Source organism: Periplaneta americana, chromosome 7 (genome assembly GCF_040183065.1).
Source record: "Periplaneta americana isolate PAMFEO1 chromosome 7, P.americana_PAMFEO1_priV1, whole genome shotgun sequence".
Taxonomy (NCBI): Eukaryota; Metazoa; Arthropoda; class Insecta; order Blattodea; family Blattidae; genus Periplaneta; species Periplaneta americana.
This window is the reverse complement of record NC_091123.1, coordinates 84204754-84481638: the sequence shown is the minus strand read 5'-3', so window position 1 is coordinate 84481638 and position 276885 is coordinate 84204754. Positions and strand designations below refer to the sequence as shown.

The 276885-nt window shown below is 35.3% G+C and overlaps 1 protein-coding gene across 1 annotated transcript; it reads left to right on the top strand.

Moving 5' to 3' along the window:
* Positions 1-43175: 43175 nt before the first annotated feature.
* LOC138703239 (protein fantom-like) lies at positions 43176-215283 on the top strand. Its single transcript, XM_069830959.1, has 22 exons — positions 43176-43283; positions 63455-63551; positions 73628-73754; positions 75032-75358; positions 85364-85568; positions 93852-94080; positions 102363-102487; positions 102710-102811; positions 103902-104045; positions 124788-124982; positions 132435-133034; positions 143185-143409; positions 154812-155054; positions 155658-155840; positions 158387-158638; positions 163631-163679; positions 166395-166501; positions 199817-199886; positions 204971-205209; positions 207015-207238; positions 207948-208090; positions 214026-215283. Exons 1-20 carry the CDS (start codon positions 43176-43178, stop codon positions 207216-207218), a joined length of 3831 nt encoding a protein of 1276 aa, XP_069687060.1. The 3' UTR covers positions 207219-207238; positions 207948-208090; positions 214026-215283.
* The last annotated feature ends 61602 nt before the right edge of the window (positions 215284-276885 follow it).

The window sequence follows — 276885 nt, the reverse complement described above, 5'->3', positions numbered from 1 at the left end:
GGAGGCCAAGACGTAGATGAGAGAATAATATTAAAATGGATTTGAGGGAGGTGGGATATGGTGATAGGGACTGGATTAATCTTGTTCAGGATAGGGACCGATGGCGGGCTTATGTGAAGGCGGCAATGAACCTCCAGGTTCCTTAAAAGCCAAGTACAGGGATATCATTTTATTTTTACTTCAATTTTTATTGTATCTGAGTTTTTGAATGTACTTCACTCCCACCCCTTCTACTAATGAAGTTCAACCGTCCTCCACACAGATCCAAGACCGCATATAGTCATAGTAGCCTTACGGTCATAGTAAACAGTACATTCCAAAAATATGTTCGTGTTTTCCAGTGACGAAAGAGCTTTCAATATTGAATCAATTTCACACAGGTACTGTCGTCCATTTACCTACGTCGTATTCCGGTTTCCCCCACCAGCTTTTATTCGCCAGCTAGTGGCTGGGCTGTCTTAGCTCTTTTCTGAGAACATTAATTTCTGTTAGGAATTTTACTTCTACGTAATATTATACAACTATTTAAAATAACTGAAATAAAAGGGCCTAGTTAAGTAATTAACTGTTACGTGATTTCCTCCCTTTCTACGACCCTACGACATAACCACATGGACGGACAGTAGATAGCATGTCTGAGTAATTTTATCTGTTCGGATCGGACAGAAGTGAAGATTGAATTTACAGTATGTAAGGCAATCTTTTATAGAGTAGGTACAGAATTATTTCAACATGAGTTACTAGTACGAAGGACGAAACTGGTAATTGGAATTAGATACAATAATCTATAGCAGTGGCGGCTCTACAATAAGAACTGCAGAGCTGCAGAACCGCTATTTAAATGGACCTGAAAAAATTAAAAATGTAAAACGTGCTTTTATGTAATCTAGTTCACTGTTTCATTTATTTTTCCAATTCATTCGCCTTCGATTCGAGATTTTACTGTCTCTAGGAGCCTTGAACTGCTCGAGAATTTTAGCTGTAGTGTACTTTTTGGATCTGTGATCGGTAGTTCCTGGAGCTCAACGAAGGGTAGTCGGCAGCAGAAAACTGATTTTCTTCACCGTCCCATAAGACTGCATTAGAGCTGCAACCAAAGCAGATCTCTCCGAATATACAAAAGAACCGTCAACACCCTCATCTCTTTATGACCTGCGTTAGAACACATAGGCTTCTGGACTACTGTATATCATTACAGTTCCAGTGTGTTATAGTACTGTGGGTGGTGTGATGTGATTAGTCAGTGTGTCTAAGGAAATATTTTATATTAAAAATGAATGAAATGAAAACCTAATCGACCAACCCTTTTCGAAATTAAAAGAGAAATTGCATATTGACTTAAAAAATTAGGACGTCCTACACAAAATTTAAATATTGAAATTTCTGAAAAAAAAAAAAAAAAAGTCGAGGAAATCATGTAGCCTATTAGTCATTTTAATATCGAAATGTGTAATGGAAACAATTGGTTTTTTGCTGTGTTCATGAAAACGCTTTCTCCCCCACCCGTGTATTCTTTTTAGAGGAGAAAATACATGGACAAACACCGGAGTGAAGGATTTAGTTAATTTGACTTAAAAAAAACTAGAAAAGCATGTGGGACACATCTCCACTACGTGGCTAGTTGTACCAGGTGGGAGAGGTGTAGCGCACGGATGGTTGGAGTACAATTTCGGGTGCACAGTCAACTTCGAGAAGGAGCTGTAATTACACGCGTTATCCGATTTAGATGCAATAAACAGCATGCGTTTGCTAAATACACTATTTTTCATTCAGAACTGCCAACCTTTGTAACCGCGGGCCGCTACTGGTCTATAGTGCGATAATATGCACATTAGAACTGAAGCCTGTATCGAAATAAACGGCCACCATTTAAAAAAATGTGTTTAAATATCTATTTTATGATTATTTTTCAATTTAACTTCATTCTCTATATTGTACGCTAACGTGCTGTAGACAGTATAATATACACTGCATAATGAATACGTCCACACGGACAGCTCAGTTCGTGAGTAAATACACTCATTGTTAATACTGTACTGAATTTTGATTAAATAAAAACCTAATGAAAATAACCAAACTCAAAAGCGTGATATTTCCTATGCGTAAATGGATGAACTACTTTTCTTCCCTCCTATACCTAGTAAAGTGATTTGTTTGTATATTACGCCAGTATCATCGAACTCCAGTTGTGGAAGGGGGGTAGCAAATGGCGTTGATCTAAAGGTATAGCCAGGTTAATATTAAAAATGTTAGTAAAAATAAAATGATGTCCCTGTATAAGCTGTGTAGTTTTCTAGCGTCCGTAGAATTGGTGATAGAGAAATGTTATTTTGATTAGATCACTCCCAAAATTCTCCTTTGGGTTTATGTGACTTTCGTAAAGAAAAGGAAGAAAAGCTAATTCGCCAATCAGTCCAGAGCTGAGTCCCACTCGTTCACGTCCAGACCACGCAGCTAGCTAAAATGTGGCAGGATTTGTGTAATTGCATGAAGCATTTATGTTCTCGGTTGGGTGTTCTTGCGATATTTAGATTTTTAAGAAGTTCGTTCTTATTTATATCTAAGGATTGTGAATGTAACTGAGAGAGAAATAATTTTAATGCAATTTATAATATGTTGTATTAGTGAAGCCGTCTCATTTCAGGCAATGGAGGCCCATAGCGTAGCGTGTGGTTACCTGGATTGAAGCACTTCCGGAGTATAATGGTTAGACCTGCAAGATGCATTTCGATGTGCGTGAAATGTGTGCTTTATTGCGTGTGGATTGTACTGTGGAAAGAGATGATCTGTGCTGAGCTGTATGTGTAGAACACTATGAATGAATGTGCTAGTAGAAATAAACCTTTCTGTAAATGTACAAGGAATTTATTCTTAGAAACTTATTTTTTTATTTTGAAAAATATACAGTACAAAAGCATGTTACTTAAGGAAAATTAATTGAATTTTCTGGCAAACGAAATTAAGAAACTACAGGGACTTTCAGTTTTTTACCAACAGAATATAACAAGACCAATAATAAAATTATTATTCGGTCATAGTAAATAGATACTCATTATGGTTTGCACATTGCTTAAGCCGAAATGTACTAAAAAGGATAAAAAAATAACACATTTGTTTAATTAAAACAATTCGTGAATTTTTTTATTCATGTTGATTTTGGCAGGTGTCATACTGACTTCTAATTTCATGGATAATTCAAACATAAGTAGGCCTACTCTATTACAAAACATTTTTTTGTCTCTTCGAACGGTATAACAACAAGGCTTACGTATCTTCAGAACTTATTTTCTGGAACAATGGGCTTTCTTTGTGTCTTCATTTATTTTCGCAACATCCGGATTAAGATATTTTAATGCTGCAAGTCGCAAAACACATTTAATTTTATATCCTATATTTGCTCTCATTGCTTCATTGTAGAGAAGAACTTTTCACAAGCATATGCACAGACCCAGAAAGAAAATTTGGGCTATGTAATTTTACTAAGTTCCAGATACAACGCATTGCGCATAAGCAGTAAACAGGGGCGCCTAAATGTACGCCACTTGTGGACAGTCTTGCGAAGCTTGTTGCTTACATAAATGCGGACTGCTACCAAGACTTGGCCCATTTTTTAATTCCATATCTGTACTACCAAACGTGACAGTACATAGGCTGCAAATTTACATAGTGTTGTTTTAAATTATGTTTTCTGTACATCTCGTGCTTCTTGCATATTATACATTGAGCTTTTCTCCACTTTACATCCCAAAAAAGGAATGTTACCTCTCAGTCGGTGTTAAAACTATTTAAAGATATTCGTCCACACCTGTGGAGTAACGGTTAGCTTGTCTGGCCGCGAAACCAGGTGGCCCGGGTTCGAATCCCGGTCGGGGCAAGTTACCTGGTTGAGGTTTTTTCCGGGGTTTTCCCTCAACCCAATACGAGCAAATGCTGGGTAACTTTCGGTGCTGGACCCCGGACTCATTTCACCGGCATTATCACCTTCATATCATTCAGACGCTAAATAACCTAGATGTTGATACAGCGTCGTAAAATAACCCACGAAAAAAAAAAAAGATATTCGCTTCTCTCCTTTCACGTACAGTACACCCTTACTTAGCAGTCTTTCCCTCGTCAGGCACGCTTGGTATCAGTGGAGCGCGTAGAAGCGAGTGACGGACTACTACTGACTCCTATGTGCAACTTGCTCATACGCGCGCCTATTGCCGTTCCTGGTTGATTTTAATCCGATTGTGCGCAATTGTGACTCAACGTTCTCAGCATATTCAGTGGGACAGGAGGGGGAAAGAGGAGAAGTGCGTGCTTACTGGCATAAGTTATAGACAGCTATGTTGAAAAACATTGGTCACGTATCTGCATTCCATGGGCGATCGGACTGACATTTCTACTCCACTAGTGCCGATTATTATTATTATTATTATTATTATTACTATTTAGATTACCTATATAATTTGTTCTATCACCACTACTATTCACTATTTAGGGGAGCCGAGGGCAAAGTGGAAGGGGAGGGCAAAGTGGAAAATCGTTGTTAAGCTCTTACAACAACAGAGAGCAGTACTATTCAGTATAATATTCAAAGCTTATGGTAGTATGTATGTTTCTACTTAGCCGCACAGTGCTAGTATCGCTGTACATGGTGGAATTGCGATTACAATGAAACGAGCTGCAAGAAATTATTTGTTTATGGTAAGTAATCTGTAGGCATCGCCATGTATATAACATCTGATTTTATTATTAATGTTTAAAGCACAGTTACAAGTGTTGGCAAAAAGTTGTGATGGCTAATTTTTTTCTAAAAATTCATTTGGCAAGATACAACCACATCTAACCTGCAACTCACGTGGAGGGCAAAGTGGAAACTGAAAGAGTGAACTTTCCACTTTGCCCATGTAGTTTGGAATTCACTCACAGAGTCTTGATTTCCTCCTAATATTGCAATTTGCAAGATAGTTAATGCATTTGGCTTATAGTTTACGTTTTTTTTTCTGTTGTACGGAGGAGGGACCCGAAGGCTTGCACTGCTCCCTGAGGCTTATTGTGCCTACCACTCCTATTCTGTGAATGATTGGGTTGCCGAACGGCCGTATTGTACAAGTACAGCACACTGCACCATGAACTGAACTCGGGATAGGGTATCAATAATGATGATATCATTGATATGTAAATTAATGCAGGCGAAATGAGTCTGAGGTCCAATGCCGAAAGTTACCCAGCAATCCTTCTTCAATTGGTACTCCGAGTCTGGCTGGATCAATGCAGATAATTTTTTGCACTAGTTGAAACTTTTGCAGAAATTGTCAGACCTAACAAAGAAAAACCAGTGTTGTTGGTTCTTGACGATCATACTTCTCATCAGTCATTGCAAGCTTTTGATTAGGATCATAATCTTGTCGATTTCTTCACAAACAACACACAAGCTGCAGCCTGTCGATGTTGCAGTTCACAAGTCATTCAAGACGCATTTTGAAGTTGCAGTAGACAAATTTCAGAAGAACTCTCCAGGAAGACACATCGGTGAATATGATGTGGCAGGCCTGATCCGTGAGAAATCGTTCGTGCTTCCGAATATCACTAGCGGATTCTCAAGGACTGAAATTTTTCCATATGGACACAACATATTCATAGATGATGATTTTTCTCCATCTTTTGTCCATTATTGCCAGTAAAGCCTAGTAGTTCCATTGATAAGCTATTCTTTGCGAAGATAGGTCTCCCAATGAAGCAGGATAATACACAGATAGATGCCTTTCAACCCAGTGAAGTGTGGAACATCGAATGTGCAGCCTCATGTGACACCAGAAGATATTGCTCCACTCCCCAAAGTAAGCCTAGGCGTACTGCTTCAGACTGGTGAAACAAACCGAAAACGATGTTGTCAGAAAACTGAAATACTGACATTTCCATTTAAGAAGGCAATCCGCGAGAAGCAGGTGGGAAACCTGGCGGCAAAGGAGTGAAAACGAAGGCCGGCAAGACGATGCCGCCAGTACACTAAGCCACTCGCCTAGGTACCAAGATGGTTTCTGTTTGGGCTGTGGAGAGCAATATTCTGACCCTCCATCGGAAGACTAGATCATGTGTTGTAAATGCAAAGACTGGACTCATTAACTTTGTGCTGATATTAATCTCCAGACTATGTAGGCTAGCCTATGTGACAACTGCAGTGCTTGAAAATGTTTTAAATATGGTGAGGGTAAAGTGGAAAATTAAAGGGTCCTCTTATTTTTCTAATTACTTTGTTGTCTTCATTCATTATAAGATTATTTTTGTGCTTAAATGTTCACAGATGTATAACGTTTAGTTTGTGTATAAAAACTTTGTGATACAACTAAACACATAGACAGGATTTGATGATATCAAAATCCATTCCACTTTGCCCTAGCCTCCCCTACTTAAATGACATCCCCTCGACTCTACAGCGCTGTAAGCATCACCTTTACGCAGACGATTTACAAATCTATATTCATACAACCCCTGACTCATTCAATGACGCAATACATAATCTTAACGAGGACCTTGAATCTATATCTGCATGGGCCAGAAAGTTTGGTTTGACTCTCAATGCAAGAAAATCACAAGCAATCCTAGTGGGACATCAACGTCTATTATGCAACATTACTCCTGCTCTTCCAGTCAAGTTAAACGACACAATAATCCCTTTTGCTTCCTGTATTAAAAACCTTGGATTTACTTTGATACGCATTTAAGCTGGAATAACCAAGTAACCCTTATTACAAAAAAAGTGATTTCCATGCTACAATTCTTAAACAGCATTCGAAAATTCCTCCAGCTATCACTCAAGAAAATACTAGTGGAAGCACTAGTAATGTCCCACTTCGATTATTGTGATTTTCTACTGACTGACCTCAATGTCAACCAGTCGCAAAAATTACAACGTGTTCATAATTCTTGTGTTCGCTTCGTCTGCGATGTCCGTCGCGCTGACTACATTACCTCATCCTTCCAAACTCTAAACTGGCCATGGCTTAACGAACGTAGAAATTTTCATTCTCTTGTTCTCCTTTTCCAAGTCCTTCACACCTCTACACCTATCTACCTTGCCTCCCGTTTCAGTTACTGTCATCGTATCATAATCTCTTCACATGCAAGCAAAATAGCCGCATACTAGCCATATACCAACACATAAGACATCATCGTATTCATCATAATACACAATCTCGCTCTCGCGCTTGTGGAATACCCTACCAAGTGACATCAGAGACTGTCAGAATATAGTAGCGTTCAAAAGCAAACTTATTAAGCATTTTCTTATTCCGTAGAGTAGATTTAATTTTTACTTAATGTTTCTCTCTTCATATCTTTTACAATAAACTGTCTAGCTTTTATTAATCAGTTAATCTTTTAGTACTTTGATTTTTATTGTATTTGTAGACTAAATTTAATATTAATTGTAATTATAATTGTAATTGTATTTTAATATTGTAGTTGTAATCCCCTGGTAGAGGGGAAGAGAAGGCCTGATGGCCTTATCTCTACCAGGTTAAATAAATAAATAAATAATTATTGTGTTCACAATATTAGACAGTGTAGGCCTACTAATATTTTGTTTTCTTATAGAAGATCTTGCAAAGCAGAAACATAATATAAGAAGTTTGTCTATTTTGAGAAAATAATTTCTAAAACAGTTTTATGTCATATTCCTGCAAGTGTACAGATACGAGGTATTACTTCTTGGCCATCGATATGCAATATTATGAGTATTATAATATCGTGTATATAGGCCTATATACAAATTATCGCATGCCTGAATCTCATACAGGTAACATTATGATGAATCAAAATATATAAACCACTCGCCAATACACAAAATGTACGTAAGATGGCTGTCTAACGGAGGAATAAATATTATTATATGAGGGAAATCAGTTCTCTAAGTTAGTGAATCCTTTAACGGACAAATAACACTAAAGATTTTTCTTACAACCAGTCTTTCGAACTTGGTCCGTTTGGGGCTAACGAAGGAATAAATGCATTCTTGGAACTCACTAGTCATTTTCCTTAATCACTAATATATTAGGCAGTCAATATTTTTTATCTTCCGTAAAATAAAATGACAGAGAAAACAGTGGAATTCATAAAAAGGATTTTTTTTTTTTTAAAGAAAAATGACTTGTTTTTACTTCTCGTTGCGATTTTAGTCTAAGTTTTGTGGTGTTGTTCACCACTTCTGTTCTTTTGCCTTTCCCTGACATCTTTCCCACAGTTTTGTACTTCAAATATACTCTTACATTATTTGGCGGTAGTTCTATTATATGTTATCAGAGGGCGTTGTGTTTCCTTTATTTCTCCTTTTTTAATAGGGTGCGTTGATTTCCTTTTCTCTACCAATCATTTTTGTTTTCTTTTTTTTCTCTCTCTCTCTGAGAGCTGCCGTCTTATTGGCTGATTTGTAAATAACGGCTCTTGACTTCCGGGTTGTTTATTCCCGGTGAGAGAGACTGGGTTGGAGTTGGAGTCGCTGGAATACTACGATGGCGAGAGGACCTTAGCTGCGGAGGGACCGCGGTTCTACGCGTATGGGGGCGCCATGTTACCTGCACAGCCTGATTGGACTCATTTCGGCGGCTGGTGGCTAATGACATCGGGCGATGGACGCACGCGGTGTGTCTGTGTTGTACGCCACCAAACTGCGTAAGGATATTCAGCCTTCCATATGGTTGATTGTGGATATTCGCCTGACTTCAGCAAACCAAGGAGTTATTTCCTGATGCTGGTAATTGTTTGGAGCCGCCGGCTTATTCCAGCATGATCTTCGATCAACTAGAACTGGCGATTAACTTCCACACTACGGCTTATGCCGTAATATTCGCTAGTCAATCATCCTGCCTGTAGGTGATGGACTGAGGTAACTGGACTGTGTGACCCCAACGCATGAATTCCTACTCGAGTGGACGACGCCAAGTTCACATTTTAATGCAGTGTTGCGTCGGGTTCTCTCTCCATATTCGGGACTACTGTGTTGGTTTGGTTATATCGGTTTGGCTTTAATTGGTTAGATCGCCAGTTTTGGACTGGGTAATTTATCTTTTATGGTTAGGTTTTTGAGAGTTGTGTTTGGGCTTTTTGTTATAGGAATTGTTTAGGTGTGGGTTTTACAGGATTTTATTAGGGCACTCTCTTCAAAAGGTTGTAAGAGTTATATGAAGTACCATTTTCAGATTTGTTTATGATGCTTGTAATTTGTTATCTAGCGCTCTTGCGCATAATCTATTAAGGTGGAACACTTATAACCTGGCTTCAGAGTGTGTGTTTATATTGTATTGTATAATGTTATTAAAGGTGTAAGTGAAGTCAGAATTCCAGGCAGTCACTAATTACCCACTATGGATTCCTTGGCCTCTTTATTTATTAGCAAGTTATGACGACCACAAATCAAAACCCCGCCGCACAGTTTTAATCTCCCGGTCAAATAACTGAACAGTACTAAAAAATCCCTGTTTCTTAAAGGATTATCGGTAGTTAGTTGTAATGCTCTTTTATGCGTGGATGAATTTACATAACAAGAGAAGCTATTCTTTGAGTCTCATATACCATTAATGTATTTTAACATTTATAGACAATTGTCCACCGCTGTGGATTAACTGTTAGCACGTCTGACCGTGAAACGAGGAGGTCCGGGTTAAAATCCCAGTTGGAACAAGTTACCTGCTTGAGGTTTTTTTTCGGGGATTCCCTCGATCCATTAATAGCAAATACCTGATAACCAGGCTTCGAGACTTTGGACCCGATACAATAAGTTTACTGTGCATGCACTATAGGTTGTTGACTCCCTTCAAGTAGATAGAGATGTGTTGAGGTATCAACGTTGCTATTTAGAGTAGAGTACGGTAGTATGGGGAAACACGCATATGTATTCTGACGGTAAATATACATTACACAATGATAATGTCATAAGAATGTGAAACGCATTTATTCTCCAGTCTTTTATAAGCATTTGTGTTTAATTATACACAGTGTTAATGGTGGAAATAAGCATGTAGCAATTTTAATTTCTTCATTTATCCTATTGGTCGTCTTTAGGAAGTGCAGTTACAGTACCGAATTGCAATGTACCTACTATAAGATACATTCTCAGTGTCTCAAACTTAAATCTTTTTCGGTTATCTGCCAAAGTTTGTACTGTAGAAAGCTGCGCTCTACGTCGCATGACGTGATAGGAGCAAAACGAAAAAACCTAACATCATTGCAGTCTCTAAGAGACAGTCCTTTATTCTCGGATGACTCTATATCCACTAATTTGCTGTTTATGTTACACAATGTTCCATATCCGTTATTTTTGCATAAAAATGATTTCCACTTCTGATTTACACGTTCAGTAACCGGTGTACTTGATGTCTCATTAATTCTCTGCATCATTTTCTAAATTAATTTGAGGGCTTCCGGCATCTCTTGCTCTGACTTCTCTAACCGTGTAATAGTTTCAGACACAGTTTGTATGAAACCAAATTATTCGTCAGAACCTTCAAATCCAGAGCGTTTTTCTTTGCGTATTTGTTGGCATTCATTCTACAGTAACCCCACCCGCTGTACACTTTACCACTATACTCAGTACGCCGTTATGCCGATTTCCCACTGAACTGCTCTATTGGGTCCGAAGTCTCGAAGCCTGCTGATAACTTTCGGCGCTGGATCCTGTAGCCATTTCGCTCGCATTATCACTTTCATTTCACTCAGATGCTACTGGGTAGATAATCATAGCAGTTGCTGAAGTGTCGTAAAATAACAGACTAAGAAAATTTAAATGGCTATATTCAAAAATAGAAAAATAATGTTTAAAATGTTTACAATGGGTAGGCTAATCGCTATACGAAAACCTATTTTGCAAGAATTTGTCAAAAATAAACCACAAACACCTATATGAAGCGTGCTTTTTAACAAACTATCGGCCTGGGTGGCGCAATCGGTAGAGTGCTGGCCTTCTGTGCCCGATGTTGCGGGTTAGATCCCGGTCCAGGTCGATGGCATTTAAGTGTGCTTAAATGCGATAATATCATGTCAGTAGATTTACTGGCATGTAAAAGAACTCCTGCGGGACAAAATTCCGGCACACCGGCGGTGTTGATGTAACCTCGGCAATTGCGAGCGTCGTTAAATAAAACATAATTTAAATTTTAATATTAAATCAAATTTCTTTCTTTTAGAATTATATAAATTATTTTTGTTTGCAATCCAAAAACCAAGTTTATCTTCTTATTTGGGTGCATAGTAAATTATGGTTAAATGTCTATTATATAACCGCCAGTACTAATTAGTATTGATGAGTTAACATCACCATTGTACACCACCTTCACAGTATAGAAATCACTCATAACATGTAACATTATACAGGTTGATTCATGAGGGTTTACCGTCCTTTACGGAGCTTATTTCCGAAGACATTCTGAGCAAAGCATGGGTCCTATACTCAATATTTACAGAGTTACGTTTCGTTATTGGAACGCATTGCTGTGAACGCGTGATCTTGGTCAGCAACCAGAGCGAGCGCCACGGAAATCAAAGATAGCCGTATGCAGTTACGTAGAGCGACGAGTGCCATTCACAAGCGTGCGGTCAAATGTACTCAAGCGGACGGCGATATTTTTTTTAATGTGATGTAAACTCTTCAAGACTGTAAATTAGGATGCAAAATAGAACTGCAAATAATGAAGTCGGTAGAAGTGATGTGATTTGTAATAATTGTTGTGATAAGTGCGTAAGAATAATGTAAATTTTCTAGTTAAAAATAGAAAAAGATATCTGTACGAAGCAACTAAGGAGTTCACAGCACATTTTTAGCTTCAAACTACTTGCCAATTAAACAAATGATACTTCTGAATTGTTCATTCTCTATTAAGTATTATTCTTTTACCTTCAAACTAAAGAGAAAAGTATTTCACAAACAACTTTAAATAAATGTAACTCTGAAAATATTGAGAATAGGAACTATGTTTATATGACATTTTTTACTCAAAATGTCTTCAGAAATAAGCTCCGTAAAGGACAGTAATTTCTCCTGTATAAGGCAACTTTGTTCATGAACTTATCACACTTGAGAAACAGAAAATAAAAATTGTTTGTTGCATTGCGATATTTGTTAAATTTATATCTTGACATGATTTCAGAATCTCTCTGTCGTGGCAACTAACTTCTTCAACACAACGTTGGTTGGAAGGAACAGAACATTGTAAATATGAGTGTGATCACCAGTATCTATTCTTGTTTTGACAGTTGCACTTCAGCTTTGATAGACAATAATCAAGTTCGTTTTACCAATGTAGATTAATCTAGCACTTTTAGACCACTGACGTCATTCAGAAATCTTTCGAAAATAATATTTTAATATCTCATATGGAACGTTTCCGACCCCAATACTGCGCATAAACGAATTCTGAAGTAATCTCTATCTCCTTTACTACCAATCAATGCCTGAACTTGGTTGCTTTATAGGGAAGTTATCGACATGCAGCACTGGTTGTCTGCACTGCTTCAAACAGGATTTCTGGCTGAGTTTCACTTGCAAATAACACGTCACAACATAATGTACGGTGTAACTATTTGGACATGTAACCATTTTTTAATTTAAAAAAGTTTTATACCATCAAAAGTAGGCCTAGATAATTTTGACACGTATATGACCATTTTCTTTTGGAGTTCTTTTCGATTTTCAAAGTTTCATTTTCATAAATTTTGCTTAATGTAAAGAACTATAAATTCATATCCAAATTCAAATTTGGAATGTCGACATAATCTAGAGCAGAGGATTTCAATCTATGGTATGGGTACCCCCAGGGATACGCGGAATTGTCTCAAGGGATACGCATCATACTGACAATTATGTAAAAATGCTGACATATTTATTTTAGCTGTTGATAAAATTATTGCAGTTAAATATTTTCTTTTACAATATTAACTTTTACTATTTTTTTGTCGCAACAACATTACTGTCATAGGTATTATTGAATCAGTAACTATTATATAATAATAATAATAATAATAATAATAACAACAACAACAATTTATTGCAATGCAGTTTGGGGGTACGATAGTAAAAAAAATGTATTCTGGCGGTACGCTAACAAAAAAGATTGAATACCACTCAACTAGTAAATATAATTACATGAAACTTTGTTTCAGCAGTTCAGACAACGATCCAGAACATAGGCTTACATATCGTGATGATTGATATTCTTGTATCTTTGGAACGTAAATATGCCTAGAAACTTAACTTGAAATATGTTTAATAAATAAAACCATGCAGCTGCAGATATAATATATGGTATCTGCGTGTCACGTACGCATAGGCCTAATAAAGAAGATATGTTGATTAAGGATGACAATCAGCTCAGGTTTTCTCAGGACAGCCCCTTTTAAAGCTATACCCTGCTAGATGTGAAGCGTAAGGGTCCGTTCACGCTGTAAGGAAATTTCTTGAAACGAACATTTTATTCGAACTGACTTCGTCCGAACAGCAGTGTGCATACGGTTGATTTCTTCCCGTGCATAATTTAAACTTCATAACGCACGAGAAAAAATCGAACCGCGTGTACACTGCTGTTAGCACAAAATTAATTGAATAAATGCTCGGACCCTTACGGTTAGCAAGTCTGACCGTGAAAGAGCGTGACCGGATTCAAATCTTAGTTCGACAAATTACCTAGTTGAGGTTTTTTCCGAGATTTTTCCTCAATTAATTGAAGCAGAATTGCTGGGTAACTTTCGGCATTGGACCTCAGACTCATTTCGTCATCATAATTACTAGAGCACCTTATTATATACCAGTAGAGCCAAAAAGTAAACGAACATGTTTAGATACCTTTGTTGCAGTTGACATGTAACCATTTACACAACACCACCTTCAAAGTACGCCCCATGGGCAGTGATACTTCTGCCAACGCCCATAACACTTCTCGAAACTTTCCTGCAGCCCATCTTTGGTCACTTCCCGCAGAGCGTGCGTCGCATGAATGTTCACTTCTTCGGCTGACTCAAACCGTCATCCCTTGAGTATGAATTTGACCTTTAGAAATAGGTAGAAATTTGCTGGAGTAAGATCTGGAGAACATGGTGGCTGTGGATGGACAGGTATTTTGTGTTGTGGGAGGAACTAGCTTACCAAGAGCGACTGAGGTTCTGGGGTATTGTCATGATTGTCCTTGCCACAAATTGGGTCTTTTTCGTCGAAATGCAACATACGTCTCCTTAATAACAGTTCGACCCTCAGGAATAAACTCGAAATGTAAGAGACCCTGGATATCGAAAAACACTTCAAGTATCACTTTCCTCTTTGATCGGTCGGCACACGGAGTCTATACGCCTGGGTAGTAGGCCAAGGACAAGGCAGAGAAGTTGCCTACAAAGCATGGCGTTGCCACCCGGAGTTCGGGTACTTTCTGACTCTACTATTATATAAGAGTATAATATACAGGGTGTTTCCGACTAGTGTTACAATCTTTCAGGGATGATGGGGAAGGGCACATGTATCAATCTGAGATAAAGAACTCTGGTCTGGAAATCGCCGAGTCGAAAGTTACAAGCAAAAATAGTTGTGTGGAAATGAAATAATTGCATTCCTCTGTACATCTTTATATCTGTACATCTTACACATACTGTATTCATCTGACGTTGTTTACGTTGTCTACTTATTCATTCTACTCATTTCAGTCATAATTCCATATGATCCCTTCGGACATGTTAATATGTTAGGATTTGTTATATTGCATTTAGTTACATTTCTTACATACTGTGACTCGTTAAAGTATTCATAGTCAGAGCTTTGTGGAGAGATTTGAAGACTGTTAGACAATTATACACTAATGTCCATAAAACGGCAAATTATGGATTAGCAGGAGTTACATGCAACCCAAAAGAACTACTACCACTACGGAAGAGTTAAATGAATTCTCCCCCCCCCAAAAAAAAAATAAAAGCTCTGTGCCACCTTGTGCTAACAAACATAATATTTATTCGTGTTCGTTGCTACGATATAGCGGATTATGTTCTAGAACTAAATCCTTATCATATTTTATGTTGTTTGTAATCTTAACATCATGTAAAACAATTACGAAGTGTCCTTGATCAAGATATCTATTTTACGCAAGGGGAAAGAATGTTGAGATCAGCTACAAACTTATGGCACTCCGCTGCACAAAACAAGTAACAGGTAGGAGGGAACTTTTGGGAGTGGGGGTATAGAAATATGAGATTATACTGAGGCGGGAGGATTGCAGCAAATGTTGTCATTAATGTAACTACCTGCACCCCCTTAGCAATACTTCTGTTTTAAGACATACGTAGTTCTTTATCACAGAAAATGATGGCTTCGCCACATCACCTAGTACCTTAAAGCATAATGAATTGTAATCCCATTGCAATTTTTAAGCTAAATTAATTATACAGATATTTTAGTTTGTATGATTAAAGAAATGTTTCTCCTGGACGTCTGGGGTGATGCAATATGGTGGAATGTCCACGTGTTCACATATCCTTCGAAGAGGTGGAAAAATTCAAATATCTTGGAGCAACAGTAACAAATATAAATGACACTCGAGGGGAATTAAATGGCTATTAAATATGACAAATCGCAATAAAATAAAATAACAGACTTAAAAAATTTAAATGTTCATGGATCCGTCGTCGTTCCTGCAATAATTCCTATGTGTAAAAATATAAAATTTTTCTGTAGAAAGAAAAAAACACATTTATTCATTCCCTGGCACCCACCATACATGGAAGTATTTTAATACTTTAATTAATACTAAATCAGTTTAAGGTATTTTGCAACTCTATTACAAGATCCATCCTTCACCCTACGCCTGAGCACCGCGGGGACAGGGCAGCCTCCTCGTGACTGCAGTGCTACAAGGAACAGTGTTTCGTCTGTTGGCAAGTGCTACTGAATTCACTGCAATGTAGCAATTTTTTTTGGAACAAAATTGATTTCTTACTAAATAAAAAGAAAGGACGCAAAATGGCGAAAGGATATTCTATTCCTTTTATCTTAAGGATTTAGTGTGTGAAGTTATTGTTATTGAACACCTTCCATCCTGTATGAATTTTCGTACTACCTTTCACAGTTGAGATGCAGTTCTTTGCTTGTTGCATTCTCTTGAAATGAAACAACCCAGAACTCACCACGTGGAGATGGCTACATGACGAGTTCCTCCCTGCCCATCCCAATCTCCCTACCATGTGAGCAAGTGCATTCCATTATTCATTCTTTGTCATTTTCAATCAATGCTCATCTACGACATGAATCAATATTTAGGTTTGTATTTCAATTTGTAAAAGTCACATTATTAAGATACTACAGCACAATATAATCCATCACTGTATATCAGTGCAACAAAAAATATGAAGAAATAATATTGATATTATTTTTGTCTGTCATTTTCTTTCTTTTGTAGGACCGTTCATATAAATGTATATACGATAGCTAAAGTGTAAGATAACTTTCGACACGATAGATATTTTTCACATGAAGTTAATAACTTACTTTTATTTCTTGTTTCTCTATTTTGTGGTTTTCTCTCTTTCTTCCATTTCCTCTTTATCTCTTTTATATTTATTGAAGTTACTCTCGTTCTACTCTTGAAATACTCTACATAAATAACATTTGAATTGGAAGTTGTGAAGAAAATATGGAAAAAAGCATATCAGTATCCACTGTCAGTATTTCTATTCATTTCTTCCATATTAACAACTACGGGGTTGGTCAGATAAAACCGGCCCGTATCTTCTCATTTGATTTTAAACTAACTTTTCTCAAAGAAATGCAATAAAATGAATAAATGAATGTGTCATGTACTAACCTTCGTAACACTGCACGTCCATCAACATCGAGACACTGATGGGAATTCTAAAGAAAATAAATGTGGATTGGAAAGAGAAAAGGCTGTTCAGTAGTCTTTATATGAAACAACGAGTGAAATTCGGTTAGCAGAAGAAATATCTGAAAAAAATCGAATAGGGATAGGAGAACGACAAGGATGTCCTTTATCACCCAATCTGTTCAACATCTACTCGCAGGATTTAGTGAAGAACTGCTTTCAGAACACGGGAGGGGTGATAATAGGAGGTAGAAGAACAAAATGCATAAAATTTGCTGATGATATGGCTTTGTCAGCAGAAGAAGAGACGATACTAAGAGATATGTTACTGGAGCTAAATTTTATGAGACCTGTGAGCAGTATGGATGAAGATTTATGCAAACAAACCGAAGACCACTGTTGTCGGAAAAATAAAGAAGGTAAACGTGCGAATACTAAATGAGGCAGTAGAGCAGTTGGACAGCTTCAAATACTTGGAATGTACTATATGCGGCAACATGAGCTGCTGCTAGGAAATCAAAAGCAGATAGCTATGGCAAAGGAAGCTTGTAATAGAAAAAGAAGCATCTTCTGCGGATTTCTGGAAAAAGAACTATGGAAGAGTCTAGTGAAGTGTAACATTGTATGTAGCAGAAACATGGACATTACGACAAAGTGAAGAAAAGCGAATAAAGGCACTTGAAATGTAGATACGGAGAAGAATGGAGAGTGTGAAATGGACAGACAGATTAAGAAATGAAGCTGAGTTGGAAAGCATGGGTGAAGAAAGATTGATATTGAAACTGATCAGAAAGAGAAAAATGAATTGGTTGGGTCATTGGCTGAGAAGAAACTGAAGGATGCACTTCAAGGAATGGTAAACAGGAGAAGAGTTCGGGGCAGAAAAAGATATCTGATGATAGACGACATTAAGACATATGGCTCATATGCGTACATTAAAAGGAAGGCATAAAATAGGAAAAATTGAGTAATGTTGAGTTTACAGTGAAAGACCTGCCAATTGGCAGAACAATATATATAAAATCCTTGAAAACTCAAGTGGAATATCGTACAAAAAGGCGACTTCTGCCTTTTAGGCCTTTGATTTCCCAAACAAGGACCTTGTTGTACAGCTGTCAAAAGAAAAAGTGGCCGCTCTCCTGAAACAAAGTTCCCTTCGGGTATCTTCGCTACAATTCGGAGACAGGCGATGTTACATGTTGTTGGACCACGTTGCCTGATATCTACAGTTATAATTGAAGTATTCTATGTGTTATTTAATAGCGTAATGGTAGCGTCAGGCCTCTTATTCATTAGGTCCTGCGTTCGAATACAACCTCGTGCTTTTTATGTTCTTTTTTGTTCTGTTTTTTGAGAGAGACAAACTATACATAATGGATCCTTTCTCTTTTACGATTATTTTAGTAATTAATATCAGGTTCATTAATATATTATGCCATGACTTTATCATTATGATATTGTGGCTGCAAATGGAAAGAAAAAAGATTTTATTCTCAATAAAAATATCTTTCGTGGCATAAACAAAACAAATTTACTGGCGTCGGCCTTAAAACATTCAAACAGTTAAGCGTTCAAAAAACAAAACAAAAAGTCACAATTCAATATTTACTCTATCTTCCTCTTATCTCGATCATCTTGCAGTCGAGTGGGCATGGAATTGACTAGTCTTTGTCTTTGCAAATAGCGACTGTTCTTAGACACGATATTCCAGGCATTCTGAACATACATACATAAGTGTTCTGTCCATGGGCAGGTCTTTCATTGCAAACCCAGCAATCTACAATCTTTCCTATTTTCTGCCTTCCTCTTAGTCTCCGCATATGATCCACATTTCCTAATGTCGTCTATTATTCTTTTCAACCAGAGACCCAACCAATTACTTTTTATCTTTCTAATCAGTTTCAGCATCATTCTTTCTTCACTCACTTTTTCAAACACAATTTTATTTCTTATTCTGTCTGTCCACTTCACACGCACCGTTCTTCTCCACATCCACATTTCAAATGCTTCAATTCGTTTCTCTTCATTTCGTCGTAATGTCCATGTTCCTTCCCCATAAAATGCCACACTCCACACAAAGCACTTCACTAGTCTCTTCCTTAGTTCTTTTTCCAGAGATCCGCAGAAGATCCTTCTTCATCTATGAAAAGCTTCCTTTGTTCATGTTTGCAGTTCTTCTTGGGAAGGATAAATGCGGTAACTTCCTGTTGCTTCCCGCACACCACTATCTCTTTCGCATCTTATTAAATTCCAGGGGGCCCAAGCGTGGAGATGAGGAGAGTGGATTTGACTAATTGGGCCCTCCGGACTTCACCGAAAGTCACGGAAAGGGTTAAATATTAATTCTATCAGGATGTTTGACCCGATCAGAGACCGGGAAATCTCAATTAGCCTTTGCCCCCCCCCATCCTGGACTAGCTTCTACGAATCATCAGAAAATCTTAGAGTGTGATTGGGCCAATTTTTCCGAAAATGTTTCCACACTTTTGCCCTCGTAGCTCAGCGGACGAACGTCGGAATTTAGATGTCAACGTCTCAGGTTCAATTCCTCGTTACTCCTTTTCATTTTATTGTGATTCAAGATAGTATAATATAATAATACAAAGAGAAAAACTAACACCAGTATTATGCAACTGGATTTTTCCAAACCTAATATTAAATGTATGTTATTTATATCGCTAATGAACGATTACAATGTAAATAACTTGAATATTATTTATACAGTATCACTAAAGAAAGATAACAGAATATAAATGATAAATATGGGTTTGTTTAATTAATATACGATATTATATAGTACGTATTTAATTATCTAAATAAAATAACCTATTTTACAAAGAAAGATGGTTATTTGTGTTATAATAATTACTTACATAAAATACAGATTATTTATATTGCGAAAGAACAATAACAATATAAATAACTTGAATATTATTTTATAATGCTAATGAAGGAAAACAGAATATAAATGATAACTTGAATATTATTTATATCGCTAAAGAACGATAACAATATAAAAAACCTGAATATTATTAATATCGGAATTTCACAGATTTATTATTACAGATGTATTTAAGAAATTGTAGAAGAATAGTAATTAGTAACAGTGTCCTATTTATTCTTCTTGGAGCCAAATTTGTAACTTTTAAAAGTGTGGTTACTATGTTGAAGTGTATGTGTTGCAACAGATGCTTGAGTTGTTATGTAATGTGAGTCAGTTATGGGATGCTTGATGTCGTCGCAATGTCGTAATTATAGTTTGATTGTGTTTGTGTGACTATTGTGTATTAATTTATGATGTATGGTACGGAAAGCTGCATATTTGTGTTATAGAAGTGTTACGTATGTGTGTTGTTAATGTTTTTGTATGTTTCAAATTGATAACTGATATTTGTTTTGCAATCGCAATGCCTAATTTACGGATTGTTTATGTTTTGTTTACATCGCGTAAGCTAATTTAATTTTCTTTTCCATTTCTCTTTATGCCTATATTTTTTGTGTATAAAACTATAGCCCTAACATACATATGTAAAATAGGGCTAACTCCCATTGGAAATGCAATAATAATAATAATAATTATTATTATTATTCATATCGTTATAAAGCGATAACAGAATACAAATGACTTGAATTTTATTCATATCTCTAAAGAACGATAACAAAATATAAACAACGTGATATCCATAAAGATCGATAACTGGATATAAATGATAATTTGAATATCATTTACATCGCTAAAGAACGATTAAAAAATAAAATGAAAGCTTGAAGAAGGCCCGAACCCACAACCTTTGAATCATTAAACAAGCACTCTACCGCTGGCCTACGAGGCGCAGTCATGGAACACTTTCATAGTTCCGGAACTGCTTGTACAAGTACATGCATCGTGTAACATCGCCGCCACCCGAAGTGGACTTTGAAAATATTCGCTGTTCACGAGTGCGGCCACTTTTTTTTTTGACAGCTGTACATGTACAATGGTTTATGTGTATAGGTATTGCAGGGGTCATGAGGACTTCACCGATATTATGTCTCGAGGTCCTATTGATTTGTCTCCTCTTGATCTCGCAATCTAAAACGCAGTCATACAAGCTGCCTCATAATTCCATGGCCTTCGCCGTTCGATAGGAAGGAATGGAGTACTTAGCTGTATACTTATATTGAAAATGACAACTATATCAATCCCGTTATTATTACGAGACAGGAAGTATGAATTCTGTTCACCATATAAATCCTCCATGTCGTAATCTTGTGTGGTTCACTAATGGCTCAGGAACCAACAGCAGTACTGGACCAGGGATAATTTATGATCTAAGACCCAGGACTAGAGTATCTATCCCCGTTGGTCAATATATTACGGTTTTGTAAACTGAAGTGTTTGCGATATTAGTTTGTTCTCGGGAAAATGTAAATATGTAGATCATGCCAAGGCCTGAATATCTTTATTTACTCTGATAGCCAGGCTACACAGGGTGTGCTAAGTATGCACAGAGTCGACTCCAGGCTGGTTGAAGAATGCAGAACTAACCTGGAAAACCTAATCCAAATATCCTAGAACACAGAGGAATGTCTGACAATAACAAGTCTGCCTATTGGCCAAGAAAGGAACTTCCATCCAATGCCATGGCTCTGAACCATGTGTTGGGATCTCTAATTATATAATCAAATAGGTCCTAAAGGAGAGACTGATGAAAGGTTTACTAGGAGCATGCAATCTACACCAGCCACATAACAGGCGAAACTCCTTATTGGACTCCAAACCTGAATCAACTGAACAACTCCTGGCATTGGAAAGGAGAATTTTTAAGATGATTAACTGGAATTTTGACCAGACACTGACATCTACATATATTGTCACCCACATATATTGGGACTAAATGACAACTCAACTTGTAGGAAATGTAGGATGGAGACCGAGTTATCACTTGACAGATCTTATGCCTCTCAACATATTTCGGAAAGTGGAAAGAATTCCAAGTCCCGATTCCTTCTAGTTGGGCCTACACATGTTACGTACCTTAATTCTTTCGCATTTGTTTGCTTGAAGCGTATCAATAATAAACTCGTTACGTTTCAGTTATACTGTATTTACAATTTCAGTAAATACATTTCCATTTAAAACCCAGTAAGCATCAGCTCCTTACCTGATAATTTGTTGAACAGAATAAAAGAACATGTATACGAATTTCGACCCTTAAGAGTAATAAAAAAAACATGCCCTTTCCATTCCCTTCCCAACCCGAAATGCGAAGCTGGTAAGTATTAACTATTGTTACCGGCAAGTGGGCTGGAAAAAGGAGGATAAAATTGTAATCGAAATAGAATATAAATTATGTACATTGCAGTTGTGAATAAAATGGTCTGGTATAGTAGTGAATGTTGTTACCGATACAGAAATAGATGTGCTATTACCGACTTCAGATTTGCAATCGCTAGCAGATGGCTCTACGGTCGTCCTGGTATCCTACGTTGGCATCGTTTAAGCGCTGAGCTGCACATCTGTTTGTGATCTGTGGGAGAAAGAACGTTCTACTTGACTTTGTAGCACAGACAGTCACAATGTAGCCTTTACTCGTTCACGTGCCCATTGTAATTATTATTTTTCAATTTTGACCTTAAACAAATAAAGTGAAAATTTAAGACAAAATGTTCAATAAAATAAATATTCTTGATTATACTCTATGTCAATTCACAATATCAAATATTCCTACACATTATATACCTACATACATACATACATACATACATACATACATACATACATACATGTTCTGCCCAAGGGCAGGTCTTTCACAGCAAATCCAGCTTTCTTCAATATCTCCTATTTTCTGCCTTCCTCTTAGTCTCCGCATATAATCCATATATCTTAATATCGTCTATCATCTGATATCTTCTTCTGCCCCGAACTCTTCTCCGGTTGACCATTCCTTCCAGTGCTCCTTCAGTGGGCAGTTCCTTCTCAGCCAGTGACCCAACGAATTCCTTTTCTTCTTCCTGATCATTTTCAGCATCATTGTTTCTTTACCCACTCTCTTCAACACAGCTTAATTTCTTATTCTGTTTGTCCATTTCACACGCTAAATTCTTATCCATATCCACATTTCAAATGCTTCTAGTCACTTCTCTCCACTTCGTCGTAATGTCCACGTTTCTGCCCCATACAATGCCAGACTCCGTAAAAGCACTTCACTAGTCTCTTCCTTAATTCTTTTTCCATAGGTCCACAGATGCTGCTTTTTAAATTAAAAGCTTCCTTGGCCATTGCTATCCTCTTTTTGGCTCCCTGGCAGCAGCTCATGTTACTGCTTAAAGTACATCCTAAGTATCTGAAGCTGTTCACTTGCTCTACTGCCTCATTTAGTATTTGCAAGTTCATCTTCTTTATTTTTCTTCCGACAACTATAGTCTTCGACTTGTTTGCGTTTATTTTCATCGCATACTGCTCACAGCTGTCATTTAGCTACAGTAGCATATCCCTTAGTATCGTTTCCTCTTCTGCTAACAACGCCGTATCATCAGCAAATCCTATGCACTTTATTCTTCTACCGCCTAATTTCACCCCTTCCATGTTTTCAAAACAGTTCTTCACCAGATTCTCCAAGCAGATGTTGAACAGGATAGGTGATAAAAGGCATTCTTGTCGTACTACTCTTCCTATTTCATTTCCTTCATACATTTCTTCTCCTATCCTGACTTTGACTCGTTTCATATAAAAGTTACTGAAGTCCAATCCACACCTATTATAATATTTATTGCTAATGGGTTAGTGCAGGTCTGAGTGATTCGTGTTAGATTGAGCGACCTACAGGTAGGCTACCTGTCTCCTCCTACTCCCTCAATTGCGTGCATCATAGAAAATATTGTCCCTCCCATTGAGGGTTAGACGCACAGTAGCGCTCAGTGAGAGTCTAAACGCCCGGACCTTGTTGTTGTTGTTTATTGACATTTCTGGCTTTGAGCCAGAGGCCGATTTAGGGTCTTACACGCGCAGGATGCCTTCTCCAGTCATTGTACATAAATAAAAATATAAATATATGTACACATATGAAACTATTCCTGGCATAAGTACCAGTAGGTGTGTGAGTGCAGTGACTGATTCCTTTTATTTTGTGTAGGCCTGATTTGTTAATTTGCTATATTTGTAGGGGAAAGTTAGTATTAATATAATATAAATATGGTACATATCAGGAATGGTGAACGGGAGAAGAGTTCGGGGTAAAAGATATCACCTGATAGACAACGTTATGTAGCCTATTATTATGGGGAGATTAAGAGGAAAGAAATAATTTGGGAAGAATGAAAAATGCTGGATTTGCAGTTAAAGACCTGCTCTTGGGCAGAACACTGTGCATACATACATACATACATACATACATACATACATACATACATACATACATACATACATACATACATACATACTGTACATACATATGTACGTACATATATATTTTTTGTTGAGATTTTATAGTTTCCCCTTGCGGTGGCAGAAGCGTCTGAATGGTTATGGAGATTTTCATGGGGTAGAGTTATTTTATTGACCTGCCTCTCTGTTGCTGTTGTGTGTCCTTTCAGACAGTACTCAAATTTCCAACACGTGTTTGCGGTTGTGTTGGTGTGTTTTAGTTTGGTGGTTGGGGCTGGTGGCAATTTAGAGGAGTTTCTCCAGTGTTGTTCTGTTGTTTGCGTTCGGTGGATTTGCGAAGATGTGTTGTGTTTATACGCGATTTACTGCCAAATGTGTGTATTTCCTGTTTATGTTGTTTATATGTGTGAAGAGTGGCTTCGTTTTTGTCATAGTGTAAACTGTGTTGTATCTGGTGCGTCTGTGCAGGTGGAAGATTTGGCGGGGAATTCTTCTTTCGCGGGCTTCGAATTTTGATTGGGTCGTTGGAGGGGCTTGTGTGAGGAAAATGGAGGGATGTATGCATAGGGATCGAAGCAATGCTTTGTATAGGTGGAGTGTTTCGGTTATACAGCCAGGTCGATTGATGCCACTTAGGTAGCTTATTGCTTTGGTGGCTGCGTTGTATTTCCTCCAGGTTTCTTTAGCTACTTCGGTCCAGGAGAGTTTGGAGGTGAAGGGTATTCCTAGATATGTGAGATTTCGCTGGAGTGGAAGTTGAGTGTTGGCTATTGTGATTGGGTTGTTCTGGAAGACCCGAGTTCGGAGTTTTGGGCGGAAGACGCATATCTATATTTTGTCTGTGTTGACTGTGATCCGCCACTTATTGGTCCAATTTAGATACTGCCCTAGTGTTGCGTTTAGTAACTTTATAGCGGAGGGGAGTCGGGGTGAGTAGCCCAATATACGACGTCGTCTGCATATTGTGCCAGTCCTACTAACGGATTATTAGGGAGGGGAATATCTGCCACATAGATGTTATACAGAGTGGGAGATATGACACTGCCTTGGGGGACTCCAGCTTCTATTCGGAAGGTCCGAGAAAGTTCGTTCCTTCCGAGTCTCACCTGTCCTGTTCGGTTGGATATGAAGTTGGAGAGCCAACGTGTGATTTCGTGCGGCAGATTTAAGGATGTGAGTTTGTATTTTAGGGCGTCTATCCAAACAATGTCAAAGGCTCTCTTGACGTCTAAGGCAACAAGGATGCTGTAGTGTCTACGTGTATAAGCCTCTTCAATGGGAGTGAGCACTCGTATCAGCTGGTCGTGTAGCTGCGCTCCCGGTCGGAATCCGGCTTGAGTGGTCGGGATTAGATTGCGGTTGCGCATATAGACGTGCAGTCGTGACACGAGAACTTTCTCCATTAATTTGGCTAATGTTGTTGTCAAACTGATCGGTCGGTAGTTTTCGAGCCCCTACCACGCTGTAGCGGAGAACTGAGAAATATGTTCCCAAATTGAAGCATCAGAAAGCCGCCATTTGTTTGTTAGAAAACGCGCGGGATTTCGAAACCGCTATTTGAATACGTGTTGTATTGCGTATCCGAAAGCTAAATGTTTTTGTTTAAAGGAACAATACTTCCTTTGCGATATATCTTTAATAACGTGTCTCCTGTCAGCAGAGTTGCTAGGTTTTCTGCGAGGGAAATCGGGATATCAGAAGCTAACTTAAGACATTATATTTATCATCACTTTATCAAAGAGATTTATAGTTGTTTTCTGCAAAGTAGTATTCGCGTGCTTTTAATGTAATATTCGCCTCCCTGAGAAACACTAAAATACGAAAGACACACAGTAGGCTACAGTGAATACTACAGGCTAATCGTTTTTTTTTCTTTTATTAACCATGAATATGTTTTAACCATTCGCTACTAAATTAACTTTGCAACTTTTCTTTTTCGGAACCGGTACTGCAACAGTACATCGACGATGAGTCCATGTTTAAACATAGTTCACTGCACTACAAAACGCAGCAATTGTATGTGTCTGTTCTTAGTGTAAAATACAATATCAAAACGCTCTTATTTTTTATTTTATTTTTTTTTTTTTGGCACTCAACGAACCTAAAATACACAATGTTGATTACTTGCGAGAACAGCAACTAGGTACCGAACCGGATTAATCAACAATGTGGTAGAACTAGGGGAACTATTATCTTGCGAGTAGAGTTACCTTACGGCAATCAGCTGGGTTACCTAACAGACTTACTAAATTTCCGCGTGTTACCTCTATGTTTACAATGTAACCATCTGAGTCAATATATAAATAAAAATGTCGGATATTAGGAAATGCAGACTAACTTGTTTAAATTGCGTTCTAGGCTATTATCCCTCAAATCGGGATTTTTATCAATCTCGATCCGCTTTATCGGGATTCAACCAGGCTGTCAGACTTGCATCATTTTCATAGGAACTCCGAATAACCAAGGTTAATGTCTACTTTTTAATTTATTCTGTATGTTAAACTGTTGTATAAAATCAAAAAGCATTATTATTATTTATTATTTATTATTATTATTATTATTATTATTATTATTATTATTATTAGTAGTAGTAGTAGTAGTAGTAGTAGCAGTAGCAGTAGCAGTAGCAGTAGCAGTAGTATAAAAAACTGTTTCATTAATCCGTAACTAAGACAGGAGTTACTTTCAATCAGGGATATTAAAAAATTAACTTTTTGTAGTTTATACAGTTTCTGTTGAGTTGTCCAAAGGAACGATGGTGTGAAAATTCCTTCCTCTAACAGGCTATGTGGCCTAATACTTGTTCTGGGAGATGAATTTGAAACATGTTATGCCATTACTTAATGAGTGGTTAGTACATGCAGTATTAATGAACATGTTTCAGCTTTTAGGCTCTAAAATTTGTTTATATATATTTTTTAAACAGGATCTATTTCTACCGTCCCGCGCCGTGGCGTGGTGGTCTAAGGCATACTGCTTAGGACTCGCATTACGGAATGCGCGCTGGTTCGAGTCCTCATGGGGAAGAAATTTTGTCATGAAATTTCGGCCAGTGTATGGGACCGGTGCCCATCCAGAATCGTGATGCACTTGGGGAGCTACGATAGGTAGCAAAATCCGGTTGCGAAAGCCAGCTGTAAAGGCTGCGGGGATCATCGTGCTAACCACACGATACCTCTATTCTGGTTGGATGATCGTCCACCTCTGCTTCGGCATGTGGGCGTGAGGCCAGCAGCCGGCTGGTCGGTCTGGGGCCTTCACGGACTGTAGCGCCACGGATTATTATTATTATTATTATTATTATTATTATTATTATTATTATTATTATTATTATTATTATTGTTATTGTTAATTCTGTATCTTCGAATTCGGCGAATAATTTTATTATTCATGTATGCACTGAAGCAACAGCTGTTTGAAGAAAGGGAAGGATATGGAGTGGATGAAGGACAATAACAATGTATACGGTAATAACGTAGTTTGAGAGGTAACAACTATCTTCGAAATGAGTTGAAACACTGAATGATTCATTGTAGGGTAGAAATTCTCTTTGCGGATTGCACCTATCCATTTCCGGTTAAGGGAATCTTTACTCAGAGGAAATCTGAAGCACAAACAGCCGTATAAGTACTATTAGTTTGTCTTCTGTAACATAATACGGGCCAAAAATATTGTAGAAATTAAAGATTAACTAATCAGTGAAATGTAACATTCCTTCCTTCTTTATCTTTACATCTGTGTGCATTGCTGCAATTAAAAATAGCACACGAACTAAACCTGTATTTATTCATCTCAACCAAGCAAATGGCCGCCCGTCGGCTGTTCAATTTGGGAGCATAACACTAGCGCCAGTGAGCGGTCTAGCGGTTATTTAGTAAGTCTATGGTAGTTTTGTGGGTCAGATGCGTCCTTGCCTGGTTCAGGAAACATAAGAATGTGGGAGGGTTTCCAGCGCTTTGGTGTGTGCCCTAGTCTGAGTGATCCTGTGTAAAGTTCTGAAAGATAATTTAGTGCTTTGGGAGGAAGTTGGCATAGTATGTTGTAGGTGATTTGGTCTGGTCCGGAGGCAGAGTTTTTTATGTTTCTTGATTCCCATGATATGTCTAGCGGAGTGATGTTGTCAATGAATGGGTCGTCGGTCGATCGCGGAAGTGGCGCTGGAAGCGGCTCGTAGAGCCTCAGGATTCTGTGTGATGTGATGTTTAATGTATGCTAGATCTGGGAGTGTGTTGATGTAAGTCAAATATGATATACAACATGGACCATATCTCAACAGATATTTGTTTCCGGACACATGTTTATAGGAACTTTGTTTCTAGTTTCGACCTATAAAAGTATGCGACACTTTTTAAGCACTCTGTATATATATTTATATATCATATACTATAATAAACGAAGATTTAGGTACTACATTATATAATATAATATATTATCGTTTATGTCAATACTTTTCCATTTCTTCTACAATTTTTTCTTCAATAAACACATTGGAATATCTAGCACCGTACAGAAGACTTGCTCCACCAGCCGCAATAATATCTAACTTGATCATGCCAGAAGGAGGTAGCGCCAGACTTTCCTGTGTACACGGCGCAAGGATCGTATTGCAAGCCAGAAACCATTTGTGCGCTTTTTCCTCTTAGCTTCTGCAATCTAGCAGCTCGCTGTACAGTTTACACGGTGCAATAGGGACCTTGCGCTGGAAATTCATTGCAATGAACAGAAAACTAGCTCCGTGGACTACCTTAAGTATGCCAGGTACAAACACATTAAAAAAGTGTACAATATTAATATATCGTAATAATAACCTCAGAGAGAAGGCATTAGAGAAATAGGCAGTTCCTAATGATAACTCAGCTAATATAAATACACATCATCATTGTCAACGCTGCATTCTTCCTCGTCCCTCGTTTCCAACATCCTTAGGTACAGAAGTACTAGGATCATTCTCTCATGACGTATAGGTTGCAGTAGTTCCCGTAAGCAGGCGAAAAACTTCAAAAGGAACTTTATATGAATAACAACACTTTTGCATACGGCGTAATCCAAACTTGACGTCCAAAATAGCCGACAATGTTTTTATTTTCATCCTCTACCTCAGTTTGTTTTTAACAATATTGACTTGACTGAAAACTAACTCTCTCTCTCTCTCTCTCTCTCTCTCTCTCTCTCTCTCTCTCTCTCTCTCTCTCTCTCTCTCTCTCTCTCTCTACGTCAGTATTCGAATTTGGCAAAGTTAACGCAGAAGTATGATTTACAGAATTTACAAAAAGCTTTCTCACGCCTGTAGGAACAGATTGTATCCAGTCTTTTAATTCCATCAATTTCTCCCATTCTTTTCTATACTTTTGAATAGGCCTATATTTAGGTTTCGGCATGATTAATAATATATTTAGGCTATTACTCACATGATATTTAATTAAAACATTCATTAATTTCAATCACATCACAGCACGATACCTGAGCCAAACTACCACATATCAACTATGTATTATTTTAAGATTGAATGTAATGTAATGCAATCTGTAGACAAAAAATTACAACATAAATGCAGCTTTGAATGATATGATCATGCATGCTATTGTGCAATTTTATGTAACGGTAGTGGCCATTGAAAAGTCCGAAGTCGAGAAGCAGATCCACGTATGCACGTATAAGAAATAAAAATTAGAATATATCTAAAACACATTCAAAATGGCCAGAAACGGCTAAATGGAGCACAGAAAGTAACTAAAATGCTACAGGTGGCATTTTGAAATATTTGTTGATAGATCAGTACTTCGAACATAAAATACTTTAATGCTCGAAGGATCAGTATTCGAAATGGCTAGATTTAGCCACAAAGTAGCTACATTGGCAACACTGCCAGTACTGCCAGAAAGTAACCATCATATATAAAAAGGCTCATTCGAAGTGCGATAAATTATGCGCTCATTAGAAAAAAATCCCCCTCTCCCGAAAATAAATGCTGAATAAAATACTGCAAACAGATAATTTACCCCATACTTTTGGAAATATTGAGTTATGCTATAATGAAATACGAAATATTGTATTCTGATCCTTTCCACTTCTTGTTGCTGCAATACCATGGATGACAGATAAGTTACACTTATAATGACATCATCTGTAGTAATTTAATGGAGCCCAGACAACCTGGTACACAGCATGTATTGGCCCTGGTTTTCTGCTGGAATCATAGAAAACAATGTTGCGATGTTTCTTATATCTCTAATAAATAACACATAATATTATGTATTTAATTTGCATTTGTTTTCTTGCAGCGTATCAGTTATTGCACCTTACAATAAGCTCATTGATAGTATTATTGTGCCACATCTGACACCAGAATCTTTGTCGTGCCACTTGCCACGACAAGGGCGGATGGCTTATCTTTGAGAACAATGCGAGTTGTATCCTACTATCAAGACAACACAAACGAATTAGAAACTGCGTTCTACTTCCTAACTCTATGATAATTTATAAACTGTATTTGATTAAGGATAGGAGGGATTCCTATTTATAATGAGATCTCAGGCTTTCGAAATAATCACAAGTTTAGACATTCACTATTACTAAGTTTATTAACAAGATATCAAATTAGAACAGATAAATATAGAATACTGAAATACAACGATTTATGAAGTATCAAAATTGCTGTTAATTTTAAAGTATCAAAATGAACTATAGCGGTTTCAGAATAAGAAGTCATATGGCCTAAGCCAATACAGTGCTCGCTGCTGTACAGCGTTGGCACATGTTGCGTGAGACGTGAAAGACAGAGTCAGCAGATACGTGTGACAAGGACGGAAAATATCCGCTAGCGCAGCGAGCGTCTTGCTTCCATCATTGTGTCGTATGTTTAAATACTCTTACTGAAGTCATTTTTATCCCAATTTTCATTATTTAGTCGCTTTAAAAATCGGTATATGTTGGAGTAACTAGCTTGCGAAATAAAGCGACAGATATGTAAAAATGTAGTGCACTTTGTTGCTCATAATGAGAGAGAAACAGTGACTTAATTTAAAAAAAATTGAAGGTTGTATTGCACTACCTGCCATGTGGATATTCTCGCCTGAAAAACTGTAAGCGAGAAAGTGCATTCAAATGTCCAAACGTCTTTGCACAGCAATCATGAATTTATTACTCTTCATTTCTCCGGAGGAAACAGAAGATTACAGTAAGCGTATTTTTGTAAGGGCGGGCTATGTATCGTACATCGTAAGCATTCCTTTAAATACGTAATTTAGTACTCATATTGAAAATTAAGATCCTTTTCCTCGTCTCTGGTAAAATTAAGCATACCTATCTAGTTTAATTTAACCCTTTCCAGCCCAAATTAAATTGAAAATTAAAAAAAAAAAAATTGACATGAAGGAGAAACGCTGCCCGATAGTGTTTTGTTTCGGGATTTCAAACAACTAAGAATATGGCTATGATAACATATGGAGTCATTTGGCATTTTACATGCATTCTCAGAGCAGGTAAAGTGTATGATGCCATATGGAATCATTGGGCTGGAAAGGGTTAATTTAATCTCTAGTTTATACATACCTAGAGGTCCAGGGTTCTATATTTTATCACTGTGGTCTATGGCATTATAAGTCTAGGAGTGAAATTATAATACAGTATATAAACAAGTGAATATAAAACCGCAACCCAATAATATCTTATTGGATATGTTGACGGTAAACATTCTATAGCCTATTAAGTAAACGTGTAGACTGTATAGACTATAGGCCTAGTAGATGTACCGTAACTCAAAGTTTTTAAAATGCAAATTGAATTTTGGAATTATAAAATATTCTCGATCCTAGGATGACAATGTAGGCCTATATTTTATAAGTGAAATGTGCAGTGGCGCAACAACGTAATTTGTTTGTGGGGAGAGGTAAGAATTTTGTTATGTGCAATTTCCATGACAATTCTCACCATCATTGTAATGGGGAGGATTAATAATGCTATATTTTTATAAAGTTTATAGTAAACAATAAAAAAAAATAAATTTAGAACATGATGTTAAAACTCATATGTTTACCTCCTTCGCACTTCTGATAAATACGAGGCGCATCCAGAAAGTAAGTTTCCCGATTTTTTCCCCTTGAAAGTAAACGTAATTAGCCGTGTCAATTGCGCATGCGTAACAGATCTCTGACGTATCAATCATATGCCAGCCGGACAGGTCCCGCCTGGTGCCAGTAGCGTGGCAGCAGAGGTCCGAAATGGAAGCTCTTATTCATTCTTCCGCCGCCTGCGAGGTTCGGTCGGTGATAAAGTTATTTAATGCACAAAGCATTGCGCCAATTGAAATTCATCGGCAGCTCTGTCAGGTCTATGGGCCGAACATCATGAGTAAGCAAATGGTGCGTCGCTGGTGTAGGCAGTTTTCCGAAGGTCGTCAAAGTGTCCATGATGAAGAGCGCAGTGGGCGACCGTCCCTCATCAATGATGATCGTGTTGAGCTGGTGCGGCAGTGCATCATGGAGAACCGTCGCTTCACGATTACGCAGCTGAGCAGCCATTTTCCGCAGATATCGCGATCCTTGTTGCATGATATTGTCACTAAGCACCTGCTGTTCAGAAAAGTGTGTGCCAGGTGGGTGCCGAAAAACCTGACACTCGAATAGAAAATGAAACGTTTAGGAGCAGCACTGACATTTCTGCAACGGTATTACGATGACGGCGACGAGTTCCTCGACAGGATCGTCACGGGCGATGAGACTTGGATTTCGCACTTCACCCCGGAAACCAAGCAGCAGTCAATGCATTGGTGGCATAGTGGATCTCCCGTCAGGACGAAATTCAAACAGACGCTGTCGGTACGGATGTGATGTGCACGGTGTTCTGGGACAGGAAGGGCATTCTGCTCATTGACTTCCTTCCAAGAGGTGAAACAGTGAACGCTGACCGTTACTGTGAAACAATGCGAAAATTGCGACGTGCCATTCAAAACAAGAGGCGTGGAATGCTTACTGCAGGTGTTGTACTCCTCCATGACAATGCTCGTCCACATATGGCTCGGCTCACAGCAGCTGTTTTGACGGAATTTGACTGGGAGTTGTTTGATCATCCACCCTACAGTCCTGATCTTGCTCCAAGCGATTTTCACGTTTTCTTGCACCTCAAGAAATTCCTGTCCTCCGGTGAGCGTTTTGGCAACGACGAAGAGCTGAAGAAGTCTGTCACACGCTGGTTCCATTCACAGGCGGCAGAGTTCTACGACAGAGGGATACAAAAGTTGATCCCACGATACGACAAGTGTCTCAATTCTGATGGTGGCTATGTTGAAAAATAGCTGAAACATTGCTGTACCTGTTGCCAATAAATGTTTTCCTGAAAGTGTGTGTTCTTTTTTTTTAAATAGGGAAACTTACTTTCTGGATACGCCTCGTAATAGCTTTAGTAATTGTGACTGTAATCGTGTAGTCAATTACAAAATGCCCACCTCTGATAAGAACAAAGTGAAGAGTACATAGCCTATATATAGTAAATAATATTACTGTATGTTCTTACCGTTCTCTTCCATTTGTCGTTTTTTTTAGTGTGATCTTCAAATAAATTAGAGACAGACCTCTTCATAACAACAGCTTAATATTACTAATACTTCGATCAATAAATAAGAAATATAAAAACTCAACTGCTCGTCTGATATTAAAAATCGGTTAGCCTTTTCTTATTATTATTATTATTATTATTATTATTATTATTATTATTATTATTATTATTATTAATGGTATTTTTTTAAATACCATGAATGTTACAATACTTATTGTGTAAAATGTTTGATAAATAACCAGATTTATTTCAATGGTCAATATCTCGAAAACAGGTGTCTGTCGCTTAGTCTCTTATTGCGTAACTCCGTCCAATTCATTGTTGTGATGTTTCGAACGGACAAAAAGAACATTAACTTCGTGTCATTGTCTCAATGCAATAGTTCGAATTTTGTTGTCTTTGTTACTATAGTAAAATGACTTTGAAGTTCTTCTATGTCATTAAAATAAATAAAAAATTATACATTTCAAAAAGTAAAATCCATACTATAAAGCTCCCTAATATTTTAGGAGTGTAAAAATTATATTATTTACACCTCTAAATTTTTGGGGGTAAATCTTACCCTCTCACCGCCCACGTAATCGTATCACTGGTAACGTAATTCATTATTGTTTCATCTTAAAATGGTGCATTGTTCTTAAGGGGGCATGTTAATACTCTTTCTTATAATTAATAATTTAAAAAAGAGGAGGGTGTTGATCTTTACAATATCAACCAATTACCTCATACTTTTTGCGGTATTTCTTTTCACACTGCGTGTAATATTACGATGAAAAGTGAATATCTTACCATAGCCTACCTTCGCCTGTGAGTGTAGAATTTTTCTTTTGCGTGTAATAGACCAAACACTAGATCCACTTGAATCCTTTCAAGAGACATTGCTTACTTACTTACTTACTGGCTTTTAAGGAACCCGGAGGTTCATTGCCGCCCTCACATAAGCCCGCCATTGGTCCCTATCCTGAGCAAGATAAATCCAGTCTCTACCATCATATCCCACCTTCCTCAAATCCATTTTAATATTATCTTCCCACCTACGTCTCGGCCTCCCCAAAGGTCGTTTTCCCTCCGGCCTCCCAACTAACAATCTATATGCATTTCTGGATTCGCCCATACGTGCTACATGTCCTGCCCATCTCAAACGTCTGGATTTTATCTTCCTAATCATGTCAGGTGAAGAATACAATGCGTGCAGCTCTGCGTTGTGTAACTTTCTCCATTCTCCTGTAACTTCATCCCTCTTAGCCCCAAATATTTTCCTAAGAACCTTATTCTCAGACACTCTTAATCTCTGTTCCTCTCTCAAAGTGAGAGTTCCAAGTTTCACAACCATACAGAACAACCGGTAATATAACTGTTTTATAAATTCTAACTTTCAGATTTTTTGTCAGAAGACTAGATGACAAAAGCTTCTCAACCGAATAATACCAGACATTTCCCATATTTATTATGCGTTTAATTTCCTCCCGAGTGTCATTTATATTTGTTATTGTTGCTCCAAGATAATATTTGAATTTTTTTCACCTATTCGAAGGATAAATCTCCAATGTTTTATGTTTCCATTTCGTACAATATTCTGGTCACGAGACATAATCATATACTTAGTCTTTTCGGGATTTACTTCCAACCCTGTCTCTTTACTTGCTTCAACTAGAATTTCCGCGTTTTCCCTAATCGTTTGTGGATTTTCCCCTAGCATATTCACGTCATCCGCATAGACAAGAAGCTGATGTAATCTATTCAACTCCAAAGCCTGTCTATTATCCTGAACTTTCCTAATGGCATATTCTAGAGCGAAGTTAAAAAGTAAAGGTGATAGTGCATCTCCCTGCTTTAGCCCGCAGTGAATTGGAAAAGCATTAGATAGAAACTGGCCTATACGGACTCTGCTGTAAGTTTCACTAAGACACATTTTAATTAATCGAACTAGTTTCTTGGGAATACCAAATTCAATGAGAATATTATATAAAACTTCTCTCTTAACCGAGTCATACGCCTTTTTGACATTGCTACTGTACGTAATTATTATTGTTGTTCAATAAAGGCTCTTCAGTACACACAGAAAAAAGTCCTCATCTGAATTTGAAAAGAAACCAAATCTGTCTCTGTTTACAGCGAGAGTCTTCACAGTATATGGTGTTATGACTTGGATATAATCATTGTTTAGTCTTAAAGCGATAACATGCGATCCAATTTAAGCGATAATATGTGAACTATTTTAAGCGATAACATGCGAACCAGGTGATGTACGAATTCCGTTCTCCTACCGTCAGATTCATATTTCGTAGCTCTATAAAATGACACAGCCTAAAATACAATCCTCGGTATAAATATTGTGCGCGCAACAAAGAAAGTAATATGCGACGCATCAGCGAGACTTCGCGACGATTTAGCCGGGCAACACCGCCTCACTAGCATTGGCTAGTCTACATAGACCGGCCTGAACTAGCTCCGCCTTATATGCCTTCTTATTCTGAAAGCGCTCTAGTTAAATGTAAAGTACGTACAAGAATTGATTTTACTTACAGTTGATTGTAGAGCGAATCCTGGTGCAATTCAAAGATGATGCCATTTTCTGCCTTATTTCTGGACGTCGGGAAGTTACGACCTCTTCTGCATGACCGCTGTCTTGACCAGTGACAAATGACCGCGATTTGGACGTTTCATGTCCATTTATAAGTTCTCGAATAGCGCCCTTTGTAATGTAACAGAGACGCGAATCTTCTCAAAAGACGGTATTGCATCATTATTGCCTTTGTCGTAATCTTTGTTGTCATTGCAATAGCCCTTATCTTACTCCTTGTCTTTGACATGATCTTGGTCCTTATCGTAGTCCTTGTCGTGGTCCTTATCGTAGTCAGTGTCGCGGTCCTTAAAGTGGTTCATATTATGGTTCTTATCATCCTGAACCTTGTGTTGCGTATCGTGGACCACGTCGTGATCCTTATCGTAGTCCTCGTCCTTATTCTTATCGCGATTCTTATAGTGATCTGTATTCTCCTTCACATAGTCCTTATCACTGTCTTGGTCTTTATGAACTTTATCGTAGTATTTGTCATGGTCTTTATCGTGATACTTATTGTAGTGTTTGTCGCGACCCATGTCGTTATTCTTATCGTGGTCCTTGTCTTTGTTTTGTTGTTGTAATGGGTCTTAACGTTCTTCTTGTCTTTGACGAAGTCCTTATGGTGATTATTCTGTGGTCCATGTCATGGTCCTTATCGTGATCATTGCCCTAAATCTTTTAACGATCCTTGTTGTCTTTTCCACGTCCTTATCGTGGCCACTGTTCTCTTTGTTATGATCCTTATCATGATCTTGGTCCTTATCGTGGTTCATGTTGTGACTCTTATCATGAACCTTGTCTTTATCGTGGTCTAATTCGTAATTAGCTATTATCGTGGCCCTTGTCTTTATTCATATCGCGTTTCTTATATTGGTTCTTGTTTTCCTTGTCATGGTCCTTATCGTGATGCTTATTATTATGTCGTGGTCCTTGTTGTCTTTGACATGTCTCTTATCGTGATCTATGTTGTCTTTATTGTGGTCATTGTTGGCATTGTGATAGTCCTTAGCGTCCTCCTTGCTGCTTTTGTCATGTTCCTGAATAAGTATTTGTTGTCTTTGTAAATTGCGAAGTCCTCATTGTGGTCCATGTCGTGGTATTTAATGTAATCCTTGTCGTGGTGTTTGTCGTGGTCCTTGTCGTAGTATATTATAATGGTCCTTATCGCGGTTCTTACTGTCTTTCTAATAGTCCTTTTCGTAGTCCTGGTCATTTTAATCCTTATGGTGGTCTATGTCGTGGCATAATCTTTGTCGTGTTTCTTGTATGTAACCATGTCCTTGTCGAGGTCCTTGTTGTCTTTGTCGTGGTCCTTACAATGTTCCTTGCTGTCTTTGTCATATGTCTACATTTGTCATTTCAAAATTAATATTGTTTCTGCACTTTGTCAAATGACTTTCGTGTTACACAATATATTTCAATCTTTCATTAAAGGTAAACGATCAAAGATGTAAAAAGAGACATACACCAGAAATACACAGACAACTGATAACATTTTGCACTGGTGTGCTCTTTGGAGTAGGATGAAAATAGGCCTATGCATGCACGACAAGATATCTTCCTGGCTACGTCGATATCGAGTGAACCGCACTGTAGAACTTTAACTTCCGACGACCAAGAGTCGTCTCATTCTTTTTAAGGGGAACTGTACATGATTTTATATATTGTTTTGCAGGGTAGCTGAAAGAGAACCTTCAAAGTACGCCTAGCTTGTAGTTTTCACTTTAAAAATGACATTAATTCTCGTCATTTTAACAACTAACTATCTCAAATTAATTATAATTTTTTACATATTGCATATAGACTGAATTGAATTAAATTTGCTCATAAATTAAGTTATTACATTTTCTTATAGATTTATCTCAATTTAAATAAACATGCACTAGTCGTTAAAACTTAACTGAAGAATATTGTTGGAGAATTTTTTAAGTATATTCTAATACAGTAGAACCCCAATTATCCGTCAACCTATTAACCGATTGACAGATTATCCGACTATTTCTCTCTCTATTTTTTTACACGACAAAATATGAAGTCCTATACAGTTACTTGTTGGAGGGGAGGTTTTTTCCCAACTTGTAAAATAGTCACTACCTGCTTTCAAGGAAATGACCCCAAGAACTTCTGCACAATTGCAAAACCCGTGTACAATTCAATCCTTGTTCTACTGTTGGAGTGGACGTTCTGTATAACATATGTAATTATCTTCCATGGGTGTCGAAAGAAAACTTGTGCTAAGTATAAAAAAGAGCACGTAGTTGATAGATTTGGGAAAGCAAATACTTAATCTCATATCGAAGTAGAATAGGAGATGGGCGTTGTAACTGTAAGCGATTTAATAAAAAGAAGGTAAATTGTATAAAGTAGGAGTGTGTAAATCTACAACACGAGACCTCTACTCCTATCTTTTGTAGATAGCCATCACAAGGAGTTCCCTTAGCCCATAAAACCCGTCATTGATAAAACACGTCAACACAGATTTTCCTTTTTTTGGTTTTGACACTTGTTTCATATTTACTTTGTTCACCTGACTCCAGAAATGTCAACTGTTTTGTCCTATCACATACCAATTTTTAATAATTTCAGTATTTGTGATTATTAAGACATTAAAAAATACACTATCTCCAATTAAATAGGAACACAACAATTTATTTGAGAGTACACAATCACTCTAATTTTGTTAATTTTGCATCACTGTGTTGTTGGATATCACAATATTTTATGATCAAATGGCAGGACTTTCTACTGTTGTAATGGCGGACATTAGAGAAAAGTTACATCAGCCAGTTCTGAGAAGTCTATTCTAATGCATTGTGTTTCTGTGGACTGTTTGGTGTGGTTTAGTTTGTTTGTTGTGCTATATCCATGAACAGAAGCCAGTGTTTGAACGATCTAGATATATTTTGTTAGATTTGTGGACGTTTCAGGATTGCAAAACAGAGACACAATATAATTTCACATGTTAAAAGCGTTTATTTTGCTTATTTTTTAATTAAGCTGGGCGATCAGGATAAACCATGGGCCCCTCATAAAGCGTGCAGTGTTTTATTGCGGAATTAAGTAACAGGTTAAAGGGAAAGAAGAAAGCCCTTAGTTTTGGAATTCCGATGGTGTGACATGAGGCAAAAAACCATATTGACGACTACTATTTTTGTATTTGCAAAGTTAAAGGCTTCAATACAAAAAAAAAAAAAAAGGAATGATTTATCCTGATTTGGAATCTGCTTAGACCTGTACCACATGGTCCTGATATTCCTGTACCAAACTCTCCTAATGACCTTCATATACAGCATTCTGAAAAAAGTTCTATACCTGTCGAGTCATCTGAAGATTCTGATTGGGCATACACACAAGGCATGCTCCAACCTTTCACACAAAATGAGCTGAATGATTTGATGAGAGATTTAAATCTTCCAAAGACACTTCAGAACTTATAGCTTCAAAGCTGAAAGAGAAGAATCTTCTAGCTTCAGGAACCTACGTAATCTTTTACAGAATTCGAGAGAAAGATCTATAACAGTATTTTAACCAAGAAGACAATTTAGTACATTGCACTGACATTCCAAACCCCATAAAATTTTAAGAGCTGAGTACAAAACAAATTAATGAAGGCTCTTCATCGATTCAAGCATGAGAAGTTTAAAAGGTGTGTTACTACATAATGGTAACCTTCTAGTATCAGTTCCAGTCACTCATTCTATCCATCTCAAGAAAACGTATGAAAATCTTGAACGGCTACTCGAAAAAGTCAAGTACTACAAGGAACATCAATGGATGCTCTGCGGTGATTTGAAGATTTTGTGCATGTTGTTAGGACAACAACAGGGTTACGCCAAGTACCCATGTTACATATGTGAATGGGACAGTCAACATAGACAGAATCACTGGACAAAACGAGAATGGCCTATAAGACACTCACTGCTCCAAGAACATAATAAAGAAGAGCTTAGTAAATCCTGAAAAAATTCTGTTACAGTTTGAATATACAAAATCAGTTATTAGATTTCAAAAAGCTCTCAACTTTTTTTTATTTGTAGACCTGTGTAATCAGACTTGAATTACTGAACTTCTGATCCACTAACTAGCATATTAAACACAACACCACGGAGAAAATTAGAAAACTATAAATCTAAATATTATGCACTTTATTTAAGAATATTTTTTATGGTACGGATTATCCGATTTTTTCGAGTAACCATTCAGTCCATCCCCTTCATTACCACAGATAATAGAGGTTCTACTGTATTCATAATTTAAATATGTATGTAACTATTGTATAGATTAAGGCTGGTTGAGTGGAAGAGAAGGTCTTATGGCCTTAACTCTGCCAGCGAAAATAAAGCATTCTATTGAAGGAAATTGTCCCCCACCCATTTTTTTTAATTTAAGTAAATATACGGACTTTCCTCCTGCAGAATCTAACAAGACGAAACAGAAGATAAGATTAGTAAGTCCATGCCTTGCTCTATATTTGTAATAGACGAGAACATTACCTAACCAAAGTCCCTGTACATTGACTACAACATTCTTAAATTTCCATGTTTCTCCCACCCCCGATTACAGTGTAGTCTTTTGTGAGAATGTAGCAGAGGGAGAAAATCATGCCAAATGGATATCGAATGTACAATTTGCAACTAAAAGCATTGGAGACTGAAAATTATTTTCAGCAAATACAGTAATAATTATTTTTTAATACTCTAACATTTAAAATCAATTTACAGGCTCCCCAGAAGTTCTTATAAGGCAAACGCCAGTCTCTGTTGCAGAATGAATCAAGAGATGCCGACCCTAAATAAATTACTTATCTAGTTACTGATATTGTCTTGGGAATGACAGCTTCATAATTTATTTGAAAATCCTCGGTCAATGAATTCGTAAATTTATATTATTCTCAAAGGTCACCTCACAACCTTCTAAGCACTTATACATGGAAACATCTTTGTCGTATTGAATAATTTCTTTCTCTCTGATGCCGTGTACTTCTCTTTTATGTATATTGACATTTGTGTTGGTTTGAAAAAAATGTATTACATAGGTACAGTACTAAAAAAGCAACACCCATGTTGCGAGCTATGTCGTCCACTTGGCATGCGTAAACAACGGTCATACGATGGGCTAATGGCGCGCTAGTGGTGTGGAGCCATAGTTTCCTATGTGTGGCGCGCGCAATTATGGTATCGTCTGCTTGTGACCATTTCCGCGAATGCGTACTTAGTGGAATACGTTCCTGTCTCTAGTAGCTGCTGTGGTGTGGCGCGCTTCGTCCAGCGCTGCGTCGGTCGTCTGCTTGTGACTTCACTTCCGCACAAGCTTTTCCGCGCATGCGTACTTTGTGGAACGCGTTCCTGTCGTTAGTCGCTGCTGTGCCCAAAGACGTTTTATAGTTTAACCTAGACTCACTACGAGCGCTGTTCCTCGACCAAAAAATGTGTTTATATAGTTTAAATGAATCTTTCTCCTGTGATATACGTGAAATCACAGTGTAGGCCTACTACTGTGCTACATATGAGGCCTATACAAATAGTAGTATTTTAATCATATTTCTTTGTTATAAGTGAAACCATCGTGTGCTCTTGTGCTGCATACAACTGTACAAATAGTGTTCTTTTATCATTTATTTTCATCGTACTCCTATATAAATTCCGTAAGTGGAATCATGGTGCATAGTTGTGCCGCAAACAACTGTACGAATCGACGTAAGAAGGATTCGGAAAATTCTTTTCACAAGTAAGTTAGTTACATATATTGTATTAGGATATTGTAAAATGACTGAGAACATTAGTACATATTTATTGTGTTAATGGAAGAGAATGTTTTATAGGAGTAAGCGCAAACTTTCTTTTTAGGTTTCCATTGCAAAAGCCTGAGCTTCTCAGTAAATGGTTATCTGCTGTTAAACGCGATAAATTTATACCATCAATTCACCACCAGCATTGCTTTGCACAAGAAGATAGTTAGACAGCATCTCTCTAAATCAATTTTATTTATGAATCAATAAGCGAGAGCAAAATAAATGTGGTTAAGTATTTTCATACTATCTAGATATGGCCTAGTTACAATATTTTCACATTCTTGCACATATTCGATTTAATAATAATAGTTGATGCATTCCTTGTTTATTGAAATACTTATTATTAGGCCTAAGCAAAATGCACACAGTGTGCAAGATTAAGTTAATGTCCTAACTCGATTAATTAAATATTTCAGGAATTCCATCGGTACAGATTTGATGAATTGTGTAAATATGAATAGGCCTAATCACGAAGACAAGAATTTTTAATTGACAGTTTTAGCATAACATCTTAATATTTGTTGTTCACAAAGATGACGATTACTGACTGACAGTTCCAGTTTCTTCAATTATTTGCTGTTGTAGACTACTACAGGAATGCAGGTGATTACGTTCCACTGTTTATATTTGTTTTTATCCTTGTTACCCTTTTAGCTTATATTTGGTTGTTTTTTATGGTATAGGCCTAGTAATAAATCTTAGTGTTTTTTGCGGTTGCGTTCTATTAGCATTACTTTTCGTCCTCACACAATGTGCAAGATTAAGTTAATGTTCTCACTCGGTTATTGAAATATATTTCAGCAAGCCCATCCTACGGATATGAATAATGTAAATATAAATTCCCCCAAGTCACAAAGACGACGCAGATTATTGACTGACAGTTGCAGGATTAATATCTTTGATTTTGATGTTATACCACAAGAATGCAGGTAATTACGTTTTACTATTTATATTTGTCTTTATCCTTGTTACTCTTAGGCTCATGTTTGATTGTTTTTATGTTGTATAGTAATAAATCTTAGTTTGTTTTACGATTGCGTTCTATCAGCATTGCTTTCCGTCCGCCTCAAGATGGTGGCGAGCGATCGCTTCAATTTGGATCCAGTCGTATCTTCTGCGCAGCTGGTAGTGTGGGGTCTTGGCTTTGGCTGTGCCAGGCCTGTTGCTATGGTAACAACAGTTGAGTTGCCAAACTTACCATTCTCATGTGGCGAGTGCTTAATAGCTCTCTTGACGACATTTATTGTGCACACAGTGTTAGCATTGGTTCGTTTCGTGTTTGATTCTCTGTCGATTTTTGTATTGTTTTCTTACCTTTGCGTCAATTGTCAATGAATGTTTTAACGTCAGCCATCTTAACATTAATTGCTAGCTTCCATCAGCTGGCAGGATGGTAGTCCATGTTGTCAACATGGCACTGTAGGTCCAAGCTCGGCCGCTTAACTGTTATGTCCCATCCACGGTCCCATCTTTCAAAAAAAAAAAAACAAGTATATAATTATAACGTCTTTGTGTGTAACCGGCCTAAGCATGGATTCTTCACGCGTCATCAGCAGCCAATTAGCCATTTGATTGGCTAACGAAATGTGAGAAAACCTAAACCTTGGGTCTGTCTAGCAACTGTTTCTGTTAAGAGTTGGCCACCCTGGAGAGTGGAGTTACAAATTTTGTGATCAGACCTCCTCTAGTTTTAATAACTTAAATGAACGTCTGTTCTGTTTTGTGCCTTTAGAAGATATCAATGGTATTCCTTTCAAGGCTCTGAGGTAATTCATCACCAATGAGGATTTTAAAAATATTCAGTAGCAATACTAAAAATCAGTAGCTGACGTGATACGACAGGTTAGGATCTTTTGTTACGATTTATTGGAAAATTCATTATATTATACAACTAATTCTATGTTGATTATCTCTTTAGTAAGAGAATGGAAACAAAAATCACATGACAGCATTTGTATCAATAGTCATTTACATTTATATAATTTGCAGTACATCTGATAGAGATTCTGGCTGATATGTACAGTTTCCCTGGAAAAGGATGATACGATTGAATATTCATGTCTCAGATGTAAGACACTGCGCATGATCGGAGATCAGAGCACTGATACACAAGATAACGAATATTAAATTACTTAAATTCAGGCTATTTGGTTTGTTACTACCATCGTTCCTAAATTCATTTCAAATACTGCAAAAAAATATGATAATATTACGTAAATAATATATAAATATATACGTAAATCGTGTAGTTAAATCGACAATGGACCTTCATTACTAGATCGACACTCCGCACAGAAAGGAAAGCTATCGTGTCGTTTCAATAGCTCAGACGCTAAGACTTCTGCCTGTTGTGTAGAAGAGAGAGAGTTCGATTCTTAGTCTACATCAACGATTTGTTTTGTCTAAATAATGTTCAAATAGCTAAGTAACGTTGAAATAGAGTTTTACAAAGTCCTGAGATTAAGTGTTAATGATCACAGACAATACAAAATTACAAGTTATAATATTATAAACGTTAATCTAGTGAATGCATTTATATACACATATATACAATGTAAATGCATATATATTAAAAACTAGCAATTAAAATTAAATAAAAAAATATTCCTAAGCCACACAGACAAACCTTTACAAAGGTTTAGAGTCCTTAGGCTATGTCATTTGCTGAGTAATTATTACAATATTTTATTAGTAGCTTTCCCATATGTGTAAGAAATGCACTTGCACAAAACACTTTCTGTTAAAAGTGTGGCTTTGGATTATTTCATTCTCACCTCTTCAGTTGATTTTAACTATTTTATCTACGTGTTTCCAATAGTGTTTAATTTAATGTGCATTCAATTTTATTCATGTTATGATTGAATGAAAAAGCAATGTTGCAGTTATTGACTAATTACATATATCAATACTAATTATTAAATGCAACTGTTAAGTAACCAATTGTATCTTTTGCAAAATCTTTAATGTTTAAGTTGTCAATGATATTTCTGTACCATATACTATAAGACGTTAAAAGAATTTGCAATAGATTTGGAATCCTCTACTTTATAATCACTTGTTTTAATGAAGAAATTTTTTCTTTCTTAGAATATCCACAAGTTTAACTTTAATAACATTCCGAATAGCTTTAATTGCATTATCTGAATTTTGTACTTTTCTATTCAAATGTATTCTATTTCCCTCTTTCATCATTTTTGATAAATTACACTGTACTTCTTGTAGTATTTAAGAACATGAGGATCATTACATTGCAGCTCATTACATAGAGATTCTTCTTTTTAATACATGAGATTTTTAAGTCCCTGCGTTATCTACATTTTTTTACTTTTGAATTTTTTCACAACATTGAATGGAGAACATCCACTGAAGTGATTCTGAAATTAAGTGAAAGATACAATACATTTACTCTTAATATCAGTAGTACCAGTATCATACATGTTTTTCCAAGATTCATTTTGTAGACATAAATGTAAATAATCACTAGATACAGCATTTACGACCCTTACTTAGTTTTTAAATTAATATTTTGAAATTGTTCAGTGACATTGGAAACACTTAGGATTTGTTTGTCATGTTCAGACAAGCCATTAATTATAGATTCTGTCGAATAGAAATTCAGTCTAATTCCGTGTACAAAAAATTTATCAATGACTGTGCTACTTCAGCTTGTAAGCTGGTGGAAAAATTACGCTACGACTAAGGTTGTCAGTTTCAAGGAGTGAATTTAATTTACTTTTACGGAAAAGTTCCGAGAGATAGTCTATGTTTATGTCACTACAGAATAGCCACCTATGCCCACTGACGCCCTCGAAAGCGAGACGAATTGTGGAATCACGTTGTTGACACCTGGGAAGATCTCGCCAGGGATCAGAACCTATTCCACAATCTCGTGACATCCATGCCGGATTGACTTAGAGCTGTAATAGAAGCTGATGGCATGTGGACAAGATTTTAAGTTAACAGGTCTCTTTTTGTTTCTTATGATTATTGTTTGAAGAAGAATACTTTTAACTTCCAAGTAAGATTTTTTGACGAGGTTCAGCCCACTTGTAAGACCCAGAAATTGGGCATAAATTATTCCATGTTTTTCGACAAATTAGACAGTCGAGGAACTCTGAAGAAATTAATTACACCTCAATAAAAAAAGTTTTACCTGAGATCGCAGACGAGACGTTTCGGTTATACAGTGGAACTGACACGCTACTATATGAGCTACCGAGACAAGACAGCGACAGCAGCAGTCCAGAATGTAGATCCCATAGCAGGCATTTGCAATTCGGTACAGAGAAGCAATGATATTTTGTGACTCGAGCAATGTTGTGAAATCGTGGCCTTAAATGGCTGTCTTTTTCGTGATTCTTATTCTGGTCCTTGTCCTTGTTGTGGTCCTTGTAACAATTCTTCTTGTATATGTCATGGTATTTATTGTTACGTCGATATCGAGTGAACTGTGCTGTAGAACTTTAACTTCCTACGACCAAGAGTCGTCTCATTCCTTTTAAGGATAACTGTACATATTATCAGGCAGTGCATCTTACCTGACGATATGTGTCAGAGGAAGAAAAATTGTTTGTATGCGTCTGAAGTATATGTAACTAATCTGCAATGTATGCAATGGAGGAGGAAAGGAACTGGCCACCCTACCCCATTATCTCCTGCCCTAGTTACCTCATATGTGGTGCTTTTTGGTATTCTTTTTTCATTTTAGTAGGTTATTTTACGACGCTTTATCAACATCTGTGGTTATTTAGCGTCTGAATGAGATGAAGGTAATAATGCCAGTGAAATGAGTCCGGGTCCAGCACCGAAAGTTATCCAGCATTTGCTCATATTGGGTTGAGGGAAAACCCCGGTAAAAACTTCAAACAGTTAACTTGCCCCGACCGGGAATCGAACCTGGGCTACCTGGTTTCGCGAGCAGACGCTCTAACCGTTACTCCACAGGTGTGGACGCTTTTCGGTATCACTTGTGGGGTTCAGACCTGTCTTCGGACAGTTGCCTAAACAATAACTATTTGCAGATGGCATAATACTTCTGGCAAACATAGAAAATGGACTACAACATTCAATATATTAACTTCAACTCCTTGCTGAAAAAGATAATACGACAATTTCAACATCAAAAACTAAAGTTATGGCTTTTAAGGGACGAATTCGCGTTTGTAGCGAGATATGTATTTATAATAAACCTATTGAACAAGTTTCTTCTTTTAAATATTTAGGATATCGTGTCAGTTATGAAAATGAAATAGATATAAGCTTATCTTCTAAAATTTTAAATTGTAACCGAGCAATGGCAGTCATCAACAAAGTGTTTAAGTCCTCTCTAGTGCAGAAAAATACAAGGATTAAAACTTATAAAACATTGGCAAAATCAGTACTAACTTATGGTTGTGAGACCTGAACTTTGAGGGAAAGAGATAAACTCCGAATAGCAGCCAACGAGATGAAATTCCTGTGAAGAACAGCTGGCTATACTAGATTAGACCAGAAGTGGAACGAAGATGTTCTTCAAGAGCTTGAAATATGATCTATTTTGGATTACATTATAGTTGCAGAACTAACTAGCAGCAACATGTTCACCGCATGGAAAGGAATCTCATTCCTCATCACATTTCTATCTACTGTCCAATAGGGAAGAGAACATTAGGAAGACCAATGGCTTGAGACCGTAATGGGCCATTAGGACCAATACTTGTTAGGTCGATGATGATGATGATTCTATGAATTTAATGGACACCATGACCATTAATTGGAATAGAAACCATTTTAGTACGGTACTTCATGTTACCTATCACAAAGTTATTTACTGCACGTATTACAAATACTAGGAGTAGACGTGATTGTAAGAAATAATAAGCCGGGTCATTCCATGAAAATAGTGACACTATAATAAAATAATTAAATTTAATAATTTGATGAAATTTTTTATTAGATTGGTAATATGTTAAAATATCTTGATAACATTAACTAAGACATCATTCTTTTGTTATAACTGTTCCTGTTTGCCAATGTGTGCAATTGACGAAGCTAATGTTCACAGATTTGGATATATGTTGATGTTGTTTTTTAATGCCAGGCATTTGACAATAAAGTCATTTGACCTATTGCACTCCAATATTTTTCAAAGATATTGTCATGGTCAGCCACTGAAGCATAGATTTAGAGGTGTTCCGAATCCATTTCTTGGTTTGAGTTGCACAATGGGCAGTTAGGGGACTGATATATTCCAATTCTATGCAGGTGTTTGGCCAAGCAGTCATGGCCTGTTGCCAATCTAAATGCAGCTAAGACGATTTGCGTAGTAAATCGGGAATTAACTGTGGATTATGATGCAGAGAGTTCCATTTTTTCCCTTGAGATTGTTTTATCAAATTTTGTTTCTTGAAGCCTAAGTATGTAGATTTAATAAATCTTTTCACAGAGTAATACGTAGATTTAGTAACAATTTGATCGTGTTAAAATATGTATTTGAGGTTATGCAGTAACTTAGGGTTTCCATATCATTTATATCGGTAGTGATCAAAATGTCATTGACACCAGCAGAGAAAATGAGGAGGTGGCAGCAGAAATTAAAGGATGAAGGAAAATATGAGGAGTATAAAGCAGTCCATTCTGGAAAGCATCATCCCTTGACAATTGTGTTCTACAATTTTGATCATGGCAAGGAAACTGTTGTTGCATATATTGACAGAATTTTACAAGAAATACCATAAGATATTGAAGATGTGTACATTTGGTGTGGTGGTCTAAGTTTACAATTTACAAGCAAATTCATCACAGCAAGTTTGCTTTTCTTGGAAAACGTCATAATGTAAAAATTATGTGAATTACTTTGCCATATCCCATGGCAAGCCCTTTAGATGGAATTGGAGATTCAGTTAAGTGGCAGTTGTTATGGTATATGCTTTCCATTCTTCTTATTAGCTACACTGCATTAAGAGAGGAATAGTAAGTTTGAACTTGGAGAAATGCTGTGTCATTTTGGTATAACCTGAGTTACCATAAAAAATTAATTTATATTATTAAATTTACGATGTAATTACATAAATTTAATACTTGTAAAATTGGAAAAGAGTCATTGAAATGTTATAAAAAATATCTTGTAATTATCAGAACTTAACTACTTGTAGAACAGCCGATAAATTGTAAATAAAATTCACTGCATGTAACCAGAGTTACAGCTCGATTCAAAGTTATTGGGCCCTGTCCTTGATTGTTTGACTAGTGAGTTACCTATGTGTTGCATCAGAAGAAAGAAATTTAATCACAAATTTGTATAGGAGAGGAAGAGGGAAGAGGAAGAATGAAAATAATATCTATGCTCGTAGCTGAAGGACACTCATGTCAAGAAAATATGTCAACATGACATTGTTTAGTCAACAGGCATAGTGGTTAGTAATGGAACGTGTGGACGAATATTGTGTTTTAAGACGGAGTGTACCACAATATGATAAAAAGGAAGTGTTTGGTGTTATGACTGTTCGGCCTGACCTGTGTGACCCAGCCCACCAGTAGTGATGAGTAATTTGCTCTTAGTTTATCTACTTACTTTTTGCAGAGACCAAAATCCCTGAATCAAGCTGTCCCATAGAATGGTCCAGCCACAAATTGGGCTGCCAACTGAATTATATAGAAGTCCCTAACAGAAGAGCTCCTTCAGAAGACTCCTTTAGCCATCAGCATAGCCTAGGTGGTAGCACATTTGTCTGCTGATCCGGAATTGCGTTTGGGTGTGGGTTCTATTTCCGTCTGGGCTGATTACCTGATTGGATTTTTTTCCCAGAGGGTTTCCCCAACCGTAAGACGAATGTCAGGTAATCTTTGGTGAATCCTCGGCTTCATCTCACTATCACCAATTCAATTCCATCGACACTAAATAACCCAGCAGTGATACAGTGTCGTTAAATAACCAAAAAGTTTCCATTTTTCAAAGTGAAATCCTCTATGTTTTTCATGTTACCGGAATTGGGTCATATATGGTGAATCTCTCAAATGTAGCATATTTCCAACCTCAAAAATTGTAAAAGTAAAATATTCTAAAAAAAAAAAAATGTTTAAAAATTCTAATGGACTTCTAAAGATCTTCTTTCTATTAAAAATAGTGGTCACATACTTTATCGAGTTTAAATGGTAGTTTTTGGGCCCAGTCTTTGTATGTAAATACTTATGTGGTATTCTGAACCTCAAATTCAAATTTCAAATTCAAATTTATTCACAATTTACATTTGAAATGATACATATGAATATATACCGAAATGAGCATATGCTCGTGCTCGGGTACAGTCCAATAGTCTACATAAATTTTAAAGAGATCAATAATAATGTTGATTGTTGTAACAATAATAATAATGATAATAGTAATAATAATAATAATAATAATAATAGTAATAATAATAATAGAATATCCGTCACGGAGATGATACAAAGATAGTAATACAAATTAATTCATTAATAATAATAATAATAATAATAATACAAAAATATTTACAATAATAAAATAAATACTAACACGGACAAACTAAAATGTAAAACCACTAGCGAGAGTTAACACAACTTAAATAAGCATATAGTAACCAGAAAAAAAAAATGACAAACTCGAAAATCAACAGAAAAGTTCGATGTATTGCAGACGACAGGAACCGCCGTATTGACATTGTGCTATGCATTATTGGTAGTAGGGGGGGGGGCCGAAGGTCTACGTAACTGCCATTCTCTTCGAAATCTCGTACAATTATGGGAAGTTAATCCTGAAAAACAAAATGTCTATGAGTCAAACTGTTCATTATTACCAGGATAAATACAAATAATACTGAAATATATTAATCAAGTTTCAGTTATAGATATCTCCTTTTGTGCAAGAGGTATCATATCAAAATATTTTATGAATGGTGGGGAAAACATAAATTTCAATAACTCTCTAGTGAGAGTGATAGTGACAAGTACAATCAAGTGTATCTGTGGCGATGCTAAGAAATCATTTATTGGAGATATAGCCTACACTGTTATTAATTAAGAAAATTATCTATATATATTTATTACAATGTTTTTTAATCTTATATGTTACATGCATGAGATAAATACAATAAATATTAGTAACATATAATGCTAGTAACACTTAAAATAATAATAAGATTTATCAAATATCATACAAACATTTTCACTTTATTTTTAAACTTAAGAATGTGTAGATTGCTTAGGTCTGGATTATTTTTCAATACTGAATTGTTTAGTCTTGGTCCATAATTCCTACTGTGTCTTAATCCAGCTGTAGTGTGGCATTTAGGTTCTGCCAAAAGAGTTGGGACATTTCTTCTGGTGTTATGTTTATGTTTTTCACTTATAAAATTAATTCGATTTTTGTGAAAATAAATTAGTACTGTATGTTTATACATACATTTGCTCAATTTTTAGTACTTGGAATTCAGAATAAATAAATTGTGTCGGATAATCAAGTGGTTAATGCAAACAAATTTTGATGATACGTTTTTGTAGTAATATTAATGGAGTTAGGGTAGTCTTTGTCATTCCACCCGGTCCTATTATTCCGTATTGAATGACTGATTGAAACAACGCTAGATAAACAACATGAAGAACATAGATAGGCATATATGCGCGAAGGGTTACAAAGTTGTGAATTGTTTTCCGTAACCTATTACATAAATATGTGACATGTTTATTCCATCTTAAATGTTGATCAATGACAACACCTAAGTATTTTACTTGCGTGGATTCTGTCAAGGTAGAGCAATTGCAATCAACCAAGTTTATGTTACTGCAATTGTGTATTTTTAAATTTGTATCCTTATCAAGTTTGATTTTTCTCAGACTAGAAGCCGTTAATGTAAAAGGAACTGCAGTTGTTTTTGAAATGTTCAATGAGAGCAAATTTTCATCTAACCATTTTTTAATTATATTTATACCTCTATTAGCATTTAGGTAGGCATCATTCCTATTTGACCCACTGAAAATTACAGCTGTATCATCGGCATATGCAAATATATCTCCAGATGTGTTTCCTATATCAATAATTAGCAAGTCATTGATGTATATTAAAAATAGTAGAGGGCCTAATACCGTACCTTGTGGCACACCTATATTCATATTACGAATTTCACTGTGTTGATCGTTAAATTTCGTTAATTGGGATCTGTTGCTTAAGTATGACTTAAATAAATTTAAAGCGATTCCTTTAATACCGTAAGCATGAAGTTTAGAAGTGAATATATTATGGTCTACAGTATCGAAGGCTTTTTGAATATCTAGGAAAACTCCTAGACATTTTTTACCCGTGTCTAATTCTTTAATTATCCTTGATGTTACGTTCATAATAGCGTCGTTCATGCTTATGTTAGTACGGAAGCCAAACTGCTTTTGACTTATTAGATTGTTTTTTTCTAAGAAATTAATTAGTCTGCTTTTAATACATTTTTCTAATAGTTTAGAGAGACTTGGTAAGAGTGAGATGGGTCTGTAGTTATTGAGATTGTTTCTGTCACCAGATTTGTATATAGGTATTACTACAGTACATTTTAGATAATTTGGAAATACACCTTGCGATAGACAAATTAAAGACATGGGTTAGTGGTTTCGATATAGGTTCAATAATCATTTTGAGTGTTCTAGTAGTGATACCATCAATACCGGTGGTGGTGGTGGTGGTGGTGGTGGTGGTGGTGGTGGTGGTGGTGGTGGTGGTGGTGGTGGTGGTGGTGGTGGTGGTGGTGGTGGTGGTGGTGGTGGTGGTGGTGGTGGTGGTGGTGGTGGCGGCGGCGGCGGCGGCGGCGGTGGTGGAGAAAAGGAAGAAGAGAGTCTTGTGTTTTTGTTTATTTTTGATGCTATATTGTGTCCTACGTTTGTAAAATGAGCATTAAGTTTGTTTGCAATATCATAATGATTCTTAATAATTAAGCCATCTTTATTTACTATTTCCATAATACTGCAGCTTTTATTTGTTGAAACGTTGATAGCTTCGTTAATAGTCTGCCAAAATCTTTTGGGGTCATTCCTATTGTTGAGAAATTTCTCTGAGTAATAACTAACTTTCATATTTCTTATAACGCAAGTTAAGATATTTCTGTACTTTTTATATTTTTTTGATAAATCTTCGTTGAAAGGTTCACGTTTTACTTTTTTGGCTAGTTTGTCCCTTGTGCGTATTGATTTAACAATACCCGAAGTGATCCGGGGTTTTATTTTTTTATATTTACTGGGTACATTATTACAAGTATGAAAGGTATATTTAGTTATTAGATCGCGGAGTATTTTGTAAAAATTTTGAAAACTAACTTCAGCGTTTTGGGAATCAAAAACCGTTTCCCAGGTCTCTGGGCTAATATTTGATACTAAGTCTTTGTAATTAATAAGTTGCTTGCAATTATTATGTGAATTTATGATGAGATCCTTAACAATATTTTTAGTAGTGATAGTGACTAGTCCAAGCACCATATAATGGTCTGTAATTGCACTATTATATACTCCAGATTTGAAATCTAAGTTAATAGATGTTTTGAAGAATTTATGATCAAGGCATGCATTATATCGAGTAGGGGCATTTAAGTATTTCAAAAAACCATATTCATGCATAATATTCAGATATCTGTTGCCAGAGTTATCTAAATTGTTTTCTAAAGTTTGAATATTAATATCACCTAAAATAATATGATTTTTAACGTCTTTTAGTTCATACAAAGATTGTTCAAAGCTATCCAGGAAATCAATTTTGCAGTTATTTGGAGATCTGTAAATTGCTGTTAGAGAAAATGGAGTATCGCCTATAGAAAAGTGAAAATGAATAGAGTTACAGTGATTAAATTCTACATCCTTTAAACATACGGTAATATAATCTTTAAAATATACCATATTCCATCACATTTATTATATTTATTTATTTTAACGTATTTTTTATAGCCAAGTAAGTCAAAACCGTTATCATGATCGATCAAGGCTTCAGTAAGAACTATTATATCGAAAAAGAAAGTAAAATTTTGTAGTAATACACAAAATTCATCATCATTTTTATTTATGCTACGAATATTTAGGTGAAGAATCTTTAAATGTGATAGACTAGTGCTAATATAATTGTTACAGAGAGAGAGGTCTTCAAAATTTTCTGTGGCGTTGTTGTTTTCGTGGTACCACTGGTTTAAGTTTATTTATAATATTGTGTTCCATTGTTAGTTAACATTAAGAAAGTAAACGTTTGGAATAATGTGCAAGACTTTACAGGTTATTTATGTCATATGTACTACTTATCTTAATAACCGGACTTCTTTCATCTCTGTGAACCAGTACTTTTCCATCCCTTGTCCATACGAATTGGTAGCCTTTGTTCCTGGCGGCATCTCTTGCGCTATTCAGCATAAAATACCATTTTGGATTCCGTAATAAATTACGTACATCAATACTCAATACTCTGAATCTTGATCATATCCACTTATTTTGTATAAATTAATGTCGAAAATGTACACGTGACAACGAAACCAAAACACTATAATATCAAATCTCGTGTTGTATTTCGCCTCCGTCTTAGTCTCTGCTCAGTGTTGCCAAATGTATGCATGCTTCGGTTTGCAATCGAAGATGGCTCTGCTACAGATGTTGATGGAGTGTTAACATCACTGCACATTTTTACTTCATTCTCATTTTCAGTATCACAAATTTTATTTGGATTTTCGTCTGTGGAACATACTGAGCTTACTCATCTGTGTGCTTCCAGCCGAGCCGTAAGCCCTTGAATCTCCAATTTAACACTTTACGTTTCACTCTTACACCAGTTTTACCTGGTAATCTTGGCGCTTCTTCAAAATATATCCATATAGGATCACGTTTATGATCAACAGATGACATTTTTGTGAGAAAATACCAGTATGAAAAGTTGCAAACATATTCACTTTAAACTGTAATGTTTGTTGTTGCATTGTTTCACTGTTAACTTAACTTAAGTTTGAATTTGAAACTGGCTATTACTGTGCATTGTTAAACTGCCATTAGAAAATAAACTTATGTAAAATAATATGTATATATGTCAGCACACATATTGCATTTATTGAGCTCAAGAAAGCTTTTGATCATGTAAATCGCAACAAACTTATAGAAATACTAGTATGTGATAATATTCCACAACAAATAATGGAAAATATTTCAACCCATACAAAGAAACTTTCATTTCTGTCAAAATTGATAAGAAAAGTCTGATTGATTGGAAATTTTTACCGGTGTCAAACAAGGATGTCCTCTCTCACCCCCCTTATTCAATATTTATGCACTAATGTTTGTGGAAATTGCAACACCAAGAAGGATACATGTGACTGAAATGAAATTGATACCACAGATTAGGTACATGACAATACACAAATGATTAGAATTACAGAACTGTACCTGATCTGTGACCGTGAGATTTCAGTATGGTGTGAAGCCTCCATGTGCTGCAGTCAGAGCCTTTAAGCGCCATGGCATGGAATCAAAGAGAGCCTGGATATGTTCCTGGGGAATCTCCCTCCACGCAGTTTGTATGCGAGTCCACAAAGCATCAAGGACCATGACGAACAGGTTGCCGACCAACCATATCCCAGACATGTTCGATGGGCGACATATCTGGGTAATGTGCAGGCCAGGGAAACAGTGATACCCGTCGTTCTTCGAAGAAGGCTTGCACGATCCTCACCACATATGGCCGGGCATTGTCTTCCTGAAATATGGCATGTGGAGTTGCCTGAAGGAGGGGCAGTACCTCGGGCTGTGAAACCTCCCTAATGTAGCGGTTGCTGTTCAGATTGTCCTGAATATGCAGGAAGTAAGATCGCATATTGTATCCAGTGGCGCCCTAAACCATCACACTAGGCGTTTGTCCACTATGCCGCTCAACAATGCAGGCTCTCAGATTGCGTTCACCACAGTAGCATCTAACACGTATGCGGTCATCATTGTAGCCTTTAAGCGCCGTGGCATGGAATCAAAGAGAGCCTGGATATGTTCCTGGGGAATCTCCCTCCACGCAGTTTGTATGCGAGTCCACAAAGCATCAAGGACCATGACGAACAGGTTGCCGACCAACCATATCCCAGACATGTTCGATGGGCGACATATCTGGGTAATGTGCAGGCCAGGGAAACAGTGATACCCGTCGTTCTTCGAAGAAGGCTTGCACGATCCTCACCACATATGGCCGGGCATTGTCTTCCTGAAATATGGCATGTGGAGTTGCCTGAAGGAGGGGCAGTACCTCGGGCTGTGAAACCTCCCTAATGTAGCGGTTGCTGTTCAGATTGTCCTGAATATGCAGGAAGTAAGATCGCATATTGTATCCAGTGGCGCCCTAAACCATCACACTAGGCGTTTGTCCACTATGCCGCTCAACAATGCAGGCTCTCAGATTGCGTTCACCACAGTAGCATCTAACACGTATGCGGTCATCATTGTAGGACAAGTTGAAGTGGGACTCGTCCGAAAAAACTACGTTTTGCCACTCACCATGCCAGAGACGGCATTCACATGCCCATTGCAGTCTGAGGCGTTGGTGGTTTCTGGACAATGGAAGCTAATGCAAAGCCATGCTAGCCACTAGTCCAGCCCTCAAAAGATGGCAACGAACCATTGACGCAGACAGGTCCACATCCGTTGCAGTACTCCAACATCGACTCAACATTGTGGATGAAGCAGTGGCCTATGCAGAGTCATGGCCATGCGGGACAAGATGGCGGTCATCCCATTCTGTGGTCACATTACGTGGTCCAGTACCCGCTCATCTCTGCGTACGACCTTCTTCTATCCACTGGTTCCACACACGCATCACTGTCGTAGCAGCATGCCCTGTACAAGCTGAAATGTCACGGTATGACAAACCTGCTTCCCAGAGACCAACCATTCTGCCCCGTTCGAACTCGCGTATATATATTGCGCCCTACCACGTCGACATTGCATATCTGCACTAGCTTTCACATTTCCACTTCGTTTGGAAGCTCTGCACTGACTGAACAAGGCATAACACTGACCTTGCCGGTGACACAAGAGACGTCACTGTTGGGCCTCTGTGTATGCCATCTCTCTGAAAACGTAATCAATTATTGGTGGTACACTGTTCTACGCATCTCCCGAGTTTGGAGTCGTTCAGGCCATTCTTTCTGGGTGTTGCACTTTTCACAAACAGTAGTGTATGAACGCAATAGTACAGGAATTTAGAAACTCAAAACATGGTCATATAACTACAAATCGAAATTTGTGTCTGGACGTACTGACTTTTGCAGATGATTCGGTTTTGCTAGCCACTTCAGAAGATGCTTTACAACGATCAGTCTATAGTTTAAAATTAATAACTGATAAATTTCGCATGGAAATATCCACGGAAAAAAAAGAAAAATAATGGCATTTTGCGGCTAAGAACCTGTACGAAGCAAAATTTGTATAAAAGGTAACATTTTAGAAAGGGTAAATGAATTCAATTATCTTGGTTTCAAGCTTTCCTTTCTACCTCATCTAGATATCTCACAAAAAATTGTTAAATTCTATAAGTCTGCAGGCATTATTATCAGTATAATGAAACCTTCTTTAGTCGAGAAACATACCCGCACTCATCTGTACAAGACCTTAGCAAGACCTGTCCTTTGTTACGGCAGTGAAGCTTGGACCTTATGAAAAAGCGATGAAAATAGAATTACTGCCAGTGAAATTAAGTTTATGCTTTGAACAGCAGGATACACTAAATGGGATCATAAAAGAAATGAACACATCCTACAAGAACTGGGAATGGAACCTGTACTGCAGTATATTCATCAATGTCAAGACAACTGGCTTCACCATGTCAAGCGTATGCCTAGAACAAGGATTCCTGGAGTGATCTTGAACTACAGACCAACAGGGAAAAGTCCACTGGGTCGCCCTGTGAAGAGATGGCGGGAAAACTCTTGTAGACCGAAACAGTCCTTCTAGGACTATCACCTCTTAAGAAGATGATGATGATGATGATGATGATGATGATGCATGTCAGCAGTCTGACGACTGATTTGAACCTCATAAGTGACACCAAGAAGGCATAGAAGGCATCACTCATTAAAAAAAAAAAAAAAAAACAGATTTCCCTCTAAAGTTCAATAAATAACCTCATAAAAATGGCGAATCGTAATGTCGAAATTTTGACTTCATTATGATCGAATTGCGTAGTTCAGCAATTATTCCTGTCGCAAATTTGCAACCCCAAAAGAATGTATGAATGTTAAGATTCTTGTCCACGATGCAACTTAAATTGCATTAACTTTTTAGTTGCATTGCGCATCTCATTTAAGCATAAGTCAATAATAGCATGGAATTTGCTGTGTTCTTAGTTGCAGAGCTTGAAACATTACACAATTACAAAAAAATTGAATGCTTATACACAACATACTATTTATGTGACACAACTTCATCTTCATAGTTCTAAGTCAGCTGTTGAGTATAAGAAGGCTCATTGAGTTGTATGGGAAGGGGGGAAATGTTATACGAATGTCAGGGAACTATTTAGATTACCTGTTGGGAAAATCAACATCATTAATATAAAAGAAAGATACACTAATGAGAAAGCCCATATCACAAATAGAACATTCTGTAGTAACACTGAAATTTTAACAACTAGTACGTCTATATACAGCAATGGAATGTAGACTATAAACATACACGTGTATGCGTGCACGTGCGTTTTTTTTAAATCGGTAATGTAACAAACCTTAATAGTACATTCAATATCTCTTTTCTTTACTAAAGTTCTCAATTTCCTGTATAATACGTGAGGTATGTTCATTTCAAGAAGCTTAAAAAACTTTTTTCCAGAACTGTACATTTGCTGTATACTGGTAACTTCTCAATTCATTATGAATCTTTACTTCTTTCCACCCTGCCTTCGTCATCCCACAGGCCTAGTATACCAAGTTTGGTTTGTGTTAAGTCAATACACAGTTGGTTATCATAGAATTCAATGACTTTTCACTAAGTTTCTCTTTCCAATATTCTCCTTGTTTGAATACATGCTGGTTAAGTTGTCACTGAAATTTTCTCTGTTAATATCGAATGTTTCGAACTTGTAATGTCCAGCACACCAATGAATCTCTGAGATGTGCTAGTATTTACAGAGCCTTGTTAATAACTGTCACTATCCAGTTGAACAGCTTGGCATAGATATGGTTTGTGAGGACATCTCGAGCTCCTGTAGCCTCAGTAACTGCCATGAGTTAGAACACAGTCTTGTCACTGAAATGATTGCTGTAGAAAGATTGGAACCCAGCTTTCTGATTTTCTCTGTTATGTTTCCTACTTTGTTGTCATAATTGCAATAAATTAATAAAAGTAGTAATTATTATTTTCGGTAGTGTCTTAAATTTGTAAAAAATAAATGTTATTCAATGTAACTTTATTGTAAAATCATACAGTGCAGAAAATATGCGTATATTTTGTTTCATTTTTTATCATTTACTCGGTTGGTGGCTTCTCACTAAAGGATCTGAGATTAATTCTTCTACTTACTCTGCTCTACTGTATATGAGTCATTCAAAATTTAATTAAGAACACATACTTATTTATTCAGTTCTTAAAAGTAATCTCCTCCAGTATCATGTACACCTCTGGAAGGTGACAGTTGCCATCCACATTATAACTGACAAATTTATCAAAAGAGAATTACATAAAAATAACAAAAACAATATTACTAGTAATATCACAAAACCTGAAATATTTCACCAAAATTTTACTTCCAAAGAATTAACTACAGCTATACAAAATTTACAAACCAAGAAATCTCCTAGCCCCGACAACATTCATTCCAAATTTTTTAAACATCTGGGGGAAAAAGCCAAATCTGTACTTTTATCCATTTTCAATTTATCACGGAACACCTCAATTCCTGCAGCTTGGAAAAAGGCAATCATTGTACCAATTCACAAAAAAGGGAAATCTGCTCATAATGTCAATAGTTATCGACCAATAGCACTATTAAGCATGAGAGCAAAAAAATATGGAGTCAATGATCTCCAACAGATTAACTTGGTATTTAAGTCTTAGAATCCCAAAATCTTTTATCACCAAGACAAGCTGGCTTTCGACAACTACACTGTATACTAATGAACAAGTCATACGCCTCGGCCAAGAAATAAAAGACAGTTTTAACAAGAGGGAAGGTACCTTGGCAATATTTATTGACTTTCAGTTAGCATATGACTGTTTGGAGAAATAAATTATTACTAAAACTCCAGAAATTAGGTATCTCCAGCAATATGTCCAGATGGATATCAGAATTTCTTAGTCAAAGATTCATTGCCACTAAATTCAATAACTCACTTTCTAGTTACAGACAAACATATCGAGGTCTATCTCAGGGCACTGTCCTCAGCACAACTTTATTCAATATTTATATAAATGACACCCTCCCTATTAGAAGAATCAAACATGAAAACAGCACTATTTGCAGATGATATAGTTTTGTGGACTTCCGGATCTTACAGACATAAAAACAAAATTCAAAATTCTGCTCTTAAAGCTCTAAATCAACTACATGAATGGAATACATAATATTTGATGACACTCAATTTAAGCAAAAGTAACTACCAAATATTTTCATTTGGTAAAAAAGAAAGAGAATTCAATATCCAATACAATGGCCAACACCTTTCTAGGACTCATGAATCCAAATATCTTGGAGTTATTTTCGATAGTAAGTTAACATGGAGCAACCATTTCAAATACATTTCTGAAAAAGCTCGTAAAAGATTCTTCCTTCTAAAAAGACTAGCAGGAAAGAAATGGGGATGCTCTAGAAATACTTTGAACACTACATACAAAATGTTGATACAGCCAGTGCTGACATACTGTGGAGAAATTTTAATTACTTCACCATTCATAAACGACATAGAATATGTTCAAAACCAAGCTCTCAGACTCATTACTGGTGGAATCAAAACAACTCCAATAAATTCTATGAGATTCCTCACTAATATTAACAGCATCAAAATGACGATAGAAGAAAAAGCACTGATTCAATATGGAAAAACTTATCAGATTACCAGGAAACAATTGGCATTCATATAATCCTCTCTGTAGATTAAAAACTCAAAGAAGTTTCATATCCATGGTTCAAGAATTAAAACAGAAAATCAATATCCCGAATTTAAAAGAAAACTTACAAATTAAACCAAACCCTTTAACTCTATTAAATATAGAGTATAATCTAAATTTAACAGAAGAAATACTGAAAATAGAAGTAAAAACTGAAATAATGAAACAATTGTCTTTAGAGACAATTAATATTAGGTACCCTCCACAAAACTGACTTCATTTATACACCGATGGATCCTTGATCTCCAGAGAACAAGGTGCAGGTGTTACGTGCTATCTCTTCTCACTTTATAGATCTCGGATATGGAACAACAAGTTTTGCTGGAGAAATCATTGCAATAAGTGAAAGTCTCAGTAATCTTCTATGCCACATCAATAAATTTAAAAATGCAGTTATATTGTCAGACTCCAAAGCAGCTATTCTATCAATCGTCTCTAAACACATACCTTCATCTCAAACAGCAGAAATAACTAAAATGCTCTCTCAGTTGACATCACTCAATAAAAGAATTGTATTCCAATGGATACCATCCCATTTTGGAATCCTAGGAAACGAGAATGCGGATGCTTTAGCAAAGAAGGGCAGCACTGCTACTTACAGACCTGTTACTGAATCTATGTATTACTCTGTGAAAAGATTTATTAAATCTACATACTTAGGCTTCAACAAACAAAATTTGATAATACAATCTCAAGGGAAAAAATGGAACTCTCTGCATCATAATCCACAGTTAATTCCCGATTTACCACGAAAATCGTCTGTAGCTGCATTTAGATTGGCAACAGGCCATGACTGTTTGGCCAACCACCTGCATAGAATTGGAATATATCAGTCCCCTAACTGCCCATTGTGCAACTCAAACCAAGAAATGGATTCGGAACACCTCAAAATCTGTGCTTCAGTGGCTGACCATGATAATATCTTTGAAAAATATTGGAGTGCAAGAGGTCAAATGACTTTATTGTCAAACGCCTGGCATTAAAAAACAACAACAACATTATAACTTTGCTCTAAACTTCTAATTGACTGCTTGTACAGCTGTTATAATGGCTTGTCTATTGCTAAAGCTTACTCCTCTCGGTATTCTTTCATCTTAGGGAAAAAGTCATAGTCACAGGATCTCATATCCGGAGAATACGGAGGATGCTCCAGTATTACCCAGTTCCACCTGTTGTAAATTAACCACTTTGAGCAGCACGTCACAAGGACCATCGTGAAAGACAATGGGATGGGTATTCAAGAGATTTCGGTGCTTTTGGTATATTGTTGGTCGTAAATGGTGTTCCAAAAGGTGACTGTAATAATATAGCATTCATGAGCATTCCGTCGACCTGGATAGTGCAGTTAGTATTGTGCTGGCCTTCTGTGCTCGAAGTTGCGGGTTCGATCCCAGCCCAGTGTGCTTAAATGTGACAGGCTCATGTCAGTAGATTTAATGGCATGTAAAAAAACTCCTGTGAGACATAATTCCGGCATGCTGGCAATGTTGATATAACCTCGGCAGTTGTGAGTGTCATTAAATAAATCATAATTTTTCATGAGCATTCCAATTGGAACAGAATGAGTGATTAATAAACGTAAGTTTGAGTGGATCCTGCTCTTGTCTACATTTTTTTGGCCTTAGGGCATTGCAGATAACAGTCTTGTTATTACAATCACTGCATATACAGTATGAATAAGTTTATTACTTTATAACTTACAGTAACACATATCAGGCACTTCTCCACCTCACATTACCAGTGCGATCAAAAAATTCCTCTGCAGCTCCATTAGTTCTAGTAACCCAGCAGAAAGTTGGCACTCCCCCATTCATTCCAGTTTGACAGCCTCACGCCCTCAGTCCTGCTACGGGAGCTGAATGTTAACAGTGTTCCCACTAATTTTCGAATGACCTATATATAAATAATGTAGTAAACAGCATACATAAATACTGCTAGTAATAAGAAATAGTTTTATTACGAGAATTTGTATACCTACTTAAATAAGCCACTGGTGTAGCTCATAGTAATAAGCTAGTCTCTTAATCCGAAGCTGCACTCAGGCATGAGTTCCGATGTGATTACCTAATTGGTTTTCCGAGGTTTTTCCAAACTGTAAGGCGAATGTCATTGAATAACCCATGGCAAATCCCCGATTTCATCTCACTGAAGTATCATCTTGTTATCAGCAATTCCACTGATGCTATATAACCCAGCATTACTAAATAACTGATTAAAAGGCTTAAATCTGTATGAGGTGTATGAAAGGGATATTTCAGAGTTCATAATTTTTGCAGATGGCTGATGATCCAGAAAGAGATCTTCTCCCAGTAAAGGAAGGAGCTGCTTACGACAGACAGAAGATACCACCATTTTTACCTGATGGTGATAAGAGTGAGTGTAGTTATACAAGAAGATATTGCTAAGTTATTACCCTAATAACGGAAAAGTTACTGTGTCTTAAATTTTAATTTATTCAACATAATCACCTTTTAACTCTATACACTTCGCATAACAGTTATAAAGCAATACTATTATAAGTTTTAAAAAAAGTTATTTGTCTTGGTCTGCAAACCAATCTTCCACCAGAGTGCTGCAGAACAGCGTTTACTACCGGTTTATATTCGACTGGTTGCAGATCAACTGGCAAGGTTGGACATTTGTTTGAATATCCGGTTTTGAAGTGGTTGCGCCTGGCTAGACAGAACCACAGATAAAGAGGACAGAATACCAAGCGCATTTCACAATACAGAAACTCTGATGACATTTTGTAACTACACAAATGGAGTAATTGAAGGAAATTTACTTTTCCTAATTAAAAAAAGGATTAGCTTGAAATTCTTAGGAAAATATTTGGGGCTAAGAGGGATGAAGTTACAGGAGAATAGAGAAAGTTACACAACGCAGATGCACGCATTGTATTCTTCACCTGACATAATTAGGAACATTAAATCCAGATGTTTGAGATGGGCAGGGCCTGTAGCATGTATGGGCGAATCCAGAAATACACATAGAATGTTAGTTGGGATGCCAGAAGGAAGACCTTTGAGGAGGCCGAGACGTATATGGGATAATATTAAAATGGATTTGAGGAAAGTGGGTTATGATGATAGAGACTGGCTTAATCTTGCACAGGATAGGGACCGTTGGTGGGCTTATGTGAGGCTAGCAATGAACCTGCAGGTTCCTTAAAAGCCATAAGTAAGTAAGTTAGTTTGAAATAGACTTATAATTGATTGGACACTTTGGTATATTCATCTTTATAACTAATATATAAATCAACTAATGGACACTGGTGACAACAAAGGAAATGTAATGCGTAGATGAAATCTGACGTGTACACAAATACAAGAATAAAATAAATTATATTTACTTACAAAAGAGAAGAGCAAATAAATATACACTTACTATTGTAACGGTCATACTTTAAACTCAAAATACATAGGCTACCTCTGAAAGAATAGTTCTTAATATAGCCTATGTCTTTTAATTATTCTAAGTGGAGGTATTATTATTTCTCTAATAAATCGTTTTTAGGGAGATAACAAGTTATTAACAAAAATAAAAGTACTCTCAAGTCTAATGATTGTAGTTTCATGATGCGTGCTTCAATCAATGAGGAGAGAGGAGGAAATATCATTTGAAAGGTACACTATGATAATCGCATCCTTGCAGCAATTCTTGGAACTCCTGGATGGCTCAATATTATCTGTCTTTCATGATCCAGAGCCGTCTAATCTAGTGAGACTCGGACATTCGTTAAACCGAATCTTGGACTACTCCGCGAGACGGAAGAGCTTTGCATATTGTCTATAGCGCCAGGCGTTCAGTAGCAAATCTGTCTTTTTATCTTTCGTAATCTGTTATGCAGGACTCTATCTTCCACAGTAGTCATTATTGCTTATCAATCCATCCATCCATCAATCAGTCTGTTCATTCATTCAAGTTTCGGGAATAATATAGTTGGTAATCTGAATGGGTTAAATCTGGCGAATATGGGAGATGATCAGTCAACTTAAAGTCATCTTCATCTCTTTTCTGCAATTCATTGATGGATTTGTGAGTTGGTGCATTGTCTCGCACGAACAGCATACCTTTGGAAATTTTACTACAATGTTAGTTAATAATGAAGTATAATTATGTTCCCATCACAGTTTTACCTTGTTCTGAGTTGTCTGTCATAATTTTTCCGTCTTTAAAGAAACTTATGTGATTTCTTGTAGTTTTTTGAATGTGAAATTTCTTTGGGCAGGGAAAACCAGAGTGTTTTCATTCTTTTTATTGTTATTTTGTTTCTGAATCGTAATGATATATTCATATTTCTTCCATAGTTACAATACAATCCAAAAAGTTAGAAGACTTCCCTTCAAAAAACACTGCAAAGTGATTTGGAAATTGTGACTATGAATCGTTTCTAAGGCATTTAGGGATCTATTTAGTAGATAATTTTCTCATACCCAAATCATAATGTATGGTGTGAAAAACACGTTCACAGTTAATTGTAAAATTCTCTGATATACTTTTCATCCCAATTTGTTGATTCTCCAAAATCATGTTATGCATGACATCCATATTTTCTAGAGTGATCACAGAAATAGATCTTCCAATACAGTGTCCGTCTTTGATCTCTATTCTTCCTCTCTTAAATTCGTAACCCAGTTTTTTATGGTGGTATATGAAGGATAATGATCCCTCACTGTATCCACCATATCCAGAGGTCTGCATGAGCCAAAATTTAAAAAACCAGCCCGACCCTGCCCATTCACCTCTGAACCCAAGCCTGAGATTGTTTTTTTAATGTATTACTTGAACCCATTGTTTTTTAATGTATTACCTGAGCCCACTCAAAACTTCAAAGCATCGAAAGGAACCTAGTGAAGGCTAAAATTAAGAGATTGATAGTGTTCACCTATCTTATTCGTGTTATAATAATTGTGCAGTTGGGATAATAAAGTAAGTAAATCAATTTATGTAATCTGAAAATAAGCACTGATGATAAAATATATTAAAGGTGATATGTTTCAGTTGTATGAACACTAATAAGTACAATAAGATTATTGAAGATGTTAGTCTGACATGTTTCGGAGATGCTTCTCCATCTTCAGTGACTAATTACAACGACGATGTGGTTCAGTTGTTCGAACCGTGTTGTTGCTTGGCTTAAAGGAGTCTCATACAACTGAAACATATTACCTTTAACGTATTTTATCAAATCAATGAACACTGTATTATTGACCTAACATGTGTGTTTTATCTTTAATCTGCTGAAATGCTGATACATGTTGTGGCTCATTATTGCTTACTAATTAACTTAAAATTTAATGTGATGCACTATTGCTCTGTATGTATAATTAAATTGAATATAAAATATGTGGCTTGTATATTTCCCATGAGAAAGTGTAAAACAAGGGTTTCCTGTAAATTTAGATTGCAGGTTTAAAATAAAGGTTTCCAGTTTATCCATTTTTCGTGGTGAGGAATTATTATGAATATATGATTTATTAAAAAAACGCTATCAGAAACCAAGGAAGGGCCCTTAAAATATTTACTTGTTCTAATTTCCTGAGCCCAACTCGCACCTGAAAAGTCCAGAAAGATTTCATCCCGAACCTGGCTTACAGGCTTTGGCCTGTGGGCTTGGCCTGTGCCCTAGCACACCCCTACCATATCCACGTAAAATTCCTTGCCAGACAACCCTTTCAAAAATAGATACTTCTGTCGCTGACCAATACTCAGTTTTATCAAAACTGATCTTTTTGTTTGACATTCCTTTAAAAATTCACAATATAGAATTGACTAAATTTAATTCAAATTCATACCGAAACAGTTGGAAGTGAAACTTAGGGAGTTTGACTCTTTTTAACGTGAAATGTTTATGCTCGACTGTCATTTGAATGAAATGTTACGAATATTTCAACATTAATTCTACTTAAGTTGCTTAGCAGTGGCAATAAGTTATAACAGTATTCTGTCATCACTTGCTTAGCAGTGGATCATTCAGATGGAACACAGTATTTTCATTATAAAATACTTGTACATATATCTGGTATAGAGTGTATTAAATAAAGGAAAAAGTCATCATTAATAACACAACACACAAATTGCATTAAATTTATTTCAGAGTCAATCATATTCATAATCCTTTTACATAAGAACCAAACATCACAATAACATCCAATCAAGACCATAATATACTAGGGTTGTTTAAAAAGTTCATAGCCTGTCATAGAAATTAAACTAGGATTATTCAGAAACAATCTTTATTTTTTAACATAATCCCTCCTGAGATTCACACACTTGGTTCACCAGTGCTGCAATGTTGCTATACCCTTCTTGTACACTGATTTCTCGAGGTCTGCAAAAAAGCCTTCTACTGCTGTGATAACCTCTTCATCAGACGAGAATTTCTTCCCAGGTCAAGTGAGTTTTGAGCTTTGGGAAAAGAAAGACGTTTGTGGGAGATCTGGTGAGTGAGTGGGGGGGGGGGGGGGGAGTGGCAACAATCTCGAACCGTAGTTCGTGTAGTTCAGCAAACGCGATTGCAGACATGTGAGCAGATGCATTGTCGTGATGGAATAACACTTTCTTCTTGGCCATACCCGACCTATTCTCACGAATTTTCTCTTTCAGTTGCTGCAGGAGATTTGAATAATAATCTGGTTATTGTTCTCCCCTTTGTTAAATAGTCAATCATGATTATCCTCATACAATTCCAGAACACGTCATGACTTTTCCAACCTTTTGAATAGCTTTTGGTTTCTTTGGAGTCAGAGAATCACTGTGCTTCCATTATTTCGACTGCAGTTTTGTCTCTGATATGTAGTAGTGGATCCAGGTTTCATCAATGGTCACAAACGGCCTCAAAAAATTGCACATATTTTTTTCGAATCCAGCCAGAAAATCCCTCGAAATTTTACATCAACATGCTTTTGTTCTGGTGTTAACAAATGTGGAATCCACCTTGCAGAGACCTTGGACATGTTAAAGACGTTGACTAAAATGTGGGGCATCCATTCAATTGAGCAATGCATAACATCGCTAATTTTCTGCACTGTCAGTCGACGATCACTTAACATCATATCATGGATTTTTTTCTACGACTTTTTCACTTGTTGCTGTTATTGAATGTCCACTGCAGAGGTCGTCTTTGACACTCTCTGGACCATGTTTAAATGTAGCCACCCATTTTTTCACAGTCGAAAATGCTGGAGGGGATTTCCTCAGTGTAGCATGACCATGTCTGCTTTAATTTCTGTTGGACACATTTCCCTTTTAACGAAATATTTAATAACAGTATGAAGTTGGATATTTTCCAGTTTAGCCATTCTGTTCAGCGCACTAACTTCAAAATTAAACTACACAAAATGTAGTCAACAGAAAATTATGATGTTTCATGCTAGAACTAATGTAAAATGGTCATTAACAATGGCGGCATTGTCGACTAGAGTCCATGGATATCCAGAGTTCCACAATCCTTTGAACCAGAAATGCCAACAAATCAACCATTTTTATTCCAACGCTATTGTCATATTACAATTGTGTAGGGAATGAATGTAGCCTAAATCAGAGTCAAATATTTTTAATTTTAAGGGACACGGACACTGGCCTGTATTGAGTTTTATTTTAATTTTAAAGTTCCTATCCCAAGCATGTTGAAATGGAAAAACAATGGTGACTGACTAGCTGATTGTGTTACTCTGATATCCACAGACTCTACTGTTGACCAGAGTCAGTGCATATTGGAGAGTACCGTTTCTCCTAACTGTGGTCCACATTTTTCTTTGTATATTCAGTAACATGGTACATCAATTTTATTTTAAGAACCATAGGAAACAAATGTGGGTACATAATGAGCAAAAGAACGCCATTTCATGGCAGTTTGTAAAATGACTCGGATAATCTAGAAAATTAACAGCTCCAGTGAGCTCCAAGGTAAAAATACTAATTTTTACTCAATTTATTTTTATTTTTGGTCCAGACCTTTTATGACAACATTCGTAAAAATACGATTATATTCCATGGACAAAAAAATAAAATCTAGTGAAAAGTAATATTTTACATGGACCAAATAAAGTTTAAATATACATTACCATAGCTCACCAAAATATGTAATTAAGCAATAAAAATATGTACACTTATCTTACTGAATAATTAATACTTAATATGTATGTGTCGCGTGTACAATATATTCGTGAAATTATTCCATCCCTGACTATCATTGGTTCATAAATAAATGCAACGCAAAGCAGACATAAAATTTTATTATCTTCTAATAGCATTAAATTTAACTACAGATCGCTCATCCATCCTTAGTTTCGAGACTATATCAAGTTTTCTGTGTGTAAGAGTCTGTTTCAATCATACCTTAGCATGCATTTGTGCCCAGTCCTCATTTTACTGTGGAGCTTCTGTAGTGACATAAAGCCTATGTCCATCTGAAGGAACTACACTTTCCAATGATGAAAGAATTATCCAAATCGAGTAAATAGTTGCCTAAGATTGCCTCATACAAACATGCAAACACACTCTATTTATAATACGTTAATATTTAGTATATTATAAATACATATAAATGTTATCCATACAAGTGGCTAAAGGAGGGAAAGCTGTGATCAACAAGATCTCCCAGCTAGGTCCAATGGACCTGTCGATCATCAGCAGGTGTTGTCCAAGTCCCTACAGTCTCGGCTGCGCGGAACGAGGAAACCGGGGCAAATTGAACACTGCGCTTGCCGCCATGATGATGGAGAGCAGACGCATAATAGCATTACGTAAATCACACAATTTAACGCTGTGATGATCTAAAATTGACAGATTATGTCCATTTTCGACGTTTAACGTAAAATTAGGACGAAATAAATATATTCAAAGTTTCATTGATATGGGTCAAAGCATTAAAGAAAAGAAAATACGTACGCAGCAATTGATAGAAAACATGCTCATACATTCATAAATTGGCCTACACATTACACATTATAGAATGTATAATTTTACGTTAATCAGCATATTGTTAGGTTTCAGAGAATCGAAAATTATATTAACATACATTACTCTTAGATCACAAGACGTAAATACATGCACCTTGATTACACAAGTTCTTATTATAATCAAATTCTTAAGTGAAATAAATATGTGATAATCAGTATAGACCTGTTGTTAAGTTTTAGTGAATCGAAAATTATATTACCGGTACTTTTAAACCACAGAACATAAGTAATCACGCAAAATATAATGCGCAAAGGTAGCAAAATTACATTGCATTTATAAGTCATTCTTCAATTAATAAGGGGAATGCTATCAACTATAAAAAGTAACCTACCGGTACCTAATACATTGCAATTAATAGGTAACATGAAGACCTAAAAACTAAACATAATCACATTATGTAAAACAACATACTTTTTATGAGTGGATTTTTTACATAATCTATTGTTATTTTATATATATATATATCATTGCTTGCGGAATTATAATACGTAATTTTATGCACATATGTTATATCGATAAGATGGCATTCCTTGCTTTTTTAATAATACATATCCGGCAAAATATAAACGGGTTATTCGTATGTGAACTATATGCATTTATAACCCCCCCCCCCCCCCCGTTGAAAAATAATGCACTAGGAATATCTTCAAAAACAAAACAACAACAAAAATTGCTGTACAAATGACAGCATAGACCACTCACAAATATAAAGTAATTTTAATGGCCTGCGGGTGGCGTCTCAACCTACAAAAAACAACCTCTATTAAGTTGAAAAATCTGCTACAATGTAATGTTAAATGTTTAAATATTTATACACTTAATTAGGTAGATCATGTTTATTTGCTGTTAAACGCCAAAAGATGGTTGAGAGGAAAATAACTTTTCTCTCCCTCCCCCCTCCTAGAATCCCATTAGTGATATTTAGTTCCCACAGGAAATTATGTATTCATTTCCTTACATCTGAAACATAGCATGTTTTCCAACAAGCTCAAACCCACGGCTGGCTAATTTATTAGTCTAGTTAGGTCTATACATATTGATTATGAACCCTGAATCATAAGTTCACAAAGTAGGCTTAGCTATTATAGCCATTTATTTATTTATTTATTTATTTATTTATTTATTTATTTATTTATTTATTTATTTATTTATTTATCCACCTATAGATTTTGAATCGGTTTTTATTATCTTGCAGATAAATTAATTTACATAATAAAACAAAAAGTTATCTTTCCACTAATTATTATTGTGTTTAATAACTGATGTGTAAGTCTAAATAATTCACTCAGTGGGATTTCTTTACAGTCTGATATACTTGTACTAACAATTTAAGTATTCTTTAGTGTCGTAAACTACTGATTGATTTTTAATGATATTGATAGTGTAACAACAGAGATAATATATCGTACCTCTTGCAAATGGATTGGAAAATTAAACAGGGATGGTACAGCATCATCTTTCAAAATTCTATTGTCATTACTTTTCCAAAAATCCGTGTCTTTAAAATGAGCCGAACACAATTTTACGTTAGGTGAAGGCACAAATTTATCTCTTTTAATAGCAACAAGCCACTTTGCAAGTAGCTCGGGCTTCGTGTTTACCGCTGTTTGTACCTATTTAATGGCGGCGTAAACATGCGCAGACTGGTTTCAATTTTGGACAGCACTCTTGATATCTGTGTTTGATATAATCCTAATCACTGCCTGCTGGATCGCATCTTATGCCTGCTTACACTGCCTGCTCAATCAGCACTTATGTGCGAGTAATGGAAAATGTTATTTTGCCAGTAGGTAGCAGGTAGTGCTCACCACTATTAACATCAGTATATGAAACATACCCTAAATAACTATTGATACGACGTCCTTAAGTATCAAAAGAGACAAGGGCTTAGGGAAACGATAGCCCAGGGTGTTTGGATCCCTCCGCAATGCTTAATATTAATAATATTAATACTGAACTTAAACTTAATTTTTTTCTAAGCAATACTACATCCAAACACAGGTTCTAATTAACGGATTTGTATCATATAAATACAATTATACATGTAGGTCTATGCTTGCTTTAGTCGTTTACTAAAGTTATTATTAAAATCAATTAACATAATAAAAATAATGTCTGAAACTGATATAAAATATCTCAACAAGTTTAAACATACTGTATTTACGAAATACATAAATTTAAATTATAAATTCCCGTCGTTGATCAATTAATGGTTATTTATAAACATAATATAATATGCACATTATATTTTTTACATTGGTATACTACTACTACTACTATTATTACAAGCAGTGTAGGCCTACTTACTTTCATCTGCGTACTGCTTGGATCCACAATTAGCGTCGTTCCGCTTCATTTTTCTGTTTTGGGAATGAATAAAAACAATATTGGTTGGTGTGTTCCTATAAGCATTACTGCACCCAAGAACACAGCAATTTGCGTTACCTGTGCGCTTTTTAGAGTCATCCATATTTCTAATCGTTTAACCTGAGACATTAAGTATATCCATACGCTTCAAGCACAACTCTATCTCTGCTGTCCTGCAGTTAGTAACAACAGTCGCCACCAGAGGAACTTGCACGGTGCCTATACTGTTTATTAATCCATATCTTCTGTATTCAATAAACCACAAGTATGATATCACCTTTAATGACCTTCGTTCTAGCAAGGAGTAAATCTGTGTTGTTTGGGTAAAGGGAGATAAGTCATAAAAATGTGTTTGGAGATAAATGAAAATTAAACATTGCACCCTTATTGCAAATAATTTTCTACACAAAATACATCAAATGCTAATATTCTTTTTATTTTTACACACTCACTTGTATAATTTAACTTGTGTGTTCATCTGGGGAACAAAATTCCACCTGCAAAAAAAAAAAAAAAGACTTAGCTCCCTTTACCTGAACACCACAGAAATATGTCTGTCGCCGCCGCCAAGAATGCGGAACTCTCCAATACATACTGACTCTGTTGTTCACAAATTTTCAGTGCCATCTATGTGTCAGACCACGAACTTTTCAAACACACCTCGTACATTACACGCAAGTACAGAGATTCTGTGAATCCCCTGTCACTTTTTAGTTTCACTTTATCTTCAAACAAATTTCTGAATATCTATGAACATTTCACATTTTTGTGCTAATGAAAATAATGCACTAACTGTGCACATAAGTTCTATAACAAATTTTCTTACTTTATATGTAATGATTTGAAGTTTACTCTTGTGCAATGAATTGTAGAAAATAAATGGTTCCAAGAATCAGGACATTATACTTGTGAAACCATAATAAAACTTCTCAGGAATTATTGAATATAATATTGTAATTTAGAAATGTTTGAAGCTTGATTCTACAATATTAATCTTCACGCTTTGTAGTATAGTTTGGTTAGATTCCTACATTCATTGTTTCCTTGGTAAATAAAATGTATTTTATGTTTATGATTATGATAATAATAATGGTAATATATGTTTCTATTCTAAGGTGTAACACATGCGTTATATATAACAAAACTCGATCGTAAAGATTTAGAAGATCGTTACATGGGCCTTATGCTGGACAACATAAATCTTAAGAAGCTATGCAATAAACAAGAAGAGAAGATAAAAAAGTAAGTAAAGATATTTATATAATTAATAACTTCTCTAATTTGTATTACAGCAATGTACCGAAGTACATATGATATTTTCACACTTTGGTACATCGCTGTAATATGATATGCGTATATAATCACTTAGTGATTTAAGGCGGTGCTCATTCTGTCAGATCCTGCTCACTTAGTCACTTGTAATGAGTGCACCTCTGCACATTAGTGTGTTGGACATTGTGCCATTGTCACATCTGTGACACAGTGGATGAGGGTTGGTCACTAAAGGGAAACAAAGAGATGGAGCTTGAACTGAGAGGATTCAATTTGGCATTGGAATTGGAATCCGGTGTGGCTTAGTGGATAAAGCGTCAGCACGTAGAGCTGAAAACCCGAGTTCGAATTCCGGTGCCGAAGAGAATTTTCTCTGCTCCACCGATCCTTCATCATTCTCTAATATTTGGATTTAAGCATGACTGAACAAATGGCTGCTTCTATTGTGCATTCTGTGATTACAGATTATAGCTTAAAATGTACACTGGATCTTTAAATTGTTTTTGTTTTGTTGATGACTTGAAAACAAGCAACAGTGCTTCATACTTATATCATTTGAATCCTGACGAAATGTGCAACAAATTTATGGAATGAAGTATGGGGTATCCCATTGTAACTACTAATTTCAGTAACACTTTATAATTGTCAGTTACACCAAACAGTAGGCTTTAGTGAATGCTATAATGCAAATATGAAACTATTTTTTAGATACACTGTTGCTGGGCAGTAACCTGAACACAAGTTTCAGCATCACATTGTTGACAAGTAATTCCATCTGTTAGCATAACCATGAAGCACTAATAGATGCTATAGAGTTAACAACGGAAAAAAAATATGCTAGTTATGTAAAGGTTATGGGACACTGTATGTGTGTGCACGAGTGTGTGAGCATCATCATCAGAACCAAGAAGATAATATTAATTACTATCCATCTTTAATCTTGCATACACTAATTTTAACGCTTAAATACAAATCATTGATAAAATGACAATTAACACTAGTGAGTTTGCCATTTTATCAATCGTTAATTACTAATCAGAATACTTTTTTATAAGATTAAAACTTTGTAAGATTTATAGTACTCGTATTGTAATGAATATTTGAAAAATACGTTGTAAATTAGTACATGACTCACTTTTGTTTATTCTTGATCATCTTTTCTCAGGATGTATTATTACTTGTATTTGTGACAAATTGGAATAATTTCGAAACATTTCATTGAAGCTATTTTTTTCATTCACAATCAGGTTGGCAACAAAATTGCTTAGGTTGGCAGCAGAACAAAAGCGTTATATACCAAGTGTGGTTCAACGACATGATCACAATCTAGAAAACATGATTGTTGAACAACAGCAACAAATACTTGAGCTACAAAGGAGCAACAGTCAGCTGCAAGATCGACTTATTGTCCTGCGGAATCAACTAGTAGAACATACTTCAGTACATTCTGCTGTGCATTGTAATTTTTTGGGGAAATCTCATTCACCTGTCAGATCTCCTACTCGTTCTCATAGTAGGATGTGTGCATCTAGTTCTAGAGCACAACATAGTGCTTCTTCACAAGGTTCTCAAAGGTAAGCAGTCAAGAATTGTCTTGTGCGCTAGAAGAATTGGTTAATTCTTCATCTATTTTATCTTTCTCCATCTACTCTATCTCCTTGTCCTTCACCAGCTCTTCTTCCTCCTCCTCTTAAATGTTGATGGTGGTAGTAGTGGTATAGTGGTATGGTGTTGATAGTGGTAATAGACTTTTGATTACACAGGTCTGCAACGATTTTGCAACACGGAATATTTTATGTCATAAAGGTCAAATCGATTTCCCTGATTTCGAAAATAATACTGTTTTTTTGTATATTATGTACAGATTGTTCAGATTCTATATTTAACACAAAATTGAGAGTTTCCCTTTCTAGTTTTAGAATCACTGTGCATCTAACTTGTAGCGTGGTATATTAAATTGTATAAGCATGTCAAATCATTTGTCATCATGCTTTGCCACTATTTCTGTTATCTGGTTGCCATATTTTTAGTTGAGGGTAGGTTTTTCCTGCAATTCTATCTCACATGTTTCTGGTCCTCGTATTTCCATATTTTAAGCAATAAGGTATTATGAAAGTGATAAAAATTCTTTTCTCTAATATAACAGCAGGAACTTGTCTCTCGCATCATCAGTACAGCCTAACTCTCGTTCAGTAGCTCTGTTTTAAATGTGTATTGTGTTATGAATTTTGTATACATGGTGGGCAGAAAGTAACTAGGTTTAAAAATGCATATAAAATCTACATTTACCATGCTAATTTATTGAAATTAATTTTATGTGTACATTATTGAATGGGAATATGGATGCATACTTCAAAATTCAATGTAGGCACCTGTGGTGTCGACCAATTTCCTCAAGTGGCCGGGAATGGAATCCAGTCTTTTGGAGGAAGTTACGTGGAACATTGGTGATAATGCCCTGAATCTGTGCTTCCAATTTTTTCAGTGTGCGAGGTTTCGTCCAGTGCACCTTATCTTTTGCCCAGCCCCATAAAAAATTCACAGGGTGTCAGGTCAGGACTTCTTGCATGCCATTTATAAGGTCTGCGTTGCCTCAACCAATGTCCTGGAAACTTCTCATCCAACCTTGTACACATGACATTTGCAAAGTGAGGTGGTGCACTGTCCTGCATGAAGATAATGTCATTGATTTTTCCCCATCCAGATACCGTGGGTCAAACGTAATCTTCAAGCATCTCATGATAGCGTTCTGCGTTCATGGTGTCATGCAGGAGATATAGCCTGATGACATTTGTGACTGTCATTCCACACCACACGGTCACTTTTGAACGAGATTGCATCTTCTCCACCATCATACCGGGATCTTATGCTGCCCAATAATGGCAATTGTGTCGATTGATGAAACCTCCCACATGAAATCTGGTCTCGTCACTCCAGAGGATGTTTTGAAAAAAGTTTAGGCCAATCCTCGTGCCAACCGGCATCAACTCCCCATGCTCCATTCTGTGATCACAGTCTTTTGGTGTCAGCTGCTGCACATAATGGCGCTTCCATGGGCAGTTATTCAATTCTTTCTGCAACATCTGATGTACTGCGTACTTTTTGAGTCCACTTTCGCAAGCTGCCTGACTTGTTGATTTATCCAGGCTATGATCGAACATTTCCCACACAATTGCCACATTCTCCTCAGACCAAAATGTGGATGGACAGCCAGTTCTTCCTGCTTCCTTAATCGAACCTGTGGTCATTAGCTTCCTATGACAATTCCTTGTCTCTGGATGGATTGTGGCATTCCTCTCCTTCACCATACGCCACCATCTCTGTACAAGAACAACAGAATTCCACACTTCGTAGTGTGCAGCAATCTGCGCTTGCTCGCGAACAGTTGGGCGGTCAGCCATCTTTGCTATTGTTGTGCGTACTTCCTCTAACGGCCACCATCTGTACTACCAATGCGCGAAATTTAAATCCTATTTAATGATCTATATGTACACACTATTTTCGTTATGATTCCATTAATATTAAAATTCTACAGCCGTTTAATATTTATTTACTTCCTGCTCACATTGTATAGGAGAAATGGGAAGAGGCTGTGTAAACAATCCTAACAATTGTTATTACATATGTGGGTGTTACGTGATAAAGCAGCAGAGAAGCAGCATTACTCCACTGATCAAGAGTTTCTATCTGGTCTATTTTAAAATTAAATTAAGAGATCAGGACAAAGATTTTGCTCCACACAGGGTCGTACGCAAGGGGAGGGGGTTATCGATTTGAACCTCACCTCTCTTGAACTTAAAAAAAAAAATTAAAAAAAAAAGACATTTAGATTTGAGTATTTTTTAAATCCATAATCGTTTTCCCTTCTCTAATTTTTCACTGTTAGAGTAACAAAATCTACATGAACATAAAGACATAGTCGTCTTACAGTTAGTATAATTCCTGTGCTTGGTGCTTCAACACATTCGAATTATAACAATGCTAACTTTGCAAGTCTAGTTTTTCACGTAAAGCTCCCTGTGAAGCAGACTTGAATAATTTCAAGGGAAAAATTGTTCCAGGGCCGGGTATCTATCCTGGGACCTCTGGTTGAACACACCAGTGCTCTATCAACTGAGCTACCCAGGAACTCCACCCGACACTGTCTCAATTTTTTTCTTTATAACCAAACAACTCTAGTGGGCTGATAAAATGCCAGAGACCCACATGGAGTGCACACAAACTCTGTTTAACTTGGAATTGTGGTTTTCTGTTAACATACCTACAGTAACATATCTGCAGTGCTCGGGAAAAAGTGACACAAGTCAGTTTCCACCAACATTTTTTGATAATTTATTGACAACTTACACTGGTTTATGTCGATTTGATTTTTTTCTGTATGAATTATTGTAATGGGAGAAATACTTACGTATCTTTTTCCAAGCAAGCAGATGTTCCGTAAGTTGTCAATAAATTATCAAAAAAGGTTTGTGGAAACTGATTTGTGTCACTTTTCCCGAGCACTGCAGATATATATTATGCATATAACGTATATACCTGAAAAACTAGATTACTCATAGAGGAAGAAGAGAATTACCCATTTTTCAGCAAGATGACGCAAATGTACATGCATTGGCGCATTCGGTGAAAGCCTTTCGTGAAATTTTTAACGACAGAGGAATAAGTTGTGGTCTATGGACTGGCTGGTTCCCAGATTTGTCAGTGTGTGACTTTTACCTAAGGAGTACCCTCAAATACAAAGTTTACAAAAACAACCTGTGACCTCTCGAAACTCTCTCAATGAAATAACATGGCTAATACGCATTATTAGTGAAGATGAGCTCAGTAAGTGTCATAGAACTTGAGAAATGTTTAATCCCTTACCGTAGGAAGTTGCGATATGTTTTTTTCCTGTGCTAGTTGACAGGTACTTTTTCTTGGGCTCAACTTCATTCTCACACACATATTCTCAGTTTTCTGTGCAGTAAGAGCATACTTTGAACAGTGTTTCTTCTTATCGAGAATAGAACTTGTTTCTCGTCACATATTAAATAATTTAACTCACTCTTTCAATGGAAAACGTCACTGCCAAAACTTCTGTAAAAACAACTCAAATGACTTTTTCAGCAGATACGATCTAATGAGGAGGATGTGTTGTTGTATTGAGTGTCTATCCATGGTTAAAAATTCGTCTTTCTTAATACAGTTCAGAAAACTCACTAATAGTGATTGACAATATAAAGTGCCAGCAGAATTGTGTCGCCAGCTTAGTGTAAATGACCAACATGGAACATGTATTGTGTTTTGGGTCAGGTTAAAGGAAACAACTATGCATCAAAACCCAATTCACTCACTGTCAAAAGCAACTTTGTGGCTCAGTAAAAATGTTGGTAACTTAGGTTAGGCTCACTGTGCTTGCATTTGTTGTAGAACACTTAATGTCTGAATGTTCATATTTAATTTTCAAAGAATACTTCTATTGCATACAAAGAAAAGAAGCAACAGCACAATTTAAATGTACACTGGCTATGATTGTTTGGCCTACAATGTGCATCGTTTTGGTATAATAAATTCCAGTAAATGTAATATATGCAAAGATTGAAACTCTGTCATGAATGCAAAACATCTATGGTGTGTGATAGTTTAAACAGGGAAAAACAAAAATTAAAATACATCACAAGTTTGTACTGGAAAGCAAGAAGGAAAATGATGTGAAAGTCAAGATCTTACCATTGGGGAGGATGGGGGGAGAGAATACATCAAGGGCCATGACAGTATGATCGCAGATATGCTACATTGCCCCAAAGATTTTTACCCTGTCCAATTGCTCCCTAATCCATGGATCTGAAGTGGTTCTTGTTTTGTGTTTTATTAGTGTAGGTACTTTTGAACAAGTCAGTGAAGTTCGATCTCACTGTGTCAAAGCTATTGAAATGGACGATGAAATTCCTTCAGAACAAATTAACTGCATTGGATGAAAGATTATACATTTAAATAGACACACTATGTGGGTATACATTGATGATGTATATTAATAATGTATCCTTGCAAGAGCCATATGATGACTCTCTAGTATATCATATAATTTCTCATTGGTCTTATCATTTCCACCAATGGCCAAGTTCCTGGCAAAACGAGATTGTCTACAGACCACATTTCTGTGCTGAGTTGCCAATACTTTGGACGAAAATAGACGTGGGACATGCAAAGAGTTACCTGGAGAGTTTGCAATATCCAAATAATCAATAAATTTCATTTTATCAGAATTCTTAAAAAAAGATAAAGATCACAGCTCAGTGAATGTCCCATAAACTGGGAATAAACAAATATCACAGAAAAAAGGAAACTGTGATTCTGTTACTGTCACTGTATCACCAAGAAGGTGATTGATTTTCGAGATGCATGGTTGCTATTTGAGAGACCTAAACTGTAACTTTCGTCATATGAGAAGTAATTGTCCCGCTTTAAATACTATTTGTAATACTTGCAAGAAGAAAGGACACTTTGCTAAGATATGTCAATCTAAAAGGAAAGTTTATGATGCTGTAACAGCTGCAACAGATGGAAACAATAAACTTTCAGATGCTTGCATTAGTTCGAGTCATACTCTCTGTAGGGCTTCAACTACTTTTTTAAATAAATCTATCTTACTAGTTAAAATTAATGGAGTGCAAGCTAAAGCTCTCATTGATACAGGAAGTACCACCAGCTTCATTAAAAGTTTCTTAGTAAACAGGCATAATTTTGAAACGACACCTGCTAATGTGCAGATTGCAATGGCATCATCAGTACTCATTTCTCATGTGAGAGGTAGCTGTAATGCTACTATAAAACTTGATGATCACATTTATCATGATGTCGTGCTATTAATTATGGATGGCTTGTGTGCTGACATAGTACTTGGGCATGATATACTCAAACTTCATTCTTCTATTGAAATTGTTTTTGGGGGACCTCGTGAACCCCTTTATGTTTGCGGGCTTGCTACTGCTTCCATATCGCCTGTGTCATTATTTTCTAATCTCACTCAGGATTGTCATCCTATTGCTATAAATTCTCGTAAACATTCACGAGAAGACAACAAATTCATAGAATCTGAAATCGCCAAACTTTTAAGTGAAAGCATAATTGAAAAGAGTACATCGCCGTGGAGAGCACAAGTTCTTGTTACTTCGAGTACTAATCATAGGAAGAGAATGGTTGTTGACTATTCACAAACCATAAATAAATTTACACTACTTGATGCGTACCCTCTTTCTAGTATTGAAAGCATTGTTTCAGAAGTAGCTAAATATCAATATTTTAGTACTGTCGATTTAAAGAGTGCATATCATTAGATACCTATTGTTGAACATGATTGATCTTATACAGCTTTTGAAGCCTGTGGACAACTTTGTCAATTTCTGCGAATTCCATTTGGTGTTACGAATGGCGTGGCATGTTTCCAGAGGGTGATTAATTCAATTATCAGCAATGAAAGACTAAATGGAGTATATGCTTACTTAGATGATATTACTGTGTGTGGTACTAGTCAACTAGATCACGATAAAAACTTGAGAAAGTTTCTTGAAGCTGTAAAGAAATATGGCCTTACTCTCAATGAAAGCAAATGTAAATTCTCTACTAAATTCATTAACCTCCTAGGTTATCAAATTATAAACAACACTATTAAACCTGATCCTGATCGTATTCGTCCTTTACTGGATCTACCTATTCCTAAAGATCAACAGTCACTAAAAAGAGCAATTGGGATGTTTTCACACTATGCTAAATGGGTACGAAATTTTTCTGATAAAATACGACCCATAATACAATGCAGAGAATTTCCAATTCCTATTCATGTTTGTACTGCCTTCAAGGAAATAAAATCTGATATCGCCAAGTCCGTTGTAGTCTCTGTAGAGGAAGGAGTTCCATTCTTGGTTGAGACTGACGCTTCTGATTTTGCTATAGCTGCAACTTTGTCCCAGTCTGGAAGGCCAGTAGCATTCTTTTCTAGAACCCTTTCTGAAACTGAACATCGTCATTCTGCTGTAGAGAAAGAGGTTTATGCTATTGTTGAATCACTGCAAAAATGGAAGCATTACCTAATAGGACGCCCATTTTCGCTGTTAACCGATCAAAAGTCCGTATCTTTCATGTTTAATTGTACTAAACATGGAAAAATAAAAAATGAGAAGATTGAACGCTGGAGATTAGAATTATCACGTTACAAATTTGGTTTTGTCTATCGGCCTGGAAAGGATAACACAGTAGCTGATACATTATCCAGAGTCTGCTCATCCTCATCTGCTAGAATTCCTACTCTTTATCAGCTTCACCAGTCTCTCTGCCATCCTCGTGTAGTGCAAATGGCACATTTTATTCGTTGTGGTAATTTCCCCTATTCCTTAGAAGATGTCAAGAAGATGACTGCATCATGTCCGGTGTGTGCAGAAATTAAACCTCATTTCTACAAAGGAGAAGATCGACTAATTAAAGCAACATCACCTTTCAAGCGTCTGAATATAGATTTTAAAGGGCCAATACCTTCAAAAACTAGCAATGTATACTTACTTACAATTGTCGACGAGTATTCCAGATTCCCATTTGCATTCTCTTGCAGTGATGTTTCAACTTCGACTGTCATACACAGATTATCAACTTTATTCTCGATTTTTGGGAGTCCGTCACTTATCCATTCTGATCGAGGCTCTGCTTTTATGTCGCAGAAACTTAAACAGTATCTTTATTCACTAGGAATAGCAACTAGCCGCACTACAGCAAACGGACAAATTGAGAGATATAACGGAATAATTTGGAAGACTATAGAACTGACCTTAAAATCTCGAGGTCTTCCAGTTATACAATGGGAGACTGTTCTTCAGGAATCCTTAAATGCTATTCGATCTCTGTTATGTACAGCAACTAACACACCACATGAACGTATGTTCTCACACTCCAGACGCTTTGCAAATAGATCTATGCTACTGACATGGTTGACAACACCGGGAACTGTATTTATGAGAAGAAACGTTCGTGCAAGCAAGTTCGATCCATTAGTTGAAGTTCAGTTGATAGAGGCAAACCCTACCTATTCTTATGTCCGAACATCTAATGGAAGAGAGATGACTGTATCGAATTGGCAACTTGCTCCGAAAGAACAGATGTCTGTTTTTGAGGAGAGGGATGAAATTCAAGTGGAAGACTTCGAAAATGATGACAACCAGAATACAGCTATTTCTAAATCTTCACAAAGCCCGAGAATAACAGAAAGGAGTGATTCCAATTTGAATGAGTCTTATGGAAGAAATGACGAGACTAAGTCAAACGAGAACAATATACCGGTATCTCGTTCTGGCAGAGTAGTGAAACCCCCGAGTTACTTACTGGACTATATTCAATACTGATCTGGGGGAGAATGTAATGAGTTTTATAGTTAAATCGACCATATCCATAATGATCAATTCTTCTGTTTTGTTTTGTTTATGTAGCCAAGGTATTTGTTTATGTAACCAGGTAGCTAGATTTATATGTCGAATAAAGCCAACTTTGGTTCTATAAATTGCAACTTTATTACAATAATGCCACAGACTGTTACTGTTGGTGTGACACTAACTGAAGATTGCTGTTCAACATTTCTGCATAAGAGATTGAGCCCGAAAATTTGCTAGAACTGATCACAGTTGTTTTAGTCAAGTATACTCATTTTTCACGACAATGTTGGACTAGATGTCACCTGTGAAGGAAGTTGTGGTGGTCTACAAGAAATTAAAACACTACTCGCCCTAACTGAAGATTATTGTTCATCATTTCTGTGTAAGAGATTGAACCCGAAAATTTGCTAGAACTGACCACAGATGTTTTAGTCAAGTGTACTCATTTTTCACGACAATGTTGGACCAGATGTCACCTGTGAAGGAAGTTGTGGTGGTTTACAAGAAATTAAAATATTATTCGCCCTCCCTTCAGTTTAGATATCAGTCCACCTGCTTACAATGTATTCTCCAAACAGAAGAATTAATTTCTATGTCACCATTTTCATACACTAAATGTATTGAAAATAATTGTCACTTGATGCAATTGATTGGTTAATTTCATGCCTGACAGTGAAAGAAGTGGGCCTGAGTTCAAATTCTGGTTGTAACAAGTTGTTGAGGTCTTTACTGGGATTTTCCCTCAACTCATTAAGTGCAAATGCTAGGTAACCTTCGGCGCTGGATCCTGGACTCATTTTGGCAGCATTATCATGTTCACATCATTCAGACGCTAGATAACCATAGCAGTTGTTAAAGCATCGTAAAATAAACCACAAAAAATCATTACAATATATATACTGTATAACTGTTTTAAGTAAATTTGTGCAAAATTAATTGCATATACCTACTTAAACTGTACAATGTGTAGATAAATCAGCTGTCTTACTTTTGGGATTTTAAAGAGTAGGCATGTTTTATACAAGTATCTAAAGTATTAGAGGATTTTCCACACCATAGCCCTTTCTTCAGTATTTTCTCTTTTCCTGTCACATCTGTTGCAGCATGACAGCCTTTTAGCAACCAAGATTTAACATACTTGTTAGGATTGAAGTTGATCAAAGAAAGCCTAACAATTCTAATAAAAAGCAGGTTCCTCAGGGCATTAAGTAGAGACAGTGAAGTTAAATTTGAGAAGTTACACGATATATTCGTATTGGCGGCACAAAATCATGGTTGCTTGATGAAAAATATAACAAAGTTGCCGGAACAGCATTCTGGCACGTTCCACCAGAAAAAAAAAAAAGCACTGTTCTTACTTATGTGCGTATTAAATTATTTTTTTATGTATATATTTTTTAGTAACAGTTCAAGAGAATAATAAACTGTAAAGCGTAGGCCTAATACCAATCTCAGCATGACAAAAATCTGAATTATTATAAAACACAGAAACAAAGTGAAACTATGTGTTATCTTCATGAAACTATTTTTTGGGTAAAATTTTGTTCTCACTTTACACACCACACATGGGAGAAGAAACATACATTATTGATAATAACCTCAAAATTGTAGTACACCATTCTGAGACACAATGTGAACCCTGCAGAAATTATAAACTCACCTAATCCACCCGAAATATCTCCTTCTCTTTTGTGCTGTCACCCAAAGATTTTGTCAGACATTTTCACACACACACTGTGATGATATAAATTATAATCCAGTGGTACTGTTATTATTTTATACTATGCAGGTCCAGGATAAATCTTTGATAATCATAGCTTACAAAAGCACTTCTTTCTTTGCTATGATCTAGGGTAAAAAATTCTTTCTTCACTATTGTCTAGAGTAAAGCTATTTACCAGAAAGTATATATGCAAGGCTTACCAAAAGCCTGAACAAACCAAACCTAACCTATCCTATCATTAATCTTCAACCTTAAGAAAACTCGATTTTTTTTATCTTTTCATATATTGGTAGCACTGTGATATGCATTCCAACTGATTATGTGTAGTGGATAATTTTGTGTGAATGTTTCTTTCTTGAGTGGAATTGTTGAAATGCAGTCTATTATGTAAGACTCCAAAAGATTAGTTTAGCATTATCTTTATATTTCACATATTAACTAACTACATGCGTTTGTTTTAGCATGTTTCAGTCTAGTCCTCAAGTAAATACTGAGTGTAGAAGTCGAGATATTCCTCAGCACTTACAGAAAGAAATAACGACTGTTCAGGAGAATTACAATGTGGAATCAACTTCATTTGCAGTTGCAAATAATTCTGCTACTGTTGCACAGGAACTGTCTCAAGAAATTCTAAGATTGCGAGAGCAAATCGGTATTTTGGAGCAGGTCAGTTTACAAATCATGTATGATTGTAAAATGTGTGTGTTCATTATGTTTTGAGTATATAATATTTGAAAGTGGCAAGTAGTTCAGCATTTAGATTAATCTCATCTTATGTATGTGTTTCACAGTATTGCAGCCATGTGTGACTTTATACCGGGTGTTTCAGACCACCCATATCAGCCTTTTTTCTAGAAAACTATATGACACTGGTTGTTCATAAAAAAATTTTGATAACCGAAACCTATGTAAAGAATCGATTGGTGGTAGTAACATTTCCCGTAACAAACTGGAAGTAGGGGTACCTGTGGTCAACTTCGAAATTTCAAATAGGAACATGGGTCATTGAAGGTGCCATTGGAAACTACTTTTAAAAAGAAACAACTTTTACTGAAACTTTTTTTTTCTAACTTCTATTTTTTACTCACAAAGCAAGAAAAATGGTATGTTGTTTATGTACATACACTCTTCATAGTAAGTGTTCAAAATGTCCGCCACCCTGTGCTAAACAATGTTCTGATCTCCTCCTAACATCCGTGATTGCACGGAGAACTTCAGCACAGCTGAGAGACACACATGGTGTGGCTTGTCTAATTCTTTGTTTCATGTCTTCTCTAGTTGTTGGACACAACTGGTAGAACATGTCTTTAATTCTCCCCCACAAGAAGAATTGCCCGTGACTTAGGATTGCATCATAATACAGTGTTTAGAATTCTCAAAGACAAATTTCACTCATACCATATTTATCTCCATCAGAAACTTGGGGGACATAACTTCTAGACTCGTGTTGATTTCTGCAACTGGTTTCCAAACACGGACCGTGATTTTGAGCTCAGAATTCTGTGGACTGTTAAGGTAACTTTCAAAAGTAATGGTCAGGTGAACCCCATTACTAGTCTGGTTAATCCACACTGGCTACCTGAAATGGATTACCAGCACGTGTGGAGTCTCAACACATGGTGTGGCCTCTTCGGACACCGAGTCATAGGACCATACTTTTTTGAAGAGAACTTGAATGGTAGAATGCACGCTTCCTCCGAAACATTTTGCACCAGTTGCTTCATGATGTTCCCCTTGCACTTCGGTTAATGATGTGGCTTCAGCAGGGCGGCTGTACTGCTCACTTTTCACATAGGGCTTGGTGAGTTATTAACCAGTTATTCCCCTATGGTAGATTGGACGAGGAGGACCAGTAGCTTGGTCTGCCCGATCTCGTGACTTCGCTCCAAATGACTTCTTCTTGTGGGGGAGAATTAAAGACATGTTCTACCAGGTGCATCCAATACCTAGAGAAGATATGAAACAAAGAATTACAGAAGCCTGTATGTCTCTCAGCTGTGCTGAAGATCTCCGTGCAATTAGGAGGATATCAGGATATTGTTTTGCACAGGGTGGCGGACATTTTGAACACTTACTATGAAGAGTGTATGTACATAAACAACATACAACATTTCTCAGAAAATACCATTTTTGTTGCTTTGTGAGTAAACAATAAAAGTTAGAAAAAAAGAAGTTTCAGTAAAAGTTGTTTCTTTTTAAAAGTAGTTTCCAATGGCACCTTCAATGACCTATGTTCTCATTTGAAATTTCGAAGTTGACCACAGGTACACGTACTTCCACTTTGTTATGGGAAATGGTATTGCCACCAATCGATTCTTTACATAGGTTTTGGTTATAAAAATTTTTATATGAACAACCAGTATCATATAGTTTTCGAGAAAAAGGCTGATACGGGTTTCCTGAAACACCTGGTATATTTATAGTCACCAAATAAACACATCATAATGTAGTGTACATTAAATTATGTAGGAAACATAGAAGAATAAATTTTGAAGTTTTTTAAACATGGAAGTACAAAATGGCGAAGAAGAGGGTTTATAATTTTTAAGAAATTATAGATAGATAGACTTCAAATTAATAAGTTTATAAGCTTACTCACCAGCATCTCATAGCCCTATGGAAGAGTGAGTGTTCATGCATGCGCAGTAAGATCACCTGACTTCTGGTTGCCAAGTTACATTAAGGCTATGGTCAATTCTCGAGGTATTAAAAATGACTGGATATTTTCTGAATAGACTTAGTATTATTATTGTTGTAGTTGATATTATTATTATTATTATTATTATTATTATTATTATTATTATTATTATTATCTTATATTTTTATACTTTGTATGTCTCACTTATTTTGACCTACTGTTCGCATTTTATTATGCATTTTCCTTTCTTTCTATATGTTATATATTATGTCTGATTTCCATTGACTTGTTGTTTACATTATATTAAGATTATCTACTTCAGTTTTGTGTGTAAAATTGTAGTGTACTTTACTTTATAAATTTTTAGTGTTTTTTTGTATCGCAGTTTTACTCCTGGTTGAGTCTTGGAGAAGGCCTTATGGCCTTAACTCTGCCAGGTTAAATAAACTATTATTATTATTATTATTATTATTATTATTATTATTATTATTATTATTATTCACATAATTTTAGAATACTTATTCTCGGTGATTTTAATTCTCCTGGTATTGACTGGGCATCTGGTTGTAGTCTTCCTAACATCCATTATTACGCAAAAATTAAGTCTCTTGATCTATTTTCTTCTTCTTGCCTTCTTGGCTTAAATCGGATTAATTTTACTTTGAATAATAAAAATCTTCTTGACCTTGTTTTTACCAATGTTATTAATAGTTCTGTTTACCTAGCTAATCACTCTTTCGTTTGTCAAGACAATTATCACCCTTCTATTTGTGTCAATCTTGAAGTCAATTTATCTCTTCCTTTATATTCTTCTAATCATTCTTATTTTAATTTTTCTCAGGGTGATTATATGAAATTATACACAACTCTTTTTAATCATGATTGGACTAGTCTTTACGAGTCTACTGATGTCAATGAAGCTGTTGTTTCATTAACTCATACAATAAATGACGCAATTGCTGATGCTGTACCTTTAACACGAGTAAAAAAATCTACTTATCCTAAGTGGTTTTCAAACTCACTTCGTTTACTCATAAAGAAAAAAAAAAAGCTCACAAGAATTTTAAAAAATCCAAATCTGATTATCATTATCTTATATTTTCTTCCCTTAGAAAACAAGTAAAAAATAAGATAAAATCTGATAAATTACTCTGGCTCCAATCTATTGATAGAAATTTGAAAAATGAGCCTAAGAAATTTTGGAAGTATGTAGAATCATTTCGTAAATCAAAATCCTTGCCTACTGAGTTAATTATTGATGGGGAGCACATCACTGATCAAACTGAGATTGCAAATGCTTTTGCTGATCAATTTAAATCGGTACAAAAAAAGCTCAATCATCTATTTTTTAATGATTCCATCACTACTGATTGCTTATGTCTACTGGTTATTGTGTGTGAAGATGTCTTGAATGTCATTAGGAGGCTTAAGCCCAATAAATCTATGGGTACTGATGGCATACCTAATTTCATTATTAAAGGTTGTTCTCAAATTCTTATTCCTCTATTAACTTTTATTTTTAATCTTAGCCTTAGAACGGGTGTTTATCCTTCTTTATGGAAGAAAGCATCTGTCATTCCGATATTTAAGAATGGCAATAAACATTCTGTTAATAATTACAGACCTATTTCAATACTAAATAACTTTTCAAAAATTTTTGAAAAAATTATTCACAAACATGTTTCATTTTATGTTAAATCTAAATTAAATCCTGCTCAACATGGCTTTATTAAAAGCAAATCTACAACAACGAATTTGGTCAATTATCTCAATCTTATTATGCCTACAGTTGAATTCCAAGGCCAAATTGATGCCATTTATTTTGATTTCAATAAAGCATTTGATGTTGTTCCTCATCAAATCTTAATAAGTAAATTAGATCAGTTTGGACTTTCCATTAATTATCTTAGCTGGTTTGAAAACTATTTAACCAACAGACAATCTTGTGTTCGGTTGGGAAATTCTCTCTCTGATCCTTTTACTATTCCTTGTGGTGTTCCACAGGGCTCCACCCTAGGTCCGTTATTATTCTTGCTTTTTATCGATGACATTTGTAAGCCCATCTGTTCCCATTATCTTCTCTTTGCCGATGATTTAAAAATATTTAGAAAAGTTAATAGTCTTGCTGATCGTCATTTACTTCAAAATTATATACATGCCATTCAACGTTGGTCTGATTATAACAGTATGAAAATTAATATTTCTAAAACATGCGTTATCTCTTTCTCTAGGAAGACAACTACATTAAAGTTCAACTATTCGCTATCGAATGCCGCCATAATCAGGAAGGACTGTATAAAGGATCTCGGTATATATCTTGATTCTAAATTGTACTTTCATGACCATGTTGATCACTTATTTAATCATTCACTAAGAATGCTTGGTCTCATTAGGTCTATTACTTATTCCTTTTCCTCTCCTGATACATTACTTACATTATATTATGCTTTAGTAAGGTCTAAATTAGAATATGCATCTGTTGCATGGAACTCTATTATGTCTACTGATTCAGCTAAATTAGAAAATATCCAAAGAAAATTCATTTCTCTTTGTGCGTTCAGATTTGTACCCAACTCCTCTTCTTTAAATTATGAACTATCTAGTAAATATTTTAACTGTACCAGTCTGTATTCGAGACGTCAGGATATTGATTACACTTTCTTTAATAATGCTATTAATGGTGTCATTGATTGTGATTCTTTTATACGTAACACCTACCTTAGAATTCCCGTGAAAGGATTTCGTGGTCAAAGAAATTTCTTCACTAAATTATTTAAATCCCTTTCTCCAATAGCCAGATGTATTAAAAGTGCCAATTTGCAAGATCTGATTTGATTTTACTTAGGCATGATATATCCTTACTTGTTATTTAATATCTTTTATTATTTCTTAGATATTGCCATTTATTTTGCTGCATTTGGTGTATGGTTAATGTAGACCATTATATTGATTGTATTTCATCTCACTGCCATTTGCTGTCATTCATTCTCATAATCATTTGTTCTGTTTTGTTTTGTTTTTTATTTTGTGCTAAACTGTAATTGGTTTTGTGCTGTTGTTTTGCACATTAATATTCGAAATAAATAAAATAAATAAATAATAATAATAATAATTATTATTATTATTATTATTATTATTATTATTATTATTATTATTATATAGGATTATTAAATACACTAGTTAGCAAAATAAGTGATTTATCTTTTGAAATGTGCAAAATCTCGTAAAATTTTGTTCCCAACCTTAGTAATTCTTAATGTGAGCATCATTCATAGCTGTACAGACATCATGACAATTCAATTTCCCTCCAGGCATGATGAATCATGTTAGGTCTGAATACATGGGTCTAATGATTGCTGTAAGTTTCATGATTCAGTGCCTTCATATATTTGTTTGACACCACCATTAGCTGAATGACTAGAGCATCGGCTTTCCAGGCAGATTGAAATTTGTGGTGGACAAAGACATTGTTCGGTGTTAGGTTTTCGTCAGGTATCCCAATTTCTCCTGCTGGTAGGTTTTCGTGAGATACTCCTATTTTCTATTAATCATCATCAGACGGTGTCATGTAATTTGCCTCCTATGGTGCATCAGGGGTGATGGGGACGTTTGGGTGAATGATGCATGTCAGGTCCACCATTAGGTAAAACATATATATTCGTTTACTGTCAATGTAAGGCCCCAAGTTATTTAATTTGATCTTTTTTCTTCACTATTACCCAATGTCTTAGTGATTGATGGAATATTTGGTGAACGAAAAGAGTTCTGAACTTTTAAACTATTATTATTATTATTATTATTATTATTATTATAACAGTAACAATAATAATAGGATTGTGATTTTATGGTGGTTATTTTGCCCTGATTTCAGTGATTAGAATGGTTTGATTTCGATGGATATTTTGTAAAAAAAAAAAAAAAAAAACAAGCAATTTCGCGCATATTTCGCACCCTAAAGAAACTTAAAAATAATAAGACAATATATATATATTTTTTTAATTGTTGAAACATTCCTTTTGGAACTAACAGAAATTTGCTTGCGTCATTAATTAAATTCATAATTCAGTTTCATTCGACTGTGAGACGTTGAGGTCACTGTCTTTTCTTTTTGATCTCACGAAGGCAGATGTTGTGAGAAAGAGAAATAACTGTTGTCTGCTTGCTCTGCTTTCTGAAAGTAGTCCCTGAAACTATGTGTACATCATTCCCAGATGTCATGTGCATGTAATGCTCAACGATCAAAAAAGTAGAATTGTTCATATATATTCTTATATGAAGAAAATTTTTATGTTTCATTTGGAAGAAATAGTTATTTCTTATGCGATTTCTTCATAAAAACTTTTTTTTTTTTTTTTTTTTTTTTTTTTGTTGAAAATATCCTGGTTGTGAAGTAATTTTATGGATTTCTATCAATTCCACGAAAATTCGTGGGTATACTTCGTTTAATTTTGGACTCTCATTAAGGAGTTTGCGTTATCCATGAATAAAATTAAGTTTTTAACACATTTCGCATATATTATTAATACAGTATCAAAATAACAGAAGTGAACAAAGTAAGAGAGGCCTTTGAAGTGGAGGGAATATTAATAATGGGGAACTTCAATGCGAGAATAGCAGAAGAGGATTTTGGAAGCATGATTCTTTGGGACAAGGATATTGAGACAATTAGGAATAGTGATCATAAAGTGATGATTGAAGAGGATCTGAATCTAATAAAATTTTGTGAAGATGAGAATTTTGATTTATTAAATGGTAAATACGGGGAGGAATTCCACGTTATCTTGTGTGAATGGACAAAGTATGATTGATTATATGTTAGTGTCAGGAGAACTGAGATGTAGGATAAATAACTTAAAATTGAATGCTGTTCACTAAGCAATTATATGGATAAGAATCGAACTAAAAGTAGTAACACTTATTAGACAAACAAGGAAAGAGAGGGAGGAAAAAAATCGTTTGGAGAGAAGAGGAAAAAGTTAACTTTGGGAATTTACTGGAGGAAAAAAAAAGAATTTATTACTGCAGATGGGAATACAGGTAGCAATACTTGTAGAAAGTAACTTTGATAAAGCAATCATATTACTCTACCATAGCATTGAAAGAGCTAGTAGAAATATAACGTATAGCTCAAATGAGAAGAGGATTATAGAAATGTTGAGTTTGTATAATATGGAATGCAGAGAAAGTAAAAAGTTTCATGATGCTAGTTTCAACCCAAGACTTTGTAATAAAATTACAAATCATTTTCCAAATTTGAAATATCTTAAAATGAACCTTTTAAAAAAGAAATTTATAAAATTATTCATTATATATAATATTAACAAATGTATGTATTTTTTACCTTTTTATTTCTGTCGACTATATTCATGTTTTTATTGAATATCACTGGCTTCTGCCTGATTGTCAATTTACATTAAATGTGTTTTTTTTTCTCTTTCTCTTTTTTTTTTTTCTCTTGTGTGTTAGTTGTCTGTCTTAATTATAAGTTAATTAGTCTATTTAGTAAACTGCCTTTGTAAATTTTATGTTATATTATTGGCTAAGACAAGCACAAGCCTAACTCTTACGGTAGTGGCTAGAAACATTTTTTGTTGTATGAGTATATTTTTGGATTGCACTTACTTTCCTTACTAGCTAAATAAATAAATATGTTGTTGTTTTCTAATGCCAGGCATTTGACAATAAAGTCATTTGACCTCTTGCAAAATAAATATTCAGGAATTTGTATTTTCCATGCATAAAATTAAGTTTTTAACACATTTCGCATACCATTAATATCAAAATATCATACCCCTAATAATAGAAGAAATGAACAAAGCAAGAGAGGACTATGAAGTGGAGGGAATATTAATAATGGGGAACTTCCATGCGAGAATAGCAGAAGAGGATATTGAGGATATAAATAAATATAAGATGGTGTATGGGCTATGGAGAGGGAGTAATAATAGGATAAAGAAGCATTTCTTAGTTTGAAAAAAAATATATATATAAAGATCTACTATTAGTAAAAAGAACAACCTTCGCAAATAAAGAGTTGAACTAATTAACTGTGCTAATTAGCAATAATAATATAACAGCAGCTTGGAAGGAAATTAAATGGGTGGTGAAGTGGGAGGTAAAAGCAGTGGACAGGTGAATTGAATAAATCACACATTCTGCCCTTATGGCATACAAAGAATTCAAATTTGTTGACTTATTAATGAGTTTAATGAAGTGATGCTACATAATCAGTTGTGGAGGTGGTGGTGGCAGTGGCAGTGTCTGTATTGGTAGTGGAAAAATATATTATGCAGATCTCTTTTGTGATACAGGATTTAGAAACACAAAGGGAGCAAAACAATGTCCGTATTGCAGAATTGGAGGATGAACTTGCTCAAGATCAACAGCAGAAAGTTGCTGAGAATGTGGAGTTAATTCGATTGCAACGCAGTCTTCAGCAGCAATCAGCTCTCTTAGCTGCAGAAACATCAAAGAACCAATTACAGGAACGAGAAGTGACGTATTTGCGATGTGAATTAGAGTCACTTCAGCGTGATAATGGTAAGTGCTTTAGTTGTTGCTGAGGTCTGTATACTCTTCGTTTGCACGTTATACTTTTATTTATTTATTTTTTTTTATAGTTAGAACGTTATACTTTTATTTGTTAGGGATTTTATGACTGCATTGCATTATTATCTCATTATCTTTTATTTGAACCATTTATGTAACTCATTTTTAAATGTGAAGAATTTTGATGTGCCTGATTTTTGTTTAGAATTTTTATTTAAGAACTTCCTTCTCATCTACATGTTTATACGAAGTTACTTAATCTGCTACTATGAGCTCAAAACTTTTCTTTATTTAAGAGTGAGATTATTTCCAAGAAATTCAGGTTACCCACATACAGTCTTTACAGACTCGATGGAGGGGAAAATAAAACTTCCTACCTTCACAACATCATAACATTGATGCAAGAAGGAGGTGAATGATCAATATTGTGTTCCTGCCACTCTGTCCTCCAAGAACCCAATATTCATTTCACAGAAAAAAAAAAAATAAAGTATGGTAGACTGAACGTGATATTTACTTAGTATTTACTTTTAGTTAATATAACTTAAATCTCAAATCTCTCTACAGTGCATATCAAGAGAAAGCATATATCGCTGTTGATAGCGATTCATCTCTCCGACGGGGATGTTAAGCATGGCGGCCCCCTTGGTGCTATTTCACAGGAGTAGGCTATGTGCCGGCACTGGGTTTTTCCTTCTCTCTTCTGCATTTTCATCATCATCCTCACCCATTGCCTACACTACACTTATACGAACACTTACACATACACTCACCTTAATACACGACATAACTATCCACAGATACACATCATGCACAGTGTGGCATGCCGAAGTGGTATGAAACTTGAAAATGGGTCACAGTCCTACCAATCACAATATGCAGAACCTGAATCACGTGACGGTTAGACATTGGATACACACCACACACTTACAGTTAAATTATAGTTTTATTAAATGACAATATTACAAATCACCTGTCTATATATCTTACTGGGAGATTTTATTAATTAACCCCAAGATAATCCCCCAAGTGCCATGTAAATCTGCTATTGTGATGTTGAAGTTGATAACACGTCATGATTGTTTGGCAAGTCATCTACACAGTATAGAAATTTCCCATTCACCCACCTGTGTATTGTGCGATGCTATAAGAAGATGACATTGTACAAAAATATTGGAGTGCAAAACGGAGAATGACTTCATTGTCAAATGCGTAGACGTTGGACCAATAACAAGATTATATCTTACTGCCCATGTCTCATGTCGTGAGCCAAGAGTTCCCTATTTGGCGAGATGAGACCAGGGATTCGTCAAAGATTGCCTGACATTCGCCTTGCACTTGGGGAAAACCTCGGAAAAAATCCTTCTTCTTCTTCTTCTTCTTCTTCTTCACTTCAAGGATTAGGTTCATGTTGAACCTGTTCCGGCGCCCATTTTGCTCTTGGTCTTCCTACATCTCGTTTTCCTTTTGGTTTATATCCCATTGCTAAAGCTGGCAGTCTGTAGTTCGGCATCCTTTGTAGATGTTCACACCACCTTCTGTTATTTCTCTTTAATTTCTCCAGCAATGGTTCCACCTCTAATTTCTTCCGTATATCTATGTTCTTCTTTTTATGTTGTATTGTACATCGTAGTGTACTTCTCATAAATTTCATTTCTGCTACCTGGACTTTTGATTTATCTTTTTCTGTCATTATTCTGGCTTCACTTCCATAAGTTAGCATAGGTACTGCGATTGTATTGAAAAATTTTATCTGTGTATCTTTTCTTGTTTTGTTTTTTAAAGATCTATGGATTGTTCCACAGACATTTCGAAAGTTATTAAGTTTTTTATCCAGGTCTATATTTCTTTCATATGAAATGTAGCATCCTAGGTACTTAGAATATTTAATCTGTTCTATGATTATTTCATCGATTACTATTTTTGTCCTTATTGGGTATTTTCCTTTAAATGCCATTGTTTTGGTTTTTTGAGCTGCAATTTTAAAATTATATTCTTTTGTTATTTTATTTAAAACATAAATTGATTTCTGTAATTTATCCTCACTGTCTTGGATAATTACTTTATCATCAGCATATAAAAGGGAGTTCAAGAAAGTGTTGTTCTTTAAATATATTCCTGGATTAACATAAGATTTCCATGTTCTAAACATGTCGTCAATGTAAATATTAAAAAGTGTCGGCGAGATACTACAGCCCTGTCTTACTCCTTTATTAGTGGGAATCGCTTCTGTCAAGTTTCCTCCTATCACTAAGCATATGCTGGTTTCTTTGTAGAGAGATTTAATTGCTTCCACAAGGTGTTTCGGGTATCCCCTTCTTATAAGTATGTTCCATAGTAGTTTTCTATCTATATTATCGAAGGCCTTTTCCAGATCTATGAAGGCTAAATGTGTTTCACAATTAAACTCTCTTCTTTCTTTTATTATTCTTTTGAGTGTGAAAACTGCATCCATGCAAGATCTTCCTTTCCTGAATCCTACTTGTTCTTCTGATATCAAGTGGTCGGCTATTTTCTTTAGTCTTCATTTAGCATTCTTGCATATATCTTGTAATTGGTATCTAGCAGGCTTATCCCTCTGTAATTATTCGGATTAGTTCTGTCGCCTTTCTTGTAAAGTGAGATGACTTTCGCCTGGTACCATTCTTTTGGGATTTGTCCGAGTTTCCAGCACATGTTGTACAAATGAAGAAGGCGGAGATGAAATAATATTCCTGCATATTTTAGTAATTCTGTATTTATACCATTAAGACCAGTTGCTTTCCGATTTTTTTATTGTTTTAAGGCTTCCAATAATTCTTCTATGGTGAGACTGTCCACTTCTTTGCAAGCATAATTATCTGTTGCTCCTGATTCTTCCTCGTTATACCACAATTTTTTGTAGTGTTCTATCCAAGATTGTTTATCTATAGCATTTATTTGTATATTTTCTCTTTCATTCTTATTGAATGTTTTTATTACTTTGTAGGCTAATGACTGCCTACCATGCAAATCATGTTCAATGTATCCAATAAACCTTTCCCAAGACTGTGTGTGCTTTCTTTATAATTGTCTTTGCTGCATTCCTGGCTTTTTTATATTCTTCCCGATTGTCTTCTGTGGGACTGTTTAAATATGTTTCATACTTTTTCTGTTTATCTTTTATACAACTTTCTATTTCTTCTGTCCAAATCTTTAATCCTTTTCTCTTTCTATACTTTTTCCTGTATCCCACAGATTCACTTGCTGCCTTTGTTATTATTTTCTTCATGTTTTGCCACTCTTTTTCTATGTTATCTCTTGTGGTATGATCTTGGAGATATGTGTTAATTCTATTTTGATATAGATTTCTTATGCTTTCAGTTTCTAAAAGATATACTTTATATACTTCTTCGTTCTTATTCCTTGCTTGTGTTATTCTTTCTTTCTTCCATCTTGTTAGAAGTTTTATGCGGGAAATAACCAGGAAGTGATCTGATCCTATATCGCTACCTCTTTCAACCGCTGTATCTTCTATATGTTTTGCTATTTTTTTGTTTCCAATCACATAATCAATTACAGATCTACAGCCTCTGGCTGCCCAAGTAAATTTATGTATATCTTTCTTTTTCTTGAATGTGTTGGAAATACTTAAGTCATTAAAAGCTGCAAACTCTATCAGCTTTTCTCCATTAGAGTTTTTTAGTACTTCTCCACATGTTCCCATTACATTCGGTATACCTATATTTCCTACTCTTGCATTCATGTCTCCCATTAGCAAAACTTCATATCTTGAATTATATTTATCCAATATTATTAGAAGATTTTTATAAAATTCATCTGTTTCCTCCTTTTTTCCTTCTTCTGGAGCATAAGCACCTATTACTACAAGGTAGCCTCTATCATGTTTTAATTTTATTGTAATAATTCTTTCATTGATGTATTGACATTCTTTTATTCTCGATTCCCATTTTTTATCCACCAATATTGAAACTCCCTTTGCTGCTCTACAGTCTTGATTCACACCACTATAAAACATGGCATAATTTCCTATATATTTAGATCCTTTTAATTTCTTCTTCGTTTCTGTCACCACAGCTACATTTATATGTTTATCTTCTAAGATTTTGGCCAGTTCAGATTCTTTATTTGCTATTCCTCTTACATTCCAGGTAGCAACTTTGAGATAATCCAATATCCATTTGCATTTTCCAGGTTTCTTTGCTATGGTCGTCATATTTCGATTCAATCCATTTCCGAGGCTAATATGGGCACTACAAGTAGCCTCAATTTTACGTGGGTGGGTTACTGGCCCTCTCCGCACAACCTCCATCCGGAGGGGGGAATATTATTTTGGACTTTCCTTGTCCTAGGGAGATTGCCTTCTCTACGGCTTTGAAGTCCCCCTCTCCATATCCCTCTTTAGGGTTCATTTCCTAACCCAAGGTGAGAGATTGAGCCTACCATTGTCTGCTCCTCCGCCAAATGCCGTTGACAGACAATGGGGGACCACTTATCCCGGCGGTCACTCGGCAAATCCAAATAGGTAATCAGCCCAAGCGAGAATCGAACCCGCACCTGAGCGAAATTCTGGATCAATAGGCAAGTGCCTTAGCCAACTGCTCCGGTAGCTATTTTATACTTAGTGGATACTATAAAAATATATAAATGTTGCGAAAATATGAATCAGTAATAACATGAAACCATCGACAATAATAATAATAATATTCCAAGAATATGTATAATAATAATATTCCAATAATATGCATAATAATAATATGTTTAATGAACATTGAAAACGGAAAATACACATAATACTTATCACTTTCATCACTAGATTCTCTGTGTATGTGTTCACTAAAACAATATACGAAAAAAGACAAAATGCAGAAGTACAGTAGAAATGAGACGACAACTTTCTGCCATAAAACCAGATTGCAGGCATAAAAAGCAAATACATTCATCCCACTGAACAGAATTATTGAGATATTAGCTTTCACTTGTCTGTTAATTATTAAATACTAATAAAATATTACAAGGATTCCGCAGTTACACTTTAGATTAAAAGGGTTTTCGCAGTGGAAAAAGTTTGAAAAGCTCTGCCATAGAGGAAAGAGTTTATGGATGTGTACATATGACAACCGTAATTGCGATTAGGTCGATAATCTCGAGTAGAGACTGTAGTCTACCACTGGTATGAGTGTTTAGTTACAGGAATTGATGAGAGACATAATTTGTTTTGTGAGGAGATAGCCTATACATTCGCTTGTCCATGGCTGATCTTGCTCCAATGCTGGTGAAAGCAATCCTGAAAAGGCCGATGTGTTGAACATAGGGAAGTAGCCACATGCGGTACCCAGGACCTCCCACTCTCCCCCTCTGCATCTCGCCCTGCAAAGAAACGGCTCAGAAAGTGAGACACAGGCAGTATTGCTAATCAGCACTCCGCTACCTGGTCACATCTATACACAATTAAAGTGGGTGTGCTTCAAAGCTTGTTGATACGTCCAAAAGTTTGCCCAAAATGTCCGAAACCTGTCGTATTATTCTACTTTTCATTTCTGTTGAAATGTGTTCAATCATTTCTACAGCACTGTAGTCTGTACCTTGAATGCAGGGCAATGCCAATGTCCACACCATTGAAAGAAATGAAAATCATATCGGGACAGGAAGAATATACAAAAGTTAACAACAGGGAAGAAAGGTTGGGACTAGCGTGGTGGAGATTGGGAATTTGGAAGCTAAAAATTAGAAGAGACGTAGGAAAAGACATGTCCTTTATGTAATAAAAAAGAAGACTCATTACACATTCTACTATCTTGTCTAGAAAATGAAAGAATAAGAAAAATTTTTATTGAGGAAGGATTACTAAAACTAAATGTAGAAAAGCATATTGGAAATTGTATAGAACAGTAAACGGAAGAAAAATGAGGGAACTTGGAAAATTTTTGTATATACGGGTAGTAAAGAAAAAATGGGAAGGGAAAACTAAAATATAAACATATGTATATAAGAAATATTAACCAAATGGAAAGAGTTTTTGTTAATGAATAATTATAATGGTTACATGTAGTACAGAATATATAGTAATAGTTATGAATAGTAAAATGTAGTTAAGGTTGGTTTCTTGGAAAACAGAAATGTAACAGGATCATCATTAACGAATAATACACCGATTGTACATGATTTTGATGAGAATAAATATACACACACACACACACACACACACATTGACCTAAGTATTGATTATGTGTGGCAAAATGGAATGCATTCATTAAATCACACTTACTTACAAATGGCTTTTAAGGAACCCACAGGTTCATTGCCACCCTTACATAAGCCCTTCATTGGTCCCTATCCTGTGCAAGATTAATCCAGTCTATCATCATATCCCACCTCCCTCAAATCCATTTTAATATTATCCTCCCATCTACATCTCGGCCTCCCCAAAGGTCTTTTTTGCTTCGGCCTCACAAATTAAATCACACACACTTTCCAAAGTCTGTGTTTTAGCTTTAGCAATTACCCTCTCAGTAGTTATGTAAGCAGTAGACTGTTTATGCTCAAAATTCTTTTCTGAAGAAATGTGAGCTGAGTAGGCCTAGATGACCCATGAAATGTGACATTGTAAGAATGCCACCCTTTTTAAATACAACCAACTTCGCTACATGTTTTGCCACCAAGCTTTCTATTTTTACAATCTAATCATGGAAAATTGTACCTCTCCCGCCCCTTCCCCTCTCTCCTCTCATATATAACATAAGTAATTTTTTATTTGTATATCTGTTTGTCTTACCTACATTAATATATCTCAAATCAAAAATTTTTTCATATTAAAAATGGTTTTTCATATAAAAATCATACGTGAATAATTTATTTTAAACAAGTTAAATTAAAGTTGTATTGTAGGCAGAGCTAGAAATGGCATACTTGCTCTGATTGTCTTTTATACATTTCTTGGATTCACCTAGCAAGGTTGAGAGATATTTTATTGTGGTGATAACTCATCAAGTATTCTTCTCTTCAAAAATTACGTGCTGAAACTATTCAATTTCTCTTGTTTCCACTGGAATATAGGGCATTCATGAAAAATTTTCAGCAATCTGTTCGTTATATACTTAAGGAAAGAGTTTTATTAACAAATTCTAGAGAAATGTTTATGGATAAAATTATATCCTATACATAGTACTGTTTATTAATATTTGTAACTGTTAATCTATTTGTAGATGAACTTCAATGGGTACTATAGTAAAACCTCCCTAAAATGAAATATGATCATTCCAGAATTTTTTTTCCGTTTTCAAAGGTTTTCATTTTACAAAGGGTTGAGTTTTGGCAAAGCTAAGAATAGACTACTGCAATATGCTCACTGTAGGAAGAACACAATGAAGAAATAATTTGAAATAAAAGTTTCTACAGTACATGGAAAGTGAATTTTATTAACTTAAGTAATTGCAGCCTCTCTCTCTCTCTCTCTCTCTCTCCCTCTCTCTGCACCCTAATTCCTTCGCTTCCTGCATCAATTCAGAGTGTAAATTGCGCCCTGATCCATCGGTTGTGTAACTGAATTTGTGTTTGATGGAAAATAGATTAACTTCACGTTAGACAAATCAATCCTTGGATGGCAGGTAGCACTGTCTAAAAACAGTATGACCTTACGACCTTGACGTTTCATTGCTCCATTAAAATTATGAAGCCACTCTTCCATAATAGAACTGGTCATCTAGGCTTTTTTATTAAATCGCACAGTTTTACTTTATTTGCACTGTTATTTAACACTATATTGGCATATTAACACAAAACTCAGAATAAATAAACGGAAATGTGAAACTAAATTGACACTACACTACAATTATTCACAGTTTTATTCTACTCACACTATCCTTTATCACTGTATTGGCTTGTTAGCACAAAACTGAGAATAAATGAAAGAAAATGCAAGAGGGTTGGAAGAAGTAACAGTACAGGAGGTCAGTAACCTGCCTGGGTCCTTGACAATAAGCAGCACAGAGTAGTGACATGGTATGTCATGCTTCGTACAGTATTAACACAAAATTAAAAATGGTTTGAAAGAATTTAGCAACAGTTACGCTTAAAATTATCCGTTTTAGTCAGGGTTTTTACCTAAATGGTGTCCAAAAATGATTCCGTTTTCACATTAGGCAGTTTTCCGTTTTAAAGTATTATTTTACATAGGAAAACATTCCGTTCCCACATTTATTTTTTGTTTGTTCAGGTTTCCTTTTTATAGAGGGTACGTTTTAGCAAGGTTTTACTGTATTTATTAATATTTGTAATTGTTGATCTATTTGTAGATGAACTTCAACGTCAGCTTGTGAATGAACATAATAAGGTCGCAGAATTGCAGCAGGATCTTCAGAATGTGAAATCTGAACATTTGTTAATTAAGGAACTGGAAGAACAAATCAGAGATGTTCAGGTATAAACTGATGAGAACAAAAAACATTTTTATAGCTTAGGCAGTGATATCAAATAAACTTCCTAGTGTATTCATTTATCTCAACATTAACATCACTGTCTCTTTTGCACTTCGTATTTATATTAACGTAGTAAAGACTTTTATCTATTTGAACTTGAACAACCACTGCACTCGCGAATCCATTACGTCTGATTTTCATTAATTTGAGTTTAATATTTCCAGAATGAGCGTACTATATTGAAGGAACATAACGAACATCTCTTGGCACTTACGTCATCAAAACAGAATCAGAATTTGGAACAGGAGGTAGCTCTTCATTCGCAGGTACAAATCGATTAGTTTTAAGTTCTTCTGTTGATATTACTTTAGATTTTGTTGTAATTTAATAATTTAATGATCAGTCATTCAATATCTATAGACAGTAAAATTGTTGACATTCTGCTTTGTGATTCAATAAAGAAGCAACTTTATGATCTCGAATTGTTATTCATAATCATTTAATATGCATCTGAATAAATATGAATTTTCTTTTCTGGGTTGCGCAGAAAAGGCATTCTGTATGATTCCAAATGTAAAAATTCGACTTTATTTGTGCATTGAACAATGTAAGCTGCACCTCAAAATTCGCTATTTGCATTTGAAGAGATTTTTCAGGAGAAAGAAGAAACATCACTTTTAATTCCCTTGATTTTCAAAGCTACTTTCGGTATAATTTCAATCATTATACTACGTGCATACATTATGTGTTGGCGTCTATTGCACAAGTAAATACAGTATTAAGCATTTTCATCAGTATATCTCAAACATGGAAAAGTGGTACTAAAGCAAATATCAGTGTCGCCGATGTGCCAGAATTTTGTCTCGCAGAAATTCTTTTACATGCCACTAAATCTAGTGACATGAGCCTGTCACATTTAACCATATTTAAATGCCTTTACCTGGGCTGGGATCGAACCCGCAACTTTGAGCACAGAAGGCCATCGCTATACTGCCTGTGCCACCCAGAGCAACCAATAAAGAAAAATATGCCAGAACAAAATATATAACAAATTCAACAACAGTTCAATTTTATATAGTATTGTATGTTTACATTTAAAATATAAAATTGTCATAACCTAAGCTAATAGAAAGAAATATGATTGCATGAGCAAAAGAGTGCTGTAATGATAACCTAATAAAAGTCTTCGGACAAAAAAAGTTGCTGTCCAGTGTTATCCATTCTTTTAATTTTAAATATGTTGTATAATATTGTACACATTTCTACCAATGGAAAAATAAATTAATTAAAGATGATTTTTTTTTCCTTTTCATAAAGAGCCTTCCCCCCCCCCCCCCTAAACAAAATGCAGAGAGTAATAAGCCAAAGCTTCCATGTTGTAAAAATGTATTTATTATTATTTTTTTTTTTTGTTGGATAGCACAGATGGAGAATTTATTGGAAAAGGAACAAAGAGAACGAGCACAGTTGGTGCAGCAAATTGAAGAATTAAAGGCAGTGACACATGAACAGTCTCATTTGCAGAATTCTGTGAGTCAGGAAGAAGCACTTCGTGCACAGGTAGTTTATAGTTTTTGCAATTTTAGTATGTAATCGTATACTACTAAGATATAAGAGTGGTTAGTAGTGTTTGGGGTCTTCAGAGCGTGGCTTCTTACTGTGAGAGTTAAGGCATAATCACAGAGTGAAATAGATACGGAGATACACTGAGTCACACCATTCAGTTTGAATTAGAGTTTGTTAGTGAGCTGACGTATTACTCAGTTCTGTGTTAAAATTTTTATAATTGTGCCATTTGGTTTAAAATTTCTTAGTGAGCTGACATGTTACTCAGTTCTGTGTTTTAATTGTTATCATTGTGCGTAAGTTATATTATTCTTTGTTAGTTATGTAATGTCCAGAGACCGGAAGTCCAGAATTAGCTGCATTAGAATTGACTTCAGCAACAAAATTATATCAGGAAGCAAAGTTCCTGGACGTTACTACTGCTGCTGCTGCTGCTGGCCTTAGTTTTTGTTTATACATTTCTTTGTTTATTTATTTATATTTGATGTGTTTTCGGTTTTTTTCCGGAAGTGGAACAGTTAATATTTTTGTTTATACAGGCCAGGTTTCGTCTATTAATAGCCCACATATGATGGCAATAATAGTTTTACAAGAGAGGCTTAGGGAAGTTTATTAACAAATACCAGTTAACATTTAAAATGGATCAATTAAAAACTAGAATCATCATCATCTAACAAGGATTAAACCAATTAGTATGTTCCAGTTCCAAGTATTATAGCTGCTGAATTCATATTTTTTGTGGACACCCCTGGTCTCTTTTCCCTTTCTGTCGTGATAGTTTTAAGTTTCTTCAGAGCAGTCTATTAGTACTCATTCTCCTGACATGCTCGTACCACTTCTTATACTCTTATACGGACTTTTTGCACACACTGTACTTTCCTATAAATTTTACTGTGGACATTGTACGTGCCGAAATGTTGTGACAAATCAGGGCCGATTGTATAGAGAAATTCGTAAAGTAACCTATCCAAGAAAAATACTTCCCTTACATTCGCTAAGTTTTTGTGCAAGGAATTTTTTGACCTGAGAGAAATACTCGTATTTATTCACCAATTAAACAACATACTCATTTTAACTTGGTATTTTGTTACATCTACAAAGTGAACCAAAATCTTTAGTCCAAGGGATAATTATTATTCAAAAACACTGCATACACATCTTTACCGATCTTCACTTCTTTCTCCTCTCCTTTGGTTCGAGCTTGACATGACATGGTCATGAATGTTGGAACAGTTTGTAAACTTTAGAATACAAGTAAACAGTGATTTGAATACCAATAATAGTTCAAACTAGTCCACCACTGTGAAGTAACAGCATGCCTGACTGGGAAATGAGTGGGCCTGGGTTCAAGTCCTGGTTGGGACAAGTTACCTGTTTGAAGTCTTTTCTGAGAGCCCAATAAGAGCAAATGCTGGATAACTTTCGATGTTGCACTCTAAACTCATTTCACTAGCATTATCACCTTCATCTCATTCAAATGTTATGTAACATAGCAGTTGAAAAAGCGTCATAAAATAACCAATTAAAAAAACAGTCCAATCTAACAGAATTAGCAACATTATATATAAAAGTATGTGCTGTATTTCACCACTGATTACAATATTCCCTCTCAGTTTAAAGCATCATTTCACATACATTTCAAATGCGAAAGAGAGAGTGGTGTGCGAAAAGCAATGAGAAGCTATTGCATTTATCCTTCCCAAGAAAAACTGCAAACATGGCATAATACTATAAGCAGTAACATGAACTGCAGTCAGAAAGTCAAAAGAAGGAAAGTAATGGAAAAGGAAGCTTTTAATAGAAAAAGGAGCATTTTCTGCGGATCTCTGGAAAAAGAAATAAGGGAGAGATTAGTGAAGTGCTTTGTGTGGTATGTGACATTGTATGGGGCAGAAACATGAATTTTACGACAAAATGAAGAGAAATGAATAGAAGTATTTGAAATGTGGAATGGAGCATGTGAAGTGGACAGACAGAATAAGAATTGAAGTTGTGTTGGAAAGAGAGGGTGAAGAAAGAATGATGCTGAAACTGATCAGAAAGAGAAAAAAGAATTGGTTAGGTCACTGGCTGAGAAGAAACTGCCTACTAAAGGATGCAGTGGAAGGAATGATGAACAGGAGGAGAGTTCAGGGCAGAAGATGATATCAGATAGACGACATTAAGATATGTGGATCATATGTGGAGACTAAGAGGAAGGCAGAAAATAGGAAATATTGGAGAATGCTGGGTTTGCAGTGAAGGACCTGCCCATGGGTAGAACACTTATGTATGTATGTATGTCTGTCACACTGGTGTCATAGTAATCCCAGTGCCACATTTACCGCACATTACCTTATTAAACATTGCCCACTTAATTCTAGTGTTACATTAACCCCACTTGACTTTATTACAAGATTGTTACGTTAATGCTATACTAATGAAATTACTGGCACTTTTGCAGAAATTTAATATGTAAATTTATTTATTTTATTTATTTATTTATTTAATAATAACATATACATAAAAACGTTACATTAAAATACCCCGAAAGAGCAAAGCTCGTGTTCGGGGACAGTTCCGTTACATAGATACACATACTTTGTAGACAAAATACTTAAGAAAAAAGCTCACATAAAGATTGTAATAAAATTAGTAAATAATAATACCTAATAATAACTGAGTGAAAAAAAGAGACGATGTTTAGATTGATGGATTAATATTAAATTATTATTAGTAGTATAATTAGTGCAGGTCATGTTGATATAGTAACCAAGATAAAATAGAAAAATACACTTAGGATAGAAATAAACTTGTTTTACAATACATGGTACATAATATATATACAGGGAAGTCTGTCATATAAATTTTTTAATTCTGGATCTGAAAATTTCATTGCTTAAAGTAGTCAATTCTGGATGAAATTTTATTATCGAATTATATAGCCGTGGACCATAATTTGTACTGTGTAGTAAAGCAGCAGATGTGAAATATTTAGGTTCAACTAATTTAAGAATTTCATTTCGTCTCGTATTATGAGCATGTGGCTGAGCTACAAATTTCGTTCTATTTTTATGATAGAATTTCATTAAAGAGTATTTATAAATTTGGTCAATTCTAAAAACATTCAATTCAGAATGGATCAAATTTGTTGGATAATCCAGTCGCCTTTTCAAACAAATTTTGATTATACGTTTTTGCAACATAATTAGAGGAAAAAGAGCAGTTTTTGTAATGCCTCCCCATCCAATTATACCATATTGGATAACAGATTCAACTAGAGCCAAATAAACCAAACGTAATACGTGAGTAGGCAAGTAATGGCGAAGGTTTACAAATTTGTAAATTGTTTTACGTATCCTGTTACATAAAAAGGTGATTTGTCTATCCCATTTCAAGTGCTGATCAACAATAATTCCTAGGTATTTCACATCTACAGATTCTTTCAGGCAAGGGCATTTACAGGTTGTAGAGAGTTTACAAAATGAGTTGTGGATTATTAATTTTAAATGAGAAAGTGATTTCAATTTGTTCAATCCAGAGACTGTTAAAGAAAATGGCACCAAAGTAGTTTTAGTTATATTTAGAGTTAGCAAATTTGCATCAAGCCAGTTTTTGATCAAATTTATACCTACATTGGCATGTTTATAAGTGTCCTCCCAAGTTAAACCACTGAAAATCACCACCGTATCATCAGCGTAAGAATAACAGGAGCCATTATGTACTTTCAAATCAATGTTTAATAAATCATTAATATATATTAAAAATAGAATAGGACCTAAAATTGTTCCCTGAGGGACACCTATATCAATATTTACATTTTCACTGATATTATCATCAATTTTGGTTACCTGAGTTCTTTTGTTTAAGTATGATTGAAATAACTTATGCGCAATACCCCTGACTCCTATATCAAATAATTTGTCCAGAAGTAAACGATGGTTCACCGTGTCAAAAGCTTTCCTTAAATCTAAGAAAATCCCTAAACATTTAGAACCGTTATCCAACTCCTGCATAATTTTACCAGTGACTTCAATAATTGCGTCATCCGTAGATAATTTATTTCTGAAGCCATACTGATGTTTGGAGAGAATTTCATTTTTCTCTAAGTAATTTACTAATCTGTTTTTTAAACATTTTTGTAATATCTTTGAGAAGCTAGAGAGCAAGGATATAGGTCTATAGTTATTCAGACTTTTTCTTTCCCCTGACTTATGGACCGGTACAACTACAGCATTTTTCAGAGATTCTGGGAAAACTCCTTGGGTGAGACATAGATTGAATACATAAACAAGCGGTTTTAATATATGTTTAATGATAATCTTTAATGTGTTATTTGTAATTTTGTCGATTCCTGGTGAGGCATTATTTTTTAAGGATTTAACAATATTATAAATTTCTTCTTCGGTTACTGGTGATAAAAACATGGAGGAAGATGCGTGCTTATTATGGCCACGGCAATAATTTTTCGTGTTAAATGCCGATTTGTTGATGTTCGATGCAATGCTATGTCCTACTTTTGAGAAATATTTATTAAATTCATTAGCTATGTCTTTTTTGTTTTTAAATATTTCTCCCTCTTCATTTAAAATCTCTGATATGATACTATTTTGGTTCACATTTACGTCTGTGGCTTCATTAATAGTTTGCCAAAATTTCCTAGGATTATTTCGATACTTCTGAAATTGAGATTGATAATACTGAGTTTTCATGTTTCTTATAATAAGAGTTAAGGTATTTCTGTATTTTTTGTAATAATTTATTAGATTTATATTATCAGGTTCTTTTCTAATATTTCTGGCTAATTTGTCTCTTATACGGATTGACTTAATGATACCTGTGGTGATCCAGGGTTTTAAAGTAAGATACATCTGTGCTTATGTCTATATAATTAGATATTAAATTTTGGAATACTTGAAAGCATAATTCAGCATTTTCACAGTTAAGCACGGAATCCCAATTTTCTTTTTCTATAAGCAAAATTAGCTTATTGTAATTTATGTTTCTTCTTATATGGAGAGGATACTGAGATGTATTAGAGTTTTTAATTCCAATTTCGAATAATGCAATAACTGCATAGTGGTCGGTAATAGCACTACACAAAACAGCAGGTACAAATTTCCAGTTACTCTTTGTTTTAAAAAATATGTGATCAAGGCAAGACTTAGAATCAGGCCGAGTGATAGAGTGTAAAAATTTGACAAAACCATATTCGTGTAAGATATTCATGTACCTATTGCCAGTACTGTCTAATTTGTCTTCTAGAATTTGTATGTTAATGTCTCCAACAATGATTTGATTGCTTGTGTCTTTAGAATTAAACAAAAATAGTTCAAAATTGTCTAAAAATTCATTTATACAATTGTTTGGGGATCTATATATCGCCACAATGGAGAATGGAGTATTATTACGTATAAAATTAAGATGAATAGAATTACATTGTGGGATATCTACATGTACTATTGTGACATCAATATTATTTTTGCAGTAGACAACTAAACTATCGCATTTATTATATTTATTCGTTTTGACAAACTTTTTATAACCTGGTAAATCATAGCCAGAGTCATGATTTAACCAAGCCTCCGTCAATATAATGAAGTCGAAAGGATTATTAAAATTTTGCATAGTGGCACAGAATTCCAGGAAATGTTTATTTAAGCTGCGTATATTTAAGTGAAATAATTTAAAATCGTGTAAATTGTTACCAATGTAACTGTTGCAAGAGTTAAAGTCTTCCAAAACTGCTGTGCGAGTGTTATTATTAGCGGAATAATAATTTAGCTCATTTATTAGACAATCCATTGTTTAGAAATATTAACATTAAAAAGGATAACAAAAATCAGACAGTAAGACAATTACAATGTAATTAAGTCTTGGAAAGAATTTATCTTATAAGCAGGGCTCGTTTCATCCTTACGAATAAATACCTTGCAATCTCTCGTCCATACAAAACGGTACCCTTTCTGATTAGCTGCCTCTCTTGTTTTGTTTAGTAGGTCACGGGTAGCAATTGTCAAATGTTCACCAGCAGTCAGCCTCCCATCAGGTAGCAAAGGTTGATCCTGATAGATAGTATAGATATGTAATAGGTGTACTGTAGGCTACTTCATGTAAAGTGGACAGGATGTAGAATGAGAAATCAGATTTAGTCTCATTTAATTGAAAACTGTATTTGACTTGCAAGTTGGATAAATCCTCGATTTCATCTTCTCATTCTTGGTTTGAAGGAAGTTTTTTGGAATTTAACAACATTAACTTTCTTATCGATTATACAAAGCTCTAATTTTTTTTTTTAGTGTCTTACTACTTATTATTTTGTGTGATCTTCACTACCAGTCAAGTACTGCTTTGCTTGTTTCGTGTAAATTCTGTGAAGTGATGGCATATGTGTATATAATTTCGTCCAGATATTCAGTCTTTCCGTAACTAAGGTAAACAAATCAAGTTTTGTTCATGTTACTTGCATACGAAGAGGAGCTTTTACTATCAAGGAATAACGCGTTGCTTATTCGCCTATAGTTGTTGAAAGTCAATTATGTGGAAAAAATTTTAGCTACTAGAGGCATTAATATTCACTTGGCCCGCAGTCACGATTCTATGCAAGAATCGCTAAATAATATTAATGAAGACATATTATATGATCCAGATCAGAAGAACGAAGACCCAGTGACTTCACAGATTAATTATAGCTCTAATATAGAACAAATTAATCACCTTATGGGCGATACTGATAATAACGAATCCTCAATACCCAATATAATTCAACACCATATGAATATGAATGATATTTGCTCTTCCTCTACCACTTCAACTCCTTGCCTGGTTTCAACAGCTCTATGTAAGGCATGTGGCAAATCTTTTTCTCAATGGGGTATCGATCTTCACATTGCCCGATGTCATGAATCTTTGAATCATAATCCAACAGTATCGTCTGACATTTCTGTCAATAATTCTCATGTTTTGATCGATTCAAGTCCTTCTTCCAATAATATTGCGGAAGGATTCTTTTCATGCCCTATTTGTCCTTCTACAGATTCCAAGATTTTCAAATCTGCTAGAGGATTAAAGATTCATTGTTTTCGAGTTCATTCTCAATCTTTTATTCCAGATTCTTGTACACATAAATCTATAGATGATTTTTTCTCTAAACTAAGTACCGCAAAGAAAAATGTTAATGTTATACCTAAAGGCGCTAGATCTTCACTGCCAGTCGCTTAAGTCAACAAATTGATTTTTGTTTATCGCATAATACTACTACCTCCTGGCATGATTTATTTCTTTTCGCATATTTAGCTCTTCGAGTTCCTGATCGTTCTGGTAATAAATCTCTAATATCTAAAATTAAAGACAATGTGACAAACTTCCAATCCAATCTTCCTCATGTCAGGAATCGTTCATATAAAGGTGATTCTCCTTCTAATCAAATCTGTCTTGTAGAACAGAAAGTTTCGGAAGGAGATATCCGTGGCACTGTTTATTTCTTATCTTCGGATATGGGAGTTGCAGATCCAACAACTGCTACATATGATGTTTTAAAATCTAAACATCCATCTCCTTCTAGACCTTCCTCCTTCCCTGGCCTTCCTGATCCTTCAGCACCCCGTCTATCAGTCACCAATGAAGACATCTTGAAATCTCTACAGAGCTTTCCACAAGGTTCCACAGCTGGTATCAATGGATTACGACCTCAACACCTTAAGGATCTGGTTTCTGTATCTGCAGGTGATTCCAGTGAAAGGCTTCTTTCTTTGTTAACCCACCTTTGCAATTTTCTGTCACATGGCGACTTAGATCCTGGGATTTGTCCTGTATTTTAACAGAGCTTTCCTTATTGCGATCATAAGAAAGATGGTGGCATCAGACCTATTGCCATTGGGAACACTTTCCGAAGATTGGTATCCAAAATAGCTTGTGTTAGTGTCAAAGAAGAAATTAGTGCATATTTTAGACCGAATCAATTTGGCTTCAGTTCACCTCAGGGCTGTGAAAGTATTATTCACTCATTGCGCTCATTCATTTCTGCCAATTCTCACTTTGATAAAATCGTTCTTAAGTTAGATTTCAGAAATGCCTTCAATTGTATTGAAAGAGATACCATATTGCAAGCTGTCAAACTTAAAATTCCACAACTTTTCCCCTATTTCTGGCAATCATACAGACACCCTTCTACTTTATTTTTTGGTTCTGATACAATTATGTCTCAATCAGGTTGCCAACAAGGGAATCTGGCTGGCCCTTTACTTTTTAGTCTAACAATTCATCCCCTTATTAAAGAACTTATTATTGAACTCAACCTTTTTCACTTAGATGATGGTTGCTTAAGTGGAGCCCCTTCAGATGTTTTGCAAGATCTTAATAAAATCATTCAATTCGGTTCAGCTATAGGGTTAGAACTTAATCCTGATAAATGTGACATTTATTTTTGTTCTAAGTTTAATCAAACTGTTTTCTCTTCTTTTCAAAAACTTGCTCTGGATATTTTACTAATGTCAAAATCCACTTTAACGATTCTTGGATCTCCCGTCTTTTTGGAAGCTGCTGATCACATCGCTGAAGAAAAACTAATTTCTTTGTAATATTTCATTGATCGTTTAAAACTAATACATCCTCATATTTCTTATTATCTTCTTAAAAATTATTTTCTAATCTCTAAGATGACTTACTTTATGCGTACTACTCCTTTATGGCTTCTTCCAACTTTCCTACATAAAGCTGATGCTCTTTTTCGATCCAGTTTGGAAATGATCCTAAATATAAGTTTTACCGATACTAGTTGGACACAAGCCTCTCTCCCAATTAAATTTGGTGGTGTGTGCATTCGGAAACTTTCTGATGTTTGTATACCTGCTTTTCTTTCTTCTGCCTTTGGAGTTTTCCGTTGCATCAAATCGCTCTTTCCTTTATACAGTGATGCAACTGAAATCTGTCATGTGCGTGGTGCTCTGACAAGTTGGTATACTTCCTCACAAACCACTCATCCTCCTGCCAATCCTGAATTTCAAAAATAGTGGGACGTTATCTTTTCCCAAAAAATTTTAGATAAACTCCTTTTTTCTTTCAAATCCGAACAAGACATTGCACGTCTCCTAGCTCTTCAAGAGAGTGAGTCTGGAGCTTGGTTACACGCATTACCTTCTCCTCACATCAGCACCCTAATAGATAGTACATCCTTTAAAATCGCAATAGCTTTACGCCTTGGTTGTAAACTCTGCCAGCCACACCAATGTATTTGTGGAGGAATTGCTGATATTTACGGCCATCATGCACTCAGCTGTGCAAGGAGCAAGAGTCGCATTCCCAGACATACATCACTCAATGATATCATTAAAAGATCTCTGACTTCTTGTGGCATCCCATCTCTTTTGGAACCACCAGGTATTAGTAACGCAGATGGTAAACGATCCGATGGTCTGACCTTAATTCCATAGTCTAGAGCAGTGGTTCCCAAACTTTTTTAGCCATGGAGCCCTTTTTGAAGCAAACGTTTCTCGTGGAGCCCCAAGAAATGTTTACTTTTTAGTTTTATCTGTCTACTTTCTATGAAGCATATTTCACATGATACATTAACGGAAGTATGAATATATACAGGGACATCATTTTATTTTTACTTCAATTTTTATTGTACCTCAGTTTTTGAATGTACTTCACTCCCACCCCGTATACTACTAAACTTCCAACCATTCTCCACACAGAACCGAGGCCGTGTATGCAGTACTGAGTTAGTGAGTATAGTATGTTCCAGAAATATGTTCGCGTTTTCCTGTGACGAAAGAGCTTTCAATATTGAATCATATTTGCGCACAGGTAGGCCTACTGTCGTCCGTTTGCCTACATCGCATCCCGGTTTCCCCCACCTGCTTCTGTTCGCCCCTCTGTAAAGTCTAGTAGCTGGGCTGTCTTAGCTCTTTTCTGAGAACATTAATTTCTGTTAGGAATTGGACATCTACGTAATATTATACAACTGTTCAAAATAACTCAACTAAAAGGCCCTCATTAAGTAATTAACTGTCACGTGATTCCCCCCCTTTCTACGACAAAACCACTTAAACAGACAGTAGATAGCATTTCTGAGTAATTTTATCCTTTCGGATCGGGCAGAAGTGAAGATTAAATTTACAGTATGTAAGGTACTCTTATATAGAGTAGGTATAGAATTATTTCAACATGAGTTACTCGTGCGAAGGACGAAACTGATAATTGGAATTAGGTACAATAGTCTATAGTGCGATAATATGCACAAAATAACTGAAGCCTGTATCGAAATGAACGGCCACCATTTTCAAAAATGTGTTTAAATATCCATATTATGATTATTTTTCAATTTAACTTCATTCTCTATATTGTACGCTAATGTGCTGTAACAGTACAATATACACTGTATAATTAATAAGTCCGAATGGATAGCTCAATTCGTGAGTAAAAACCCTAAGTGTTAATACAGTACTGTATTTTGATTAAACAAAAACCTAATGAAAATTATCAAACTCAAAATTGCGATATTTCCTAGTTTACATAAATGGATGAACTATTTTTCTTCCCTCCTATACCTAGTAAAGTGATTTGTATTTTACACTAGTATCATCGAACTCCATTCTTGGAAGGGGGAACAAGCGGTATTTCCGGTTCTAAACTTTTAATCCAAAGATATAGACAGGTTCATATTAAAAATATTAGTAAAAATAAAATGATGTCCCTGTATATTAATAAAGCAAACAATAGTAGAAAAGTACTGGATATAATTTATTTAAATCTACAAAATGATATTAACAAGTAGTTAAGATATTTAAAAAATGTTACAATGTTACACGTACACCCGAAGATAATGTGAAGAATGTGCCTGTTTCTTGCGACAGAGTTTGTCAAAGGCCGGTGTCATAGAAGTCACTTGAAGACGCATATCGTCTTGTGTCCAAACAAGTTCGATATTTTGTTTTTGTAGCCGTGTACCTCGAAAAGGTCGTTTCACTGAGGAACACAGTACCAAAACGCAGTGAGAGAAATTTAGCTTTTGAACTTAATATCAAAAGATCTTCCTCTAACTTAGCCCAAAATTTGAGAAATGGTTCGCTTTTAAATTATGCCTGACAGTGGCTGTTCGAAACCATGTCTATAAGGACCTCATATCTGAAGCAGTGAGGGCTGCTGGTTTTGACATCACTGGAAATGGATCTACAATCCACTCATATTTCTTTAGAATAGATTCCTGAGTATCCCTTGGAAAGTATGAATTGATATTTTGAAGCAAATTGCCAAGGTGTTCTTTTCATTATTGCTATGAATGAGACATTCATTGTTATGTTATTTTCTTCTATAAAGATTGAAGTCAATGAGAAACGTAAGATTCTTATTGTCGACGCTTTCTATGTAGAACGCCATCTTTTTCTTCAGTGCGACAATTTCGTCATCAGCGTCGAATATAGTCTTCCGTTTACCTTGTATGTATGTGCTGAATTCATTTTTTTTTAATGTCTGCCAAGTAACATAATTTGTATAACCATTCCTGATTATTCAAATAATCTGCTAGCAAATTGTTCTGGTAATTCAAAAAGTTAAGAAACTTCCATTTGAAGTTCATGTAATCGGGACGACGCCCATAGCACTTCTGTGTGTAATATTACTGACAATGACTTGTGTATAGGCCTACTACCCATATCTTCACACAAGATTTTAAGTAGCCTACAATGCGAAGGTCGTGCCTTAACAAAGTTGATAATTTTGACGACGTTGTCTAATACCTGCTTTTTTCGTTGCGAAGGCGTGTTGGTGTAGTACACAGTGACTACTTGTGCAGTTTTTAAAACTTTTTGATCCTTGCAATAGCGCCAGCAACAGGACCTACCATGGCCTTTGCGTCATCTGTGCACACGTCAATACAATTGTTCCACGGTATCGAGTTTTCAATGAAGAAGGAAAAAATTCAGTATCGCTTGTAGAGGATGGCAATGGCTGCAGAACAAAATCTTTCATGAAAAAAACCTGAAAATTCATATTGCACAAACATCATTAACATAGCTAATCCGGCAAAGATCGTGGATTTGTCAAGTTGTAACGAAAATTTCGTTTAACTGATACGGGAAATCATGATACTTTTTACGTCTTTTCATATATTCTGGATTTGATTATGCACAGTGTTATTTGATAAGGGCACACTGGAAATCAAGTTTGCAGTTTTCTCGTCCACCATGCACTTCACTACTTTCACTAATAGTGATTTCATAAGAGTTTCAGCAAGGGTGAGGTTTACCAGCAAGAGCCTGGTCATGACTAACCAAGTACGAAGTTTTCAGTGCTTTCTCGTTGTTTGTTTTTACACGAGGTGAAATTTTGTCTGAACTGCATGGAGTTCGTCACTTTTTCTTTCAAAGTAGTCTGCAGGTTTATTTGTGAATTTTTGAGTTGAGAAATGCCTCTAAGCTTGGCAGGGAACATAGAACTATTGGGAAAAACTTTGTTACATATCACGCACTGTGGATGTTCATCAGCAAACTCACTGAATCTCATGTCCAAATATAAATCACAATATTTTCGTTTGTTGCTTTCAATACCTCTACACTAGGCATCGTAGACTCTGAGACAGGATCATGTTCAACAAATTCCGAACTCAATTCCCAGGAATTCGCACTATCTTCTTTGAAAGTAAGGTTATAGCTGTTGTTATCTCCCTTTGACTGAGCACTAGTTGATGGCTAATGACTCTTAAGTCTTAGGGAGCCCGTCTTAAGCCACAGTTCCGGTTCAACGAAAGTTTAACTAACACATCTGCTATCAAATTAACATTCAGATATACAGTATATATATATTTTTTTTGAGGTAACGTAACAGTCAATAGATTATAGATTCCACGTAGGCCTACCACGAATAACAAACACTGCCTGCCCAGTATATAAAACAAAATAAATTTCGAGAATCATTGAGTACTTGGCAAGCAAGAAAGATCGAGACAATTCCAGTGACCAGTAGGCCTAATATTAATGCTTCCATGTAGTAAGAAGAACGCAAACTACTTTCTCAGAAAGTATTTTTCGCTTGATGGAAGTAGTTTCCGTTTTCCCCGCTAGAGACTAGATGGAATTAGCAATTTTTGTCATCTTCATAACTTCCGCGGACAGAGCCCCTGAAAATCATTCGCGGAGCCCTAAAGACTCCGCGGAGCACACTTTGGGAACCGCTGGTCTAGAGGAAAATCTTTAATTTGGGACTCCACTTGCGTTGACACTCTAGCTCCATCTCACTTACCGAATACTTCCAGACGCGCAGCATCTGCTGCTGAATTAGCCATGAAGAAGAAAGTCAATAAATATGCTCATCTTTAAGTGTATATTATTTTTGGGAGTGTTTTTTGTTAGTAATTTTATGAGGTTGTTATTGATATGCTGATAAATTATTTGTACGAATTACGAATTTTCTAGTGTTCTGAACGAATTTTATTGTTATAATGTTTTCCTTAGCCAACAATAATTATTTTAAAATTAAAGGCTTACATCAGCCCATGTCGAGGTAATAGTGTTGTCACAGTTTAGATCAGATTAGTGAAGTTCTCAAAATATAATATTTCCAGCGCTTGTTTCTTAATCAGTACTCTCAAGGCAAAACGATCTTGACAGTGGCTTTGTTTTGAGTCTGTACTAACACAGCCATCAAAGATTAGATGATTTACGACTTCCATTTCATAATCTGATAAGTGATGAGAATATAGTGAGGAATACATGTGAGGCTCTTGAGGTTGTAAGGAGCGAAGAAAGCAACTATTTGCAAGACGGAAAAATTTTCTAGAAAAATATATAATGGCAAATTTTCCATCTCATGTCACTATATTATGTTAATATATTTATATTAATAAATCTTTAAACCTGACAAAGAGAATATAGTCACTTCACAGCTTGTGAACTACACTTATAAGTTCTTCCAGTAAAGCTCCCAACTTGCCATTACTTGCTCTCAACGTTTTCCAAATAAACTATATGTAAATTTAAATTCTAAGCCTAATTTATATTACTTATTAATATTAATGTTAATTTATATTGACATACAGCAAGGAAATGATTTCAATGTAAAAAATTCACAATGTCCTACTGCATGTAATTAATTGGGAGTATAATATTTTCTTCAACATTTGTGTACCAATGGTCCCAATAAATAATAATGCTTGACGAACAATGAAAGAGTAGGGTCTATTACTTTAAAATAATTAATACCTACTATGTAAAGTGAAATACTTGTTCGTTTTTTGTTGTTTCGAAATTACTGCAATATTTTTTTTTCTTCAAATATTATATAGAAATTATGCTTTAGTAGCCAGTTGTTTGACTGTCCTTCCTAATCCATCACACGTACTCTTGCCATGGGAGGTGTCAAAGAAATGCCCTCTACACCTATGCTGAAGTTCTTACTGTAGTGACATCAATTCAAGAAATTTTTGTATTTTTTTATGTTGGGCAGCACTGCCATCTGAGAAGTATCTTTTTTAAGATTTTGAATTGGTGTACTAATGAGTGTGATGAGTTTCTTTTGAAATGTTGTTGTTCAAATGCCTAGACATTTGGCAACAAAGCCATTAGTCCTCTTACACTCCAGTGAAAATGTCTTTTGAAGCTACAGTGTTATGCTTCAGACAGAAATGAAAAGAACATTGTAGTGCTTCAGTTTACTGTCTCTTTTATAGTATGTAACACAGATGAATTGAGACTCGGAATCCAAGAGGGGCCCAATATTTAATCACTTTCAAAATTTATTTCTCATGCAAAATAATTAGTAGAAGTTTGTTGCCATCGTTATATGAAAAGATGTAATGGAGATGTACTTACGAAACAAAAAATAATTAGTCAGAGGCATTTTGTAGCAACAGCAAACATTTTTTTCAATTTCCCAAAAGTCTGATGTAATGGACTTGGGCCCCTCTTGGATTCCGGATCTCAATTGTAGCTTGCGAGCTCGTTCAAAGATATGACTGGACTTAAACTTGTAAGATGAGGAGTAATTTTCTGCAAAGTTAATTACATATTATATCTTCTTCACTTAAATTGTTTTTCAAACAATTGTAGTAAGATTTCTGTTCCTGTGACAAGAAACCTTGAGTTTTCAACTTCATCAGTCCCTCACAGAATTTATCTACAAATTCATCAACTACTTTAACTATTGTTTCCATTTTGCAGCGATTTACAATAACTCATTGTTTGTAAGTAATTTGATCAATAAAATTTTCTTGAAACCTTTGTATCAATTTCTTTTTCAGTCCATCCATTGCATTCATTTGAGTGGCATTCGGGGCTTGGAGAGTCAAATGTTATTTTAGCCAGACACATTTGTTTATGTTTAAGAGGGTCTTCATCATCCTCCAACATAGTGTTTTTGAAATAGGCACCACTCATCATTAATTTGATATTTTGATGAATAGCTCTATACAACAAACACAAACAATGTGTGTCCCATATCTTCCTACTAAGATGCTGTGTTTTGGTCCTAATTCACAGAATTTTGAAAATCCAATATTTATAGTTGGGGCACTAATTTTTGAAAGCCTTATATATTTCATGCAAATTTTTCAGAACAAGTCTTTTCTGAATTTTATATAACTATATGTTTCTTTCACGGACATAGCATATTTTTTCCATAGCATTATTCTACTTATTTCGTCATGTTGTAAAAGATTTTTACTAATGATGCAGTGTCATTGTCAAATATTTTTCTAGGTTTAGAGTCAAGGGATGACAAAGTTCCTTTTGTTCCACCAGTTTTCTAACTATTCATCTCATATAATTAGTGACACCAAATTCCTTTTGAATTTTTGCTACAGGCCAACTCTTGGGCAAAACTGAGAGAATGGTTATTTCCTTACTTCGAGAAGAAAGATTAAATTTTTCTTTCAGGTGTGCCAACATCTCGTCTTCATATTTTGGTTAGGTTAGGTTAGGTTAGTTTAAGGTTAGCACTTAAACTATTCTATTGGGGAAGGACTGCAAGTTTAAAGCAGTTTCAGCAGAAAAAAACGCAAATGAATGTATCCGCGATGCTTTTATTACTGGACTATTATCATGTCCGATTAGACAACGTCTTTTAGAAAATATTACATTAAAATTAGGTGATGCATTTTTCCCAAGTACAAGCCTTGGAGATGGCTTTCAGACAATCAGAAGAATATGGGTATAATAATGTGTCATCAGTCAGTGCAGCATCAGGTAATGTGCAAGAGATTCGTAAGAAGTCTAATGAATCACATCATCCTGATAGTGTACTAGCCATTGCGCAAAAACAATTTAACAAGTGTTTCTTCTGTGGTTTCAATCGTCATATGAGAAGTAATTGTCCCGCTTTAAATGCTATTTGTAATACTTGCAAGAAGAAAGGACACTTTGCTAAGATATGTCAATCTAAAAGGAAAGTTTATGATGTTGTAACAGCTGCAACAGATGGAAACAATAAACTTTCAGATGCTTGCATTAGTTTGAGTCGTACTCTCTGTGGGGCTTCAACTACTTTTTTAAATAAATCTATCTTACTAGTTAAAATTAATGGAGTGCAAGCTAAAGCTCTCATTGATACAGGAAGTACCACCAGCTTCATTAAAAGTTCCTTAGTAAACAGGCATAATTTTGAAACGACACCTGCTAATGTGCAGATTGCAATGGCATCATCAGTACTCATTTCTCATGTGAGAGGTAGCTGTAATGCTACTATAAAACTTGATGATCACATTTATCGAGATGTCGTGCTATTAATTATGGATGGCTTGTGTGCTGACATAGTACTTGGGCATGATATACTCAAACTTCATTCTTCTATTGAAATTGCTTTTGGCGGACCTCGTGAACCCCTTTATGTTTGTGGGCTTGCTACTGCTTCCATATTGCCTGTGTCATTATTTTCTAATCTCACTCAGGATTGTCATCCTATTGCTATAAATTCTCGTAAACATTCACGAGAAGACAACAAATTCATAGAATCTGAAATTGCCAAACTTTTAAGTGAAGGCATAATTGAAAAGAGTACATCGCTATGGAGGGCACAAGTTCTTGTTACTTCGAGTACTAATCATAGGAAGAGAATGGTTGTTGACTATTCACAAACCATAAATAAATTTACAGTACTTGATGCGTACCCTCTTTCTAGTATTGAAAGCATTGTTTCAGAAGTAGCTAAATATCAATATTTTAGTCGATTTAAAGAGTGCATTTCATCAGATACCCATTGTTGAACATGAGCGATCTTATACAGCTTTTGAAGCCTGTGGACAACTTTATCAATTTCTGCGAATTCCATTTGGTGTTATGAATGGCGTGGCATGTTTCCAGAGGATGATTAATTCAATTATCAGTAATGAAAAACTAAATGGAGTATATGCTTACTTAGACGATATTACTGTGTGTGGTACTAGTCAACTAGATCATGATAAAAACTTGAGAAAGTTTCTTGAAGCTGTAAAGAAATATGGCCTTACTCTCAATGAAAGCAAATGTAAATTCTCTACTAAATCCATTAACCTCCTAGGTTATCAAATTATAAACAACACTATTAAACCTGATCCTGATCGTATTCGTCCTTTACTGGATCTACCTATTCCTAAAGATCAACAGTCACTAAAAAGAGCAATTGGGATGTTTTTACACTATGCTAAATGGGTACGAAATTTTTCTGATAAAATACGACCCATAATACAATGCAGAGAATTTCCAATTCCCATTCATGTTTGTACTGCCTTCAAGGAAATAAAATCTGATATCGCCAAGTCAGTTGTAGTCTCTGTAGAGGAAGGAGTTCCATTCTTGGTTGAGACTGACGCTTCTGATTTTGCTGTAGCTGCAACTTTGTCCCAGTCTGGAAGGCCAGTAGCATTCTTTTCTAGAACCCTTTCTGAAAGTGACCGTCGCCATTCTGCTGTAGAGAAAGAGGCTTACGCTATTGTTGAATCACTGCGAAAATGGAAGCATTACATAATAGGATGCCCATTTTCGCTGTTAACCGATCAAAAGTCCGTATCTTTCATGTTTAATTGTACTGAACATGGAAAAATAAAAAATGAGAAGATTGAACACTGGAGATTAGAATTATCATGTTACAAATTTGATATTGTCTATCGGCCTGGAAAGGATAACACAGTAGCTGATACATTATCCAGAGTCTGCTCATCCTCATCTGCTAGAATTCCTACTCTTTATCAGCTTCACCAGTCTCTCTGCCATCGTGGTGTAGTGCGAATGACACATTTTATTTGTTGTGGTAATTTCCCGTATTCCTTAGAAGATGACTGCATCATGTCCGGTGTGTGCAGAAATTGAACCTCATTTCTACAAAGGAGAAGATCGACTAATTAAAGCAACATCACCTTTCGAGCGTCTGAATATAGATTTTAAAGGACCAATATCTTCAAACACTAGTAATGTATACTTACTCACAATTGTCGACGAGTATTCCAGATTCCCATTTGCATTCCCTTGCAGTGATGTTTCAACTTCGACGGTCATACACAGATTATCAACTTTATTCTCGATTTTTGGGAGTCCGTCAATTATCCATTCTGATCGAGCCTCTGCTTTTATGTCGCAGCAACTTAAACAGTATCTTTGTTCACAAGGAATAGCAACTAGCCGCACTACAGCATATAATCCCCAAGGGAATGGACAAATTGAGAGATATAACGGAATAATTTGGAAGACTATAGAACTGACCTTAAAATCTCGAGATCTTCCAGTTATACAATGGGAGACTGTTCTTCAGGAATCCTTAAATGCTATTCGATCTCTGTTATGTACAGCAACTAACATAACACCACATGAACGTATGTTCTCACACTCCAGATGCTCTGCAAATGGATCTCTGCTACCGACATGGTTGACAACACCGGGAACTGTATTTATGAGAAGAAATGTTCGTGCAAGCAAGTTCGATCCATTAGTTGAAGTTCAGTTGATAGAGGCAAACCCTACCTATTCTTATGTCCGAACATCTAATGGAAGAGAGATGACTGTATCGAATCTACAACTTGCTCCAAAAGAACAGATGCCTGTTTTTGAGGAGTGGGATGGAATTCAAATGGAAGACTTCGAAAATGATGACAACCAGAATACAGCTATTTCTAAACCTTCACAAAGCCCGAGAATAACAGAAAGGAGTGATTCCAATTTGAATGAGTCTTATGGAAGAAATGACGAGACTAAGTCAAACGAGAACAATATACCGGTATCTCGTTCTGGCAGAGTAGTGAAACCCCCAAGTTACTTACTGGACTATATTCAATACTGATCTGGGGGAGAATGTAATGAGTTTTATAGTTAAATCGACCATATCCATAATGATCGATTCTTCTGTTTTGTTTTGTTTATGTATCCAAGGTATTTGTTTATGTAACCAGGTAGCTAGATTTATATGTCGAATAAAGCCAACTTTGGTTCTGTAGATCACCTGCTTAGAACCAAGTTGTTCTAACTCCATTTTTATAAATTTTTCAGGGGAGCACAATGAAGTTTTGGAGACTACCCAAATCATACTAATACCACTATTGTTTGGAAAGGGGTTTGCAAAGAAATAAACAGAGCATGGGAAAGCTTATTTTATTCTTCAGTTGCCATATTTATAAATTGATTTTACAAAATATAGAAAAAAACGTTTGGAGTTAGAACAAACATGTTAACAGATTTTGACAATTTAATGTTCTAACTCCTTTCAGGTTACATTTTGAAGAGATCAGTGCATATATTGTTATCTTTTTAACACTGAATCGCAAAAAATTTTGTCCACGCCTGAAAAATATTTGTGTAGGGACTTTATATCTTGAACTTTACTTGCTTCTATAACTGGTTTGACTGTTATTTGCTTTGGTGCAGGCAATATGTTATCAACTCGACACTGTTTTTGCCTTGTTCTTGTTGTAATAGGTTTCAGAAACTTTGTAGTCTTAAACATCTTGTCAGAGAATGAAAATTTGTACACAATATCTTCACAGCCTTTTGTGTATACAACACAAAAGGCTGTGAAGATATTGTGTACAAATTTTCAATATGCCTCACTTTACTGTATGGAATGCTGCTCAAGTTACTTAGTTAAGCTACAGTCTTGAAGTCATAAAAACTATTACATCTCATTTGATGTACTTTGTATTGTTCGTTAGTTCTACACAAAATCAGGGCCCTTATTTTTGCTAAAGGAGAATGAAGTTGAAGTCGTTTGATATGACGATCAATTACACTGTGCATTGTGTCTACTTCCTGCACTGCACTATGCCCTGGTTCTTGATACTTGTGTTCTATTTTTTATACTTCATGGTCATCCTCTTCCAAAAAATGTATCAGTGCAAGTGGCATTAAGCTGTTTATTAGTAAATGCATGCAGTATCACATTAACTTTCTCATGGAAGTTCAGGAAAACTTCTGCCCTAGCTTGCTTCTCATTGGCTGTCTTAGCTCAAACCATTCCATCATTGGTTGGTCATTGGATGATGGAGTTATAACAATGTGGAACTAAACAGAGCTTGGAAAATGGAGTTGGAACAATATGGAACAGTTATTTTGAACACTTTCTGATCACAAAATGTACAATTTTATGTGTGAAACTGATACAGAAGAGGAGTTAGAACATAACAGATACAAAAAACGAGTTTTTTTTTAAAGTGGAGTTAGAACAACATGGTTCTAAGCAGGCGAGATTGCAACGTTATTACACTTAGTTCCAATGCTATTCAAAGAAATTGTTTCTTTTGGAGAGATTCTTACATTTAATCTAGTTATAAAATAAAACATTGCTATGTATTTCCATTTTTTGTAGGTGGTGGATCTTCAAAGCAAATTAGCCGAAACTTTGAGTGAGAAGACACAGATATTGCTGAATCTTGAAGAAACAAAAACCCAAGTAAATGAATTGAAAAGTGCACATGATAGTTTGGTAATTAAACTAAAGGATTTACAGGCACAATATACTGAAGCAGAGAGTCAACTGCTCGCACTTCAGCAGTCTCAGCAGGTATGAATATCAGAAATTTATGTGTATTAAGGAGATGTTTGTTGTAAATCAGTACATTGTAGGAATTGGTATCTTTCACATTAATTTTATTTAGAGAATTTCTCAACAAATACTTCACAAACAAAGCTAAGCAATATTATATATCAACCATTGAATGATGAGCTGCATCAGTCACAACTCAAATCTGGGACAGATTTGTAAATTATTTTTTGTTATGTTTCCATTTGAAAATAATCAGTATTTAACTTTAAATTTTATTTCTTTGAGACATTGGTGATTTAGATGGATTTTTTTAATGCTTACAATGTATTCATATTCATATAATTGCATACGTCTTAAATCTGATTAGTGAGATATGTTAGTGATCTTTGCAATATATGGAGAAAGGAACCAGCCACTCTACCCCATTATCTCCTGGCTTAATTGTCTCATGAGTGATGCCATATTGGTGTCATTTATCATGTTCCAGCCAGTCTTCGGACTGTTGACTAAACATACATACATACATACAAAACAATATAATAGTGTCATCTTTGATCTAAATGAGGGGTTGGAAAGCAATGGTGGATTGTTAATGTTTAGGTGAGGGGTTTGGACTTTTTCCATTGCTGGTTGTCACAATCAAAAAATTAAGACACAACGTTTCGAAGGGTGGTTCTCCCTTCGTCTTCAGGTGGAAGGAAGGAGAGAAGAGAAAAAACCTATTGTTGCGATCGTTACATACAGCTATTCAGTCATACAGAATAGAAGAGTTTGTAATTGGCATCTCTTTTCCATTATTCTGCCAATATAATTTTTTTATTGTTCTAATACTTTATTTTATATTGCAGTCTTACTTCTTTGAGTTATCCCAAAATAGCATTGCTTTAGATTTTGTAAAAATTATTTATATAGAAAACAAAAAAGAAAGAAAAAATAATAAAACCTCAAATGTTGTGATATATCATAAAGTCGGGGAAATAGAATGTTTCTTGCCATGTTCTTTCCAACATGCTCATTGATATCATAGAAGTCACATCACAGATGCAGGCTTGTAAAGTTGAGAGGTCAGGAAATTTCAACGCATAAGTATACAATATCCCTAACATAGGGCTACAAGATTTTGCGAGCCTCACACCCAAATATCCACACATACAATATGAACGCATTCGAAATAATCTGAAACTGAATGTATGGTGTGATGTGATGGGGCACAGAATTGTTGGGCCATTCTTCTTGTAACTGGCACCATGTACCTTCAGTTGAACAGTTGATGCATCTCCAAGTAGCTGATCTGGAGTCCATCGTATTCATTGAACTGGTTGAAGCTCCATTACATTGGAGTCTGCAGATTCGAGTATCTTCCAATAACAAGTTTTCAAGTCGCTGGATTGGACACAATGAATCAGTTGTATTAATCCCATATCACTCCACTGGATTAATTTTTTAGAGCTATACTAGAGACTATGTATATGCATTGAAAGTGCCTGATCTCCCAACTTTACAAGCCCACATCTGTGATTGCTACTGTATATTTCCACTAATCTCAAAAAAAAAATAAATAAATAAATAAATAAATAAATAATAAATATTTGCAGCTACACACTTGTAGGAATTTCATTGTTAAAACAAAATCAGTGGTTCAATGAACTTGTAAAAATTTCTATGGTTAAGTACTCTTTGTCCCTTGTGGCAGCTCACGAATGGTGAGAAGATATATGTTGTTGTTCTCTAGTGCCTTGCATTTGGCAATGAAGCCATTAGCAGTCGTGCTTTCCAACACTTTTGAACTGTAGTTTCTTCTGATCTTAATGCTTCTCAGGTCTTCAAGTGAGAAGATATATAAATTTATAATATTGGGTGTGTTGGAAAGAACATGGCCAGAAATTGATTTCAAGTTTGTTATTGTCAGTACCACTGATGAGTCACGTGTAGAGATTTAGTAATAGATATTCATAAAGTTTTTTGAGTTATCCTTGCAGTCATGCTTTATATGTTACAATATAGTAGGTTTGAAGGAAACAAAGTGTATTGTTCAGAAGAAACACCCCTGCATGTAAATTCTTCTGAATTAGATTTTATTACATTGTCAATAGTGTATAGTAATAATGAAGTTAATTTTGCGTTAGAATTAAAATCTCTTTATGTTCTATTACATTCTGCGACTATTACAATAATAATAATAATAATAATAATAGTCATCATCGTCATCATCATCATCATCATCATCATCAGTAGACGTTTCCACTCAGTTGTGGGTCGTCTTAGAACATAGCCTCCTCCACAAAGTCTGAAAAATTAAATAAAGTTGAAAGCATCAATTGTGCTATTTAGATTTTAGCCAGTAACAAAAAATCAACAGCCCTATCACAACAGATGACAAAGGCATTAGAACAACTTACTGTGTAACTGATAAAGAGATAATGAAATGAAATGAATTTGTACAAATCATAATACCAATTTTTCACCCTTTATCATGCAAAACATTAAATGATGAGTACCTACGGTAGTAAAAACAGAAAATCGTTAAATATCTCGGCATCATACTTGACTCCAGATTGTCTTGAAAAGATCATAATTATTAACACAACAACAGAAAAAGCCACTCAGAGATCAACAATACTTAAAAAAAGGGCCAGGTGACAGTAAATGGTGATCCTCAGTCAACACCTTAGTACAACGTATAAAAACTACATTATTGACCGTTTCGCTATTACCAATTCCATCGACGCTAAATAACCCCGCAGTTGATATACAGTGTCATTAAATAACGAGTAAAAAAAAAAAAAAACTACATTAAGCCAATACTCCCATTTGGAAATGAGGAGATATTTATGGCAAGTCAGAGAAAACTAAAAGAATTTGAAATATTCCAGAATTAATCTTTCAGGCCAATAATAGGATCAATAAAGTCACTATAATCCGCCAATCAAATAAGAAATGGAAAAACAAAGCTTTTCCTTTATAAAAAATCTTCAAAGACTACCCTTCAGTACCCACCGGAGAAATTACAGGAACAAAAAAAGGAATGTACGAACACAAAAAGAATTTTTCAAAAAGCCTACATTCTACAAGAAAAATACAATCTTCCATTTACTAATATTGAACATTTTTCACTTCCAATTTTCATTCTATCACAACCAGAAATCAATTGCAAAGAAAATCTTTTGGAAAACATACAGTAAATCTTGTAAGTTTTTTAAGCTTTGTTGTTTTGAAATTTTGGTTGACACTTCTAAGGGATCTGTTATAATTTTGAATTTTGAGTATTAAATCGCATTCTTCAAGATGTATTAAGGTACTATATATAATTATATAGGATGTAAACGATTAAACTGCCAAAAAAAAAAAAAAAATACTGGTGATAGACTGAAGAAAAAAGTCAAATAATTTTTTTCTGTAACTGGCAAGATTTTCCCAGAAAAAAATGTATTTTGTGAGTCTAATGTTTCTGAAAATGAGAATAGATAGTCATTATTTACGTCCGATACATACTGCATGTTCAATGTTACATGACTGCTGAGCACTGATGTCTCTACTTTTGTATACAAGACATCGTAGGCAATTACGTAGCAGGTCATTGAGGGGATAAAAGCATTCGTGAAGGGTGATGACTAGAGCTAGGATTTATATGTAGTATGAGTTAAGAATGACGCTGAGTATAGTTGAGTCGATGCGATGCTGGTTAAGAAGGTTTTAAGCCTGGCTGACAAGACTCGAAATGCAAGAAAAGTCACAAGGACTAGACAATGCAGCTTTTAAACCCTCCGTTGTTTTGTAAGTGGTGGTTAAGAGGATTAAAAACCCTTAGCGCTAACTAATAGAAATACTGAATGACAGAAATGGCAATTATAAGGAGTAGGGGGCATGGGTTTCATGTTTATAAACTATACTGACTAAAAAATATTAGCTTTTACCACATACGAATCCTAGCTCTAGTGATGACACACACTGCTAGTTTGTGGAATCAACACCGGATGGCTAATACACTGAAGAAGTCATTTGTTTATATTTATTTTATGTTATGTATTGATATGTATTGGGCACAAGGTCATTGGCAATGGCATTCAGTCGAAATGTAAACAAATATTAGACTACTATCAATCTTAAAAACATGGCATTTTACAAATTGAAAATACAATTTTAATGTAAGAAATAATTAAATTTCCCTAGAAATTTTGTTCAGTAGACCAGTCTGTACTGTCTATATAATTTTGGCAGTTTATGTTGTTTACACCATGTAGAGGCATAGATGGATCACTAATTGACAAGTAAGTAATGCAGGAATAGGTTTAATAGTGAAATCCCCAATTTCTGCATCTCTTTACATACACTGATAAGTTACTACGAGACGTGTTCTTAAAGTAAGTTCCGTTTTCAATTATAGCCGTCGCATTGCTGCAATTGTTATTTTGCGCATGTGTGTTTTCTTCTTCAGTCCTCAGGCAAGCTGTGCATGCAGTTTCAGAGCTTCAGTCCGTGTGTGTGTTGTTAGTTGTGATCAGTTGAAATGTTTAAAGTGATTGAGCACCCCACCGACTGTGAGATGCGGTCTGTTATCCGTTTCTTGAATGCGAGAAACATCAAACCAGCTGACATTCATCATCAACTTTGTGAGTTGTATGGTGATGATGCCATTAGTGATGGAATGGTCAGGAGATGGGTTAGGAAGTTCAACGAGGGCCGCGTCTCTGTGCATGACGAGCAGCGTACTGGTCGGCCATCTTTGATCAATGACGATTTGGTGCATGCTGTCGATGAAAAAATTCATGAGGACAGGAGGTTCACAATTTCTTCACTTTCCTTGAATTTTCCACAAATGTCGCGAAGTGTTCTCTACAAAATTGTGACAGATCGATTACAATATCTCAAATTGTCCTCACGATGGGTACCCAAGATGCTCACAAGGAACAGAAAACCAAACGAGCTTCCAGTGCATTGAGCTTTCTCACACGTTACAGTGAGCAAGGCGATGAGTTTCTTGACCATATCGTGACAGGTGACGAGACTTGGGTGTCTCACATGACACCTGAATCGAAGCAGCAGTCCATGGAATGGAGGCACACTGCATCGACAAGGAAAAAGAAATTCAAACAAACCATGTCAACACGCAAGATCATGTGCACTGTTTTTTGGGACAGAAAAGGAGTCCTACTCATCGAATTCTTGCCTCGGGGTGAAACCATTAATAGAGAAACCTATTGTCAGAACTTGAAGAAGCTCCATAGCGCAATTCAGAACAAGAGACGTGGGATGCTGACCGACGGAGTTATGTTGTCTTCATGACAATGCTCGGCCACACAGAGCTCGTGACAGCCAAAATCTCATCTCGAAATTTGGCTGGGAACAAATTGACCATCCCCCCCTACAGCCCAGATTTGGCTCTGAGTGACTTTCATCTCTTCCTGCACCTCAAGAAGTTCCTCGGTGGTCAACGTTTTGATGGCGACGATGAAGTGAAAACAGCAGGCGAATTCTACAATGAGGGGATAGAAAGACTTGTGCCACAACTCGATAAATGCCTCAGTAATGGTGGAGATTATGTTGAGAAGTAATTGAAGTGTGGGGAATGCAATGCAACAAAAATGGTTTGTAAATATCTTCCCGTTTACTTACTATACCCTTTTGGAACTTACTTTAAGAACATGCCTCGTACAATGGAGTACTGGAAGCAATCAACTCATCATTAAACAACTCTTAGACCACATATCTATATTATTTCTCCAGTGAGTAATATTGAGCGAATCTTTATCACTACTTGAGGCCTTATCATCATCATCATCATCATCATCATCATCATCATCTCCCACCAGCAGTAGAATAGTTGAAATTCACAGTTCATTAAAAGTATTACGAAGTTTTAGAAATGAGAAGAAAAAATGTGCTAATCATCAGCCCTCCAGGGAGAGTGGCCACAAGAATCCTGAATACAAAAAGTGAATTTCACAGTGAATTGAAAACAACCCATTTTGACAAAAATTAATACAAAACTAACTGGATCCAACTTGAATGGACAAGGATAGAATTCCACAATTAATTCTCAAATAACAGGCCACTGGACAGAAGAAATCAAGGGTGTCCTCTGAAGAGACTTCTCGATGACTGAGGATGGAAAGGATCATATGACCAATTCCATGACAGTTTGATAATAGACTATAGAATAAATTTAATTTGGAATCAAGAATGTAAAGAAAAAAACGCAAACAGGTAATAGAAAATCTTGCTAGAAAATAAAAATCACATCCCAGACTACCCAAGAGGCAGTGCTATTGTTATTTTTATGCTGACAACTGTTTACAGCTGTTTGGCTTCACACCTATATAAAATTAATGTTTTTTTGAATCCCCAATCTATATACTTCGTAAAGCTCCAGACTCACTGATGAACAGAGACCATCTACTTCATTTTAATGGAGAACTGTCATCACAGTAGTCAGACATTACTTAGAGACCAGAACAAAGATGGAGATCTTCAATTCCGAGAGCATTACCAACCAACCAACCAACAATGAATGCAAAGAACATTTCTTTTATTGTTTTAAATTTATTTTGTGGAGAGAAAGCATTTATAAAATTGCTATTGCTTGTATAGATGTGAGCAGTTAATTTATTTTTAATACATTTGGGAATAACAACCTGAATATATGTTGTTTGTTGTTGTTTTTTAATGCCAGGCATTTGACAATAAAGTCATTTGACGTCTTGCACTCCAATATTTTTCAAAGATATTGTCAAGGTCAGCCACTGAAGCACAGATTTTGAGGTGTTCCGAATCCATTTCTTGGTTTCAGTTGCACAATGGGCAGTTAGGAGACTGATATTTTCAAATTCTATGTAGGTGTTTGGCCAAACAGTCATGGCATGTTGCCAATCTAAATGCAGCTACAGACGATTTGCGTGATAAATCGGGAAGTAACTGTGAATTATGATGCAGAGAATTCCATTTTTTTCCTTGAGATTGTGTTATCAAATTTTGTTTGTTGAAGTCTAAGTATGTAGATTTAATACATCTTTTTCACAGAGTAATTCGCAGATTTAGTAGCAGTGCTGCCTTTCTTTGCTAAAGCATCCACATTCTCGTTTCCCAGGATTCCACAATGGGATGGTATCCATTGGAATACAATTCTTTTATTGAGTGTTATTAATTGAGAGAGATAAAGGTGTGTGTTTACAGACTATTGATAGAATAGCTGCTTTGGAGTTTGACAATATAACTGCATTTTTAAATTTGTTGATGTGGCATAGAAGATTCCTGAGACTTTCACTTATTGCAGTATATTCAGGCTAATCTCTTATTTATAAATTTTAATTAAATTAGTTTGTCTTCCTCTTTTTGTTGGTATTTATGTTTATGTTAGAGTGACATGTTCTGCTCACTGTAAAAAAACTTTTTTATATCATTGTTTCTACATTTTCTCCCTCTGACATACAGTTTTACCCAAGTCGACAAGTTCTTATTGTTTTATTTTCATAGGAACCACGGATTGATGTCAGTTCTCAGATTCCACTTCCAGTCGCAGAGTCTCCACCACGTATACCAACTCTGGAACAGAGCCAGTTTGTTCACTGTTTTAATGAAAGATTAACTTCGAAGTCTGGAGTTAGATTTCGTTTCTTGCCTGATGCTCTAGTAACTAAAGACTTCAATGTCTCTCTGGACAGGCTGGAGAATAGGAACTATGGAGTAATGGAAAGTACTGATATGCATGAATCTGTTCATGAAGTCTCAAGTGACAGTAAGACTTTGCAGACATCATATTCTGAAGAAAAATTATTTACACCTCATAACAAATTAGCTAAACAAAGGAACTTAAAACAACAAACTGTTGAAGTAAATTATTGTAATTGTGGCCCTGTTCCGAAAATGTTAACTTCAGGATTTTGTACCTGTTCCGGAGTTTCTTCCAAGTCATATGATGCTGACAGCAAACCTGACACATCTCTTGAAATTAATGGTGACAATTTATCAGTTGCTTCAGATGCGTCTAGTGATTCCATTGAAAGTGACAATAAAAGTAAAAATGACCCGTCAGCAGTCAGCCTCGAAGAATCTCAATCAGAAAGAAATGAGATGGTAAGTTTGTACTCTCGTTTTATCAAGAAATCAAACTTGAAGTACGAAATTTAAGATATTTGCACAAAATAACTGTACAATAAAAAAAATATTTTGTTCTTTGATATTTATTTTTACGAGCTATTCCATTTCTGCTGCTCTTATTCGTTATTTCATCATCATCATCATCATCACCACCATCATCATCATCACCACCATCATCATCATCATCATCATCATCATCATCATCTTCGTTGAATCTATAAAAAAGTAGGGAAAAGGAAAACATTTTTTGTTTAGCCTACATACCATTTTTTATTTGTTTTATTTTTATGTATTTATATCTACAGTATTATTACATATTCGATTTTGAAGTTTGTTACAAAATTATGTATTATTTTTGTTATTATTATTATTATTATTATTATTATTATTATTGTTGTTGTTGTTGTTGTTGTTGTTGTTAACGTCCGTTTTAATTGCTTTGGCATCTGATATGGCATTTTGAATTTATGTTACCATGATAACTCTGTCCTAACTTATGAGCGCTGCAGTAGCTGTGTGCTGGGATTTTTCATTGAAAAATTGAAAAATCCTTAGTTACACCACAGTGGACAAGGTCACAATTGGGAATTTTCTCGGGGCTCTCTTGTTCCTTCACATTAGGCTTCTACGTCATTCCATAAATATTTCGTCATCATTCCATAGCATTTCCCGAACACCAGCTTAGAACGCATGGAGGGGGCTGACTTAGGGAAGAGTGGGGTTGCCTGCTCAAAATTTGGGTACATAGCGAACCTTAGTGTAGTCAGTCAGTGTGGATTTGAGAATGGGCCTAGTTCGAGGGTTAGCACAATAGATCTTGAAAATTTACAGTGCTGGGTCGTAGTGCCCCCCCCCCTTTCGAAATTCCTTTCCATCCTACTTTATGACTCAATACCGTAGATCAGCCATTTTCAACCGGTGTGCCACTTCACACTAGTGTGTCGCAAATGTTCCATGGTGTGCCACGAGAAAATGAAAGTAGTAAGGGTTGTAGCAAAAAAAAAAAAAAAAAAAAAAAAAAAATGTGAAAAGAGTAATAAAAAAAGTGATTTCACAAGAGTCAATATTCAGTACACACATTCCTTCCTAAAATTCTCAAAATTCCTCTGGTTTAGATTATATGTGCATGCTGCCGGATTTTATATTACATCTTTATTTATTTATTTATTTATTTATTTATTTATTTAACCTGGTAGAGATAAGGCCATCAAGCCTTCTCTTCCCCTCTACCAGTGTGCCACATGTTGAAAAAGGTTGAAAACCACTGCCGTAGTTAATTAGATAATTCACAAATCAATTACAGAATAATACTATGAAAACAAATACTTACGAAAGCAAGAAACTAGTAGTATTTCTGGCATAGTTCTAAAAAAATTATAAAAAAAAGACACACAGTTTAAAATATTTTAATTTAGTATTTTTATATTTAAGGATAACTTTTTAAAAAATGTTGAAATCCAGGTGATATTTACAATTACCATTGAGAATAAACTCACTATAGCAAATTCACTCTAGAGGAGAAAATGTTTTGACTAACACACAGGAAATAAAAGTAAGTTGTAATTTCAGAAAAAAATATCGCTATCCAGGCCGTTGTGGTACTAATAATACAGGGTGAACACATTATGAGATTCCTACCTGCGCACAATCAGTCAGCTGAGTCACGGCAGAGAGAGCAGGAGCACGTCATCAGTGTGAGCTAAATGGCTGTTGAAACCACATGTGTACAATCTCAAGGGAAAAAATGGAACTCTCTGCATCAAAATCCACAGTTAATTCCCGATTTACCACGAAAATCGTCTGTAGCTGCATTTAGATTGGCAACAGGCCATGATTGTTTGGCCAAACACCTGCATAGAATTGGAATATATCAGTCCCCTAACTGCCCATTGTGCAACTCAAACCAAGAAATGGACTCGGAACATCTCAAAATCTGTGCTTCAGTGGCTGGCCATGATAATATCTTTGAAAAATATTGGAGTGCAATAGGTCAAATGACTTTATTGTCAAATGCCTGGCATTAGAAAACAACAACAGCAACAACAACATTAGAGTGCTAAGAAAGTATGACTAATAATAGGGCAAAGTATTCTATTCAACAATGTCAACAACGAGTGTTTATTTACGATTTGTATGCGCGTACAGAATCAACTCGTGCTGTCAGAAGATTATTCCAAGAAAATTTTGCTGATGATCATGTTCTAGCTCATGCTGCAATTCATAAATTAGTTACCAAATTTCGGAAAACAGGGAGTGTTCGAGATAAGAAGCGAATACGACGATGCACAGTGCTCATTGAAGAAGTTCTCGATGACATTGGGCATCATCTAGAAAATTCCCCTAGATAATTTCATTAGTCAGTGCAGAAATGTTTGGAATATGAAGGATGATTATTTTTTGTAATATTATTAGCCAGTTCCTTCTTTATTGAAGTTGTAGTTTGGTAAAGCACATACTTGTGTTGCACTTGCAGCCCCACATGTACCACAGGAAACTCATAATCTGTTCATGCAGTATTAAAACATATATTCAGAGAAGGGAATTTTCTTTCCTCGGTTGTGAATGAACATAGAAATGCAGAAGGTGGGGAAAAAATCCAAAAGGGGAGAAGGAAAATTCCCCGTCTTCCCCTCATTCAATTCAGACACTGTTCGTCATATCACTGTCATCATCATAATCGTCAATGAAATGTAGTACAACGTCATTTCTCAAATTGTGGTCCGAAGATTGCTATGAAATGCCTATATATGCAGCTGAATGCCACTGTAATCTAGATCCACCATGGCAGAAAGGAAGCAACACACTTTCCTTATCCAGTGAGCGTCAGTATGTTTCTGTTCTTGTCCTTTGATAATGAATGCTTATTTTGCGTTTTGTTTCAGTATTTTCTACATTCTACTTCGAAATATTGTTCATTCTACATTAAATATTACTGTGAAAGTCTGTTAACATATGGTATTACATAAGCACATACGAGAAATTGTGTATAACATGTACTATACTAGATGTGATGTATCTTGTCTCACTGTGAAAAGAGAGAGAAAGGAGATATGTCTTCCTCGTCTGTATTGTTATGGTGAGTGGGGCAATGGAGCGATGCCGTCCATACATCCAGTGGCGGAAGGGCCTGCTTCCATGAAAATAGAGATGTCGTCAGTCTCCTCACACTCATCTGTATCTGTACCTGTATCCGATTCTTCTAAATTTATTACAAAACTGTCCAAGAGCTCATCCACGATACCATCTTTGCTCCTATAAAAATCTTCAATATACCGAACATGTTAACACGCACTAGGCCTATTCCAATTTTCAGGTGTTATTTTTTCCAACGCGGCTTCAAACAGTTCCTTAGTTTTGCTAATTTTGAAATCAGTGTTGTGTTTTGCTACGTCACTTTTTACTTGCGCCCATATCAATTCTATTGGATTAAAGTTACAATGATATGGTGGCAAATGCAGTACGGTGTGTCCATGTTGAACAGCAACTGTGTCGATTTCGTATGTTCTGAATCTGTCTTTTGATCTTTTAACAATATCATATAAAACTGGTTTAGTATAACACGGATCGTACAGAATATTGTGATAGCGTAACCATGCTTGCATTTTTTTTTTTTTTTTTTAGTGGAAGAAATGGGAGCTTTATTTAGTTCAACTGAATGGTAAGATGCATTGTCCATTACTATCACTGAATTCTATGGTATATTAGGGATGAGAGTATTAATAAACCAGTTCTTAAAAACATTCCCGTCCATTTCTTCATGGTAGTCTCGTGTAGATTTGGATTTGAAACACAATAAACCATTAGGTACAAATCCAGTCTGCGATCCAGCATGAAGCACGATAAATCGTTGGCCTTTGCCTATGGGGACTCGTAGTGGTGATTCTAGGTCGCCCTTAGAATTTTCACACATCCATATTTTATCTTTAGTGTGATTTACGTTGATCCAGGTCTCGTCCAAATAGATAATGGGGCGGTTAGAAGATCGATATTCTCTTATTTTCCTCAAAAAATGAAATCTCTTTACTACAACATCACTCCTTTGCATTAGCGTTTTCCATCCTTGATTATTTTTGACGTAGCGAAATTTCATTTTCTTCAATATCTGTCGAAGAGTCCATTTGCTACCATCAAACAATTTCGCCTCTTTTAGAGCCTCCCTCATATTATCTAAACTTGGTAAAAACTTTGATTGATACAAATTGTAAATTGTACTGCGAATAGCAGAACCAGTAAATGAATCTATAACAGTTTTATTTGGTGTTCTGTTGGGTCTCTTCTTTCCTGGTGTTGACAAAACGTTTCCACTTTCTTCCGCCTGTTGTTTTTTATTTAAAATACGAGAAACTGTTCGCCTAGATACACCAGTCGCAACCGCCGTTCTACCTAATACATTTGATACTGATATTGTTTCTATTCCGTTTTTCAGTACGTCTAATTCTTCTTCAAAGAACTTATGCACCAAACATACGATTTCCCTAGCGTCTGACTGTAACAGTTTCCCTTGTTTGCCTACACCAGCTAGGAGCACCAAAATCAAAAGCACAAATAACACAAATAAATTAAAAGGGATGTAAAAATCACTTACAAGTTGATACATTCTGTAGCACAAAATAAAATACTCAGTAACAAAATCTCTCTCTTCTTACTGTGTAGTTCCGTCACTGAGCTTGTCTTTCAAGAAACTGACTTTCGGTAGCCTGCACAATAACAAGGTTTTGAAAGGAATACTGAGAATTTACAACCCTCCTATAATCTCCACCCTCATTTGAAGGGACTTGGTTTTATTGCTACTGAGACAAGTTAAACCTTACCAGGTATAGTTCTTCCAAACTCTATCTCGTAGCACCAAGTGCAGCTCATACTGATCTGCTAACAACATTAGAATATGTCAGGAACACATCGTTTTTCCTTGGTGTGAGGTTTTGGGTTTTTACACTATGTCATAGATACAGAAACACTCAACATTTGGCTCCAATCATTAGGAAAGATAAGGAAAGGGGAAATTATTTGCTGGTTCTGTTACCAAGAACTATTCACTAATCCTTTTTCTGCATCTATAACGCAATGCAAAAACCCTAAAAATATAAATAAAATTATGAGTAGGCTTTAGACAATGAAGGATAACACTTCGAAACTAGTCAGCCAGGTAATTTTCTAAAAAGTTAACGCAGTAAAGAAGTTGTAAAGTGAATAAAATTATATTTATGTACAAACTAACAGCACAAGAAATGATTGTAATATTTCAGAGGTTCAGAGCTTATAAATTGGTCATGATTGTTGATGAACACCTGTAAAATATGAGAATTGCTGAAGGAAACAGATGTACAGTCGACTGTCAATTATACAGTGTCAGATTAACCATCTTTTCTCTCTCCCTTTCTCGTCCTTCCCCTTCAATATATCCCCCCTTTGTTTCACTCCTTCACTTTGTCTCTCTCTCTCTTATAGAGCTATGAATAGCATTTACTTCGATGGTTGACGTTTATGGCAAAGAACAAGTGTTACATTGCTTTCTTTCCAGATAATGGCAACCTGTCCCAACAGCAACCCCTCTCTTTTTCCTTCAATAAACTTTCTTCACTCCTAATGACCATTAGCTACCCAGTTCTCGTTAGTTTGCAAAATAGAAATGATGGTATTTGTTGTACTGAAGATATTCTTTCTATGCTTGCTATGTTCGCCAGTTGGCATATTTATTTGTAAAGTGTCAAATGTACAGTTTTGTGTAGAAAACAAGTATTCTTTAAAAATGTAGTAGAATTATTGTACCAACAATAGAAGATATACTTACTGAAAATAATGAACAAATTAGGTAAAGGAAGTGCAATAAAAAATAGTCTGATATGCAGTTTTAGTGAATGCATTGCATAATATAGGAAACATATTGCAACTGCTGCTACCTCTGATTGGGGTTTTGGCTGATATGTACTTCTATTGTCAGGCAGTACATCTCACTTGACATTGTGTCTAAGAAAGAACAATTGTTTGTATACTTCTGAAGTATGATTAGTGTAATATGTTAGTAGCCAGTGATGTATTGCAATGAAGGGGGAAAGGAAATGGCCATCCTACCCCATTATCCCCTGGCTTAGTTGCCTCTTGAGTGATGTCTTATTGGTACCACTTATGAGGTTCAAACTTGTCTTCAGACAGTTGACTAAACAACATTGCAACTGCGGCAACTTTGGACTATGCACTGTTATTTGATGTATAAGTAATATAATAAATTATTATGAATTTTTTACTAACACAGTTTTGAATTTAAAATTTAAATTTTATAACTTAAAACTTTCTTATTTAAAACGTTAAAAGTGTTGTGATTTAAAGAGGTACTGTGCCTTATGACAGGCAGGTCCCGTTCCAACACTGGTGTGGTGTCATTGTCAAAGTCTTTTGAAATAATTAAATTTTATGTTATATTGTTAATATGTCGCTTATATTGTATTATGTAATAATGATGTGTGGTTTATTTCTATTTTTAATATGATCAAGTTGAGATGTGTTTAGTTTATCCTATAGCACAGTAGAGTTGACACATGAAGGACACTGCTCTGAAATTTTGCTCGTGTCTTAATTCTTGTCCTGGGGCATATAAAATGTTACAGTAGGCTTGTGGGGAAATCTGTTCTACCTTATAGTACTGCTCGTAGGTAATACATAATGTTCAAAACTGGAAGGCAATCATCGTCAATAGACACTAGTCTTAGGACTCCAACCACGCCCTTACAGATGTAAACATTAACACTGTGGCTGCAGTTGTATGGAAAGATAAACGAACAACATTAAGAAAACTGTCAGAGATCCTGAACATTTTATTACATGCCACCCATACATTGGTAACAGAAAAACTACACATGACATGTATCAGTTCATGGTGGGTCCAAAGATTGCTTCCCTGTTCCATGTTTATTGTCTCCACTATTACCCCAGATTATTGATAGCTGACTATACTTTGTCCAGTGAAGACACTTTATTTAAGAAGGAGCTTGAGGCATTTGTAAAAATTGTATCAGATATGAAGTTCTCAGTTAATGATTATGCAGGAATGCCCTGTTTTCCTTTGAACTTGAAGCACATCCTTAAACATGAATTCTAATGTGTGAGCCACTGCTACCACATTGCGAAAGTTTCCAGTCTGGGGGGGGGGGGGGAAATCAATACTTTACACAGCAGTACAGTGATTGTGTGCTATATAGGCTTATATTAAATATACATTAAAAATTTATTGCAACTCTATATGTAATAACTGATATTGACTACCTGATACAATTGTTTTGAAAGTCAAAAACACAAGGATGTTATTTTTGTGTCATAGAAGTACAGGTTTTTAACTCGCATTCAAACTTGCTTTAATAAATTTACATGTAACGAATGCTAGATCTAAACATTTCAGATTGACTAAAAACTGAATTCCACATTAGCAAGTAAAAGTTTTAAAACAGTACCAACTGTACTACATTAGTAACCTGTATACTTTATCTTTAATCTCTTCAAGTTATTTAGTAATGTCATAATTAGTTTCCAGTAAACTGTCCAGTTAATTTCCAATTACATGACAATTTGTGACCTCTATGTGCATACATAACTGTATGTTATAAAAACACATGATTACAAACTATGTTGTGATTACATATTCTTCTTAGATCATAAGAAACAAATAGTTGTAGAATATGAGGTCATTATTTTCTCAAGATGATCTTTGAATCATCAGTTTTATCAAAGTATGCTATTTCTCAAATACGGAACATTCTATGAAATATTCCATAGCATAATATACCAAGTTCTCTGTTTTATGAAGCTTTTGAGACTTTTCGCATTTTGATCACTATTTAGTAGAATATAACAAAAAATACATTAGTATTTTGCGTTAGAAACCCAGTCAGTAGACTATTTTAAATAATATGAAATAATTCGGAGGCTTTCCCCAGTTCTGAGGTGAATGTCACGTAATTTCATGGTGAATTACTGGATTCATTTCATTGAATAGCATTTCACTATGCTATCACAAATTCTGTTGATGCTACATAACCATGCAGTTGATATAGCGTTATTAAATATCCAATTAAACAAATAAATAATTTCGTGAACTGCAGCTTCTGTAAATGCGGATGACATAGTTGTGGCACTTGCATTTTCAGAATAATCTCTCTTACCTATATACAGCATAATGCACTTCTATTAGCATTCTGAGAAAAGTTTTTTTTTTCTTTTTTCTTCCTTCCCCCTCCCCCCACCCCGAATTATACGAAGAGCTTTCATTTTGATTATATATCTTGATTACACAACTTTTAACACTATATCACTTCGGAATATAAAGTGTATATGTATATATATATATATATATATATATATATATATATATATATATATACACAGTATATGCTTTCATGTGTTAATTAACTAGGTTACCTTGTTGACTGGTTTCGGCCTGGAGGCCATCATCAGAACTGGATGGTCTTCGTGCCTTCTGATTCCGTTTCCTATGGAAGTGTGTTTGTATAGTGTAATGTGGAGTCAGATAGTGTGTGTGTCTGAAATTGAGTTGTGTGTTGACTATTTGATGCAGGGTATATTTTTGTGTACCTTTATATTTCATGTTGTTGTAGTGTGTTTAGTTTCTGGTTTTTTTAATACTATACAAAGGAAACGAAAGACAGATTCAAAATCTACATCAACACATAAACAAAATATACCCAAAATTACACTACACATTAAAAATCGAAAGCAACAAATCCATGAACTTCCTAGACATCACAATAACAAAAATTGACAACAAATACACATTCAAAATCTACAGTAAACCCACAACAACAACAACAATGCATATACAGAACACATCAAATCACCCAACACAACACAAACATGCTGCATTTCGAGCAATGGTACACAGACTGTTCAACATACCAATGAGCCAACAAGACTACAAAGAAGAGATAAACACAATCAAATACATACCACAAGAAAACGGATACAACCCTAACATAATAGACAACATAATAAAAAAAAGACAAAACATAATTACAAAAAAACATAGGAATACAACACAAGAATATAAAAAATACACACAGAAACATACGAAAACAAAAACACATACAAGATAGCATCCTCATTCAAGAAATTTAATTACAACATCGCATACAGAACACAAAACACACTACAAAAGCATCTCAACATACAAACAACACAAACAAACATAACCTCACAGGTGTATACAAACTCATATGCAATACCTGCAACAACTTCTACATAGGACAGACAGGCAAATCATTTCAAACACGTCACAAATGCCAACCACACCTACAGCAACATAGACAGAGATATGGCAGTTCTATATCTCCAACCGAAAAACCAGAAACTAAACACACTAGAACAATATGAAATATAAAGACAAACAAAAACACACCCACATCAAATCCTCAACACATAACTCAATTTCAGAACAAGCACACACTATTTGACTCAAAATTACACTACATAAACACACCCCCACAGGAAACAGAACCAGAAGGCGCAAAGACCATCCAGTTCTGATGATGGCCCCCAGGCCGAAACTAGTCAACAAGGTAACCTAGTTAATCAATACGTGAAAGCATATATTATAAACTTTATATACCGAAGTTGTCATTGTTGCTTTGAGAACCTGCTACACTTAACAAGCGGTCTTTTCCAAAAAAGAAGGGAAAAACTGAAAACATCACAAAGTGCTAAGTAAAGATATTATGGAGCATATGAGAGTACAAAGTTTTGATTACTTACGCAACTTTTCAAAATATATATTTTCACTCTGTTCTGATGTTTATAATATAACTTAACCACTACTATTATAGCTCACTTCACATAAGCTGTTTTCACAAAACCATAATAATTGTAGGCTGATCACTTGTCATTGAACACTTGTATATGTAACAGATTCTGATGAGAAAAATGCACAGCAGACTCTTTGGCTGCCAATTTACGAAATTTTGTTATTGATTGCTGTGTTGTGTTTGTGTGTGCGTATGTTTTTGTCATCTATTTTTAAATGCATTTATATTTCACAGTAGGAAATTATTATACATGTTTGTAATAGACTGTTTCAAAGTAATGGAGTAAAATAAATCACATATTGGGTCTATTTATGCTTCAGGTGGGCCAGAACTTAACTGCAAAAGATTCGTTGCAACAAGAAATTCAAACAATGGAAGACGTAACCGATCAGCATTTAATAGGTAGTGATGATGAGAGTTCCATCGTACGGTCTGTTGACATGGGCACAGCAACTGCAGATCAACTTGATACATGTCGTGAATTAGAAAAATGTCGTGAATTACTTCGAGTACAGTACAACTTGACCAGTATGTACAAGAAGGAGGTATATATGATTGACTTCATTTTTTGCATATTGCTGTATTGTTTACGAAGTGAATAAAATATAAGGTGTTTCAAAAGTCAGTTCAAACATTAAACTGTTATAAATATTATAATATTTGAGATAGAGAAAAAACAAAAACATCACAGTGTTGGACAAACAACGGGGTTTACAAAACATTGGAAAGATATCCGCCATTCTCTTATTCAGTGTATAACTTTCTGTCTGCAACACCATGTACAGCATTTTGCAGATAATATCTTGGAATGTTGGCAATTTCTTGCGAGATGGCATCTTTCGGTTGCAGTAGGATTGTTGGATGTGTCAGGAAAACTCGTTCTTTAAGGTAATCCCACAACCAAAAGTCAGCCGGATTGAAATCTGGAGATTGCGGAGGCCACATTGTTGGAAAGTTCCTACTGGAAAACGAATCTCAATTACACGTGAAAACTCCACCATTAATTTTTTTAGTAGGTTATTTTACGCCACTTTATCAACATGTTAGTTATTTAGTGTCTGAATGAGATGAAGGTGATAATACCAGTGAAATGAGTGAGGTCCAGCACCGAAAGTTACCCATCACTTGCTCATATTGGGTTGAGGGAAAACTCCGGAAAAAACCTCAACCAGGTAACTTGCCCTGACTGGGAATGGAACCCGGGCCACCTGGTTTCCCGGGAAGACATGCTAACCATTACTCCACAGGTGTGGACAATAATGAAATAAGACAGACTGTTACAGTAAACGGGGAGCGCTACTACAGCATATTACAGAATTTCGTCATCCCTAGTCTTAGGAATGACAATATGGAAAACATAATCTTCATGCAAGATGGCGCTCCACCCGACATCTTTATCCCTGCAAAACAATTACGCAGATGTTTGGCGATCGTGTCATCAGTAGGCACTTGCCAACAATGTGGCCTCCACGATCTCCAGATTTCAATTCGGCCGACTTTTGGTTGTGGGGTTACCTTAAAGAATGAGTTTTCCTGGCACATCCAACAACCGTACTGCAACTGAAAGATGCCATCTCGCAAGAAATTGCCAATATTTCAAGACATTATCTGCAAAATGTGCATGGTGTCGCAGACAGAATGCTCTACATTGAACAAGAGAATGGCGGACATCTTCCCAGTGTTTTGTAAATCCGTTATTTGCCAACACTGTGATGTTTTTGTTTTTTCTCTATCTCAAATATTATAATATTTATAGTGGTTTAATGTTTCAACTGACTTTTGAAATACCCCATATATTGTGATACAAAAATGTGCTCAATATTTTCATGCAAATGCACATTCATAGCATCTCTGAGACCATAAATATGACTTTTGGCATGCCATCTGTCTGTACACTGGTCTACGTCTTTTTTTTTTTTTTCTTTCCTGAATAGAATTATTCTGTTAATATTCAATAGTGGAAAGTGTGTTTATGAAATAAAGTAATTTTCACTATCAAAATAAAATGGTTTATTTGAAGTCCTTATGCTAAAGTTCGACAATGTTGCTATTTTCCTCTAAAATAGCTCAGATTATTTAATTGATTTTTTTCTAGATTAGAAATACTGTAAAATAAATTATCAAAATAAGAAGACATATAAGGCAGAATTAGTTCAAGCCAGTCTATGTCGACTAGCCAATGACAGTGAAGCAGTGTTGCCTAGTTAAATCAACGTGAAGTCTCACTGATGCTTCGCTTTTTAGGGTACTTTCTTTCTTACACACACAATATTTATAGTCAGGGTTGAATTTTAAGCCGTGTCATTTGATAGAGCTAAACAAGTCTGAAGCTGACTGTACAGGAATGGAATTCATTTCACCTGGCTCACATGTTATTGCTTTAAAACTAAACAGACATATTTTTCAGCCTTCAACATGTAACATGTTCTCTGAAGTACCTCATTGTAAACAGAGATAGATTTAGTTTATTTCCAAATTCAGACTGTTGTGTGCTGTGTATTGAACAATAATACTTTCCGTACCAATGTTGTTGTTTTCCAGTGGCCACTTTTGGGATCATTTAACCCATTTTGCTTTTTGCCTCCCAATGAAGAGCACTCAGATTTCTGCACTGCTATGCTTCTTTCTTCAGTTTAGTGCACTGAAGCAGATGTTCTTTGTTCATTGACGATCCTGGTATGTTGCACAGTGGACATTCTTCTGTGTTGTAAATTCCAATCTTGCAAAGATGTGATGCAAGGCAGTCATGTCCTGTATTCAACCTGAAAATAATTACAGCTTCCTTTCTGGGTTTTAGGCTGTATGTCTTCCAAAGTTTATTTATTTTCTCCCCATTTTTTCCCTTGTGATTTGTCCCTGATTATACAGGGTGTTTCAAAAATACGGGGCATAATTTCAGGTATGTATTTCCCACATGTAGACAATCAAAATAGTTCATTACAACATGTGTCCGTAAATGCTTTATTTCCGAGTTATGGCCTTCACAACATTGAAATTCACCGGAACGTTATTCTTTCCGCAGGTCGTTGCCGTCAAAGGAGACATTAAGAGGGCACTCTGACAGTTCAAGCCGAGGCGAAGGTTACATTCAGTGTTGTGTAGGCGTTAGACTGTGCGACATGTATTCAAATCAAGAGCTGGCAGAGATACACTTCATGTATGGTAAGGCGGATGGCAATGCTGCGCTGCTCGTCGTTTGTACCAGGAGAGGTACCCACAGCGACAATGTCCAGACCGGAAGACATTTGTACGTCTCCATTACCGTCTGTGCGAGTATGGAAAATTTAACTCTCCTGGTTTGGGAAGGGGACGACCAAGATCTACAACTCCAGAAGTACAGGAGGAGACTCTGGAGGCTGTGAACATGACTCCTTCTATGAGCACACAAAGGGTAGCGTTGCAAGTCAATGTTCCTCATACGACTGTCTGGAGACTGTTGAAAGAATATCAATTGTATCCTTATCATTTGCAACGTGTACAGGCCCTGTCACCAGCAGATTACTCTGCATGAGTTAGGTTCTGTCAGTGGTTCTTGCAGCAGTGTGGTGTAAATCCGAACTTAGTATTATTTACAGATGAAGCACAGTTCACACGAGATGGCATAACAAATTTCCACAATCAGCATGTATGAGCATATGAAAACCCACGTGCAACTGTTCCATCTCATCACCAGGTGCGGTTCTTCCTCAACATGTGGGCTGGTATCATTGGTGATCGATTAGTTGGACCCCATGTACTTGTAAACAGACTTATGGGGCAGGCGTACACAAACTTCCTGGAAAACACCTTACCTCATGTTTTAGAAGACACTCCACTGATCAATCGTCAACACATTCACTTCTTGCATGATGGCGCTCCTGCACACTTCAGTCGTACGGCTCGCCGATACTTGGATCGAAGGTTTCCTGATCGATGGATAGGTAGAGGTGGCCCAATTGCTTGGCCCCCACGCTCACCTGATCTGAACCCTCTCGATTTCTACTTGTGGGGCCATTTAAAATCATTGGTTTATTCGTCTCCGGTGCCTGATTTGGAATCCCTTCGGAATCGAATTGTGGCATGTTCTAAGGACATTACGCAATACTCCTGGAGTTTGGGATCGTGTTCGCAGGTCAATGAGACATCGATGTGAGGTCTGTATTCAAGCAGGAGGTGGACATTTTGAACATCTTCTGTAATGACAACGACCTGCGGAAAGAAAAACGTTCCGGTGAATTTCAATGTTGTGAAGGCCATGTTGTAATGAACTATTTTGATTGTCTACATGTGGGAAATACATACCTGAAATTATGCCCCGTATTTTTGAAACGCCCGGGTTCGAATCCCGGTCGGGGCAAGTTATCTGGTTGAGGTTTTTTCCGGGGTTTTCCCTCAACCCAATATGAGCAAATGCTGGGTAACTTTCGGTGTTGGACCCCGGACTCATTTCACCGGCATTACCACCTTCATATCATTCAGACGCTAAATAACCTAGATGTTGATACAGCGTCGTAAAATAACCCAATAAAAAAATTTTTGAAACACCCTGTATTAATGGAGTATTTCTGCTTCTGATTTAGTTTTAATTTTGATACCTGTGTCTGAGTACTCATAGTTTTATATTGTCTATGTAATTTTGTGCCTTTTTTTGCTAATTTGTCAGCAATGTCGTTACCATTTATGCCAACATGTGATGGTATTCGCTGAAAACATATTTTAGTCTGTGTATTTTCAAGAATTTTTATTAATTTCCTTATCTCACTGATTTTCCTTGTAACAGTTCTTTTGTTTGATGTTATCGCTTATATTGCTGCTTTTGAATCGACTAATAAGACAGCAGAGTTGCTTGCCTCCGTGACATTCTCTCAAGTCACATATGTCCTCTAGATAGTGCAAAATGAGCAACAGTTCTGGCCATCCTTCTCAAAGAAAGATGACTACCGGAACTATGTCTCTTGAAGGAAATCAGGTGTCTCTGGTGTTTCATATGTTACACACAAAAGAAAAGTTCTACACTCATAGACAAAGAGTATGCTGTGATTTTCATGTTTCGTTATAGTATACAGAGTATAAGAATAAATATTGCGAAAATGTATGATATATTTGGTTGATATTCTGAACATGAACAAATTTGCCACGTCTTCAAAGAATTATAACTTGCCTCCTTAAGAACATTACATAACTTTATAAGATAAAACAATTTAATTACATTTCACTTTTAAAATAAATATTGTCATGCTAGCAATGAGGATATTTTATAATTCCAAATTCAATAAATTTGTATTTTAAATACCTTGAGTTATATCTACAGTATTACGTTTTGTACACTTTTTTTTCTAATATACAATTTTTATCTAGCATTTTAATACAACGTTATTGGGTTGTAGTTTTCACATTCACTTCTGTACAACCACTTTACCTCATAGGCTAATGTTGTCAAAGACCACAATGGTAAAATACAGAACTCTTGACCTCTATATACAGGGTGATTCACGAGGAAAGGTAAAAAATTTAGGATACGATATCTTAGGCCATTTTGAGTGAAAAAGTTCATATGAACATAGGTCCGTTTTCGAACAATGGCAGAACTAGATGCATTTTTTTTGGTAAAACATCTCGCCCCAATGTGAATCAGACGTTACCACATCCTGCTGACGTGAGACAAGGTCACCGATCGCAATGAATGATGTAACATTGGAATCTGCATTGTGAGTGATGTAGATAAGAGAAGTTCATTCACCTCACAAACCAGGTGGTGGGGCATTACAAATGTCCAATTGTCTGCCCTTGTCTGATGTAATGACACAGAACCCGCACATAATACAAACACAGTATCACTTATCAGTTCACAGCAGTTCAGTCAGCTACCTACAGCACAGTAGCTGTGCATTTTTTTTAAAGCAAGACCATTCTTTTATTACATTTGCTTCACTGTCGCTGCAGCAGTGCTTGTATTTTGGTCTTTTGCAACGTTTATTATTGTTAAAATCGTCTAGTAATAATAATTCCATGTCATTATCATGGAAGTTGAAACTATTTAACATGTTCGGTTCTTTTAAGGTTAAATGTATTACTGCAGTAATAGAAGCCAATATTAATTGTCCACCATTTTGCAGCCAGCTGACCTACAGTCTATCCAAAACTAGAAAGGTATTGACAGTTCTCTCTCGCACACTCGGAAAGGAAGCGACATTGTGAAGTTGTGCGGTAGTGCAGTGAGGCTCTTTCCACCGCCTGTCTGCCATGTCGGAACTAAGCAGCTGACAAAATCGTAAACTCATAAATTTGTATCATATGATAGTCTTTGACCAGACTACTATAATAATAATAATAGTAATAATAATAATGATAATAATAAACGTATGAATGAATGAGGATATGGTGTATAGTGTGCAAGTGATAAGTTCTCTCCATTAATACCGTACGACTATTGATTTTTTTTATACTTGAAACCTAAATTCTTTAAGACAGTGTTCAGAGAAGAAACACTGCCGTGGAAAAGATCGCATCTCGAAGCGAAGTTTGCAGCTTTTTTAACGTAGGATGCTCCTCCCGTCGGTAATATAAATATTATAGTCACCGGATTGCTTTCTCCTGAATGGCATCTAAATTTGTCACCCGCTTTTCCACTTTCCTTTTCTTTGCCGGGGTTTCAAGTCGGGAAGGTCCATCCTCTTGCTCATTCAATTTAAATTTTTCCTTTCCTATTTAACGATGTGTTCTTTCCTATTTTGAGAGTCTCTGCAGTACTATTTACCACCTGTTGTATAAGAATAAGAGGCCCACCATTTCTCTTCTTTCTCGAAATAGTGCTGCACATTACAAACCATTTCTCTCGCTTGACTTTTAAGAGGAATATCTTTTCCATTACTTCTAGGTCTCTTGCTGTCCCTTGTAGCACTCCTTACTCACTCTGAGCCTGTGGTTCGTTTTGTGCCACTAACTGCAGGGGTGATGCCTTGCGACATTGCGTAAGTGAAGCATACGGACACTATAAATCACGTTACAAATACACTCACAACTAAATTAAATTTAAAACTAAAATCAATCTAATTCTACCTCATCAACAACAAAATATCTACGAAAACAATAGCCACGACAGAACACTTGCTGTAACACAGTAACAAAGATTCAGCACTTCTGAACAAAGCACGTATTCGCTGCGAAACAGTCGGCAACGTCGGCCTGTTGTCATGGTCTGTGATTGGCTAGTTTGAGCGGTTGCCATGGTGATGCTTAGAAGCCGCTGAACTACTGTCAATACCTTTCTAGTTTTGTATAGACTGCAATTGCGTTTTTTTTCGACCCTCATTTTGCTGCAACAAAGGCATGAAGCGCTTTAAAAAAAACGCACACTAGTTATACAGGTACAGTTATCGGAAGTGTTAAGGTGTGTTTTTCAAGATGCCTTATAAATTTTCGACTAAAGAATACGCCAATATTGTGTATGTATATGGTTTGTGCAATGGAAGTTTCTTGCGTGCCGTCACAGAATATGAACGACGCTTTCCAAACATAAGATACCATATCAAAGTTGGATGAAAGACTTGGTATAGCAAAGGAAGATGGAAACGAGAGAGGTGCTAATCGGCTGTATTTTGTATGCTGCACACCGCATAAAGAACAGCCACGAGCAACTCTCCCGAGCGACGAGCGCAATTCACACCCGAGCGCAACAGTGCATTGAAGCAGAAGGAGGTACCTTCGAAAATATGCGAAAACATCGATCCCGACGTCTAGAATATTAGGTATGTATGAATACGTGAATATAAACTTTAAATTTGACCGTTATCTATCTCTAAATGCGAGTTAGTACAATGGAATCACAAGTTTTTGTGAAATCAAAGAGCCATATCTCCGTAACCATTCGAAAATGGACCCATATTCATGTGAACTCTTTGACCCAGAATGACTTCAAAATTCACATCCTAAATTTTTTAGCTTCCCTCGTGAATCACCCTGTAGGTATAAGGTAGAGGATTAAATTAAATTAGTGAGGCTTTATTTTAACAGAGAAGAAGAAACTACTCTTCAATTTCAGTATGAGTACTAAATTACGTAGTGCATATGCTTAAGTTGTATTACCGCCTGATTCGTAGCCTGTCTCGACAAAGTACTGTATCTCCTCTTTCCTCTGGAGAAATAAACAGTAATAAATTAAGCATTTCTGTGCAAGGAAGTCTGAACATTTGAGTAAACTTTCTTCCTTACTGTTTTTTCAAGCATGAATTTCCACATGTCAGATAGTGTAATAAAATATTGAACATTTTTTTTTTTTTTTTTCTTTTTTAGAAAATTAAGGCACAGTTTCTCTCTCATTAACAGAGTAAATTTCTACATAGCTTTCACTTTATTTCGCATGTTAGTGACTCCAAGATCTACCTACTGACTTTTTAAGCAAAATAATAATAAAATTGGGATAATAATAACTTAGTGAAAGTATTTAAACATAACACACAATGATAAAACAGGTTGCTCATGCTCTGTCCTGCAGTGATTGACATTGTCTGCATTTTTTTCCTATATGTATCTGCTGTACATCAATATTCATATGTCTGAGGTCTCGCCCACCTCATTGAATATTACACGTCTACAATGAAGTAGACAATGTGTATTATTACCATTTAGTACAAGAAAAATTCGTACCGGCACCGGGAATCGAACCCAGGAGAGAGGGGTTCGACCGGTGCCGTGGATCGTGTCCCGGCATAGCTCAGTTGGAAAGAGCGCGCAGAGCTGAGAGGTCCTGGGTTCGATTCCCAGTGCCGGTACGAATTTTTCTCGTATTAAATGGTAATAATGTATCTGCTGTCTTTGTCTTTCACTTATGTGCCATGTGTCGACAATGTACTACTACAGCAAGCTATTGGCTGAGGTTATATGCCTTCTTATTCTGAAAACAGTATAACATCGACCATGCACACTCAAAGATGTTTGGTTTAGAGCAGTAATTTTACTAAGACAATATTTCACATTAGAAAATTCTTCAGGAAAACATTTTAGGACTTAAAGAAGATTTGTATGAATTACCTGGGATAAATTAGTGTATTATTGTATCATCATTGTTGATTGGTCACGAGCATTAACTGGCATTCGCTAGTTTCTCTCTTTAATTTTCATTAAAATAAAGATAATGTTGTTTTGACACATTAGGAGTTCTTTGTTGAGTTGCACTTCAAGTTAGTGCTCTCGTGCATTTTGAGTCTTAAGTTAATGCCATTCCATACAGTTGTTATTCTAAGAAATTATTAACATTATAAAATGAGAATGCGACTATTGCTGATGTCATAGTCAGAAAGTTTTAATATTTTTATGAATCTTGTCATCCAGTTTTGTTTACAGTTTATTGAAATAGTCATTTTATTTGTTGTTTTTATTTTTATGTATTGTTATTTATTCTCCTTTTCTATGTGGTTTTAAAGGTATTTCTCAAATGCAGTTGCGTGTAAACATTTATCAATGCTAACCTTAGATATTGAAGTATAAAAGAAATGTGAACTTGGATTTTTAAACTTAGAGGATAAATCAAGGAGTGACCTAAGTTATGCAGGTTGAAACTAAACTTTTATTGGACCATTTACTCATATATCACTGGTATGTTATTGTATCCTGTAGCTAATTAAGTGAATCAACTTTATGTAAATTTCCGTAAAATAATTATTTATTTAATGTAAACTGTAGACAAGTTGAGCAAGAGATTTGTATTCAGTGTGACTTGTCATGCAACAACAACTTTAAATGACCAGCTTCTTTCAACTGTTGTTAAAGGTACGGTTACATCACAGTCTAGTATATACAGTCACGAAGCTCAATACGTAGTAAATATGCATCCACAGGTAGTTGCTAACCACTAGGATCACTACTATCGCCTCATTACAGACAATGCGAAATAGTTCCTGCACAGTCTATTGTTTCTAGGACTCTCATAAACTCAAGCTTCGTGACTGTATATACTAGACTGTGGTTACATGTTGGTTCTTTTTCTGTGCAATTTTTTTTTTTTACTGCAGCAATAAAAATTGCTCATCGTGTTCATACATAAACTAAAAGTAGCATACAGCATGCTATTTTTCGTGCTGTGCAAAAGTTGTGACAGCATATAGCGAGAATGTTCATATTCAAGGCACTACATTTGCGGCAACAGTGCAGCTGCAGCTTTATACATCTGTGTTAATTCTTCATTGCATTTTATGGTTATGTTTGCATTATGTTTTCAGATGATGAAATGCAAGCAACAGTGTATTTATCAGTGATTTAATTATGAAAGGGAGAACAAAATGTCGAACTACAAAAGCACAACTTGCTTGGTAAAAGAGTTAATAAAAGTAGAGAACAATGTAAAGTTACAATCTTCTTCGAGAATTATGACATAGGGAATTAGTGATGTTATAACAAATTTTGACGAATATTAACAATGCCTTACATAATTAGAAACATTAAATCCAGATGTTTGAGATGGGCATGGCATGTAGCATGTATGGGCAAATCCAGAAATGCAGATAGTGTTGGTTGGGAGGCCGGAGGGGAAAAGACCTTTGGGGTGGTCGAGGCATAGGTGGGAGGATAATATTAAAATGGAATTGAGGGAGGTAGGATATGATGCTAGGGACTGGATTAATGTTGCTCAGGATAGGGACCGATGACTGGCTTATGTGGGGGCAGCGATGAACCTCCGGGTTCTCTAAAAGCCATTTGTAAGTAAGTATTAGCAATACTTTTTTTTATATAATATTAACTGTTTTACTGTGCAATTTTTGTTTAACATCGTCGTCTGACATTTATATGGCATTATATTTTTTCTTGTGGCAATCAGCATTTGCACAGCTAAAAGTATTCCCCTGGTTCAAGTAAGTCTCTTACTTATTTTTCTGTCCTAAAGCCGCCATAAAAACGTCAATATACCTTACTTCAATAATAACCAGTAGCACAATTCACGTAAACAATATTGACAAAACTCTATTTGAAATTGTGCTACAGAAAATTAAAAAAAAAATTGTTTTATTACATTAACTCTGTTTATGTTGTATATTTAGCAGTTGCCATAAATCACTTACTTTGATCACGTCAAACACTGTAATATACAAACACAATATTTGCATTATTGGCAAATTTGGGTAGCAACACTGCTGACAACCTTTTCATATGTTGCTACTTAAAGTAGCACAGCATGAAAAAGTTGCGAATATTGGTTTGGTAATCATTACTTTCCAAGTGCACTGTTTTTCACACGTCACAGTAAACTAGTTGTGCAGTATTTTACATTGATGCAGTAGAAAGTTTCGCAGCAAAAGTAGCGACACGTGACTGTACCTTTAGTTATTGTCTAAAATACACATGGCACTAATTATTCAAACTTCGAACTTTGTAAGTATATTGTATAGGATTGCTCATTATTCACTTTATCATTTTCAACCAGTCGACCCCTTACCAACTTTAAGAAAACTCTAATCAAAGGACATTCGACATTTGAGTACTCACTGCATTTGTAGTTTGTTATTATTTTGTAGATTTTCTTTGTTGAAAATTGTAGATGTTTGCATACCAGTCTTATGTTATCCTTTTCTCTCTCTCTCTCTCTCTCTCTCTCTCTCTGTGTGTGCGTGCATGCCACAACTTCTGTAGGGAATACTGGACCGGAATGAGGTGATTATATGAAAATGAATTTTATTACCTACTCAAATTTTGAACTTTCATTTCGGAAAATGAGTTTACTTGCATTTGTTCCTCTCAGTGAATTTATTATTTCAATACCAATATCATACATTTTCTTGAAGTTGTGTTGCATTTCTTGTGGTGTGGAAGAGAAGGCCTGATGGCCTTAACTCCATCAGAGTAAATAAATAAATTTCCAGGGTATAAACACTACAGTATAGAGGTTGAATTCGGTATTATTGTCTTATTGAAAATTATTCCTGAATGTCAATGTCACTGTCCATGTTATTTACTGAAAATTCTTTAATCCTCACAGGTAGCAAGTCTTGCCCAGAAATTAAGCCAAAGTGAGGATGAAAAGGCAAAAAAAGTGGACGAGATGTCAAAGTTGTCACAGATGCACATAGCACATATTAATAAACTTCAGGAGCATACAGATAAAAGCGGACTTGATCAAGGATCTTCCCATATTACAATAAGAGAGGGTGAAGGACTTTTCGAAATACATTCCCAGTCTATGCATCTTTCTCCTGAAGGACTAGCTTATCTTACAGAAGAGGTGAGTTATTTATTAAGGCTAGTGCAAAGGAACAAATTGGTTTCTTCTTCAGTTTCTTTGGTAAAGAAGAATTTTTGTAATGAGCTGCAGTTTCAAAAGAAGGTACTCTATTTCTGCCAAAAATTCTTCCAATATTTTTTTCATTTTCTTACAACCACTGTTTTCATGGGCAGAGGATTAAGTACAGTTGTGCAAGGAAAATTGTGGAATAAAACTGTCGAAAATAATAGAGACTACCTAGAGAAGTTGTTGGGTCATAACCAGAGTTGTGACTAGATTCATTGTAAGTATTACCTATCTTCCATTCTTTCTTTGTTTCTTACTCTGCTTAACATCTCCTTACTGTGGGTAAGGGAGGGAGATTCACTTGATCATACTTAGCTCACAAATGGGGACCTCGTTGATCATGGGATCTGCTTGACACGGAGCCACCGCTGTGTAGACACATTACAGGACAATCATAAGATAATGGATAAACACCCAACTTTGTGGATGGAAGATAAATTTCTTCCACTGCCCATGCCGGGAATTGAATCAACGTTTGTCTATATTTTAACTGCATGAAGTTAGATATTATTGCATATTCTTGTGTATTTGTTTCAGAAGTGTGAATGTGACAGCGAAAATGTGAAACATGATGCTCCAAGCTTATTTCTTACCTGGCTGTTTTTTAAAGAAGATATTGCATACACACCAGTGGAGAAAGCTGCAACAGATATTGACTTCGATAGTTCATTTGTTCACAGAGTGACTATAAATAATGAATTCCTTGAATATTTGGCAAAGGTAATAAATAATTACTGGTACATAAGTACACAGACTTTATAATGAATAAAATTATAATCTAAATACAGGGTGGAAGTAATAACTGTGCAGATTGAAGGGAGTAATAGAATACATTAAAATAAATAAAAAATCTACTATATATTTTGTAATTAAATGCATGGTTAATTAGAAACTTGGGCTGAAAGTCTGCATAGTTTGACAACTTCTCATGGTATCTCATCTATGAATACACGCGCGTGCACACACAAACACACACACACACACACACACACACGGTCTGAATAGCAGCATTCCATCTGTTACACTGCAGTAGGGTTGTCAGAACTTCTAATAACAGAAATAATGATACGTGTTAATCTTTTCATTTAATTTGCAAGAAAACCATCCATTTTATTTAAAACTGCAGAGATAATTCCATATCAGTTTCTCTAATGATAAGAGTGAAAATCAGAATCATACAGATAGTACTTATCCAGTAAAACAATGTTGACATTTAGGGGAAAATTATTTTTCTGAGAAAAATATTCATTTGGGACTAATATAGTATCAGAATTTTTTTATTGTACTCTGTCTAAGGAATAAGCTGTCGAAAATTACTTCCATCCTTATATATAATATATGTATGTGTATGCTTTTGGGAGATTTTAATTTTCTAATAAAGACTTTTGTTCCAACTTATTATGAGCCATAACAGAAATTTTAAAATATTTAATCTAGAAGGCACAATGTCTGATATTTGATGATGCCACTAGATTTGGCAGAAGTTAAAACATAGAAGGAATTGAAGCACAAAATTAGTATCTTTACGACATTTCAAAGAACTTAAATGACTGGAATATCATTCTTAGTTAAACTTTTTGTGACGTAGGAGATGGGACATACTACAGCACACCTTTTGCGAATGTGATTATATCTTAATGCCCAAAATGCAATAGTGAATGCAAGTACATCACAACACACTTCCAACACAGTTCAGTGCCAGGTATAACAATAATGAAACTGATTGCATTTGCAGTCTTCCACATCTTGGCAATAAGTAGTTGATTATCTTGGAGACCACTTTGATGTTTGTTGATCTTAATGCAAATGGTTCTAACCAGCAGCGGCTAGTGACCGAAATCCTCAGTGAGGCCTATAGTCAGTAGTTTAAGCAGGCTGCCTTCCATACAAAATGTTTATTATTGATGATATATTATTATGATTAGCATTATTACTATATTATTATTATTATTATTATTATTATTATTATTTATATCATTATCATTAATGAAAAATAATAACATGTCAGTCTTCAAATAAGTTGCTATGCTGTGAGTTGATTTCAGTAGGCTTAACTATTTAATTTTTATAAAGCAACGAATATTATGCTCAACTGTAGAAGCATGTGTTGAAATTCCCCTGGAAATATTTTTCAGATCACTGAAGTTTCAGTAGACACACTGTTCTCTCTTTTTTTGTTTGTTTTTGTTTTATTTTTTGACAGCAACAAGCACGACCAACAGAAAAGTTTATTTTGCACCACATTACCAAAGACCCATTTATGTTATTCACACCAGGATGCATTGAAAGCTCGCATTTTAAGATTATCTTTCTGAAAAATTATCAGTGATGGCATAGGTCTGTCTTAATTTAAAACTTTCCTTTTTTCATTATTATTTCCTATCAATAACAATACTCCAACAATGAATTTATTACAATTATCATCATTATTTCTCGCATTTCCTTCGATTTATATTATTATTTAGAGATTTATATTATTTACATTATTATAGAGGTATATTACTGTTAATAATAAAATTGAGTTATATATTCCAGTTAAGGAAATGTGTAGAACAAGTAAAAGCTACTAACTTATTACTTTAGTGGTTAAATTCCATTTACATTTCTAATTTATTATTTTCCTGAAACACATAACCACAGTGGACCACACGATGATTCACCACTGTTATTCTCATCCCAACCGACACTTGAGACTGGCATTGACAAAAAACCGGGTTCTGAATGGGAGAAGTGAAGGCTGATGGGTGGGGGAATACCTGCTAGGCCACGAGGCCACAAGAAATGTGCCTCAGTTTCAGGTTTCCGAATGCAACCTTAAAACCCGTGGAAACATACAAAATGCAGAAGCCAGACCTGGCACAAGCGATTCTGGCCTCTGGAACAAATTTTACTGCAGGTCTGTATACATCACAAAGTTTTCTACTACTACAACTCTATACACTTCATTGAAATAACTAATATAATATGTTATATACGACTAAAAACCACTAAAATTTTTAGTTTAAGGAAGCAAAGTGAATGAGGTCAGCCTCACTTGCCTCAGCCAATCAGCCGCCACTGGTTCTAATCCATAGGAAACTAAAATATTCGAGGACTTAGAAAATGGAACTGCGATTGCAAAATGTACTAATATGTATCGTGCACATTTACATGTTCATGTACATATTGTGAATTTTTTAGAATAAAATATGTTCAGGAAAAAATTAAGTCATTGTTATTATAATTTTTGAAGTAAGTTATTCTCATATGACATTTTTTTTTTTCAGGATTATTGTATTATTGAAGTTCATAAGACTGTAGGTGATGCAAGTGAAACTGTAGCCAGAGGGACCATTTCTTTCTCAGAACTTCTTAAATTTCCTCAAAATAAAATACATGGCACAGTGTCATTAAGTGGAATGAAAAATAAAGAAGCCAGCATTGATTTTGGAATTATCCAGTGCTGGTTCCGACTCAGTTGTTCTGTCCAGCTTATCAGTCACTATCTTCAGCAAGCAGATGTAAGGACGGAAAATTTGGTAATTTGGTATTTATTTCATAGTATCGAGTATTGTCAGATAAACACAAAGATCCATGACTTACCAGCACTTTTGTGTACTCTAAGTATAGTAACATTACTTATGCAACAAATTTATGGACTGAAATATATATAGTGTGTCCCATTGAAGAGAAAACATGACTTTGTATTACAGTGCGTTTTTGCCATCGTGCTTGCGATGATTGACTGGTCGCTTGCCCAGTGGAAGTCTGCTCTTCTGCCGCTAAGATGACATATATGCCTGACATAGCTATACTTTTTTTTTATTGGGTTATTTTACGACGCTGTATCAACATCTAGGACACAGCTATACTAAAAGCCAGGTTATAAACTGATTAAACAGGAAGTAGTAGGAAGGGCGAGAGGAAAGTGCGGGTTAGAGGGCTAGCCTGTGCAGCAATGATACGTTGAATGTGGGGGTGTGGAATGGAGAAGGAGAACGGAACATTTCATTGGACCTCACGTGAAAATTTCGGCTGCTAACAAGAATCTGGCAACGCGATCACAGAGACAGTATAGCCAAACTTCCCAATTCATTTGCAGTATCACCCGCATTATGAGTCGCATTTCGTACAAGTGTCATTAGCTCATGCTTTCTTAAAAGCGGTAATTTTAATTATTAATATTGTTGATAGGTTATGAAGAAGTATATACAGTAGTAATTGAATAGAATAATGAATTCTTCTGTCTAATGCATTAAGGGAATATGAAGGCAGGTGATTTATTGTTGCTTGTTTATATAAGCACTACTTGTGACTTACTTAACTGTTCTAATTTCCGTGTTGTGTGTACTATAAATTAATAGTAGACCTAATATTGTACAATTACTCTTATTTATTTATTTATTTTAAACATTGGCTCAGCTAGCTCGAGTTTGCCTTTTAGATTTGTATATATATATATATATATATATATATATATATATATATATATATATATATATATATATATATATAATTAATTAATAATAATAATAATACATTTTTTAAATTGTTAACTGCCTCCCATTGATGGTAGCCCAGAAGGACTCAGTGTACTCTCCTACATGAATTTTACAATATTAAATGTTTACATAAATTTTGTTGACAGAAAATTAAAATAAACACATGTGAATTATAAAGTGAAGAAACAGAAATTAAACAGAGTGAATATGATAACTCAGAATTTGGCAAGAGCGTTTCAAAACTGAAGTTATGATGTCAGTAGTAAGTGTCTGTGGTAGTTCAAAAGTCTTCCTGAAGTTTTCAGAGAACTTGGGAATCACACCACGAGCTCCAATAAGAAGACCAATCACGTCAATGTTTTCAAGCTGGTAATAATAATTGCATATACATGACTCAGTCAGTATAAGTATAAAATTAAGATCATATCCATTAAATTATTATTATTGATTTACAAAAATAGTAAACTCAATTTATAACAATGACTCATAATAAAATAAAATAAAAATTACTATAATATATATTAATATATTTAGTTAACACTATATTATTATTATTATTATTATTATTATTATTATTATTATTATTATCATTATCATTCGAATTGAATCGTTATTCGTTTAACTGAAATGTTTGAATTCGTTATATAATTCTTTATTATATCAATAATTGAAAATACAGCTATGAGACTTATTTTAAACATATCGGTGACAAACGCTGAACACTCTTTTGAATTTCGCGCCACTCTGTGGCAACAGAGCTCAGGAAGAGAGCAACACAATGTTGCTCAGGTTTAGTCAGTTCATACCTGGCTTTTAGTATAGTCAAGACCATTTCCATTCATATCAACACTACGATGTCTATAAATAAAACAGTTTATCTGTAACTTGGCCTCTGGCAGTATTCGTTTAGCTGAGATGGAGAACAGATCGTTTCGTCGTGGTAAACAGACATTCATTAAGGGAATGTATTTGATAATATTTTGCTTCAACAAGGCGAAAATTCAGACGTAAATTTCCTGACAGGCCAGTACCCTCTACAAAAACAATATTAAGGTTATTTAATAGATTCAATGAAAAAGGTTCTGTAAATGACAGAAAAAGATGACCAAAGCACCATGTCCTCATGGAGGAAAACTGGATGAAATTGGTGCGTCATTAGAGCATAGCCCACACAAGTCTTTGAGACGTTTAGCATAGCAGACGGGGATTTCTAAAGCATCTGCGGGAGTGGCAACAAAATTATTTAAACTAAAACCGTACAGAATTCCATCATGTCATGAATTACAGACCCAGGATTATAATTGCAGGCTTAATTTTTGTAATCAACTGTTAGAAAAAGCAAATAACAAAGAACTTGATCCTCGATCGATTGTTTTTATGATGAGGCTTGATTTCATCTGCATAGCCGCGCGGCATCACAGAATGACAGATATTGATCATCAGAGAACTACATATTGTGCATAAAACTTCATTGTAAGTTTTAACGGATTAAGTTGCTCAAGCGACTTGCCATCTCAGTGGCAGAAACGCGGCCTCCCATTGAGCACACAGCTGGTCAGTCATCACGAGCATGATGGCGAAGACACACTGTACTACAAATTTCTGTAAAACACTTTATAATTGGCAACTACTTACTACAGTAGGCTTTGGTCAAGCCTATAACGTAAATACAAAACTGTTTCTAAGATACACTAAAATACGTTTCTACTTTTTCTTAGCTTTCTGATTTAAGGGTATATAATTATGTCAACTGCAGCACTTAAGTTGTGTCTCCACTATTAAACATTTAACAACAACATGTTAAATGTTAAATTGTTTACCGTTAACATCCCAACATGTTGATTGAACATTTTAATGCTAATTTCATTTAACACTTTGTCCACACTGTTAAACATGTTAAACTTGACTTTCTTTGCGTAGTCCACCATAAACAGTCTATGAGATTTTAATATAGATAGTGTTTTATTTTCAAACCTTGAACAATGGACTCAGATGATGATCTGACTTTTGTAATTGCCTCTATTGCTTATTACAAGGCTTTGAAAAGGAAGAAAATGAGAATGTGGATGCGACAATATCTTAGTAAAAGACACTATGTAGGATACATTCTAAATGAGCTTAAAGTTGAATACAGTATCGATTTGGATTCAAAAACTTGCTGAGAATGTCAGAACACGATTTTAGTATAGTACTGCAAAAATACTTCCTGTTACATCAAAGAAATACACAATTTAAGAGCAGCCATTTCATCTCAATTAAAAAAATTACAGCGCGATTGATTATCATAGGACCTATGACATGATAGATGTTAAAGGAGTGGGTAATATCGTATAATTATTCTTTCCGAAGTTTTACGAACGTTAACATACATCACCAAATACGACCATTACTGACGTCAACATAGCATTAACGTTTAGCGTAAGACGAGAGTGCGAAAACTTTCTATTGTATTCTCGAGAACAATTAAATAATAATTCCAGTTCTCTAAAACAGTCGTTCTTCTTAGTTTCGCCCGTGTATTTTTTTGCAGACACATCCCACAAACAAAGCCTTTCCATCAGTGCATTAATTTTATTCTAATGTATTTTCTTTCGTCCACTCCATTACTTCGAACAACTTACAGGCAATACCAAGGACCAGTGATAGTATAAAAATGATCAAGATACGCGCCACAAAATCGGAACTTATAGTTGTTGCTATGGAAACTGTACGAACTTTGCCGAACTGTACCAACGCTGCACAAGCAAATGAATTGACTTTGACATGTTTTCCATTTCTGCTGGAAAACACGCCAACATGTTAAAAGTGTTAAATTCAACATACTCAGTTAACATGTTAAGTCAATTGAGACTTGAAATGTCCATATACATGTTAAATTCAACATGTTGTTAAATGTTTAATAGTGGAGACACGCCTTTAGACACAATGCCTCATTGTGCACCCCATGAGATGGAACTCAAGTCAGAAAACTGCAATATGATACCAGCCTTGTGATGCTACTGGATTTAATTTCCTGAAATTCTTCGTTTAAACAGTAAATGTTTCCCGAGATAATGATACCTGATTTGATTTAGACCTGAACAATCTAGCAAAATGTGATGACTCAACCTCCATCCCACATTTTCTACAAGTTGGATCATCACTAAGGCCCAATAATTGCAGGTGCTTATTTAGATGCAATGTCCAGTCAAAAGTCTGGTTAGCCATCTTAGAATTCTCCTTTCGAAGGCTAAGAGTTGTTGTCCTAAAAGGTATATAATTTGAGGGAGGTGGGATATGATGATAGAGACTGGATTAATCTTGCACAGGATTGGGACTTATGGTGGGCTTATGTGAGGGCAGCAATGAACCTGCGGGTTCCTTAAAAGCATTTGCAAGTAAGTAAGTGACATGACAGAATATAGACAATTAACTTCTTCGGCAATTTATGTGTATAATGTTAATGCAAAACCATAAATTTTATATGAATAATTTTAAAATCTATAAAGAAAAACAGCAACAGCACTTAGAGACCCTGCCTAAAGAAACACTGCATTGTAATATAAATAATAACAAAAATATGGGCTATTTGTAAAACTAAGGAGTAGCAAGTGAGACTCATGCTCCAAAGGCTGTACTTGTGTGTGGGTCCTAATTCTGCTGATTACCTGATAGAATTTTTTCCGAAGTTTTTCCTTCCTCTAAAGCAAATATCAGTGACAATAAAGAGAATCCTCGGACTCATTTTGTTGAATATCATGTTCCTACTATCAATTCCAGTGATTCTAGATAATATTGTACTTGATACACGTAACTAATAATAAAATAATGATCTCCTGAATAATAATTTATTTCTGAATAGATACCATATCACCTTTTTTATGTAAAAAAACTTATCTTAAGAAAGTTAATAAAACTAGATCTAGCAAGTTTCTTTTAAGAATAAAGAAGATCAATGTCTTAAATCAATATCTGTTCTTTAGATAACAATATTTTGATAATTAAAACATGTTCATAAAATTAATTTAAATTGTATATATTTCATTGCAGAAACCCAGAAATAAAGTACCTGTTCCTGCTCCGAGACAGATTAACAAATGTGAGTATATAATGAATAACTAGGAACTAAAAATGTGAAAAACAATTTTGTAATTGCATTGATTTTTTCGTCATACCTTCAAATTAGTATTTATCTGTTTACAAGAATAGAATTGTCTCGTAATAATATGTAAAGATTCAATGCATTTTACGTTATTTTATTACGAAATGTGGTTGATTGCTTACCAGTAATTTTGAGTGTGATCATTTAGATCTTTTGAACTCTGCTAGTCTAACTTATCAAATTCCATTTTCAAGGCGGAAACACCTGAGAGGCGTAATTCATTACCCTGATGATAGGATAACAGGTGACAATGACAGAAAGTGGAGTTTAATTTTTTGATATGGGTAAGAAATGGTCGGTTTTTTTTTTTCTGAAATCTTCTCATTCAAGAACAGTTTTCGTTTATGTAGCATAAATCTATGGCACAAAATCATTATATCTATATACTTCCCTTTTAAAGAGAAATCACAATAAAAAATTTGATCACCTTTAAAAATCACTCTTCCTCGATGATTTTTGAATCTGTAAACTTCGGATTCAATTATAAACTAGGAGGCTGGACTTGGCATATGAACTGTGCTAGAGGGGAAAGAATGAGTTATCAGAGAGCTTGTTTAATGATGGTTAATATTATAAAAATCTACCGACATGGAAATTAAGCTCAGACTAAAACCTGTCTTCTCCCTCCATACCCATTGGTGATGTAGTCACGACAATGATATGGTTACAGGACAGATCTTTCTCCTCTACTGTAAAATCGAAATCTTTTCCTTTTTATTATTATTTTGAGCACTTTTTTCAACTGTCGAATCTTTGAGTTAGGCCTAGTTATTCGTAATTTTTAATTTAAGATTTTAAAAGATAAATTGATTTGTAATATTACTTTTCAATGTTACTAAAATTTATTGGAATATTTGTAAGTATATAAAATGTGTTCTTTGTTACTTTATAACCGGTAAATACTCTGAAGTAAATTTAATATTTGAAAATTTAAGTCATTGAATTGCGATATAATTTTTGAGCATTGAAATTATGTGATAAATGGAAGTATGTCTAATGTGTCAGAGTTCATTATAATTTCAATTTCTTCTTCCTTTCCTCCACCACCACCACCACCAGTATGTCGAAAGGTTTATTCTAATGTTGACTATCCTGACTACAGAGATGAAGATTGTCTTTTCCATCTCATATTTTTTCATAATTATATTTTAAGAGAGGGTTCTTACCTTCTTCTTTTGTATATGTGTGCATGCATATGAAAGGGGACCACTTGATGACTTTTAGTTTCAGACAGTGATTTGAGCGTGATCCAGTTGATGCAGGAATTTAATATTTATATAGTTTATTGCTTAAGATGTGATCATTCCAAAGGTATAAAAAAATTCACCAGTTTGAATCCTCCCTTTATTTTTTTTTTAAGATTATATCTGAAAGTAGAAGCCACCAAGTGGTCCCTTTTCATATGCGCAAACACATATGATGTAGCCTATTTTGTCTTATAAGTTAAACATTCCTGTTTTGTGCTGAGTTTGTAGATCTTAATAATAATAATAATAATAATAATAATAATAATAATAATAATAATATCGCATTGGCAGGACCCTTGTTGTCATTCACCCCTACTTTATGAGTGTGCTCATAGATGTCGCTAGTGCTGAGAAGTGTAGACCACTTAGTTTGTCAGAGACTATCCAGAGTGCACCACAGGTGATGGATGTACATTACACTCGTAATGAATGATAATGAGAATGGAGAATTGTTTGGATGTCACAGGATAACTGAAGTACCTGAGAAAATATCTGTATTGCCTGAACCACTCGCTTACCAATACAAGTTATAAATTCAGGGTGAATCGACCAGGTTTTGAGCTTTAAGCTCAGTGCATTTGCACCAAGCCACCATGGTGGGTATTTTTTATTTTGACTTATCATTTATCATCTTTTTGATTTTATAATGTAGACAGGTAGGCTGTTTTGCTTTCACTTGTGTCATTTTTTTTCTTTGGCCTTCTGTGATTATTTCATATTTTGAAAACGAAAACAAGAAAAAAGTACTAGAATGAGCTTCATGCTATTTTGGCATCAGGGCTTGGAATAAAGCAATCTAATTTTTTGTGTAGGATTTTCGTATGTGAATACATCTATCTGCGAGATAAGATGTAAGTTTCTGTGTAATGTTGGGATGGGAACATACAGTGACGTGCATAATTATGCAACTCATTTCTGTATTATATTAGTTTATCACAAAATACCTGTGGACACAAATATATCTTTATATATTTTCTCGAAAATATATTAAACAAATACAAGGGTTGTTCAGTAAAGATCATGATTTATTTTTGACTTGGACTGCAAAAAAATGAAGAATGCATATAACATTTGGGAAAGGTATTAAAAAATCTAAATGCAATATCCTGTACTTCACGAATAGCAAAGTCTGGGCTGAATTGAGGATGGGGAATACTTCTAACATCTGATATTTGGATAAGATATTCAGGATGTCAAGGCAGCACACTGCTTCTCATACAAGATGAAATTAAATGTGTGTTAGTAGATTCACTTGTCATCAACATATGAATTATATTAATTCATAAAAACTGTGCTAATAAAAACATTGTGAGTGGTCTTTATTGAATAGGTCTTGAAAATAGTGTAATTTTTCAGAAGTAAGTAGTTTTCAGAGGAAATTTTATCACATTAACATTTTTTTAAGGTCCTCCTTGTATCCAGTCTTGTGCTGACGAGCAGAGGCGAGGTAAAACTTCTACAGAAGAATTGATGGATAACAAGAGAAATTGCTTTGGGATGAGTGCTATTCAGGTGCAGTTGAATAACTCATTTCCAGAGAGTTGCTGAAGTTAATTTATAAAATATTGCCTAATGTGTTTAAACGTTGAAGACTTTTATTATAAAATATTTATAAAATGAGGATATGTTTTGTGTTATGTTAGATAAAAAAGAAATATGCTTAGGTTCTCTAATTAAACTTGTTAATATTTTTACTGCTAATTTGTTACTTTTTATTAGCGACATTTATATATATATATATATATATATATATATATATATATTATTATTATTATTATTATTTATTTATATTTAGAGACTATACCGAGTGTAACAAAAATATTAGGACAAATTTTGAGAGCGAGTTCACCTCCCCAAGGCAATAAAAAATGTCATATAAATACATATCCAGAAATGCCTGGTTTATGAGTTATTCAATAACAAAGACAAATGTTAATATATAAATTCAAACTGATGGAATACATTTAAAAGGACACATCAACAATTATTAACAGTATTTAAACTCTCTATTCACAGTAAACGTTCAGAATGTTGTCCACCTACCTCAGCACACTCATGGAGATGTTGGATCATGGACTGTCCCACTCTATCGAAGACCCCAGGACAGTATCGAATGATTTTGAGGGCTCCTACAATACACTTATGATGCATCTCTTCATTTGGAATATTTGTTGCATAAACTAGGGCTTTTAGGTGTCCCCACAGATAAAAATCTAAAGGATTGAGGTGTCGGACCAATGTGCAGGCCATGGAACTGGTCCTTCCCTACTTATCTATCTGTCAGTGCATCTCCAACAATGTGGCTGAAATATACTGGAGCCCCATCATGCATAAACCATAGGATTGCTCTTATTGCCAGGGGCACATCATGTAGAAGGTCTGAAATAGTGTTTACAATAAACTCCCTGTAGATTTTGCCTATAAGTTGTGATAGTGAAACATATGGGCCTATCAGGCAATCACCTACAATACCAGCCCATACATTGAGCTTGGACTGTTGCTGGTGTCTAGTCTGAATTGTATTGTGAGGATTTTCGTCAGTCGACAAATTTGTGATACCATCCGTACCAAATGTTGCTTCGTCTGTAAAAAAGACTGAAGAGACAAATGATGGATTGCCAGTTTGTGCAATGAACCATCGGTAAAAGTTCTCCAGTGGTGGCTAATCAGCAGACACAAGACTCTGCACACTTTGAAGATGTTATGGATACAAAAGCTGCTCATGAAGTATTCGCCATGCTGTCATATGACGTGTACGAAATGTTACGGCCAATTGTCTTGTGCTGATATCTGAGTCTTCTGAACACTCTGTAGAATACGTTCTTCTATGTTAGGCATACAGGCGACTCTTGGTCTTCCTTAACCTGCAGTTTATGGTGCTACGGTTCCTGTTTCTGCAATTCGACAATACACTGCAGTAAAAGTTATCATCTAATGTAGCTGCACAGCCCTGCGACCATTACCATTAGCCCGACTGTACATAAAAATATATCTGGCTAGTCACAAAATGGATATTCTGCCATGGTTAAGCGCTAAATTGTAACTGAACTGCAGTAAAGTCAAATGTACGAAACAGACTAACCACGTGTGTAAGCAAGTTTCCTTGGCAGTGCATGGCCATCTAGGGCATAATAAAAAGTAAGTAAATAGACTTGTATCGATAACATCAGTCAGTTATTTGCGAAATCTGATTTATTATTTGTAACATTGTTGGATTGTACTTCAAAACTCATTGAATGTCATCTTTCAATAATAACTCATAAACCAGTCATTTCTGGACATATGTTTATGTGACCTTTTTTCTTTTTGCTTTGTGTAGAGAAGTCACTTCCAAAGTTTGCTCCAATATTTTTGTTACAATCTTATATAATATGTATTTTCCGGATGTAATTAGCATGACTTTGAAGTCTTGTTAGATTGATAAATATAATTAAATTTGCATAGAAACTTCATCATCAAATCGAAAGTCATGAACTTAAGTTTAACAGTTATAATGAATGGATTTATTCTTATTGATTACAAATGAATTAATGTATTACATATAAATTTATATCATGCTCAGTATTGTTGATAATAAGAAGCAAAACAGATGCGAAATGTGCCAGTGCTATATGTTACTTTTTAATTATTTCTTAATTTATTTTAACCGTGTGATTATATTAAACCAAATGAAAAATTAATGTTCTTCTTCTACTATCGTATGTCAATTTGCTCGTGCTTCGGGATTCTAGTTCTTTTGTGAACCTACTAATACTTAACCTTCTTCTTAGTTTATATTACAACAATATGAATGTAAGTCTCTTTGTTGCCATTTTCTATTTAGATGGTCAGCCAGTTTTCTTTGTAGTTCGAAATTTTACCGTTCATTACTCCTGTAATTTCTACTGTAGTTTTTTTTTTTTTTTTTTTAAGAATAGTACAGGAACACCCACAATGTGCATTATTAAGTTATTGATCTAAACAGAATCTTCTTAATGAAACTAATCCTTTTTCGCAGAACATAATGTTATATCGCCCACAAAACTCACTACACAGCTTACAAACACAGTCGAAACCAGGTGAGTGGTATCTCTTGTTCATGCAGATCCTGCTCTGGAAACTATGGGTTGCGAATCATGGCACAGTATGTCTTAGCTCATAGTTTGCTTTGGTCCACTCTGAAGACATCATGGCATCCAGAGTGTAATTCATACCAAATAAAATTTTTCTTCTTGGTCAGTTCTTGAAGTAAATCAGTGTAGCCACCTTTAGATGGCAGTAATAATTGGGTCCGCGATTTTTCTATGAGAAAAGGTTCCTTTGCTAGCTTGTACACAAGGCGTGATGGTGTGTACTTTGAGAGGCATAACACTTTCTTCAGATAGGTTGATTTTACGTTTTTGATCTGGGCGAGGTTACTTTTTGCAGGGTGCTCCCAAATGGTATTAAGTCATAGGTGATGATTGGCACTTTTTTAACTTTGAACAGCTTCAAAGCTATCTTCAAGGACATTCTGCATAGATAGGTTATGCCGTTCATTGCCAGGATGGCTGCTCTAATCCTTTCTTTGATATGACGGCTGAAAGTAGTCCCATGGGTCTGCAGAATTATTCCTAGGTACATGAAGCTGAGACTGGCTAGTTTATCCATCCTGAGGGAAATGTAGTCCTCCATTGAAAGTCAACTCCTTTTCCAAAATACCATTGAGACAGTCTTTCTGTGTACAATTGAAGTTGGTTCTTAGTTTCCCATTCTACTAATTTGTCAAAAAAATTTTGCACATCTTTGAGAGACATCATCCCATTGCCATAACATCTGTATAGAGGAACAATTCTACTTCTTCTATGTCCACTGGAATTATTGTACCATATTTCCCCAAGTATAAGCTGCACCTACTTTTTTATGTTATTTTTTGGGGAAAAAAGGAAAAAGGAAATTCCAACACCTTACTTAAACTCTACGTATGTTCTGATAGGATAGTGAAATAGGTATCAAATGGATTAAATGATGAGACTAAATTACACCCAACCACTGATTTTATGCAAAATTAATTTCTGTAACTCACTACAAGTTGGCTGTAAAGAACAGAGAAACAAAATATATACATGCACATATTCAATCATTCATTCAATCACTACCATTTTCCTCTTCTGATGAGTCTGAAACATTGTCATTGTCCCAAAGAATATCATCTTCACACTCATCAAGGTTGTTTGTTATACAGCACTTCTTGAAGCCTTTGATAATGGTTTCTGCAGAAATCCGATTCCATGTAGCTTTGATCTATTCACCCAGCTAAAAAAACACATGATTTCTTGGAGATAGTTCATGCTTGCCATTAATTAACCAGTCAGTATACAATTACCTTAAGTGGTCTTTGAAAGATTTGTTGATGCATACATCGAGTACCTGCAACTGACTGGTCATTCCACCTGGTATAACATCCATATGAGTGTTCACTTTCTCAGTCAGTGTCTTTTTCACAATGTCAGTTGTATGACCCTTATAAACATCCAACACCAATATTTCTCGTTTCTTCAGCAATGCTCCTGGCCGCCTATTCCACACGTTTGAAGCCAGTCTAACATCAGTTTGTTGGACATCCATCCTCTCTCTTGGTAACGAAATATATCACTCTGTATAAGGTTTCCTTTGGACAGAGTTTTTCTTTTTAAAACCACATAGGGAGGCAATTTCCTGCCATCATCTAGAACATTCTTAATTTTTCATTGCCAGAAATTTTAATTATAACAGATTTACTGCCTCTATTTTCGACAGTTGTGTTGAATGGCATGTCAAAATAAACAGCTTTTCGTTGGCATTGCCTATCTGCCTCAATAAATAATCCTGCTCTTTTCTCAGGCCAATCACATACCTTTGGAATTCGACTAACTTTCCCATGTAGTCTTCTGGCAACTTCTGACACAAAGAAATGCAACGGCACAGACAAAACCCATTTCTCTTCATCATGCGTGTTATCCAGCCGCGGCTAGCTTTAAGCAATGAAAAGGAATGTTCAACATTGCTGCAACTTCCAACGCTCTCAGTTTTATTGCTTCATACGAAACAGGCAGTCCATCCTTTTGTAAATTTCGAATATATTCACACACTTTATTTTCGATTTCGTCATATCGTCCAGATTTTGGACCTGAAAAATTGCAGTGATTGCGATTAGCACACCCTAACTGAACCTTCATTTTTCTCCAGCAGCAAACACACGACTCGTCAATGCCGTATTTAAGGGCAGCTTCTCTATTGCTTGTTTCTTCAGCATGCTTAATCATTGTAAGTTTAAAATTTGCATCATAAGCATTTTGCTGATGAGTCGGAACTTGCACAGAAGATGTGGCTCTTGTTTCGAGAATATCACTCATTTTGACGCAATAGCTTTAATAATAGGTTAGATTTTATTGCCAACACATATATATAACCGAACAACATGCAGGATGCTATGAAAGTAATCAAATAAAGCATGGATGGAAGATGCTGTTTCGATCGAGTATATCTCAATACTTTCATTTCAGATCCATGCAATAATCAATATATCTACAGGAAATGAATTCTCGATTTTATTATCACCATAGACTCCTAAAGCTAAAGGTATCCATAGGATGCACTGCTGGAACCGACTCCGGTGGTTTAGCCGTTCAAGTTGTGTGGAAATTTACGTCGTTCATGCCTGCATATTACTCATACCTGATTTTAAGCAGCAGATATATTTCATTGATCTTAATCTAGCGAAAAAAAGTGTGGCTTATATTTGGGTAAATACAGTATTCATCCTTCATTCAATCTTCTCTGCTGCTGTTTATATTGATCTCATATATCATTTCAGCTGACTTTCTTATAACTTTCATTTACATATCCATGCAGTGTAGACTAGTGGTGAAAATTTTCGCCTTATTAAGCAATTTTTTTTTAACTTATTGATTTTGCTAAGTTTTATAATTTGTACTGATCAGCAAAACTGTGTTTTCTCTCTTGTTTTGTATTTATAATAGTAAATATGGGTAGAAATACAGGAAGAGTATTAAAAAAACGAAGAGATGTTGAAAAAAGGAAAGTTATTATTATTCTTGAATCTGAAATTCCTAGTACATCACGTGCATCAAATGAAAATATTGTGACTGTAGAAGTGGGTGAAAGCATAGAGGACGAAGAAGTTAGCATGAGCTGTAGTGCTAAAAAAATAGAGAATATTGATGAAATATATAAATATGAATCAAAACAATGTGATTATGATAATGCCAACGAAATTATAAACATAAAATTACTATCTAATGTTTTATGTAAACAATGCTGCGGGTTAGGTTTGTCTTTACAGATAATTTGGTCTAGCTACAAAGCTAAAACTTCAATGTAAACTTTGTAAACACACAGGTTATTTCTTCAATCTGTCAATAATGATACTAATAGTTTGTTTGAAATAAATGTTAGGTTAGTGTATGGGCTCAGATTAATTGGCAAAAGTGCAAGTGTGTGAAATACTAAATCTGCCTAAACCAGATAATAAATTTTATAAGTATAACATGTATGTAGGATCTAGTGTAGAAGATGTAGCACTAGATACAATGAAGGAGACAGCGCATGAAGTTAGAATGGAAACTTGAAGTCATCACATCACTGTTGCACTGGATGAGTCATGGCAAAAGCTTGGACACTCACCACTACCACTGCTACCAGTGGTGATACTGCCGAAGTCATTGATGTGGCAATCCTTTCTAAATATTGCAGATGCTCAGAAAAAAATTAAGGGAAACCACAGACCTGAATGTGAGGCCAATTATACAGCTAATGGTGACGGGATGGAAGTGCGTGGAGCTGCAAAAAGTTTTCAGCTGTCTCAAGCTCGGTATAATGCTCGATATATAAATTATCTGGATGATGGTGATTCAAAAGCCTACAAAGCTGTGACTGAATTGCAATCTTATGGGCCTGATGTTGTAATCAATAAATTGGAATGTCTGGGCCATGTGTAGAAAAGAATGGGTTCCAGGTTGCAATGTCTGAAAACTGCACTTGGTTGCAAGTTGTCAGACAAAAAACTCCTAGAAGATAGGGGTCAACTCATAGACGAAGCTATTGATAGACTTAAAAGATATTACGGTTTAGCCATAAGACAAAACACTCAGGACAAGATCCAATTCCAAGTAAAATCTTGATAAGTAATAAACTAGTTGAACGTGTCAATTCATTGAACAATTTAGGCTATAATTTATCTTATATTACTGATGAAAATATGGCAAGCAAAATATCTAAATTGATAAAAATCACTGAAGTAATCAACACTGTCTCCGAACCCTCCCAAGTTCAAAAACGTACGAGGCTAAAAGTATATAAAACACTAGCTCGACCAGTTCTAACTGGCAGTGAGACATGGACAATCAGAAAAGCTGATGAGGAAAGGCTAACAGCAGCTGAAATGAGATTTATGAGATGGACAGCGGGATGTTGAACACTGTAAAAATATAGACATACTGAAAGAATTAAAAATAGGCCTATAGTTTATTTTGTTCAACAATATAGATTTCAGTAGAAGAAACATGTCGAAAGGATGAATCACACTAGATGGCCTAGGCAAATTCTTGCCTATGTACCAAGAAGAAGGAGAAATTTGGGAAAACCACGAAAACACTGGCATGAGATCGTAATGGATCATCCACTAGGATCTAACACGTGAAGGACATGGTGGTGGCGGCAGTGGCAGTGGCGGCGGCAGCGGTGGTGGTGTGACAAAACACAGAAGCTATGAGAAGAGATATTTGGGTATCTATTTCATACCATCTCAACTGACAAAGAACCTAACCCTGGACTCTGCCCGTTTATTCCTGATGCATGGTGTAGGTACAACAGATATAATGGAACAAGCAAGAAATATCAGCATACCCATAGCCTACTTGTTGCTATGATGAATGAAATAAAATAAATCTTCAGAGACCTCTTCTAGAAACATGCAAACCTGGAGCAACACAAAATCCTAACAAGAATGTTGTTGTTGTTGTTTTCTAATGCCAGGCATTTGACAATAAAGTCATTTGACCTCTTGCACTCCAATATTTTTTCAAAGATATTATCATGACCAGCCACTGAAGCATGTCATATGGACCCGCATTCCAAAAAATGTCTCCATGGGCATCAATATTCTTCACTTCAGTGTATACAGGCGAACATAGTAAAATGTAAAATCTTCAGAAACCTCAGTATCAATTCTGGAAAGAACACTGTGACAGGAAAGAAAAGGATTGGCAATGAGAGACTTAAAGATACTGAAAGGGCAGAATGTGAGTTGAAGAAGATAGCTAGGCAAAGAAGATCATCTTCAAAGAGAAAGCTTGTTATTGAAATGGAAGAGGACTCTGACAATCCATCATATGGACCAGGATTATATTAGAACAGTTAGATTTTCTTTACAATCAGCTTTCTGAAAATGTAATTTTTTTGTTCTTCAATGCACCTTTTTTCAGAAACTATTAACCCTTAGAAGCCAGAAGACTTATGCTACTATTGTACGCAAATGTCTAACTCTTAACCAGGGGTTCGTATACATGCATAATCGGGTAAATTCGTGTTGAGTTCGTTAGCCAAGCGGTTTAAGGTGCACAAGATATGTCCAGCCAGCATACCTATAGTGCCTAAGATCGCAGGTTCGCGTCCCTGCCACTGCAGTCAATTGAACCTGTGATAAAGATGGGGAGGGCCCATGTAAAGCAGTCAGTGTAATGATACACATGGAAGCTGATGGGGTTGCAGTTGACTGCAGTTGAAATAATTTTGCTCCTTTTTTAAGAAAAAAAAAAACATTAGAAAAAATTTGTATTGTTTTAATCAAATGCAGTGTCCTTAATGTTATATAAAATTAAAGAATATCAATGTATTTCATATATAACATACAATTTATAACATATTATATCACGTCATGAATATAATACTAGCTGGCCACTATAATGGACGCACAGCTCCTAAAGGTTAAAGATAAAAAAGTAAAATTTGTACCAGTTACTTGTGACATAGTCAGGCATATTTTAACATGAGCTTTTTATATTTTTTTTAATTGTGGAGGAAGTTATATGCAAATAAACCCTCATTCTTTTTATAAAAATTGCATTATAAAAAAGTCGTATTTCAGTAAAAAAAATTTAAGAATTTAAAATGGCTTTTTAAAATATTCTACAGTGTCTATATCATGATCTGTGAGAAAATCGGAGCCCTAGAAACAATAGTTATTTTGAAAAGGTGCATCTAAGTTGACCAATTTATCATTGTTAAGATAGGAGGTTCCGGATCCTCATAAGTAATTTTCTTAGCTTATTGATTTTGATAAATTTTATTATATTATTCCTGCTAATATAATAAATTACATTTTCCAGAAATTTTGTCTTACAATTTTTTTTTTCTTAATTATTTTGCAAAGTTTTATAGTTTTTATAATGTACTGGTGTAATTATACATCTTCCTGGAAATATTTCTCTTATTAAACAGTTTTTTTTTTTTTTTTTTTTTTTAGCGTATTGATTTTTCTAAATTTTATATAATAAAATTGTAGTAGTGTAATATAATTATCATTTGCTTCTTATCCTGGTTGGTAGATGAACTAATTGCTACTCAAATAGCACCATTCACACAACACATTTTTTGTATTACATACTTACACTAAAACTGTGTATGCACAAATCAAAATGGATTAGGATGTAAAAATAAATGTTAAGTGTAAATTACTGCATACAACAATCATTCATAGGTCACTTTCAGTTCAATGTGCTTGCACTTGCTATGAATATGTGTGGCTGGCTGAGCTCTAAATATGTTGTAAGAAATAAAGTAGAAAATCTACAGACACAAAGTCAGAGAATCACGAACCACATGCTGTACAATTGTTTCCCTCAGCCAACAGTAACTAATTATTTTAAACTGATAAACATATATCAGCCCCATATGGAGATAATAGTGTTGCAACATTTTAGATTAGATCAGTAAAGTTCTCAAAATATGATATTCGTTCAGTACTTGTTTCTTAATCAGTATGAATGTTCAGTAAAACAGACTTGACTGTGACACTGTTTTGGAGTCAGTATTGATATAGCCATCAATGCTTAGACGACTTACGACTAATGAGAATACTGAATGATTAAAACATGTGCAGCTCTTGAGACTGTAAGCAAGGGAATAAAGAAAGTAACAATTTGGTCAGGCGGACAATTTTCCAATACTATTTTTGATGTAACAAAGACATTTCACTGGCATGGTCTAGGAGTTAGCAAGTGAATTTGTGCTCTGAGACTGTACTCAGGCATGGGTTCTAATTTCGCTTGGGCTGATTATGTAATTGGATTTTTCCCAAGGTTTTCCGAAATTGTAAGGCGAATTTCAGGTAATCCAATTGCAAATTCTCTGACACATCTCACCAAAGTACTATCTTGATATCACCAATTCCATTGATGGTATATAACTCTGCAGTTCATATAGCATTGTTAAATAACCGTTTAAGAAAAAGAGCCAATTATTTTTTTTTTTTTTCCAGAAATTTCAAGATTATACCCACTGCTTCATATTTGAAACAGTCCTTGCAACTTTTTACATGATTAGCTACCATCATCTTTGTTATTTATTTAACTGTCCAAAGACAGGTTTGAACCTCATAAATGACTCCAAAAGAATCACTCTTGAGACAACTAAGCCAGGAGATAAGGGGATAGGGTGGCTAGTTTCTTTCTCCCTCCATTGCATACTTCATCAACGTATAATGAAATGAATGAAATAATATTTCTTATCTAATTCTATTTTTCTAACACTAAAGTTAAATCTACTATATATTCACCCACATCCATGAGGAAGCAGTCCAGGAATCAGTCAAAAATACTCTTCCACAAGACAGATCTACCAAGGTCACATAGAGGACATGCTGATACAATATGATTTGGTCTTTAAAACATCGAATAAACTGTCAGAAGAAGGTTACGAAGGAGCCAGTGATCTATTCAGTGTGTTTGAAAATGGAGTGACATATCTTGGTTTGTTGATGAGGAAACAGGTAATTGATACTCTTGAACTCTTGAATAAGTCTTTCCAGAGGAAGAAAAATATTATTTTTAGGTTTTACTACGTCTATTGGAACTATTATTGATGTAAATAATTGATTAAATGGCGATCTTACTCGTGTTAATTATGTAAGCCGCACATGCTTACATAATTAACACGAGTAAGATCGCCATTTAATCAATTATTTATATACAAGTGTTAAAAGTAGTGTACGAAAGATTCAACATGTATTATTGATGGTTTAAACAGACCTCTGCTGAAGCATGTGGACTTGAAGCTAGCAGTTGGTTAGTAGATCTTGATCTTCCATGGCTGATTTTTTGTATGCATCATTGTCCAGACTTCCTTTCTATCTTCTGCTAGAAGGAAGTAAGTCCAAAATCTCCATTTTGAGATATGGTGAGATGAATGTTCCACTTTACATACAGCTTTATGATTTACTTCCTTTGAATAATGAAATATATACACAACTATCCTTCCCTGCAATTCAGGAGTACCAACACCAAAACAAGCATAAAATGCTATATATGAATCCAACCATAACTTGAAAAGTCATGTTTTGGTGCTTACTTCCTTTTGCCTTCTGACGCAGTACTTCTTCACCATGCACTTGGAGTACTTCCAGTTACCGCTTTGTTTAATTTTGACAAAGTGTTATATATACATGCTTTTTGGATATTGGCATGATGTGCTTAGGCATAACTGCTGTAACACACATCCAGTAAGTTGACATTGTTAACACAGTAATATTCATGAACGAATTTCTTATTAAAGAATTTCATTTCATTTCATTTATTATATTCCATAGATCTTACATTAACATGGCTTCATTGCCAGATGCAAGGCACTAGACAACAACATTAACAATGAAGCTTTAAGATGTGGAACAAGTCAAAATTTTACAAGACTACAATTACAATTTTTACAACATTTTACAATTTTATAATTTTGCAATTTTGTGCAATTTTTTACAATTTTCTACAATTTTTTACAATATTTTGGCGAGATGTAGTGAGAATGGTATACTTTGCACTGTATATCTTGAATGATAGCAACCATGAAAGTGTTCGGTCATACTGTGCATGTGTTACACTGGTTTCTACACAGTATATGTATAATATCAATTGTATCATCAGATGAGGTATTTGATTAATGTTTGTAGTTTGCCATATAAGAGTGCCCATTCTTACTTTAATTATTATAACTTTCACTGATGTCACCAATGCTCAAGATATTGTTGCTGTGCCTCCAAAATCCACTGTGTGTTTATAAAAATATTTTTCAGGACAAAGAAAAAAAGCATTGCAACTCTTAATTTCCTTGATTTTCGAAGTTACTTTCGGTATAATTTCAATCATTACAAGAAAATGATGACATTATACTGAAAGTAGCTTTGAAAATCAAGAGGACTAAAAGTGGCAACGCTTCTTTCTTTGTCCTGCAAGATCTTTTTAAAATCAAACAGCGGATTTTGGAGGTGCAGCAAAGATATACCGTAAGATGTGTATGTAGATGACGTCCCAGGATACAAAAGACAGCTGCACCACATGGCTGCTGATTTACAAAGTTATTGATTCTATGACATTATTTACACACAGATACAAAGAGTTTGGTTTCAAATAAGATTTAAAAGTACTATATTGCTTTAACAGTATGTATATTTTTCTAAAAACTTTTTGACAGATCTTATAATTCTTACTATCACCACATTTATAAATCTGGACCCAGTGTAATAAATAATTCTTCATGATACTTGAATAATGTGATTAAAAAATACACTGTGTCCCCCTTAGAGGGATCGAGAAATAAGCGCTAATTTAAAGTATAAATACAGTAATGGTTTTATAACATAACTACTTGTATAACTTGATGTAAAAACTCTCCGAGTTTCGGGGAATGAACAGTGCACTCGATGTGTGTGCCTGGAGTTAGCCTGAAGACATCCAAAAGGTACTCAACCTTCTGCCAAGTGTTCCATAACATTTGTAGAGTGATTAGCACAACTGCATTTATAATGTGTTGTCTCAGTTTTTCCAAAGTGTCAACTGTACCACGTTGGTACACAACATTCATCATAAAGCCCTAGAAAAAGGTCAATGGACGTCAAGTCGGGTGACCCAGTTGGCCAAGCTAGGGTTCTCCGTCACTGGTGTGGCTCAGTTGGTTAAGGCACTTGTCTGCCAGTCTGAAGTTGCGCTCGGGCGTGGGTTCGATCCTTGCTTGTGCTGATTACCTGGTTGGGTTTTTTCCGAAGTTTTTCCCAACTATAAGGTGAATGCCAAGTAATCTATGACGAATCCTGGGCCTCATCTCGGCAAATACCATCTTGCTATCACCAATCTCATCGACGCTAAATAACCAAGTAGTTCAAACAGCATCATTAAATAACCAACTAAAAAAAGGGGGGGTTCCCCTTTTCCAATCAACCTATTGTGAAAGTTTGCATTCAAGAAGCCACGCACAGCTCCATAGTAATGGGGTGGAGCCCCATGTTGCTGAAAAGCCGATCCTGGAGGAGTTGATCAACAACAAAAGTTCTGAAAAATGTCCAGATATACATTCCCTTTGATTGTCACCTCGATGAAGAGAATGGTCCAATGACAGAATGTTCTACTGAATGGCGCCAGGCTTGTTTCCACGATAAACGTTAGTGCACATGCACATGAACATGCAACTGTTTTTAAACCACTGCTGCATAAACTTGGGTAATTTCTGCATCTTGTCAGATGTAAATCACAACAATATCTTCATCTGATTTTAAAGGTGAGCATATATTTTTCGATCCCTCTAAGCGTGACACGGTGTATAGTCATTTTGATAGAAATATAATTTTAATAGATGTCATTCAGAAAATCGTAAATAGTAACCTACCAGGATGTTATATAGATCTCTAATAGTTGAACTGAAGACGTGATTTAGTGTAAGAGAAGGCTTGTATTTAGAAGCAAAAGTATCGCTGTTAAGACTGTTTCGATATAGGTCTACACATCATTAAGCTCTGGATTTTTAAAATCTAAGAAACTTAAATTAGGTTTCTTCGAAGTATTAATTAGAATTTCGTAGAATTTAAAAAATGTAATTTAGAATTTTCGACCTCCAGATATGGAGGGTAGTTGCGAATATATTGAATAAGCAGTTATGGACAGCTGATAAGGGATGGTCTTCCAATTTGGGAGTTAGGCAAAGGGGTAACAACCTATCATCATAAAAAAAGAGCATAACATAAACCTTTTATCTTTGAGGAGGCCAAGAGTAGATGCGAGGATAATATTAGAATGGATTTGAGGGAGGTGGGATATGATGCTAGGGACTGGATTAATCTTGTTCAAGATAGGGATTGATAGCAGGCTTATGTGAGGGCGGCAGTAAATCTCCAGGTTCGTTAAAAGTCATTCGTAAGTAAGTAATTAATTTGGAATTTTATATGCACGGATGGAAATGCATGGAAATGGGAATTACCAACTGTGGAGGAGCTAGCAAAAGACAGAACAGAGTGGAAGTGTTTTCTGAAATCAACATAGAGTCGACATGCTCCATAATGTCCTTTGGCTGGCTGGTTGGTTGGTCAGTCGGTCGGTCGGTTTAGAAAGATAGAAAAGCTTACCAGCATATTACAGCCTTACAGTTTAGACCTAAATGTTTGCTGTACACATGGCTGCATCTTGGCTAACCAGCTGAGGACAGAGCAGCAATGAGCAGGTTACACTAATACTGCTAACTTAATAGGATTTACTACCTCGTAGAACATGTTGAAAATGTTGCCCTCGCTGTGCCAAAGAAAGGTTGTGTCTATTGAAAACATTATTATTCATTCATTAGAGCTTGGCTACCAGAATGCTTATAGTCTTGTCCGGAATATTATTTTTAAAATCCTCCAATGTGTGCGGATTTGTTTTATACATTTAGTCTTTCAACCTGCCTCACAAATGAAAGTCACATGGTGTTAGATTGGAGGATCGAGGGGGCCACATATTATCAGTGATCACTGTCATCAAACACTGCACTTTCTGCGACTTTTGAATTAATAACTTTGTGGGCAATTATTGAGTATTGTTGGAACCAACCATACTGTCTCTCCTCTCTCTTTCTGTTAGTATCTCGAGAAACTGATTAGAATTATTTTAAATGTACCCATGTAAATTTATTGTCGCTGTAAAAAATATTACGGAATACAGGATGGAAATTTCAATTAATAAAACTAAAATAATGGGATTCATCGGAAAAAATCATCTTCGCAGCAAAAATTTGCCTTTATAATAAACCTGTAGGACAGGTCTCATGTTTTAAATATTCGGGTTATCATTTGAGGTATGAACAAGAAAAAGATATTTCTACAAAACTGAATTACTTTAACTATGCAATGAATACCATTAATAACATTTTCAAATCTTCTCTTGTCTGCCTATAAAACACTGGCGAGACCTGTTCTCATGTATGGAAGTGAAGCTTGGACCATACGTAAATGGGAACACCAAATCACTGCCAATGAAATGAAGTTTTTAAGGAGAACTGCTTGCTATACTAGATTAGACAAGAAGAAAAATTTGGATATTTTGAAAGAATTAATTAAATATTGACCCAATTTTAGAGAAAATTCAGAATTATAGACAGAAATAGAAATCTTATATCTCAGAATGCCTAGAATAAGGATATCAAGCCAAGCACTAAATTACCGCCTTTTAAGAACAAGATCTTTGGGCTGTCTGCTGAAATGATGGAGTGAGACCATAACAGATCACCAGGCTTAATACATGATAGGAAGAAGAAGAAGGTAAAAAATATTAGATCAATTATTGTCCTTGCACTAGTAGTGCACTAAACACAAACTTTCGGATCATCTAGTGATGTTTAATGTAGAATGGCTGGTTATTTTAAACATCAGTAACGATTATTGGACTGTTTACACTAGTGTCTTGCAATGTTCGAACATGAGAGGAGATATCAAGATATTACGGACTTCGTCCTACTCCTTAGGCATCCCAACAGTACGTGAAAGTGAAGAATGTAAACTAAAATAACCGAGTCCATTGAAAACCGGTAAGAGGTCTTACGTTCAGTTCATGTTTGCCGAGTCTCTATACAACCAAAGCTCCCTTAACATTTGTTCAATCTTTTCCTCTCCTTACATACATTCAGTACCTTTCTCCTTCATTCCTTCTTTCCCTGTGCCTTATGCTTTAGCTGCATAAGAATGTCAGGCACATATCTTACGAAGTTACGCATAGTAATGAGTATAGATAATTGTTCTTGTTATTAATATGACTAAACATTTACAAAAATATACGTATAAATATAGCATAGTGCAAGTATATTTAAAAAAACGCATATGTTCAAAATACCGACTAGTATTGCGCAATTTTCAAACGTGAGAGAGGAAACCAAGACATTACAAACTCCGTTTTATTGTATATGAAAACCTAATCGCAAGATCTATGCTAAAACATGAAGGAGTGGGAATGAAGTACAGCAAATATTTTTATAACAAGGTGGAACAAAAACGACAGACCTTCTTCTGCAGAGCGAACATCAATGATTGTCGAACTTCGTCATACTTGACTAACTTAAATCGAACATAGTACCTGTAATGCACATTGCTAATACTTTCAACATCCGTATAGTCACACAAATATTGTGATTTATTTGACTATTATGTGAAGAATGTAATTATAGCTATTTTCTGTCGGTAATTGGTATAGCAACAACTATCATGTATTTTTAAAACATATTTCTGTCGATGTTTAATCATATTATTTTAATAAAAATTATCTGTCCTTGCATCTAAATAAAACTTCACAAGATTTGTTCTAAAATCCTTACTCAGCTAAAAGCATGAAGGGATGGAAGGGGAGGTTAAGAAAGGCCAGCAAACTTCAAGGGCACAGATCATACAAGGATCAAGTCCGAGTGAGCTGTGACAGATCTGCTACTTCAAAGCAGACTTCGGTTCTTGTCACGCTCGACAAACTTGAACTGCACATAGAGCTTGAAATGCACGACACATTCAATGAAATCACAAATCATTGAAGAAAAGCAAAAGTTATGGGTGTCATTCATTCATTCATTCATTCATTCGTAATGTTCTGCCCAAGGGTAGGTCTTTCACTGCAAATCCAGCTTTCTCCAACCTTTCCTATTTTCTGCTTTCCTCTTTATCTCCTCATATGATCCATATATATTAATGTCGTCTATCATCTGATATTTTCTTCTACCCCAAACTCTTCTCCCGTTCACCATTCCTTCCAGTGCATCCTTCAGTACGCAGTTTCTTCTCAGCCAGTAACCCAACTGATTCCTTTCCTCTTCCTGATCTTCTTCACCCATTCTTTCCAACATAGCTTCATTCCTTATTCTGTCTGTCCACTTTATACGTTCCATTCTTCTCCTATCCACATTTCAAATGCTTCTATTTGCTTCTCTTCACGTCGTCGTAATGTCCATGTTTCTGCCCCATACAATGCCACACTCCACTCAAAGCACTTCACTATCTCGTCTGCAGAAAATGTTCCTTTTTCTATTAAAAGCTTCCTTGGGTTGTGGGTTTATTAATCCTTTATTCATAGATTCAAGAAACTATTCACAAAAATGTATTCTTGAATGTATGAAATGTATTTCTGTAATTCAGTAGGGCTTAAATTCCTGTAATTTCGGAAATGATTTCCTCCCTGACAGTTTCATCTACGTTACTTTCTCTCAGTACTATCCGCCTTTGTGTTTTTCCCTAACGCTGATATTGTTGTTTCAAACTTTGTAGCTAACAGTTCAATTCCATGTCTTCAGGGGAACCTAACTAAAAGATATCTTACAATAAACACATTCTGAGAAAAGCAAATGGAATTCTGTTTGAAATATACTTTGCAAAGAAACACTTGTTCAACATTAGACTTCTCATCCTGCTCTAACAGCATACAGAACACAACTGATTGTAACGTTATCTTCCACTGTCTTCAGCTATTCCCAGCTGATAGCCAAGAGGCGAAAGGATGTGTGCACAGCAAACATTTAAATTGTTTGTAAGCTCTGTATAATGCTTAAAGCATTATGTTAGTGTATTATATCATAAAACTTTTAAAACAATGAACACACTTCAAACTTTTTGCACAGCCTGAAAACACATTACTGTAAATTAGGTATAACTGTCAAGAGCCAATTATTTCACTTTTTGAATGATAATGCACAATGAAATACTTCCAGATATGCTAGGAATAAATCCTCTTTCTTCGATTAAAATTCTCTTGAAAAAAGAAGTGAGGAGAAACTTGATTGAATGGGTTTCAAATTCTGGATTGTTTTGGCCTTACAAGCAAACATTCTGATGGGGGCAGATAAAAATGTTAAATTTTTTTCTTTCATCATGTTAATAATGTCAAAAGAAGTCATTATACAAATTTTGGCCACTCGACTGCAATTACGAGGGTCGTAAAAAATAAGTTCGCCAGGTGTCACTAACAAAAAGAAAACACAATTTCATTGGAAAAATTTATTGGAACAGACACAACAATTGAGGGGTTTACCGGAAAAAGGGCGTATACTTCAATATGGCGAATTGAGATACATGCAATCTAAGATTTTAAAACGCACCTGAATAAAATGTTATACACGCACGCAGCCCTGTCCTGCAGGTATGTACAGTACAATCAAAACAAAATTTCGCTACTATAATTATTCACTACATTTTAAACCATTTTCCCGAAGAAGGGCGTATAGGTCTATCCGCCTTTCTTCCGGCAAAGCCCTCAATTGTTGAGCTATTTTTCAACATATTTCCCATCGAATTGAGACATTTGTCATCATGGGATCGACAGAGAGGTGCAGACAGCTGTCAAACGCTGATCCCGATCCCAGGTGGCTGACTTCTATGACACAAGGATACAAAAATTGATCCCATGGTATGACAAATGTCCCAATTCCAGTAGGGGATATGTTGACAAATAGCGCAACAATTGCTGTATCTGTTTCAATAAATCTTTCCATGCAATTGTGCTTTTTCTGTAAACGGCCCCAGGGAAAATCACTTTCTGGATAGTCGAGTGGCCAAAATTTATATAAGCCCTTCTTTTGACATTATTAACATGGTGAAAGAGAAAAAAAATTAACTTTCTTATCTGCCCCCATCAGAATGTTTGCTTGTTAGATATTTTTAGAATCTATCAAATTCTCATGTATTATTCACCAGAACATAAAATGTGAACGAAAATTAAAATTTTGATTTCAGTAGTATAGGAATAGAATAGGTTTGAAACCGAAGAACCTCAGGCTTACATATTACCACTTTAGTAACAATATATTATTGAGCTTGACTATTATGTTTTAAAAATATTATTAACTTTAAGTTTTTAAATGTTTCGTAAGGAAATGCCTCCAATTTAATATTTCATGAAAGAAAGATAAATTTACAGCACCAGTTATTCTTATTTCATTGTAGAAATTCACATGGTAGTTATCTACTGAAGTTTTGTTTTCAAAGTTGTCATTCTTACATAAACATCAGTGTTTATATTTTGGATATTGTTAGTGAATCCGGATGCTAGTTGAATTGTTTTCTTCAATATTCATCTGAGAATTTCTTTAAAAAGGTAAGTTTATTTACAGTATTTAATTTGAAATTTCAGAGTGCTTAGGTTGTCCGTGTGTTAACAAAAAACATACAAAAGTTTTTGTAGTGCAATAATAGTTTTGATGTTACATGTAAAATTGTTCAGCATTTACTTAAATTCATTACATCTCAAAATGATTATTAAGTTAAACAGTTGCAATTTTAGGATTTAAACCTTTTTTTTTTTTTTTTAACTGTCTCATCCTTGACAAAATTTAATATCAAGGCTAAAACCAACTATTTTCGAACTTTCAAAGTAATCTGTTGTCATCAAAGCACTGTGACTGTTATTTGCTGTAAGTTAAGTCTGTAATCAATGCCATACTTAACAAAATTTCAGTATTAATGAACTTAAGATTTAATATAAATAAAAGTTCCATGCTTTTCTGTACCAGATATGTTTAAGGCAATCTCAACTGAGTGCATGAAGAAACTTTTTTTGAAGCTAAAAGAAGATAGAGCTTTGTTTGAAACTCATTTAGAAAGAGAAAGAGAGGGATAGAAAGCGTAGAAACAAGACAACACTAGAGAAAAAGTCACCACAATTTAAGGCAGCAAAAAAGACGTAAAGTAGCAGAAATAAAAAGAAAGTGTAAAGAACAATGTAAACAAGAAAGTATCAAAATAACTATTACTGCTGAAACATTACTTTTGGGCACTTACAAATGTGTGCAAACTCTTGGTAAGACTGTGAGAGTAAAGAAATTACTGCCTGTATGCTGTCATTAGAAAAATTAGTGTGTGACATCTTTCCAGGTGAGGCTAAAACTTGTTTTCCAACCAAGAAAAGTTAAAAATTTGTTAAACATATAGGTTGACAAATTGAACTGAAACCCTGATCGAGTTACTACGTGAGCGCTGGCTGTCTTGGGATGAGCAAGTGAGAAAGCACAGGAGGAAGGGAGAGAGCACTATGAACTCAGTGTTGCCACATTTAGTAAGAGGGACACATAAGATTATTATTATTATTATTATTATTATTATTATTATTATTATTATTATTATAGAATTCATTTATAGTGTGTAGTACTCTTGTATTTTTCTCATTGTAATGCATCTATTCATGTCATCCAATATGATTTTTTTGCTCACTTTTCGGTTTTTACCCAGTGTGGATAATTTGGTTTGCTTACTGTCGGCTACTTTCGTTTCTCTTCTAATTTTTTAATGAATGATTCCGATTTTCCAGTTGCTGTTGCAGCTCGTTTTGTTGCTTGACACAGTGGCAAATTAAATTAATTCCTGTTCTTCTCAGCATTAAAAAACTCAATTACCTTGGCAATAATACTTCTTCCTTCACTATGTACAACTTTATTCTTGCCTGCCTCCATCGGTGTGAATTAAATATTTGATAATACTGTAGCTTAGGAACCTTGATACACGCACCCATGGACACAACACAAATCACAATCATCTAGACTGAAATCGGCAACGTTATGATTGCAGTTGTATTGTACTTGCAGGTCCACTCACAGTTTGTCAAACCTGCTAACAAAAGTATTAAAAGGTTGACTATTTGCCTGCAATGCTAGCATAATGGAACCTTCCTAGCCGACAGTCAAGGCAAAAATGAAGAATCCGTTATAGTGGTAATACTGGAGAGTGGTTCTTCTATTGGTCGCGATGCCCACACACCCCTCTCAGATACTTATGGGGTGATTGGTGACTGAATGACGCGGGGCAAGGGAGAGAGAAGAAAGAAAGAGAGATTCCAGAAGTTGGCATGTTTTACAGGGTTTCACTTGAAGTTGTCAAACTATACATTGTCTGAGAAGATACTAAGAAGAATCTATTCTTTCTTAAAACTAATTATGTTAATCAACAATGCCCAGGCATAAAGAAAATTAAGTTTGTGGAAAACCTAACAACAGGCACCAGTACATGAACATGACTGTGAGAAAGGCATATTGGTTGTTTTTATTGTCGAACTCTTATCTTCAAGTTGAACTTTAAAGTCTTTTGCATCTTAAACATCTTATACTAACTTACAAGTGAAATGTTATGTATCACACAAACTTCAGGTACCTTGTGGAAGCAATTGGCAAACATTATACTAACTTTCCAAAAGAAACAAAGTAGCTTCTTGAATTTGTGTGTTGTGCTCTAAAAATGAAGAGTAAATGAGAGATTTATGTGAAGAATTTACTACAGATGTCAGTATACAGGGTGAACTGTAAGTACCAGTTAATATCATTGATTGTGGTGAATGATTCCTTTAGTAAAGAGCAATAAAAAAAGTCCATTTTGCTATGTTTTGAATAATTTTCCTGAAAAATGTGCATTTTAAAACACATGAATTATGAAATCGTGCAATGCTCTAATCAGTAGGGAGTGCACATTAACTTGTGTTGCTCTGAACAATCCTTTCACCTGGCTTGTTTTGAATAGGGAAGTAGAAGGTCATTGCCTTGTACATTGTTTTTAAACTGGTAAGATAAAATATAGGTGATATAACATTTAATTTTTGTGTTTAAACTGTGTTAGAGAATTGAGAATGAACAATGCTCATTTCATGTTAAATAAAATCTTGGAAATTTTAAAATAAACTCTAAACCTAATTAAATGTTCAGAAAACACAAACAATAAGATATGCTTATTTCAGATTAAATTGAAAAGATTAAGAAATATTTTTACACTCCTATTTTGATTGAATATTCTAGAAATAGTAAACAGTTATGCTTATTTCACGCTATAAAAACAAAATTTTTAAACATTTAAAACTCTAGAGGAAAAATAAAAATATGATATGCTTATTTTACGTTAAACAATTAAAAATATTATTTTTAAACTCTTCAATTTAACTTTAATTAAATATTCGGTGAACACAGGCAATAAGAAAAGAGTTTATTTTATGTTATACTTAATGATTTAAAAAATTTCCGTTTGTGGTATTATAAGCATTTTTCTTCACCCAATTAGAAATAATTCTCTCCTACTTTAATTTTTAAAGTAGTACCGTAACCAGTAAAGTTACATTTAAGAAATCAAATTTCCCGAGCTGTCTTTAAAAGTAATTGTATGTGTTATGTTTACATTTCTCGTTGTTTCATCCTCCCTCGCATATGTGAGCTGCATCTCTCCAGGCAATAATCTTTACAGCATTGTCAGAGTACATTACATTTTAAAATTCCTTTGCAGAACTAAAACTTACACTTATTCAGATCAAATTTATGCACATTTAAAAACCAAAATTAAAATTCTTTCAATCATTTATTATTGTAATACACTGCTCTCTTAAATTGACTGAGGATACTGGGAATTAATTCAATAGCTTTCCAAAAATACGCTGTGAAGTGTTTCATATAAAATAATTTTTTCTCGAAAAGGAAGCAAAAACAAGCAAAATTGTGTTAAACTTTTTGTTTGAAATATCTCAAATAATAACCCCTTGAAGTTAATGACATTACTTATGTTTCACTCTGTATAATTTCGGAGAATGTAGATATATATATAGCAACATTAGCTGGAAGCAATGGAAAGTAACTGATTGGCGACCCAAAATAGTTGAAATTGAAGGAACCTTCAAGCAGAAATTACTGACAGTCTTCGTCACTTACCAATTAATGTCAACGATATTGGAACCATTAATCCACGTAACATCCGTAAACAACTTCATGACCTTCTTATCATCAGTGGAGCGCATTACCTGGGAAAGGTAAAGGAATCACATTCTACTCTCACTGGAAAAAAGGTAACACCTGGATTAACAATAAGAAAGTCTATCTTGTGGCCAATGGACCAAGGCCATTAAAATGAGCTCCAATGTTATCGCAGTTAGATCTCCCCTGGTAGAAGCCTTAGCAATAATCCATTGTAGGAGATGCAATGAGCATGAAACGTTACCTCACGTGCTAGGTTTCTGCTCTCAAGGCGAATTACTGTGAATTGACAGACATAACACAGTCCGCTCAATAATTACGAACAGATTAAAGGAACATGGTGAATACGAAGTATATGAGGAAGTTCGGTGTCTTTCTACCCAAAGATCTATGCGGCATGCTGACATCATAATAATTGACCGAAATAAAAGAAATTGGTCTCATTCTTGACCCAACAGTAAGGTTTGAAATTAATGAAGATCAACCAAAGCAATTACATGAAGAGACGTGCGCTATTTACCTTCCATGCTGTGATGATCTCAGTCATAAATATAATATTCAAGACTGGAATGTCATTGGACTTATGTTTGGTGTACGAGAAACAATTCCCAAATTTACATTGGAGATCCTCAGAAAATTAAAGGTTCCTGAAAAGACCCTTCAGACAATTGCATCAACCATTTTAAAATCTTCATTGAACATCGTCAATCACCATCTCTATTCATCTTTATTATATTCAGTATATATTATTTATTTTCAATAAATTTTTATCGTTGATAGCTACCACATCTTGTCTCAGAATATTATTAATTTTTTTTTAAATGTCATTATGTATTTTTCTAACATTAATTTACATTTTCTTTTTTGTTCATTTGAATTGATTAGGATGCTGATATTTTAAATCCAAGATTTGGACAGCTATCATTTCGATATACCGGTACTACTGAAGATTACATTGCAGTTATTTCGTTTCAAGAAACATGTTTATGTTAAATGAATTCACTCTCAAACATTTACTGCATGATAGAAAGTCTGAAGGAAGGTAAGGTTGCACTGCAAGCAGTGGCCCAAGATGAGATAAGTCGTCAGCACATTGGAACCGCAATCAATTTACGTTATTTACTGTTTGTGAGTGGCTTACAAGGGAAGAAAAACATTAAATTTCGATAGTAAGCCATTGTCATTGAAATTAAGTTCCAGTAATATTTTTCAAACGAATGTTGTTGAAATACAGCTACCTAAAGTTGCAGATGTTACAACATAAATATATTTGCTTGTAGAGTTCAAAACGTCTTCCAGAAAGACTATTCTCTATAGATACATGGAGCTCTAGTAAAGATGATTCAGTGAAAGTTCTGATTTTAAGAATTGTTAGAAAAAAAAAAGAAAGTTTTTAAAATAAATGAAAATGATATTAATTTTGATCCGACTCTTTAATTGTTACCTATACCAGTCTTAAAAAGTGAGAAGCAGTAATTTTCATGAGTTTTTTGTGTGATAAATGATAGGGTTGGAAGTGTAATGTAAAAATAAAATACTGGTAATATATTAATAGATAAAACGATTGTAAAATTAACATGATAATAACCATACCATTACGTGATTACTCGTATGTAGCTGTAAGAGTGCTTTGCTTTTGTTTTAAATATGTTGTTTATTGTTGTTGTTTTCTAATGCCAGCCATTTGACAATAAAGTCATTTGACCTCTTGCACTCCAATATTTTTCAAAGATATTATCATAACCAGCCAATGAAGCACAGATTTTGAGGTGTTCCGAATCCATTTCTTGGTTTGAGTTGCACAATGGGCAGTTAGGGGACTGATATATTCCAATTCTATGCAGGTGTTTAGCCAAACAGTCATGGCCTGTTGCCAATCTAAATGCAGCTACAGACGATTTTCGTGGTAAATCGGGAATTAACTGTGGATTATGATGCAGAGAGTTCCATTTTTTCCCTTGGGATTGTGTTATCAAATTTTGTTTGTTGAAGTCTAAGTATGTAGATTTAATAAATCTCTTCACAGAGTAATACATAGATTTAGTAACAGGTCTGTAAGTAGCAGTGCTGCCCTTCTTTGCTAAAGCATCCGCATTCTCGTTTCCCAGGATTCCACAATGGGATGGTATCCATTGGAATACAATTCTTTTATTGAGTGATATTAATTGAGAGAGCATTTTAGTTATTTCTGCTGTTTGAGATGAAGGTGTGTGTTTAGAGACGATTGATAGAATAACTGCTTTGGAGTCTGACAATATAACTGCATTCCTAAATTTATTGATGTGGCATAGAAGATTCCTGAGACATTCACTTATTGCAATGATTTCACCATCAAAACTTGTTGTTCCATATCCAAGTGATCTATAAAGTGAGAAGAGACAGCACGTAACACCAGCACTGGCACCTTGTTCTCTGGAGATCAAGGATCCGTCGGTGTATAAATGAAGCCAGTTTTGTGGAGGGTACTTAATATATAAATATATATATAATATATGTTTTAAATATATAAAAATGTGTGTTTTATGTTGCACTGTATCCAACTTGTAACTCAATAAAAATTAATATTTTGCACAAAAACTAACATTTTCCTTTCCGTTTTTTGTAGCATTTTTTACACAAGTTCTTACTTTAAAGAGGATAAAGAATAAATTTTATCCCATTTGTACTTTCACAGGGATAGTATAAAATTATTCACTATGTGAGAAGGTAGATCTGCTTTCTGTCCCACCTGTGACACAAGTTTGAAAATCAATAACATCATACCTAACTAAGCAAACAGTTACCATAGGCACATACACTGTGTGTGGATATCTTATTGTAATATTTATTTTTATGAACAAGAGTTATAATCTTGGAGATTATGACACAAATGAATGTTTAGTGCATATGCAATTATCGAGTGCATTAATTTTCGCAAGCATCATAATCAAGATTATACACGAGTTGGATACAATGCTTTATGAAATCTTAACGTTATAAATTGAGAATAAATTACAAAATGACTTGACACTTTCGAGTACACATGTCTCATGTGATGATGTCATGATTTTTTAGAATCTGGTTTGTTTCCATAGCAACCTACATTTGTTTATAAGTGGTGATAATGAATGTTCTTGTATACCACTTCATCTTTTCTGTGTTACTAGATAACCATTAGAGCATACATTTCGAAAAGTGCCCATTATGCACGGTTTTTATTGTTATAATAAACTGTTTATAATGCTAGGATTACGTAAATAATATACGGTATGTTGTATTATGAGAGACAGAGCTTCTTTAAACAAGTAAGTATCCCTTTCCGCCCATGGCAGTGGAATAATAATATTATCAAACTTTCTATGAAGTAAAATTATTTATACTATTATAAATAGAAGTTCAAATAAGGATTTATTATTATGTTCCATTCATCTCTTAATTCTTATAAGAACAGAACACTAAGTGGTTAGCATTGCTGTGCACTGTGAAAAGTGCACTGTATACTTTGTTAATTTTATACCAGTATATCTGAGTGTGTAGGCTGACGAAAGAAATTTTTTTTATATCCATTCTGTTCATTGTCTATAATAATCCTGCCTTTTGACATTGATGAGCCTTATCATAAATTCTTCAGTAGTGATATTGAAGTCTAATCATTTACTCTGTAGGGATCTAGTCTGCATGTAAAATAAAACGGAAAAAATTGAAGTAAAATACAAGGACTACATACTAAAAAATTGTTATCATGTAGTATTTTTCTGGATAAACACCATTCTAAAAATTAAAAAGTTTTGATGTTTAATTAATTATGCATCTTAAATCTACTAATTTTCGAAATAGCTTTCTTACTAGAGATATCTGGTTTTCACGAAATACGGTTTTCCAGCCAATAAAAACAAATGTGTCAGCCTGGGTAGCATAGTCGGTATAGCACTACCTTCTGTGCTCGAGGTTACGGGTTCGATCTCGGCCCAGGTTGATGGAATGTAAGTGGATTTACTGGCATATGAAAGAACTCTTACGGAACAAAATTCCGGCAACGCTGATATAACCTAGACAGTTGCGAGCGTCATTAAATAAACCATAATTAAAAAAAAGAGAAAACGTTTATGTTTAAAGGTCTTCCGTGTTAAAATGGCGTAAGTTTAAATTCGCAAAATAACTCGAAACTTTTGTTTTAGCACGAATTTATTCGAAATTAGCGTTTTTGAAAATACATTTTTATTTTATATATGAAATTTTAATTTAAAGTGCCAAAAAGATATGTTTATTGGAAGCAACACAAATATGATCGTGAATTAATACAATAAGCTTTGATGATTAAAATATAGTAAGTTATTCAGTGATATTTATATAGAAAATTGTGAATGGATAGTCAGATCCCATTTTAATACAAAATTTTAAATCTAATATTTAAACCATATTTCGAGTGACTTTATTTTAAACATAAAGTAGAAAAAAAGCCTGAATATTATGTGATGACTATTGGTTTATGTTATTCACACCTAGGATAAGAGACTGTTATACAAATTTCTCTGCACAGCAGGTAAGTACCAATGAAAACTGCAATTATTGTTAAAAAATACAAAGAACCTTAAGTTTCTCGTTGGTACAGACTACTAGTCTTTGTAAGAATATAAAATAATGTATTTTGCTTTACGATAGCCAACAAGTTATATATTTAAAAGTGAAATAACACCGAATTTATGGTTTTTGTGCGAAATACCACCGAAATTTAAGGTGTAACCCTGAGTGGGGAAACACTGGTTTAGTACAGGTTGTTTACAGGTTTCTGGTAGCATGGTTGCTTGCTTAGAAAGTACCGTAATGAACCACTTTTTTTTTCTCGACTCACACCAGTGTTAAGAGTTTGCAATTTTAGATGTACCAATTTCAAGTTCTTATATTTATAAACGGAGTTATAGCACATTGCACCAGATAGCACTGCTGTAGCATTATCAAACTAGCATCTGTCAGTGATGATCATCACAGACAATGCACCATAATAGAATTCCTTGTTGCTGATAATTAAAGTTTTTGGAACCTCTGCAGTAGACAGGAGCACCATTAGTCACTGGGCAGGAGTAGTGAAGACTTCAGAGACAGAACAAACCATCCTCCATGATTTACCATGTTCCGGTTGTGTGTTCACACCTGTGACACCAGACAAGTCGCAGCATTCTGAAGCTGCACATTCAGAAGGATTGATGCATCACAAGCTGATTTTGGACCGGAGACTTTTGTTAAGGAATGGCATCATCCCCAATCTCCTCGTAAAAAAAATTTCTCTGCCGAGAAAGTGATGTTTTCTTTATTTTAGGACTGTGAAGGCGTGATTTGTATTGATGTGATGCGAAAAGGGACAATCTTTAACTCCAAATCTACATTGTCTTGTCCAAATTTGTACAAATAAAAATAGTGACAATTATAGCTATTGGGTTGTATTCATATTTTAACTTTCTTTCAGTGTATTGTCAGCTACTAAATCAGTGATTTAGATGTCCCTTTATTTCACTATTTCACTGGGTGGAAAATATGACTATATTGTAAGATTTAATTTTTTCTATCAAATAGTGATTTCAGTCCATGTATTGTGGGTCTCTATCACCACGGCATGGCACGTCCTCAGGTTGCGGATAGAGGAGACGGCCTCCAGATATGGAGGGTAGCTGCGAATATATTGAATAAGCAGTCGTGGACAGCCGATAAGGGGTGGTCCTCCAGCTTGGGGGTTGTTAGGAGAAAATACACAAACGATTAGGGAAAACACGGAAATTTTACTTGAAGCAAGTAAAGCGATCAGTTTGGAAGTAAATCCCGAAAAGACAAAGTATATGATTATGTCTCGTGACCAGAATATTGTACAAAATGGAAATATAAAAATTGGAGATTTATCCTTCGAAGAGGTGGAAAAATTCAAATATCTTGGAGCAACAGTAACAAATATAAATTCACTCGGGAGGAAATTAAACGCAGAATAAATATGGGAAATGCGCGTTATTATTCGGTTGAGAAGCTCTTATCATCCAGTCTGCTGTCCAAAAATCTGAAAGTTAAAATTTATAAAACAGTTATATTACCGGTTCTTCTGTATGGTTGTGAAACTTGGACTCTCACTCTGAGAGAGGAACATAGGTTAAGGGTGTTTGAGAATAAGGTGCGTAGGAAAATATTTGGGGCTAAGTGGGATGAAGTTACAGGAGAATGGAGAAAGTTACACAACGCAGAACTGCACGCATTGTATTCTTCACCTGACATAATTAGGAACATTAAATCCAGACGTTTGAGATGGGCAGGGCATGTAGCACGTATGGGCGAATCCAGAAATGCATATAGAGTGTTAGTTGGGAGACCGGAGGGAAAAAGCCTTTAGGGAGGCCGAGACATAGATGGGAGGATAAAACTAAAATGGATTTGAGGGAGGTGGGATATGATGATAGAGACTGGATTAATCTTGCACAGGATAGGGACCGATGGCGGGCTTATGTGAGGGAGGCAATGAACCTTCGGGTTCCTTAAAAGCCATTTGTAAGTAAGTAAGTGATTTCAGTAAATCTTAAGTTTTATGCTTCCGGTTTTGTAACCTTGATCTAGACTAGAGGTTATATAATGTAATAGTTCATACGAACTTCTGTGAATGTTTCCATTACCAAAATTTTATAATCTTACATGAAATCGCATAGCTTTTAGAGGGTGAGCAACTTAAAACACACAGTCACACATGAAAAACAAATTAAAACGAAATAGTTGTTTATTATTCACTTTTTCGTGGAATGTAACATGTTTATTCATACAAAATATATTAGAAGTGAGCACTCTGTGCAGTGATTCATTTTTGTGTATGAGTAATTATGTTGAGATAGTCACTCTATATTACTACATAATGAAATTATGAAATTTTTACTTGAACAGTTTGTTTCTAGTTTCTGTAAAGGAAATATCTATGAAAAGTTGTTTGTTTTAACATGATGTATCATTCCACATGCCAGTACTTACTACTACTACTACCACCACCACCACCATCCCAGGCCATAGTTTTGATTCAGATCATTAACAACATCAAACTATTGGACTGATGGGATATCATGACGGGGATGCACAATAGATCGTTTAGGTCGCAGGCTGTTATAGCCCTCCCTCTTTTAAATTCAATTCAACTACTACTACTACTGTTACTGCTACTGTTATTGCTGCTGCTGCTATCACTAATAACCCACTAACAGTACTACAACTACCACTAATACCACTACTGGTACTACTACCACCACTACCACAGTACCACCAATACCACTACTATTGTTACTATATTACTGTTGCTGCTATTGCCTCCACTAACACCATTGCCACTACTACATCTTCTTCAGGTGCTACAAGTTTTTAGAACAAAGTTTGGTCTCAACAATTTTTCTCCATTCCTTCCTATCCTGGATTGTTGTCTAATACTACTACCACTACCGCCATCACCACTACTACTACTACTCTATTATTACTACTACTACTACTACTACTGCTACTGCTACTGCTGCTGCTGCATTATCAGATTTATACTCAGTGCATGTGTAATTGATTTTATATTTTTTAAAGAAACAGAAAATATCTAATATTGTTGATTCCACTATATGGCAGCGTATTATATTGTTTCCAAATTGAGTACTAAGGTTAAGAAAGCATGGGGCTCTACCTCTATGCTCCCCAAGTGCCTTCATGGCATGTGAAGGGGCTACCTTTACCTTTATTATATTCAGGGAAAGGATTTATATGTAAATACATATTTACTTATAAAGCTAATATAATTTATATTTTGCATTATCTTTATGTTTCACAATGTGTAGGGTTGAAAAATCCTACTTTTATTTTCCATATTTTTCCATATTTTAGAGTTTAGTACATATTTTCGTTAATTTCCATATATTTTCCATATTTCATATAAAACAGTCCATATTATATTAGGTTTAACAATAAAACAAAACAAAATTCCATTAACTTTTAAAAATACATTTCAACAATAGAGATTTAAACACATGTTCAGTAATCCCTTTAACATCAGAGTTATTTGAAAATTAGCAGTCCTATCAACAATGGGAAAGTAAGTTACAAAACTGTATTAATTTAATTTAAAATTTTTAACAGACTTCAGTTGTGCAGCTCAACAGTTAAATGCCAGTCAGAGTACACATAGGTTCAGTTTTGTAAATCATACTATAAAGACGGTAAATATGCCAAAAGTACGTCATTCAGTCAATTTAAAATCAAAACTAACAAGTTACATTTCAGAATTTAAAGAAGATGGTTTATCAACTGACAATAAAATATTATTTTGTAATTTGTGTCAGTGTGCAGTATCATCTACACAAAAGTTCCTGGTGCAACAACACATTACAACTAGTAAACATCAGGCCAACAAACAACTAAATTCCAAGCAGAGACAATTGTTTTTAACACAACCAACAACATCGAATGTAAGATCTGAGTTTAACATCGACCTGTGCCGTTCTCTCATCTCTGCTGATATTCCTCTCTACAAACTAAAGAATAAGGTCTTCAGGGAATTCCTTGAAAAATATACTCAACATACAATCCCGGATGAGTCAACACTTAGGAAGACGTATGCTCCATCCATCTACGATGAGACAATACAGAAGATAAGAGATGAAATTAAAGATAGTTCAATTTGGGTTTCCATTGATGAGACTCCCGACAAAGAAGGTAGACTTGTTGGTAATGTAGTTATCGGTTTGTTAAGTGAACAATATTCTGAACGAATTCTTTTACATTGTGATGTTCTAGAAAAGTGCAATAACAAAACTATAGTTAAACTGTTCAATGAAGCTATGGGTATCCTGTGGCCAAAGGGTATTATGTACGATAATGTGTTATTCTTTATTAGCGATGCTGCCCCTTATATGGTCAAAGCTGGACAAGCATTATCTGTTGTATATCCTAAATTGACTCATTTTACTTGTGTGGCGCATGCATTTCATCGTGTGGCAGAAGTGGTCAGAGACAATTTCCCTAAAGTAGATTTGTTGATTTCATCAGTGAAAAAAGTATTTCTCAAAGCTCCCAGTAGAGTTAACGTGTTGAAAGAAATGTACCCTGAAATTCCATTGCCACCAAAGCCAATTTTAACTAGATGGGGTACATGGCTAGAAGCAGTTGAATATTATGCCGAACATATAGACTCTATTAACAATGTTCTCCTTGCATTGGACTCTGAAGATGCAGTCTCAATTGATACTGCGAAAACAGTTACCTGTGACATAAGTGTGAAGAATGACTTAGCTCACATTCAGCATACATTTTCATGCATCATAAAAACGCTCAAAAGTCTCCAAAATAGGCACCTTTCACTATCTGAAAGTTTTGAAATTATAAATAGTACTGTGGAACAACTGAATCGTGGTAGAGGTAAAGTTGCAGATGCAGTAAGAGCTAAGGTGGACACTGTACTTTCAAAAAACCCTGGATATGAAGAACTACAAAAGGTTGTTGCTGTGATGAGTGGTGAATCAACAGTGAAGATTAACTTGGACTTATCCCCAGCAGACATTGTGAAATTGAATTATGTACCAGTTACTTCTTGTGACGTCGAACGCTCTTTTAGTCAGTATAAATCTATCCTCAGAGACAATAGAAGAAGATTCACTTTTCAGCACTTGAAAGAAATGTTTGTAACCTATTGTTATGGTAACAGACAATAAAAATTGTGTTTTGTTGAAACTACATTGGAAGATAAGGTACGTCCATTATATTTTTTGTTTAGTTTGATTAAAATGTACCAATATTTAACGTACATAGTCATTTTTTTATAATTTTAAGTCCATATTTAATTCCATATTTTGGTAAAAATAACTACATATATATTTACATATTTCATATATTTTTAGTCCATATAAATCCGTTCCCTGATTATATTGTTTCACAGATAAACATTTCCAAAAAGACAGAAATGATTCTTGTGCTGACACTCAAAACAATAAAAAAAAATCTGAACTTTTGTTTTTCTATGGAAATTTTGAGAACTTTTTGATAGCTTAATGCTAAACTCGTGGTGGTGCTTATTCCCCAGAAAACATAGGTCTTCCAAGTTCCTAATTACTAATGCACAGGTTATTCACGAAATATCTGAAAAAGTAATGTGAAATAATTCTGTGACCATGAAAGTAGCAGAGCACAAAATGCCTACTTGTTCAAAGGAAAATATATAACTTTATTCAGTGTTATAGTTTAGATTTATTATATTTATTATTAATAGTTCACAGAATAATACATATACATAAAAATTGCCGCAAAACTAACATATATACAATTTATCGTTTTACACATAAATAGTTTATTATGAGCTATATTAACTATATTTTAAACAACAGTAACACTGCACACAGTGTCTTTCGGTCCCTTAAATATTTTTCATTTTACGCAAATGGAGCAGTGATAGCTTTTTTAGTGCAAGTAAATTAATTTTGTTTTGCTGTAATCAATTATGAAAATATCTTCTGTTTTAGTAGAACTAATCACTAAACAGAATAAAGACCTTTCCATACATTTCAAGAAATCGTACACTTATCATTGTTTTATTTTTAAACGATAGTCAAAATATCCTTAATTTTTCACATAACTGCATTATTGCTTTCCTTCTTTAAGGACTCAGTCGCTGTCATGAAAATGGCTTCTGTTGCCGAGGCAGAAGATGAGAAAAATGAGAAATCAGAAGGTAGGATTATTCATACAGTTTATATTTTTATTCAAATGGCTTTTAATAGTTTTATTTATTTTAGCCCTTTTGTATTCTGTAAATGATTTATTTGTTAAAATTCAGAAATATCTGTTAGCATTTAAGAACTTTAAGACTAAACATGATCTTTCCTCATTTCAGAGTAGCTGAATGAATGTAAATACTTGCATAAAACATACTTTTATTTTTCACGTAAGCTTATCTAATCCCCCCCCCCCCAATGTCGGAAAATAGATTGATTATTATCTTGACCCTAAATATTCCCCTCTAGTTTTAATAACCCAAGCTTTAGATCACTTTATCTGCTTAGACATTGCAACTGTACACCATATACAGAGTGATTCATTATTACGTGAAAATACTTTGTGTGCGTAATGTAGAGGTGAAACTAAGACTAAAACGTTCTGTACAACTTTTTCTCAAAACCTTTAATTCCATTGTTAACGCCATTTTGCGTGGAACTTGTGCTGTAGTAACCACTGGCAGAACTGTCGACGATGTGGATAATCTGCAGCTGTCAACTCTTGTACTTTCTGCAGGTGCAATGGATACAGCTGTTGTCTCCGAAGCATGCGCCATACAGTACTTTGCGGAATTCCTAGTGCTGCACTAATTGCTCTAGTAGTTACGGCTGGATCCTGATCTGCCATGTCCAGAACACAGTCCTCTACATGGTCGTCCTGTATGTGGCGCACTTCGAATACCGTACTCCCTCATACGCCTGTCCACACCTGCAAATGTCTGATGACTTTGTAATTGTCATCTAGGAAACAGCTCACTGTATCGTCGTCGTGCTGCAAGTGCATTACCTTCTGCTGCACCATACACAAGGTGCATATCAGCATACTCAATGTTTGTGTATTTCCCTCAACACCACTGCTGTGTAGTACGAAGAACTGTCTAGCCGACACACTGCATCAGGGAGAACAGAAATGCCTATGCAGTTACTACAACGTGTCATCTACTGTAACTCTGGAATTAAAGGTTTTGAGAAAAAGTTGTATAGAATATTTTAGTCTTAGTTTTACCTCTACAATACACACACAAAGTATTTACACGTAATAATGAATTACCCTGTATAAGTAGATGATGATTGAAGGAATAGGACTAAACTAGCCTGCTAGGTCTGTCTCAAACATCGTTGTTGTTCACCGTAAAATGGATTAAAACTTGATTGAATTTAAATCTCTTGGGTGAAAAGCTATGCTGTAGCTGTTTGACTAACTGAACATCCGCAGTGTTGATTATTGACTAGCCATTATAAGACATGTTGTTTCCATATTAAAATTGAAATTATCCATATCTTTCCGAAAGAGTTATATACCAGTATTGAATCTCTTTTTTATGTACAATAATATAATTGCAAAATAAAGCATTACTTAAAGTTAGGAATGTTTTGAAATTATTTTAAGGCTATTCTTGTTTGTATTTGTCTTCTTTTTATTTATTACAACTTAAAATCACTGTCATACAAACTTTTAGCATTCTCGGTCTATTATCTCCTCACTCAAGGCTATAGTATGCACAATGTATAGTCAGTGCTCATACAACTTGATTAATAAAAGCGTGCATAAAATTTTATTTTATTATTATGCTGCAATGAGTGCAATGCTATGTTATAGGAGTGGTTCAAAATGGTTTCCATCTGCATTCCTGACATCTTCTAATGTCCATTGCTGTGGAGTAACGATTAGCATGTCTGACTGTGAAACGAGAGGGCCTGGGCTCATACCCTGGTTAGAACAAGTTACCTGGTTGAGGTTTTTCGGGTTTTTCCTCAACCCATTAAGAGAAAATGCTAGTTCTGGCACTGGACTCTAGACTCATTTTGCTGGCATGTCACTCAGATGCTAGATAACCATCGCAGTTGATAAAGCATCATAAAATAAACCATAAATGGGGACTTCTGATAAAATCAGCATTCACACGCAAAAGTTCTTCTTCTGAAATTCGTCTATTTTTTTAAGGTTCTTCACAAATAAAAATTGTACATGGTTAGACCAGGTGAATGTGTGGACCATGACTCTCTAAAAATTATTCTGTCATCAGAAACCTTCTTATATCAGCCAAAGACTCATTGGCAATGTGAGGTGTGACAGAATCTTGTTGAAAATACTCATATTGCCTCTCGTTATCTGTCAGCAACTGAGAAACTGGTGCGAGTATTTCTGTGCAGTACATATATATCTGTTCATTGTACTTTCATAAAATATGGGCCTATTATTTGTTTTGCATTTACAGCGTACCATACACTATTTCCTTCATCATGAAATGGAACTTAATGAATTAATCGGTTATTTCCTAAGCTCCAGTGCCTATAGCTTTGTGAACAAGCAGAACCATGCAAATTAAATCAAGGCTTATCCGAGAAAATGATTAAATGTGGACAGCAGTATGCTGCAAAACCCAATTAGAGAAATTCACATGCCTTACGTTGTCATGTAGTTGTACTTCGTGAACTACACTCATTTTGTAAGGTTTAAATTTTAGTAATGCAATAACTCAATGGGCTGAGCTTTTTGAAACTCCAACATCCTGTGAAATATGACGTAGAGTCTTTTTTTGGAAAATGCTCTAATGGTAATCCAATTTCATCAAGTTTTTCTTCGGTTAGAACACGTCGTTTTCGCCTAGGAATTATATAATTTATCGATTCTGTTTTCCCAAATCTAAGAACAAGTTTTCTTACAGTATTTCTATGTGGAAGCGGAATGCCAGGGAATTGCTGTGCAAATTATTGTCTACACAATTCTTTACAAGACTCTGCTTTCACGTAAGTGTCATATACAAAAATTCTCTGTTCTAGTGTTAACTTATGAGGTGGCTAAGAGCTGCTGTAATTCACACACAATAATATTAGAGACACCTGAACCTGAAGAGCTGTTCTTAACATACCTACACTGACTGACCTCATGTGTACTATGGCCTTGAGTGGGGAGATAGCAGACAGAGAATGCTAGGGAGTTGGTCAGTCAGCAGCTGTTGCAACTTGCGTGTGTGAGCTCAGTGATACCTGACAGGGATTCCCTATATATAGAATATTTCTTTATTATGGCAATATAAATTATCTCTGCTTGTAGGCAGCCTGGGTAGCGCAATCGGTATAGTGCTGACCTGTGCTTGAGGTTGCAGGTACGATCCCAATCCTGGTCGATGCCATTTTTGTATACTTAAATGCGACAGACTCATGTCAGTATTTTTATTGGCATGTAAAAGAACTCCTGCTGGACAGAATTCTGGCACACCAGCAATGCTGATATAACCTCGGCAGTTGCGACCGTCATTAAATAAACCATAATTTAAATTTAATTTCTATGGTTGAAATGGCTTCTGTAAATTTATTACGTTGGCACACAAATTGTCATTTGTAAATTCAAAATATTTGTACTCGTATTTATATAAAGTTCAAGCAACACTTGACCAATTTTAAGTAAACTTTGGCTCGGTGTATAGACAATCTTCTATATATATAATTTGAACTGGTAATGGAAATTACGGGAAAACGGCTGAACGGATTTTAATGAGTGAACTCTCATTTTCATGCCTGGCATCCAAAGTTTTTCGGAAAAGTAGTAGTTTTCAGTGAAATGTCAATTTTCCTACATAATTTTCCTATTTTCCAAAATCCATCTGTTGTCAGTTTTGAGAACTAATTTTATTCAATCACGGCCGGCTTGATTGAATTTCAGAACAAAACACACACTACAATAAACAATTGGCTATTACACGAAGGCCATGACCTGCAGGATTGCCGACATATTTAGAGCTCAATTCAATTTGTTATTAAAAACAGATTCTGCAGTGTATATTTTTCTGAGTACAGCTGTGTATTGGATATTCAAATCTACGAAACTTGAGGTGGTTTGATGACATTATTACCATTAGAAATTAAATATTATTATAGTTAATATCATGATGTATCTATTTTTTCATTAATTGTACATAATATTGATGCTATATTGATGACATGAAAGTGAAACGTTTTGTGGTTATGTAAGTAAATGTAGAGAATATCTTAATTTAGATCTTCATTTCTATAATTTACTGAGTGGCTGCTATATATAACTACAAAACTTAAGTAAGATAATATTGTTATTAAAAATCAAATATTTTTATACTTATTAAACCAGTGGGGTTGGGTCTTTTTCATATACTTAATGGCGGTGTAGTGTAGATATTGAGATATGTCATTGTCTTCAGTATTGGCTCGAGAGAGCGCAAAAATTACAGTTCCTAAGGAAAGATCAAAAGGTATTACTTACTGATAAAATAAGAGGCCTAGAAAATTTTGTAGTCTCCAGATCATTTCAGCAGGATCTATTAGTAGGATAAAATGACTTTACGCTCTACATTTCAAGTTCTACATGCAGCAGCTATACGAAAATGCTATTGTTCGAAAGCTTAGCAAATCTGACATTTTTTTTAACTTTTCCTTACAATCCACAATGACCTGAAATAGCTACTGCTATCGTCCTGACATTGATACTTGCGTTTTCGCGTTGAAACTCAAAAACTTAAGTTGGATAGGTTTAAGAAAAAGTATTTGGCCTAAAAAAAATCCATCCATAGGGAGTATGTTTCATTATTATGGAAGCAAATAACTATCAAAAAGACAAGTATTCTTCATTAAAAATAAATCTGAAAAATTTTTATTTGAACGTCTAACGAACTTAGTTTGCAGCAGTATTTGCTGCACAAGCCACTAGTTATGTTTTAATTATGATTTGACTTCTGTTGAAGCGTTATTTTATGCTGTTGGACATGAAAGTCAAATATATTATTTTATTTTCATACCGAAGTTAATGCAGCCGATCTAGATATCATGAAAAATCAATAGCTGATATTAAAGCTTCGAGTTCATTTGAAGAATGCTTTCTTGAAAACTGAAATCATGTTTTTCGTACTTAATATTGTAATTATTTTTTAAAACCTAAAATATGTTCCTTATACAGTGTACTTTGGTTTATTTTAGTTGTATTTAATCCGATTATCAAATGCTGTTTTCTTTCAAATGAATTACTCGCTATTTTGAAGTTTGTAATAATGAATTATAGTATTTGCAGGAGAGCAAGAAATATCTGCAAGTGAAAATGAAGAGAAATTGGAATATAAACATGTTAATCCTGAAGAGGCCTCTATGAATAACAATACTGACGAGAAAACAGCTAATGAAGCTTTGTCTAAAGAGGAAAGTGCTGAACTTCATGATGATGAGAAAAGTAATATTGAAGATGCTGAGGAGGAACTTAAAGAAGAGGCATTAAGTAATTCAAAGTCCAACTCCATAGACAGTCAGAAGGAGGTATATAAAATATTTATCATGTACCTCATTAGAAGATAGTCTCATATGTAGGTGTAAGAGGATTTATGTGTATCGTTTTTATACTGGTACTTTAAGTTGACTTGAACATTTTATAAGCATTCTGGTCATACTGATACACACTTAACCTTATCATTTTTATAGTTGAAGCTGACTTCAGTCGTGAAAATCTTTTCATAATAAAAATAATTTTTAGTGGCCATTTATTGCATACCTGTACCACCATAACATATGAGCCATTGAGAGCAGAAGTGGTGTGAATCAAAAATGGGTAAAATACAATTAATATTGAATTTATTTAAACTATTAGTGGTCAGTGGATAGGACGAAAGACATATTAATTGCTACTTTGCGCTGTATTTTACAGAATTTTTACTTTAAAACTCATTACTCAATTTGACTTATACTACTTCTGCTCTGAATGGCTCCCTGTTACCTCCAAAAATACCAGCTAAAAGAGCTTGAAGTAATTGGACTTCTGGTTGGAGCAAGAGGTACCACTACTCTCTTCATGAAAGGTGTGTTTAAGAGGCTTGGAATACCTACATCTATTATTCCGATTGTAACCTTAGCTGCATTGAAAGGATCAATTGCTCTCCTGAAGAATCACCTATATTCGAAATCAAACTAAGTTCAGTAGCATTCTTTACTTTTTTGTAACACTTATCTCTCTAAAAATAGGTATATTTCCACTAATATCAAAACAATTATTTGCAGCCATGTACTTGCAGGAATTTCATTGATAAAACAAAATCAGTGGTTCAATGAACTTGTAAAAATGTCTGTGCTTAAGTACTCTTTGTCCCTTGTGGCAGCTCACGAATGGTGAGAAGATTTATAAATTTAAATACCTATATTGTGATACCACTCCAAAAGACATTTGTAATTATCTTATTTATCCCTGTTTCTTCTGCTGTGATATAACAAATGCACTCATACCTGCACTGGTAACTTTTCTATCCAGGTCTTATTTGAACCTTGAGGTGTCGATATCTTCCATATATTCAGCTAATGACCACTAACTGCTTCTACATAGAAATTCTATTACTTTAGCCAGACTTGCCCTTATACTGCAGTGATGTCCCATTCCAGGATAATCATTGCCATCTCTTGTTTTAATGAAGCACTGGTCTTTTCGGTAAAAAATCATACTGATCTTCAGTTTATTTACAAGTACAGTGAAACCTTGTTTATCCAGACTAACTGGGACCGAAAGTCATCCGGATTAACGAAAATCCGGAAATAAAGAAGGCAAAATCAAATACAGTACACATTATACTGTATACTGGAGCTTCCGGTGTTGGCACAAGGTGCTTTTACTCTCAGGGATTGCCTATTTCCTAGAGACATTGTTAGCCATGTCATTGTTGATAATTCTGAATAACTATGTTCTGCTGGTGGTAAACTTTGTAATCATTCAATTGAATTTCTTTTTTGTGTTGGAAATAAAATTTGTCCATTAGTTCCTATTTTTTATCATAAAATAAAAATAAATATTAGAACAGAGACTCAGGTACCATTCATAATATTTTGGGTTTAAAGTGCTTTGTTTGACTTCTATTTTTTAACATATCCAGCATAAATAATTGTGACCAATGTAATTCTCGAGATTGAAGTACACAAGCCTTCTATTACTTCAAGGTCCTCTGGATATTATTATATTTAATTAACTTTGTATAGTTATTTTGAACATTGTTTTTTTATCTTATGGAATACTGTTTTTGATGCAGCTCATATTGTTTTTTTATCTTATGGAATACTGTTTTTGATGCAGCTCATTATTACAGAATTCAAAAGAAGAAGAAGAAGCAGAGAAAGAAGTTGATATTCGTAATGAAGATAGTTATCGTGAAAGAGGTGGTGAACATGATGGAAATGAAGATATTTTAGAGGAAGATGAGGAAAAACATGGTGATGAGAATAAAGAGGATGAAGATGAGGAAAAACAGGATGAAGTTAAGAATAAAGAAGCTGAAGATGAAAATATATAGCATGAATGTAGCTCACCAACGTAAGTTAAGAATGTGATTTTTGTATTTTGTATATGTACAATAGTTGTTGTGAATTTAAACATAAAAGTACAAGTTCCTTGAGGAGAAGAGGCTTAGAGTAAAGTTTGTTCATTGCTAATGAATTACACTGTAAAATGCTGGACTCAAAAGTTTAATATAATTTCGTCTTCATGTGAAAAAAGGAATGGATGAAAAAAATTATACCTGTTGCGTCCATTAGAAAGGGGATAAGGTAACGTTGCAGTTAAGGCATTGTACTGTAAGCCGCAAAGTCATGGGTTCGGTTACCAATGTGGTCATGGATTTTGATGTAATCCTTCTGGCCCTGGGGTTCATTCAGCTTTTAACAGAAATGAGGATGAGGGAGTATTTCCTTGGGGGCAAAGGCGAATAGCACGTGAAACTGGTATCCTTACTGCTACTTAGTTCCTATTGTCTTGTGAAGTTCAACCCTTAACATCCATTAGAACTGGCAAGTCTACTTGACTGATGAGACGAGAAATGAAGGCAAGATAATGTAGATTACTATAGCGAATAAAGATTGGAGATTCAAGTATATCAAGTGATAGAGGAATAAGAAAATAAAAATGAACACAAGTGATATTCATTTTGAATCTTGCGTACACCACTTTTAACACTTGAATATAAATAATTGATGAACTAGTGGACTTACTCGTGTTAAATATGTAATATTTTTCCGGCTTACAGCTGTTTCAGTTCATCACGCACCATCATCAGAGCCTACTAGATCTCGGCGTCATCTCGAACTTCTCTGCCTGTTAGGAGGGTGCCTGTTAGAGAAGCTTGTGGACCTCTCAGCTGTGTTGAAGTGCAATCACGGATGTTAGGAGGTGATCAGAACATTGTCATTGTTTAGCACATTTTGAAGAGTGTATGTACATAAACAACATACAGCATTTCTCAGAAGATACCATTTTTGTTGCTTTGTGAGTAGGCCTAAACAATAAAAGTTAGAAAAAAAAAGTTTCAGTAAAAGTTGTTTCTTTTTAAAAGTAGTTTCCAATGGTACCTTCAACGACCCATGTTTCCGTTTCAAATTTCGAAGTTGACCACAGGTACCCCCACTTCCGGTTAGTTACGGGAAATGGTACTGTACTACCACCAATCGATTCATACCCTAGTAATTCATATGGGTCCTGATTCAAGGCCAGTATTTTAACTTAAGAAAGTCATGATATTTAGGTTAGTTCAGGTAGAATGAATGTTTGAAAATCAGACATTTATTCATGTTTTTTATTTACATTATATATATATATATATATATATATTTAGCTTTTACCTTTCAAGATGCATAAGATTTCTCAACATTAGATCTCAGATAATATATAAGGATGTATGCTCACACATCGATATTCTCAATGAATTTGATAAAAACTGCATGTGCATGGAGAAATGTGAACATCAAAAAATGTTGTTTCGAGGAAAAGGCAAATTTGTGAATGCGGGGTTGCAATACTGATATTTGGAGTAGGCCTGTACAAAAATCGCTCCTGGACCTCAAACTGAGATGTAGAGGCAACATGTACCGGTATCTCATTATGACCTTCCTAAGGGCCCAAGGAATATTTTTGTACCAAGAAAGAAGAAGCTAAAATTGATTTTTTGGTAATTTTTTTTCTAAATACTCAGTCCTAGCATCCCTTAATGTACTGCATTCCATTGCCTCCTTCAATCTGCACAGTTATATCCAGAGACCGAAACTTTGGCAGAATGCCTTTTTAAATGTGTTAAATCCATCTTCATTTTGAAAGTAAATCTATACAAATTATACATTTGTGATTGAAACGTCACAGTTTTATGTTGCCCTTTTCTGCCTTTTTTAATATAATTGCCTAATTTACAAAATAAATGCTTTTCTTGCCTTTATTTGATTATTTATCTATTATTTATTAATTTATTATTAAAAATTGCCTACAGGTATATTTTAATTTATTTCTATAACTGCTACAATGAAAGTGACTTCACCGAATGTATATTATTGTCTTTGAGTCAGTTCATATTCTCTTTGCAACAATGAGTGCTGCCATGCAAAAATGTATTACTGTAAGCATTTTAATTATCGCTTGTGTTTATTTGACAAGGGAACAATGAGTGCGGGTCTAACGTTATTTTTCTTTCAGTTTTCATTGCGACGTTGATGTAGCTAGCAGCAAGATGCCGAAATTCAGTGTTCCTTTACTCAGTAAATTTCTAAGTTACGTTAATACTTTTGGATTCAATGTATTTTATACTGACAGTAAAATACTTACATGCAAAATATGTGAGCAGTCAGTGAACGACGAAAAGAAATATTTAATATCGCAATATATCAGTACAACCAAACACAAAAATGCACTTTCCAAGGCTACTGGGAAGAAGATTACTTTGCTTCCAACAGTAATTGCAACATCGAGTCGAAAATCTCAATTTGCATTGACTTATGTAAAGCTTTTCTTGCTGCCGAAATACCTTTGTGGAAATTACAGAATCCTACATTAAGACAGTTTTTGGAGAAGTATACGAACGAATCTGTGCCTAGTGAGTCAAGTTTGCGAAAATGTTACCATGAACAATGAAAATCATTAAAGATAAAATTAAAAATAAGATCTGGATTTCTATCAACGAGTCACCTGATCCTACCTGTCGTTTCATTGCCAATGTCATTGTTGGGCCATTAGATCCTTCAGAAGATGAATCAATGAAACCATTCCTGCTAACAATTCAACTATCACACAGTTATTCACCAATTCTTTACAGTTACTGTGGCCTGAAGAAATTCAATACGACGTGTTACTTTTCATCAGTGATGCTGCACCATACATGAAAAAGGCTGGAATAACTTTAAAAGTGCTATTTCCAAACATGCTTCACGTGACCTGTGTAGCACACAGCTTTCACAGAGTGTCAGAAGAGATACGATGCTTGTTTCCGGATGTCGATAATTTGATTTCCAGTATTAAGAAGATCTGTCTGAAAGCCACATCAAGAATTCTGACATTTAAATCCATTGCACCAAATATACCTCTGCTCCCCAAACCTATTATAACGAGATAGGGGACATGAGTCTCAGCGGCACTTTACTATGCTTCAAATTTCCTGACTATAACTGAAGTGGTGAATACTCTGGAGGATGAAGCATCTTCAATTGTAGCAGCCAAGAAACTTCTCAATTCTTTGGAAGTGAAAAATGATTGAACTTTCACTGTGGCCGAGTTTGGTTTCCTGCCACAAGTGATCTGCCAGCTTCAAGAAAGAGGGCAGCCTTTGACGAAGTCAGTGAAAATTGTGGATGATGCAGTGCAAAGAATGGACGGTGTACCAGGGAAACAGGTTTATTAGTTAGGGAAAAGTGTAAAAATGTGTTTTCGAACAATTGTGATCACGATAAACTTAGAAACATTAAAAAAATTCTACAAGGTGACAATTCTATTGCAGTTGAAATGGATCCTACAATGATGCTATGTTTTAGATTTGCTCCAATAACCTCTGTCGAAGTTGAGAGTTCTTTTTCTCATAATTATGAAATATGTGTTATCTGACAGGAGACTCAACATGACCCCAGAGAACTTAAAAAAGCATTTGGTTATCGTGTGCAACAAATAAGGCATTGCAATACATAGGCCTTTTAAAACATTTTCATTTTTGTGTCAAGTACAACACTAGCATTTTGTTTAAAACTTTAAAGTTCTTTAAAATATGACAATCGAGATATTGAATAGTGTAATCTAGTAAATAAATGGGTCTAGTGCAAGGTTTTTGTAATTGCCTTTTATTGCGTATTTTAGATGAAGAAATAATTCTGTTATTATTGGAATAACAAATATTCACTGTTCGTAGGTTCTGATTTTCAATTCTCTAATTTTGAATTATCACCTCTATTTTAAATCTTCATATAGAGGTCGTCTACTTCCTGGAAGGCCTAAGAGGAGATGGCTAAGGTGGCTAGAGACTGTAATGGGGCAGTGAGTCCCAATACTTGCACACTGATAATTATCAGGTTGTTAAATTGATGTTGATTGTCGATTGATGTTATGTGATTGTTGTTGTTGGTATGTAATCCTCATTTGTACTTAATAAAACTACAGTGAAACCTTGGTAAGACGCTCTTCAAGGGACCACATAAAAAGAGCGTATTAAATGGGACCGCATATTATCAAATTTGAGTCATTTTTGGATTTTTAAAATTTTACCACAAAGATATGAATCATCATAAACATTTGTTGAAGAAATTTAAGGATTAAATACTGTAATTATACAGGATAGAAGGTTATTTTATTTTCTATCCTTTCAGAAAATATCAGAACAAATACAATGTCTTATCAATTAAAGTGCCCCTTTATTTAAAAAGCCAAAAATTGTTTTCTGTCTTGCACTTGATCCAGTACTATGAATAATTGCATTTTCCACACGATTTAAATCGGAAATGACATCAGTAATTTGACTACTGTACTAGAAACATTAATGAATCTAGAATCACAGACACCATGGCAAGGGCTTTGTTGCAAGAAGGATTTGGAATTTCTACTGCTTCCATTTAGTCTTCGTCAAATCTTCACTGACAGTGCGATTTAAAACAGCCAGCAAGGAGGACAGACTCTGAATACAGTAGTCTTGCAGGTACTCAAGGGTCGCATTCCATTCTATTGTATTCACTGAATAAAGGTTCCTATAAATTCTTGAATATGCGGGAGCCAGCGGTAAATGTAGAAGTCTGGGAAAATTTTCTCAGTATCCTTTACAGTACGATATTTTAGAATTTTCAGCAGATGAAAGAGTGTATAAAATGGGATGATGAGCATATTAAGTTGTGGATTTTACATGGTTTATATAGGGATGTCAAGGGACTGGACGAAAAGATTGTATAATGCGGGATAGCATAACAAACAGGCATGTATTATTGGGCTTTCACTGTATATTGTATTACTGTAAACCTACTTATGCACCCTCCTGTATGTAGTTCATTTGATTAATGTTTTATGGGCATGATTAAAAATGCCCAGTTTTAACAAAAGTTTGCTGTCGTTTTTCGAAGTTCATATATAATTTACTATATTTCGAAACTCAGAAATTGTAAATTACTACTTCATACTTAATATGGCATAGTGCCCAGGTGATTTATCAGGAAAGATAGACGCAATAGTTATATAGGGATCTGTGTAAAGATCCCATCAACTTATGTGCAGGAATTGGATCAGTTGATAATGGTTATCAATTACACTGAGAAAAGCTACCAATTTAGTTGTCTAGTGCTCAGCATTAGAAACCAACCTAGTTTACTGATACATGTAACAGTTCAAATAATTATAACATTAATGAGTCAGCATGTAGAACATTACACAATTCATTCTTTCATTCACTGTTCTGCCCAAGAGCAGGTCTTTCACTGCAAACCCAGCTTTCTCCACTCTTTCCTATTTTCTGTATTCCTCTTTGTCTCCTCATATGATCTATATATCTTAATGTCGCCTGTCATCTGATATCTTCTTCTGCTCCAAACTCTTCTCCTGTTCATCATTCCTTCCAATGCCTCCTTCAGTAGGAAGTTTCTTCTCAGCCAGTGATCCAACCAATTCCTTTTTCTCTTCCTGATCAGTTTCAACATCATTCTTTCTTCACCCACTCTTTCCAACACAGCTTCATTTCTTATTCTGTCTGTCCACTTCACACGTTCCATTCTTCTCCATATCCACATTTCAAATGCTTCTATTCACTTCTCTTCACTTCATTGTAATGTCCACGTTTCTGCCCCATACAATGCACACTCCTTACAAAACACTTCACTAGTCTCTTCTTTAGTTCTTTTTCCAGAGGTCCGCAGAAGATGCTCCTTTTTCTATTAAAAGCTTCCTTGGCCATTGCTGTCCTGCTTTTGACTCCTGGCAGCAGCTCATATTACTGCTTATAGCACACCCCAAGTATTTGAAGCTGTCCACTTGCTCTACTGCTTCATTTAAAATTTGCAAGTTTACCTTCTTTATTTTTCTTCCTATGACCATGAGCTTCGTCTTATTTGCATTTATCTTCATCCCATATTGTTCACACTTGTCATTTAGTTCCTGTAGCATATCCCTTAGTATCATCTTCTCTTCTGCTAACAAAGCTATATCAGTAAATAAATATTATGCACTTTATTCTTCTGCCTCTTACTATCATTCCTTCCATGTTCTGAAAACAGTTCTTTACTAAATGCTCCAAATAGATGTTGAACAGTATAGGTGATAAAGGTCATCCTTGTCGTACTCCTCTCTTAATTTAACTTCTTTCTGACATTTCTTCTCCTATACTGACTTTGACTCGTTTCATATAAAGATTACCAATACTGAATAGTCTTCTCTCTTTCCAGTCCACTCCTATTTTCTTTAGGATCCGCATCAGTTTATTCAGATCCACTCTGTCAAAAGCCTCCTTTTCTAAGTCCACAAATACTACATACACTCCTTTATTCTTCTCTAGGTATCTTTCGCCGATTGTTCTTAGCAGTCTAATTGCAAATCTCATACCTTTTCCCTTCCTGAAGCCAAACTGCTCTTCTTCCAACTGTTCTTCCATCTTAGAATATAAACGTCGATTCTGTATTCACAGAAGAATCTTCGCCGAGTGCAATATCAGATTGATAGTCCTGAACTCATTACATTTCTTGGCATTATTTTTCTTCAGTATTGGAAGCAACACTGTCTCCGTAAAATCTTCAGGTCATTCGTCTTTTTCATATATTTTGTTGTACACAGTATTTATTGACATGTTGTATTTTTCTTTAATGTAAATTTTCCTTTCACTTGTTTGCAGATGCCATGCTGTACATTGATGGTAGACACCACTTCCAGAAAGTGATGGGCTTGTTACCAACATATGGTCTTCATTACCAACAGTGTCCGTTTTAGGATACATTCTCCTCAGTTTAGATGTCAATATATTTAAAACATTCCATATGTTTAGAGTTTTCCTTTCGTCCATTTTAACTTTCCTTCCAAGCAACAAGAGACACGGTGCACACACCAACGAGATATAAACTGCTGTCTCTAGCTGTTGTGAGGAAGGTAGGCTTATGGGCAAGGTCCCCCACTCCCTTAACTTGTGCAGTGCTCTCCCCACTCCCTCAACTAGTACAGTGCTCTAACAGACAAACCACATATTACACAAACAAATGCTTTTGGGAGCTTTACAGAAACGTAAAGACGGGTCTGTATACAAATTTGGACACAAAATTCTTGTTCGAGCTGAAACCCTTCCCTTGTTAGTGACAGTTCATACAGGTTAGTAAAATTTGTTCACATGAAGCAAAAATTATGAAGTCAGCTTTTAAATACTGGTTTTGAGATCAAATTCTTATTATTTTTAACCAAATTGTCAATTAATTCATGAAATAAAGAGTTTGTTTTGTTAAATCTTTACCATATTTTGAGAAACCCCACAATTCAAACATTTCCCAACATGAATCTAGAGTCATATTCTATTTAAGAAATTTTCTTTTGCATACAGAAATATTCGTTATACGTATTTTACCAACATTTCCCATTTCACATATTCCAATTCTTAACTCATGCATTTCCTTTAAACATTTTTTTTTTTTTGTGTTTCCCCAGAACATTGTCTTTCGTGACTTAAGGGGTTTCTCAAAAAGACCAATTCAGCAACTGTTTCGAGTGAGCACATCTAAACTTTTATATTTATATAGTTATACAATAGAGGGGAAAACAAAGAATTGTACGAACATAGAAAGCAATTCAGTGATACTTTTGTCATGCTCCTAATGCAGTATGTGAACATATGTAAGCCACTGAAAATAACACTGTATTAATTCTAAAATTTATGTCTCTCAAAATATTGTTGTTCATGTCTAAAAAATGTTTTATTGCGAAATTCTGTCTGTGTAATCATGTTGCTAATGTAGTATGTTAAGCATTGTGGAAAGAACAATCTCTTAATTTCTAAAATATATGTCTCTCAGAATATTAGGCCTATTCTTCTTGTTAAACAATGACTTGTCGTAAAATTACACTACCTTTCTGTATTGTATATATAAAATAAAAAATAATGTAATTAATGTGGTCTGAATTTGTAAGATAATTATAATTTCTCAAGTCATATTTAAAAAACCGGATATGATATAAGCGAGCATACAGCGGTCAAGGGGTAAAAAAATGTTCCAATATAAATTAAATTATATATGTATATATTGATTCTTCATACATAGGCTCGCAAAACTTTTGTCCGATATAATGTACAGTTTTCCTCGTTCTTAAGTTGGTATTTGTACTCACCTGAGGATAGTAGCGTAGGCGGCAGTTAGCCTCTCCACAGGTAACAAGCCACCCCTCCTTACAACAGAAAGGTTGAACTAAGCTAGTTGATTCTAAACTCAAATAGAATCGTTTATGTTTACTTAGTGGTCTAATGATATAAGTAAATTTAATAAACCTGCATTTTGTAGCTTCTACTCATGCCACGGTTCTTTGCATTATGATGCACCTATAACGTATTTTCCTTTGGCTATTGTCATAGAGTAATAACACTACGTTAATTACATTGATTAAAGATGGCACTAAAAATCAACAGATTAATATTCCAAAAAATCGGGTAAACAATTTTATTAAGACAAATTTTTGTGGTTATGTCTACAATTTAAAACTTGATTGTCAGCAGTTTAATTTATATTTTGCACACATAAAGAAAGGTTTGCATATTACTCTCATATAGTAACGGAACGAAAATGTGGAAGTAACGAACTAAAAAATAAACAAAGCATATAGAAATAGCAAATGTCTGTGCTTTAAACACCAAACATGATATTGGAACCAGATCTGATAGAACAAAGATGTGTGGATGGAGGAATTGTCCTGTTGAAAAAATATAATTCTATCAGGTTGTAACATGCGCATGCTAGGTAGCATTATATTTTCCAGTATGTGAATATATTGCTAGGAAGTCAAATTCTCTTCAATTTTACACAGAGTTCCTCCACATAGCTTGGAAATTCATCCCCAAACAGTGACAGAAATACGTCCACTGCTTTGTCTTGATGTTACATATTCTGGCTGGAACTTGTGGACCCAATTGGACAAAATACCAGAATAGGCACATGACTGGTGTTTGAGAAAATCTGTTAAACTGAAAATATCACATTTTCCTATGGATATTCGTAATATTCTTGTCAAAATGTGGTGTGATCTATTCTATGTTTATGATCCAACATGGTATTTATACTTGCAGGGAAGATAAAAAATTTTCCTGGAATGTTCTACAATACTGAAGAGAAATAAACAACATGTTTTAAACATTTCGGTGCAAAATAAATTAAGTGTTTTATTTCTGTAGTTTACATATACCGTTATTTCTCTAAAAGATTGTTTTTGGTTCGATTAGCTGCAACTCAGATTTCAAATACCTCCCTTCCCAGGCCAACATGTGGAGTGGATTATGTAGACACATTGCCAACATATCTCACAGAGTTCACTTCCACATTATTTCATAGGACAAAAGTTTTGCGAGCCACTATACGACTGATAGAGAAATAAGTTCTGGCTCAATACTGGGAACAAGGGAATTTCTTATTTATCATAGCTGTCTCTGAAGTTCAAGTGAAAGCAAACATAGACATGAAATTACGTGAAATTTGTGTCAGCACAGCTTCAAATCTAGGGTTATCATACATCCATAACGGAAAAAGAGGACATTTCTAATAAAAAAAAAAGAACACTTCCTATCGACAAAAGTTCTAACATAATCATCTTTTTTAAAGACTAAAACTAAATTATGCACGTCATATTACTATCACGTTAACCAGCTGGCAACAATTAAAATTAAATGAATATCGATATTTAGGCTAACAACAATAATTATTAAGAAACTATGCTTTAGCTTTGTTGAAGTATGAAACAGTTTTTGATAACGTTTTGTAACTCTGTTTGAGCTATATTTACCAACAAAAGTGCAGAATACTTCATAATCTGTACGCAACACAGTGAGATTGCATTTAAGGGGAGTCTGTACACCGAATTTTGACAAAAAAATGAAATTGTGGTTTTTACGTTTTCAGGTAGTTTAATATGTGTAAAATAATAATATGATTTTATTTCTTCAAATTATCAGCTTTTAGCCCTATCTTCAGCAAAAGTATTGTAGTAATTCTTAATGCAAAAATGTTATCAATTATTTTTTTTTGCCAACCATTCAGTGGAATTTTAAATTTATTGAACTGGTTGTATACATAAAGGTATGCTATATATGCCCTATTTTTTCTACATTTGTATCTTTTATAACTTCTGAGAAAAGTGCACCCAAAATTGAGGAATTTAACATTGTAAGATAAGGAAGTATAGTCTCCCCTTAAAAGTAGTCTTTTTTTTTCCTTGAGTAAAAAAGAGGACATATCACCCTTTTTCGTAAAAACCGCCAGGACACTTTTTTTTACTTAAAAAAGAGGACATGTCCGGGGAAAAGAGGACATATGGTAACTCTATTCAAATCAATGTGCAGATCTAATTATTTTATATCTGTCTCTATCAAATTTGTGGGGGGGGGGGAAGGAGACGACAGAAAGGTTGTAATGCACTAATACACTAAGATAAGCCACTTGAAATTTAATGGTCACTGACCGACAGAGATAAAATGTAAGATCTATAGAACATTGAGTCAATGCTTAGTGGGCATATAGATACAGAGGGGTATGTTTTTGTTTTGTTGAACTTCAAGACATTGCTGACTCATTTAAACTTTGTGTAACTGTAGCCTTTATGTATTTTTATTTGGTTTTACTTTGTTTATAGTTTGAGCTTTCTCTATTATTTTATTAGTACAGAGTGTATACAAATGATTCATCGGGTTTTGACATTGTATATCTTCAAATGTATAATGTCCATCCATTTGTACTAATAACCAGTCGAAAGAGCACATTTTCAAGTTCTGTACATATCATTACAAATATTCTATGTGCCCTTCTCGTGTTACCCGACACACATCTATGCGGTTGTCCAGTTTGACCTATACACGTTGGAGCATGTCATTGTCGATGTTCCTCAGCGCAGCAGTGATGCGATCCTGGAGTTCAGCCATTGTTGTCAGCATAAGTGGCATGTAAACATTCTCTTTCACGTACCCCAAAGAAAAAAAAAATCACAAACTGTGAGGTCAGGAGACCGTGGAGTGCCAAATCATCCTGAGCACATCGCCCAATCCACCGGTTTGGTAGTTCCTCGTTCAGATATCGACACACTTCTCTATGCCAATGAGGCGGAGCTCCATCTTGCTGGAAGATGAAGTTTGGGTTGTCATTTGTCAGTTGAGGAAACAACCAGTCTTGCAACATTTGTAGGTACATCGCACCCGTCACGGTATTCTCAGCAAAAAAGTAGGATCTGTAAACCGTGCTCCTTGAGACAGCACAGAAAACATTCAATTTTGGAGAATTTCTTTCAATTTCCACTGTAACACTTGGATTTCCTGTGCCCCATATTCGGACATTGTGACGATTCACCTTCCCACTCAGGTGAAACGTCTCCTCATCACTGAACACGAGTCGAGAGGCAAATTCGTCATCTTCCAACGCTACCTGAAAATGATAACAAAATTCATTTCTGATGACGAAGTCGTTTGGCCGTAAATGTTCCAGCAGTTGTATGCAATACACTTTCTGGCGTAATCGCTCCACAGAATCTTCCACACAGTTGCATGAGGAATGTCCAGTTCGCGACTTGCTCAACGTGTTGATTTTTGTGGGCTACGAGCGAATGCCTCTCAGATTCTCTCCACCTTTTCCGTTGAAACACCTGGTCGTCCTGAGCTTTTTCCTTTACACAAGCACCCTTTGTCTTTCAACTGTCGATACCACCACAGAATGCTTTGGTGGGTCTCTTCTGTATTGTCTCCGGAACGCACGCTGCACAGTTATGATGGATTGAGTACTCTGATATTCCAAAACACAAAATGCTTTCTGTTGATCAGTCACCATTTTACCAACCGCCACTAGTGAGTCACTGAAGAGTCAGAATGAAATCTGAAATGAGAGATACCAAATTTAAGAATATGCTCTTTCTATTGGCTATGAGTACAAATGGGTGGACATTATAAATTTTAAGCTATACGATGTCAAAACCTGATGAATCATTTGTATACACTCTGTATTTCTGATGGCATTAACTTTACCAGATAAAATAAATAAATTAATTAATTAATTAAAAACCAATTGAACGTAGGGAACACAATGAAATGTTTTCTTTTCGGTGCCTGATCTACAACTGTTTTAAATTGAGTTAACCCTGACAGACATTTGGCTAAGAAGTTTATTAGTTAATATAAATTATGCTAAGTAAAGATTCATCTTTATGGACGAGAAATTCGTTTTGGTTGTCAATAGTCGAATTTCCGAGATTTCTGGAAAGTCTAACAACCAGTTTAATTAAAAATAGAAGCAGAAAGGATAATTCGGGCAACGCCAGGTGCTTTCAGCTACTATAACATAAAAATTACATTATTTTGTTTTATTATAAAATAAAATGAATCACTGTAATAATAAATTACTGTATTTAGTCCTGACAGCTCAGTGAACGCGAAAGAGGGGAAGTAATAGGAGAAGTGGGGACTAGAGATAAGGGCGAGCGGTCGGTGTGCAGTACAGCTCAACTGTACTGGAAACACAACGCTATACTGCATGCGAGACATCTGATTGCTTTGACTGCAGGCAACAGACTAACCTGAACATCCCGTGGCATAACTTAATGGACTCGCCTGACCCAGGCACAGATCACCAGAGACTGTCAGATCTAAATAATCGGGCTCTACAACGTTTTATAGCTAGAGGAAAAAATAATGGCATTTCATCAACAACCTCTAGGATTTCAGAATGGACACTATTTTCATTGAAATTAATGAATTTTCTAAAAGTAAGCTTCGAAAATTGGAATGCAATATTAATTATCAACATTAGTTTTAAAAGTTTTTAAAAGTAATTACTAGGGAAATAGACATTTATTCCAATTATCCAATGTCGAATTAACCTATTTCTATTGTATTATTATTTGAAAAAGTTTTGACTCCTACAGAAGTTTCTTCTTCTTCTTCTTCTTCTTCTTCTTCTTCTTCTTCGTCTTCTTCTTCTGCCTGACAAGTGTTAGGCCACAAGGCCTGTTACAGTCTCGCATAAAATTTTCACGCCATCTCTTAGCAGGACGACCCACAGATCTTTGGCCATGTGGTATATAATCATAAATTGCCTTTGGGAGTCTACTATTACTCATTCTTTCCAAATGATGTTTCCAATTATACTGATATTGAACAATGTAATCTAAAACTGGTTGAGTTTTTAGTTCCTTTAAAATTTCACAATTTCTTTTGAGATCCCACTTAGTATAGCCTGCTGTTCTTCACATGAATCGCATTTCACAAGCCGTTATTCTGCTTTTATCTGCATTCCTCAGTGTCATGCTTCGCTGCCATAGCTGAACATCGGTCGTGCCAATGTGTTGTAGAGACGTATGCAGGTGGGTTTCTGAACCAAAGATGGTTTCATCACACTATTTATAATGCCCATAGCTCTTGTGTCTTTATTAATTTTCTGTGATATGTCCAATTCTTCAAGAATGGAAAGACTGTAACCTAAATATGGGAAACTATTACATCTTTCTAATATTTTATTACCGAGACAAATTTTACTTTGTATTAGGTATTTCCCACAGAATGCCATAATTTTTGTTTTATCTGTTGAAATTTCCATGTTGTATGTGGCTGCTACTTGCTGCAAATTATATATTGACCTTTGGAGGTCATCTTCTGAAAGTGCTAATAATACCAAATCATCTGCAAAGAGAAATGAATCCAATTTAAGGTGTCTGTTAATTTGTATATATCCATGGCGAGTTTGCTTCCAATCTTTAATTATTCGGTTCATATAAATAATAAAGAGAATAGGTGATAATCCACATCCTTGTCTTACACCAGTATTGATGGGTGTCCAAGATGATAGCTTACCATCTTGTTTAATTGCTATTTTATTTTGGTTATATATGTTATGAATATTGTGGATAAACTGTTGTGGAACATTGTCGTCTACTAAAATTTGTAGTAACCTTGATCTGTCTACTTTATCAAAGGCTTTCTTGAAATCCACAAAAGCCATATGTGTCTCAATATTAAATTCTTTGTGTTTTCCTAATAATAGTTTCATTGTAAAAGATCCATCTGCGCATGACCTTCCTTTACGAAATCCCAATTGTTTCTCTCCAATGAGATTGTCATAAAATTTTGATAATTTGTTTTTCATTATATTGGCATAGGTTTTGTATCCTGAATTCAATAAACTGGTCCCACGATAATTATCACAGTCCTGGCGATTGTTCTTCTTGAAGATCGGTATTATAATCATTGCATTTTCCCAACTTTCTGGTGATACCTGTCCATCCCAAATCATATTTAAAAAATTGAGAAATCTTTCCAAGAAAAGTTGGCTTGAAAATTTAAATAGTTCAAGATTGATATGGTCTTCTCCTGGTGCTTTGTTGCTCTTGAGATTTTTAATAACAGTAATTAACTCTTCCATTGTAATTGTTTCATGGTTAGTATTACCCGAAAACAGAAGGGGGAATGTTTCATCCGTTTTTGTCCATAGATTTTGAAAATATTTACTCCATGTACTGTTTGTAATGCAGTTGAGATGTGCTCTCTCTCTCTCTCTCTTATTTCATTGTTGAGATTTTTTAAAACTTTAAATATTTTAGGTTGTGATCTAGTGATATCATTTTCCAGAAAGTGTACAAAGTTTTCCCAACTTTCTCGGTGATTTTTGCTTACTTCCCTTTTGGCTATTGCTCTCTTCATATGGTATTCTACTTTATCATCAATACCTTTTGTGGAAAGAAACCTTTTGTATGCTTCTCTTTTTTCATTAATCACTTTTTTGATATTCTCGTCCCATATTCGCAAGCCTCTTTTTCTTCATTTAAATTTTTTGCCCAGACTTTCGTTCGCGGCTTGTTTGAGAATGTGCTGCAGAGACAGAAGTTTTTAATCTATATTTTCAATCAGTACTGGTACGTTAATTACCACATGACTGACATAATGTAGTATTATAAAAAAAAACTGTGAAATTTCAATTGTCTACTTTCACTTGTTCCAGAGAAAATGGAAGAAATGTAATTTTTAAACACCAAATACGCAAATGAACACATGAGAAGAATTATATTTCCTTAAATGCACAGTCTCAACATTTGGGTTAATCTCCTAACTATTATGAAAACACAGCCAACATAGTATAGAATGAGGAGGAAGATCTCTAAGAAAAAGAGGTTTTGAAATTAATATTTTCGGAAAAAGTGAAAATTTGTGGTTTTTAGAGAGAGAGAGAAATAACTCGTCCGGCCTTAATTAAGGATGACCATGAGGATCCGGAAATTAATAGCAAACAAATATAATCAATTAAATATCAATATTGTTGTAAAAATAAAATGTAATAATTAAGCACCATTGATTATCAATTATAAAATAAAATCTTAGAAGATGACTATAAAATTATACTTATCAATAAAATATTTTATTTAAAATTAGCATATCCTTAATTAAGGCCTTCTGAGTGCTATAAATGAAACTGTATAATCTGCAGGGAATCTTTAAGAATTTGCGAGATGATTTTTAGAATTTCAAAAGATGATATTGATAATCGTTTTAAAAAATTATATGTAAATTTTGGTAAAGAACTCCTAGCACCAAAAAATAAACCTGTCACTGACCAATTGAAGAGAGGGATCTTATACTTGGCACTAAGGTAGGGAATACAAGGTTCATAAATGGCCCTCTTTTCCTGATCAACCTGATGAGCTTGGTTTAGATCTCTCTCCATGCGTATAGTTGGATCTGTGATAGTAGCCTTTTGTTGTTGCCTGTTTATTGCTGTTATATCTGCTCTTCTGTGAGAGTCGTCTTCAGAAATACAGTGGACCTCTTCGTGAACTTCCCAACCCTTGTTCCAAAGAAGACTGGCGATAGCGCCACGAACTCTATGATCCCTGTTGTTACGCAATAACTCTCCTTTCCGACAAAAGCCCAACATGTGGCCAAGAGAAAAAAATCAACTGACGGGAATGAAATATATAACTCCATCATAAAATGTACTTTACATCAATTTCTTCAGAAAACTTAAAAATCATCATCATCATATCCCTCACGTATGAGACCCTGCAGGATCTGTTACGGTCTCATGCCAGCGCTTGCGTGGTCTTCCCAATTTCCTCTTTCCTCTTGGTACATAAGTAAGTTTCTGTTTAGGCCATCGTGTGCGATCCATCCTTTCGACATGTTTTTTCCACTGAAGTCGATATTGTTGAACAAAATTAACTATAGGATCCATTTTTAGTTCCTGCAATATGTCCACATTTTTACGGTGTTCCAGCAAAGAGCATCCCGCTGTTCGTTGCATGAACCTCCTTTGAGCTGTCGTCAGCCTTTGCTCATCAGCTTTTCTGATTGTCCATGCCTCGCTACAGTAAGTGAGGACCGGTCGAGCTAGTGTTTTATATACCTTTAGCCTTGTTTGTTTTTGAACATGGGATGATTTGAAGACGGTGTTAATTACGCCAGTGATTTTTATAAATTTAGATATTTTGTTTGACATATCTTCATCAGTGATGTAAGAGAGGTTATAACCTAAATAGTTAACCTAAATAGTTGTTGCAAAGGGTAGTGAAGTTCATTCCATCTATCACCTCTCCTACCTAATTCCCAACCTCACCTTCACATGGTGCAACCTGTTCCTAAACAGACGAGACTCTGGGGACCGAGTCACAGCGGTATAACTGTTCCAACACATATGGAGGAAATGCCATATAAATGCCTGTCCAGAAGGCTATTAAGGTAGCAGCCCTACCACTGGACTACTGTGCGACAGGCTTGTAACCTATCCACAGGAACTCTATATTACATTCAAGTCTCATAATATTAACATTCTCGATACACTGATGTTTGCCGACGATCAGGTTATTATCACTCAAACAGAGAAAACTTAAATATAATCGTTTTAAATATAAAATATGAAAACTACAATATTTAAATTCCCTTGTGGCCGGTCGACTACATTTAAAATCAGGTCGAAAGTTCTCAACCCAAGTACTATCAGTTTTCTTTCCTACAGCTTCTACTTATTGATGCTAGTTCCATTTTTTCATTCTCTATGGAATTCATCGTCAACGTGTAACAATTCAATCTTCAACAATGTAAATGACATATTGGACTGCCATTATGATTTTTGATTTCAATTGAAGCAAGCAAGATAGCACTTTATGGAGAGTATGTATATTGAGGAGCTTGGCTCGATTCCCATGGGACAACCAGGATGAACCTCTTCCCATTGAGGTAAGCTTTCTAAGTTATATTACGATTTCTGCTTGAAAACTGCAACAATAAGTAGCGTCAATAGCGATTCTAGGAATAAATGTGTATATTGAGGGCTGATAATTAAGCCTCGACTGGACAGGCACATTTAAAAACACTACCAATCGTGCTACGCAATTTAAAAATTACTGAGGACAATGAGATTTTATGGTTTTAATACATTACATTGTTTTAAGACCATCCTTTCTTATCAATAAATATAAACAAAATAAATCGTATAATACAGCGCTTCTGAAAGTTTGGAATTCTGTGAATCGTAAATTGTATTTAAATACTGTAATATTTCAAATTTTGAGATTAATGCAAAATGTAGGTAGGTATATAAAGTCATGAAAATATGAATCAATAAAAACATTAAACATCACCAATATTATTATGATGATATAATCATAATATTACAAAATAAATATATTATATTATATTATATTATATATTATATTATATTATATTATATTATATTATATTATATTATATTATATTATATTATATTATATTATATTATATTATATTATATTATATTATATTATATTATATTATATTATATTATGATTTTGATGTTTGCTTGCTTGCTTGCAATTTTATGTGACTTTTTGCTCTTGAATTCAGGAATTCATCGTTTGCAGGACTTTTACTTGTTTCCTACTTGATGAGAACTGGTTCATCTTGTTGTGGAAGTGTTAGTATATCTTGTTTTAACATATTTATGAATATTTGGACTGATTTTTATATGGCATGTGTGATAACTGTTTACAGCGGTATCCATAGTGCTTCAAATGTGTGGTTGTGGCCGTGTGTTTCTCCTCTAGGAATAGAAGAATTATTTGTTTAATGGACTTAAACTTGTTTCTACTTGATGAGAACTAATTCATTGTGTAGTCGCAGTGTTAGTGAATTCTATTTTATCTCATTCTTGTTTTATGGACATTTTATCATGCCATCAATGTTTGTTGATTTTCGTTAGCAACGCTATATTTTATTCATGTGCTTATGATTTCCAGTGATTTTCTCATCTGCTCCCTCTGTGGCACTTCTGATTCGTCTTCTAAGGTTACTTTTATATTTTGTTCTGAATGTCAATCCTGGTTTCATGGTGATTGTGTATGCTTATCTGATGAAGAAGTACAGCTACATAGTGAGTCTAATTCTTTATGGATTTGTCCTTCTTGTAATAACTTATCGGATACTACTCATAATTTTTCAATGCATACTGACGACCTTTTATCTTGCTCTCTGTGTTCTGACAACACTGATCAATTTTACAAGGGTCTGAAGGGACTACGCATTCATACCACCAAAGTCCATTCTAATGCCTCTCCCCTTTCTCAGCACCTTTCCGATACTTCTTCCGAAGACACTTTCTTTTCAACGCTCTCAAGATGTAAGAATAATATCCCCATTTTACGTCGAATTCCTAAAGGTGCACGTTGTTTCGCGGCTGATAAATCAGCACAACTTATGGATAAATGTGTGTCTCTCAATTCTGACCAATCTTGGCATCAATTATTCCTCTTTGTATATATTGCTCTCAAAGTTCCTGTGAAAGAAAATCGGAAGTCGGATAAATCTTTGATCTCAAAAATTAAAGCGAACATTCAGACATTCTCACTGGAATCTACACCCTATAAACATAAATTTTCTCTCTCTACTTCTCGTCTAGTTGAAACTAAGGTAGCTGATGGTGATATCCGTGGAGCTGTTCGGGTCCTTTCATCTGATTATGGCATAGCCAAAGCTTCAAGTGCTACATACGAAGCCTTAAAATTGAAACATCCTCCACCTTCACGGCCTCTTTCCTTTCCCGTTCCACCGTCTGGGTCAGATGTTATGTTGACTGTCTCTCAAGACATGGTTCTTAAAGCTATACATAGTTTTCCCACTGGTTCTGCGTCTGATATTGATGGCATCCGACCTCAACATTATAAGGACCTCACATCTAAATCTGCAGGTGATTCTGGACGTCGTCTCCTTCAATCTATTACTCAATTAGTTAATTTCATGCTATCAGGCAATGTCAACAGCCATATTTGCCCACATTTATATGGGGCCTCTCTGTTAGCCATTAATAAGAAGGATGGCGGAATACAACCCATTGCAATTGGGAACACTATTCGTCGACTAACTTCCAAAATCGCCTGCATTTCTGTCAAAGAATCAGCTAGTACTTTATTACTTCCTCACCAGCTTGGTTTTGGCGTTGCTAAAGGATGCGAATCTATTATCCACACAGTGCGAACTTTTGTAGACATAAATAAAAACAATAATCATGTTCTATTAAAGCTTGATTTTAGAAACGCCTTTAATTGTATAGAACGCGATTCTATGCTCGAAATCGTTCAAAATTGTGTCCCCCAATTATATGCTTTTGTATGGCAAGCCTATCGGGAATCTTCTAACTTGTATTATAATCTTGATATAATCTCCTCTCAAACAGGCGTTCAACAAGGCGACCCTCTTGGACCCCTTCTTTTCAGTCTTACTCTTCAATCCATAGTATCTAAATTAAACAGTCCTTTGAATCTCTTCTATTTGGATGATGGCATTTTAGGTGGTCCTCCGGATATTGTCTTATCTGACCTTTCAACACTTATTAATTCTTGTCAACCTATTGGTCTTGAGTTAAACCCGGATAAATGCAAGTTACATTTTTGCTCCTCACAGGATGATACTGTATTTACAACTTTTAATGCTCTCACTCCTGGAATTCGACTTTCATCCCCTTCCACTTTGACACTCCTTGGTTCCCCAATATTACTGCCAGCTGTGGAAGTTGTTATGCGTGATAAATTAGATACTATGAAACATTTATTTATTGGCCTACAATCTCTTTGCACTCATACAGCATATTTCCTGTTAAAAAATTGCTTTCATATACCTCGCCTAACATACTTCCTTCGCACTACCCCTCTCTGGTTATTTCCCTCTCTTCTTCTAGACGCTGATTGTATTTTGCGGGATTGTTTGGAATCTATTCTTAATATCCAACTTGACAATCATTCTTGGTCTTTCGCTACTTTGCCTATTTCATTTGGTGGTCTTGGCATTCGCAATGTTAGCGATATTTGTGTGCCTGCGTTTTTAGCCTCGGCTCATGGAGCTCTGAATTTCGTCAAATCTACTCTCTCTAGTCACAGTGATGAAATCAGATTCCTTCATATGTCTGAGGCTTTTGAACAATGGTCCTCCGTTACTCACATTGTGGATCTTCCAAACAGTCCAGAGTCTCAAAAATACTGGGATCTTGGTCTTGCTTCCAAAACTTTTGACAGCCTTTTTGCGTCTTCCTCCTCAGATTTTGACAGAGCCCGTTTTCTTGCTTTACAAGAAAAAGAATCAGGATGCTGACTTCAAGCCTTACCTTCTTCCAACATAGGCACCTTAATGGATAATACGTCCTTTAAGATTGCTATTGCCTTAAGGCTTGGTGTTAAAATTTGTTTTCCACACAAATGTATTTGTGGTGCAGATGTCGATTCTTCTGGCCTCCATGGATTAAGTTGCCTCAAAAATTCTGGACGATTTTCCAGACACGTCATAATTAACGACATCATTAAAAGGGCCCTAATTTCCGCTGGTTTTCCTACCATTCTAGAACCCATTGGCATAAATCGTTCCAATGGCAAACATCCAGATGGCTTAACTTTAACACCATGATCCAAAGGCAAATCACTTTTATAGGATGCCACTTGTTATAACACCTTCGCTTCTTCTTATTTGCCCAAAACTTCCAAACTCGCTGGGTCAGCTGCTGCATCTGCTGTTACAATTAAACGCAATAAGTATCTCGATCTTCTGGATAGATATAATTTTGTCGTTTTCGCCATAGAATCTATGGGCCCATGGTGTTCCGAGGCGAAGTTGTTAACTTCTGATATCGGCAAGTATTTATCAGCACTTAATGGTGACTCTCACTCTACGGCTTTCCTCTGCCAAAGAATTAGTATTGCCATTCAACGAGGGAACACTATAAGTGTTATGGGGACTTTTCCAGAATCCAAATCATTGGAAGAAATATTTTATTTCGTGTAGAGCTGTAGAGAGTATTTCGCATTCTTTAGTTTTGTTGCAAATTTCTAGTTTGTCCCTTACCGATACTCAATTGTTTAATTTAATTTCAAATTTGAATTAAAGCTTATTTTGTATATCATTATTATTACTATTAAATATCTAAAAAGAAATATAATATTTACCAGTTCATATCTGGATTCTCTGCGTATTTATCCATGAAAACAAATTTCAGAAATAATCTACAGCTTTCCACCCTAAAATCAAATAATTATACCTTTAAAAAGGGACATATTCATCCCACTCGACAGAACAATTAAGTACTAAATTTTATATAATTACATGTGTGAATTGTTAAATACTACTAAAATATACTAACATTAATTGATGAACAAGTAGACTTAAAAGTGGTGTACGCAAGATTCAAAATGGATTACTAACATTTGTATAGTAGGGATTATTTTTTATTTTATTTTTTTTTTGTCTTTATTCTTTTAAAGATCTTATACAAGTTCATAGTAGGCCTAAAGATTATAGCAAATGTGCACTTTAAACTGAATTGAAAATGCAAGTTTTTGAGGGTGTATGTGCATTATTAACGTAATTTCAATTCTACACTTACACCACTTCAATAAATGTGTAATAATAATAAAACTTAATCACAAATGGATTTTAGAAAACCCCGAGGTTCATTGCCGCACTCACATAAGCCCAACATCAGTCCCTATCCTGAGTAAGATTAATGCAATCCCTACCATCATAGTCCACCTCTCTCAAATCCATTTTAATATTATCTTCCCATCTACACCTCGGCTTCCCGAAAGGCCTTTTTCCCCTCAGTTCTTCCAACCAATACTCTATATGTATTTCCGGATTCACTCATTTGTGCTACATGCTCTGCCCATCTCAAACGTCTGGATTTAATGTTCAAATTATGTTAGGATTTAATGTTCAAATTATGTTAGGTGAAGAATGAAATAAGTGCAGTTCTGCGTTTGTGTAACTTTCTCCATTCTCCTGTAACTTCATCCCTCTTAGCCCCAAATATTTTCCTAAGCACCTTATTCTGTTCCTTTCTCAAAGTGAAAATCCAATTTTCACAACCATACTGAACAAACGGTATATATTATAGCTGTTTTATAAATTCTAGCTTTCAGTTTTTTGAAAGCAGACTTGATACACAAAATCTACGTAAACATTAATTTTTAGTCCTACCTTACAGAATTTATCTAATAACCATTGATAACAAAAGATTCACAACCAAATAATAGCAGGCATTTCCCTTCTTTATTTTGTGTTTAATTTCTCAAAGGATAAATTTCCAATTTTTATATTTCCATTTCGTGTTAATTTATGTTCTCATCATGATACAAAATCATTACTTTATTTTCTCGGGATTTTCTTTCAAACCTATCTCATTAACTTGCTTCAAGTAAAATTCCCGTGTTTTCCCTAACAATTGGGGATTTTCTCCTAATTTATTCACGTCATTCGTATAAACAAGCAGCTAATGTAATCCATTCAATTCCAAATCTTCTGTTTTTTCCTGGACTTTCCTAATGGCATATTCTAGAGCTAAGTTCAAAAGCGAAGGTGATAGTGCATCTCTTTGCTTTAGCTCGCAGTGAATTGAAAAAGCCTCAGGCAGAAATTGCCTGTTTGGACCCTCCCATGCGTTTCACTAAGACACATTTTAATTAATCGAACTAATTTCTTGGGAATATCAAATTCAATAAGAATATAATATAACACATCTCACTTAACCGAGTCATATTTCTCTTAGAAATCTATAAATAAATGACGTATTGTGCTCTTATGCTTCCATTTCTTCTTCAATATCTAAGTAATAAAAAAAAATCTGATCAGCAGTCCATCTATTACGCCTAAAATCATATTGATGATCCCCAATAATTTCATTTATATCTGGAATTACTCTTCTCAAAAGAATATTGGACAAAATTTTGTATGACGTCAAAAAAGGTGATATTCCTCGAAAGTTACGTACTTCTGTTAGTCTTCTCCCTTCTTAAAGAAAGGTACAATTATGGACTCCTCCAATTGTTCTGGTACAATTTCCTTTACCCAATAGCAAGTACAAGCTTATTTCACCAGATAATGCGTTACACCCTCTTCTATTAATTTGATTGATACCTGGAGACTTCTACATTTTCATCGCAATTTCGACTTCAGAAAGTGTGGATTCAAGTATAAATGGCTTAGCAGTTTGTATTTGATTATCGTCCTGATCATTTATATTTGGTCTATGATAGGCCTATTTAGTAGTTGCCCAAAATAGTTTTTCTATTTGTTCAGGATGGAATGAGAGTTTGTAAGCAAGTCACCATTTTCATTCTTGATCGAATTTACCCTTTCCTGATATTCTTCCTTAAATTCCTTTATGCCCTTATAAGTATAAATCTCTAATATTTTTATTCTTATTACCGGTATCTGTTTCTAACTCATTCAGTTTTTCCATTAAATAATCACTCCTGGGTAAAGCCACATTATTTATGTGTTACGTATGGGACATTTTCCAGTACATTTTCTTGAACTGGAACATAATTTACAGTTTTTAAAAATATAACATAATTCGACAGAATGCTTTTCCTTACATTATACCAAAATCAGAAATCCAAAATCTCATTTCAGTGCAAAACAAAAAAAAAAAAAAATAATAATAATAATAATAATAATAATAATAATAATAATAATAATAATACCTGTTACGTATGGGACAGCATGTATCTAGGTATTGTGCAAACTAAAAATTAATTAATAATATTTGTGAACTGAAAAATAATGTCGTTCTAATAATCTTATTAGTAATGTAGACAGAACTTAACGTTTATTTCTTAGTATATATGTATCTAATGCCTACCCACTTCACTTTACGTGATTCGGGTTCCGCATATTGTGGATAGATGGCAGGACTGTGACCCATTTTCTAATTGCACACCACTTTGGCGGGTCACGCTGTACATGATGTGTATCTGTGGAGAGTTATGTCGTGTACTAGGATGAGTGTATGTGTAAGTGTAGTGTATGGAATAAGTGATGATGATGAGGATGAGAATCTATCTTCGTAGTGTATCCAGCTATTTGCTGACAACACGTGTTCCACTATGTTTCACTGTGAATTTCCTCTTCTTACAAATGGTGGGTAAAAAGCAAGATGAGAATGAAAGAAGGGGAATCCTGGTGCCGGCATCAGCCTACTCCTGTCGAATAGCACTAAGGGAGCTGCCAAGCTTAACGTCACCATCCGACGGACAAATCACTGTCAACAGTGATATATGCCTTCTCTTCATATGCACTGTGGAGAGATTTTGGATTTAAGATTTATTTCTTAGTAATAATGTTAATTTTACATTCTAGCATTTCAATGACATAACTTTAATCTTAAATCATCCTGGAAGACTAACTTTCTTGGTGTCATGTTCGATAAGTATCGTAGTTATCCTTTCACATTGATGACCTTTATAATGCTTTAAACTCAATAAGGGGGGTAAAGGCTAATTGGGATTTCCAGGTCTCTGATCAGGTCAAAAACCCGATGGAACTGATATTTAACCCTTGTGTTGAATTTCGGTGAAGTCCGGAGGGCTTAATTAGTCAAATCCACTCTCCTCACCTCCACGCTGGTGCCCCCTGGGATCTTTTAAGATGCGAAAGAGAGAGTGGTGTGCGGATAGCAATGGGAGGCTACCGCAATTATATATCCCAAGAAGATAATTTATGATATGATAAAAATCCCATGATGAGTCTTTCCCTGGTAAAAAATTCCGGGTGTAAACTATCCCCCCAATCGGATGTCCGGGTGGGGGATACTGGGGAAGGGCACATCATGAGGCAGTACAATGAAGAGAAGAAAAGAAGATTGAAGAGTACAGCGCGGGATGTGAAGACTCCACAGTTACGAGGTAAGTTAGAAAACATGAAGGAAGCAATGAGAAGAAACAGAGTGGATGTGATGGGAATGTCAGAAGTGATGTGGGAAAAAGTGATGAGTTGATGAGTGATGAATAGGGCTCGGAAGTTGATGAAATACCATATTTTTTTTATACATTAGAGATAATGCAGGATACAATATAAACTCATTTCCCATCAACACGAACCAATATATTCTACTTTTACTTGCGTTTATTTGCATTTTTTGGTCTTTTATTGTTTACTGATCATTTTTAGGAAATGTTCTACTTTTTGTTGCATTATTGTCCTTTTCTTCTTTTTAACGGACTTTTTTTACGATGTAATCATAGTTTGCATTCTAGAACCAAATTAATTTCATTTTTAATACAAGTCTAAACGTCTTTATTTCAGTTCCCTGAATTTATTTTTCTTTGAGGTTATATCTATATTAGAAGTAACCGTTACTACGTCCTTCACTTTTGATTCCTTTTCAGACTTCACTTTTATGATTCAATTTTATTGTTAATAGTTTGGTGACGTACATGCTGTCATGCTACTGTCCGTCCAAATGCTTATGTCACACGGTCGTCAAAACAGGAGAAATCACATGACAGTTACTTATTTAACGAGGGCCCTTTTCTTTAAATTATTTTAGATAGTTGTATAATATTACGTAAACTTCCAATTCCGTACAGCAAATATTTGCAGAGCCTAACACCTCAGCTACTAGCTCTTACAGAGAGGTCAGGAGAAACGAGTGGGACAAACCAGGATGCGACATAACCATTTGGCTGGACAGTACCTAATTTATCCTCTTCAGAGTTAGCAATCAGTGTATTACGAAGATTTTAACACAGAATTACACTACCTTTTAGCTCGACATGATACAACTGGCAAGCCGGCAAAGCCGATGATGGTACACGCTGCCCCCCAGACCTCGAGGAGCGACTACTTGTTTGAACCCAGCAGCCAGTACACCGAGTGGGAGTTGAAAGCTTGGATAGAGGGGTGGCAGAGTCTGGCGATGATGGAAAATAATCTTTATCTCTTCCAATACTACACCTGGGAAGGTACAGTAATTGTTTACATCCTGAAGTAGAGGCTCTTTCAGCTATGCAGAATCCTAGAGTAGCACAATCAACTAGTTGGCCGCCATTGTTATTCTATTTCAACATGCTTGGGGTAGGAACATTTAAAGTAAAACTCAGTTTAGGCCAGTGTCTATGGCCCTTAAAATTAAAAATATGTGAGTGTGATTTAGGTTACATTCATTCCCTATACAAATTTATACACAAATAGAGTGAGCTGTAATAAAAATTGCTGATTTGTCGGCATTTCAACTGGCAAGGATTGCGGTACTCTGGATATCCACGGACTCTGTGAACAGGTTCAGGAGACTTGAATTCTTATTGGTAGCAAATAGAGTATTTATCCAGTGGTGTCATTCAGCCAGCTCACACCAGTAGCCCGATTCACTTGCTGAATTTATCGCAGTTTGTAGAACCTGTTCTTAAATGTTTGAAGTTAAAACAAATTAGGTTCTTGACAGAAAGAAAGAACATGAATTTAATATTTTAAGACGAAATTCTCCGCTTTAATATGACAGTAAATATAATCATATCATATTATTAAACCGTTGTTTCTTATCCAAGTGTGCAGGTAGTGAGAACAGGAATACAATATCAACGGCCCAGCTTGAAAGGGAAACAACTAAAACTTTAAAGTTTTGAGAAACCTGCATTTTGAAGCTTTATGTTGCTGTGAAAAATCAAAGGATTGTTTAACTTAATCCAAATTCAAATCCTGTTTTGTATATAGTTGAAGCTTTAAACTTCAGTTTTCTCAAAACTTTAAATTTTGAGTTGTTTCCTTTTTGAGCTGGCCTGTCGATATTATGCTTGCAGGCTTGAAATCGATCTGTTATTGCTTAGGCAGTTGTCTACCAATACCCCTTTCCCTTTAAGTGCTAATACCTCATATATAACAATGAACCATAGTTTATTATTAAAGAACATAATTGAATAGCGTTTTTTCAAAAGTCCCTAAATGCTTAAAAGTAAAATTTTCAGGAAACGTTTTTTTAAATGGTTAAAAAGTAGTTACCGCCAACATTTTAATTGTAATTGTATTATAGAATTAATGTTTTCAAATTTGGATTATAAAATGAAAAAAAAAAAAATTAAATGTAAAATTCACAGTTTTTTCAAAAGTCACCAAATGCCAAGAGATGAAAACATAACACATATTGTGTTAACATTTAAACCTGACTTTTTTGTTTCTTTTTTTTTTTTTTAATTAATTTTTCTGATATTTTATTTTTTTGTTTATATGTATCTTTATCATATTTTAAAGGCATTTATATTGTATTAACTTGCGATTGTTACATTTTATTTTCAGCAAACAACAAAATACAATAATATTACAGTTTTTTTTTTTTTTTTGAGAAAACACAATATCTCTATTCATTCATTAATGATAAAAATATTTAATCATTAATATGGAAAAAGAATAAGTCCAAATTTGCCGAAATAACCTGAAATGTACTATTTCCAGTCTGAAATACCCACACTTAAACAAAATTAAATTTGTGCACAAAATATTAGGAACATTTAATAAAATTTAATATGAATTCCCAGTCATGTCTCTACAGAAATCTTTAGAAAATTCAGGTATTCTAAAATACTTCATCAGGTTGAGGACGATCTTCTTCTTCTCCTGACTGACCATATTCTTCTTAGACAAAGTAGGTGCATTCCTTATTTCCCGTCTATTCAGGTCTTCTTTTTCAATACTTCAACTTCACTGGGATCTCCAGTGTAGGTGTCCGCCACTGACAAGAGTACTTTCTTGTTTGATTTTCTTTATGTCATCACTCGTTGGGCTGTAATTTTCAAGGGCGTCTTAGGCTTCAAGACATTTTTTTTTGTATATTAGATTTTATATCCTTCTCAGTCTTTATTCAATATTTTGACAGTATCATGTTGACCCAGAATTTCATAGTACTCTGTAGGAGACAGAATTTCTTCCTTTTTTCCTGTAGACTTGTTCTATTCTACCGAAGACTCAGCTACTCTACACTCCTTTTTCCCCAAACCTTTTGGATTGATGGGTATACCCGGAAGCTCATATGAACACACAATATGAGGGTTCTTGCTTTTCTTTGTAGTCTTTCTAGATGCGTTACCTTTGATCTAGACTTCCTACAGCCTACACTTTCAACAACAGTTGTACCGTTTTCAGAATCACTAGAAACAGACTCCATATTATAATAGTTTATAATACTATGCTCTCACTATAATAGTTTAGAAGCGGAGACACAGCTGTTCAGAATGACTTGACAATCAGCGATAATAAAATTAATCCTGCAGAGCAAGACAAAAGCTGATTGGTTGAGTTCAAAAGGAATCGTATCATGAGCCAAAATCCTTCTACATGCCTGTACATAAATATTAATATTCTGTTTCATATTGGTGTTCTAATGTAATTTGGATCCAAATATATTTAAATAAATTGAGTTATTTATCTTTTAGGCCTACATGTACATTGTTGTTCTAACTATGGATTGCTATGAAATTGTGATCTGTTGCATAAAATAAAACATTTTTTAATCCAAGTATGAATTTTACAAACGTATTCTGTCCTTTCTTAATGTGGTTGATGTTTATTGACTTCTGCTTGAACTAATGAAGATGCGAATATCGAGTTTAGCAAAAGATCGCAGTTTTCAATGCCTTATAGCAAGAGCATTTGTCGACTGTTGCTAAAACATTTTACAGGAATACGCGTAACATAAATCGTCGTCTTCCTAACAAGTATTAGGGCGAGTGGCCTATTATGATCTCAAACTAGAATTTTCAGTCCATCTCTTCTTCGGACGACCTAGAGATCTTTTGCCATGCGGATGGTAATGAAACAGTGCTTTTGGAATTCTACATCGATCCATTCATGCGAGATGGGTCTTCCACTGAAGTTGATATTTACTGATGAACTGCATAATGGGTTTTGTTTGAAATTCTTGCATTATATCCTCATTTTTTTTTTTATGATCCCAGCGAGTATATCCAGCTGTTGCTCTCATGAACCTCATCTCACTTGTTGTTATTCTACTGACATCTTTATTCTTCACAGTCCACACTTCACTACCATAGCTTAATACTGGCTGTGCTAAGTTTTTATACAAGCCTATTCTTGTGTGTCTTTGTACTAGTGCAGGTTTCATGATTTTATTAATGATCCCCATTGTTTTATTATATTTACATATTTTTTCAGCAATATCTACTTCATCATAAAGTGATAGTGTATAGCCAAGGTAAGTGAAAGTATTTCATCATCATCATCATTGGTGCTACAGCCCTTGGTGGGCCTGGGCCTCCCTTAGTAATTGTCGCCATCCGTCTCTATCTTGTGTAGCAGCCTTCCAATTCTTGCACCCCAACTTTCTGGCATCCTCTTCCACTCCATCAGTCCATCGCAAGTGCGGTCGACCTCGTCTTCTCTGACCTCCCGGATTTGTTATTACAATTATAAAGTATTTACTCTTTCTATTATTTTATTATTCAAACAGATTTTACTTGGTATAGGGAATTTCCCACAAAATGGCATGATTTTCGTTTTTTTTTTTCAATATTAATTTCCATGTTATATTTTTTACTGACCATACTTAAATTGTGTACTGAATATTGTAAATGATCATCAGCGAAAAGTAAAGCAACAAGCTGCAAATTTCGATTAATTGGAATAAATCCATGGGGTGTCTGTCACCAATCTTAAATGATTCTGTTTATATATATACTGTGTGTATATATATATATATATATATATATATATATATATATATATATATAATAAACAGAAGTGGTGAAAGGCCTCACAGCCTTGTCGTACTCCACTATAAATGGGTCGCCATTGTGAGAGTCTATTGTTGCTTTGAATTGCTGTGATGGTTGTTTTATATATGTTGTAAATATTTTGTATAATCTGTTAAGGTACTTTATCATCTGCCAAAACCTGAAGTAATTTATTCCGATTAACTTTATCAAAAGCCTTTTTAAAGTTAATGAATGCCATATGCGTTTCTAGATTAAATTCTCTATGTTTCTCAACCAGTAATTTCAATGCAAAATATCCATCACAACAGGATCTTCCTCGACGTAACATATACGGTATGTATACATAAAACCACCAAAAACTCAATTTTGAAAAAACACTCCTCAATTTAAAATAAATAGATTTTAACTACAAAATACATTATTATACACATTAATAAGATAGGGTAAATGCTTGTAATATCGTGATATGAGTAATATCGTGATTGTTTGAGAATTTATTACAATTTTACTTATCGAGACAAAAATCAGTTTTTACGACAATGTATTAAGGATAAGTTCGTGGACAAGATGCTGCATAAAATTGGTCCTTTTCTCGCTCTGTAAAACTGTGATAAGCTATCAAACACAGTATCACGATATTACTTGTATTACAGTATTACCAACTTTTACCCTACTTCGTTTTCCTCTTTTAATATTCATCCTACAATTTTTTATTCCATTTGAATGAAATATATTATTTTTTCATTGAAAATATTGACAATAAAATTCAGAGTGCTTTATGGTTGCTGGGTCGTTAGTAGTCAGTATCATTTAATTGCGCTTATGTTTGAATCTAAATCCCACACAGCAATCAGTTTAGTGCAATGAAACGTGGAAGCATTTCATCAAGTCTTCAAAAGGCTTGTTTTTTAAGATTCGATGCATGCGAGGTGAGAGGTAGTTCCGTACAAATCCACACTACACGAACAATAGTGAGTGTTTGTAAAGCTAAGAGGTGCGCGGTCTGAAGTGCACAGAACCCCTGTGGCTTACATTTTCACCTTGACTGTCTCAAAATTTGAATTTAATGCAGCGATGCTGAGTGCGAGGCTTTTACGTCAGGTGGATCCTTCATCTTTCCATACAAGAAATGTTTATCATCAGAAAGACTGTCGAGGTATGACAGTACACAAGTTCGTGGCAGTCCACATCATTTTTCAACCGAGCTATCCCTGCTGAGAGAATAACAGGATGCAATCTGCAACAGATCGCCTACCAAGAAAATTTTGTCTCTTGAGAGAACACTAATTCTGCCAGAGATACATGATACTGAAACTCTTGCAGTCCAACTAGAAACAGTAACATTAAACATATAAAATACATTCGATACCCTCAATCAAGTACTTAGTTACGTCAAGATTCTAGAATTTGATATAAAAGATCTAAAAAGAACTCTTTACTTAAAAATTAAATGCGTTTGCTAATAGGTAACAAGGTTCTTCCAATGCCTTGACATGGAAGTGTGATCCTAAAAACTGAACTTTCAGAAATTCAAATTCCCACAAGTCTAATATCTTGCATTAATGTATAAAACAAGCACAAAAAAATTCACTAAAAATATCACCATTTACAGGTCGCTCCAGGACTGAGAGGTTTATAATTTGTAACCTAGTAAAATAAAAAAGTCAGAGCAGCTTTTGAAGGAGTACGGAACTCCTATTGGTGTTTGGGTAAAAGTTGAAAAAGAAACTGTATCTTCGTCAATGTTTCATTGTACTTTTGGGTCAAGTTGATAGTTCATTCTGCCGTGTCATTTATTACTTTCTCTAAGAGGTGCGATCACGAAGTTCCTTGATAATCACTGTGTAGAAGGTTTCTGCAGGAAAGATTGAGATTTGACTCTTCCTCTTTCAATCTTGAAATAAATAACTGGTTCTTAATGTCACAGGATTCTCCAATTTCAGGTCTTCCAATTCATCTATTATCTGTAGTCGTCGAAGAGTAGCTATCAGGTTTCTGTGGACGCTGCAAGTTTGTCAATATATTTTCCATTTTTTTATCAGATAAACGATGAATTGAGTCTGCAACAGACCACATTATCTAATGCCTATTTAGTAAATAATGATGATGTTGATGATAATTATTATTTTTCCCTTCCTCTGTGGTCAATTGGTCTTTAAAAAAGTGTTAAGGCAACCAGATGCTCAGACAGAAACCAAAGACGCTGGTGATGGTGCTATAATAGCCTATAATTGTGCTTTCTTAGCTACAGTTTAACAGTTTAATAATAATAATAATATAAAATTATTATTATTATTATTATTATTATTATTATTATTATTATAATATAAAATTATTATTATTATTATTATTATTATTATTATTATTATATTACCGGTTGTTCTGTATGGTTGTGAAACTTGGATTCTCACTTTGAGAGAGGAACAGAGATTAAGAGTGTTTGAGAATAAGGTTCTTAGGAAAATATTTTGGACTAAGAGGGATAAAGTTACAGGAGAATGGAGAAAGTTACACAGCGCAGAACTGCATGCATTGTATCCTTCATCTGATATAACATTAAATCCAGATGTTTGAGATGGTCAGGGCATGTAGCATGTATGGGCGAATCCAGAAATGCATATAGAGTGTTAGTTGGGAGACCGGAGGGAACAAGATCTTTGGCGAGGCCGAGGGAGGATAATATTAAAATGGATTTGAGGGAGGTGGGATAAGATGATAGAGACTGGATTAATCTTGCACAGGATTTGGGACCAATGGCGGGCTTATGTGAGGGCTGCAATGAACCAGCAGGTTGCTTAAAAGCCATTTGTAAATAAGTAAGAACAATAATTCATGGCGCTACAGCCCATGAAGGGCTCAGACCGACCAGCTGCTGGTCTCACGTCCACATGCCGAAGCAGAGGTGGACGATCATCCAACCAGAATGGAGGTATTGTGTGGTTAGCACGATGATCCCCCCAGCCGTTATAGCTGGCTTTCGCAACTGGATTTCACTACCTATCGTAGCTCTTCAAGTGCATCACGATGCTGGGTGGACACCAGTCCCATACATATCTATATTAGTCAGTTTATAATGCCTTTTAACATTTTCCGACAGCCAAATATTAATTTACAGTCACTGATAAATGTATCGAACTGCAAGATATCACTCCCCTCTGTCTCTCCATAGGTCTTCTCCTAATTGTCTTCTTTCCATAGCTTGCAGAATGCCCTTTTTCTTCTCCTTGATGGGATCCAATCATATGCCAACCTTGGTAATCTTTCTGTATTCATTCGCATCATATGCCCATACCATATTAGTTGTTTCGTGGAAATATCCTCTACAATATCATTCTTAACTTGCATTTTCTCTCTGATTATATCGTTTCTAATTTTATCTCTTCTTGAAATGCCTGCTGATCGTCTCCAATAATCCATTTCTAGGGCCAAAAATTTATTTTTGAATGCTTTTGCAATTGCCAAGTTTCTGCCCCATATAAAGTTGTACTTCTCACAATTGATTTATAAATTTTATGTTTAGTTTCAGTTCTGATTTTATTATCCCATAATACTTGATTAAGAATGGATATTGCATATTTTCCTTTCTTCAAACGTTCTTTCATTTCTACATGGTTCTTTCCATCGTCTGTGATTGTAACACCTAAATATTTGTATTTATTACTATATTTAATAACACCTTTATTTTCAATTATCAGATTTTGTTTCTTTCCCCCAATAACCATATAATGAGATTTTTTCAAAATTAAATTTTAATCCAGATTTTTCATATTCCTCAATGAGTTTTCTGCTCATGTATTCAATATCATCATAGTCTTCTGCTAGTATAATTTGATCATCAGCAAATTGTAGAATATATATATATTTTTTTTTGTCACCAACCAAAACACCCATATGCCTACATTTCTTCTTCCATCCTTTCAGAGCTTCTTCCAGGTAAATTTTAAACAGAGTTGGAGACAGGCAGCATCCTTGGCATAATCCTTTATCAACACGAAATTCAGTTGATACAGTCCCATACACTGGCCGAAATTTCTTGAAAAAATTTCTATCCCCATGAGGACTCGAACCAGCCTTAGCTTCAGTTTAGTTGGGATAATTCTTATGGAGAGTATGAATCTTGATATCATTATAAGGACTTCGAATAACAATAGCTGCTTCGTTCCACTCTCTAATGTTATCTACAGTAGTGTCTCAGCAATGGCTCCAGCTACAAATACTGCTGCACGATCTGGAAGGCTGACTCTATCCAAGGCACTGACTACTTTAGGTGACTCGAATATATTTTTAGGGACTCTATGTGTGAGAAGCAGGGAAAGGGATTTGGAGTATTATAAAGAATGGTGAAACGTAGTATAGATATTCGTAACTCAGTGACTGTCAAGCGAGCTGTGTTACAGAGCATGGACGAGTACAGTCCACTTCATACAAATTTACAGCAACATGCTGTAAATGTATTTCAGAATAAACAAATGTTATAGTTTAGTGACTTATAGTGGCCTAAATACATAATCTGCATTTCATTTTGAACTACATGTGTTTTTCTTGGCAACACATAAGACACCAATAAACAACATTACAAATATACATAATTAAATACCAATTTCTTGGTTTTTTTTATTGGGTTATTTTACGACGCTGTATCAACATCTAGGTTATTTAGCGTCTGAATGATATGAAGGTGATAATGCCGGTGAAATGAGTCCGGGGTCCAGCACCGAAAGTTACCCACCATTTGCTCGTATTGAGTTGAGGGAAAACCCCGGAAAAAACCTCAACCAGGTAACTTGCCCCGACCGGGATTCGAACCCGGGCCACCTGGTTTTGCAGCCAGACGCGCTGAACGAATTTCTTCGTCCTCGCGTGTTAGTAGAAATATTGATGGCTGATAGACAGTTGTCTTCTGTATCAAACTCGCCTCTGAATATGTATGTTTTTCTGTCAGGAGCGTGTTAAATTAAAACCTTATTTACAATATCATGAAATATGATAATATATATACAACGTATATTATAGTATTTATAATATATGCATATACTACAATATTTATAATATAGCCTAATACAGTATCATTAAATGTTGAAGAAAATGTAGAACCAAACGAAATGGCATTTTCAGTTAATGCTATGTTTTGTTGATGAAACAATTATTCCTGCTGTGCCTTGTTATAATAAATTGTAAATATCATTTTCAAATTTTCAAAATACAACTTTGTTCTGTTGCAAGGAAGGAAATTTTTTAACATGGAAAAAGTCTGCTCTACATCTGCAGAGACAATTGGAGAGTACTTGAAACAAGATACGTCAATTAAATTCACATGTTGAATGACGTCATTGGGACACGTCTTTGTTAGTACATCTGGAATCAGACTAAGAATACTGTACCTATCATTTTTAATCAAAACTCTGTTCATTTTTTCACCAACACGTTTTCCTACTTCATCTTCTACTGCACTCAGTTTATCTACAATAGTCCTCATAATATTTATTTGCTCAACTAGTTCTACCCCTGACTTTACTAATCGAATAATGGCATCCGGTAAATATAAAAAATTTGACTTAATATCCATGACTTCTTTTTCGATTGTTCTATCATTTAGCAGTTCCTGGCGTATTTGGATCGCAGCTGCATCATCGTGGTCGAAAGACTGGACCACTTTCTTCACAGATTTGAGGTGATGTGCGTAATAATTGCAAGCTTATAACCATGACCCCCATCTCTTACGAACTGGACATGGGGGAAGTGACAATTTAGGGAATTGTTTCTTGAATTTTGATACTCGATCTGGAGCTTTTACAAATATAGGCTAGTCTTTCAATTTTGTGTTGTTAGTTGGTTTCACTTTCGGCATTGTACCTGCACTTCACTACTCTGAACTGCAAACCTGCATGTTGACGTTCTTATGCGACAACTGTCCCATTCACCTGTTGTTGACGTGCAGAGATCTACAAGTATGTCATGGAGGGGAGGACTTGGTATAAAGGGAAGTATTGCTATTTTTCAGAGGTTTATACCAAATATAAGACGAATGTCAAGTAATAAAATGACGAATATGAAGCCTCACCTCGCCAAATATCATCTTGCTGTCGGCAATTACATTGAAGTGAAGTAAATACTATTTAAAATATTCAACAAAATGTATCGTTTACTTTCTGTAACAGTTTAATAGTAACAACTTCTTAAAAATTAATTATTATAAGAAATCATCTATGTATCGAAGCGTCAGCTGAATGCTTTTTTGCTTACTCAATATAACCCAGAATGATACACATGACATATAATCATTTTATCAAGAATTAATAGATACTTGAAATTAAAACACACATTTGCTATCCACTGTGAGATACTTCAGACGATTTCGTCATACAAAACCATCAGTGATATTTCATGTTATTCTTATGCATCTACCACTTTTGACGACGTTAAAAGGAGTTTCCTGCAGTGTAAATATTATTTAAATGACCACTTAACTTAAAATTCGTATATTTTCGTATGTGCAGCATCGTTCACTGCAACTCTAATACCTGGTGGCCCATCTGCGCCGTTTTAGTTGAACTGACTTCTCTACATGCAGGAAATGCTAAATAGTTGCCTAGTTCAGAGGCTTAAGGAACGGATACCAAAACAAATGCAAGAGTTTGACTTGAGTGTCCTAGTGGTTGCAACGTTAAGTACAACTAGTAACAGGGTCGTGAACCTGCTCCATTTACTTCGTTCCTGTTTTGATACTAATTGTGATAACAGCGATGTTTACAAATGAGGAGTACACCGACATTGTTCTGCTCTATGTTGAAACACTGAAGAATGCAGCTGCAGCTCGTAGGCTTTACCGACAGTAGTTTGAAAGTGATGTTAATAAATAATAATAATAATAATAATAATAATAATAATAATAATAGACAATAATTACAAGGTACAAATCTCTTTCAGTATATTTATCCATGGATCTAAACCAGTGACAATCGCCATCACATTGGTTTCATGAAGACATTGCCCCTGTAATGTAGAAAATTTTGTTTACTGGGTTTTTTATAATCATTTTTAAATGGCGCAGATGGGCCACCTAGTATAATACTCCCGGTAAATCTTGACCGATAGCGACCGTTAGATTGGAAGTGGTTGATACCTACTGTGTATGTAGAAAATTTTGTTTACTGGGTTTTTTATAATCATTTTTAAATGGCGCAGATGGGCCACCTAGTATAATACTCCCGGTAAATCTTGACCGATAGCGACCGTTAGATTGGAAGTGGTTGATACCTACTGTGTATGCATTACCGGTACATTTAAATTACATCTAAATTTGCTACAATACTTCAGTTGTAATACCGTGTATACTATTTAATTTTACAACATGTACTTGATAGTAAACTCTTAGTAAATTAAAATAAAACTCGTCGACTTCAGTATAGTCTGTAGTGTCTTTGGATACGACTGTATGGTCGATAAAGGAAAGAATCTAATGCTTTCGTTTCCGCATGAATGAGCAATAGTAAAATGCACAGTTAGCTTCAGATAATGGTCTACAATTCCATTCTCTAAATTATTTCACCGAATAGTAGCACATCTGTCACTGCAATTTTATAACATAAAACATAAGTTTCTCTTAAATTTTGAGGAATGACTTGAAGAAATATCATTACATAAACAATTTTAATCTTATATTTGAGAGCATTTATTTTACTGAAGAAATATATGGAAATAATAACGAAAATCAGAATAGGAAACAGAACTGAAATTGTACCAAACAGAGACATACACTTCACAATATATACAACGTTGAAATATTAAACAGTTGATTATTTATTGACCTACGCCATTGCAATGGCAACTTTAAACTTTGATACTGCAACACCATGATGAAGGATAATATCGTAATTTCTAAAATAACAAATTTTATTATTGTCTGCAATATTCAGTAACCTTTCATGCTACAAAATTGTAGAAATTTTAGATACAAAAATAGACTTCAGAATATTATTTTTTTGTTTTTAAATTTCCATCATTCCAGTTATTTGAGAAAGTTAAAACATTTAACACTGAAGATTCGTTCGAATTTTTATCCCTGCAATCGAACATTACGATTCTACTGCTGTAACAGAAAACTCACAAGAATTTATTAAACGTGTAACAAAACCGAAGTTGGAATAAACTGCAATAATGTGTAACGAAATTGTGACTTAGCATAGAGGGAAAGTGATCTCTGGATGGAGGATAGTCGTAATACAAGAAGAGACGCAGTAGTCTTATACATATTGGCAAATAGTGAGAACTGCGTGGAAAGACATCTTCATTGCCTCAATATAACAAACTCTAAAATAACTCCTGATATTATGGATGAAGGCCATCTTGTACAGTACGACGACTTGGATCAGTAATAAGAACAACAGTGGTGTGAAAAGGGACAATAGAATATATTAAGACAATGCCAGAGAACATTAAATAACGTAAAGCTTAGTTTAAAAGAAACAAAAATATAATATTTGAAATGTAACAAAAATTATTAGTAAAAATGTATATCTCAAGGGCAGACAGAAAAATCTGTAAGATGATTTATTATATAAATGTAATAACTTCCAGCATATTAAGGGAAGAATATGTATTGGGAAATCTTCAGAATTCAGGTGGTCAAGATGTATACCGAGGAAAGAATTGGCTCAAAACTAGTAAACAATATGGAATTGTAAATGGTTTACACAATAACTGAACGAAATACAATTTTCTTCTTCTAAGTTAAGGGTGTAGATTACTGCTGTAACACTTGAGCACAAATGACCCCATGTTCACCCTAACAACTGGAGATCAACTCACAAGACCACAATGCATTACCAACTTTGCTGTGCTACTGGGATTAATTTCCTCAGAAGATAAAAAGTTTGCTTCCTGAGATAATGATGTCCGACTGGCTTAGATCTGGGCAATCCAGCAAAATGTGGAGTGATACCTCGGCTTCCATCCCACATTTCGTACAAGTTGAGTCATAATTAAGGCCCAACATAATTATTATATACGTGCTTATTCAGATGACAGTGTCCAGTCAAGATTCCAGTTAACCATCTTCAAAATTCTCCTTTCCAATGCCAGAAGTTGTTCAGTTGAGTCAGGTTTAGATTCTCAATAAGGAGTTTAGTCTGTTATATGGCTGGTGTAGATCTCAAGGCTCCTAGTAAACCTTTCATCAGGTTCTCCTTAAGACCTACTTGATTATACACTTAGAGATGCCAACACGGGTTCCGGGCCATAGCATTGCATGAAAGTTCCTTGCTTGACCAATAGGCGGGCTTGTTATTGTCATACATTCCACTGTGTGCTGGGACATTTGGATAGATATTTTCCAGGCTAGTTCTGCATTCTTCAACCAGCCTGGAGTCGACTCTGGGCATACTTAGCACACCCTGTGTAGCTTGGCTATCAAAACAAAGATATTCAGGCCTTGGCATGATCTATTTAGATTTTCCTGAGCACAAGCTAATATTATAAACACTTCATCTTGCAAAACCGTAGTGTATTGACCAACGGGGATAAATATTCTAGCTCTGGGTCTTACGCCATAAATCCCTGCTCCAGTGCCGCAGTCAATTTTGGAACCATCCGTGAAGCACACTAGACTACGACATGTAAATTGTTTAAGATGATCTTCCTTCCATTCTTCCCTATCAGGACTAATACAAACAAGAGGATTTACATGTTGAACAGGAGTCATACTATCCTGTCTCGTAACATGGAGTTGAGAGACAACTTGCATGACTGCGTTTTAGATTGCGAGATCCAGAGAAGGCAAACCAACAGGACCTTGAGATCTAGTATCAGTGAAGTCCTCATGGGTCCTGCAGTATTTAAACACGCAAGTCATTGTACAGATACAACAAGGTCGTTGCTTGGGAAATCAAAGTCAGGGGCCACCATACCATTGCTGCGTACATAAACATGGGGCGTAGAACAGTGCAATGGATCCGATAAAGGATTTTTGATTTGGCTGTAGCCCCCAAGTACATACACAGACTTGTCTGCAGGCCTAAAAAGCAGCAGTCGCCTATACTCCATATGAATTCTGCAAATCAGCTGTGCATCAAGGATTATATATATATATATATATATATATATATATATATATATATATATATATTCAGTGTGGTCGGGAAGTCTCTCCGCAGTGCTTATGGAGCCAGGGTGTAGCCAACCGAGAATCCACTAGGCAGAGAATTCAAGTGGCAGCACTGGCCGCTAAGCATGTGATGGACTGGGGATGTGAGGTTGTCAAACCGGAATTAATGGGGAATGCCAACTTTCTTCAGTATTATGTGCCAGCTTTCTACAGGTTTACTAGAACTAATAGAGCTGCGGAGGAAATTTCGATCGCACTGTATACATATATATATTGTTTTGCCAAATGTCAGGTCTTTCATTGCAAACCCAGCATTCTTAAATCTTTCTTATTTTATGCCTTCCTTTTAGTATCTGCATATGATCCATTTATCTTAATGTCGTGTATCATCTGATATCTTTCCTACCCTGAAATCATCTCTTGTTTACCATTCCTTCAAGAACATCCTGCACTGGGCAGTTTCTTCTCAGCCAGTGACTCAACCAATTCCCTCTTTCTCTTCCTGATCAGTTTCAGTATCATTCTTTCTTCATCCACTCTTTTCAACACAGTTTCATTTCTTATTGTCTGTCCATTTCACACGCTCCATCCTTCTCCATATCCACATTTCAAATATTTCAATTCGCTTCTTTTCACTTCGTCATAATGTCCATGTTTCTGCTCGATAAAATGTCACACTCCGCACATAGCACTTCATTAGTCTCTTAGTTCTTTGTCCCGAGGTCTGCAGAAGATACTCCTTTTTCTATTAAGAGCTTCCTTTGTCATACCTATCCTCCTTTTGATTTCCTAGCAGCAGCTCATGTTACTGCATTTAGTATATCCCAAGTATTTGAAGCTGTCCAGCTGCTCTACTGTCTCATTTAGTATTCGCATTTCGCACGTTTACCTTCTTTATTTTTCTTCTTCGTCTTGTTTGCATTTATTTTCATCCCATACTCCTCACAGCTGTCATTTAGCTCCACTAGCACATCCCTTAGTATCGTCTCCTCCTCTGCTACTAATGCCATATCATTAGCAAATCTTATGCGCTTTATTCTTCTTCCTCCTACTATTACCCTTCCTATGTTCTGAAAACAGGTTCTTCACTAAATCCTGCAAGTAGAAGTGGTACACGGTAGGTGATAAAGAGCATTCTTGTTGTACTGCTGTCCCTATTTCACTTCCTTCAGACATTTCTTCTATCATGACTTTGACTCGTTTCATATAAAGACTACTTAACAGCTTCCTCTATTTGCAATCCGCATCTATTTTCTTCAGGATTCCCATCAGTTTGCATCAAGAATTATTGCTCCTAAATATTTAAATTATTTAATACTAGGTTCTTTTCAAATAAGGAAACTCGTGGTCATTTCCTAGTTTTCTTTTCTTCTTAAACAAAACCATTTCGAATTTGTTAGGATTTACACCTAATTTCCCCCTCATGCACTAAGCTCGCATCTGTTCAAAGCCTCCATTTGAAGCTCAAACAGCATGCTGACATGACACCCAGAGATAATATCACTAAATCATTAGCATAGGCCTGAGTGTAAAACTCCGCCCTATTAAGGTTTATCACTAGACCCATAACAAGGATGATATTATCCCCCCTGGGGGCACTCTTGTGACAGACATAATTATTATACTGTCATTAAGACATGCTTTAACAATTCCCTGATAGTAAAGTGTTTTCGATGCCTCTTCTTTCTGCAGGCTGACATACGGAGTGAAAGGATGTATTACCAAATGCTACTTCGATATCTAGGAGAACCACCAAAGCACTGTGACCCTGGCTTACTGCTCCTTCATTCCTTGAAGCAAGATGATGAAGGGCTGTGTCAGTGGATTTCGTAGGCTAAAAGACATATTGTCTATCATGGAGTCAATGCGCTTTCAAGGCACTTCTTTTGTATCTGTTGACCAATTTTTTACACTGACTTTAACATATAATACTATAGATTAGTCGGTCGATATCTTTTATCTTAGATAAAGTCGCTTTTCCCTGCCTTTTATATGAATACAATCCTCACATTCCTCCAGAATTTTGGAATGTATCCAGTTACAAGCCGGATTTAAATATTCTTAAAATCAGTTTGATGACAATAACTAGCCCTTATTGTAGAAGGACCGGATATATATACCATCCACTAAGCCATTTAAAGGGTGAAATCTACGAATATCCCATTTAATCCCTTCATAGGATACAATTTAAGAATTTGTTTTGAAATTCACATGAAATGTTCCTCTTCTGTTCTCTGTTTCTGATACAATTGCTGAATATTATGACCAGAGAAATGCTCTTTCGTCAGGTGCTTCAACGTCTCTCCAGGTGTGGTGGCAAATTCATCATTTCGAAATAATACTCGGCGGTTGCCTTCAATGGAAAGGGTATAGGGCCTAGTCTAGTAGACGGATTCTTGGAAAGAAATTTGAGAGTCTTGCTGCTGGACCAGTGTATTAATCTCCTCTGGTTTTGTTGAATAGTCTTCTTAATGAACCTCGGTAATTCTCCAAATTCTTGGTTCATTAGGGTATTTTACAGTTTGAACTTCTCTGATGACAGGGACAGCTTTTCTCATAAACTAAGGTGATATCGGTAGTCAGAATCTGTGCGGATGTTTCTAACTCCAATTTATTAGTGTAGTTGAAAGCTGGAAAAATTACCATACTGCTACTCAGTTCGTTTCGAAAGATGTCCCAATTCGCAGCCTGCACTAAAGCTAGCAGCAAATTTTAGAAAATGGCTGCGAAAATTTAATCTTCAGTTTATCTTATAATTTTTTTCCCCTGGTGACATTCGCTGTCCCTCCTCCAATGTGGGAGCCGAACATCCCCCTCCACATCTGCACTTTCACCTCTTGTGCCAAGGAGGAGAGTCACCCAGCATCACCCACAGGTCCTGGCTGTGATGCTCCACAGGTCCCACTTGGTGCCTCAGTTAATTGAAATCAACCATTGATACTCTCCTTCCTGGATAGACATTTGACATCCTATGGAAATATAATTATTATTGAAAAGAAAAAAAATGGATAGAAATATTAACAGTGGATACTGACATGTTTGTTTCCATATTTTCTTCACAATTTCCAATTCAAATGTTATTTATTATAGTATTTCAAGAGCAGAAAGAGAAAAACGTCAATACATACTTTATAAAAAATAGTTACGAAATGGAAGAAAGAGAAAAACCATAAAATAGAGGAACAAGACATAAAAGTTACTAAATTCATTTTAAAAAATATTATCCTTCGTACCGAAAGTTATCTTACACTTTAGTTATCGTACATACATTTTATATGCACGGTCCTACAAAAGGAAAAATAAAATGACAGACAAAAAGAATGACATCAAGCATTTATTCATATTTTTCGTTGCAGTGAGATGCAGTGATAAAGATAAATAGATAATTTGTAGAAACAAAAGCCGCCCTAAATAAGGGTTCGATAGATCGGCCTACTAATCAATTCATAAAGAATAATAAGTAAACAAAACAATTTTGTGACACTTGGAAAGAAAAAGAAAAAAACATTAAGATAAGAAAACGTAGGAAATCATTTACAATAAAAATTTTGTTGGGTACAAATGATTACTAATTATAGCTAAGGATGATTTTAACACGTGAGATCCTATGGCATCAATCGTTGCATCAGAAATTTTATATTGTTTAAGTTGATTTAAAGTTTCACGTGGGATCGTGCCACGGGCACCAAACATGAGCCCAAAAACTGTCCAATGTGTAATGTGGTATTGTGCTCCAAGATGCTGACAACAAGGCTCATATATGACTTGTTTTTCACGACACACCTCTTGTGACTGTTGCTCATGCATCTCAAAACGGATTGTGGGATCAAGAATGACACCCTTATCCTTCTGCCGATCAATTATGATGATATCAGCCCGTCTAGTAGAGCCATCAAAAGAGACGCAACCAACCTCCTCATAAACCTCATAGGGAGCATTCTGACGGATTGAAGCTGCGATGAGAGAACGAACTGTATTATGTCTGTTGATTCGGAGCAATTCTCCATAATGGCAGAAACCCAAGACGTGAGGAAGCGTTTCTTGCTCGTCGCATCTTCTGCAACGGGTTGAGTCAAGAGTTCTACCAGGGAGAGTACGTACAGATATTGTATTACAGTTCATCTTAATGGCTTGCGTCCACTGACTGCTCGAAAGTCCCTTTTTGGTTGAGATCCACGAATTACCTTTCTTCCAGTGAGAATAGAAAACAACTCCCAAACCTTTACTTTTCAATTTGCTCCATTGATGAAAAGAATCTTCACGTAATGCTTTTCTTAGTTTTTGAGAAGAAATACGTTCAGAGCAATCGAAGGTAATTGGTAATTGTTTGATGCAATGTTCAATTTCGTTTGGAAGATTTCGAGTGGCTGCTACATGAGGGTTGTCCACGTGTAAAAGTCTTTGACAAATATTTAAGTGCTGAAGGTAAGCTTCCCACTGGGCTTTAAATACTCCTAAACCTCGCAATCTTCTTGGTGCATACAACATAGCATCCGGGGTGTCAGTAGGAATGTTAATTATTTCCTTAACAGCGCTGCGAATTAATTTGTCAATATCAGATAGAAATTTCACTTTAAGATCTTTTAAAGGAGCACATTGGAAGGGGTAAACCAACTGAGGCCAGATATATTGATTTAATATATTTATCTTTTGGTCAGGCATGAGTAAGGGTGAAGTGACCAGCTGATTAAGATTTTTTGTCAATTTTTCAATTAGTTGTGCCGCATTAAATTTTATTTCATCATTAAAAGTAATGCCAAGATATCTTATAACTTCATCCGATTTGATGCAAGATATTTCTTGTCCATCGATCAAGGTGAGGGAATCAGAGCAGAGACATCCTTTACGTAGGTGTATAACATTACTTTTATGCGGGTTTACTTCAAGACCAATTCTAGCTAAGGAATTCATAGTCAGCGATGTTGAATATTGAGCGGCAGATTTATTTTTACACAATAATACTAGATCATCTGCAAATGCAAGAATGGAAAGATTATTTAATTGAGGTGATATATTGTATCCATATTCTCCAGAGATATTACTTTCGCTTAATTCCTTCATCACGAAGTCAATGGCAACATTGAATAGAATTGGTGAGAGTGGAGCCCCCTGTGCCCACATGGTAGGGAGGTTGGGATGGGCAGGGCGGAACTCGACATGCAGCCACCTCCACGTGGTGAGTTCTGGGTTGTTTCAGTTCAAGAGACTGAAACAAGCAAAGAGCTGCATCTCTTCTGTGAATGGTGGTACGAAAATTCACATAGGGTCGAAGGTTTTCAATAACAGTAACTTCACACATTAAACCCTTAAGATAAAAAGAATAGAATCTTCCTTTGCCATTATGAGTCCTTTCTTTTTATTTAGAAGAAATCGATTTTGTTTCTAGAAAAAATTGTTACATGGCAGTGAATTCAATAGCACTTGCCAACAGACGGAAACAATCTTCCCTGCAGCACCGATGGCAGTCATGAGGAGACTGCCATTACACCCTGTCCCCGCGGTGCTCAGTCTTAGGGTGAAGCACGCGTCTTGTAACAGTGTTGCAAAATATCCATTACTTAAACTGATTTATTATTAATTAAAATATTAAAATACTTACTCTTAAACTGTAAATGTAACCAAAAAATTATGTAAAATTATTTGTTCCAACTGAAAAGTGTAATGTAGACATGTTTACAAAATGTGTGTTAGTAAGAAATCGATTTTGTTTCTAGAAAAAATTGTTACATGGCAGTGAATTCAATAGTACTTGCCAACAGACGGAAACAATCTTCCCTGCAGCACCGATGGCAGTCATGAGAAGACTACCATTACACTCTGTCCCCGCGGTGCTCAGGCTTAGGGTGAAGCATGCGTCTTGTAACAGTGTTGCAAAATATCCATTACTTAAACAGATTTATTATTAATTAAAGTAGGTATTAAAATACTTCTCTTAAACCGTAAATATAACCAAAACATTATGTAAAATTATTTGTTCCAACTGAAAAGTGTAATGTAGACATGTTTACAAAACGTGTTTTTGTAAATGTGTTTAAAAGATAAAAAGGACAAAAAATAATCATAATTGTTACGCATGCAACAAGTTACGAAATAATAGCGTTTTAAGCATGAGAAGTGAAGATTGTCCACTGACCAGAAGGGGAGATGAACAACACAACGAGTACTTAAAATGCTAGTTTCGCACATGTTTCATACAATATATTTTAGACAGTCACTCGAGAATCCTAAATGTATCGATATTTTAAAGAGAATAAAATTGTTGATTCATTCTCTCACAATGGTGAAGTAATGATGTTAAAGACGAAAGAGTATTACATTAGTACGGAAAGAGATTTCATGGCCTTCGGACATGTAGTAGGCTATGGTGATTGTTATGCTGGTTGTTATGAAGTTGCTTTCTGCTTGTTATGTAATTTGGAATATACAATTATTACAATGAAAGAGATAAATACAATTAGAAAAATGAGTGATTCGGAAGTGAATAATTTATGTATCAAATCTCCAAATGTTGCAATATATGTTTTCAGTATTTCTAATTATCGCACTACAAAGTACTTTCAGGTACGGAAATTTACTTTTTAGCACGCTTATTTATGAATGTGGAATTAAATGACTTTTTGATACTAAAATGAGAATCTAAAAGTTGTTGTCATGAAACCAATGTCTAAAGAATAATTATTTCTGAGAAATGTAAGCCCAAAGGAATGATATGGTAGAGAATTTTTCCATTTACACTATGCTCAGGATTCGTCTCTCAAAGGACTGTCACTGAAATCCTTCCACTCTGTATAAACTTTACTCATTTTTATATGAAGATAAAATCTCAGTAATAGTTTTTAATTTGGTGTTTGAATGTCACAAAATGTAACAAGGTTAAAAGAAGCAGAAACACACACTAATTAGCAGACTCCATTAAAGCAAGGGAATAAAATATCACAGATTCTTCAGAAAAAATTACATTGAAGTATGATTAGAGTAACTCAACAAGATAAAAAACCTTCAAAATTGCTTGTTGGCTCCTCAGGATAACAAGTCAGCCTACGTACTTCACATATTCGAGAAAAAAAATTTTCGATCTTCCAATCATGTAATCAGAATTAATGTATTAATCATTTAATAAGTAATTGCTGTATATTTTCCATTCTTAAAATCATGTTCTCGTAACTGTGCTAAGTCTTCCGCGTCTCGCTATATAGCTAGTGTCTAATTGTTTAGCTGCCAGATGACCTTGGAGATTAAGCAGTCTTCAGTTTTTGGAGCATGGACCTTTTGATAGTACCAGAAAGTAGGCCCTACTTCTGAATCGTCTGAGATGTTAAGTGTCTGCGTATTGTCGAAATCCAAGCCGAGGAAACTGAAATGCAGTAAAATTTATATTGGATTTTGGCTATCGGTTAAGGTATTCGACTCTAGATATATCAGATTTTTTAAAATTTGGGAAATAATGTGTTTGCCTCATCTGAAAGCTCATTTCTTCTGGTTTTCAAAGATATATACTGTAACTTATACTCATTACTCAATAATTGAAGCATTGGGCGAATACTGGTCTATGTTACAATTATTCAAAATCGAATTTTTAATGGAATAATGTTCTGTATAGTCTTACATAGCTGTCACAAAAATTGTTTTCCAATATTTGTACCAGAGGCACTTCTACACGAGTTAAAGCCATGAATTTCTTGGTTGAAACAATGGTCTATGTCACTACTGTAGTCACTTCTAGTGTATCCAGTTGTTTACATCGTATCGGGAGTTATTGCACGAGAGTTTATTCTCTTTACGAATACTGGGTGCTTGAACTCTGTGTATCAGATTTCGGTTGATCTGTTACGTAAAATGGACGACTACAAGACAGTGATGATTTCTACGGTAGATATTGAGCGGCTAAATAAATATAAAAAAGAAAAAGGATCCTGACAAATTCATATTAATAAGTGGAAAGATGTGTCACGAAAGTCTCTGAGAGATAGTGGTCTTGAGTATACAACAAGGAAGACGAAGTCGCAAGTTAGTACGAAAGATCCCCTGTCTGTTATTTTTGGAGTATTTTATTAGTTTTATTTTAATTTACACTTTACCTAGTGTTAGTTAGTCTATGTTGTGTTCTGTCACTATAGTTCATCTTAGAATTTTATCACGGTATTTCGTTTCAGTAATATATTTGTGGAAATTCTTGTAAAAAGATGTACTCACAGCTTGCTCTTGATGTAAAAATGGAGTTGTTTAAAATGTATTACTCTCTTACAGTCAGCATTTCAAAACTGTGATTGTTATTGTCTTCATTATTAATAAAATTTATACTTAACAGATTATCCATCTGTTGCGATGGATACTAAATATTTGGGACAGGGGTTCAAATTCTATCCCCCAACAATTTCTCAACTGTAATACAGTAAAACCTCGATAAGACGCGCCCGCTTATTATGCTATCCTGTGTAATACACTTTTTTTGTCCAGTCCCTGAACATTTCATATATAACACCTTTATAAAATACCCCGTTTGTTGCGCTCAAGTCCCGCATAATACGCTATTTTTGTGGAATATTTTTTCAGCAATGTACTGTAACAGCAATGAAACATTTTGGCCATTGAACTTACTGGTGCCATTAACCTGAAAAGTAATGGTATTCGACCCTTTACCTGCGTGCTTAAAGTTTACATACAGTTACAGTTGCTAACTCTCTCTGTCTCAAACAACATTCCTCACTTGACCGTAATAAAATTCTGGAAATTTCTGCTGGTCAGTTTGTTGTCCTTTAGTGTATAGAAGTGTCTGTGAGTGTGATTACAATGAGTGTTAAACGAAAAGCGCTTTCTGTGTCGGAAAAATTAGAAATCTTACGAAAGTACGATGAAAACAGTACTCTTAAACAGAAACAACTGTCTGACTCATTAGGAATCCCATCATCGACATTAAGGACGATAATAAAAAATCGCGACTCAATCACTGCAGCTGTGACATCGGGAGAGTGAAATGTGGTAAGTGTGGTAAATATGAGGACTTGGAGAACACGCACATGGCAAACAACTGTAAATGACTCTCTTCAAAAGAATTAAGTACAGTACGTACATACAGCATTGTAAATGTCTTTAACGTACAGTACAGTAATTACATAATGGAGTAATACTGTATTACCTTCCATGAATCATGTATTTCAATAAAGAAAAATGCTAATAGATACTGTATATAAGTGAATATTAGTATAACCGCGTAATATGTAGTCCCGGTTAATACGCAGTTTACACGCGGTCCCTTGAACAGCATCTTATCGGGGTTTTACTGTATTTAATTTTCTTTATTTGTTTGGTATTATTACAACTTTCATTAATTTAAGGAACCTGGAGGTTCATTGCCGCCCTCACATAAGCCCGCCATTGGTTCCTATCCTGTGCAAGATTAATCCAGTCTCTATCATCATATTCTGCGTCCATCAAATTCATTTTAATATTATCCTCACAACTAACACTCTATGTGCATTTATGGAGTCGCCCATATGTGCTACATGCCCTGCCCATCTCAAACGTCTGGCTTTAATGTTCCTAATTGAGGTAACTTTCAAAACGTGTTTTGTCACAGTAATGCTATTTTCCAGAGTAGGCAAAAAACGTGTATTTCCATTGTTCTGGAAGCTACTTTCACAAAAATTACTAAACCATCTTACGAAGACACTTATAAAATATCAAGTTTAAAAATATTTTTCAAATCAAAACTTGTAAATTTTGATTTAGAATTTGGACAAGACGTGTTTTGAATGAACTGAATGGCCAAAAAATGGTTCGAATGAAAGGGCTGTGAGCAAAATGTGTTTTTTCTCAACACAGCATTGTTTAATATTGAAATGTTAAATGACATCTTCATGAAAAATTATAAACTTGAAAAGATATCAAGTTTTTTTTTAGTGAAAAGCAGTTTTCATGGGAAGATGTTACAAAATAAAGGTGACTTAACTATGCAATTCACATCTTTCACATACTGATCTTAGTTATTGAGAGAAAAAAAAATTACAAAAGGAAATCTTACGATTATATTTTCCACTGGTAAAAAGTAACAGACATTAAAAAGGTGCTCACCACTTGGCTTTTATTTTTACTCAAATCAACAGGACTAGGTATACGTCTTTTACTGAGTAAGTCTGCATCAAGTTGCCGATAATGTTATGTCTCTTGTTTTATCTAGTTTTTTATAATACTGTTCACTGAAATGTTTTAAATGTTTAGGTTTAAATTTAATACAAGAAAACCTTTCCATATTGTGTGTACACGGATTAAAAACTAGAGTTTTCCTATGCTGAGACTACCGTACTTAATACTTTTGCTTTGGACTTTGAAGAACTTTCTTTGGCTTTTTCTTTTCCTGCTCCCACTGCTACTTTCACCAACATTCATACTACCGTCTGCTTCTTCCATTTTTACACAAAACCACAATATAACACAATGGTCAATTGACTATTAATCACTAGAATTTAATTAACTTGTTAAGTAACACTTCTCCATTGCAAAGCTAACCTCAAACAATCATATACTAATAAGTTAATAACACTGATCATACCACTTGACTGGGTTGTATACTCAGTTTTCTGTAAAAAGAAGCACTTTCATTGGTCAGTTGATCAAAACACTCTTTGATCTAAAAACAGGGTGAGGACAAAACCTATTTTGCCTCAAACCCTGAATGTGTTTAGTGTTCTAAATGGGATAAAATATTTTTTGTTCAGTAAATAATATTGAACAAGATGTAATTGATGACAAAGAAATCATTGGTATCAATATCTCAAATTTTTTAAAAATGTGACGTAACACGTTTTGATCATTACCTCCTCAATTATGTCAGGTGAAGAATACAATGCGTGCAGTTCTGCATTGTGTAACTTTCTCCATTCTCCTGGAACTTCATCCCTCATATTTTCAAATATCCTTAATCTCTGTTCCTCTCTCAAAGTGAGAATCTAAGTTTTACAACCATACAGAACAACCAGTAATATAACTGTTTTATAAATTCTAACTTTCAGATTTTTTGATAGCAGACTAGATGACCAAAGCTTCTCAACCGAATAATAGGCATTTCCCATACTTAGCATTTAAAAGTAATGTCATAATCATTTTGTTCATAATTTAACCTTTTTATTGATTTTGTATATTTCAGGCTTGGACAACTTGTTTTATGGTGTGATCTACTTTTTCTCGTTAAGACCTGCCGCGAGGTACTATGAATCATGCAATAGTTCAATTGTAAAACTGGCTTTACGAAGAGATTCTGTTGTGCTGATAACTTGGATTGAAGTTCATTCAACTTGCGTTTTCTAACTTAAGTATTGGGTGGAAAGTCCAATTGGTAGGCCTATTTGCTGTCAAGTGTGTTGAAGTGCCGTTCTAAATTCCATTTCTTAGGCATTGCTACTGAAGCATTACAAATAATGCAACAGCATTACTATACGAGTATATATTCACCCAATCTCAGTACCACAAACACAAAATTGTATATATATATATATATATATATATATATATATATATATATATATATATATATATGAATGGTTTTTAGTGATTTTACCTCAAAAGAAGAAATGCTTGGTATGATTTCTCTGAAAGAGAAAACCACAAGTCTGGATATATTCAACTTCTTCAAAAACTTTGTTGATAAAATATATTTATGCTCGACCATGCCGAAATGTAGTAATTATAGGCTACACCTGGTAGCAGCCCTTTAATGGACCTCATTAAAGTACACCTATTCATTAAAGTTCAGGTGTTCCACCAATCAGAAAACACCATTGTAGCAATATGAAAGCGCAAGTATCGATTATTCTCGGATATGCAATCGAAAGACAACTAGCGAAACGTCACGGAGGCTGGAAATCCAATAATGTCGCAGAAGGTTATGTTCTGTTACTATAATAATTAGCGTTAATTGTAAATAATATTCAAATAAATTCAATTTGTCACCTCGTTTTTCAATGTCTAAATTAATTTCAAGGTTATATCAAGATTAATGTTTATTTTACTCTCTAGATTATATCAAGGTCAATGACATTTGTTTCTCTGAAAAAAAATCAATACTTTCGCGTCTGCGCACATCTCACAATTTACGAGATATTGCACAAGGTCAGTTCTGCTCGCCAGTCAGATAAGAATAACATGAATACTTATGAATAATTTCAAGTTAGAAATATGGTCGAGCATAAAAAGTCGTATGAAACTTGCCTATAATGGTAATTAAGATGCTCGTATGAAAATTATGAAACTCGCATGCGCTCGTTTCATAAACATACTCGTGTCTTAATTACTACCATTATAGGCTCGTTGCATAATGTACTATTACCTATTAGTAAATTACGTAACAGTTTCATTAAGAAGATTCTGTTTAGACCAATAACTTAATAATAGACCTACACATTGTGGGTGTTCCTTTATTATTTTTAATAGGTATAACAAAAAAAAACTATGGTAGAAATTACAGGAGAAATGAACAGTAAAATTTCGAACTATAAAGAAAACTGTCTGACCATCTAAATAGAAAATGTCAACAAAGAGACTTACATTCACAATGTTACAATATACCCAAGAGGAGTAGAATCTACTCCTCTTGAATATACCTAAACTAAGAAGAAGGTTAAGTTCCAGTAGGCTCACAAAAGAGCTAGAATCGCGAAGCACGAGCAAACTGATAGTAGAAGAAGAACATTTTTATTTGGTTTAATATAATGACACGGTTAAAATAAATTAAGGAATAATTAAAATATAAATAGCACTGGCACATTTCGCATTTGTTTTGCTTCTTATTAACAACAATACTGAGCATGATATAAATTTAAATGTAATACAGTAATTCATTTGTAATCAATAAGAATAAGTCCATTCATGATAACTGTTAAACTTAAGTTCATGACTTTCGATTTGACGATGAAGTTTCAATGCAAATTTAATTATATCTATCAATCTAACAAGACTTCAAAGTCATGCTAATTATATCCGGAAAATTAGGTAAAAACTAGTAAAAAAAATATATATTATACAAGATGTAACAAAAATACTGGAGCAAACTTTGAGAGTGACTTCTCCACACAAAGCAAGAAAAAAAATGTCACGTAAACATAACTCCAGAAATGACTGGTTTATGAGTTATTATTGAAAGATGACATTCAATGAGTTTTGAAGTGCAATCCAACAACTGTTACAAATAATAAATTATATTTCGCAAATAATTGATTGATGTTATCGATACAAGTCTATTTACTGATGTTTATTATATCCTAGATAGCCATGCACCGCCAAGGAAACTTGCTTACACACGTGGTTAGTCTGTTTCGTACATTTGACTTTACTGCAATTCAGTTACAATTTAGCACTTAACCATGGCAGAATATCCATTTTGTGACTAGCCAGATATGATTTTTGTGTACAGTCGGGCTAATGGTAATGGTCGCAGGGCTGTGCAGCTATATTAGATAACTTTTACTGCAGTGTATTGTCGAATTGCAGAAACAGGAACCGTAGCACCATAAACTGCAGGTTGAGGAAGACCAAGAGTCGCCTGTATGCCTAACATAGAAGAATGTATTCTACAGAGTATTGCAGAAGACTCAGATATCAGTACAAAACAATTGGCCGTAGCATTTCGTACACGTCATATGACAGCATGGAGGATACTTCATGGGCAGCTTTTGTATCCGTATCATCTTCAAAGTGTGCAGAGTCTTGTGTCTGCTGATTAGCCACCATAGGAGAACTTTTACCGATGGTTCATTGCACAAACTGGCAATCCGTCATTTGTCTCTTCAGTCTTTTTTACAGATGAAGCAACATTTGGTACAGATGGTATCACAAATTTGTAGACTGACGAAAATCTTCACAATACAATTCAGACTAGACACAAGCAACAGTCCAAGCTCAAAGTATGGGCTGGTATTGTAGGTGACTGTCTGGTGGGCCCATATGTTTCACTATCACAACTTACAGGCAAAATCTACAGGGAGTTTATTGTAAACACTATTGGGTCATTCCACGAAAATGCAACATTTTCACGAAAAATAAAAATCTCACGAATCTCTGCTTGTTATATGTCATTTTTTTCGTTATGATCCGAATTTTTTGAATCTGTTAACACTCACTGTGTAACAACACGTATGTAGGAGAAAAAGCCCCAAGAAGTCTGTGGTTAAGAGCGCGAAATTATCTACTAGAAATCACATATTTGAATGCACATTTAAGGCAAATAAATCATTACTTCTGTAAGTTAAATGCAATTAATAATGAAGTGCGGAACTTTGTTAATAATTACAATGCATAGAAACCGTAATACAATGATTATTTCGTGTTTGATTGCAATTATTACAAGGAAAGGTTGAGAGTTCGTGTGTCACGCTCAAAAGGACATTTGTTTATATTTCTTCAAAACCATTTAATTTTTTCATGTTTCATAAATGTAAAAGTGAGAAACATCACATAACAATCAACTTCTTATGTGGACAACATTTTGATTTATGTATGTATTCTACAGAAAAACACGTGACACACGTAACACAATGACTGTGACACACGAACAAAAATGTTATGTTCGTGTGTCACTAAAGTTTATCCTAAAATCCAGTTACAATTTTTGTTGTTATTGGAAGTCTTTACGTCTAAACATAATCAGTAGTGGAATTTCAAGTACTTATTGTTGATTTAGATAAGTGTGTGTGCGTGCACATGCACCTGTGCGTTTTCTTTCCAATGTACATAAACTGTAAGTTAAACACTTTTGAAAATATGTGTTCCATAACTGTTGTAAGGGGGAAAGGCACTGGCCATGCTATCCCATTATCTCCTGGCCTAGTTGCCTCATAAGTGGTGCCTTCTTGGTATCACTTGTGAGGTTCACACCCGTCTTTGGACAGACTAAACAACAGCTGTTGTAAAAATATAGTGTGTAGGCCTAAAATTAGCATAAGACAATTTATGCCTAAAGTTCGTATAAAATATTTATTATTTTTGTAATTCCTTGCATTACAAACTTACAAAAATTGGTTTATGTTAATTTATTTCATATAACAAATCAAGCTTATGCAGTACATTTATATCGTAAATGGGTAGCCACCATACTAGGCCTATGTATAAATAAATTGGTGTAATTATTTGCACATTACGTAAATGGTACTAAATTTCTGATATTAATTTAAAATCGTTTTATTTAATAACATTAATTAACTTACCCTAGGTATCATTTAGCAGTTCTAAAAGTTACTCCTTTTTAAATCTATATTAGTGTTTCTATTGATATAAATATTAATACATTTTGAACATTTTTTGATAGTATTTTCAAGAATTTAAGTTGGGCTGATTACTTGGTTGGGTTTTTTCTGAGGGTTTCTCCGACCATAAGGCGAATGTCAGGTAATCTATGGCGAATTCTCGGCCTCATCTCGCCAAAAACCATTCGCTATCACCAATCCCACTGACACTAAATAACCTAGTGGTTGATACAGTGTCGTTAAATTACCAAGTAAAAAAAAAGACGTTAAATATAGGCTACATGTGAAGTTACAAAATCATGTGGTGGCGAAGAATTTAAAGTGCATGTGATGTCCAAGGAAGGAAAGTACTAAAAATGGCTGACATTATTCGTCACATGACATTACACAGGAAATATCACCACATATGGTTGTAAACAACAGTGGATATTTTAAATTTAAAAGTGTATTTTAGTGTAATCTGGTGTTGTTTTGTATAATAAGAACTGTAGGCACAGTGTATAAGTCTTCCACAAGAAGTGATGTATTTATAGTGCATTTAAAACAATTAGTAACCAACATGACAGAAATGTTCGTGTGTCACATTCGTATGTCACAACATATTTGCAATATTTTGTTTCTTAATGACACTGTTAATTTTTTTTAAAGTTCGTGATTTAGCAGTTACATGTACTAGAAAAGTGTCTTAATTGTTTGGAATACAACTGAATGCATTTATGTCATTTGGCACAATAATATGAACATTTTCCATTTTGGTAATAAATCTAGTGGCAAGAAAATGTTCGTGTGTCACACCATACAATATCTAATATTTTTTGCATTATTAATTATTCCTTTTCCTTAAGAATTTTTGTTTATATTTAGGAATGCTTATGTTAAAAGACAGTAATGTCTTTTTCATGAATTACTAAGTATTTAATTAAATATCTTGTAAAGATCATAGTTATGTACTTAAAAAATGTTACGTATGTCACTATGGAATGACCCTATTTCAGACCTTCTACATAATGTGCCACTGGCAACCATGTAGTTTATGCATGATGGGGCTCCAGTATATTTCAGCCACATTGTTGGAGATGCACTGACAGATAGATAAGTAGGGAAGGACCAGTTCCATGGCCTGCACATTGGTCCAATACCTCAATCCTTTAGATTTTTATCTGTGGGGACACCTAAAAGCCCTAGCTTATGCAACAAATATTCCAAATGAAGAGATGCATCATAAGTGTAATGTAGGACCCTGCAAAATCAATCGATACTATCCTGGGGTCTTCGAAAGAGTGGGACAGTCCATGATCCAACATCTCCATAAGTGTGCTGAGGCAGGTGGACAACATTCTGGACATTTACTGTGAATAGAGAGTTTAAACACTGTTAATGATTGTTGATGTATCCTTTTAAATGTATTCCATCAGTTTGAATTTATATATTAACATTTGTCTCTGTCATTGAATAACTCATAAAACAGGCATTTCTGGATATGCATTTATATATGATATTTTTTATTGCTTTGGGGAAGAGAACTCCCTCTCAAAGTTTGTCCTAATATTTTTGTTACACTCGGTATAGTCTATAAATATAAATAAATAAGAATATATTATACCCATTATGCTCAGGGACATAAAGTAAAAAGAAGGGCTCCTATAAGAACAAAAGAGAAGTGGAGCAGAAAGATGACAGAGGGGCATAAAGTAAAAACAAGGCTCCTAAAAGAACAAAAGAGAAGTGGAGCAGAGAGATGGCAGAGGGACAAAAAGTAAAAACAAGGGCTCCTATAAGAACAAAAGAGAAGTGGAGAGCAGAAAGATGGCAGAGGGGAATAAAGTAAAAACAAGGGCTCCTATAAGAACAAAAGAGAAGTGGAGCAGAGATGGCAGAGGGACAAAAAGTAAAAACAAGGGCTCCTATAAGAACAAAAGAGAAGTGGAGAGCAGAAAGATGGCAGAGGGGAATAAAGTAAAAACAAGGGCTCCTATAAGAACAAAAGAGAAGTGGAGCAGAAAGATGACAGAGGGGCATAAAGTAAAAACAAGGCTCCTATAAGAACAAAAGAGAAGTGGAGCAGAAAGATGGCAGAGGGGAATAAAGTAAAAACAAGGGCTCCTATAAGAACAAAAGAGAAGTGGAGCAGAAAGATGACAGAGGGGCATAAAGTAAAAACAAGGGCTCCTATAAGAACAAAAGAGAAGTGGAGCAGAAAGATGGCAGAGGGACATAAAGTAAAAACAAGGGCTCCTATAAGAACAAAAGAGAAGTGGAGCAGAAAGATGGCAGAGGGACATAAAGTAAAAACAAGGGCTCCTATAAGAACAAAAGAGAAGTAGAGCAGAAAGATGGCAGAGGGACATAAAATAAAAACAAGGGCTCCTATAAGAACAAAAGAGAAGTGGAGCAGAAAGATGCCAGACGGACATAAAGTAAAAACAAGGGCTCCTATAAGAACAAAAGAGAAGTGGAGAGCAGAAAGATGGCAGAGGGGAATAAAGTAAAAACAAGGGCTCCTATAAGAACAAAAGAGAAGTGGAGCAGAAAGATGGCAGAGGGACATAAAATAAAAACAAGGGCTCCTATAAGAACTAAAGAGAAGTGGAGCAGAAAGATGCCAGAGGGACATAAAGTAAAAACAAGGGCTCCTATAAGAACAAAAGAGAAGTGGAGCAGAAAGACGGCAGAGGGACATAAAGTAAAAACAAGGGCTCCTATAAGAACAAAAGAGAAGTGGAGCAGAAAGATGGCACAGGCGAATAAAGTAAAAACAAGGGCTCCTATAAGAACAAAAGAGAAGTGGAGCAGAAAGATGGCAGAGGGGCATAAAGTAAAAACAAGGCTCCTATAAGAACAAAAGAGAAGTGGAGCAGAGAGATGGCAGAGGGACAAAAAGTAAAAACAAGGGCTCCTATAAGAACAAAAGAGAAGTGGAGAGCAGAAAGATGGCAGAGGGGAATAAAGTAAAAACAAGGGCTGCTATAAGAACAAAAGAGAAGTGGAGCAGAAAGATGCCAGAGGGACATAAAGTAAAAACAAGGGCTCCTATAAGAACAAAAGAGAGGTGTAGCAGAAAGATGGCAGAGGGACATAAAGTAAAACCAAGGGCTCCTATAAGAACAAAAGAGAAGTGGAGCAGAAAGATGGCAGAGGCGAATAAAGTAAAAACAAGAGCTCCTATAAGAACAAAAGAGAAGTGGAGCAGAAAGATGGCAGAGGGGCATAAAGTAAAAACAAGGGCTCCTATAAGAACAAAAGAGAAGTGGAGCAGAAAGATGACAGAGGGGCATAAAGTAAAAACAAGGGCTCCTATAAGAACAAAAGAGAAGTGGAGCAGAAAGATGGCAGAGGGACATAAAGTAAAAACAAGGGCTCCTATAAGAACAAAAGAGAAGTGGAGCAGAAAGATGGCAGAGGGACATAAAGTAAAAACAAGGGCTCCTATAAGAACAAAAGAGAAGTGGAGCAGAAAGATGGCAGAGGGACATAAAATAAAAACAAGGGCTCCTATAAGAACAAAAGAGAAGTGGAGCAGAAAGATGCCAGAGGGACATAAAGTAAAAACAAGGGCTCCTATAAGAACAAAAGAGAAGTGGAGCAGAAAGATGGCAGAGGGACATAAAATAAAAACAAGGGCTCCTATAAGAACAAAAGAGAAGTGGAGCAGAAAGATGGCAGAGGGACATAAAGTAAAAACAAGGGCTCCTATTAGAACAAAAGAGAAGTGGAGCAGAAAGATGACAGAGGGGCATAAAGTAAAAACAAGGCTCCTATAAGAACAAAAGAGAAGTGGAGCAGAGAGATGGCAGAGGGACAAAAAGTAAAAACAAGGGCTCCTATAAGAACAAAAGAGAAGTGGAGAGCAGAAAGATGGCAGAGGGGAATAAAGTAAAAACAAGGGCTCCTATAAGAACAAAAGAGAAGTGGAGCAGAAAGATGGCAGAGGGACATAAAGTAAAAACAAGGGCTCCTATAAGAACAAAAGAGAAGTGGAGCAGAAAGATGGCAGAGGCGAATAAAGTAAAAACAAGGGCTCCTATAAGAACAAAAGAGAAGTGGAGCAGAAAGATGGCAGAGGCGAATAAAGTAAAAACAAGGGCTCCTATAAGAAGAAAAGAGAATTGGAGCAGAAAGATGGCAGAGGGGCATAAAGTAAAAACAAGGGCTCCTATAAGAACAAAAGAGAAGTGGAGCAGAAAGATGGCAGAGGGACATAAAGAAAGATGGCAGAGGTGCATAAAGTAAAAACAAGGGCTCCTATAAGAACAAAAGAGAAGTGGAGCAGAAAGATGGCAGAGGGACATAAAGTAAAAACAAGTGCTCCTATAAGAACAAAAGAGAAGTGGAGCAGAAAGATGGCAGAGGGACATAAAGTAAAAACAAGGGCTCCTATAAGAACAAAAGAGAAGTGGAGCAGAAAGATGGCAGAGGGGCATAAAGTAAAAACAAGGGCTCCTATAAGAACTAAAGAGAAGTGGAGCAGAAAGATGGCAGAGGGACATAAAATAAAAACAAGGGCTCCTATAAGAACAAAAGAGAAGTGGAGCATAAAGATGGGAGAGGGACATAAAGTAAAAACAAGGGTTCCTATGAGAACAAAAGAGAAGTGGAGCAGAAAGATGGCAGAGGGACATAAAGTAAAAACAAGGGCTCCTATAAGAACAAATGAGAAGTGGAGAGCAGAAAGATGGCAGAGGGACATAAAGTAAAAACAAGGGCTCCTATAAGAACAAAAGAGAAGTGGAGCAGAAAGATGGCAGAGGGACATAAAGTAAAAACAAGGGCTCCTATAAAAACAAAAGAGAACTGGAGCAGAAAGATGGCAGAGGGACATAAAGTAAAAACAAGGGCTCCTATAAGAACAAAAGAGAAGTGGAGCAGAAAGATGGCAGAGGGACATAAAGTAAAAACAAGGGTGGCTATAAGAACAAAAGAGAAGTGGAGCAGAAGAATGGCAGAGGGACATAAAGAAAAAACAAGAGCGGCTATAACAACAAAAGAGAAGTGGAGCAGAAGGATGGCAGAGGGGCATAAAGAAAAACAATGGCGGCTATAATAACAAAAGAGAAGCAGAGCAGAATGGTGGCAGCTGACCTACACCCAGCATGTTGCAGGCCTGTCCAGGAGACCTTTGAGGCACAGTCCCATGACAGCATGGTCCATGTTGAGCAGGATGACACCGAACCAGTGACCAGGTTCTGTTTCACAGCCCTCATACGAGAATGTGCTTGGACGGGGCGAAGGGAGTGCTGCAAGTTGGAATGCTTGGAGGACAATGACAGGACAGCACCAACAGTAGCAACACTATGAGACCAAGCCCCAGTCCTGCATGATACATCAAACAGTGACTGATGGATGAATATCAGAAATAGAAAAAAGGAAAGCAAGAGTGAGTGTAAGGAAAGAGTTTAGTAAGAAAGCATGAAGAGAATAGATAAATAACGAAAGAAGAAGAGACAAAGAGGAAGGAAACAAAGAGGAAAATTAATTAGTAAAATAATGGCAAATTACTATAATAGATAGCTGCCCCATACAGGAGTTTCCTTTTCGACCTTGAATTTTTATTTTCATCTTGAAATTATTTTATTAGCATTTTGAAATTTGTGTGTACACTTAGCGGCAAAAAGAATGGGCCGGCCGACAATTTCTAAGTTCCAGAGACAACATTGCGCATGCTCGTCTCGTCAAAGCCATAGTTCACCAGGTAACACATAATTAAACCATTTAAATTTGCTGTATTTTGTTTATGAGTCTAAAATATGTAATAAAATCGAATGGCGGGTTGATTCTAGATACATCAGGGCCCTTGAAGAGTGAAATAATAATAAAATTGATAAATACAAAATCAACCGGAGTGAATATGAACAGGAAAACCACGAATTATGCCGAACTGATATAAACAGTCACAGTAGCGTAAGTCATTACGGCATTGGTCTATTGAAAAAGTTGGTAGTAGTAGCTCAAGGTTCGAATCTCCCCCAATCTTCTTTTTATTATTACAAATTTGCCATCATATGTGTCTTGCAAAGCTATAATTATGTGGCGATATCTCTTAGAATGTGCCCAAACTCTAATAAATAATAAACCTCCCTCTCTCTTTTCAGCAATACTGCTATCTGTTAATACAACGTCCTGTCTCGTCATTACGCTTGAAGATGGCACAGAAACAATAACTCATTGCCCTGGTTTGCATAGGTTATTCTGCGTATGCTACTCTCCAACAGGACTTCGATTGGAGAAATGTCATTTTCTCCAACGAGGTAATTGTCTCCAATAGCAACGATAGTACTGCCCTAGTTTATTGTATGAATGGCCACCGATATGATGAACGCTTCATGAGACGAATTAACACATCAGGTTGCGTGGGTCGCGTGTTGGGGGTGGATGTCATATGATGGGGCAGGACTTCTGGAACACATCCACGGGCGGTTTATGGCAGAAGTCTACGAACACATTTTGGCAAATGTAATGATCCCTTCTGCCCGAAAACGATATCCAGAAGGAACACTTTTCTTCCAGCAGGGTAATCATCCGATACACACCGCCAACCAGATTCAAAGATGGTTTACGAAGAGCCGTGATGTCGATCCAGTCGACTGGCCTCCAAATGCACCAGATATGAATCCAATTCAAAATTTGTGGGCTGCAGTCAAAAGGATCCTACGCTCTAATTGGGCAGAACAACCACCCGTTCGGACACCTGAGGAATTGTGGGACAGAGTTCTAGATGCGTGGGAGGAGATGGCCAAGAATTTAGACCTGTTCCATAATCTTGTGGACTCCATGCCGCGCAGAATGAGGGCAGTTGTGACGCAGGTGGTTTGTGGACGAGATACTAGTCCCCACCACAGGCCTTGTTTTGTTAATATATTGAAAAATTGTTTGTTTTTGTTAATTTAATTATTTATTTGTGTTTGATATGCGTCCGGTTTTTTAGGATGTGAAACAAGTATTTTTGTTTATACAGGCCAGGTCTCACCTATTAATAGCCCACAGGTGATGGGCAATAATATTTTTACAAGGCAGGCATAACAAAGTTTGCTAACAAATGCCATTTCACATTTAAACTAATATATTAGGTAAAAGTTAAAATAATAATTTTACCATATCAGGAGGCAAACTCACAACCTCTGGTACGGATGTCAGACTTCTTACCACTGGACCACACACTGCTCGTAAGGTTTACTACATTATAGACGGACGACTTTCAATGAAGAGACACCACAGCAAGCCTTGCAGTGAGTTACGTTTACACAAGTGAACCTTGCGATAGAACTTAGCATTTCTATCGACCAAGAGTCGGCCCATTCTTTTTGCCGCTAAGTGTACATACTTATTGGTTATTATGATTATTCTTTATAATATGTGATATAATAATATAATATTATATTGTACAGTACATTCTTTGTAAATGTATTTAATTTTGCTGCATGTAGAGAAGAAGACAAATAAACAAGTAATATACCGGTACCAAGAAAAAAGAAAGGAAAAACAGAGAAATTACTTAAAGAAGAAGAAGATATAGGCCTATAGGTCTATACAAGATGAATCGTAAGTAATGTCATTAATTTCGAGGGCTTATTGTTTGAAATATTTCAAACAAAAAAGTAGTACAATTTTGTTTGTTTTTGCTTCCTTTTCGAGGAAAAAATTGTTTTATGTGAAATATTTCATAACGTGTTTTGGAATAGCTATTGATTTAATTCCCAACATGCTCAATCAATTTAATATAACATTGTATTATGTTAAATGATTGAAAGAATTTCAGTTTTGTTCTTTAAATGTGCAGAAATTTGATAGGAACAAATGTAACATTTTAAAATTGCTTTGCAGAACCAAAAGTCACATTTGTTCCCATCAAATTTCTGCACATTCAAAGCACAAAACTAAAATTCTTTCAATCACTTATTATCATAATACACTTCTCTCTTAAATTGACTGAGCATATTGGGAATTAAATGAATGATGCAAAAACGAGCAATATTGAATTAAACTTTTTTGTTTGAAATATCTCAAAGAATAACTTCCTGAAATTAATGATATTGCTTACAGTTCATACTATATACATACACGATCGATATGTGCACACACACACAGGCCGCACGCACGCACGCGCATACACACACACACACACACATATCGATCGTGTTCAATAGCAACCTGGGATGTCAAAATATTCAGTTTTACAGGGGACCGAAAGAACATTTTAAAATCTTAATAACGAACAAATATCTATCAATGTTTTTCATACACATACATGTGCTTACAGAACACGATTATTTGGCCAAACACTTGAATAAAATAGGAATTTACACAAATCCAAATTGCCCTCTATGCAACAAAGAAGAAGAAATGACTGAAGATCATCTCATAACCTGTGAAGTTCTACCTGATGGATCCACCACAGAGAAATATTGGAGAGCAAGAACGCTAATGGCTTCGTTGCCAAAGCCCGGCATTAGATAACAGCAACAACAACAAATGTTTTTCATAAAAGTCCGTCATAAACTTATCTTATATAATAGTGTAATGTTTTTATTTCATTTCTTGATTAATGTTTTCGATTTTATGAAAAACCATCTTCAGATCATTAATACCTCTAAGTTGAACAGTAACATGGTTGTACGTGGGTTACATTAACCACTTTATATTAAAAATATAAAATTATATAAAATCATGCAAGGATATCAGAAAAACATTAATCTCTGCACATGTTTAAAAATGTTAAAATATTAGATTAAAAATAGGTCTGATGTGCAGGTTATTTTTGCGGCATGTACAGTCTTACGCTTACTTTCAAATGTGAACAGGTATCTTATAACCATTTTACATAATAACTGTCATGAAGTCTGCATTCACAAGATATGTTATTAGCAGTTGTAAATCATTTAAAATCTAAGAGGATAAGTATGCAGCGTCATGCTTTGGTTTTACACAACGCCTGGAAGCATATGTGATCTTGTGATCTAAAATTACGCGAAACTTTTGTTATATTAAAGGCTGCTATTGAAACGCAATTTTAAGAGACAATTTTTAAAAAAACATTGTATGATTATGTAAAAGGTGGGGGGGGGGGTCTGTTTAATTGAATGTCTTTACTTACGGTGCAGCAGAAGTATGTCCTCTGTTGAAGACGGATGAGCCACAAGTGTGGTAGGGCGTTACGTTTATATGTTGACTAAGTTATACCAGCCTGAAAAAAGAACAAATATCTGATTAAAAGGGGTCTTTAAATATCTTCTTGTAGAGTCTGTATCCATGCTTTGACCTGAGATGTGTTTGCAGATGATTCGGGAAGACTTTTTTTTGTCATAAGAGGTTACTTTTTAACAACATCGATATACAGGATGGAAGTAATATAACTGTGTAGGTTTTAACAGCTTATTCCTTGGTTATAGTAATAGTAGTAGTAGTAGTAGTAGTAGTAGTAGTAGTAGTAAGTAGTATTCAGTGGCGGCCCGTGGGTATTGAATTCAGGGGGGCTGCATACAAAAATAAACCATGCAACTTATCTTATTTAAAGATTAATTCCATGCGCCTTGTCTTGTAGGTTGCAAACCTTTGAATCATCATCTTATTAAAATCCGATATGTCGTTTAACATAGTCTTTACAATGGAAAACATAGCTAATGCAGTCAATCTCTCTTCTCTGATCGTATTTCTAAGATAGGACTTTACTCTCTTCAAACACGAAAAGCAACGTTCTGGTTCGGAAATTGTCATTTTTTATGGTGATAGCTATGCGTAGTAGTTTCACAACTTCAGAAAATAAGGCCTGGAAGTTCTCAGATAGAAGAAACTGCAAGAGCTGACTGCGTCAGTGATATTTCTGAATTCTTGTCTCTGATACAACACAGTGAGTTACGTTTTTAGTTTGTCTTTATTGAACATTAGAAAAATCTTCACACATACATTTAGGTCATTTTCAGGAAATGAGCTTTTGTAGCATTCAAATTTTTCTTGACACAGAAGAGAAGATAGTATCAGATGATCTGTGAACTGGAATCGGATGTTAGCTTGTGTGATAATGAGGTCACACACTTCCTTGGCTGCCGCAACCCTTGTCTGAATCCCTTCGACCTGACGACGCATTTAGGGTTTTCATTTTCACAGATCTCGCTGCACAACTGTGCACTGTTCCATATTGTCTGTATGGCATTAACAAAGCTTGATATGCAGAGTCAGCCTCGGTAGCATAGTCGTTGCGGGTTCGATCCCGACCCAGGTCGATGGCATTTAAGTGTGTTCAAATGAAAAAGGCTCATGTCAATATAGATTTACTGGCATTTAAAAGAATCCTGCGAGACAAAATTCTGGTACACTGGCGACGCTGATTTAACCCCTGCAGTTGCGAGTGTCGTTAAATAAACCATAATTTAATTTTTTTTATATGCAGATTTGGACCTTAGAAATATCTAACTGGTGATGTTGTAGTTGGTTGTATAATATTATATCTACATGATACATCAATAAATGAAAAAATACTGAGCCAGAAATTGAATTCAGGATCTTCAAGAGCACGCACCAGGGCGCTTGCCTCATTTATTGTGATGTTGTTAGATGTTTCAGACTCCATTATGGTTTGGAAACATTCTAGCAATGGCTCCTTCTTCTCATGAACAACATTTACTGTTCTTATTTTAAAACTCCATCTTGTTGCTCCAGCTGATGGAATTGCCTTTGAAACACATTAATCTAATACAGACTGAGTGGAGATCGAGAGAAGAAAGCAGGGATACTGGATAAATCAGCAAAAAATATGCGAGCCTTTGTATTTTGTTTACTGGCTCTTTGCATTATGAGATTCAACTGATGGGCACTTAATTTCACATTTCTCCTGAACTGTTTAGGTTCTGAACTGAACAGACTGTCAATATTGTACAGAATTAAACATTGTTGCATTTGTTATACTCACAACATTAAAGAAAATGTATTTAAAACTGCACGCTACCGGCAAGCTGCTGCAAATTTTGCAGCGCCTGGAAACTCTGGATTCTAGGCCAGGGGCAGCAGGGGGAGGGGTAAAACTCGCGCAAAGCATCCGAAACGAGACTGGCAGCTCCAGGGGAGGAAGTGGCTTCACCCATAGTCCTTGTCTCTGGCTTCTCTCTGGCAGCACCAGGGGAGAAAGTGACTTCATTAACGATTGCGTGCATGTCAATGAGAGCGAAATTTAAAAAAATTCGAGCCGCTAAATAGAGATTGTATAATAAATATATTTCACAACATAAAACGAGGCAAGAGCCACAAATGTCTGGGGGTGCTGCAGCTCCGCAGCCCCTGGTAGTAGTAGTGGCAAGTGGTGGTGGCGATGGCAGCAGCAGCAAGAAAAAAGAAAGGAAGAACAGAGAAATTACTTACTTATATACAAGAAATCGTGAGTAATGTCATTAATTTCGAGGGCTTATTCTTTGAGATATTTAAAAAAAAAATGTCATACAATTTTGTTCGTTTTTGCTTCCTTTTCGAGAAAAAAATTGGGTAGTCTCTTCTACCTAAATCCCAACCTCACCTTCACGTGGTGCAACCTGTTTTACACTAACGAGGCTCTGGGGACCAGGTATTGGCGGTATAACCATAACATCTTAATGTAGAGGAAATGTTACATTAGTGGAACCCTACAATTCTACCCCTCTGGACCAGCAACCCGTTGGGCGTATTCATTACTAGCTTTCAAATCTCAAAACAAGCCTCGGATGAACCAGATTGATCAACCTGTTGACGACCTTTGCAGGACTGCATCAGATATGTTTTTAATTATGGAAGATTTCAGTGCCAGGATACAAAACAGTAAAATCCACCAGTGTGTAGGAGGACTTGGAGAAAAGACTTTCAATGGAAATGGCCAAAGACTTATTGATTTTTCAATATATAATCAAGTAAAAATTATGAATTCTATGTATGAATATAAAGACAGCCATAAGTATACCTGGGAAGCCAAGAATTCAAGGTCAATTATTCATTCATTCATTCATTTAGTGTTCTGCCCAAAGGCAGGTCTTTCACTGCAAACCCCATTTTCTCTAGTCTTTCCTATGTTCTGCCTTCCTCTTTGTTTCCTCATATGATCCATATAGCTTAATGTTGCCTATCATCTGATATCTTCTTCTAACCCGAACTCTTCTCCCATTCACCATTCCTTCCAGTGCATCCTTCAGTAGGTAGTTTCTTCTCAGCCAGTGACCCAACAACTCCTTTTTCTCTTCCTGATCAGTTTCAGCATCATTCTTTCTTCACCCACTCTTTCCAACACAGCTTCAGTTCTTGGTCAATTATAGACCACATTATATACAACCAGAAACTATCAGATATGGTATTAGACACAAGAATATTTAGAGATTCAGAAATTGAATCTGATCACTACCTTCTTGTCCCTCCTATATGTATAAATCCAAGATGGAGTAAAACAAAGAAGCTACAGTAAAATATGGATTTGCAGAGTAAGCTCCCTGAAAGATTCCAGCACCACTTGGCTCTACCAGACAAGATTGCAAAATATAATGGAAGATCTACCTGTCTCAGACAGTATCGAAGAGGAATGGAATACACTTACACATGTTTTAAAAATAATATGCAATAGAAAGCCTGGGCACAAAAAAGAGGTGGAATAAAAACAAAGGCCTATGACATTGGGATGATGAAATAAAAGGAATTATTAAGGACAAAAGGGAAGCGTATCATAAATAAATACTTGTCAAGCAAAACAGAAGAAGACAAAATAAATTATCATAAAAAGAGCAATTGCAAAAAGAGAAACCTGAAGGAGACGCAGACAAAGCTGGGAAGAATTAGTGTCATACTTAGAGAATAAGATAAGCAGACCAGAACCACAAACCTATAAAATCCTAAGAAATCTGAATAGAGAAACAAAGGACAATCTTAATATCAATGTTATCTCTTCAAAACAGTGGTCACATTATTTTCAAAATCTATGGACCCAAATATGGACCCTCTTACACTACCATTATCCACTAATACTTCAACTGACTCTATTACAAAGGATGACCCTTTAGAAGTATTGTTAAAGATGAAAAGCAACAAAGCTCTAGGAGAAGATTCCATAAATAATGAATTGTTGATTGGAACTGGTCTCGTATTTAGCTTGATCAACTTCTGTCCACATACAATACAATTTAAACAAATTGGCAGACCATTTTACAATGTTCATAGAAACACAAATACATACATAATCGTACATGGATACATACAGTGAGGGACATACTTTTTGAGTGGGCTAAAATGTTTCAAGATTTGTAGGGCGGTTCATAAGAGGCTGTAATTTTAATTTCTTCTCAGCATAGACTGTAATAGCGAAGAATGGATAGAACGGAGAAAAATTCTCTCCAGCACCGGGATTCGAACGGGGGTTTTCAGCTCTACGTGCTGATGCTTTATCCACTAAGCACTAACCCACATCGGATTCAAATTCTGATACCAGATTGAATCCCTCTCAGTTTAAGTTCTACCTCTCTGTAATGCTTAAACAGAAAAGCGAAGTGAATGTCTCGTCATCATATGAACCAAAACTTCTCGGCTCAGAGCATGCACAATGTGGCAGTCCTTGATTTATAAAATAACTCATACTATGTCCCTCGTTGTACATACTGTCCGTCAGAGTGGTTATGTCGCATTCCGGTTTCCACCACTCATTTCTGTTGGCACCTCTGTAAAGAATAGTAGCTGAGTTGTTAGTCTCTTTCCTGACAATATTATTTGCTGTATAGAATTACAAGTCTCCATAATATTATGCAGCTGTTTAAAAAAATTTAAGGAAAAGGGCCTCGTTAACTAAATGTCTCGTGATTTTGTCTGTTTTGACACCCTTGCAACATAACCCACTAGGATGGACGGTATATACATATATACATGCATCCAAATAATTTGAAGAGAGGTTCCTCATGTTAAAAAAAATGTTTAATTTCTTTTAAAGATGGAGTACACTGCGATACACCCCTTGAGGTTACTGGGGAAAAGGAATAGCATGCACTGTTGCAATATTTTGTCTCCAGACCCTACTGTCTAGGTGTTGGGTTTGAGATTATACCTGTAACTTCGCAACATTCACCCTACCGCGTTGCAAAATGTCATTCTTCCCTTGTCTCTTTTTACTTAGTTGCACACTGCTGTTGACCACGTAAGCTACTGAGCTATCTGATTCAAAAACACTGACTGGTGATATTATTGCAAAATTATTTTAAATAGTTGCTACAGTC

Excerpts from the sequence above, each read along its gene's own strand:
- LOC138703239 (XM_069830959.1), top strand. The coding sequence starts at position 43,176 with ATGGTGGCGAGCGATCGCTTCAATTTGGATCCAGTCGTATCTTCTGCG. Across the intron at positions 73,755-75,031 it reads CAAGAAGAGAAGATAAAAAA|GTTGGCAACAAAATTGCTTA; the intron begins GTAAGTAAAGAT and ends ATTCACAATCAG. Across the intron at positions 163,680-166,394 it reads TCCGAGACAGATTAACAAAT|GTCCTCCTTGTATCCAGTCT; the intron begins GTGAGTATATAA and ends CATTTTTTTAAG.